General features: G+C 44.8%; 2 protein-coding genes across 3 annotated transcripts in view; one reads left to right on the top strand and one right to left on the bottom strand.

Annotated features, from left to right (window-relative positions):
- Positions 1 to 4576, top strand: part of MED30 (mediator complex subunit 30) — a 17144-nt gene extending 12568 nt beyond the window's left edge. For both annotated transcript variants that reach the window (XM_030502307.1, XM_030502313.1), the window contains exon 5: positions 3055 to 4576. In XM_030502307.1, coding sequence (XP_030358167.1) covers positions 3055 to 3150 — 96 coding nt within the window. In that variant the 3' untranslated portion in view covers positions 3151 to 4576. The remainder of the gene's footprint in view (positions 1 to 3054) is intronic.
- An 80329-nt stretch (positions 4577 to 84905) lies between these two features.
- Positions 84906 to 267442, bottom strand: EXT1 (exostosin glycosyltransferase 1). Its single transcript, XM_030490419.1, has 11 exons — positions 266110 to 267442; positions 114129 to 114222; positions 111273 to 111380; positions 107424 to 107543; positions 102338 to 102470; positions 100873 to 100991; positions 100043 to 100138; positions 97248 to 97337; positions 93392 to 93552; positions 92085 to 92256; positions 84906 to 88942 (listed from the first exon to the last, which is right to left on the bottom strand). Exons 1-11 carry the CDS (start codon positions 267054 to 267056, stop codon positions 88757 to 88759), a joined length of 2226 nt encoding a protein of 741 aa, XP_030346279.1. The 5' UTR covers positions 267057 to 267442; the 3' UTR covers positions 84906 to 88756.
- Between the last annotated feature and the right edge of the window lie 20916 nt (positions 267443 to 288358).

Here is a 288358-nt window from a genome sequence, read left to right as displayed (position 1 = left end):
TTATATGGAATACAATACAGCACGTTATGCCCAGTATAGAAACGGGGAGTTGCTGGGAGGGACCGATTGCTGCTTAGTTTGGACTGGTATCGGTCGAGCGGGTGGTGAGCAGTTGTATTGTGTATCACTTGTGCCTTTCCTGAATTCTCGTTTCTTTTCTTTTGTTGTTTCTTATTATTATATTATTGTATTGTTGTATTCTTTCTATCATCACTATATTTTTACTTCCGTTATTAACTGTTCGTATCTCAACCCATGGGGTTTACATTCTTTCGATTGTCTCCCTATCCCACCCAGGGAGGAGGAAGGTGAGGGTGAGCAAACGGCTGCGTGGTGCTGAATTACCAGCTGGGTTTAAACCACGCCACTATCTTAAAAGAGAGAAAGTCAGAGCTGTAGCCTGTATGTAGGATGAAGTACCTTTTCTTGTTTGATACAACTGTTAATCCTGAGAAGCAGTCCAGAGTTCAGCTAAGTCTTTTCAGTAGAAGGAGGAAAGAGTGGGAGGACAACTTGCAAGCAATCTGTTCACATGAAATTTGTCATTACTGCAGAAGCCTGCTTACAGAACTTGCCTGTTTTCAAGAAGGCCATTTCGCCTATCTTTCCAAGGTTAGACCTGAGCTGAGAAGCTCTTACGGGCTCAGCAAAGTCTTAAGCAATGCCAGCACTGCCAGTGGTGCAGAACATAGTAATTATGTAGTACTTTGTGGTGTGCACCACTGCCTGTCAAAAGATTGGTAACAAAGATCACTACATGCATTTCAAATAGGAGACCATGCTCTCTGAAGTGGCTTTTTTTTCCCCCTCTCTCTATTCTTTTTCAGCCTAGCAATCCAGAAATGGTACTTCATCTTAGATGTTGTTTTTATTCTGTAGAAGAACTAAGAAAATAGTTCTTCACTGAAGACAAGGATCTAAAATTATCTTCAGATAAAGTAACAATCGTGTTACTTCTTGTCTTTACAGGTGCTTTGAAAACAAATGAAAAGCCAATTTGAAGGTTCCCTTGTCTAGCATCAAGTAAAGATCAGGCAATTTACAGTTTTATAGCAGTTGCCCAAGAAGTGAAAACAGTCTTACGGAATGAGTCTTTTGGGTAACTTACATAAAGTTCATGTGAGCATACCTACGTAACAGTATTTAACAGTACAGTTAGACATGGATGGAGAGAGAACACAATCTGCATATCAGAGGTTAATGGTTCTTTCTATCTGTGACCTGAGTAACCATCACTGACCATCAGCCTTCCTTTCTATTAATGAAGGCTTTGAAAAACTGTGGACTTGCATGCCCTCAGTATCAGTAAATGACATTTTGTGTTAAATGGGTAGTTTTGTGTAACATTCATTGATTTTTCTAGGAATGAATGTTGAGGGTGGCAAACAGAGATATGTTTTAAAATGCCATAGGTGTGAACATGCTTGTTTATCTCATCCCTCTTGTGCTTTCTCAAGCATCAAAATCTTACATTACAAGCTTTTGTAGGGAGACACTTGCAGTTCTGTCATTTGGATGCTGTGGTAACTATGTGCTTCTCAGTTTTCTCTCGTCTTTAGGAGCTGGATCTCTGCTGTATATTGTGAAGTCTTGTATTAGCAAATGAAAAAGAAAGAAATATAAGATAAATGCACATAGTTCTCTTTAAAATATTTTTTAGTCTGCCAAATGCTTGTTTAAAAATTCAAAGTTAGTGCACATGAATTGTCCTACATCTGTTTTTACATCCTTCTCAGGAGTCTGGAATTGAGTGTTGTCTCTGTTTCCAGGAAATGTGTTCACCAAAGTCCGTTCAGGAATATTTCCCTTACTCAAAGTCCTATGTTCCCTGTGTAATCTAAGCCTAATGACCATGTTACTTCAGGCCATTTTTACAGGTCTGAAGTGAATAGACTTCCTTTTTGTCTCTGGACTTCTTTCCCAGCTAACCAGCTGGGCAACTTAAACATATCAGTCTGTTGTTCACATCAAAATTCAGGAGACTGATTTTCAGGATATTGCTTCTTTTGTTGGTTCCTTTATCACTGTTCCACTTTGGTTGTATTACTGATCACCCTTCTGGGTCACCCTTCTAATGTATTTCCATTTGTGTAGTACAAATAACAAAGTTATGACAAACCTGAAACATTTGGAATAGTTTGTCCTCTTTTGATGGTAGCAGATCTTTCCTGTGCTTTCACTTTCCTTGGAACTCTGGACTTCCCTAATGAATAAATAGTTTCATCTCTAATGTGAGAAGGCTGACATCTTATCAAATTGGAATTAAATGAGAGGAATAGGTTTTTGTTAACAATACACAGTTACTTAGTTCTTTACAGCTTTGATTTGAGCAGGAAAATGAATAAATCAGACAATACGTGTAGTATTGTGAAACATGAAAGGTTAGGGAGATTGTGTGATGTCTTAATGCACTGATCTTTCTTCTGTAAAGACATAATTTTCAAGTTCTGGTTATGCGCCCAAATAAAAGCGAGTTTGCTGTTCTTCTGTTCCTTCACATGCTTCGGCAGTTTCAAAACCAGTACATAAGAATTCAGCCTGCTTGGGAATATCTGTTTCAGGACAGGACCCCTTTCCTGCATAGGCAGAAGGGCTGAAAAAGCTTGCTTGGCTTCACCTGTACCTTGTGCTTAGTTCAAGCTTCTACCATTACTCCCTCATGTTTCTATGACCCAAGTTATACAAAATATATTCACATAAATTTACCCATTTCCTGAATTTTTTTCTTACTACTTGAAGTACCATTTTTGGACTTTGGAAAGAGAGGACCAATTCACTCAAGCCTCCAGTTTTTCAAGGGGGCAAGTGTTCTGATTAAAAAAAGTGTTGTGAAAAGAAATAGCATTTCCCCTCTAACAATGGTCCTTAACTTTTGAGGCTTTCCTGTATTTTTAGAGTGTGCTTTAAAGAGGATGTACTATCCCACTAACACTGCTCACTGACAACTGAGAAAAAGATCCATGTAGCGTTTCATAACACTGTAATTTTGGTTGAATTTCTGAATGTGCTGTTTGAACTGATCACAAAAAACCTAACCATAAACTCTTCCCACAGAAACTGAAACAGAAGAATCAGCAGCTGAAACAGATCATGGATCAGTTACGGAATCTTATTTGGGACATAAATGCCATGTTGGCAATGCGGAACTGAACACGGAGAATCAAACTTTACAACTGGAAAAGATACCAATTTGTTTGGATATACTTAATTTCTTCTGAAGAAGTAACACGTTTTTTCCACAACCATTTTGCAGTAATGTTTGAAAAGTCTTCAAGATTAAAACATTGCGGTTTTGTAATAACTTAAATGGTGTTGGCTTTGTTTTCATAAAAGATTCATCCTCCAGGTGTTACCTGAGTGATTCAGTGAGGCTGAATAGAATACAGCCTAAGTAAGGTTACAGTAATAATTTGGATTGCTATGCAAATGAGGTTTTTTATAAATGTTTCTGAATTTTTTTTTTAATATATATAATACAATTGGCACTGCTTTAGAAATGTGTTTTCATGCGCTTCTGCAGTGCAAACCACCTCTACAGGGAGGAAAAGTTGCAATACAGAAAAGCTCTAGTAAGCTACAGGACCACAATAGGCAATCAGATATTACAATGCAATATGTTTCCCCATTGTGGGAGCATATACAGGCTGCTATGCCACATAAGCTCATCGTATTCCATATCCTATCACTGGATATATAGTAGATAAATTGGAGCAAAAATCAAAAGCTGCTTAAAATTACCCCTATATTATGGATATAATTAAGTCTTTTTTAAGTCAAGACTACATACATATAGCCTCAACGTTAAACTTCTTCTGTAACTATGCGTTACAACTTCTTGAGTACTGCTCCAGCTTTTGTATGGTGTAGTATTCCTATAGTGTTATATATGGTTGGAATACTTTGGTTTTGTTTACCAGAATGCACTGAATAAACGTCTCATTAATCTTTTCTCTGTGACTGCCAGTCCTAGAAAACTTCAGAGTATATGACCAGTACATAATTTTGAGTTAATCATCAACCTTCATCTCTCTTTGTTCTGCCTCTGGTATTCCTCACAGTTTTCGTTAGCCCTAAAATAGGTCCTAATAATTTTTTGTTTGGCCACAGATGCTGCTAGTGGCCTATGTGTCTCTTTTATCAGATAAAAGAATATGTAAAATAATGCTGTTTCAGTACAAATCTGTAGGGCACTCTACTGTTAATATTTGTCCAGTTGAAAACTGGACGTCCTTATGATTTGCTTCTTGTGTATTACTTTTAACTCTCATTCCATGCTCCATTAGATTCCTTAACAGTTTTGTGTGAAAGATCTGCTCAGAACCTTCTGGAGAGTCCAGTTAAATAGTATCCTTTTAAAAGATACGGGGTTTCGATACTGAATGCTAATTGATTTGAGGTATATAGGGTTTTAAATTTTATACTACTTTTGTAGTTCTATCAGTCTTTTTTATTTTGTTTTTTAATAATTTCAACCCATTTGTCTACTCCTTGAGGTAAAATTTTACCTTGAGGTGAAATAAAGACATGTAGTAGGTCTGATCACACCTGCTTAACAATATATGACTTTTCCGTAAAATTGGGTGCCTTTTCTCTTTTCAAGGAGAATTATTTCTCCTTTTCAAGGCTTTAAATCTGAACAGATGAATGGATGCCCAGTCTTACAATTGCAAATAAACAACAGTTAGAAAATGTTCCTTTTGATTAGTTCACCCATTGTTGAACATGATGTGTTACTATGACCATACCTAGATGTGAATAGATGTCACAACACATTACAAATAAGGACTCTTTCTTTTCTTCTCTTCTTTTACAAAAGGAGGAGTGGACAGCTTACTCAGTGGCAGAGCTAGCAGCAGAGCTGTTCATTTCCCATCTGCATTGACCACTGTGGCAGACTTTTTGGTCAGAAATAATGTTTGATTTCTGCAGCGATGAGAGACAGAACTATTATATATACACAAAGCTTTTGAAAGGAGAAGACTGCTAGCAGAGATTTTATTTCGTTTCTTTAAAATGTGAGTGCATTTTTGTATTTGCAAGCTCTAGTGGCAGCTTTCTGTTTAGTGTGTGTATAAGCATTCATCCAACCTAGAAGTATTTGAAAGATCCTAGAAGAAAGATTTTGAAATGACATCAACATCTTAATTGTGAGTGTAAAATTCACAGTACTTAGTATTTTGTTGTATTTTTGGAACAATTCTGGAAAATTGAGATTAGTGTAGCTTTTGCTCTGCTGCCTGTACATTATCTATGTATTCTTACTAAACATCTTTAAAGTTTGTTGACTTTTTTATTGCATATAAACAGTACAGAAGTAACCTAAGATATGAATAAGAGTGTAAATATTGCAAGTAGATGTTTGGCCAGTACAATATTCAGCTTTCTCTGTGCAGCTGCTAGCAGTAGCCAAGATTTATACTACAATTTTTCATCTGGGAGAGAGGAGAAAACACTTCAAAGCACTACCAGTATAGGTAGCACAGTAGCTAAATTGAAAGTGCAGAATTGACAGAATTGTAAATTATCACAGTAAATACTGTCAAAACAGGAACTTTGCAAGGTGTTGGACCAAAACTGTACACTTTGACTTACACAGATGAAAGTAAGGATAGTGAACATAATTCATACGCTATCAGATCCATGAGTAAGTATGGCCAAGGAGTTCACCAAGAAGATGACAGTTTTAAGAAAAGTGGCAATTCCTCAGCTGTGGAACACTTTCAAAGGAATTACTGGGCATCAACATGTGCTGAAATTTAATATTTTAGTCAATGCTAACTGAACTTTAACTGCTGGTTAATGAAATGGCACCAAATGAAGTGTTTACAAATACCAGAGAAGCAATACCAACACAGATGTTTCGGTGTTTTGTTTATACATCGTAGACTATTTCTGTATTTCTGATCAGGCAGAAGCTGGATAAACATACAGACAGTCCCAGGAGCAGGCACCAGAACCTCGGATGGTTCCATTTTTGGAAGATAAAAATATTTGAGGAGTTTGGGGTTCTTAGGGCCCTGTTTTGCCCAGAGAGGACTTGGGGCTGTGGAGCTAGGATGCTGTGTACTTTGTAGCATGTTTGTGAGAGCACCCCAACTTAACTCATGCTCTCAAAGTGAAACCATTAATCCAACACTTTTGTAGACAATACAACAGATATTCAGTGTTCAGTTCAGTGTCACAACGCAGAAGATGCCTTGTAGGCAGTATGCAAAGATCCAGAGGTTTTCTTAGGTAAAAAGGCAAGAGTGCAGAGCAGATTTATGCTTCATTCAGGAAAGATGCAAGTTTACCTTTCCGCTTGTCTTTCATGGAGGCAGCAAGGCCACATCCAAATTGCTCTTAATAAACCATGACCATTATTGTTATCCTGTATAAAAAAACTGCTCTGATTATAGTATTTCTTACTGATGGAGAAATTAGAACTTGTGCACAGGTGCTACTTATATTAATCACTGTAAAGAATGGATTTAGGTGGAGTAGGACAAGGATTCCGGTCTCATAGGAAACAAGATTTCATCCTTGTGCAAGATGGCTGCACAAGCCAAAAAGACTACAGCTGAAGGATGACTGACAACTGCTGTGGAAAACAATGAGCTCCAGATACAGATTTGGAGATCTGAAGTTAAGAAAACATGTCAAAAAAGATACAATGACACCCAAGGACACTATCAGTCACTGAGGATTACAGAGGATGGATTAGTTCAAATACTTTGTGCTAACAAAGAAAATGGGGAAATAAAAAGGAATTTACAAATATATCAATGCAGAAAAAATATTTGGGGAAAAAAAGCGAGTAGTTTGCTCACTCTTCTTATTGAATAGTAATGAAGACTGATACGGTAGAGCATCAGGGCTTTAACAGAGGGGTTTTTTGCTGAGTTGGAAGGTTACTCTGTACATAAAAATAACAAGCTGGCTGATACGTATCACAGGATATTAATGAAAGTGACAAAAAGCATGTACCAATGGCAGGTTTTATTTATAGAATCATAGAATCATAGAATCGTAAGGGTTGGAAAGGACCTTAAGATCATCTAGTTCCAACCCCCCTGCCATGGGCAGGGACACCTTGCCCTAAACCACGTGGTTCAAGGCTCTGTCCAACCTGGCCTTGAACACCGCCAGGGATGGAGCATCCACAACCTCCCTGGGCAACCCATTCCAGTGCTTCACCACCCTCACTGTAAAGAACTTCTTCCTTATATCTAATCTAAACTTCCCCTGTTTAAGTTTGAACCCATTACCCCTTGTCCATTGAAGAAAATGTATTAGATAACTGGAATGTAAGAGGTAAGTAAGTGCAATATAGTGATTTTTTTTGTCTTGTTATATGTAACTTCTGTGTAAATTTAAAGGATTTTTCTTACATTGTATAAGGGATGCATTCTGGCATCTGTTGCAGCACTACACAACAAATAACACTGCTAAAAGCCATGAACAGTGTTAGTGTTGATGTGAATGTTGTCAGAAGTCAAATCCATGTTTAACAGCATTTCTTGCTGGAGTAGGCCAAGTAAAGATCATAGGCATATTTGAGGCACATTTTTGTGTCCACTTCGTTCTAGGAGCATCTTAGCTTGTTGTATGCCTTCATGTTTGTTTGAAAGCTACTTAATTGTTTAGAGTTCTGCTTCTGCCCCTGTTCCCAGCAGCTGATGATATCTCATAATCACTGCTGAGGTTGTATAAACTCTGATTTTTCTGCCCAAATCCTGTAAGAGGCCAGATGTGTGAGGCCCTCTTTGGCCCCTCATGCTCTCACTTCTCAGCTGACTGCCCTAACTGCAAAGTTATATAGCACTGTTCTGAAATAGAGTTGAAAATGAGTGGCTGAAAAGAATGAATTACATACACACCTGTGATAAAATCCTTTCTGCATGTGCTTTCTCATGAAATCTTACTTGAAAAATGCTTCCTGATTTGCCTAAATGGGAAGAAAGATACGTGATTTCAAAGTTGTCTGAGTAGCAGTGGATAGTGATGCGGTTGTCTTTATAGCCATGCAGAGGTTTTGGAAGTATTTACAGTCCTGGAGAGGGAGAAAGAGGGTCATGAAGACAGTCCATTACTGAAATACATTGTTGAAGTGAGAAGACTTTCAAACAATAAGGGGAAAATACAAAGAAATGTAACGGCAGTAATCAAAACTTAGGTGCACATGAACTGGCTATAAAATAGAGGCAAAGAAAGAGGATTTGGGAAAACACAATTTAAACCTGTGTTAAAGAAGTAATTGGGATGCAGTGAGAGAAAAAAAAGCCACTGCAGTTTTGGGGTGCATGAGCAAATATTGCGCAGTAGGGAGTGTAAGTGTGGGAGCTCTTGCTCTGAGACTGGTAATTCTACATGAAATACTGCATTAGTTTTGGGGTCAGCATGTTGGTAACAGTGAAAGACAAGAATACTGATGTGCTACCATATGGATCATCATTAGAATGACTTTTGAAAGCAAAGACAAGGCTTAAATGTAGAAAATCTTGAGTAGATGCAAAGGAGAGATCATTGGAGTAATTTGGAGTGGCTGCGGTACAGAACAGTGAAAGAAGGTAAGCAAGAACATACTTCGCCAAACAGCAATGAAGAAGAGTGGGTAGGGGAACCTCTTAATGCCAAGATAGAAAATTACCCTAGGAGATTAGAAGATGTCTTTTGGGTTACTTGGAAATCTTTAAACAACACAAAAAGAGTAGACAAATGCATTGGGAAAAGGCAAAAAGAAAAATTTCCTATCTTGCATTGGCAAAGCAAGAGGTGGACTGAACTGACCCAGCTGGTTTTTACACCTTTAGCCTTTATAGTTGTAAAGCATCTGTTTATTGGGTATCTGTCAGATGATGAACTCCTGAGAACACCTGGACTAGATGCCACCTGCAAGTATTAAACAGACTTTCATGGCTTCTTTGTGATGATTTGCTGCTGAAATTCTTCTTCATGTTAACATGCCTTTGTGGAATTTCTGTTAGAGGAATTGGAGCAAAAAAGGAAATGCAGCAGCACCTTATTTCTCCTTCCCTGTCATCCCACCCCACATCTCCAGCCTCCTAATCCTTAGTTTGGGCTCCTTTCCCAGTGAAGATCTGCTCTGTGACCTTGCTGCAAAGCTGAAGTAGTAGCTAATGCCTGTTGGCTATGTAGAACTTAGGAAGCCTGCTACTAATGGGAAACACAGTGCTATGTATCCACCCTTCCCCAGCTGACACTAAACCCTACTGTAGTGCTCACATGCCTTGTGGTGTGAGCTCATGCACTGAGAGCGCATGTTTGTTCCAGCACAGGCATGGAGAGGTGATCTAAGTATGTAAAACCCGTAATGGTGTTTTGCCTCGGACGTAAAGTAGCGTTAGAAATTGTTATGTAAACCATGCACTACTTTTACGGCATTTGCATATGTTACATGTATTTTTGTTCGGTGTGGGAGTTTTTAATTACTTTCTAGGAAATGAGAACTTCTTTTAAAGGTCTTGAGTAGTCTGAGCAACCACATCTAAACTGCCCTTCAGCAATCACAGAAGACAGAAGTAAGGGATGGAAATAGAACGTAGGCGTTGCACTTTCTCACAGAGAAGAAAATGGGTTTTCACGTGTGTTTAATTACTATTGCCACAGTCCCGATTTCTCATCATAATCATTTGGTAGCTTAGATTTTATAAAACTATGAGCCCCACTCCAGCAATTTGAAAGCAATAAGCAGATTCAGGGTAGTTAAGCTAAATACAATTAGATCTATTTATTTTACGGGCCTGTGAAGTTGCAGAGACCACTGTAGTTTAAATTAGCTTTACAAAGTCAGAATGGAGTTGGGATTAATTCATGCTGTATGGCTTTCAGATCTGAGCTTTTGAGCTTGACTCGAACGATTCAGCTAGTTTTTCTGCTGAACAAAAATGCAAGCAGAGAAATAGTAAATCCTTCAGTTGTGCAAACTCGTGTCACAGACAGGAGTGACAAAAACTGGTGGAAATTTCAGCTCGCTGACATTCTAAAGTACAGTTATCGAGCAGGTTAGGGGATGTACTACTGCCGTTAGCTTCACTTAGCATGGCACCTACCAAAAGAAGCTTGTTACAAGGGCAGAGCCCAGATGGGTAGCCGAAGACCAGCAACATTCACCCTCACACGTGCACTGGCTGCGTTCAGGTTTGAGGCACAAGTATTTATTCCTGAAGTCGATTGCTTCCACGTGCCATGCATATAAATGTTTTGTATTACGTTTTTTGTACTTTTTTAAAGGCCTTTCACTAACACACAGCAAAGTCAAGTCTCTGCAGATCGACACTATACTCGTATGCCAACAAAGATCTCTACTTGTATGGGTGAAGATGTGCAAAACCGATGGGTATCTCTCCCTGAAGAGCAGAGTAAACAGGAGGGACTAATGACAGAAACAGAGAGCAAAGAATTGCTTCCTCCAGGAGTAAAGGGTTCGTTTTCCCTTTGTTTCACATTTTTATTTTGTCAGGTTTTTACTTGCATATGTGAAAAACTGTCTCCACTCAGTGCATGTAGATTTCCATTTCCAGCTCCAAGACCATTTGCATTTGAAGTTTGGGTTCAGGCTGTCAAAAGGCAGGAATTATCTGCAGTGTGCAAATGTGAACGTGCAGCACAACTGCCCAGGAGACTGGTGATACATCATCTCCAGGGTTTTTGTCGAGGTCTTATATTTTAACAGTGTCAGCCTTCCCAGTCTGTTGCAAGCAGGATTTACACCCCTTCTGTCTCCTGAGAGGAGAGGAAATAGAGGCGACAGAGATGTTCCCAGAGGAGTGACTAATCATTACCCTTCAGGAGTGTTCAAGGATAGCACCTCTACTAATCATTACATAGTTGTTTTTAAAACAAGGGAGGAAAAAGCAAAAAGCAAAGCAGTTAATCCCGTTTCCCAAATGCTCTGCAGTGCACATCATTATCTATTCAGCTTCTCGTAGTCATTACCAGAGAGAAATTAGGTCTAGTAATGGTCAGTGTGATGCTGTCAGTGACACACACTTCCATTTTAAATTTCAAATGGAGTCTGTTTTCTGCCTGTATCAGCTATTAACTTTACTGTCGTTGTCACAAAGCCATCAATCTCAGTCTGTCCCAAACCCATTTTCTGTGCGGAGTCAGCCCATCTTCCTTATTTCCTACACATGCAGGTTTTAAATCATCTTGTAAACCTTGCACCATAGCAAAGGTTTAAGGCTGCAAGACTCAGCAGGCTGTTCCTCACCACAACATACACTCAGTATTTACTACCAGATGACGGGTTGCAGCTACTCTCCGGAGTGGGTCATGCCAGAAGCAGGAAAACAGAAAAGAAACCCTAAAGCCAACATGGAATGGGTGAAAGCCTGGTTCCACTGAAGCCAATGGCAAATGCAGTAGAACTCAATTTCCAAGTAATTGCTATAAAAATTGCTTCAGAGATACAGTGCAAAAAGTGGCCTTTGTGGATCTTGTACATTTTGGAGATGATCTCTACCTTCATCAAGGCCTCTGAAAGCATCAGAAATGCCCCAGTTAGTTGCCTTGTATTTTAATGTGGGAGAGTTTGTTACCAGAACATTTTAAGCCTTTAATCGAAAGATTAAGACCTCTCTTCTGGTCTAACAGTGTCTAAGAATATTAACTTTTAAGGCCCATAAATTTCCTCAGAATCTCTAGAAGGGCACAGCTTAGGGAGCATCTCTGTGATTTATAAAGGCTAGCTGTGATAGGAAGAGTTCCTTGAATAGAGAGCATGTTCTGATCTTCATTTTATTCTATAAACATGAATCCTTCAAGCAAGAGTCTTTTTTAATTGCAACAGAGAATTTCTGCCTCTTGGGTCTATGACCGAAAGTTGCTTCGTTAACCTACATCTCACTGGAAAAACTATAAAGGGACCAATTTGTTAAATATAGTAAAACTGTGATGTTGTGTTTCATCAGTACATAACACAGCGAATACTGAAACCTGGGTAATTCTGGCCAGGTACCTGTGCAATTACTTTGTTGTTACAGTGGTGAAAGTGTTGGGCACTTGGAACCTGAGTACTCCAAGAGCTGTACTGCCACTTTGAGTGCCATGTCCAACTAGGGTGACACTAATACTTGTTGCAAATCTTGTGTTCAAATCCTATCTCAGCCTGGAGATGTCTATATTAGTATGTCTATATTATGAAGCCTAGGTTTTGCTTACAGGAAATCTCAGGCTTGCTAAGCCTTGATGTAATGGAGATGCTGTGATCTCTAGATAACATCTCAGTGTTGGCAAAACTCCTGTACTGACCCTTTTGTCACCTCTCACTCGGGAGCTGGAGCAAGTAGGCAGTTTGTAAATGAGGTGTAAGAGACTGCACAAGGAGATGCAACACTCATCCCTTAGGTCATTAAAGCAGTTCCTTGAAAGACCCAAATTCAGGTCTTAGACCTCTGGTAGCACATCAGGCTCAGCTTGAGACAAGGAGGGATGAAGCAGCATGAGTCGGGCCTGAAAGGAGCTGACTTTATATCTGGAAGGTGCATTCTCATATGCAAGTCTTTTTCTGCATACATAGAAGCCTCACTGCAGAGAGAGAAAGCAAACATGTATTTCAGAAAACTGGGAGATGACATGGAGTATGTGCATGATTTATATTTGTTGGAAGGTTCTGCTCCTGAGTGTAAATCAAATAGTTGCATCCAGAAAAGGGAAGAGAAAAAAATATTACTGAATTCGGTTTGCATGGCAATGTTTTGGTAGCAGGGGCGCTACAGGAGTGGCTTCTGTGAGAAGCTGCCAGAAGCTTCCCCCATGTCCAATAGAGCCAACGCCAGACAGCTCCAAGATGGACCCACCAGTGGCTAAGGCTAAGACCATCAGCTGGAGCAGATTTGCTGGCAGGACTAGTGACCCCACAGGGGACCCACACTGGAGCAGCCTGTTCCTGAAGGATGCACCCCATGGAAAGGACCCACGCTGGAGCAGTCTGGTCCTGAAGAATGCACCCCATGGAAGGGACCCACACCAGAGCAACCTGTTCCTGAAGGATTGCACCCCAAGGAAGGCATCCACATTGGAGCAGCCTGTTCCTGAAGGATGCACCCCATGGAAGGGACCCACGCTGGAGCAGCGGAAGAGTGTGAGGAGTCCTCTGCTGAGGAGGAAGGAGCAACAGAGACAACGTGTGATGAACTGACACAACTCCCATTCCCTGTCCCCCTGCGCTCCTGGTGGGGAGGATGTATAGAAAATTAGGACTGCAGTTGAGCACAGGAAGAAGGGAGGGATGGGGGAAGATGTTCTAAGATCTGATTTTATTTCTTATTACCCTGCTCTGATTTGATTGGTATTAAATTAAATGAATTTCCCCAAGTCAAGTCTGTTTTGCCCATGACAGTAACTGGTGAGTGATCTCTCCCTGTCCTTATCTCAATCCACGAGCCTTTTGTCATATTTTCTCTCCTCTGCCCAGCTGAGAAGGGCAGTGACAGAGAAGCTTTGGTGGGCACCTGGCATCCAGCCAGGGTCAGGCCACCACAGTTACACAAAGAGAACCAAGCAAGAACTCTGTTTAGCTACATCATCAAAGGATAAAGACAGAGGTGATATTGTGTAGGAAGCCCACTGCAGCAAGGTGCACTGGCGATTTTCACCAGTAGGCTATGCCAGCTACAGTGAACTTCTTCCCTGGTTAAAGAATGGCTCAAATGTGTTGGTCTTTAAACCAATGTTACAGCTCTAGCAGCAGCAGCGGCTTTTCCTGCAGCCTCTGGAACATCCATTAGCACTGCATTTGATCCTCTAATGCTGCTTGTGCAATGACAGTGAATTTGCAGATGTGGGCTTGAGCATGAGACATGGTCTTAATACCCTCTCACCAGATCTTTGCAAAATTGCCTGATAATACTCCATTAGAGAAAATATACAACACATCCTCTTCCTTATGCTCTCTTCACACGCTTGTAAATGGTGCATAAGAAACAGAGCCCTATAACTCTTCTTCTCACTACAGACACACCTGTACAGCACCAGCTGCAATCTTAAAATCACAAACCTAAGATCCCATTATTCACATTTTCTTTGGCTGTAAAAAGCACCCATTTCTGATGGCAATAAGCATTCTTGGCTAAGCCACTAGGTCCATAATGCCTCTTGCCTGATGGGACTCCAACAGCCAGGTGAGATCCTCCACCACTCTATGGAAGGGTGAGGCTGCAGTACCTCTTGCCTTCTAGGACTTCTCTACATAAGGAAGAAGACAGCTAAGACCAAATATGAGAAGACACTTCATGGCAGGAGAACAACTATGTCCTGAGCTTAACCTCAGCCAGTTAAGGATAGTTAAGGATATCCAGCCAGTTAAGGACAGAGGAGTTCTCAGGAAACCCTGATCTTCACTCTGACTTTTTTTGGACCTGGGAAGGATATCTAATTCGAAAAATGTAGCAGCACTCCATCTGCAAAATAAGAAGGATAAGAAAACTTAGTTGCAGTCCTCTTAGTTTTATTAGTTACTGATGTCTAGAAGTAGGTTGGCACAGTGCAAGGCGTGAAGAATGCTGCTGCCTCCAGGGACTTTTAACCAATCAATTGCAAATACAAGCCTGGAGCTTATCAGCGGTCAGAATGTAATATAGTTTTGGCAGTGTTTGGCCTTGTCTGAATGGCAATGTCATATTGGAGCAGGGAGAGCTGTAGAAGCACAGATCGGCAGAGGAAGGTGTGCCTTGAGAAAGGATGTATGAAAACAGAGGTGCATTACTTCCTAAATTGCATAAAAGAAGCAGTCAGTTGTTGAGGCTGGTCTGGAATATGGAGAGGTGGATAAAGACATCACCGAGCTGTGATGTACTGGCTGAGTGGAAATGGGAGCAGGAAATATTGCAGTCGATGCTATAGGTCAGAGCAGTGTTCTGGGGAGCCTTGAAGGGAAGCACAAGTAGCTGAAATTTAATGCAGGAGGCCAAAGGAAAATGATGGAAGAATTCAGAGGTGCCGCTGTTGAGGCAGATGATTTACTGAGGCATTTGAAATAGGTTGAAAAGGAAAAAGATGAAAATGAAGAGGAGGCTCTGGTAGTCTTGAGGAGAAATGATTAGGGCACGACCACAATTTTTGTTGCATGGCTGACAAGAGTGAGCCTTAGAGAAGTTGCACATGGTGAAATGAGGTAATTTGGCAAACGTCTGGCTCTTGTCTCAGACTGGGAGAGATGAGTCTCAGGAGATTTAATTAACATGTAGAACTCCTTGTAGGAAATTGCTAAGTGTTGCTGTGACCAGAAGTTTCTCAAGAAATAGAAAGAAACTTGAAAGATGGTCACGATTCCCTGATTTCAGAAAGAAACTCTGCCAGAGTCTCAATCTGTGCTTGCTGTCCAGGTGATGAATATTCAGATCTGTTATCTCCCTATGGATAGAAAGCTCTAGAAGGACCAATTCCTTATTTCTTGAGCCTCCAGAAGGTTCATTCTGAATGATGTTTGAAATGTAGCTCAATAAACCTTTATAGAGAGGTAAAGTATAAATTCTATCTTGATTTCATATTGACCTATTATAGACAAGCAACTGTTCCAAAACCATTTTCACATATTCATTCATCTCCCTTTAGAGAATGCAGTGTGCCAGTATATAAGAGAGAACAAAATTATCATGTATTATTTTTAGATGCAAGCAATTTGTGGTTAATGTTACTCTGCCAAAACAGGGTACCAAACTCCCCGTTTCAAAACCAGGCAAGTTTATTGGAGAGCTATAAAACTCAGTGTGAAGGAAAGAGGAGAAATTTTCACCTAACTCAAATAATCCAACATGTACTGCCAGCCCACAAATAAGACTGAAGCTGGAGCAGCTCAGCAAGAGAAGATGAAGAATATTAATGTACTGAAATGTCTATATACGGATGCAAGGAGCATGGAAAATAAGCAGCAGGTACCTGAAGAGGTACTGAACAATGAAGTTTATGAACTAGTGGGCACAGCTGAGGTGAGGTGGGCTGATTCCTGTCCATGCTTTGAATCTCAATAAAGGGAGAGTTGGTCTGCACAAACAGGCAGGGGCGTGGTGGCAGGATGCAGCTGTGTTTTCTCACTGGTGTGGTGCATGCAACAGGCTCAAATGATGTTGTTTTCTTAAAGAAACTTAAAATTGGTGGATCTGAAGAAACAATGAACATGGTGGATCCAGCTTTTTTGTTCTTGAGCTCCTGGAAATCCACAAAGTCCTGAACAAACTGATGTTTGCGATTAAAGACAGTTCAAGCATTTTTAGTTAAATTAATACTCGCAATTCCTCAGTAAAGCTACAAAACAATGTTTGAATGTTGGGTGTGTTCTTATGAAGCTTCCTAATTGCAGTAATTAGTACCAGCCTTGGGACAGGCCACCCACTTCTTTTTCCCACTTTGATGTCAGCTGCCGAAGGGAAGAATGTAAATAGCAGCTGGACTGTAAACACAAACACCTACTGAGGTCTTTGGCCCAGTATTGTAGTCACTGCTTTGGGTTAAACAGCTCAAACATATGAGAAGGAACTATTCCATGAAATATGAAACCATAAAAAAGGACATTTTAGCCAGCCCCAGGCATAGGTATTTTGACCGTTAATTGTTTGCGCTTCTCTTTTGCACACAGAGTGTTGATGACTGAAATCCTACATCCGTTAGCTGAACTGCAGTGCTCAGATCCCAGCTTTCCAGTGGAGCTGGGAGCCACAGCTGACCTGAGCTAGCCAAAGGGATATTCTATACCATATAACAAATGCCGTGCTCCGGAATAAAAACTGGGAAAGAGGAAGAAGACAGTGGAGTTTTGGCTTCTAAGCTGGCTATTGCTCAGCTGCTCTGCCTGTGGGAGAAGGTGAGTGATCTCCTTTGTCTCACTTGGGTTTTTTCCTCTTGTCTTCACCTGTTAAACTATCTTTATCTGAACTCATGAGTTTTCCCACTTATGTTCTACTTGTCCTCTCCCAGTGGAACTGGAAAGGTCATGGAAAAGGTATTCTTGTGAGCACGTCAATGTGAATACAGCATCATGAGACATTGTGCTAGCCACAAGGTTAATGCTGGAGCTATTTCTGAAGCACATCAATGAAAAGTGGCACCTTCACCCTGGTTTGGCACCTGCTTCCCCATTCCTGGAGGGATGAGGTATCTCAAGAGTCCATGTGAAGTATGGAGTAAGATGTTAGATACCCAGGATGCCTCCTTCTGCTAGGAAGGTCCCTTTCCAGTTAGCTTCCCACAGATGTATGTGTAATACTAAATAACTATCGAAGGATAGTTCACTCAGAGACATTTTTCCACAGGCAGTATGGATAAGATTCCACCAAGTTTGGCTCTGTCCACCCTCCATTAGTTAACACTATCCCAGAAAGCCTTGAAGCTTACCTTCTCCTCAAGCCATAGGCTACACCATACCAAAACACCACCGTGGAAAAGAGTCTTACATCAGTTCAAACACTCTGAGAGGAAAAACACCGAAACTGATTACATATGAAGTCCTCCATAGAGATCCTTGTGGAGATGGAGGCTGTATTCTAGATGTATAGATTGCCAGTTACCTCCAGGACAAGCACTAAGCTATCGGGCTGTAATCCACACTGTGCCACTGGCCAGGTTGTGTGTTCCCTGTTACAAATGCCTGTAGGGAGGTAGGCACAGCCTAAACCTTGTTTAAAACGTGATGGGGAAAGACAGGCATCTACTGCAGAATACCTGCAAGGGGAGGGCACACGCCTCTGACCAGGCAGTTGTGAGGGTTCAAGGTCCTGGTCTGAATGAGGGAGTTGAAACATCCCCTGGTGCTTATTCTGACCAGCAGCCTGACTGCCTAGTCTCTTTTCCTTCTTGAGATTCTGGTTTCATGGCTGGTCGCTGTGGAGGAAAAGAGGATATGAAACCACCTCATTTCGCAGTGGCTGGACAGTGTGCTAAAATACACAGAGGAAGAGTTCTGGTCTGGCAGGGAAAAGCAGAAAGAACCTCACAGGCTGCTTACCAAGAGTGAGCTTTGCCAATGGCACTTGTGGCACAGCCTCCTGGCCTCGAGAGGTGGCAATGCTGCTTGCAGGTGGTGGGGCTCTTCATATCCAGGATGTTGCTGCGGTACCTGCCCAGCACGTTCTGTGGCACCCATGAGCAACCCAGAGCTAATGGGATGAAACCGCACGTGCACCTGGTGCTTCAGACTCTTCAGACACACATTCCGGATTCTGCTTTTGTGGTGCTGGCTGCTGCCCGCATGCAGCTGCTTCCTACTGCCTCCCCATCACCTACAAAGCTGATGTCTCTGCTCCTCTCCCTGCACCTGCAGAGCTCCCATCCCAGACTCCTTTAGCTTAGCTTAAATGCTTTTGAGCAGTAGATGCTTCCTTGCCTGGATCAGTCGGAAGACAGGGAACACTTGTTTGACTAAACTACCCCTTAATCCTCTAACAAGAAGCTTTTATCTAGCAGAACTGGGGAGTGAAGCACACAGGACAAAGGCTTGTTAGCAGAAAATATTGCACCTTTGTGTTTCCTTTGGCAGCTTGGCAGCAGACTGCAACACTTTATAGACATGCGTGTGTCAAAGCAAGCCATGCCGGGGGGCTGGATGCAGCCTGCTGGGAGCAGTGGAGGGACGGGAAGTGGAGATGGGTCTGGGATGAGACACTGCAGTCGGCAACTGCCCCACATGTATTATTAAATCCACACTTTTCAATGTGAAAACAGTGTGGGACTGTCAACACTAAATATGTCAGTCACAGGTAGAAATTGCCAAGCGTCCTGCAATCCTTATTTGCATGAAATCAGAAATAGTAGGAGGAAATCTGCCCGCAGCAGACTTTCAATTTACGTCAGTCTGCCAAACTCTTCAGTGAAAGCAAGCGCTGTGTGAACACTTAGTCATCGCCTTCATTTAACATCCAGTGGGTGTAATGTTTGGCAGCCTAGCCCTCTGAAGAGACAGCACTGGCATCTCATTTTAGCACATTATCCCATTATATTGTGCGCTGTAGTATCCTGGTGTAAGGAAAGCAAGGAAAACACATACCTGTATGTGCACAAGGGGCACACAGTCAAAGATGGCTTGCCTGGGGCAAGCAGAGTGCCTGTGATTAAAAAGCTGGAGGGTGGGAGATAGAGCAGGTAAGGCAAAGGGAGAGCTGGGACTGCCTGAGGGGACTGGGGGATGGACACCAGCACCCTGCCAGCTGAGGAGCCTGTTTCCAAACCTGCTCCTGCAAGGAAGCAAAAAAGACTGTCAGAGACAGAAATAGGAGCAGCATGGCTCTGCTGCACTCAGCATAGCTTGGAAAGTTGTTCTCACTTCTTGCTTGTTTTGGTGCTCTGGGTCTTCTCAGTGGTGCTCAGGCCACTGGTGCTCCAGCTACAGGGAGCATGGCTGACTCCTTGGGCTTTGACAGCCCTTCCCGGGGATGTTGGCTGGGCCACACCATGCCTCACAAATGGTCTGAGTGGTGGAGACTGGATGTTGCCCGGAGCCTGAGCCAGGGTGTCGTGGGAATGTCCTCAGGGTGGACTTAGATATCCTTTCAGACACCAAACTTGTTCCAAATCTGACCCTGCTGGAAATCAAAGACAGGTTTTCAAGGATACCCAGGGAGATGCATGATGCCAAGTGCGAGTTTAGAAAGTACCAAGGTTCACAGCATTGGTGTTTGCTAAATCTTCATCATCTCTTTTCCAACAAATGTTATGAAGATGCATTTATATCTGCAAGTGCTAAAAATCTGTTTTGGTCTTCAGGTGCTTAATATCTGTCTATTCTAAAATCCAAGGCCCAGATGGATCCTCAAGGGCTCTGAGCTTTCAGAGATATTTATGTAGTTGACAATTAAGAGCAAGACTTATGCAGCTACAAGTGAGACACTGCAACACATAGCTTTTAGACCTTCCTGGTGCAGAACCCAAAATAAGAGTGGGTAAACAGAGATTACAGCCGTCCTGGTAAATTAAGCATATCCAGAAGCATACTCTCACAAAGGCCAGCCAGCATCAAAGCTTGCAGAGGTAGGAAGCCACACGCAGACTGCCTCCTTGGAGAGGCTCTGGACCATTCCTCCTCCCAGATTGTGGATAGATGCTCTTTGGCAGACCAAGAGGTGGCACAAGCCAGAAAAGTTTCCAGGAACCATTTGGATGATTTAAAAGCACACACAACTGAATTTCAGCTTCCCTAGGAGGCTTCCTGGCACTCCATAGGTGACCAGCACAGAGAGACTCATGGGCTGTCTAGACAGCCCTTGGCAGGGACCAGCAGCGGTGAAAGAAGAGATCTTTCATCCACCCTCGCTAGGTGCCCTACCTACTAGGCTGCAGCACGGTGTGTTACTTGTGCCCCCTCTTCCTGGACCCAGGAACCCTGACTTTTTTGTACATGCAGATGCTTTCTCACTATTTCTTTCAACCTCGGGCTTTGCTGGCCAGGCACTGTCCATCTTAGACAGTTATCTGCCTCTGGGCAGTTTATGTGAAACCTAAACATCATGGACAGTGAGGCAGAAACTCCTGCAGGAACATCACTGTTTTGTGCTCAGCTAAGAGACAGCAAAATTCCTCATTTGCGTTTCATGCCCCTTAAAATGTTATCCCTAGAAAAACTGGTCGGAGCTAATGTGATGCCTTTGAAACCCTTTAACAGGCTGCAATCACAGGTGCATCCCTGAAATTCCACCAGTGCTGAGGGCGAGGAGCTGGGTATTTTCGTTTACAGCTAGCCTGTGACCTGATCCCATGAAAGTCTGCTCATTAATAGGCCTGAGACGAGTGGGATTACTCTCATTACTCTGTAAAGAGTGAGCCCACCAGCAGAACAAACACTGGCAGAATCAAGTAGCAGACGAGTCATCTTTTCCAAACACAAAAAAGCCGGCGAGCCAGTAAATTAACATGTTAGTTAAATTAACTATCACACACAAACTCCTTACATGTATTTTCAACAACCTTGGAATAGCCACCGCCACTTATTAACAGTCTAGACTCTGTCCTAACACAAGCGTCTCTAGCTAATGCTGCTCCGACGCACAACAATGCCCCTGCCCCGGCTGTTCCCAACCAGGGGAACACTCCTCCTAATCCAAACCATGTGCCAGCTGAGCACCAGCGAGTAAACTAATATAGTCCAACAAGACAAACGTCTGCGGGGTTAACTTCTGCTCTCCTTGGCTTCGTTTATAACCTGCTTGAAGACTATGGAGTTGTACAAAGTAAATTAGATTGGGACTTGTGTTCACTGTGTCTCTGGTGTAAACATAACACTGCCATATTCCCCATGGGCATTTCAAATAGCTTTCAAGAATCAGTATAAAAAAATAACCATTAAATTAATACAAAAATATTTAAGCTGGTAACTCTTCTCTGAGGATTGAAAACCTTTTTTTTTTACTGAAATTACATAGGTGAACATCTCCTGAGCAAACTGATCTTAAAAGGGCAAGGATGAAGCAAAGCAGGGCAGGAATCCTCTCCAATGCAGAAATCTTCCTTGTAATAGTCTCTTGGTGTTCTTTTCAGATGTCTTCCAGAGGACCAAACAAGAAACGCCCGATAGGATCATGCTGTGGTCAGTTAGACCTCACCTATGGGAAAGTTTTACCAGTGTTCAGTCCACACTTTTCTTGTTAAATTTTATCCTACTGCTCCTCGCTGGCTCCATCACTGGCATCCTTTACAATAAGGAGCTGGTCACACCAACAGTGTCTTTAAAAGGCCAGATTCAGAACCCTCTGGAGCAGTGGGAGCACTCCCAGTTGCCACAATGTGGTTACTGGTCTGGGCAACCTGGGGCTGTCTTCTACTCCAAGCATAAAGCCCTGTTGTCACAGAGAGATACAAGGTCTTGTCCCCCAGCAGGAAGCTGGTGCACTTATTTCCAAGAGCTTCTGATTCAGAGTCACTCTGGGCAACAGCTAGGGACTGTTTTTCAGTGAGGCTGATGAAGGCAATATATATAATGTGCTTATTGTCTGTGAAAGTCAGCCACATGTGTAAGCATATGGACAGATGTGTTCAGCACTGGGGAAAACAGAGCTGTTTGGGAGTTTTGATGAATATGCCATCTCTGCATATGGGGATATTGTGCCTTTCTAAAGAGGGGGCTGTGTGGTTTGTATGGACTTTTGTAGCCTGAGGTATCAACTTCTAAATCTAAATGAAGCCATTTTGGGGGGTCTTTTTTCCTCTCAACATTTGATTATCCACAAAGACACATTTTCCAATCATATTTCATTCTCAGAAGAAAAATGAAGCTGAGAATGAAGCTTGTTGAGACTCCTTCAGCTCCAGCCTTATTTTGACAGCACTGTAAGGGTATTCCAGGACCAATTTTGGCTGTAGTGTTAGCCATTGGTCCCATTTTCATGGTGATTTTGACATTATCTCTAGTATCTTCTTCAAAGCTCTGTATGGGCTGGGTGCCATGTGGCTTGATGGTGAGCTTTCCCCATTGAAATCCATATAAGTCTAGCACATGGGCAATTTCACAGAATGGAAATTACGTTTCCAAAAATGCACAGTGTCGATATCTTTTCCTTGGGCATGAGGCCCACTCGCTGCCTTCTGAGCTGAAAACCACTCCAGTTGTAGCAGTGGCTTTGTGCAACTTATTTAAGGAGCAGAGTCTCAGCTGCTGCAGGCTTAATAGCTCCACTGATTTCTGTTTCCACCTGATAAAATTACAGCTTGTTTGCTTGCTTGTTGGTTTCATTTAAGGTTTGAATTGTGCTGATGATCCTCACAATATCCATTTCCTTCTGCATCTTCTGTCGAGACATCGGTGCTGAATTGGGTTGAGCTGCGATTCAGGAACTCTTTGTCTTAAAACAACGGCTGAATGTAGTTGTGATGCAGGCTGTGGCAATGGGAGGAGGGTGATGGCCTTTGGTGTTGTTGCAACAACCTGCTCGTCTGTCCCTCAATCCTCTTACCTGTGCTACGGGATAACTGACAAGATAATGAACGTTTTGATCTGGGAATAAAACCCCAATATTAAACCCAGCACAGTCACAGCTCTGAATTCTTCTTGATCATTTAGTAGGGCAAAACATACCAGAGCAAAACAAATGTGAAATGTTCCTGTTCTTATTCTGTAGAGCTAGTTCATACCTATATAGAATTCTACACATGGTTTGATTTCAGCAGTCTAAGGACACAGCATGCACAGCAGTGGAGAATCAGACTGTGTCATTTTAATATGGAGTTTTAGCTGTGTTTCATTTCAGTAATATTTCACAGGAGGCTTCTGTGACTGACAGGCACCATATAAATAAAATATATCATCATTTCAAAAGCATAACCTGTGGGTTGCTCTCTTGTGCTGACTACATTTGCTACTAACGTTCTTCCTCAGCCATAAATACAATGAATCAATGAAGCTGCTGGACATGGTGGTTTAAAACCAGTCTATAAAGTAAGCATGTAAAAGAGGTATATAAAATGTAAGGTGGAGTACATATATATACACACATATATATGCCAGTCACTAACTGTCACATATTCACATGGTACCAAAATGTCAGTTTCTTCCTTCTCAATCATATACTTTTAACAAATGTAAAAATAAATCACCAGTAAAAATGAATCGTGACTCAGTTGCCCACATAATGTGAACTGTGATGTGCCCTGCTTGTCAGTAGGTGTCATGCAACACCACAGTTTTTAAACACCTGGCTTGCATAAAAATGTTCCTTAAACAGGATATTAACCTCCAAATGGGGTTTATTGGTTTTTTAAGGTCACAAGTATTGTCATCTGGGTGATGAACACGTCTAATGGGAGCATCCACTAATGAGGAACTGCAACTAATTCCCGTCTCTTTGGTTACAGAGTTAGTTGTGTTTGGAAAGGCAGCAGTAACCAACATAGCAATGAGCTGTGTAGACAGGGTATCAGAGAAGAAGAGAGACTAAGCACAAAAGCATCAAGCCTAATGCCTGCTCACCTCTATATTACCTTTTCTTTCCCCTTTCCTCCCCATGCCCAAATAATCCAATAAAAGACTCTTTTGTTTCTGTCATAGCTGCAAACACAACTCAATAATGTCATCATACAGATCAGCCAGCTCAATTTTTCTCTAATCCAATCAATAAAACGACCATGCTGTGCTCCCTGCTCCAATTTAAAATTGAGGATGATAGCCTGGAAGGAGTAAATCCCAGTCTGCTGCTGATCAGACCTTAGGGTATCATTTCGTTCAGTTGCTGTTTTCACAGCTTGGTCATACGCACATTGATCCTGAAAATGCAGCAATGAAGCTAAATGAACTGGGGAGCAAAACAAAAGTTGAATTTTACAGGTTTTAGGCTGACTGGAGCCCTCAACGTGCTCATCAGATGCCCCAGCCATGAGTTAGGTGAGTGCCCGGGTGCCCGTAGGGAGGAGGAGGGTTTGGTTACATGCCTGGCATCACATGTGCAAGTGACATGACAGACACAGGGATTTATGCTTCTGTGCCCCAAAACCTAGATTGATCCACACCCCCTGAGAGGTACGGTCTGCCCTGAGACAGGGCATTAGATATAGCAGTTGAGATCAGCCAGGTATTTCCATTCCAGCTCGCTCTGGCTAATTCCTGATAACACTTTGAATGTCTATTGATCAAGTAGAAATGTTTTTATTTTCTCCTGCAATTGAAATCTCATTTGATTTGTTGGCATGAAGCCATCACTGTTGTTTTTTTTAATATGAAGAGAATGATTTTTTTTTCAACATCTATAAAGAACAAAATTTTTGCAACTCCCTTTTTTTTTTTCCCAAAAAACATCTTTAATGCCAAAGTGGCTGGGGGAAGCAAGTCTGAATTTGTCAGACACATAGATAGCCCTAGTTGTAGAGAAGTATCTTGGAGTGTTCTAGTTAAAATTGGTTTTGATTTGCCAGAGTTAAGAGCTGTTGAGAACTGCACATGCAGTAAATGTTTTAACACTGATAGTGCTGAGCTGGGAAGTGGCAGGAGCTCCCTGCTGCCACAGCTGCGCTCTGGCCAAGTTTGCTGAGGCATGGGATGTCGGAGGCCCCCAGGGGCTGTAAACCAAAGGGGCCAGGTGGAGGGATCTTCAACACTAAATGAAATGAACTGGAGCCAAAAAGGTGCCAAAGTCTCCATGGGCATCCGACCTCTCAGACCTCTACTAAATCCAGCCCTAAGAGAAGGTGAATAGTTTTTTTCCCCTTGCCAAAGTCAAACTCGGGAGAGAAGATGCCATGCTGGTGTCGCCAGTAAGGTAGCAAAGTGCTCTGACAGCATATTGATTTTGCACAATGTAAGATACTTCATAGAGAGAGATTTACTGTGTGACTGATAGAAAGGCAGGTAGCTGTGTAATCAGAGAAAATGGAGTCTACTAGTAGCATCTTATTTATGGTTGTTTATTGTGAAAACACAGAGCACCCAAGAAGGACTGTTATTTTCTCTTTAAAAGCTCTTGGAACAGTTTCCCAGCACCACATGCAGTACTGCAGTTAGTGAACTATTGGACTAAGTAACTTGGACCAATGTTTTGTTAGCAGGTATGTATTACTAATAGCATATTTATTGATCTATCACTTGAATGTTGCCAAATCTTTATTCTAGTCAAAACCTCTGTGGTAGCTATAAACCGTTAAATGCCACAGCTGTATGCTCCCAACACAACATCACCCCTTCCCAAAGAGTGTATTATCTCCTATTTATGTCATTGTTTCTGCATTCTGTATGGATGCAGAACATATATGCATAGGATATGCTCTGCATATCCATCTGTAAGTCCAGCACCTGGTGGTGAAGACAGAGAAGATGTGGAAGGGTGCAAAGTAGTTGTCTGTAAGGCTGTTGATAAAATCTATAGATTGAGAAAAGTATGTAAATGTGGAGCATTCAAACAGCTGGAATACACAGAGATGCAGAGATGCAAAGAGATGTCTGTGTGTGTATGTGAGTGAAAGACGGAACTTCATTCATAAGATTTATCCAAATATGCGTCTGCAGATACACAATTTCCAGACATCTTACAAAGCAGGAGAAAGAGGGTGGATATGCATTTGCAGAGATATCCAGTGCTGTAATCAAAAGAAAATACATAAATATAGCAGATAGATAACTTAGAGCAGCAGAACTAATGCAGGCTGGTTTCCTATGGATTTGTGTCCTGGCTTGACCATACAGCATATAATAACGTGTGAGCTCCAAAAGACGATGTCTCACATCTGGGAACCTGACAGGGTTTCCTAGCATCTAAGAAAGAGTTAGATAAAGCCCGTGCTGCAACCTTTCCTCCAGTGGAGATGACAGCACAGCTCTTTACTTGGCTGGCAATTTTCACTAAATCTGTAGGGGTACAGTACCTCTGAGATTGTCGAAAATGGTTGAAAATATATTAGTAACACATATACATACACTCACACACGTGCAGGGCATGCTTACAGAAGCATGGAAGCCAAGATAAGAATAATATATAAATACCTCTCTGATCTCCAAGCTGCTCATTTCCAGCATGAAGCAAAGTAGCAGAATGTATTAAAATATTTTTCAGTGTGTTCATAATTTCAAATCTGGTTCTTTCTATAGAAGAAAAAAAGAGGTGTCCCTCTCAGGAGCTGAACAAGAGGCCCATGTGTAACTGTTGATAGAATTGAAAGCTGCAGGACAGTCATACTCATATGGTTGCATGTCCTGTATCACTCATGCCAAAGAGTGCACAGCGAGGTAGCTTTCACGTGCACAAGGCACAATTAGTGCCATAAGCTGAGTAAGACTTTGGTAAGACTATACCTGGATTCCCACACTAGTTCTACTGCCATGTGGTAACGAAGAATTCATTCTGGAATGGGGGAGAGCAGGCCTTGTAGGGTGTTCAGGACTATAGCATTTATTTTTTGAGGGGAACTACAAAAGATTGACTTGTTTAGCTTAGCAAAATAGAGGCTGAGAGGAAGTATCGTCGTTCTCTATAAAAATATCAAAGGCAAGTGTGAGCAAGGCAGAAGTACTGGTTAAATGTAGAGATTATTGCTAGTGTAAGAGCTCAAGGTTGTAAAATATTCTTCTAAAATGACACCAAAACTTGAAACTACCTAGTGAGCAGAGGAACAAATTTTAACACAAGCAGATGTAAATAACAAACTTATGTTAAGATGTAGCTTAGTAAAAGATTGCCAGAAGGGTGTTTGACACAGTGGTATGTGACCAGAAGAACTTTTAGACTCTGCAACCCAAGATGTTCTCTATCCTCATAAGGTTCTAAAGGACTTCATTCAGCAGTTCAGGGGCTGGAAATTTGGAGTTGATCTCTACCCTATGTTGGAACAAAATGTGTCATAGGGTAGGTCTGCAGTGAAAAGCCACGTTCAGCATTGAAGGAGGATTGGGATCTACCCAGGAATAAAGGGGAATTTAGGCCCCTTGCCCTATGCACCACACCAAGTGGCATACCATGCAAGCCTCCAAGTGATGTGGTTGCAGCCCCTTTGCTGTGCCCACTTAGCTTGGCTCAGTGTCAACTCCTGTTTAAAGGCTATCCCATTAGCAAGAAGCACAGTGCTCTATCCTGTTTCATGACTTTACATGTCCTATTTACTGGGCTTGTAAAATGTGTAGAGCCTACAAGTGGCAGAAAGAGTTTGACTAAAAATATAATGCAGGGAATTCTGTACAACACAGACATGGAAACTGTGGAGGGCGTCAGCCATTACGACAATGCTGCTGGACATGCATAATTGAATGTCACTAAGCCACCCAACAGCATTCCATGTTACGTGGGTTTGTTTTCTTTTTCCTGGATACTGCTGAACAGATTGGTGGGAGTCTGAGAGGAAGAAACCAGAAAGAATTATATTCTGACTTGCACCCTAGATGCTGAGCCTCACGTTCCACCAGCTCTCCAGCCTGAAATCGTTTCTCCCAATGTGTAGGTGTAGGAGAAATCTCACTCCTAATGTGGCGTATAGGCTGTATTTCAGTCTCTCTTTGTGTTTATCAGTTTAATAAATCTTTTTTCTTACAGTACAGAACATCTCTTGGAGGCAGGAACTCATTGACCACATGCTGCAGCAGTTGGAGAGGCATGCCTACTAATTACTGGCACTCTGCAGCACTTACATCAACATTTGCTGTCGAAAGTAATAATAATGAGCCCCAGCAAGGGTTGGATCACGCAAGCAATAGCTTCCTTCTTACTTCTTTGTTTTTATCCCAGTTTTCTCTTTTCACTTCCCACCCTTACACCCTGACCACCTCACTCATCCCTGGACCATGAACAGGCTCCAGGTCTGACAAAACTTCCTGGTTGGAATGAAGCAAAATGAAGGCACTTGCCCTGTCTGGAAATTTGTCTGAGACAGAGATTTCCCCTGAGCCACTCTCATCTATTTTAGAATGTATATTTAGGTTCATGTTCCCCAAGGTATGGCAGGCCTGGCTGTGACTGCATGGGCTGGTGTTACAGAACAATTTTCCTATATCAAGTGAAGAAGGAAGCCTTTGTAGATCATAGGCATAGAAAACTGGTTATATGTCCATCCAGTTCGAAGGTGTTAGCCACCTTCATTCAGACTAAAAAGATACCATGGGAACTGATGGTGCATTGAGTTACTAAAGTGATTCAGTGAGGTCCGCTTAAATGAATGGAGATCCAACACTTTAAAAAACATGGTAATGTTAGAACTGAGGTTTTATATGGTTAGTCTTTGCGGTGTCCTCCGTTTCATCTCTTACACCTCTGCAAGTTCCCCATAAGCAGGTAGCACCAGCAAAGGCTGGATAGCTTACAGACAGCTGTGGTGGATGCTTCAGAATGCTGCAGCAGCCCCGACCGCCCTTGTAACAGACATTTCCCTCTGGATGCTTCATAGGTTATTTCACAGTGACTGATGTCTGTGGTCTGAGACCTACTGCTGATGTGCTGGACTCATGCATGTGTTGCTCTGGTTCGTGACAGTGCCACCCTGCCTGAAGCAGGGCACTGCACCCGCACAAAGAGCAGAGCATGATATGTGCCTTCCTCTTCTTCTGTAAATTGTTGTGTCCCTGGCCCCCTTTCCATGCGAGTGGTCTCAGAGAAGTCAGCTTTTTCTGTATGTCAGTGAGAGCAATTGCCCTCTGAGGCAAACCCCAGCCAGCATCAGCTCAAGAACTCCCTGCCTCTTCCTGCAGTATACCAAGAAATCATATGTAATATCAGGAGGTCCAGCTCACATAGTCTTCTTGGTTGGGCTATACAAAGGGTGACTCCCCAAAGGTGCCTAAGCCCATACCCCGGATCCTTCCTCACCAGGAAGTTACTTCCTTATTACTTTTCTACCTGGTAGAATAAATCACTTTCTTTCCACGCACAGGCCCCCTTAGTCTCTCTTTAGCTTAATTAAGGTATACTAGCAGTCTGGACACTCACAGATGTGCTTTTGGCAACACGTGCACGCAGGTGCTACTGAACAAAATGAAACAAAGTACATCCCATTCAGCATGTGAAGTCTTAAGTTTAACTGCTTTATTTTCTACTCTCATCTTTCTTTCTTATTTTTATTAATACTTAAAAAACCCACTACCAGTACTGAAGTAATTGCCAGTATTTTGACTAGTAACTTGTGCTTTCGAGCTAAAGAAGCTAATGTTGTCATAACACATCAGCCTAAGGGACATGTTGTCCAATATCCTATTTCTGAGCAAAAGCAAGGGAAGAGCACAGCCACATATACTGGTACTGCCATGAAATATCCTCCTTGCCTCCAGCAGCTTGGGGACTACACAGGCTGTGCAGGCAGTTTTGTATGAATGATAATGCGATATATAGTCTTTATTTTTAGTCAGCCAGCATATATAAGAAGCTTCTAGGATTTTAGTCTACTCAAGTAGGAGGCAAAAAGATTTTTATACATTATTTCTATATATGAAAAGAAAAGTACTGTTTCTTTCCCTCAAGGTATTTTCCTCTTATTCTCAAGATTCTCCATGCTAGAAAAGCAAATACACCTGTGGGCTGAACACATCTTTTTCGTTGAAACTGATATGAGGACTTAATGGGGACAAAAAAAAAAAAAGGTAAAATGCTGTCTCGTTTGAGTTTATTTTTCCAGATAAAAATCCACATTGATGAAGTCTTGTTAAATCAGAAGATGGATGGTCAAACAGCCAGGTAAAGTGTTGGTTTGCTAGTTGTTTTCCCAAACCAGAACCTAGATTTTTAATAGGACTAAAGGATATTAGAAAAAATTAGGACATTAGGAAAAATTTCTTCACCAAAAGAGTGATCAGGCATTGGAACAGGCTGCCCAGAGAAATGGTGGAGTCACCATCCCTGGAAGTGTTCAAAAACCATGAGTCTGAGGCCCTCAGTGACATGGTTTAGTGGTGGTCTTGGCAGTCTTGGGGTAACGGTTGGACTTGATGTTCTTAAAGATCTTTTCCAACCTAATTGATGCTATGATTCTATGATTAAAGATGGGTGATGATAGGTGCCAAAGAGAGTCTGTACAATGCACAGCAGGAAGTTTTAGTGGTCCTATCAAGGCCAGAAATTATGCTACGTTTTCTGAGTGTCCTGGCACTTACCTACTGATCTGCTACGTACGTACGTGCTATAGCATAGCTAATTTGAAATACTATTCAGTCTTCAACTCCCACTGGTCTCAGTGTTTAGGTTTCTGGGGGGAAAAACACAAAACACACAAAACAAAACAAGAAAAAGATTTGGCTATCTTTTCAGGAGTCTAGATATGGAGACAGAAAAATGGGTATTCAAATCCTGGCACCAGATGTCAGATCGCATGTTAAGAGAATTAGTAAGACTGGATAGACAAGAAAAATGGAAAGGAAGGCTTCACCCAACATAATAAGAATGTATCTGCAAGCAATTATTATGTCATTATAATTTTACAAACAATATGTATTAACTGGTACACAAATCTCCGCAAGTGCTAAATGAAATGTTCGCCATTATATTCCAAATGCTTTATCACAAGAGACATTTTGTGACATCAGAAACTAGTTTTCCTTCCACTCAATTATCTCCATTAACTGGTAATGGAGACTGAATCCCTGTCATGTGTTTTGTAACGCTGATCCTCATTAACCGAGTAAACAGAAATATGGCCTCATTGGCAAGGTGACTCAAATGACCAGAAAGCACAGATCACTCTAGCCAGAGATCATCCATCATCAGTCCCTATGCCAGGACATGAAGTTAGCATGTAATTAATAGGCACTCAGGGTGAGCAGGACCACAGATGGAGCCTGGAGCAAGCACCACACTCTCACAAAAGCCCATAGCTACATCAGGGTGCCAGATTTTGCATTATAGTAAGCATTTTACAGCATCAGGTAGATTTCAATCACCCCACAATCTGAAGCAAGTTATAAAGCAAAATGACATAAACTCCAAAAGCACAGTGCACACAGACACAAAACCCACTTTTGTTTTCTCCCATGCAGCAGTGCAGAATTGGACAATTATCCTTCCCTTGAAAGACTTGAATTATAAATGACATTTCTAGATCTCTATAAATGGGTAATTCTCACACTGTCATGTAGTGGGCCTGATGCTTATTAACTCTGACCTCGTGCTATCAAACCAAGGATCTGTTTCAGAAAAACATTTAAGCATGTGCTTAAGCTTAAGTGGTGCAATGAAGTTGGTGGGAGTAATGCTCATACTTAAACACTTTGCAAAGCAGGGGTGTCGTTATCAGTTGAAAAGCAGCCCTAGACTGTAATTGCTCTGACTCCAGAGAGACCGCATCCGCTTTGTGTCACTCACTTGAAGGGCCAAGTGGGGAACACAGCTGTGCAGACACAGCCCCAGCCCCAAAACCCACCCTCTTCAGCCCTGATGGCCTCTCTACCCCATTCTGTATGATTGCATGAGCACAGCTTGAATCTCTTCTCACTTCTGCGAGTGTAAATCACAAGTAAATCCTCTGAGAAGGGGACCAAATAGTGGAAATGGCGAGGGGGTGAGGCCAGCTCTTCTCTCTGTAGCTACTCCATAAAACCGCAACAGTGCTGGAAAAGCAATCCTTAGGAAAGAAAAAAGAATTAAAAGGAAAAATATTTGTGTAAAACTGTCATGCACAAGAGCTCAGGATTTCCTCCTGTGCCTCTGTCATCACCTTCTGATTGCCCTTTAGCTCTGTCAGTTATCTAATTCTTCCTGAGTTTGCTGAGCCTTGCTCTCCCTGACAACATTTTAGTGTAAATCCACCAACTGCAGTTACACATGGTTTGTACCAGCAGGGGCGGGTGAGTGGCCCTTCCCTTCCCACCACCAAGCATCTTCAACTCACAAAAACTAAGGATCACATCCAGCAGCTTGTCCCTTGTGGGTTGAAATGTACAAGCATGCAGTTATGGGATTTATTAATGGAGAAGGTGTTTTTCCTGCAATTTGCATAAAATCCATGCAGACAGAGGGAGAAAAATTGTGAACATCTGGCTATACCCATAGCTGGTACAGAATTCCATTACCATGTTGGCACGAGTCCGTGAGCATGGCACTGCTAAATAATTCATTAATTAGCAGAAGTTGCACGTGGAAGATGTACACTAATCTAACACAAAGGAACATTGTTCTCTATGGCAGAACAAGCTTTACAGAAATGAGGTATTTACCATCTGATGTTGAACCAAAACCTAGAAGGATGCTGTTCTTCCTTCAGTGAATTTAGTATGCAATAAAAACTCGGAGGAGACTCGTTGCCCAGCCCTGTGGATGCTCATTCTGCATTGTGGGGACAACGACAGCTGCTCTCCCTTCTCATAGCAGTTGTGTCACTGGGCTGCAAAAAGCACTGTCAAGACAGAAAGTGTGGTATAAGCGGGATTAACACCAGATGTGTCACTCACTCGGCATAGCAGCTCACTCAGCATCCCTCTCAAGATAAGGCTGATGAAGAGCTCTCAGCCAGGCAAGACGTGGTTTCTGCTCCCTTTGAACTCTTCCATTGCACAGTATGTGTTCCCAGTCACTGCATGAGAGCCACAAGGACAGCATGGTGAAACTTGAGCATGAGGCTCAATAGGGCACACTGAGCTCCCCAGGGCTACATCCAGACCACCAAGAGCCCAGGCTGAGGTCCTTAACTGTCTCAGAGGAGATGGGAGCAAGCCCCAGTGCTGAGACTCCTGCTGCGGTGCAGCGCATCTCTGCACTCTAGAGAGGCATTTCCTCACTCTGAGTCATGAGACATCTTGATGTCCTCCGTGTCTGCAAGCAGTTCAGGTTCTCACAGGATTAAGCCTTAGAAGAATCTACTTAAACAGCAATGAGAGCATAACCAGAAATCAGCATCAGCTGGAGAACCCAGACAGAAGCAGCACAATGTTGGTCTCTTATTCATGAGTAATTCAACCATCTCTAATTTGCCTAACATACAGAATTTACATTCACTCTGAATTTGCTATATTAGCTTCCATACAGCATGACATTGGCTCCCTGCAAAACCCATTTCTCATCTCTTTGTAAGCTAAATATTTCCATCCTTTTTCCTTTCTTTTTTTTTTCCCCCTCTTTCTTTTTTTAAGGCAATGAAATCAAGTACAGTTCCCGTCTATTGTTCTTGCAAAGAATTGCTGAATAAAAGAGCAAAACTGTGTCAGGTCTCCATATCACCTGAATGAATGCCATTCTCAGAAAGGACAGTGCTTTCATCTTAATTGCTAGCTAGCAACAAAAGTGCTGGAGTTCAGCACTTCAGTATAAATCAATGATGGAAAAAAAATCATAGCAATTTACTAGAAAAGAGAGTATCTTTTATTGTGGGTATTTTATAATTCTGCAAAGGTAGGAGAATTACATAGCCTGCTTGCTCTGCTAACACAATATTTATAAATCCCTATTATGCCAGTTTCCATCATTTGAAACTTTTTCTTTTTTTATTCCTGAGCAATTTGCAAACAGTGTTCTGTGCCCTGATAAACACTGAAATACAGATGCCTTGCAGTACCCAATACTTGTAAGTTTATAAATGAGCTGTACAAAGCACTTGTGATTTAAAACTTAGTTTTAAAAAAACCTACACAGCTCTGAGACTGCAGAGCTATAAACTATCACCCTGAATAGGTGTGTGATTCATTGCAATGCATTTGATGTCAGGGCTTTCATTATTTAGCAAGAAACCTGGCCGGAGTGGCTGGCCCCACTCCAACGGGTACTACAGTTCCCAAAATCACCCCCTCGTAATCATGTAGCCTGACCTAGTGGTGGCTCAGCCCAGTGCAACGACTACAATGCTAAAAATGGGACTAGTGACTTGAAACATCCATCCATTCTCCCCTTATCTATGAGCTTAATCTCAGAGATAAGGGGAGAAACTCCAGGTGTATTGAGTATGCAGAAGCAGAGGGGCCTAAGACCGTGGACTCTCGTGGGTATCACCTTTCCCAGGAGAGAATGTGTTGTCACGGAGCATTAAACTGAGAACTGCTTAAAAAAATAAAAATGTCTCTAATTAAATAGGATTAGTGTATCTTGTCATGAAAGATGATTTTTTTTGCTAAAATGCCAAAACTTCATTATAGCCAAAACCAGCCTTTTCTGTAAGTCCGTTTTACGGTGCTGAGGCGCTGGCACAGGGTGCCCATAGAAGCTGTGGCTGCCCCATCCCTGGCAGTGTTCAAGGCCAGGTTGGATGGGGCTTGGACCAACCTGGTCTAGTGGAAGGTGTCCCTGCCCATGGCAGGGACTTGGAACTACATGAGATTTAAGGTCCCTTCCAGCCCAAACCATTCTGTGATTCTGTGATTCTATAAGTGTTTTAAACGTATACCCATAAGCCAGTGTGAACCACTCACATCCTTACCATTTGAAGCTGACATCCAAACTTCCCCAGCAGCTGGTCTCTGTATCTAATTAATTTTCTTGACAGGACCTGAATATTAAGTTGTTGTGGGTTTTAATTAAATATTGAAGAATTATGGTGGCATGGCATGACAGCCTACTGCAAAATAATTTACAGTATCCTGTTACATTGTTATTTTAAAACAATTTTCCTAGCATGTTTAATCTTCTTAAAACCTGCTGCTAAATAAAATTACTGTATTTTGCTATATATCAAATAATGATAAATGACATCTTGCATTTACATGTGCCTTCCATATCCAAGGAGCAGAGTGCTCACTCCTCCTTACCTGCCTCCCCGCTTCCCTTAAAGAGAAAAACATTGCTTTCCATCACTGAGAAGCCTGAGTTTTTTTACAACAAATCCTCAAGGGGGTCACTTATATTTTGAAATCTGGGCTCATGCTGAACATGTGCTATTGCCATCAAAGGCAGAGAGGTCAAAATGGATATTACGAATCTGTACAAACCTTCTTTGTCTAGCAGCTCGGGTCAGAAAGTGCCAATTCATGTGTCTGATATTTTGATGCAGTTTGTACATTGGCTGATAAATGAATCACAAAATCCACCATTCAACAGCAATTAGATGTGTAATAAAATGGGCTGGATCCTATCTTCCCTTTCAGCTGCAAAACGCCACAGACATGGTGAATTCCTTCATTAAGTTCAATTCAGAGCAGGATTTACCTGGCAATTACCAATATCAGCAGGTATTGTGTCAACCTAGTCTGGAAATGTCTGTAGAGCTGGGCTGATGCTTCTTTCCAGATTTTTATGCAGTGCCCATCCCCTCATTAGCCAAGCAGTGATCCACTGTGCTTATCCTTCCACACACCCTGAGATTGTCTGTTTAAAATGGGCTATCGTGATACCAATATTCGAATATCACTGGCTACCTGAAGGATGTTAAATAGAATTTTTTAATCAGTTTTGTTTGAACTAAACCAGAAAGGAACAGAAGTTCTCTGAGCACACAGTATATTTTTCAAAGGTTAGAAAGATCTTTTTTCCAGCAGGAGCAGGAAAAAATGCAGAGTTAATTCTGACAGCACAGACACTGATGCCATTGTGCAGGCAGAAACTTGAACTTCCCAGCTGTCTTGCTGGCTCAACACTCCATTAGAGGTTTGAAAGGGAAGAATACATGCTGGAAATGTTGTTTGGAGGAATAGCTCAAGATAGACTGCTTTCACAAACAGTGTTCTGGAAGCCACATTATTACTACTACTACTATTATTATCATCATTATTATTATTATTACTACTACTATTTCTGTCCTCCCCTTTACAATCTCCAGCTACCAGGGACATGATGACACACTGCTGTTTCTCAAAACCATAAGCATGGCAAATAAAACTTAGGCCAGCATCATCAACAGTAGCAGCTAAAAGCACACAGCACTGGTGCCACTTTTTAGCTTTAGGAGGGCTATAGCATATGTGGGCTATAGTACATGGATGGCTTGGCTCGCTGTCTCTTCCCCAGACCACGAAGAGCAGGGACAACCCCGGCAATGTCATCCTGCTCCATCGTTGGAAGAAAAGCATTTCAGCAACAGATGGTGGTGGGGAAAGTTATCTGCGGGCAGTGAGATCTCCACCTGCAGAACCCTATTCACTTTCTACAGTAATATTTAGTTCCTGCCTTGACAGTGCATCCCCACAGCTTATGTGCTGCCTGCAGAGTGGGGGACATACAAGTCCATACCCAGTGCCTGGCTGACACCCACCTCCCAGCTGGTGTCGTCTCAGGCATGGACTTGAGCAGAGCCCTGGTACTTGTTAAGACAGACATCCCTATAGAGTGACATGCCTTTGAGCCACCCTACCGCCACATAGTGTTTGGCCAGGCTGCTCATGGACAAGTCCAAAACTTTGCTCTCCAGAAGGTATCTATCTCCAGTTTAGTTGTTGGGACCTACTGACGATGTGGATAATGAGAGGGCAACCTGTCTGCAGATTTTAACAGCCTTGATAAGCACACAGGTCATGAGAAGTGGAAGAATTCATTTTACTGTATAATTTGGGATTAACAAGACAGGCACTGATTATTACAGCAAGCAATACCAAACTGAGCAATGCCGTGCTAACCTGCATCACAAAAACAGGCTAGGCAGAGGTGCCTGTGGGCCAACCTGAATGTCACTGCAGAAATCCTGCTCAGTGTCAATCTTGTCTGGTATGATATAAGGGATGTCTGTCTTCTAAAGTGAAAATCAGCAAACACAATAAGTTCAATCCAGCCACAAACACAGCAATAAGAAGATGGATCAGGATGTGGCAAACAACAACAGCATGGATTAAAAAAAGAAAAAAGAAATATAACACCTTCCTTTCATAGTCTTTCTACTGAGCCTAGTAGCCTTCCTCAGACATACAGTTCATTTTCTTTGTATGTTGCTTTGAAACATCTTCCCACTGCAGGGCTGTTCCTTCATGGCACTCTGCAGAGAGGCCATCCATGCTAGCAGCAGTCCTGAACTGTATAGGTGACAACTTCAGATTGGAACAGAGGAAAGAAGTTTTCCTCTCCCTTTGTTTCCCTTAATGTATATTCATCTTTCGAACTAAGTGACTAGGATTGCTGCTAGCATTGCTGCCATGGAAGTGCTTTGGGGAGCCCATGTGACAAAAGCTTTAAAAGCATAAAGGGAACTATTAGTTTTTATGAATCCCAAAAGGCCCTTCTGAGAGTTGCCCAAAGGGAACACATGAGCAATACTTAAGAAGAAATATTATTTTTCAATAAGATATAAAATATTTACTATCTGCCAGCAATGGGCGCTGAAAGATTTGTGGATATTACTTTGACAGCACAGTGTTTAAGGATGCATTTCACCCTACACAGGCAATCATCAGAGTAGTATATCAAAACCTAAAAATCTCCTGCCAGTATAGATATTGACGGCATCTGAAAACAAAAGCATGTGTAACCCACCATGTATACCTTACCTTAAAGTCATGTGGTTTTTAAATATGCACATACATATTGTGTGTATTTCCTGATCGGCAAAACTCACAGCTGATATGTTTTGTTGCTCAAGAAAGAAAAATCAAGGTTCTATTTTACATCACATGCAGAAAATGTAGATGCCTTTCCCATTATTTACTTGGGCAGGGTGGCTGCACTCCATCCTGCCAAATGATAAATAAAAGCTTCATCCATAGTCAGAGCAAAGCAAAAGGTAGACCTAGGAATAATTCATCTTCTTTATCAATATCCTGTCTTCAGATGTGAGAAGATGCTATCTGGAGGCATCCACTTCTCACTGATGGGTTGTTTAGCCCAGGGTCCATAGAAAGGAGAAAAATGAGTATCTACTGGTAAAACAGACATCAGTATCCTGCATTTATTTAAAAATAATTTCTCAAAGTTTCTGATCAGCATCCTCACATCTTGTGGATCTGTGCGAAACTCCCAACAACAGTGGAGTCGTCGCTCCGCTGGTTTTAATCCGTTTATACTCAAGCCCAGTGGCTGCATTTTTAATTCTGGCTTCCACTGAACTCAAACTGAACTGAAAGACCATGGATATCACTGTTCAGGATACAAGTATCCAAAGCCTCAGGCTTTTAATGGTTTCAGAGCAAGGGCAAGATAAATCCCTTCAGTTTCTCACTTTTATCCCCAAATGTTATGTTTATCCTCAAATTGGTTTGAAACAGCAAATTTAAACTAAGACTTCACATTTGCACCAAGGATGTAGTGTAGAAGTGCATATAAAACCCTAGGCCACTCGAGCAATGTTATTCTTCTGAGTGCATCAGCTGGTAGTAGCACTGGACCTTTGGAAGCCTAATTACGCGTTTCTGGGTTATTCACAGGAGTGAAGCCTGGAAGATTAGGCTCCCTTAATGAGAGATCACTTCACCCAAACCTGACATGGAGCCACCTCTGATACAGATTGCATATAACGGTGCACAGCAACACGACCTGACTGAATTAGGACAAGAAGTTGAAAAAGAATAATGCTGTCAACAGGAACTCCAGGGAGACTTGTAAGTAGGTAGATTGCAGCTACCTGAGCTGTAACTGGGCCAAAGAGCCGGGGGGACTGTTGTCAGTAGCACAATAGTGGCTGCACTGTCCCGGTGATCTGAAGGAACTAAAATCTGGTTTCTCTCTTACACCTCGCATTAAACTGCACAGCCCCCATGTAACTGGCTTGTGTAGGAGTAAAGAGCAATACCTTGGAGTCAGCTCTGCAGTTTGCAAAAGGGCCTGGTGTATGCTGCTACCTGGTGCATCCTATGCAGCGGATGGCCAAGCTAATACTGCCTGGCTATGTGTGCTCTGAAGGGAGGACTTAAAGCTCTAGGAAGTAATCTGCTTGTAGTTGCTATTACTTTCCCTGTATCAGCTCGCTTTATGGAGCTGTCTGGGATCATTAGGAAGTTTCTGGATTTTATGAGACTTCTAAATTCTTCAGATACCTATGAATAAACTGAACCACATGAAAACATAGCCTAAAGGAAATGAAGATTCGGAGTCTAATACTGGATGCATGCCTGAAAAAATCTGTGAGTGCACCAGCAAGCTTAGATGCCTTCCCTTCATATCAAATTCCTAGTGAGACCTTTGTTGCTTTTTGTTCTCTGCTGGTCAGCTTCAGCCTGACAGCATTTAAAACCACCACAGCAGAGGCACCTGAGCTAGCAGGGATAGAAAGCATCAGTCTCAAACTTTTAAATATGAAGAGACTTCAAACTATTCTGAAACAACCCTTTTGCTTGCTGCTCAGAGCATCACAGAAAGCACCAGGAGGAACATGAAGTTGGCTCCTTAACTCTGGGAATGCAATTGTTTAGGCACCCCACGACGCACCAGAATACAGATTAATATTGATGAGAAAGCTGCCTCTGCTGATCTTATCTCCAGCATTAATTTCTCAGCCAATCCATGTTCTGTGAGCCTGAAACCCCATGTGGAGTCCATGTGAAAAGAAACTCTAGTGTGTCACTGGGCAGGGAAGCTTGGAGCCCAAAACCAGCCCCTTGGTCTTTGCTGATGGAGCACTCATTACCTGTTTGTCAGTGTTAACCTGTTGCATGAGGACTTGCACATGACTTCTGCAGTTGGCAGGGATGTGTTGCATGCCAAGCAGTGACCCACTTCAGTCACTCCTACATCACTAGTGTGATATACCTGGTTTAAAGCATTCAGGGTGTACTCCAGAGGTTCACACAGTGCTTCAAATAACAGAGCTGACCACGAGGAATCAGATTTTCCTCCAGATCTGGTGTTGGTTTTCCAAAGACTACCAAATGGAGTTTACAATGTGATGGATCATTCACACATCTGTAGCCCAAAATATCTTAAAGACTGCTTAAAGCCCTCAATAAAATCTGTGCTCAGTAACTTTGCTCTTCTGCTGGAACTGGACGTCCCTAAAACTAGGGCAAAGCTTATCTGTGGAGGAGACAGAACTGGTCAGCCTGTGGCTGTGGAATGAGCTCCCTCAAGACTTAAGGTCCCTGTTTCTCTAACTTTGCATCCTCTAAAATAAACACAAAGCAACATGAGCATTTTTCAAAGAAAACAAGGCCAAACAAAACCAAACGAGATAAAGCTGTACCAAAAGAATACATTGCAGGGTGCACATTTCTCTCCAGAGGAGGGGAGAAAATGAAACATCACATGATAGATATTAATCACATTACTTAATGCATCAGTGCAAGGCATTCATATACTGTCAAGAGGAACCTATGCAGATAAAAGATCTGAATACTCAGCTATTCAGCCAATTTGCTGAATGGTCAGCTGTGGCACTTTAACTTCTCCCTTGAAACTACTTTAGAACTGGAAAGCTACAATCTTCTCCCTTTCTGTAGAGGAGATCAATGGATCTATTGACATCCAGACAAATTAGTAGAAAATTTGGTAAAATATAGAAATAGGGGATGCCTGAATACATGTGATGTATTTTGGGAAGCCAGCACAACTTTTTTACAGGTAAGCCTTGACTTAGAATTCTATGACAGGCCTTTGAAGGAGCTGACAAACAGGTGGGCAAAGGGGATCTGGTTGGTAAGGGGTTCTTCTTTGCTGAAGGGTTTTGTTTATTAATTTTTTTGCATAGTTCCACTGGACACCCAACAGGCCAATGGGAGAGGAAGTAACAATCATTCCTTGTACAGAAAACCTCTGAGCTGAAAATGGTTGAAAGCTGCTCCCAGTTTCATCTATGTTTGCCTTGCTCTTACAGTCTTCATTATACAACCATCTTCACTTTTCACTACACACACAAGGCTACCAAACTACATACTCTTTGATCTGCTTGCCATTTTAGCCAGCTATTGATCATTTCAGCACCTTTCATTCATTAATCAGCAATAAAAGATCACCATCGGAATAAGAAAAAAAGTTGGGAATTTGTCTGGGAATGAGTTTGAATGTCTCTTCATTCATTTCTTTGCACTGGACTTAAATCCTTCCTCACTGAATGGCAGTGGCTCTACTTCCCTGCGTCAATGACATGATGTGAAAGGCAGAGGTTCCTTGACTTTGCAGTAATGAGGGACAGTAGATACCCTATTTACAGAGAGGGCAGGAAAAAAATGTGTTGTAAGAATACAGACATGGTCTGTCCTTATTTTTATGAATGATAAATAGCAGATTCACTTCAGCAGAATGCTTTAATGGCTCTCAGGTTGAGGGCAGGGTGAAGAAATGCTACCTGGAAGCATAGTGGTGCACAGTAACACAGTGACAGTGAATCTCTTTCTTTTAATATGACTATTTGTGGTTCTGCTGACAAAGCCCTGTAAGCCGTGTCCCTCTGAACTAATGGAAGAAAGCTGTGGGTTACAATTTTCAGGTTCTCAGAGAAACCTGCTCATGACTTGATATGACTTCTATCATGCCACTAGTAGCATTAGCAGCCTGGAAGGAAAAAAACAGAGCCCTTCAAAATGTAATTTAAGAGAGATTTGCAGGGAAACTGAACCCGTGTGAGCTTTGGTCTGGTTTAAGGACTATCTCTGTTAGCAGGGGTGAAACAATTTTCTTCAGTGGTATAAGGCAGACAAAACTAAATTCATTTAGCTGCAAATTGACATCTACTATCTTTTGAGGTGCTTTTGGGTACCCGGTACAGCCACGTGAGGCTGCCACATGAGGTTCCAAGTTTCCAGGGGACCCATCACTTTAGGAGGGCCAGCCACAGAGTCAGAGGTACGGAGGGCATCTGCAGTGGCACAACGAGCTGCACTCAGTGTTTTACAGGAATGGAATGACTGAGTTAGATTGAGCTGCTTTGGGTTTTGGCCCTTGAGGACCAGAATGACAGCAGAGGCCTGTCCTGCTGGTCATCATGGATGGGACCTTTGTCCTTTGCAATGACAGACGAGAGCTGTTCTCGTAGCTGTGAATCACAGCCTGCTGACAAGGCCCTTCATCTTCACAGGGATGATGATGTTTTCTTTTCAAAGCTATGAGCTACTTTCCTACACTGTAAACCAGATGTCTTTTATCCCAGTGCCTATGTGAAAAACTAACATTATACACAGCTCTACTTCGGGCTACAGCAACCGTGAGATGCAGCCGCATTGCAAGGAGCATGTCCCAGAAAACAAGGGAGAATCAATGTCAAGCTGCAAAGAGCGCAAGAGCCTTTTCTGCTGGACAGCCTTCAGCATCGATTAGATATTTTTCTATTTTTACCTGATTTATTGTGGTCTTATGTAAAGGGCTCAGAAAATCACTAGTAGATAAGTGCCCTGGAAATACAAATATAAAAATATACTTACGTCCCTATTTTTCAAATCACTTCTTACAAGGCAAATCTTATGGCCACAAGAAAGGTACACTGAACATGTTACTAAGTGCGTGCAAAGGAAACTGAAGTGAAGCTTGAGTCTACTGAGAAAAACCCATGATAAAAAGAGAAAGGCTGAGAATCTCCTGGAAAGCTGTAAATATAATTAAAACATGGAAAGGAGAATGTCAAACGGATTAAGGTTAATGGTTCATGCACTGCCACAGCTTGCTTATGAAGAGCATTAATGGTTTTATTGGAAAAGAGTAGCAAAGGAGCAATCTGCCTCACTTCTAAAGCAATCTGCAGAGCTACTGACTTCAGACATTTCTCGACCAGGTCAAGAATGGCCACCTCAAGACTATGGGATATTAAAGTGAGTAGAGAAAAAACATGATTTTGCATCCTGAAATCTGATTGAACCTCACCTGCTTTGCAGTCTGATCCAAAAGAAAACGTAGCAGGAAGCTTGGGCTGACTTGAAATATTATCTCAGAGCATCTCTTTCATCTCCCTCAGAGCATCTTTTCAGCTCCCTCCTGTATTATTTGGCAGTGTTTTTTGATAGTGCTGTTCTTCTCTCAGTGATTTCAAACACTGGTGGCTTTCCTCCAGGCAAATACTGGTTGGGGAGCTGGGGGAGAGGCTGCTGAGGAGGAAAAACTTTTGTTGAATATGCTGTGCATGGAGAGGAAATCCTAATGGTGTCCACATCATGTGGAGTGAGATGGGAAAGGGCACATAGGGGCTGTACACTGTGCAGCCAAATAAGAAATGGAAATCCCAAATCCAGCATAGAATGTGAAATAAGACCCCCAAAACGTTAATACTTGGAGAAAGGATTCAGAAATGTAAGGTTCTGGTTTCTTCGGGGAATTAGTAACACAAAAGTCAGTCTGATTTTGCTCAGTGAAAGAGAAACAATACCTTCCTGACAAGATAGCTCCAAGTACAGGAGATGACTAGTTAGATTACTCTGAACAAAGGCGGCTCTGGTGACAGCAAAGTTTCCTTTCTTGTGTCTCACGCCTTAACAGATGTTTACTGAGAGCACTTCTTTCCACTGTCTTTTCAAAAAGCTAGTTCAAAGGACTTAGGAATTCATGACCATCAACATAACAAAAGAAGCAATAAATTTATGCACATCAAGACTGATGTGTCAAAAGCTCCAAAGACCAGGCCCAAGCATGCAATATAGTGATGTGCTATGATACAAATAAGATGCTGTGATCCATCTCAATAAATTATTTTTATTACATATTCAGTGTCTAAAACACACCTTCTCAAGAGTAGGCTTTTCTGTTAGAAAAAAGTTTCCCTTATGAAGAGCTGTCTGTTTTACAGGTATTCCAAGTGTCCTTTGTTAATTGGACTTTTTTTGCTCTAGCAGTAACATTTCTATGCTAGTTTTGCTTGTTGTGGTGTTGTTTTTATCAAAATAAGTAAGTAGCAGCACCCATGTAAATATAGGCAGGCCCTTTCATCTTGACTTTTCAGTTGTGGAAACAGAGACACCTTCGCCTTCATGGAGGTAAGACCAATATTTTCAAAGTGATCACTGCTAGTCCACATCTCTCTCTGATATGAGTACATTTTTCTTGTTTATTTCTATTTCCATACTTTGGCCTAACTTAGCTGCTTTACCATCACACACCAGCCTCACATTAAAGATGGCAGCAAAACACATGCTTCCTTACATATTACCCTCCAAAAATGTTTTATATTTTTAAAGAAGGAGTGAGATTAAGCAAAGACAAGGAGTTATAGCAAGGGGTAGGTGAACGTATTTGAAGCTGCCACTGTGCCACTGTACACTTTAAAATCTGAACAGCAATTAGTAAGAATGGCATCCATCTGCAACAGCCACAGTGTCTAGTGTGGGTCACAGATTTTCTCAGGCTTGGCATGAGAAATCAAATTATATTTATAAATTAACTGTTGTGCTGGGAGCTGCTTATGGCAGTCAATGGGTAAAACAGAAGAGCCCCTATTTTTAGTTAGGTATTACCAAAAGATGACAACTGTGTTTCAAGAAGAGAAGTCATCACTCTCTACTGTCATCCAAGATTTTGATTTCAATCTACAAGCTCATGGGCAAGCAATGCAACTTCTGTCCATGCTGCAAGTGTAACAATTGCCATAGCAAGTGGTGTTTTGCATCACGAACTTGCTTCAACTTCTGAACATCTCAAGGGTAACGCTAAGGAACATCCTGAGATGTACAGTTGTGAGGCAGCCAGAACATCATTAAAGCAAGGTCCACGTTCATAAAAAAGAAGATGCTTCTCTTACCATATTTCATGGAAAAACATATTTGTTGGGCATTAGTGACTTGCATCCAGTAAGTGCCATCTGCCTCATTGCCCAATATCACATCCCAGCTGCTGTGCACACAGTTTGGCAAAAAAAAAAAAAAGCATAAAAATCAGCCCCTCCCCATGCTCTGTATAAGACATGATAATGTCCGTTGCCATAGCCTCATCCTAAGAGGTGAGGATGATTTGACCCAGCCTTCTTACATGGATTTTAGTGATAAAGCAGAGGAATTAATCTCAAGCAGTGTTCTTCCATCCACGCAGACACTAAGGTACTTAACTGACTCTAGTTGCCATGATTAGTTTAGCTGTGAACACTAAGGCATGCAGACAGAAATGTGATCCTACCGAGACTTTGGACTTAGGCCAGTCAGACGTAAAGGCAGGGAAGTTAGAAAGTATTTTCCAAGCGAGGAGGCACACACACATCTGGGTAAGTTAGTGCGAGCAGGAAAGGATGGGCAGTTAGCCACAACTTCTGAGGCACACATGTATTATTTTAAAGCAGTTTTCCTTCAGTATGTCTGTCACACCCAAATTTATTATCATCACATAAAACTCATTTCTTTCACAGAACTGGCTTCTAGTTGTATCTTTCTAAATCATATGGGTTTCTCTAGCATAGGTTTGCTGTTTGGGAAAGGCACTATAATCATCTGGAGTAACAAGGTCAATTCACACAGAAATACTTTTTGCAGAAGCTCAGTATTAAGATGGTAATATGCCTTAGGCTCAGTATTTGTGTGTCTGAGAGAGTCTAAATTTCACTGGAGAGATTTACTCTCAAGAGCTAAATAAATGCTTATCTGTACAGTAGGTTCAATTGCCACATAAACTCAGCAGGTTATTGTCCTCCTGTGCCACCAGCCTTGTTCCATGCCCTCATGAGCAAATAGCATTTATCCACCTTTGCACCTGCTTTGAGATCTCAAGATACAAATTGGTGATCAGAGATGGAAGAAAACCAAACTGGCAAGTCCATATCATGGTAAGTCCATATCAGGGCTGCTAGACTCCTCTCCTGGCACAGTCTAAACTCTTGCACATTGTTTGGGTATGGTCCCTGTCTGCTTTGGTCCAAATGCCTGAAAAATAACATGAGAAGAAAAAATATGGGTTAAAAGACAGAAGAAAAAGCTCACGAGAGTATGAGCTGTCTTTTAGTATTGCAGCTACTTAGCCAGTGACCCTCCTCAGCTGGCACCCAAAGTGCCACCAGCCATGTCCTATAGGTTCAGAGTCATTTTGCCTGAAGAGGTGCAGCCCAGGCTCAGCTCCTGGAGGTGCTTGTCTTAGAGAAGAAGACGACAGTTTAATACAATAAACTGACTCTGGAGATCCCTGTTTCCCTTCTCTGCCTGTATGCCTATCCCTTCCTTTCCAGCTCCCTTGAAGGTAACCCAAACTGGTACTGCCAGCTTCCTTTTGCTCTTACTTTTTGGGTTGACCTTGACTGAACCAGACACAAATGTAGAAAAATGTCAAGTTTGATACTGCTGAACACTTTTTAGTGTGATATGGAAACCTGCTGAACCAACTAGAGGCCAAATTGTCCTGTTACATATGGCCCTGTTCTGCTTCAGGCCGGTGAGTAATCACTTTGGGCATGTTTCTGTCACTTGGAAAGAGCAGTGTGCTGAGCAGCTGGGAGCTGGCTGGTTTTGGCCTCCATCTCCCTCTCCAGCCCTCCCATTCCCACTGTGGTCATCTGGAGGAAGCTGTCCCTCCAAGCGCCTCTGGAGAGGCCTCATCCCACTCCTGCAGACACACAGCCTGCACAAGAAGCGGGGCTGGCCGTGTTGGCCATGCTGGGCTGCTGTTAGCACACAGAGCAGACATTTCTGCTAGCCAGCAAGCCCGCTGGCTCCCCAGCTCCGACGTGCTTCGGGCAGTGCAGCTGGAAAGCAACGACTAGCAGAACAACTGCCAACAGTTTTTAACTTGTCTTGAGCATGCTGCGTTCTCCTCTGGTCTGGAAATCACGTTGAATCAAGCTATCTTTCATGAAGCTCATACCTGTGCCAAAACAGTGTACCTGCATATGCTCTATGGAGCAAGTAGGTCCTCATATGGTGCTCAAAGTTATGGAGTGAGATAAATGGGAAGGAAAAGCTCCTGTTCGGATCTTTCCCATCAAGCCCAGAAGATAAAGGGATAACTAGCAACAAAATCAGAAACTTCCCTCTTGTGCCCTTGACAACAGAGAAAATCACCAATTATACTGAAACACTAGAGAAGAGAAGCAAGGAGGAGGAAGAGGAGAGGTGTGCTTGAACGGCAACAAAGAGTCCCAAAGCCCCACAGCAGCTCCTGCCACCTGTCTGGGTCTTCTATGCTCACCAGCCCTGCTCAGAGCTTGCACCCCCAGCACAGCTATGCCAGAATGTTGAGCTTTCTACTTCTTGTCCCTGGGCAAATAGGTTGAGGAAGCATTCTGTCTTTGTATTGTCAATTCATCGTATTCAGTCTTGTCATGGGGCAAGCAAAAGGGTTAATCCATCACTGCCACACGGTATCACCAGTTTTCTGATGTTGCCTGGTTTCAAAACAAGACTTAAAGCATTTCTGACCATCAGCTATTACCATGCTCTGCTCAGTGGCCTTCCTCAAACATTTCTGCAGCACCTGCAGAAGGTTTCAATATACCGCAGACACTATTTAGCCACAGGTTAACCCAGACCTTCTCCTTCCCTCTTTGCAGTCAGTGCACTAGCTTCCAACTGGTATCACAGCAATTATATTTTTTCCCCTTTGACTTATCAGCCCCTGTCATTTCCCACCTAATAGACCTGTGTGCCTGTGGAAGGTTTCAATAATAGGATGTAGAAACCCTAACCAGCCCAAAACATCATCTCAATCCATGCAATTTGTAGAGCTCTCAGTTGCTTCACGGAGAAGCTTTCATGGCCAATTAAAGTAAGGACTTTCAAAGTCCAGAAAATTGCTTGGTTTGGCACTTTTTAAATAATATAATTTTTAGAAAGACTATAATTGTCATACAACAGAAGAAGTTGACTCTTTTCTTCACAGATTTACTCATAATGACAGGGAGCTTTGTTTTCTGTTGCATTGTTTCCCATTCAGACAATGTGTGGGTATTTATGAAACCCCCAGAAGTTTCATACTTTGTGGGAGGGATGGCAATCTGTCTGAGAACACCCGCTGAGTGTATACTTTCTGCAGTTATTGTTTGAATTGTCCAAGCTCCATATAAATCCCAGAGGAGGCTTCTTCTGATATATCAGATGGCTATCTCTGCAATCTGGCAAACTACCGAAACCTAGAGAACTGCAGCAATTTCCCAAGATCATTTATAGTACGTGTAGTAAAAGCTCTTTCTGACGCCCAGCCCAGTACCCAAATTAGAGAAACCAAAGCATTTCTTGGTTTGGGTGTTGGGGGAGTGTTGATTACTAATGTTCAGTGTTCACCTTCTCAGTCAGCAGAAATAATACCCCAAGATAGAGATGACCAACGATTTTCAAAATAATAGAAAAGAGTAGATCTCATCAATAGATGAGGTTAGAGAGATGTGATCTGTATTGCGTTTGTAACTGGCCTGCATTACAATGAACATGTGCAGTTTAATGCACTTCAAGATAATCTGTATCGCTTGCTAAACACATTCCATCAGTTTTACATTTATGCAGCTAAAGGCAAATGTTTAAACATTTGGTTAATGCACCATATGTCTAAAATATTTTAGTTTCATCTGACATTTTTAAAATATTTTTATTTCAGTGGTAGCTCACTGAGTAAATCCATTTCTTCTAGAGCCCTGTACCCCATACTCCCTTTTGCCACAGCATTCCTAGACTGGTCTGCCATGATGTCTTAATTTTTTGGCTCACTAATCTAATTTAATCTAATGTAATTGGTTTGGCAGCTCTATTAACTTTTTTTTTTCCTTTTTGCATGTAGGTGCTAAATGAGGCAGAATGTGTGCATGGGATGTGAGGCTGCCTTTTTCCACGCGCCCATTCTAAAGCGTGATTGCAATTTTCTGGACAGAGGCAAGAAAAGTGGGACAACACAGTCCCTCTGTGCAACCCACCTGGCAGCAAATGAAGCATCCTTCATGGTAGATTAGCAGTGAAGCCTGCTGGCAAGCAATGGCCAAGTGCAGATCAGGATCAACTTTGTGCAGGCTGCTCAGGGTGACTGTACCTTGGTAAGAAGGCCTTTCACAGACAAACAGAGACGAGGAAGACAATACAGAAGCAAGGGTCTGTCTTGCTGCATCCAGGGGAATTCAAGTTTGTTGATGGCTGGAAACCCTCACTACTGAAGGCTGTGCTTTGGGCTCCTCATAACAACGTTAAGCAGAGCTATCCAAGCAGATATCATTACTTCAGTGTTTTCATTTGATGACTGCTTCTTCACACATAACTAGCACTCTACTTTCCAAAAAGTTGTAGTTCTCTGGAAATTCTGTACTGAGGGCAACAGTGCAACAGGTTTTTCAGCAAGACACAAAAGCCATTACAATAAATATCAAACCAGCAAGTCAGCCTAAACATTTAAAGTAGTGAGATTCGAACATAGCTTAATAGTTTTTCTTCAAAACTTCACAGAAACATCCTTCTTGCTTCTGAAAGAAAATCTTCAAGTTTTCTGTCTGGATTAATTTGTAAATTAGAATTGTAAGGAAACCCAAGCGAGTTTTTATTGCTGAATCCTCACCATGCAACATTGCGAGGAAGATTTATTAGTGTGGTACTGAAATCAGAGCCGCTGCTCTGACTGCGGTGAGAGCAAAACAAATTCTCTGCTGATGTAACTTAGTTTAGGTCCTGGGTGCCATGCCCAAAGGATACTTTGCCTGATGACACGATCAGATTGCTCCAAGAGGTAGATTAATTTAGATTCAATGGATTTATGTCAAGAGAGAATTTAGCCTAATATTCCTCACTCAGGCTTCCATCTAGGGAAATATTCTAAGAGGATATTTAAGTGGGTTTTGACTGATTTTATTTATCGAATTCCAATAGAAAACCTTATTGGAGAAAGGAGAAGGTCAGCTTTTCCTCAGCGCAATCCAATTTAGATGTCAGAACAACAGCAGGTGCTTTTGAAAACCAGTGATAAATATTTTTCAGAACTTGGGGACAATTTCCTTGTCATGGATGGTGAGGCACTGCTCAGTCACGACGGTGTGCAATTTTCAAAAGTACATCTTGGCTTTTGCTTGCATCAGCATTGGTTTCCCCAGTGTCAGTGGAAAGAGGCATGAGAGAGAGGTTTGCATGGCTGCAGATTCAGGCTGCAAAGGATGAGCAGGACCTTAAGAACAATTTACACAACACCTGACAGGGAAGGCAAATGGCAGGTTTAGTCAGATCTGCCTTGGACAGACAGAGAGACTGGACAGCTTCTTGGTCTGCACTCCTTGGCTGCTTTGATGTCATCTCCTCTCATACAGATCCTGCCCTCTTGGCAAAGGAGTAAAGTTGTATACTTCTTCCCTCGGCAAGACACTGCTTCATACAAATGCCAGCAAATGAATCCTGATAAAGTAATCAATCAGTTTAACAGAATGAAAGCCCTGTGTACTAAAAGGTGACATGAAATTATTGCCTAACCTATTAAAGAAATATGCCTGCTGTAGCCCAATTACACCTTCACTATATACAATGAAATCGCTCTCAAGCAATTCCTCAACAAAGGGATAAACCTGTCATGAAATTAAAATTTATTGTGCATCAAGGCTACGTATTCAGGAAGTAATACGTCTTTCAGGGTCATGCTGGTAGTAACTCAGCATGAGATTAAAGGAAATTAGAGGGTGTCTTCACTGCATTTTATATTTTCCCTTTATTGAGCTACCAACTGTCTATCTGAATCCCTGAACTCCGCCAGCAGAGGATTATTCAATGTAAAACAAAAATGTAAACTGATGAATACAAAGAATAGCAATTTATATATGTACCATTTTTTGCTTTCTAAGGACTTTCTTCCTGAAAATAATCTTCTGAAGAGTTACATCAGCCAAAAACTAAAGTAACTACACTGGGGGTTTTTTTGGTTTTTTGGTTTTTTTTAATTCTCCTGATTTACACTAGTGTAGCTGAGAGTGGAGTCTGGCCTATTGTCAGTATGAAGTATTCAGACTCCGGATTCCTGTATCCATCTATATTCTGTTCATAATCTAACAAAGAATTGTGAGGTGAAATAGTTCTAATGATTTTCAGTGTTAAGAAGAGTTCTCCTATCAATCTTTGCAAAAAAGGACATACTAAAATAGAAAGGGTCATTTCACAGGCTCTTGGATAGCTGAGCGACAAATAAAAATCACAGGGAGAAAAGGTCATGAAATAGGCTTAAATATTGATTGGATGCCCAGTCTCATTCTGAAAAGTTTAAGCTGTATATTCCTGTGAGCTTCAGTTGCTAAAACCTTTGCTAACGGCTCTCCTAGGCTAGGCAGGCAACTGTATCTCTCACTCACTATTTAGCTAATCAACCTGTAATTAACATGGTTTTCTTTGGAGAAAAATAAAAAACGACCCAGTGCTACAGCATAGAAGATGCACATTTGGTGAAAGGAAGAAATTCAAGAGATTTCAGAATTGACATTTATAAAATGAGCGATGCTTTTCCCATCATAGGTTTTTGTGAAGATCAGTGGAACAATTGCTCCAGTTAAATATGATTCCTGAATCGTTTAACAATCATTTAAAGGAAAGCAGGTTTTGCTTCTGAGCAATTAGAGGTATGATCAGAAATCACAGAGCTTCTGAGCAGGGAAAGCAGAGCTAGTTATAATTCTGCTTCTCCACAATGGGGTGAAGAATTGCCATATAATTAAGCTTCCTCAAGCTTTTATGGAAATATTTATGAAATGAGAAGGTCTTTTAAATAAATGACTGGTCTATTTATTATTCTAAAAATGTCGCATTGACAAAATATTCACCCTGGCTTGATTGTTTAAGTTGTTCAGGAGTCAGGCTCAGCAAACAGTCAGTACCTAAAATGCTGACCGTTACAACCACAGGACATTTTCAGTCCATGCCGACTACATGACCCCGTCAACTCAGGCAGAAGAGACAAAACATACTGGCATCACAGCAAGTGGAATGGGGAAAACGTGCCTCCCCGGCATTGTCTTCCCTTACCCTAACTACACAAAGGCTGTCAAATAAACACTGTGTGAATTAACGTGTCCCTTTATTTCAGAGAGAATATTGCAGAGCCGCAGGGCTACAGGAAAGCAAGGCGGGTCAATAGACACAATAAAAGTCTTGGAAACATTCTCCTAGGAGAAGAAATTGCAATGACTGGAGTTATTTACCTGAAAGTCCCATTTCATGAATAGGAACCAGTTAGCTTAGGATAGCTAAAGTGGTTTCTGACCTAGAGATGTTGGCTCTACCCTCTTAGGAGATCCTATTTATGCAGTAATGCTATCAAAAATGTTTGTAGAGCTACTGCTGAGCCCCATGGTTGATGTCAGCTGGAGGAGGGACCACTAGGACCAGATCCCTTCTGGCTGTGAAGACCTTAGAGAAGGCAGAAGGGACATTTGCGCTCTTCCTGTCTCAAGGCACAAGCTGGAGGCAGAAATGGAGATGGTAGGAAGGGAATAGCAATGAAATTAAACATTGAACCAACTCAAATACAAGAGAAAATTCCTTCCTGACAAGTGGACCTAAGCTGTGGACCTTAATGCTGCAGGGCACCATTGACAGTGAGAAGGTGAAAGAGCTGTGTGTGAATACTGCTTCTCTAAAGGTGGTGTAAGTGAAAATTACTACAGTTTTGATCCTTACTAAAAAAAGTAATAATTTTTCTTATGCTTACTTTGAAATCTTACTTCACTGCTGAGCCAATTTGTAATGAGTAGCATGAAAAGGATTCCTAAAGCAGTAGCTCTCACTGATGGAGGTCTTCTAGCACCTCCTGCAAAGGGAGAAGGATGGGGCACTTTCAGATGTACTGTCAGAGCTGACCCACTGTACTGCGTCCTGTGCTCATGGCCAGCCCTGTCGGGCTGCAGTCCCAGGACTGTTCCCAGAGTCCTTCTGCTCAGGGTCACAGCAAAAGGATGAAGCAATGGTCCAGGTCACACAGCAAAGGAAACTCCAGCCCAGCACAAGTAGAGAAAAATTCACAGAGGGAGCAGAGGCCCAGAGAGGCAAGTGCCACCTCTGTCTTTGGAGGTATTCAAAACGAGCCTGGACAAGGCTCTGAGCAACCTGGAGTAAGTGCGCCCTTCTTTGAGCAGGAGGCTAGAGTAGCTGGTCCCTCCCGTCACATCTATCTGACGGCCTGATGTGCTTCACCACAAAGCCAGGTTAAGCATTAATACCTCAGTATTAGTGAGATTTGTCCTGTGAGATGCTGGAAGGAAAGATAGAAAATTGACTCCACATAGGAATGACAGTGTGGACTAGCCCTGGGCTCCACAAGGCTTTATGTGCAGAAGAGCCAACGGTAGATGCCATCAGCTCTCTACAGACTGTGGATGGAGGGGAAGGAGAGCATCAGTGTGTGACAGCACTGAGGATGTCTATCACGATAGCTTGATTCTTGACTTGCTAATGGATCTGCTTTAGAGAGAAGGGAGTTAAATAAAGATTAATCTTTGTATTCTTAGGGAAATGAGAAAGAAATGTAGAACAACCTTTTACCAATTCACTGATACACTTTCCTCACTATGTCTGGTAAAAGGCAATAATAATCACCCTACAGAGACTCCAGGAAAGTCATCAGCGTACATTGTTCCCATTTGATTTTTCATCATTTCTGCCTATCTCCTGCCACAAATCATCTGAAATTGTCTCCATTCATTATAAAAGAATATAATTAGGAATCATATGAAAACATTTCTTTTTTTTAAAGAGCACTAACTCTGCAAATGTCTGGTAGATCAAGAATATTTTCCAGATCCCCAGGCCGCACTGGAAGGAAATTGAAGCTGCCTTATTTTTCTGAGATCCACAATGCTCCATTTTCATTTTATTTCAATTTTTTTTTGTTGTCCCTATTGACCTCAGAAACTCGTGCTCCCAAGGCATGGAACAATCAACTTTTCTGTTATTATTTGAAGAGAGATGTTTGTTCCATGTTTTTAAATAGCAATGCAATAATAAGGCAGAGGTTTATTTGACTCACAGACATCAGCAGCTGCAGTTCCCCTCAGCAGAATAACCACAACTTCCCAGGCTGCAAGGTTTACATGACATCCTTGCACATCCTATGCATAGATTTATGGCCAAGTCCATCTTCAAGGTAATATTAGGAAAATGATTGTGTTATTCTAGAAATTGGGGCTCCGAACAGCAATGTAGTATATACTAGCAAAAAAATAGTATATTTCAAAGCACATAAACTCTTTCGAAAGATTACAATTCATTCCATCACAGTGAGCTGTGTAAGTGTTTGTATGAGCACTCACATAACTTGCATACTACGCAAGACCGTTCAATGGCTTCATGCACTGGTGCTAAATGCAGACAGACTTTATTGATTATCTCTCCACTGCCTTTCATTCAAGTATCCAAACATGTAGCATTTCATTATATCTCTTTGGCCACTTATCTAGTCTTTTTTTAAAAACACCACATTCTCAGCAGATGTAGTTCTTTTGCTCTTCCCTGTAATTTCATGATATACTATGGAAGTGTAAGCCCTTGGCTTTTGAGACTATCAATCAAAACTCCTGTGGGCACCAAATCAAGACACCTACATGTTATGCAAGCATAAATAGTGCAGCAGTTCTTTTCTGACTTAAATACCATGGTGTAGCCACTGACTGTTTTTCTTCCTTCATCCCCTTCATTTTTGCTAGCAGCATATGAAGGCACCAATTCTTCATACGCTTCAGTGAAGAACACAGCGTGTCTTTTTCTCCACTGACATCAGTAAGGATGGGATATCTTCCATGAAACCTGTTTGATCTTGAAAAATAATATTGGTTTTAAAGATAGATGAGTAAATCTGATCAACAACAAATTTCAGATCAATTGACTTAAAAGAGTCACATCTGTGATTGTCTTGTACTCCAGATCTGCTCAGCCAGAGTGAATTTGTTTACCTCTTTTGATCTCAGCAAAACTTGCAGTTTTATATTAGTTAAGTATCTGTCCCAAATTACAAAGCAGTATCATATGAAACTTATTTTCATTTATTCTGTGACCTTCCCTTACAAAATTGCGGTCACCGAGTGTGAGTAATTTCCATTGAATACATTTTCCCCATTACGATCAATAATGGAAGCAGAGAGCAGATGAGAAGATATTGTAGCTTTGTTGGCAAATTTTCCTGACAGATTTGAATGACTGCTTTATTACTCACAAATACTACATTTTTAAAGCAGTCTTACATGTTTTAACTGCAATGGGTAACATAGCTCGCTAGACTATCACTGCAAAGCAGTGCCTGAAGCTCTAAAACATTGAAACTAATGATCTAAAATTTCATAGAGAGAACCACAGGCTACATAGTGGGTCTGTATTTCTGCAACAATAAAATATTTTTATGTAAACCAAAATGACACATATAATTTCATGGATGGAGCATAGACCAAGGGAAAAGAAGTGGTATATATATATATATATATATAAAAACCATCTCCTGCAAGACACAAACAGTGTGACTGGTGGAATCTATCTTTCCCTGTCATGTCAGCCTAAATGCATGCATGATATTGAATGGAATAAATTAATTTTGCTTCTTCTTTTCTCATGCCAATAAATTCATCCTGATGATGAAAAAATGTCATTTTAGTTTTCATACAAATTCTCGTAACATTTGATTTTGTTTTGTTTTAAAATGTCTTCACTAACATTTGACAGGCTAGAAAGGTCACCAAACAATTTGAAAGACTTGTCTGATGAGTTTACTATTGTGTTGGTGAGCAACATCTTTATTTTGAGTCCATGAACAACAGAACATGTTTTATTTTCCTTTCCCAACAAGCAGCCTCAACACCATGAGCACTTGGAATTTCTGCTTCACATTGGAAACTTAACTGAATCATTTCAAGCTCACTATTCATCTTTTTTTTTCTGCTTCAGAAATTAAAACAGTGTTTACTGAGTTGATAATCACAATGATCTTTCATGTAAAAAGATACGGATTATAAGGTGAAGAAGTACAGTATGGAAAAACAGCTATGTCAGATGCAACGCAGCAATGGAGTACAGCTTGTCATTCCAAGCTTTTAGCCAAAAAGGGCCACTAAGGCAGCGTTTAGAGTGGTAGGATAAAGGCAAGTTCTGAGTTTTGTTCTATATCTATCTTGTAACATGCATGCTAGGTATGTGCAAGGGATGTTTCTGTCCAGTGTCGGCTGGGGGGACATGATCACTCCATGAAATCCACTTACACCTCTTTGCACTGCTCAGTGCAAAAGTAGAGACTCCATCCCAGCACAAACCAGTACACCTGGTTAGAGGCAGGACATGGGTTACCCTCAAAAGCCCTGCACCAGCAAGAGTTTGGAAGCAAAAATGCCTGCAGCCAGGGTGAGGAAGGGGACATCCGTCCTGCCTAGCACTTCATGCTGCTGGAGAGGCTGCCCACCTAGTGTGGCCCATGTGCCAGCTGCTCTGCTGGCAGGGATCACCACCACGTGCCATTCTTCAGCCCCTGGGTGGACACTGACACCTACCAGGGTGTTGTGCCACCTCGTACGGCCACCCAGATTACACTACAAGTGATGCACAGTGAGGCAGCCAGAGTCACAGCATGGGCAGGCATGAGAAGTGCCAGGCTTGGGCATCTTCTTACAGCTGCCCATTGACTGCTGTAGAGCCCCAGACAAAAATCTCCAGTGTTTGAGTGTCAGACAATGTCCTTCACTGGAGGCTTTATTCTATGATCTTCATGGGTGGTAAAGAGCCAGAGGGGGAAATACTTGTCCCCTGCCAGGAATTATTAATGCCTTCCTTTATGAAATGAGAAAGGCATGTATGAGCAATCCCTAAACACAAGTTAGATGGCTACCTCAGGGGGTTGCTGGTCTGGCAAGGCGCCATCTCCTATTTTTCTGTGAGGTTTTAAGGGGGGCCCCCAGCAGTTCCTTGATATTCTTCCCGAGTCGGGATGGGCCATGTGGGTAAGGGCAACAACTGCGCTTCTTTCAAGCAATGAGCTCTTCCAAAGCAGTGAAGAAGGAGCTACTGACACTTGACATGGCCAGGAATCATATCAAGTAATTGTCTACAGTGGTATGGAGCTGTGGCTAATGTCATCAGCCTGCTTTTAGAAAACTGGATCTGTGTAAATGTTGTATGTACACATTCTACATATTACATGCACCAATTTGCAAAAAGTATAAAGATGCACTATAGAGTAACTGTTGGGAATACTTAAAGCTGTTGAGCTTTATCTTTTAATAACTCCCTAGTGAGATTTTCTCAAGAAAAAAAAGCTCTCGAAAAAGAACAAGAAGGAAACTAGATACCCAAGAGCAGGATGGGTTTCTGATTAGGCTAAGAGAGGGAGTAGGTTACAGCTGTGTCTCTAATTTATGACTAGTTACTTTTTTATTTAGCACTCTTTGCCAGATTATCCTTACCTTTTTAAAGAAAGATCAGCAAATCCACAAATATTCAGTAAAATATTCTAGTAATTAATTACAGGGGGATTTATCAAATGTTTTGAAATACTCAGATAGGGAAAAAACCTGTGCTGAAGCAAAGGAGCAGCCTTCTACCCTGTAACCAGGTCTTCTAAGGATGAAAGTCCTGACTGAAATAAACATCACACAGAGCTGACACCCTAAATAACCTAAGTGTAAGTACGAAGGAAGTGAGAAGCAGAGATCTCTTTAGACAATACCAAACAACAAACAAACCCAAGAGCAAATTTTTCTGTGATTCTTCTCTAGGAAGGACATTGTAACTTTATGCTTGTAAAGCCCATGTAAAACTCTATAAAACAAGACTACTCCCACCCCTTCAAAAATGCATACCAGCACTTCTGGACATCTCTAAGCCAGGGGTGACACCTGGACTTTGTTGCCCATTGCTCAATTTTGGCAAGTCCATTTGGGAACTTCACTGTATATTAGCTAAGATTCTGTTATGGGAAGAAACCGGTGGATTCAGGGGCACTGTACAACCCCCGAAGGAGCCAGTCAGTACAGTTCTATGACTCTGTGTCTCCCATGGCCTGGGTATGTTATTTAGCCTAGACCCTTGCTTGTGAAACAGATGAAATGATGCTATCCTCTTCAAAGGGCTTTTGTGCAAAAAAGACTTTGAACAGGTTACACCACACCCATGTCTTTTGGTAACTGAGATATCATATGCATGTAAAACAGATAGCAGTGCTGCACAGCCAGGGAGTTACCAATGCAGCCCACATGGCAGAAGGACTCCTGAGTTGCTCCATTGTTCCTATATTCCCTCGCAGGACAGAGGAGGACTAAAACCAAAATGGAGTCTTGTGTATTTGCAGCTTTCCTAATACAGGTATCAGACTTCCAGCAGTCAGCATTTTAGAGAACAGCAATATTAGAAAATAACTTAGAAAAAGGGGGGGGGAAGAGAGTGATACCAAAAATAATAAAAAAGCCAAATGTTCCTGTGCTCCTGGTAGATGGAGTGCAGCAATTCAGATTTAACAAAAAGTAATCAAAGATAAGAAGATAAGTCATAAAACACAGCAGGTATGCAGAGAAATCTGCAGCGTGGGGTGATGGCTGTAACAAAAAAATCCTGCACCAAACAAACAGGAAAAGCTAAGGAAAGGGTGAAGTGAAGACTGCACAAGAACTTGGGGTAAATGATAGAACTTCTTTTCAAATATATAGAGAAGAAGAGGTCACCAAAGGATTCATTTGGGTCTCCCAGAGACAGAAGAGCAGAGACCAGATGCCAGAAGAGGTAAGCATTACAGAAAAATGAAATGAACCTTTAGATTCACTGTTCATGAGGGAGGAGGATGAACTATTGCCAAAGAGAGAAAGGCACTTTCCTGAGTGAGAAAATGAAACACAAAAAAGAACTCAAGTTCAAAGAATAAAAAAGTGATAAAGCAATTAGATTCTGGAAATGTTTCTGAGACTCTGGAGCTGAACAAGTCCCTTCCCACTCATTGGGAAGAGTACCTCAAGGAACCCCTTAATCTGAGTTAGTTCAGATTTACTGAAGTTAAATCATTCCTGATCAAACCTATCACTTTCTGTGACAAAATAACTGGATTTGTGGGAAATCAGTGGGTTCCCAAGTGATTTTGATTTCAGTGGAGATCAGTGGATATCACTTATGTCAACATTAGCAAGGCTTTTGTCAGTGTCTCCAACAATATTCTTGTATCTGAGCAAGAGAGAAAAAAAGGAGTGTTTATAAGCAAGGGTAGAGTCCACACGTCAAGGCAGAGAAGTTGCTTCCACCAGCACTGTCTTGGCTTGCTATGCAGATTTAGAGCAGTCTCAGGGAAAGTTCTCCCCAGTGGTTAAAGCCATGCTGCTTCCTGCCTGTCTGATGTAAAAACATGGACAACCAGCAATCCAGCCATGGGACTGCCTACCAAAGCAGGGGTAGCTTCCCTGGCGCCAAGGGCACGATGATGACTGTGTTGGAGATACACAGGTGTGTCCACAGGCATGTTCTCTGCAGCAGAGACCTGTGGTCCAGGTCTGGACTTGCATAAGAACAATTTTCTTGTCTCTGGAGAAACCACACAGAGAACCTCATGAGCAGGAGCAGCCACCAGAGCAGGAACCGCTCAGAAAACTTCCACCATTTTTGCCAGTTTTCTTTACCCTGGGTTAAATGCCTGTTTGCTACAGAGCACTGGTAAATGCAAACATACTGACTCTGCCTGTAGAAATCCCTGAGAAACACAAGTTACTAAAGTCTGGAAAAGTATCTCAAAAGTATTACTGCTTTTCTATCCTATTCCTGTGAGGGACTGGGCTGAGTAGACCTTTTTCCTGTTATCTTCTGTAATATTTTTTTCCTAAGTGATTTTAATTTCTAACTGTAAAATGGGGGAGAAAACCTTTATTCCAGCAATGCAGGGACTTTGTCAGACTATATTCACAATAATAAGGGGCTGTTAGATCTTTAGATAAATGCAGATCACGAAAAAACATGTGTTCTTATGCTTGTAAACAATTACGATTTAAAATGCCATAAAAAGAAGTCAATAACCCGTTCCCAGGAGATCAGCAAGTAGCATTGTCCAAAGATTATAACCTATATTCTCAATAGATAGCTGTCTCATTTCACTTTCAAAGAAACAGCCATATCTCACACTGCAACTCATCACAAAAGTGTAATAAAAGGGAAGGGATAAAACATGCTGATGAAACAAAAATAAGCCAGCCTAGCCAAGACAGGAGATTGTAAGGAGCTCAAAATGGACTAAACCAAACTAGGCAATTGAACAGTAGCAAACTAGATGAAACTCAACCTAGACATGTGGCTTGCAGGGAACAGTTTAAAACTACTTGCGAACATGTATGGGCTCTGAATCAGTTGTAACCTATAAGGACAAAGACCAAGGCATTGTTGTGGACAGCTCAATACAGATATGTATTCAATGTGCAGCAGCCATCAAAATAATAATAATAATAATAAAAGAATAAAAAGCTGGGGGATATTGAGCATGGAACAGAGAATAATACAGGGAACACTGGAATCAATGAGACATCTTCAGCCTTGCCAAGTCAATAGGCACTTATTTTGTATGCCACATCTCCTGAAATCCACAGCCCAAAGTGCCTTGCAAACCAAGGCAACCTAATTGCAGAATTAAATAATAAGAAGGTGAGAAAAAGTTGATTCTCTCTCAAATTTCACAAACTGAGTAACGAGCAAAGGGTTGAAATGAAGACTGGATGAGGGCTACAGTCCTTCACAACTGGTGCAGAGCTTCTGCCTAGAGAAGACCAGACAGAGGAGCAGAAGAGCAAGAAAGCAAAGAAAAATAAAGGCATGTTCTGAATGCTGAATAGGAAGCAATGTGAGTACATGGCTAGGTTTGTTTGTGGGTAGACATTCCCATACATAGCAAAAAATCTATATATAATGGATTATCAGAGGTTAGCCTCAGGGGAATCACAGTCACTGATTCAGTGGCTGCAGGGGTGGACCTCAAGTGAGGCAGCCAGGGTTCAGAGTCAGCTGTTTCAACTTTCTGTGCTCATTTTTCATGTCCCTGTTTTGCCTGGTTTTTCCCCTTTGGCTACATATTTTGTAGGTTACAAACTATTTATTTATGTTTTCTGTATGTTTGTGCAGAATGGGAAAAACACAGGGTATTAACTGAAACAAATGTGCAAAACAATGCTGATAGGCTCAGAGCAAGGTAGCTGAACATCTGACCTGTCAAGGCCATGTCATATGTATGCAGTTTTACAGTGATAGTAATAGGGTAGATTTGCAGATTCAAAAGGAGGAAAAGAATGCAAGGATACTACTGAGATAAACTAATGGAAAGCCTGAGTTAAGGAGGCATTAAGAAATTTAGGTAAAAGTAGTTAAACCTCAGATGAATGAAGCCAAAGGCAAAGTAATGATGCTGAATCCTACTGGAGGGGTTCACATTCAAACTGTTAAAGGTGAAATGGAATCACTATGCCCATCATACAGATGGAGAAGATAAGAAGAGAGGAGTTCAAGATCATCCACAAAGTCATAGAGTCTGGCATTAGTAGGCTGTGGAATTAAACTCAGCTTTGCAGTGACCTACCAAGAGTGCAGAAAAGTCAATGAAATGTTCTACTATGAGAAACACCATTAATGTGCTCTGAAAAATGCCAATTAGAGGTGAGCTACAAAGAGTAAAAAGGTGAATAAGGAAAAAAAGAAATTGTGTCCTGAAAATGGCATTAACTTGGGTCACTTTATTTAACAAAAGATGTAGCAGAAACAGAACTGAGAGAGAAAGAATAAGTAGGTTGAATTGGCACTGCTCAGCTTTTGGGTTGTAACCCCAAGAAAGGGTACAAAAGTCAGTGCAAGAGGGAAAGCTGAAGGAGAACTTGCACTGTAATATGCTGAGAGCTTAACTTCAGTCCGAGGCACCATACTCACCCTTTGCCTACACATCTTCCTTTTGAGGTCAAGTACCCACTGCCAATCTCTCAAAGCACACACTCGGATCCACTATATAAGCTTGGCATTAGTATCACGGATATATATTTTATTCTTACATGCAGAAGAAATCTAAATATGCCAGCAACATTATTTAAATTTTATTTCAAGTAGTGAATTTCAAGCTAGAAAGGTTGCATGGAATTAAATTAGAGAAAAGATCAGCATGGGCAGACTCTTGAAAAATAAAATAAATCACAGAACCATAGAACCATAGAATACCAGGCTGGAAGAGACCTCAAGCATCATCTCATCCAACCTTTCTTGGCAAAAGCATGGTCTAGACAAGATGTCCCAGCACCCTGTCCAGCCGAATCTTACAAGTGTCCAACACTGAGGAATCCACCATTTCCCTGAGGAGATTATTCCAATGGCTGACTGTTCTCATTTTGGAAAAGTTTCCTCCTGTGTCCAATCGGTATCTCCCCAGGAGTAACTTATACCCACCTTTTCCATGTCTTTTCTGTGTGAACCCTTGTAAGAAGGGAATCTCCATCTTCTCTGTAGCCACCCTTTAAGTACTGGAACATGGGATAAGGTGTCCCCTGAGTCTTCTTTTCTCTAGACTGAACAAACTGAGGTCTCTCAGCCTTTCCTCATACAACAGGCTTCCTAGTTGTTGGGTCATATTTGTGGCCCTTCTCTGGACACATCATTTTTGTGTAGGAGGGACCAAAACCAGACACAGTATTCCAGGTGTGGCCTGACAAGCTCTGAGTGGGACAAGGACATCTTTATCTCTGCTGGTGATGCCCTTGCCGATGCAACCCCAGCATCCTGTTGGCTTTCTTTGCCGCAGCTGCATGTTGTTCACTCATATTGAGCTTGTTGTCCAGTAGGACGCCAGGTCCCTTTCCACAGAGCTGCTCTGAGCTGGGTACATCCCAGCCTGTGCTGCACTCTTGGATTGTGCTTTTCCAGCTGTAAGACCTTACACTTGTCCTTGTTCAACTTTATAAGGTTCTTGTTATCCCACTCTTCCAGCCTATCCTGGTCATCCTGCAGGGTGGCTTTCCTTTCTGAAGAAATCAGATATTGAATTTGGATTTATTTTGTAACTTTTAATAACTGAAAAAAATACTGAAAAAAAAATACTAAAATCTCTTTACTGAGTGAAAAAACTATTTTAATGGAGAACTGGCTGCAAAAATACCCCACAGATTTTATTTAGTAGATTCTCTCTTCTGAAAGAGTGAAATAAAGGGGGGAGGGGGGAGTGATGGAGTTGGGAAAGACACTAAGCATTATTTTTTGAAGAAAGAAGCTTCAGTCTAAATTTGACTCTGTGTAACACAGAGATGACCTTCTCTCTTTTAAAGAGGTGAACAAGAAAAAAAACAGTCAGAAGTGGTACTTTTAAGTAAACACTCAATGTTGTTTACTTACATCTGCCTTCCTGTCAAGAGGGAGAAAAGGGAGAGGGTAGAAACTGCAACAAGATGGTTTGAGGTTTGGGGTTTTTTTTTCCTTCTCGTTTAGGAGGAAAAAAAAAAAAAATTAACTCTAAAATCTAATTTTGAAAATTAAAAATGGCATAAAATAATCTGAGGAGGTGCTGTTTAATCAAAGTGTCACCTTGGTCACAGCCATGCAGTCACTGTCTGGGACAAGAGTTGAGGTAAGACACACATGATCTTTTTCCTACAGTCAAATTCCCATTTGTACAAAAAAGTGGTAAGGCATTACATGGTAGAAATCGAGAAATCTCAGAAAACTGAACTGGCAACCATGTCCTCCCTACAGGGCCCTCTGCTTCCATGCTTAAATCCTATTCCCTGCTTTCAGTTCTGCCATAGCTTCCATCTCAGTGCTCCCTCCTTTTAGCACTTCTCAAAGTAATACAGTTGACTAGATTAATTAACCTGAAACCATCATCCAACTATAAAATCTGTATTATTCCCAAGGTAGTAAGTTCTTTTTGTTCACTGGTGGTCCTGATGGTACTTTGGGGACAGGAGTGAATCTGGACTGTAATAAACATAAAATATTTCTAAACCTTTTTTTTTCCATATGCAGCTATGCTGAGTAGGCACCACAGTCAGGAGATACTGGATAGAGAAGTACTTGAACAGTCATGGTCTTTAAACATCTGCAAGTCAGTTTGACTTGTTCAGCTGCTAAAAGTCCTTTGCTTGTGTTGCTGATGTCGAACGGCTTTTTCTTGTCTGCTGCACTGTATTAAAGTCAAGAAGCTTCCTTGTGCAGAACTCCACAATCTGCTGTCTGAAGGCACTATTCTCACTGCTACTGGTACCACTTAAATACAAGGATTTTGGCTTTTTTTCCTCTTTTCTTTCACATCACTGTCTATGATCTCCCATTAAATGCAATTTTTGGGACAAACTTGCTCATTGACTCCTCTTTGAAGGTCTTACTTTTTCATCTGAAAGACCTTTCTTAGATGTGTTTCTCTAAAATATTGGGAGATTGAAGGAATACCTTTCTGCCTCAGCCAAGTAACTGAAAAACCCATGGCTATGCCAATGAAAGGAAGACCCAGCAGCCCTCTTCAAATTCTCATTCACCTCCCACAACAAAGCAATCCTGCAAGAAGATCCATTCATCTGGGCAGAGCAGTGTGCTCTGAGCCACTGAAAAGTGCTCTTCACTTTACAGTGTGAGAAAGAAGGCATGTGTTGCCAGCTTTGCAGCACAGCACAAGAGCACCTGGCATGTTTTTGGATGAAGACTCCATTACCTAACTTAACTATATGTCATTAACTATTGTCATGGCTGACTTGCCATCTTCCACATTTAGAGCAGTGAATCAATCTGGTCCCAAGCCTTCCCTAAACCGCTGCCTCATATTAGATGTAGTACACTTCTTGATCAAAAAGAAGTTAAGAAATATATGAATAAATTATTAGCCTTGTTAGCTAATTGAGCAAGGAGTCTGGAGCCTGTAATACAACATTGTCCAGGAGTCTTTTCAGAAATACAAAATTTAAGTGTAAACCCACGTCTTAGAACCATCCTAAGGTTTCCTGGTGGTATTTTTCCATAATGTCTGCGTATTGTAGTCAGGACAAACAGTATGCCATTTCAGTTTCTTTTCCCCTCTTTGCCGTATTGTTTTTCAGTGGAAAATGTCCTGTTCTACATTTACACTGCTCCAGTTGTTGTTCAGTTATGACTTGCTGCAGGAAACATGATGGCAAGAGGACATCAGAAGGGGATGAGGGGATGTTACTTCTCCAAAACATCTAGAAATTAATCTGCTGTTCTGAGTATCCTGTGCAGGCAGGACAGGCAAGTCAAGTCCCTTTTGGTCACGTCTGGGCCTGTATTAATGTGTTTTATCACTCAGGTATTCATGTAAAGAATAAATGGCTGACTTACTCAGCAGATTCAAGACCAGATGGAGCTAATGCAATGGTACACGGCTGCACCCAGTCAAGAAGACTTCCTCCGAGGAGAGGAATGCACATTTAGTATGGAAGGTTACGGTTGCCATTCCTGGTATTATATGCTCCTCCTCTCTCATATTATCACTTACCTTGATACCTTCCTTCTTCTACACTCCCCCACCCATTTCAGAAACTGAATAGCACTCTGAAGAATTTATTGCTCAGGACCACTGTAGAAGTAAGAAACATTTCTGGAAATTAGTTTCCCCAAATATACAAGATTTTTATGCATATAAGCGGGTTTGGAAAAGCCTTTCTGCTTCTGAATTAGGCAGTAAAAGTGTACCAAACACAAGGAGGTCGAAAGATTGCCCAAGGTCACAATAGGAATCAGTATCTCGGGTTGAGTGAAGCGTACAAACATGTGAGCTCTGATTTTCGTCATCTAGCTATTGGACAACACTCTTAATTTCCAGTGACTATTGATTTACACCCTCCTGCCCTCGGAAACCAGCTGGCATTTTGTTAATTCAATATCCAATAGCTCATAATGATCCTGCTAAAGATAGACTGCTACAGGGCAGTCAAACTCTATGAAACGATTGTGTAAAAGTGTGATCAGGAAGTAATTTCTCTTACATAGTCTGATATGTAATTCCTCAGTCTGAAGAAACTTTTTGCTCAGCTAAGTTTTATATAGAGTTGGTAAAAAGATTTCCAGTGGAAGAGCTTTCTGGCAGAAATAGCTACATACATTCAAACTCAATGTTGTTAGGTTTGTTTTAATTTTGTGGGATGCTATTGAGATTTTCCATTGTGAGAACATGGAAATTCTTAGAAAGGAAGAAAGCAATGAAAAAACAAACAAACAAACAAACTGCTCAGGAGATGTGTCTATCAGGAAGATCTCCTTAAAAGAGAGGCTAATAAATAAAGAAGGAATTTTATCATGTTGTTCATTTTCCAGATTCCTTGGATGACACAACACGTCAACCAGCATCATTCACATTATTTGCCATGACACTGAATCACAGTCACCAGGGCATGTGACTGGCAGCCGTTGCTGTAGTGGGGCTGGTAAATGACTGGTTGTCACTTATACCTACCTTACTGCACATATGCAGAAGCTGTGGTTGCACATGGAGCCAGCTGCTCATGGTTTGTTTGCAGATTCAGAGAGCAATAGCAAAGCACAGAGAGCCCTTTTCAGCACTCCTATTTCTTTCTAATTCTGTGTGCAAAATTACTAGAGATTTCCATTAAAACATCAAAATCTCTTTCTAGGTGCAAGACCAACTATGCGTAAGATAAAGAAAGAAAAACTGTATAAACAATCTTAGCATTCAAAAGCCTTTCCAAGCCAATTGCAGTATAATGAATTCAGTGTAAATTTGTGCTGACCTTGGACACAAAATGATCTCTTCCTGCCAATAATTTGCAGAGTGGATATTGCTTTCGAGTCAGGAATACAGTAAATTGCAGTGTGAAGTTTTTAAAGGATGAAAAGGAAGTAAAGACTGGGTCTCAGCTCAGAGAGACATGCAAAAGCCAGGAGGGACACCAATAGAGTCAGCAAAATTTCCTTCCTTGAGTGAGGAGAGAATTGTATTGTTTTTAAAGAGTAAAAACCTTTGCATGTTAATCAACCCATATGGTCTGCCTGGACGCTCATAAAGTTAATCGTACATAGGGCAGAGAAGACAGAAAATGGCTGTTCAAACCACACCTGCTGCCCCAACAGCCTTCCCATCAACCTGGGCACACCTTTGTGCTTAGGGCAGGGGGTGGTGTGGACCTGGGCCTCTCACTCCATGCATTTGCGAGCCAGAAGCTGATCCAGAATCATCCTGCATGAAAGAGAACAGAGAGGAGAAGCAAAATGTTTTCTGGCCTCTGCACTAGGTTTTGCTCAGACTGCTCTCTAAAGACTCCACAGGCACTAACTAGTGGGGCTTCTGCGATCCACCCAGCTATAAGGACAGTGCCTCAGAACAGAGCAGGGCTGTGTCCCTCTGCCAGCAGCATCTTCTTCCTTGGAGGATCTTCCTCCAGCCATGGACAAGGTACTGAACAGTACTGATTCTCCCTGCTCTTGTCCACACTTCTCTCTTTCTTCCTCACCCTCATCAGTTCCTCAGGATGTATCCAGCATCTCCCCTACACCTTCAAACCCCCACATCTAAGGGGTCCATGGTCCTACCAGTAGGACAAACACTGCTTGAGTCCTTTCAGAATACTGACAGTTAGTTCACTTTGTGTGTGCTACAGCACCTCTGACCCATGAGCAAAGGGTTCTCTGAAATGGTGGAAGGACTCAATGCATCTGAAAGTTGTAGTCCTGTACTTTCAAAGCAACGTTCTTGATCACGGTTTGTCGTATGCACCATGCCTGTTTATTCTCAGTGTAATATCAAGCCAGCACGAGTATTTCCTCCTACTGGTTGATATTGTAGAGCATAAATTGTGATTGCTGTTTCTGTGTCTCCTTTTAACACATATAACTATTTAGTGAGCTATTCACACTACGCGATCTTAATCTAGTTCAGTCGTAATAAACATCATCTCGTATTTGTGGAACACCTTTGTCCCATAGGATCTGAAAGTACTTAGCAGAATTGTACTGTTTTCTGGGATAGACTCATTTTTATTCAATATGATCATAACGTGCTTTGTACTGGCAGAGATTTTTTAAGTGAATCTTAAGATGTGTCAGCCCTTGCCCAAGAGGATTTCAGTAAATATGCTTAGATCATTGATTTGTGCAATTCTGGACCTCTTCCACTTTATTCTGAAAAGTCAATATTTTTGAAGGATTCGGTATAGGAATGTTAGCACAGTACATTGGTAAAGACAGCTCTTCTTCTGAGGGGATATGAATGCTAGCACCAGAAAAACACTGTAAATATTAAGAGAATATTGCTCATGACAGAGTAGTAGCTGAAGTAAAATGACGCCCTAACTAAGTACCTCTGTTATTTATTGGGCAGGCACTTCCAACAGTGAGGAAGACTTTTATGCCACACGGCATGACATGGGAGATGTCAACAAACACAGTGTGGTTTACAAACCGTACTTGACTTGCTGCCTGAAGGTATATTCCACCACCTTCCCCAAATCTTGAGAACCACAGGGGAAAGAGTTGGATGGCATTTCAGAGGAGAAAGGGTTGGATGGCGTTTTCATCACAATGGAGTCCCAGGTCCGTCCATGGCACTTTGCACTGTGGATGTCACAGAGGCCAACTGGACCACTTGCACTCGATGGTGCTTTTGTCTCCCCGCAAGCTCAGAAAGGAGCCATGTTCAGCTATCTGGCCCCACTACTGCCCCGGGCTGTCCCTGTCATCCCTGTTCTTCTCATCTGCACAGTGGAGGAAAAAACCTGCTTACTGTGGTGACATGAAGGGCTTTGAAACGATGCAGTGTAAAGCACTGGGTAAATGTATGTGACAGCTAGGTCACCAAGAGGAAAGAGCATTTGACCTTCCTCTATTTACACAAGGGATGAAAGGGGAGGGGGTGGCTTCGAAGTAGAGATGAGCTACTTCTGTTGATATTATTGGTGCTGAAGATTCTTCCACATGAGCTGAGAACAAAGGACTCAGACATACACATCTGCTTATAATATAGTAATAGGCCACTTTGCAACGTCTTTGTAGCCACAGGACAACAGCCAAGTGACACCCTACCTCCTGACACCCTGCTCATTGATATTGGCAGTGTAGGCAGACGGCTGATACTCTGCCTTTGACCAGTATTGGCAGTATAGACAGACTGCCAACACGCTGACCCTGCTTGACATCAGTAGTGTAGGCAGGATAATGCCCACATTATTCATGCAAGGTATCTTCTCTCAAGTCTCACTACCAGTGCTGAGAGAAGGGATGGCACAACTCTTACCACGTTCAGAAAGTATTTGCATGGTTTGCTGTTGCTGTCAGATGACAGGACACCAAGTGTCCTTGGTAGTACACAGGAACGATGGCAACACTGATGAGCCTGTGTTTGCTACTGGTTGAGTTGAGGTATAGGCACATTGTTGCTCATCTATCCTACTGCCTCAATAAATTTCTGTTTTACAAAATGTTGTCAGACTCCATTAATCTTTGGACCACACCAAGTTAGGTGGAAATGGTTGACAATCTTAGAGCAGGGTGAGAAGGTTTATATGCAAGCAAGAAGTGATTTAGAACTTCCAAGCATCCAATGAATATTGCAAAATTATCTCAGCAACATGTGTTCAGCTCCTGGCAGGGTCGGAATGGTTCCGCTTCCTTTCATAGCTTAAAAACAAGCAAACAAATAAAATCCCTGTCTGTGGTATCCTGCAGCCTTGTTCTTCAAAATACCACAGGAAAATGAGGGCCCTAGGCCCGTCCTTAGGCAAAAGAAATCCTGCAACAGGAGACATTTGTTGAGGAGTCCCCTGATCCGAACTTCCCAATATTGCTGCTTGTGATCCTCAACATCTGTTGGGCCTGACAAAATAGTCTCCAAGCCAGATGGATTCTCGAAGACAGTGAGTGCAGATTTGATACTGTTAAGGCTGAAAGGACTGTTGCTCTCACACAATTGTTACAGCCACAAATCCCATTTTACGGGTGAGCATTCCTGGGCTGCGTTCAGCAGTGCCTGGTGATTCGGCACCCTGCATCCATACTGCTGGCCAGATCCCTGTGCAGCACAAGTGGGACTTACAGTGAGGGTGGAAATACTTGGGAGCTGCTTGCTTGAAATAGCCTCTGTGATGCTGACTTTGCAGTTAATTCATTGTTCACCTTCAAAGCTGCTATTGATTGCAGACTGACAAGAAGCCTGAGAGCAGCCCAGGACAGGTCTCCCCTTGTTACCTCCCAGCTGATACAACTGACATCCAGTCATGCTTTCCCACAGAGCGTCAGCGCTGCTTGCACTGGATGAGTTCCCTGCAGTGCCAGCCCTTGTGTCCTGTCACCACTTATTCCCTCCCATGTGCCTGCCTTTGGTGGGTACCAGTGTGCCCATGACGATGTGGCAGCTCAGTGGGAAATGTGGCCAACACCACCCATGGAAAAGGGTGATCTTCAGCTGCACCAGCATCCTGGTCTGCCTTTGTGGCCACACGAGTAGCCACGCCAGCCATGGGCAGCAGCATGATGAGGGCCAGAGATCAGCAGGGCTGCTTGAGGGAGAGTAACGCTGATGAAAAGGGATGTCACAGCATGGCTGCTGAGCAATCTTTCTCAGCCTGAGCTTAGCGGGAAGGTTGTTGCTTGTTTCAGACCAGACAGACAGTTCAAATGCCTGAGAACTTGTCTGCTTTCTTCTAGATGTATTAATTGGTCTGATATAAAACTCCTCTCCCTATGACCTTCATCTCATGCAGAACGTAAACAACCCTTAACATGAATAGCAAACTCCAACGACATGATCATTATGTAGTATCAAGTGAAAATGGAATATGCTGCTTTATATTAGGTACACAGGAAGGCAACGACACAGCTATTAATGGTCTACATGGCACCAATACAGGAAAATACTTACAGACTCAGAAATATGATGGAGCCAGTCTTACAGACATGTGGCTTCAGTTCCCAGTCCATGCACAGGCACAGACAAATTCCTCACTCCTGGATGTAAAATAGGGGTAATATTGGTTCTCACATCCCAGGAGCTTCCTGGGGACCAAGGGGCTGATGCTTGCAGTCTTTAGCAGCCACAGGCACAGAACTTTTCTGCTACAGCGGAGGACACTGTTTTGCTGCTACTGACCTGTATTATTGCAACCAGTGAATACAGGTCCTCTCAGAAAGCCTGGAGTGAGCTGCAGCACACAGGGTGGTTCTCTGTTCATCTCTGTGGAGACTGGAACTGCTGATGGTCCATCTTGTCCATGCTTGTGTCCCTGCCCATGGCAGGGGGCTTGGAACTAGATGATCTTAAGGTCCTTTCCAACCCTTACGATTCTATGATTCTACTATTCTATCTTACAGGAGTGAGCACCAGGGTGAGAAGGAGTGTCCCTTACACTCACCAGTGGGGAAGGCTGCAGGAGTAATGGGACAAGGCATCAGCTTCTGCCATTCCCAGGCACCAGGGCTGAAGCAGGCTGACCACCTGCGCCTCATGCAATAGCAACTTGGAATTGCTGTCAGCACAAGATGAACTCAGATTCAGAGAAATCTGTTTATCTATCTATCTCAGTCCTTACACCCTCTTTATCACAGTCTAGAGGTAAAGAAACGTTCCACCTGAGATAAGGAGGGTATCCACCGCTGGGAGCCAGGAGGTCAGAGATTCGCTGTGGTAGGTGCCAACCAGGCATTCTCCTGACATGACGGGTTTACAGACAGGGCAGCATCAAAGGAGAGCAGCTGGCTACTGATGTCATGGAGAGCATAAAACAAGTGTTCCTGACCATAAATAATAACTTTATTCTTGTTCTTTGCAGAACATTAATAAAACAGTATAAACCTACTGTTTGCACAGATCAATAATTGATCAATAATAAAGTCCCAACTTATCACAAGCGGGGACTTTATGGTCCCTGTTAAAGTGCAAAATGAACTAAAAGGGGATACCCCTCATAATAATTTCAGTATATTTGTATGTTTAAAAGATGAGTGGTACTGTTCATTTTTAGCCTTGATCTTCAGAGCCACACTGCAAGCACTGGAGTCGAAGAAGCCTCCTGCCATCCTGCATGCAGCACCAGGCTGCATGGAAATGTCCACGTACTCACCCTGGTGCTAGTGCTGCCTTCCTGAGCGTGATCCCCATCCAACAAGCAAATGGGAGGTGATCCCATGTGGTCAGAACTGTTGCTGGGATAGACAAGCCCCATGAAGAACATGGCAAAGGAGCTCAGGAAACTATATCAAAGCAGAGGCTTCATAGAGTAAGTGGTAAGGCATCATCAGCAGCTGAATTTGGGAGAAGAATGCATCCAGAGCAAGGGCTTTGGCTCAGCATTCCCTTTCCTTCTTGGCTGGAGAGAGCCCTTTTCCATTGACTGTCAGGATCCAGGCAGTCTTTACTCAAGTTTCTACAGACAGCAACAAGCCAAGGGGCCCAGGCAGGGAAAGTAATTAAATTTTTTATGCAAGCTGGATCTACCATTTCTGGAGCAGACGGGTGTGCTCAATGTGTATCACAGGCCTGGCCTTTGGGCAGATTTCAGGAAGGCAGAGGGACATGTTTTTTCCATCAGTCTTCTGATTTCTGTGTTGGCACAACCAGAGCTACAGCAGTAGATCTGCAGGCTTAAGGCCAGTGGGATTGTGATGGTTATCTCATCTGCCTGCCTGTATACAGGAGCCCGTCAGTTTTCCCTGGCAATGCCCCCATCCAGCCCAACACCATGCAGTTCAGCGACAGCACGCTCCTTGGGAAGACAGCCAAGCCTGATTTACAGGCTCCAAGTGATGGAGATTCCCTCCCATCCCTGGGTAACCTGTTCCCGTAATGAATTATGAGAAGGAAGGGAGCTGTTTAGTCAATGGTATTTGTGTAGGATGATTTTACATGTTGCAACGGTGCCCACTGCAGTAAGTAAATTGCCCCCTGGCTTTCATAAACATCATCTGTATACAAACATTATCCACAGCAACTGTATGGCAGGGAAATTCTCCAGTGTAAGATAATGTCATCTCCACAGCAATAAGAAAGGTAAAACAGTACTTACCAGCTGGGAAAGAGGGAGAGGTGACAAACAGCAGCCAGCTGTAAAATGACCCTGTCAGGGCTACAGCTGCTTGGGTCTGCCTGATTTAAAGCACCAGCCCCACAAAGGCATGCTGAGGAAACTAATTCTGTAAGAGAGTAACTTCATAGGCAGGAAAATTATGAGGGACCCAAAGGTCAAGCTGGTTCTGTGGGGCAGCCTTGTAATATGGCCACCAGCAGAAAAAATGTTGGAAATTAAGTTCCATCTAATCAGATGGAATTGTCAATAAAGCTAGGTCTGCTCCATTTATTTATTTATTACATTAGGTCCAAGGGAAAAAGAGCCCTTTTTCTTTCTAAATTTGGATGCAATTATAGCCAGCTCTTCATTCGTGCTTTCTAACCTCCATCTTGGAGCACTTTGCAGAGGAAATGATGGCATCATTCCTGTTTTACCGGTGGAGAAATGGATGCCCAGAAATTAAGAAGTCATTTGGCAAGATTCTTGCAACATCCCAGTAACAGACCAAAGGAACATGGGCCTGCTGCACTGTGCCCCTTCCCCATGTCCTCTCAAGCTGTGTCCAGCAGGAGAAAAGCCCTGAGAGTCCAGTGTAAATCCACTGCTACAAACCAGGTACAGTCTTCCTGGATGGTCCATTTTGACCAAAGCCAACTCACTGCCTACATCTCTGAAGGCTGCAACAACCTTTTCCATCGTGTGATCAAGGGGAACAATATTTTTGCTTGTGTAATGTAGACTTGTCTAATCATGCTATAGCAATGATAGCAGCTCAGGTGTCTCTGTATTAGGCTATGTGATCTCTCAGTTGAAAGATGGAACACAACTGCTTTAGGCCATTTAGTCATTGCTTTGGTCATTGAATGTTACTTTCCCAGACAGAAAGCCTTGTTGTTTTGTGGCTGAGAGCCGGGCACCAGGGCTGACAGCTTCCAGACTCAGGCTCCTGCCCACCACCCTGCTCTGACCAAGGGAATACTGCTTCCAGCAGCCATATAAAGCAAAAGAAGGAAAGAAACAAGCCCTCGGCCTGCAAGCCAGGCTTTAGAACTGGTGTCATAATCATTAGTGGGAAGGGGTTGTAAAGCAGTGGGGTGCTGAGGAGTCATGGGCCCTTGCCTGCAGGTGCCCAGAGCACACAGCGAGGCTGTGGAGAGGCTGCCCTTCACTTCCAGAGGTTTTCCTGTCTGGCCATCAGCCAGCTGAACCAGAGCATCTGCTCTCAGCAGCCCGGCTCTTAGAACTGTGGCTTTTCTCATCCTGAAGCAAACTGCCCAGCAGAAAATTTTAACCTGCTTTTAAAACATGAACGGGTCTGTCCGAGGTGGACTCTGACTTCTTCAGATATGTTTAAAAATCAACCCTTCTTCCTCCAGCATCCCTCTGCTAACACAGAGCAAACGGGGAATTTCATTTCTACCTGATGGTGTCAATGAGCAGCCTCTTTATGCAGCAGGACACAGCAGGAATCTGAAGCCTTCATCTTCCATCAGCGTTTTCAGCTTCCAAAGAGAACACAAAGCAAATTGCTATCAATTCCTCCAAGGTGGGGACTGAAGAGTTAATTTCATATAGATCATCAGGACACTGGCCCAACACTGAGTCCCACGGTACCAGTCAAAGGCATAAAACAAACAGCAGTTCTTGCTCCAAGGGCTTACCAATGGCTGGATCTTTCTGAACAGTTCTGCATGGCTTTTCCATTTTCTTTTTCCTGGGAACTCTCTGATTAAGTGTCCCAGGGGAGGCAGCTGCCTGATGAGCACTTCAGGAAATTTGGCCCTTATCTGCAGGTGCTTAACCGGGAGCTGAGCCCTGGGGAAAAATCATGCCTCTGAATGGCCCGGTAAGTGGCAGTGAGGATGGCAGGGAGCTATTCCCTTGTCAGGAGAGCATGGATGTGATCCAGTCTGGACCAAGGCACGAGCAGTGAGAGCAGCCTAACCTCGTGGAGCACTCCTCAGCCCACGAATTGAGATGATGCAGGCAGCTGAAGGGAGGCAGGAGGAGAAGGAAAGGCAAGGATGCAAGCACCCAGCAGCCAAGGTACCACAGACAGCCACAGTATCTCATCCTGTGGGCATGGAGACGCGTATTAACCTTTGCCAACAGCAGCACACACACAAAGCAAAAGAAGGCTCTACCAAATTAAAAACTGCACTAAACTGCCTGTACAACAGGTATTCTGCTCTGATGGTTCTGGCTGTTCGAGCATCCCTGGCATCACCAAGCTTTGGCTTTGTATTGTAGATTCCCCTTCTCTGGGGAATCCATTAACAGCTTGTCAGTATTTCTGCCAGTAAACAAAGCAGGGCCAGAGCACCCAGCTGCCCGTGCTGCTCCCCATCAACACACTTCCTGGCAGCGTTTTGGTTTGTGCCAGCTCCCCCAGGCACCATCGTGGGGATGGCACAGGCTGGGGACTGTCCTTGCTAGCATGACCACATTCATTTTGGTTTGAGGGTGGAAAGAAAGGTAAGGATGTGAGTGCATGCAAGCCAGGCTTGAGACTCAGCCTCAGGGCTGGAGAACAGACCCTGTGCTGTTTTAGCTTTATAGTTGGAGACATTTCCCAACCTTTCCCCATTTCCAGCCCATGGGTGTCAGCACGGTCTCTCCTCCTCTCCTCTGTATCCCTGGTTCCCTTTCTTTGCACCAAACACCAAAGTCACTGGTCTGGGTCTAGCATGCCTTACTCCAGCAGTGGGACTTGATGCCTTCATCAACACACTACAGAACATTGATTTGGAAATCGCATGAGTCAGTCAAATTTCTATACCTCAGAGACAGCTCTCAACATTTCTGCTGTCTTTGCTGAACAACCAGTTTCTGATACAACCCAGTGCAGACTCCCAGCCAGACATTTTTCTCCCACTCTTCAAATCCTCAGCTTATCCCATATAACTTTTATCTCCAGGGATTTCTTGCAAAAGAAACCAGGCGAATTACATGTGACCTTCTCCCTCTGCTCACTTCATTTTCACCTCCCTCGTCCCTCCACCAGCAGGTCATGGGTTTGTTTCCCTGTAGTCCCTGACATCCCCCAGGACAGAACGTCCACACAAGTAGAATTTTGTTGCTTTTGCTTCTTACAAAAAATCTGGCCCAGTTTGTCTTTCCCTGCCTTCTCACGCTGGGAACCTTTGCCACTTCTCCTGGTTGCTCTCATATCTTTTTAATGACTCCTCAGGGCCTTTCTTCACCTTCTTTACAATTTGCAAGAAGAAATGATGCAGATCTCTTCTCCCATTTCTCTTCGCTTCCTCTTCCAAAGCTTATTCGCAGCCTACTCTGCTCATAAAGTGATAGTTCCCAGACTTTGCTTTTCAGTTCAGATCTGCAGGGACCCAGCACAGTGTATTCTTCCATAAGTTCTATCACATCTTTTTGTTCACTTGCTCCTTAGCCAAATTAATTGCCAATTAGTCATCAAAAGTGAACCTCTTCAAAAGAAACAAGGAAAAAACAAAACAACAAAAGAGTGAAGAGGAAGAAGCAAAGAAACAGGCTCTGCAGCAGAGCAGGGAGGATGGCTGTGGGAAGCCAAAGCTTTGCAGTTTCCTTTCCTTTTGCTCTCACCTTCTGAAGCATCCGACCTACTGGCAGCTTTCCTGGAAGGGAAGGAGCCTTTGTCGCTCCCCTTTCCTCCTCCTCTGTGGAAATGGCAGCAGAGAAAGCCTCTCTGAAGTCGCTGGGAAGCAGATCTGGCTTCTCAAAATGCACAACAGCCCTGCAAGTGTGCCAAAGCCTCGTCATAATCCAATACCAAGGGAATGGTCCAGATCAGGCTCTTCTTATGTCCCAGACTCCCTCCCCAGACAGCTCTGGGGTGTTCCTCACTTGTCAGTTGGTCCAATGGCAGGTTTATGTTTTCATTAGTAGCTTCAGCATAATCAGGTTGTCCCTTTCTTTCCCTTTTTTAGATACACTAGACATCTAGTGTGGAGCAGTCAAATCCCACCCCTGCAATCCCGCCAACAGAAAGCAACAGCATACTGCTGCTCCTAACGGGATGTTTTCAGCTGCCTTCACTGAATATATGATCACATCTACAGATGAAAGACTTGTGCTATACATCTCCTCGCAAGGGCAAGATCTATACCCCAGATAGAGGACGTATATATTAACCACTGAGGATGCCATTTTCTGCTATGCTCCAGCTGCTGAGGGCCACTCTGATGCAGCAGAGTAAACATAAATCCTGTTAAAATGGGTTTACAGCTGCTTTGTGTTAGTAAACTGGCACAAAGCAGCTGGAGTTTACCAGTAGAACTGGCACTTGCAATATTCCTGGGTCCACATCAGACCTTATTTCACCAGAACGCTTCAGATGGCAAGGGTGGGAACTGTAGATCTTGAACAGAAATGGAATTAAATCTCTTAAAGACAATGATGCACTCTCCGTGTAAAATTACACTATAGCAAGTATTTTATGTGAAACCCTTCAAAGTCAGCTGCTTTTTAGCACAGAGGAGAGAATTGAGGCTCCCAGGAGCAGCAGTGCTGCAATGATCTTATCCTGCAATGTCTTCCTCACTCCCCAACCCATGTTTGAGCATTGAAATTAATTATGCTGTGGGGTGTAAAAAAGCTGATGTGTTGCCTACTTCTAAGTATTTATGTACTAACTTTCTACCACAGAGTCAAAGAGGTTCTTTTAGCCTGGAGTTACATGTGGAAGGTTCATTGTTCACACAAGGTTTGCAAAACCCCCTAATATGATGTGATTTAAATTCAAAGTAGTATAAATTTGTAACCAGATAAAAAGGGGTAATCGCAGGAGAGTGCAAGACAGAGTACACTTAAACCAGTGGCTTGGAAATGTAAAGTAAGTAAAATAAAGTCTCAGCACTCTTTAGTAAAGAAGGAGGTCATGTAAGCACTCAAGAGCTAAAAAAAAGGAAGAAAGAAAAAGCTTTTTCTACATGGAGAATTAATCTGCATACTCACCTTCAACCTGCTCTGGCACTTACACAGCGGTACAAGGGGAAATGCGGACATAGTGCAGTTGACATAAACAAATTCCTGTGGAGGAAACTCTTCTGATGGAGACATCCATTCTCCAGACTCCAACCCAACTGTGCTGATACACTTGCCTCTTGCACAGCACACAGCTCCTGCTCTGCTAATGGAAAACTTCCTGCACAAAGTGTAGCTTACAAGAAAAAACATGTATAAAAACCATCAGTGTGGGCAGGTTTGGATTTCTCCAGCACCAGAGCTGCCATGCTTTGGCAGTGAGAAAAGCCTTTGGCTTTGCGGGCTCTCCTAACCCACACTGAGCCCATGCGGGTTGCCAGCTTGGAGTATCTACAGCACTCTGATCTACTGCATTGCTCAAGGCAGGACTGACGATGCTAGGCTTGGATTATCAGCTAGACTGAGTTACTCTGTCAGGTAAGAAGATGGATGCTATTGCCCATTTGGCAGTAAAAGGAAAAGGGAAACAGCAAGAAGGGATAGAGACACTTATTATAAGTTTGACTAGGGACAGAATTCAGCCAATGCAGTAAATGGCGCTTGATGCTCTTTAGTGACTCAATGCATTCACTTCATCATACTGCGTCATGTGGCTGATCACATTTGACACATCCCTGGCAGTGTTCAAGGCCAGGCTGGACAGAGTTTTGGTTGACATGGTTTAGTGCTAGGTGTCCCTGCCCATGGCAGGGGGGTTGGAACTGGATAATCTTAAGGTCCTTTCTGACCCTAACTATTCTATGGTTCTATGATTCTAAAAGCACTAGAGGCCATTGCTGGAAAACAAAGCAAACTGTCTGGGCACCTCAGGTTTTCAACGTTTCTGTCCTGCACAGCACACTGCATTCGGCAGAATCTCTTAAAGGTCACCCTGGCACCGACTTCATGTTCCCACTGAGTTTGCCTTGTTAGGATCAGCAGTCAGGGTTCCAGCCCTGCGTAAATCCTGACAGTTTACTTGGTTTGGTTTGAATGAAACAGCACAGCTGCTTTCTTTTTCAGACCAAAAACCCAAGAAAACTTGGTACAATCTTGGAAAACTAAATAAGCTGGTCAAGTTTGCCAGCTGCAGAGTACAGTGGAGCTTCACTCATTCGCATGGCATCAGTCCATACACACAGATCAGGCAGGCTGTCCTCCGAAAGTTCAACTCCAAGGGCCCCGTGGAGGCTCAGATTTCTTCCTTTACATGACTCCCTGGGGAATATCCAATGCCAGAGCAGTGGAGATGTAAGAAAGGCAACACAGTATTGGGAAAGCTGGGTTCTTCTCCTTGTCCTGGCATTGATTTGCCATTTTTTTTCTCCTTGTCACCATAGTCAGGGAAGATGCTGAAGACCCAGACATCTCCTGAATTGTTGGTGAGGACACAGGTAACCTCCAGAACAGCTGGAGCTACAGACACTGTATATCCATGATTGTAATGAACTGGGACTCAATAGGCTGGGGTGGCCATGCCTTACAAACCCAGGTTCAGTTTCAAGGTGACCTCAAGCCGTGCTCACTGCAGTGCTCCACAGCTAAGGAAGCTCACTGGTCTCCTGTGGGGCTCAAAGGGAAGCATGAGGAAGGCTGCCATAACTTTGGATTTACTCCAGTGTTGCTGAGAGCAGAGTTTGGCCCCGCCATAAGAGAGGGAGAGAAAAATATACCTTGGATTTATTTGCCTTTGGAATGAACTAGACAGATTTCAATACTTAAGGGGATTGCACTTAAATCATCTGTGGATTTTGAAAATAACATTATTGCTTGGTATCACAAGCAATTCCCAGTTTTCAGATCCTCCTGAGCTAGACTTGGTTTTAGTCCTAATAGCAACAATTCTATTACTGCTGCAAGGGAAATGGAATTGCAATGAACTGATATATATTTTCCTTAAAAATTATAAAGTGACAAATGTTTTATTTCAGCTTCTCTTGAGGATTTGCTGCATATTAAAAATAATCTTAATGTAGTCACTGGTTGGCATTAACATAGTGCTCTAACTGCCTGTTTCGGGGAAAGCAGAGAATTGTGTGTTTTCTTGGCAGCCTCTTACAAGGTGCTGCTCACATTGTAAATGTGCTTTGCTACCCAGCAGGATCAAGGCATCACTGAATAAAAACGTGTTTTAACTTCATGCTTTCAAAGTCTAATTCCACTCTTTTTCAGGCTCAAACCAATCCATTGTCTTCCACAGAAACAAGAGGGATTTACACCAGTTGAAGCCATTTCCTCTCGCTGTATTGTCCTTCATTATTGTTTTTTAAATTCTTGGATTTTGAACCCAGTTTCAGACACTTTTAACTTGTCCATTTTCATATTGTCTTCCCAGGTCCCTGATGCTCCACCAGGGGTAGCAATAGTGCGTATACGGCAATACAGGCCACCGGTACATTATCTACCTAATCGTACAGCTCCGCAGCAGGTTGAGGTGGTGAGACAGTAAAATGGGGCAGATTTTCAGAAGAACCCTTGTACCCACACAGCAATTCATGGGACAGCTAAAAACCTACAACTTCTAATATGTGACTAGTCCTTTCGAACTTGTGTTTTTGAAAGAGGAGAGTTGCTGCAGATGCCTCTGTTTCTCCATCTCCGAGTCAAGATGCCATAAAAGGCCCTGAACTCTTTCAAAAACTTTAGGACCTTTTCAGTCTTCTAGAGGGCTACCAAATGAAAACCCCTTTGGAGCAGCTACAGACCTCAGGATGCTTAATAGAAGCAGGAGCTGAATGTGGGTCACTTTTAGAAACAAAGAAGACCCAAAATGCATCTCTCAGTTGCCAGCAACTGTCTGCCTTGTGGCGTTTTGTGATGGTGAATGGGAGCTGCTTCTTCATGGAGGAGAAGGGAGAAATCTGACGAATAAGATTTTACAGACTCAACATTCTCATTTCTGCTGCAGCTTCAAGAGAGTGTTGTGTCAGTTTTTTGCAGTCACTACCTCAGCAGTTGCTAACATGACATTGTTCTTCCTGTGAAATCTCAAGAATGGCTTTATCTTATGTTTTCTGGAAAGAATAGCTGTTTCTTAATTCAATTCACCAGCAAAACAACAAACAGTTAATTACAGGAAGAAAATGGGGAGGAGCCCAAGCTGCACAGAGGAGCCACTGCAGCATGGAGCACCCATCCATCCTTAATGCGCAATAGAAATACAGCTAATGTGCAAAACGAGCTACCCAGCACAAGCAGAACCTGGGGCAGGCAGGTCATAAAATCCACATACAGCCCTGCGTGCCACGCAGAGAAACATAAGTGTGGAATAAAGCACATCATGCAGCTACTAGAATGTCACCGTCACACTCCTCAAAATCTTGAGCAAAATCTGTTTCTGTGTGATAACATTGTGAATACCATTAGCTAATGGCTTTAGAAAGGGAAAGCAGAGACTTACTTCTTTTCTCTCTAATGATTTAAAAAAGAAAATAAAATAAGGTGTTGATCAGTGCCAGTTCTCTTATCTATCTCCATTCAAGTGATAACACAATGAGTTTCAGTGAGATTGTTCAAAAAAAGCCCTGGAAAGTGTATTTAAAGTTGAACTGATTATGCATTAAATATTTAGGGCCAGATCCTCAGTTCATGCAGGCAAGTAAGCAAGGTCCCCTGGACTTCACAGACTTGGCAGTGGTTTATTCCAGCTAAGAATCAGTTTCTATTCCCAGTGTGGCAGGTTAGCAAGCAAAACTGACACTTCAATGTGGATTTCTCCCCACCTAACGAGTACAAGGCAGAGAAGCAGTGGCTGCCTCATCCCTGGCAGTGCTCAAGGCCAGGTTGGACGGGGCTTAGAGCAACCTGCTCCTGTGGAAGGTGTCTCTGCCCATGGCAGGGGGTTGGAATTAAATGATCTTTAGGTCTCGTACAACCCAAACCATTAGAATTCTATGATTCTGATTCTATTCTGTGATCTCCAATAGAGCTTGTTCTTCCTTTACAGACCGCTTTTCCCTACAAGAGAGATGAAGCAACACCAAGTCTCTGAGGACCCCGTTCATCTGATTTAGTTTGGATTTGATCTCTGCTGACTATGCAGGCCGGGAGAAGTGCACAGCAAGAGCAGTGGTTGGGTTCAGCTCAGCAGTGCACTTCGGAGGTGACTATCCCAATTTCCCCACTTACCTCATTTGGTTCACAGCAGTGTCCAGGGCAGTGCTGGAGCATACAAACCAGATCCTTTTCAGATGAAACTATGCTGGAAGGTGCAGAGGTAGATCTGATGCACTCCACCTTGATGTCTAAATCGCCCCCTCCGAGATGCGCATAGCATGAAAGACAGGTTTCAGACTCCAGCCCTACACCAGGTAATCCGTGCTAATTGCTGATGTAGATAGCAGCCTTTGGGTAGCTCCTGCAGACATCACTATCTATCTGCATTTAATCAAAGGAATTACACCTCAAGTTGTTTTGTATAATTAACACAGCGGCAAAACAAGAATTCAAGTGTTGAAGGAGTAGGAACACTGTTCTCGGATCCTTTTCAGGGTAACGTTTTTTGCTTGTTTTCTAGCAAAAGAAAACAAGAAGCCAGTATCAAACACCGATGGCTCTTGGGATGCTCTGCTTTGGAGGAAGCCCTGGTGACCCAGAGAACCAGGAACAGAGCAGACTCACCCACAGCTTTCAGCCTCTTCCCAAGATAGATCAGTCTTCTGTGACTGGCAGATCAGACGGGATCACAACATAAGGACCTCTCCATGCTCTGGCAGTCTGAACCTCAGAAGGGATGAGGCCAGCCTGGACATCTCTGATGGGAACAAACAGATGACTTACCCCTCAGATTTACAGGCCATTATCCTGAGCCCATTGGCATTACCAGGAACTTTCCCAGTGTGGGATTCCTCTGATCAGATGTTGTATGCTGCAGGACCTGCAATCGGTGTGCTTGTACTGTCAGCAGAGAGAGGCCAGCACACGTGAGGTGCAACTTATCTCAGCTAAAGCCAACATCTGAAATAGGTGAGGAGGATAATCCTAAGCAATACTTTCTTCTGCCCACTGACTACACAGAGAGGTGCAGGTGGAATTAGGGTGGATGAACACAATCCCTCTGACTCTGACAGGCTTCCAATAATCCCCTAACAGTAAATACAGGTCAATAAATGAATATATTCTCTGTCTGTAGGTATCAACTTTCAAAGACCCCTGGGCTGGTGGAGCAATCATTTCTGCACATACACATTTACAGTGACTCCTTCTAAAATGCACTGCTACCTACCAGTGACTGTGTCACAAGGCAGGATACTGCCCTGCCACACGCAGGTGGCACAGACTGAATGTTCTGCCCTCAGGTAAGATAGTAAACGCCTGTCAGTGTTGCTGGACAAGTTACCACTGTGTACAAATGCTATACCACGTGTATTACCCATGTAACAGAGACCCAGGGTATACACACTGCCATTGCTCAGTTCAAGCTGAGGAGAAAGCAGGTAAAGAGCCATTCATTTAACTACCCTGAACTTGAGACACATGGCAATCACGCTCCCAAATTTGCATTCTCAAGAGCACAAGCAAGATTTGTTTGTTATTCTACCTTAAAAACAAAACCACACTGCAACAGAAATGTACGTCCTTTATTAACAACTTTGCAAAATAAATCTGGAGAAAAAAAGTCTTTGGTGACACTATCTATAAAAACAACCTATCTTAAGATGGCAAACCTATGGTGTTATACAGGTTAATGAAGTAAACCAAAGTATATGGCTTTTTAATTTCTCATTCTCTCTTTTTCTCTCACTCACACACTTGCTTTAGGTTTAATTGCACCATGTTGTCAATAGTCAAACAAAGAGGGAGAAACACTTTAAAAAAGATGTGGCAGCACTATGAAAACATTGGTAATGCATTAGAAAATTTTTCTCAAAAATGTACATTTTATACAAAATAAGATTGTATTTTTGTTTGCCTTTTTTTTTTTGCTTTACATTTGCCCATCTAAGAATTCCCATTTCAGGTTTCCGTTCTCATCATCCAAACACTATACATATTTTCTCTCAAAATAAATATACAGAATTATGTACAAGGTCGCAAGGCCCATTGGATCATCACTAACCCACTGTGAAATAGTCACTAAAAACATCATGAAAGAGTGGGAGGGAGCATCCCAAAGCATCTGATGAGTCCCATAACACCCCCTCTCCCCAATTTAACCCCTCCTAATTTAACTCCAACTTAAAAACCATGTGTGAAGATGGTTAAAATAGTGGTATAAAGGCCAGCTCGACTTAGTTTTAAACAAGGGTGAGATGTACAGCATTTTGGAAGATGTGTTTTATTTCGGGCAGACACTGGCTGAGACCCTGCGTGGGACAGGTCCCTTCTTGGAAGAGCACAGGCCCATCCCATGAAATCCCACTAGAGCCCAGGGGAATGGCTCCATCAGGCTGTGGGTTCTGCAGTAGACAGCAGAGCCACCCTGGAAAAGCCATAGAGCAGAGCATCATTCCACCCCTTGCGGTAGGAGGATGTTTAACTGGAGGAATTGATAAAATTGTTGTCAATCAATACAGATGTTATGGCAAACACTGAGCAGCCCATTAGTTCCAATACGTGGGGAGTGAGGAAGAGGAGGACACAGCATTTTACACTGGGAATGGGAAGATTAAATAAAATCCTGGTCTACTTCCAGTTGTTTCTTTCATTGCTTCAGTGTCAGATGATGACTTCCATTCTCCAAATGACATCTTTTGGTAAATGAGCTATTTTAAAAGGTGCTCATTGGTGAAAGACTAATTTCTTTGTCAAAGTTAGCTCCAAAAAAGAAATTGGAATCTGAAGTTGATCAAATCCGTGATGTTTTCCGAAGGAAAAGATGAAAGTGCCCAATAGCCACGCATTAGCACACCAGTGTGTTCATTGTGAAATTGTTACAAAGCTGAAACATTCACATCTAGAAAAAGTTATGGTAACAATTAAGAGTTTTGCACAAAACAGAAAGAGGTTGAATCAAATCTTGCACAGGCCCAAGGGACTGCAAGGAGAGCCAGGCACTATGTTGGAAGTTTGCCCCTATTTTAGTGTCATGTTTTTCTCATGAAACCCTCCTCCAGCAATAGATCTCATTCAAATTATAACTGAGAAAGGTTTTTGTCTCTCTTTTTCTTTTTTTTTTTTTCTTTAATAAATTCAATTAAAAATTCATCAGTTCTCCCAAACTCTAATCCCTGCTTTTATTCTGTTATAATGGCATGGATCTATTCACATTCATCCATCCATCTCACCCCTGATTAAATTAAGGTCAGTAACCTTTACAAAAGGCCACATGCGTAACACTCAGTCAAGTCATCAGGCATTCAAGTACCTGTAAAGTAAAGGCTAACATAGCCTGCTGTTAATGAAAAATAATAATAATTAAAAAGAACTACAAAAGGAGCAACAAGGAGCGAACCTTGTTTCAGCACCATCTGAATTAAGGGGGGAAGAAGAAAAAAGAACGAAGAACCATTAACTCACATGTAGGACATGACAAAGGGGTGATTTCACTCACTAAGGAAACACCACAGCTCTATCCAACACGGATACAGACGGGAGGTGTGGAAGCATGCCTACTGTCCTTCGCAGTGCTGGCTGATAACGTCTGCATTGAGCATTACACAGCCAGTCTCTAAGCCGGATCCATGCCCAGCTCTTCCCTGGATCCCCCTGCCATGGACACGGAGACCAACAGCCGTTCTCGAGACTGGCTGTGAGGCACATTCTTCCCTAGAGAGACGGCTCTGCCTGGGTAACGTGCTGCAAAGAGAAACGCTCCTACCTATCCGCATCCCTTCTGGAGCTAAGCCTGTCATTGTTGCTTGTTTAATTAGCGATCTGTAAACAGAAAGGGCCTCGAGTCACATTGAGAGCGAGCTTTAGCACAGTCTCCTTCAGCCACCCCAAAAAGCGACGGTAACAGAATGTCAAACAGCTGAAAACCTTGCTGCACTCCGAAACTGGTTAGCTACTCCCTTCTTTACTGAAAACCCAACCCACGTGCACCAAAATGGCATTAACTAAAACCCAAACACAACTGTAATTCTTGTTTTTGCAGGGTCCCCTCTGTCTCACTCCCTCTCCCTGGCCCCTCTTGCTGGCTACTAACCATTAACTGCTTCCCAGAGCTGCAGATGCTCCTGCAAAGGGGGACACAAGCAAAGTGTGAGCCCTGCCAAGCTCATCCAGTGCTGGACACATTCTCTAAACCCGAGGCTGAGAAGGTCTATTATTGCAGTCCCTCAAAGAACTGCCTGATCTCCAAGAGGAAAAACTGTCGCTGAGCCATTCAGTCTGGAAAATCAAACCACTGGACTTCACCATCCCCTGCAGAGTAGCAAGCAGAGACCTGAGAGCACAGGGAAGTAAGGTTCAGGTTTTTATGGGATGTGGGGAGCTGGATTAGCAGTTTACAAAGACAGAAGCATATCCTGTTCCCCTTCCCTCCCTGGCCCTGCCTCCCTACTCTTTACACATCTCTCCACACACTGATTTAACTCTCTAAAATGGCATTTAAAAAATCCAGTAAGTCACCACACAGTTTTCCATGATTTTAGATTGAACGGGCTCACAGAAGCATCTGGTGAGCACCAGGGTGGAGAAGGTGTCAAGTGAGACTACTTGGCCAGGGGCTGCAAGAGCAATGGCAGTGGTGGGAAAAGTGGCACTTCCTCCCTTCATCAGAGTAAGTCACTAGCTCCAGTCTCCCACGTGTTTTGGCAGATTCCTTTAAAGATTTAGTTCAGATTTACAGAGGCATGTATTAATAGGACAAGGGCTAACGGCTTTGAACTGAAGAGGGTAGATTTAGATTAGACATTAGGAAGAAATTCTTTACTGTGAGAGTGGTGAGACACTGGCACAGGTTGCCCAGAGAACCTGTGGATACCCCATCCCTGGAAGTGTCCAAAGCCAGTTTGAGCAACCTGGTCTAGTGGAAGGTGTCCCTGCCCGTGGCGGGGGGTTGGAACTGGATGATCTTGAAGGTCCCTTCCAACCCAAATCATTCTATGATTCCAACACAAAATACCAGGAACCTGATGTTTCTGCCCTAACTTGCTGTGCTCTGTTCAAATATTGCAATACATACACAAACCAAAGCATTCTTTGCAAGTCTTTACATGTCAGGTTGCACACAGACATTTAGCAATATGTACTTTGCACTTTTAAAGCAACTTTCTGTTTAGGGCTTCCGATCTTACCAGCAAGAGAAATTATTTAGGCTTCACAGTATTCCCTCTACAATCAATAACTATTACTTTTACAAATGAGGAAACTGAGGCAGGCCTTGGTTATGGGAGTTCCTTAAAGCTGCATAATAAATCCATGCCTAAACCTGAATAAAACTAGTGACAATTCTGGTCTACCCATCCTAGCACTCTGGCTAATCTTCTCCCCTGCTTCCAGACTACTTGTTTACAAAGGAATGAGGTATAGAAAGGCTTGCTGGTCTTCTGGGCATCAGCACAAAGCTCTCACTGTGACTTTAACAGAGCTTTTGAGGGTGGCAATTGTTACAGAGCGCCCCAAATGCCCCTCATCAAAATGTGAGAGTTCAAAACGTTTTTAAAGTGCTTATTTTCTTAACAAATTGGAACGGCATCTTCCTGACCCAAATCACTGCTTTTGTTTTCATTCTTCAATGTAAAGCAGCACACAAATAAGCAAAGCACCAGAGAGAAATAAACAACTGGAATATTTCACTTTAAAAATGTTTCCATTTGAAATGCTAAACTCATTTAGGAGTGTAAGCAATGCCAGTATTTCAGGGCAGGTTTTTATCCCGAGTTACCCTACCCCAAGTATGCCTGGGAGCACCCGCTGCCACCAGCACCCAGTATCCGACCATACGCTTTACTTCACGTCAGACCTCCAGGAGGGAATTTCTCCATTTATCTGCACTTCCAACAAAAAAGAGAAAAAAGAGAAGCCCATGTTTTGATTTCAAATAAACCAATTTGTTACAGGCCAAATTCCTGCGCTGCAAGCACTAACATGCTTTCCTTTTTTTGCCAAAATCCCTTTTGCCCTCAGAACAAAGCTATTTCTAGAGATTGAGCTGCTGTGGCCAGGCAGCACCCCTGCCCCGGGCAGCAGGGACTCACACAAGGGGTGCCGCCACCACGCTGGCCCTGCTGACTGCCCCTGGCAGGGCTGGGCATGTGCCTCTGCTACCAGGATACACAACCTGCTGTGACTGAAGCCTCCCTGTGTTCCACGTCACCTGCTTGCTCCTGCAGCTTGCTCCTCGGAAGTAGTGTTCTTCTCTCCCTACATGGCAAGGCTGACTGCCTTTAAAAACGAGGTCCCCAGGTCCCCAGCCAGAAAGTTCTATGCTCTCATCTGTCTTGCTGGGGGTTCTCCAAAGGAGTTCTGCTACTGGCTTGGGGAAAACAGGAAAGGAAATTAAAAAGTCAGCAGTAAATGAGAACAATAATTCTTGGTTCTGTCCTGCTTGTGCTCAGCTTGTTCCTGAACCCGCTGCATTTTCTCCCCATGAGATTCAAGCGTTTAACTGTGCAGGGGAAAATGAACGAAAATTGCATTGACAATCAAATGCATGAAAGAAAGAAACGGCAGCTTTGAAATACTCACACCCAACACAATGTTGATTAAAGAAAGAACTCTGTTTTTAATAGGGTTTTTTTTTTTTTGATCATTAAAAAAGTTTAAACCTGCATAGCAATCATTTCAAAAATAATTATTTAATGTTCCATAATGAAACTGTACACGACCTAGTCTCGAGCGGCAGAAGCCTGCCGGGTGGCTGGGCACAGTCCGGAGCAGCGCACCCCGGCATCCCGGGATTCCAGCATTCCGGCATTCTGGCATGCCGCTCGCCGGGGCCGGGCGCTGGCTGTCGCTGGCACAGTCTGGCTCCATGCGCTGGTGGGCGCGCGGGGCGGCTCGGACCCCTCAGCAGCGCTCCTCAGAGTCGTTCGATGTCTCGGTACTTCTTCCTCAGGATGGAGACCTGGTCTTTAAAGAGGACAGGGTCGAGCCTCATCTGCGAGTGGATCAGCGGCATATAGCCAAACCAGCTGGCAAAAGTGTTCATGCAGCTCTGCCGCTGGGCAAAGTGGTCGGGGTCGGCCCAGCGCGAGGCCCGGGATGTCTGTGTGGAGAGGAGAGCAGGAGTCAGACCTCAGCCGTGACACAACACAACAGGGAATGCATGGTGGGAAAGAGTGGGCATGCGGCCAGGCTCTGCCACGCTGCAGAGCAGTGCTGGGGCTCTGAGGTGGCTGAAATCTGGGGTGCATCGGGAGGAGTGTGGTCGAGGGAGGTGATCCTGCCCCTGTACTTGACCCTGGTGAGGCCACACCTGGAGGACTGTGTCCAGTTCTGGGCTCTCAGTGCAAGAAAGACGAGGAACTATTGGAGAGGGTCCAGTGGTGGCCACAAGGATGATCAGGGGTCTGGAGCACCTCTCTTATGAGGAGAGATTGCGGGAGCTGGGCCTGTTAGTCTAGAGAAGACTGAGAGGGCATCTCATTAATACATCTATATATATCTCTCAACAATGGGTGCCAGACTCTTTTCAGTGGTGCACAGTGACAGGAGGAGGAGTAATGGCCGTCAACTAAAACACGAGAACATGTGTTCATGTGTTTCACCTCAACGTGAGGAAGAACTTTTACACATGGAGGGTGGCAGAGCAGTGGAACAGGCTGCCCAGGGGGGTTGTGGAGTTTCCCTCTCTGCAGACATTCAGAACCCTCCTGGACACGTTCCTGTGTAACCTGCTTTAGTGGCCCTGCCTTGGCAGGGGGGTTGGACTGGATGATCTCCAGAGGCCCCTTCCAACACTAATGATCCTGCGATCTGTGAAATCTGCTCGGTGGCAGGGTTCAAATGAGGGGAAGGACATGCTGCCCGCAGCAGGAGCTGGCAATGGCAAGCTGGCCAGCCCTGCCTTCCAAAGCAGCACTGGAGGCAGCGCACCTGAGTTCAGCCAAGAGTCAGGCTGACACGGAGCATGACACCCCCAAGCAACCCTCCCAAAGCCCTCCTGCACACTACCTCACCCCAACCCTCGTCCTTTTCTTTTTCCCCAAAATCTCCGGCTACTTCAGAGATAGAAGAAGTCCTTAAAAGCCATCAGGAAAGTCAAGAAGGCCACAGCTTTCCACTGGAAGAACACAGCCAAACGCAGGCCAGCTGCTGCCCACAGCCTTCAGCTGTAGGATGAAAACACTTTGCAATGATTTCTCAGGTTAAAACTAAACTTTTGCAGTTCAGACCTGAAGAAATTTATATACAAATAATTAAACCAGCTTCTAACTGAGCTCAGCAGAAGTCCTTCCGTGTTTGGCATTACTCATGTGCGTAGATGTCCTGCAGGGAAAAGCAGGCTGCTTCCAGGAATCCCACTGGCCAAGGCCAGTGCGTAAGACAGTACTGTCTTATGGACAGAGAAAATTAACCAGAGTTCCCATTACATCATGTTAAACTCTGACCCAAGGAAAAGACCATGTTCTTTGCATGCATACATGCAATACACTGTGGCCCGATTTTCCAAAGCTCAGCAGCTGTAATTCCTATGAAAGCCCATTGAAACCCAGCACCTCTGGAAAAATAAGGCCTTAACAGCTTTGAAGCAGTTACTATTCTTTATCTGTACCTAAAATACATTTATAAACCTAATAAAACTACTATTTAAAATAAAGTATGAATGCTGAGAACCTAAGCAGTTTTTTTTCGTGCCACTTCTCATGCATCTCTCTTTAGCACTTATGTTTCCACTATACTTTAAAAACAAATACAAATTCATAAACTCAAAGTATGCTAATTAGAACATGAAGAAACTGATAAAGTCAGGGACTTGCCAAATGAATGCTATATCAAACTTGATCTTTGTCCAAGTCCTGTCCAGTTTAGCTCAAATGGTAGGTTATAACGTGCATTGATTACAGACTCTTATTATACCGAGCCACTAAAGAGCAAGCAAAAGCTTGTTGCTAGAGGATTAAAGCAGACATTCTGGCCATTAACAGTGAATTTCCATACCACTATTAATCTCTGTCACAACACTGAGGTTATGCTAATTTTTTATTTGTCTTTCAAGGAATTATGAACATGGTCCATTACATTTCCCAAAGCTGCAGGAACAACTTGTCTTTAGGAGAGAGTTATAGTTCATGGCTGACTCATGTCACCCGTGCTATAAGAAGAAAAATGGATGTTCAGACTTTGCCAAACAGCCAGTGCACGGCCCTGTGGAGAGATGAAGCTCAAACTGGAAGCAATAGGTACTTTCTGGATGGCACCTTCTTGTACACAGAAGGACTCCTGGGTACCCAGATGAGTCAGAATTGCTGAATGCTACCTATACCTCACATGAAAGCACAGTGGCATACAGATAGGGAGCCTACAAACTGGCATCGCCACTCCTCAGTCAAAGATCCAACTAATGCTAATAGGAGAAGATGTGAGGGGAAAATAGAGAGCCTCTTCTTTTTTCTGCCTCCCCTAGTAATCATGGTACTGTTTGTAGTGAGGATCACAAACACCATGACACCACAGATGATAAGCTGTTTAGGACTTGCAGGTCTCGCAGGACTTGCTGTTCCTCCTATCCCTCTCCCACACAGGGCAGGAGGAAAAGTGCCCCCAGGTTACCCTGTATCCCTGTTACTAGAAGGTATATGCATTTCTGCAATGACAGAGTGCTTATCCAGTAGCTGGAAGAGGATTTAAATCAAGCATTTCATGACTGCTAGTGAGTGATGGTGTGACCACAGGACAAAATGTTCCTTATAGAAAAAAACCCTTGAATATCACAAATTACCTCTGTTGTGACAATCTGATGTCAGTGCTTGAATCACACTGTATGCTTTACAATAGCACAGGGACGGCCTGGTACATTATATTAATTAATAATAATAAAATAGAAATCCTTTCTAGAATTTACTTCTGCTTCCACCATTCCAAGGTCTTAGGTCTAGAATATTTAATTAGAAAATTAGAGTTTAACTGAAATTCTGTCACCACAATCATCAGTTCCACGAGTCTGAGATCACCGTGAATAACACTGTGAGAAAACTATGAGGGACAGTGGTCATCCACAGTAGATGTTTGCCATTTCTCCTTTTCTTTCATTACAATGAGCATATCTGAAGTCTATTTACAGAGCTGCTAAACTAAAAACTGCAAAAAAATTGACAGAATGGTATCACTCTCTAAGCCTAACCTAGAAGTCAAGCCATTACATTATCAATACTTCCCAACTGCTAAAACATGCTGTGGATACATACCTGTCCCATCATGGTCTCCTTATACTGTTTTTTCTGTGTTACTTTGATTGGAGGCAATTTTGTCACAGCTGACACCAAAAAATTCATTAGAATGTCCTCACAATTGGCCAGTTGGTCCACCATATTCTTTAGGCTGGCAGGCAGGTAATGAGTGTACAGGTAGTGATAATATCTGGAAACCAACAGCAGCATTATTAATACAAGTCACCGGGCTTTCAGGGATTACAAACTCCAGGAAATGTCTCTCTCAGTTCAGACTCAAGTTTTTTACTCAACTCTGGCTATACCACTTCCTTCCTTCAGCCTCGAACAAGAAGTGAGAACAAATCAGTGTCTCATCAAGACATTAAACAGTGCTAATGGAGAAACAAAACATGGGCTTTTTTCGTAACGGGGTTGAAAGAATTAATGCAGACCTAAGTATCAAGATAATGGAGAAGCACCACATTGCTATAATGTGATAGACAACATGGGTGAATTCATCACCCACCATTTCTTTCAAAGTTGTTCAGCTGGAGAGATCTCTATTAAACTGGCCTACTACTGTACTTACACTCTTGTGGATTCTCCATTCCTGGCAGTGTTCAGGGCCAGGTTGGACACAGGGGCTTTGAGCAACTTGCTCTAGTGGACGGTGCCCCTGCCCATGGCAGAGGGTTGGAACTAGATGATCTTTGAGGTCCCTTCCAACAAAAAACATTCTATGATTCTTACTGTTCAAATTATTCTCCTCTGGGCCTGTATGGCCCTATGGCTCGTCTTCACCTTGGCAGGTGTGTGGACTAGATACTTCAGAATTTGCTGACTTTCTCCTGACATCTAGAGCGGTCTTTGGTCTGCTGAAGTCCTAACAACAGGGGTTTTTTCCAATATGCTGATCTGTGATGTGTCCACTGTACTACATTTCTAGAGTAGCCAGAAGACTTTGCAGTCTGCAGCTGTCAGCCAACACATACCCAGAGCTGGTCTGGAAGTAACCTCCTTTCTGCTATGCTACAGGCCATTCAGCAGAGCAGCTTAATGAATTCGGGAACTCTTTGAAGTGTGTAATTCCTGATGTTAAAAAGAGCAGTCCGACTGCTTCAAAATACAAGTGACTTCAAAGAGACCAAACAAGCGCAATAATGATTACCAGATCCCCAGAGCTAAACCAAGAACTTAAATTATTACCCCATAAAAAGTAGACCCATTTATTATCTTTTCATTTTTCCCCCCTCCCCGGAAGAATGTTCCTCACCCTCCCTTCCCGCCCCCCTTACTATTTTGTTTCATACAGAAGGAGGACAGCAGATGCTCTGGGTTCTTACTTGTGGTAAATAGCAGCTCCTGTCAATACCATGGAATAGTCATTAGTCCATTTGGAGGTATACCCCCACCTCTCCTTAGTGTTGTCCCAGAAGTGACTGCGAGCAGGGTACCCTACAATCCTCTCTGGAAAACTCTGCCAAACTGTAAAGGCAAAATCCACCTGCGGACAAAGGCAGAGGCCAAATGAATACTGAAAGTGCTTCAACAAATGTCAACAAAACAAAATATTACCTTGCCACTAATTTGTAACTCAAAATCTTGGAACTGTTGCAAAACATTAATTCTACGTATTCATCAGTAAATTAAACTGACTGCTTGACATTTTGCCCTGTAATTATGCACATTTTAATGGTTCCTGTTAAAGAGAGTCTAGAGCATCGCAGCATTACATTAACATTTTCAAGCTTGCCCTTTACATATCAAACCTTTTCTAGTTACAGAAAGAATGGGTGTAGGTGCATGTATTTATACATAGATGCAATACAGAGTGGTAATAGCTATGTGGAAAACTGAACATCGTTGTGCAGCTCACCAACCATTTCGGTACTGTTAACACAAAGCTTGGAAAATCAGGAGTCAAGCACCTTAAATTGTAAGGATGGCTCAGCGAGATTAGAACAGGCAATCAATGAGGAGTCCTTTTAAATTTTCCATCCATTTTTAGCCTTCAAGGACCATGCAGGCCGTACTTTTAAGGCTGTCTATATGACCAAGATGGTTAAACATACAGCCTAATACAGAGGAAGGCCAGATTCCCATGTAGTTAAATGGCTTTAGAAGCCTATACTTTAAGAAAAATGCTTGATACTGTATGGGCCACAAGAAGATGTCAGATGCTGCCAACAGTGGGGGTTTTTTTTGTTTATTTTATTGTCTTGCTGCAACTACTTTAATAACTCAGCTTATCTGAGAACTGAAAAGGTGACAGGACATTGCTATCCCAGGATCCCACCCAAAAAATCCTGGCGACACCAGGAAAGGGATGATTTGGGTCATTTGCAGAAGGCCTGTCAGCATCAGATTTGAAAGGAGATTGGTAAAAATAATAGGGGAATATTTTGATCACTGTGAAGTTGGAACGTTGAAGTCTCTCTGCTTCAGCTTAGATTTTGCACCTCAAGCTAGATGGAGGTTTTTAAAAGAGCTAAAGACAATTCTAGCTGCCCCAGTCCAACCAACCCAGGAAAACGAGTTTTGTATCTGCACTGCACACTGATTTCCCTCCAGTACCAGAGTGACCTAAAACTGCTCAAAAATGCTTGAAAAACCTTCCAAGAACCCAGCCAAAGTCAAGTGTGTAGAGGTTAGATAAAGAATAGCTGCTCTGAGAACAGTCACATTTTGTGTGATTACTGTCAGACTTCTCGCATTTACAAGTGTTTTTATGAAACAGAAGAGTCACACATGTACTGGAACACAAAGTTAGGGACTGGTTATTTTCTTTCAAGCTGTTTCAAGGAATCTGAGGCCAACTAGAAAGACAATGTGCGCAAACCAGTTACCGTTGTGATAGTTCTGATCTCATCCAAATCAATACCACATGAAAGAACTAAAGTAGTTGAGGTTTTTTTTTTCCCTGTAAAGGCCTTTCCCATAAGATGTGACATCTGTTTTCTTTAGAGAAGTCTGAGAACCTCAAACTTAAATAAATAACAAAGCAGCTGCATTCGGTGCCCTCACTTGTGCTTTCAACTATTGGTCCAGGGAGATGTTCTAAAGCAACCACCCTAAGAGAAATTTCCCTTTATTAAAGAAACCCCCAGTTGTCATCCTCTATCATTTCCAGCAGCATTATCACTCAGCTGATCAGCAGGAACAGCCAACCAGGCTGACAGTCTCTGTATCACTTCTGACCTGTGCTGATTTCTAATTACTTCCCAGGCAAACATCCCTCTGCTCACGTGAAACAGCTTCTCTCACAAGAGCCATCATGCGCCATTCTGTTGTGAATGGAAAACCTTTACTGCACTACAGCGAGACAGACTGGTGACTGCTCCTCTCAACGGGAATGTGATCATGTTTGACCACATTTCTGAATTGCCTTTTCTGGGCTCTGAAATTGCCACAATGACCACCCATGAGCAGCTAATTTCAAGGGAAGTTTCACACCAAACGTTTCATGTCAGTGTTTCAATAATACTGTTTCGTTGCCTAAGCTGTACAAGAGAAGTGAAGCAATAGAAGGCCCCAGTTCCTCTCAGAGAGCCACCAAAGAGAGCTGCTGACCCTGTCACCCGTGCAGAGGCATGCTGAAGCTGCAAGGTGGGTGCTAGCAAAAGCTGGCTGGCTGGTTCGTTACAGCACAAGGGCCACTGGGGCTCATAGAGCCAATACCCACCATGCAAACATGCAGTATTGGCTACAAGCTGCTTACAGGAGGGAGGAAGCCACAAAGAGATGTGTATGTTGTCTCACACAACAACAAATATTTGCATTTCAGAATGTTTAGGGTAAAGCACAGCAAAGCCAAATGAGAAACACTATTTACTTCATATGCGTTCCAGAAGCCTGAATGACTCCAAAGTTTGGATGATGACTAAATACCAGTCAAAACAAAGCAAAGCCCCAAATCCTCATGAAATCCACAGGCTGGATTGCTGTAAATACCACCTCAGTGCAATGAAGTGCCTGAGAGGTCTTACCATGGCCCTCAGGGCAGCTCAGACAGGACCCTTCAGCGTGAGCAACAACCTGCTTGGGAATCCAGTGCTAGGATAAATGCCTGGTTTTGGTTTTGGGGTTTTTTGGCTGTGCAGGGCTTTGCACACAAGTGCTTTGGCAGCAGCTGTATTGCTCCTCATCTAGCAGAAACTACTAAGGTGTAATCTTGGTATCAAATAGGTTTAATGCCAACTACTTCAATCTGTGCAGCAAAAGAGGGCTAAGCCTGGCTTCTTCCGGAACAGTCTAACCACAGCACCACAAACCTGTACTGGGGAGAACAGTGGTTGCAATTTTATCCATTTAGAACAAGTTCAGTGACATCTTAGGGTATACAGCAGTGACTGGTGACCCATGTCACGCATGTCTTCACTGACATATAAGTAGTGGTAGTATTAGTGAAAGATCCCTATCACTAAAATAAAGCATTTTTATAAAGGTGAACTGGGGAGAAGGGAATGGCCATGAACATGGGGAAAAAAAGGGAAAACCAAGAAAATCAAGTTATCCAAGCTATTCCCTGGCCATTAATAATGTATTTCCAAAATACTGCACTTTATATAAACTGCCATCAGTTTCCCCTGTGTTTTTCAGGAAGAGGTTCCAGAAATCAATACTCATCCCAGTTGTAAAAATTGGTTTTCTACAGTATGTTTCGTTTCTTAGCACTATCTTGCTCTTGGCACAAATACTCCAAGATCTAAACTAGCAAAGATCTCCAATTTTATGGGGTGACAATGGTGAGAGAGCATTCCTGAGTGAAATCCTGCACTAGGGTGGCGACGCTCTTTTGGAGTGACAGCATTCCCTTGCTGCTGACATCCCTTCCCTTCCCACCTACACCCTACTGATAACATGGGGAGGAAAAAGCTACCCCAATCAGGAAAGTGAGAACAGAGTATTAAAGCTGACTGCTCTTGGCTGCCTACACCCGCCTGCAGCTATGTTACTAAAATAATAAGGAACGGAAGAGCCATATGCTAATGATGAGCCAATTAACCAGGGCAAAAAGCTCCTCTGATGGCAGGCAGTGGCAGGGCTGCTGAAACAAGTGCAACATGTTAAATCTGAGGAGCGTAGCAGGAAATCTTACAACAGTTGCTCACTGACAAAGCCAAGAGAAGAACCTATCTGGTGTGCTCAGGCTGAGCTGAGGAGCCAAGCAGACTCCCCCAGGATGACAGGGACCCTTACCTCAGTGGTTGAAAGCACGGTGTCCTCATCCAGGCTTAGCACTGCATCTGTCACTATGTTGTCGTAGGGTAGGAAGCGACTGCTCATAACCTGTGAGTATCCAAGACAAGAAGGGGAGGAAAAAAATACACTTGAAGGACTCATTTCCAAGAGAAATTCTCTATTTTATTCCCCACTCTTATCTCCTCTTGTCTGATACACATCATATATGTCTGATGGAAAGGACACTTCAGCTCAAGAGTGAAGTACTATCATTTTCATCACCCCATCAGTCAGCCTACACCTTCTACCTGAGGAGTAATTCCTGATCAGATCCCCCTCTTTGGAACAGGCTCCTTTCCTCTTGTGACAAACTGCAGTGGTCTGTACTAAAGATCAGATGTACCTACAGTTTCATTAGGGAGGACTTTTTCCCTGGTAGCTAGGACTGTCCCTCTGCTCTCCTATGGGGTGTTGATAAGGTGATGCAGCTGGGAAGCCAAGCAGTCCAGGCTGTGTGTGAAGGACATTATGCTACCGGGATGGTTCCCCTGTAAAGTGGTACAGCTCCATCTCTGTGCTGCTGTATGCACAGGGAGCTGCTGCCAAATGGTACAACATTCTCCATCAGAAAATGTGAATATGCTGAAGAACATGCGTATCAGCTGAGCTTCACCTGCATCAAGAATTATATTGGTACTGAAGCATTTTAAAAAGTCACATTCTTAAATGAATAGCTATATATACATAATTTATCAGCAGAGTAAGTTTTTAAAAACTATGTCAGGACAGTTCTCAAAGTAATAGGAAATAGACCGGCAAGTGGGGATCAAAAAGGTAACAGCGAGAAATGAGAATCCATATGGTTTCTTTAGCAGACTAATTAGCACCTTTTGAGAACTGATGAATAGTAACAAGGACACAAGACAATTTGTTTCCCTCATTTGCTAGGAAAAATAGCCTGGCTAGTTGATAGACTTCTTTTCCAATTTATTATCCAAGAAAACACTTCAAAAATCAGGCCCAGTAAGAGGGAATCACCGTATGGAAATGGGGACGCGAAGAAGTTTTACATATCCCCCGTAACAGCCATGCTCAGTTCTGCATCTCCTGCAACCTGTTGGAAGCAAGTCTTTGTAATGTATGCCTCGATTCAAAGAAAGCTCTGCCTCCATAATCAGGATGTTCATGGTGTGTGTCTGGAGAGTATCCTTTCATCGCTACAATGGCCTTGGTCCGGGGAGGCAGTGGCTGTGAGGAAAGGGTGATCTGGCTGGGGTTGATGGTTTTGCTTTGCTTACACTAAGGCAAAGCACAGCAAGCAGTCAGCAGGAGACCTGGGTTCTCAGCCCAGCTCTTTTACAGGCAGTGTAAAACTGTCAAATAGTACAAGAGTTGGGACTACCCATGTACTTGCTTTTGTAGCTAAAGCTCCCTTTTGTAAAACGGGTGTGATAATACATCTTGATTTCATGGGGGACAGGGAAGGTGAGGTAAAGGCAGACCTCTGTGCCCACCTGCACGGAGTAACTGTGCCTGCCAGTATGCTGCAGTTAAGTCTGAAGATGAAAATCAGTTCCTTTGTGCAACCTTTGAATTGCACTGCTCTGGCTCTGCAAGCTTTGTCCAAACAAACAGCTTTTCTGTTTTTCAAGAAGCCATTTGGCATATGTTGGGATATTAGAGGGAAGAGGCTGTCCACTATAAACACACCTTTGTGTACTCAGGAGACTCATTTGTAATCTAAACAGTGCTTGGGGCCAATTTCTACAAACACGGTAGAACTGGTCGGAGATTTTCTCCTCCATCTCACCTCTGCAAGTTTTCCAAAAAGAAAGAAAAAACCCCACAAATTCCAAAAGGCTCAGAAATCACTGCAGCCTTTCTTGGCCCTGCAGCAACTCCCCTGGTACTCTTTACATGGCCAGCTAAGGCAAGAGCCATTAGCTGCCAACCTCGCAGGGCTCTCGCCTTCTCCTTGTTAAGGTGGCTGGGGGAAAAGACCAAAGACAGGACTATAAATTCAAAATAGGATTATACTGCCAAAGCAACTGCGAGTTCCCTTTGTAAATGTAAGAGCCATCTGACAGAGACGGCAGAGGGGACCAGCCAAAATCCATCTCAGTCAGAGTCCAGAAGCAGTAAGTCCTGCTTCTCAGTCCTGCGTTTGGAAAGGAATCATCTGCTTCAGTGTGGATTTTAAACAACCCCATTCTCTCATCTAGGTGCTGTCTATTTCAACTTTGTGGAAGTAAAAATAAACAAGCGCGTGGCACAGCAAGAGATGACATGGTGGTTTTGTTCCCACACAAGTGTCCCTTTTTTATGGTGGTAGGATCCCATCACTGGCAGCAGTACCCTACAAGGCCATAAGAGAATGTACTTTTCAAAGGTTATTTAATACCATTCATTCTCCTCTCTTCTCTGCTTTCGAATCCCCAGCTGAGCCCCAAGCCCAGCATGTGATTGCTCAGACTCAACGAATCCAGCTGCATCACTACTTTGATGCACCAACAGAGACAGAAATCTCCAAAAACGGGGTCAGCACTACCTACTCTTGGGGCCACATTTCAAAACTGGGTCCCACCTGTGAATCACAAATTCATGGCATTAATTGCCATGCTGATGATTTCTGAGAGCATGGGCCTCATGCATGAAACACGAATCTGTGCCCAAGCTGGTACAAAAGGCCAAGGAACAGAAAGGAACTGTCACAACTGTGGGAACTACAAAGCTTTCACCAAAGCAGCTGGAAAACTAAATTTGGTCCCACTGGAGAATACAGGCAATCTTTTGCCATGCTCCTCTCCACCTACCTTGCTCTCTCCTTCAATGACTATGACAGGCACAGAAGTGGCAGGCCAGCGGTGTTTGGCTGGGAGGGGTTTATCACAATTCCATAAAACAATAATCTGAAAGACAATATTGGACCATGATCAGAGACCTTTGTGGCAATGCAGTCCAAACCCTAAGGTCTCAGATCTCCAGACAGAAATGTTAAATTCAAGTTAGGAATTTCAAAACCATCAACAAAGATACAAATCTGTATAAAAATAAAACTTCCTACAGTAATTTCACCCATCCCAACTATTTACAATATATGTCCTCTCAGGCAAATATGGGCTGGACAGCAGCTCAGGAAGTCTCCATCTCAGCCAGGTCATACGGATGTAACTGATTTACTTTGGCTCTCATTAAAGGCTAAACCACTTGTGACACTCCACTGCAAGAGGGTGCTCCCACTGAACTCCCCAGGGTTTCTTCTAGAGAAGCCAAAATCCTGGCACTGCTGAGACTAAGAGCCACAGCAAGAGGAAGGAAGATCACACAGGGGCTCTTGAGGCACAGACATCCTTTTGCAGTTTGCAGCACACGCAATGCTGATCTTTAAAGTGCAGACATTATTTTACCTGCCTTATGAAACAAAAGGGTTTAATGATTGTCTCTATTCCACTCCTACCATACTCAGAATTTTTGTTTCCCGTGCATGTGGGTCACAGACAGTAGAAATATCAGAGAAAAGAAACATCAAAATTAAAACAGAGGATTGATACAGGACTGAGAAGATCTGAAGTCAGTAGGCTCTTCACTCCTGGGATAGTAGTTTTGTCTCCAGTGTGACTGACAGTCAAACAGCGCTGCTTACCTGTGCACAGTACTGGGACTTGGCTACAGCAACCAGGAGTTTCAGCACAGGCTGAGATTGGGAAACCAGGGGAGTAACTGCGTGGATAACGGCAGTGAATGTGGAAAGAGGCTTCAGACCTGGAGTGAAGAGATACGTGTACAGTAAAGACAAAACTGTCCCCATCAGTACAGATTAAAGAACTCTGGAGACGGAAAAATAATCTGCACTTAATGCAAACCTTGCCATGTTTTTTTAGGCCATATCCTTTCGTCTCGGATACTAGGAACACCAGATGCTTCAAAGATCACACTTCCCTTTAACTCCCACATCCTCTGAAATCCTTGACTCCAACACAATTACTGCCTTTTCTTACTCACTATTTCCACAGATGTCCTGCAATCTCTTTCTTTCATCCAGTTTGTCCCATGGATAATAATATTGACATCTAGCTTCTCCAACCAAATGTCTTTCTTGACACGGGCCCTGTTTTGCTGCCTGGCTCTGGATGCTCCATGTTTTCTACTGAATATCTCCACAACTTCCAGAAGCTTGTTCAGTTTCCCCAGTTCCATTACAGCCTCTGTCACATTTTTGCTCTTTCTGGGTCGATCCCCATCCACATGCACCTTCAGTTACCTCCTGAGCTGATAATTGTGCTTGCAGCCTTGCCTTCCATTCTGATATTTTTGTCTCGCTATGATTTCCTTTTCTGCCTGAAATAACAGATCCTGCTGGCGTCTACCCTTCATTACTGCTCTCAATCTCATCTAAATTCATCTGTGTGGGGTCAAAGTCGTTTTTCATCAAAATTCCCACAGAAACCTTCTTCTCCCTTTTTAACTGTGAATTTTTAGCAGGTGAGCAGTACAGATCCACACAAGTGGGATGGCACAGGCTGAGCCAAAAGCAGCAGCAGTCTGGGAAGCAGGATCACTTCAGCCTGCAGGCACATTCTCCTGCAGAACTCATTGTTTAAGCTGTGCTTCAGGAAAAAGCCATAAACCTGATCCCTGTTCATTCATTCTAGTGGGATCCATATGAAGACATATATATGGAGAATAAATTATACGGAGAATAAATCCATACCAACTATGCACTCCAACGACAAGTGTCATGGGTAAATTACCACTTTTCCAATTTGCCAAGCACAAATAAACAAAGAAAGCAAAAAGCTATTCCTAGTATGTCCCTTTGGGCCATGAATGGGTCAGCAACTTGGGCATTAATTACTGGCAACTGAGAAGTATGAAGGGACATAGATTTTTTTAAAGCAATCTTTGCAAGCAAGAGGCACATGATGCATGTTGGTAAGTCAGAGACATTCCAGTCTACAGCAGTCAAGGAAGACTGAGACAGGATAAACAAAAGGCATCATTAACTAGAAATGAATGTAAGTCACTTGCCACATGCTATTCAAAGATCAAATTCCAAATGTCCACTAGAAATTCCCAATACCAGTAGATTATAGCAAGGATTCACTCACCGAGATTAGCATAGTAGTAAGGAAAATCTCCCAGATATGAGGAATACTGTGGCAGTACAAATAACCCTCCAGGATGCTTGTTCCATATTAAGCTGTTACGTGATATGTGCTTAAATATTCTGTCCTGAATAATCTGGAAAACAAGAGAGGTAATGATGTTTAAATAGGCTTTAACAGTCATTGGTAGAAGCTTCAGGGACTCCAGCTGACCGGAATCATCACCCATTCTGCAAAAAGCTGAGGCACACAAATTACTAAACATTCCTGCTTAATCTCTCTTAAAACGACACAGAACCTGCACACTTGGACACCACTTCAGCAGCTCAGGCTCTGTGCAATAGGCTTCAGAGCACCTCATTAGCCTCTCTGGACCTGGGGACCTTGCATTTCATCGCATTTTGTATTTTAAGTCAAATATTTTGTCTATTAGAGTATCTTAGCAGTTGTAAGCCTGATTAGTTCATTGTCAGCTTTACTATCCAGGACTCACAGAAGATAATTATTTGAGGATGGCATTACAGAGCTAGGTATTATTTTGAGATAATGAGAGCATTCAAAACCACAAAGACTTTCAGCAAATCAGGCTGCACTAATTATTCATTTTTGCTTAATTATAAAGGGATATTAGCATTCAGATACATCACTGATTCCACATCTCAGTTCTACAACAGTTCCTTGTTGGATGAAACAGAAAAAGGTATTTTGGCAACTCCTGTCTGTCTCTGTAGAGGGTCACAAACATAGATTCCTAGATTTTTAAGGTCAGAACAGATTGCTAGGTCATTTACTTTATCATCTAGCCCCCCAAAAAACCCACAAAAAAAGATACAAGGCTGCACAGTTAATATGTATTTATAAAACTACAGATACTTCACAACAGATGCCTGTCTGCAAGAACCACAGTGGTTCTTACAGCGATGGGAGCTTTTTCAAACTCGCTGCAAAGGCATAACAAGGTTAAGTGGTGGGAAGCTGTAACTGGACAAATTCAGCCTCCAAATAAGATGCAGCTTTCTAAGTGCAAGCCGCTGTTAGGCCACATTTTTTCACAGATTTGCCTTCCCCCAGAGCAGAAGAGGTTGGCAGGTGAGGAGATGGGACACTGCAAAGGGCCATGGGGTGGTGAAGAAAGAGTTTTCCCCTAAGTTAGCTAAGCAGGACTGCCTTGCCGCCTTCTGCAGCTCATTTGCCATCTCCTAAGAAGATTTCATGGAACTGGCAGTTTATGCATTGCACAGGGCTCAAGTGCCAAGAACACGCTGGTTCTCCTAACTTAGTACCTCTAGCCTTAATATAGATATATCTGGGTGAAACTCCATGGGTCTGAAGTTGGACTAAATCTGATCCCTCATCATTCATTCTGGCCTTAAAATCCATGAAACTAAAGAAGATATATACCCACGGCACAGGAAAAACAGAAGTAAGCAAAAAGACTCAACACGAGCTGAACAAAAGCAGCTGCTAGAGTCTAAACAAGCTAAAATCTCTGTAAGCAGATGAGTTCAGGGACGTTTGGTCAATACAGAAACATGAATAAGCATTAGCACGAGCAGTTGTTTTCCTGAAAGTTTTGATTGCCATGACAAGAACACATTAAAACACCAGTTACATTGTGCTAGACAATTCATTGCTGGTGGCAATATACGCACTGCTAAACTGGGGCAAATGCTGGGCATTTGCATGCTTGTCTGAATTTTGCCTACAGCCAATTACCATAGCTAATATGCACTAATTCACTCACTTGAGTAAGTTAATTTAACGGGTTTTTTTGGTCTTTGAATAACAGACTAAGGACTGTATTTCCATCACTGACAAGAGCGTATCTGAATATTTCTGTTTGGAAAATTAGGTGTATCACTTGTCAGATCTCCTGTGTGCTGGTGAGGAGAGGAAAAAAAAGATGATGGCTCTTGTTTCTCCATCTGCCAGTTATGCCACTAAACAAAGACAGAACCTAGAAAGTACATATTGTGGCATGTTTACCACAAAGTCTAAATATTACAGCTCCTTCCTCCCACATTCTCAGAACTGGGGCATAATCAGGTAAGGAGAAGTCTGTGAATTTACATGGTCAGGCGGTTTTCAGAGACAGTGGAGTTTTCCATTGTGCTGGCTGCAGGGGAAACGCATGGCTGGCATTCGATGCACCCAGAGGGAGCTCACCTCTAACCGGAGCAGGGCCCTGGTGCCACCCCACGCACTGGTGCATGTCAGGCACACCAACCTCACCAGCACCAGGCTGGGGAGCTGCCCGCGGCGATTCATCACAGTTAACAAATGGAGGATTAATTTATCACACTCCTGGTCTACAAAGAAACCTAGCTGTCTGTCGTGAGAGAGAAGAAAAGACAATTTGGCAGAATGAGAACAGGAAAGTATAAAAACAGATAACATGGAGGGCTGATCAATTAAAATGTGGAGTGTACCGCGCTGCACATATTGTACAGACAGACAGCAGCTACATGGCCTCTCCAATGACGAGGCATGACAGGAAGTTTAATAAGAGAAGCAAGGGGTTAGGATCTGGCAAGATCTCCCTTTTCTTTTTGGAATTCATTAATAGTCCAATATTTTTGTCTCCTTCATCCTCACACTTCAAAAAGTTCACATATTGCCTTAATCATTGCTGCTTCTCAACATGCCCCGGCCAAGCATCAAACATTCCTTGTCTGTACTTTGTGCTGTCCCTCTCCCCTCCTCTTCGCCAGCGGAGGACTGAGCACGCCACAAAGGGATTTAGGGATGTTTTGGGTTTCTTTCCAGAGCAGGCCAAGCTGAAAACGTGCAGATTCCCTGGAGCACACGTCCAGGTAGTGCTTGCAGCAGCGCACTGCTGCGCTGCCAGCGCTCCCAGCCAGCAGCCTGCAGCAGGCGTTTCCCAGCCCACACCATGTCCATGGCGCTGGGCAGCTCCTCTGTGCCTGCGCTATGGGGCTGGTGGCCAAATGATTGCAACCTCTTATTCTGGGCTATGAGCTGTTTGGCTTAGGGCATCCAATGCTGTGAGATTGAGGACCTTTAAACTTTCAGTGGTGTGCAGGATAAAGTGCAGAGGAGAGCTGTGATGTCCTTGGAGACACCTGAGTTGGTGAAGACTTCACTGATATTGTCATACATGCAGAGGTACTGCAGTTAGCAGGCAAGTGGGTATTCCGGTGATGCATAGCATTATCAGAGCACTCTTAATGTAATACTGTTACAACAGAAGATAGGTAACATCCACTAGAAAATAAATAATCCTGCTAAGAATTTACTTTCAGACATCAGAATTTAAGAAGAGGATATACTGCTTGAAGATTCTGGACACACAAAAAAATCACTCTCAACTGCTTTATTCCTTTCCTAAGGAAAGTTAACTCTGGCCTTTACTTAGGCAAGTTGAAATGTGAAATAAGTATCTGTTCAGAAGAACAGCATTCCTATCAGCTGTCTCAAAAATCTAGGAGAGTTCTGAATTAAAAAATAAACAAAACCCACCTCAAACCAAAACCACTCTTGCAAACAAATGAAAAAGCTTCAACACCAGGCAGACATTACTTGGTTTCATTAAATTAAACCTTCCAGGAACACTTTTTGTTTCCCTTTAAGCTCTTCCCCTCCGAGCGGAAGCTCCAGCTTGCTGGTTGCCCACCTGCTCCAGCTTTATTATGGGTTCTGCTGTCCCCTGGCCACCTGCAGCCACATGGGCCAATGTGTCCCAAAGCAGTGCTAAAAACACATCCGTGAGTGTTGGAGCTTGATGTGATGGACACCCAGGCTAAGGGGGCTGCAGGTTATGTCCCCTCCAGAGCAGCTCCAGCACAGGCAGGAGAGGGGCAGCGAGGAGAGCCATGTGCTCCTCTTCTTGTAGCAACCCCTAATGACAAGAGGGTGCGTGCCGGGAAGGGACACCCTGTCTGTCCCTCAGAATGCTTCTTTAAGGGTAAATCAGGCTGTGAGCAATGGCACACGGTCTTCCAGCTTTGTGAGTCTGATCCTGTCGTGGGCTGTGATAATTATCACCACCTCATCAGTGCTTATGGGGAGGTTGAGGATGCAGAGCAGCTCCCAACAGGCAGCACAGATGAAGACATGTTCTTCCGAGGGCGAGGAGCACGTGGCGAGGGTAGCTATGCCAGGGGCTCTGAAAATGTTCCCTGGCTGGTTTTCTTTACTGGCACACAAAATCCTAAGGGACTGTCTTGCAGCAGCTGGAGGTAGATGAGCCACAGGCAACCTGTACTGCAGGCAGCAGCACTCATTTGCAGTTTTCCAGGGTAAGCAGGCACAGCGGGAAATGTGGAGCTTTACAACTGTGCACAGAGACGGATGCAATTGCAGAAGCATTAGCATAAGACGAATGCATTTGCACCTACAAAGTGAGGCACTTGCAGTGGTAAAAGTGTGTCAAAAATTTATGTGTAAAACTGCGGAACAATTAGAAGATAAACCTGCTTTTGAAATTGTCGCCTGGGCCCTACTTCTAAAGAGCCTTTCATCTCTCCTGCCTCTGAATTCAGAGAGGATTCTCTCCACATTTGAGATCATCTGCCTCCCTGTTTAATAGCAGTCTAATTATGATTATTTATTAATATTTTATAAGGGTGATCAGGCCTTTCCCTTATGTGAAGGGAAGACAGTGTGTGTGAAGATAAGACAGTGATTTACAAGCCCCCCTTTTCCTTGAGCCAGAACAATAGCCCCATCACAAGGCATCAAAATGTTGAGGAATGGTCAAGGAGGAGCTCTACAGTAATATTTTTCCCAAAATGAATTCCAGAAAGGTTTCTTAAAGAAACACACTCACTGCCAATGACAAGGGTAGTGATTCATAAGCCATAAAGCCTTGCAAAGGCAAGATCATACATGACAACTTTTCCATGTGTTGGGTAGCTCCCATTTTTCACCGTGGCAGCTTTCTAATGTGGATTTAGATAATGAAGAAAGTATTTCCTTAGGGGAGAAATCTTATCAAGATGCTGACCTTTTTCCCCAGTGACCAATTGCATGTCATGAAAACCAAGGTCTGATGCCAGCAGAGGACAGGAGCAGCTGGACAGGTACAGAAACCTCGCTGCCTGGCAAGGTCCCAAGCAATTTTACTCACCTCTAGTGTAGTCAATACAATCTTCTCAACTGAAGAAAAATAAGCCTCCCACAAGAACTGTGTCTGCTGTCTAAGTGCTAGGATTTTATCCTGATGGATAGACCTGATTGTAGAAGGAATCTGTAATACAAGATGCAATATAGTCAGAAGCTTCAGAAAACAATGCAATCTCATCAAATTAATATGCTGCTGACAAGCCCTCTCCTCTATTTGCAAGCTGCACGGCTTCAGCACTCCTGTCGGACACAGACACGTGCTGCAACAGTTAAAGCCTTGATGTAAAATGAAAGGGACACAGCCCTTTATAACCTTTGGTACTGAATATATGATTTTTTTTAAATCTGCTTTCTTTTTTAGTTTTTGGTTCATTTGTGGTTAACAAAAGCTCCTTCTCCCCAGCGCTGTGGCATGGCACAGTAAGGAGCTCTTTCATACATCCCTCATGCACAAAGGTTTTCATGGACTAGTATTTTAACAAACGAGTCCTTGCAGGTCTTGAGAGTCCAACAATAATCCTTGCTCTCAAAGTATATTAAAGGGATCTGGAATTGCATTTACCACAGCATGGCAACACTAAGTGCCCTAAGGAAAACACAGCAACATCTTAAGTAAGATTCCAATTTTTGGGAGCCTGTGGATCAAACTGCATTTTACTAATTACTGTGGGTGGAAAGAATAAAGCCTCCCACAGCACCTGTTATTCACAAGGGAAAACACTGCTTCTTTTTCCCCCTTTTCATTAAATCAACACATTAATTCTGGTATAAGTTGCCTTACAAATAACCCCCCCAAATTGTCCTGCTGAAATGCTTTGCCATTAAAATTGTAACTGCTCACTGCTCAGTAGAGGAGGGCTTCGCTTCTACGTCTTTCCCCATCCCCACATCCCTCTTCCACACTGGAGGGAAACTAATGTACATACATGTCATTCTTTAACTTAGGACATTGACCAAGGCCTCCAGTACACCTCTCTGAGAATTCAAACTGACATTATCAAGCAAATTTAACAGCAATTTGCTTCAGTTACAGGGGCTACTCCCAGCACCAGAAAGGCATCTAGAATACACTGCTGACTTGTGTTCATTTTATCTAAGAATGAAGAGTTGTGCTTTTGCACCCACTTTTTTTTTTGTGATTTCAAATTAGGCCACCTTGTTCTCACACACTCATTTCTCATAAATCTTTTACCTAAGTAAGTCAAGTCATTAGTCGTAAAAGCATCTACCTGGGCTGTGTGTTGCTTTTTGCACACCCCAGCTTATTCTGGAGCTTTCTTGCACACCACCACATCCCCCCCTTTCCTGACCAGAACACACTTTGCTTATTCCTAAAATATTCTGAGAGATGGCAGTGACCATTATTGGCTTTCACATGAAACATTTTCCTGAAGAAAATTTGAGATCGTAAGAATTTAGATGTAAAAAATTTCCACAAGAATCAGTAAATTCTTTACTCATACTTTGCACCCAGGTCTGGATACTGTGTCTAAAAGGACTATGGCTCCACAGCGAGCAGTGTTGGGTGGGACAATCTCTACTTTTTCAGCCCTTCGTCTCCAAGACCTTCATCTTAAATACACTGCTAACTAAAATACAGAATTTGAGCTTATGAGAGCTAGCACTACAGCAAGGTGGAACAGAAGAAAATGGTCAGAATATCGAAGATGGTACTTTATGTTCCTTTGCTATAGGCCCTTTAAGTAAAATATAGGTCTTTAGGTAAAATATTCCCTGCAAAACTAGTATGAAAGATAGAAGCTAAAGACATGTATTAAACCATATTTTTCTAACTGATCACGTCACTATTCATGACATGATGATATAAACAACTGCATCAAATTTCATCTTTTGGGTGAGTGTTCTCTCTTTTCATTAATTTAAACAGTAAGTTCCAATAAGCAGAGGGATAACGGACATTACCTGCACTGGCTTGTCCACAGATGTGTATTAATCACACCCGGGATCATTACCAGCAGCAAACACAAGATCAAAGTCACTTCACAGTGGCAAAATATGGCATTTTTTCTATAAACTTAAACGTTTCATCGCATTACGTGCAACCTTGTGTGCGTATGCGTGTGAGCACCAAATAAAATCAATACTCATTCCCAGTGACGCCCTCTGAAAGGGAAGGCTGCCCTGACTGTGAAGGTTACTGTGAGACATTATGATTTTACAGACCACACCATGCTTGCGAGTGCCTGCCGACACACAGCCAAGGTTGAAAAAAAGCCTCGGTGCCTGCTCTGTTGCAACAGCTGGAAGGAAAAATCAGAGCTCCCATTTTGACTGCATTTGCCTATTAGTTATTAATCTACTTGTCAAGCAAGACAGGTGGGGAAAGTGATGTATTAATACTAATCTGGCAGGATTACACTGGAATTATTAGAACCTTAATAAAAGGTCATTTCAGTAATAAGTAGGGGGAAGAGAAAAGCCACCCTGCGCAAATAAACACAGAGAGGCTGGATTAAGCTCTCCCGGTGCTGTGATGAGGGGAATATGCAAATAAAAACATCTGAGCGGCTCTCAAACAGGAAATGAAAAACTATAACATAACAAAAACATTTCCCAGAGCAGACATTCAGGCCCTCCGCCAGCTCTTTAAAAACACTGTTAATAACGGTGCAGTAGCTATTCAATATGGCAGCAGCTGTGAAGGGAACGAATGGCATGTTACCGGAAAGCATGAGGATCAGCAAATTATTATTATTTAAAGAGAGAAATAATTCTGCTCAGAAAAGATGTGCTGTCCACAGATGCAAAAATCCAACGGCCCTTTTATATCTGCAGCTTGGATCACATTAAGGAGAATAGGCAGCACTTTGCAAGGCTTGATAGGCCAGCTAATCACAAATATTTACTTCCTCAGACAATAAATAGGCATCGTACCAGATTTTCAAAGGTACTTCTTTTTTGGGGTGCCAGAACACCCCAGAACACCTGCACCTTCGAAGGCTTCTCTCCATGGATGTCAATAGCTTGTCACCTTGGATATGAGTTGAATTCAATCATAAAAAAGCCCCTCATAGTGGCTATTTAGTGGCTATTCCAGATCTCATGGATCTCAGCTTCATGCTGGGCAATGGTATTTTATCAAATGCTACTAAACTTTCAAGAATGTCTCCTAATATCAACTTCTCCACATAGTTTACAGAATGTATTTAGACTAGAAAACCCACTAGGGAAACAGGAAAAAAAAAAAAGTGAATTTAAAGCCAAAGTAGATGCTGAAGGTAGCAGGGAATTTCTAACGTCTCAGCCTGCTTTTGTTCCATGATCTCAAGGAGGCTGACAGTAAGCGACATGAACACTGCTTCAGAAAGCAATGTTAGATGGTCCAGACATCAGAAAAAGAACAGATTCTGCTTCCCCAAAACTCGATAGGTGGTAACTCTTGCCTCAGAAAATACCTGCTTTCCTGAGGAGTCCCTTCAATGCCTGCCATCCAAACACACAGCGCTGGTGGGACCCCTGAGGACAAACTACTTCTGAAGGACTAAAGAACCTGCTTTCAAATGTTTTCTCTCTCATTGCAGCAGCCAGCCCAGGACAGCTCTGCCTTAAAGAAGCATCCAGGTGCTCCACACCAGAAGAGATTTCATGCTCTTAGGAAAAATAAATGTCTACTGCATTTAAGAACTTGGCCTGGAATGTGGCTGCACTGACCTTCAGGTCAAAAAATGAATGATGTCACATTAAATGAGTTCATAGTTGGTGTGACACAGACAATCCCTTCATGATAAAAATTCTTTTACAGTCCTGACCTTTTGGATTCATCTTCCCCGTCCATTTAGATGGCAGCAGCAATAATCAACTGATGTGCTGAAGGCCGCGGTCTTTCTCTTACCTGTAATAACAATCTCTCATCGCCTATGACGGCAGCTTGGTTCCAATCAATCACTTCCGAGAACGGCAACTCCCATCCGTTGCTGAGCATAACCGGGACACAGGCAGCCTGCACGCACACAGAGGCATTGCAGTCGTTAGGTGACCAGGGCAAGCTTCGAGGCTTGCACCAACACCGTGACCATTGCTTTCTGCACAACCTCAGAAGGAGAGGCACCATGGCAAAGAATACCAGAAGCTAGAAGCCACAGGAGGGCAGCCCAAATCTTTATGGGTTTTTGTACTTATTCATATGCACTGAAAGGTGAGATTTGCATGGAGAGCGGCATTTGAAATGTGGTGCTTACACTGCCAGATGAGGGCAGAACTGTTAAAATAATGCAGATGTAACACTGGAGAACTCCATACAACATGACGGCCTCCCTTGCTGCTTTGTGAACCTTTCAGCAGGGAGCTAACTCCCCTAATTTTATAATATGTTGCAAGACAACCCTACAGGAAATATAAATCATATCTAATTCCAGGGCACTTTTCCACAAAGGAGGAGTAAATTCCCTATTCTGTTTGATATCAACTCTCCAAACAGAGGCAACTGCACAAACACAACTCGTCTGCCATCACCTGTCTACGAAAATAGGAATTGCATTCTGTCTTAAAACAAACAAAAAGCATACACATTTAGTATCTATTTCATACCAGTATGATCTGTCCAAATTATTTAATCTTTTCTGACTTGCACAAGTTCCTCTGCACTGACAGCACATTTGTGACTATTCAGTAAATAGGGCGCTATTTCCATGAACAAATGATCGCCACCACTTTCTGGTCAGCTGGATCACAATGTAAGATCCAAACCACAAACCTCCTGATGTGATGCAAGAACCTGTTATCAGAGGATCTGCATCAAGTTCCTGTTCTAGTTCAGTTTCTTTTGGATCCAGTCAAGCTTAAGTGCTCTGAATTAGGTCCAGAGTAGTGTTCAGATCTCCCTATAGCTCCCAAAAGATGCTATAAAGGGGAACTCTTCAGACTGCTGTACCTTCCTTGGTCACGTGTATTAGACACAGGACTTTAGACTGGTCAAGTCTCTGCGTTGTGACAATGCTTATAGGGTGTAAAGAACTATGATCTTCTGTAAAGGAATGACATTCGTGCATGAAAAAAGCCAACCAGAAAACACTTAGCAATGTGTTTTCATGTTTAAAACAATCCACTAATATGGGTTATGTCTTTCATAATTATGTCTTTCATTCCACTTAATGTGGATTATGCCTCGGAGCCAGGCAGAAACTCGGAGTTCATCATAATCAGTGAATACTGTTGCCAGCCTGTGAGGAAAATCCTCAGTGCCTGCATTTTATCATCATCGACCTGGAGCCTCCAAGTTCTTACAGCAAGGTGCACTCCCTGCTTTCTTCTCCAGAGATAATGTATCTAACAGAAGCTGCATGACTCGTGGCCCAAATGAGAGAAGATTTGAGCAATGCTCTTCAGGAGGATCTGAAGTGACTTGTCATTCCCCATAAGCCAGTCTCACTTCTTCCTCTGAAAAGGCTGGTAAGGGAACAGCACTTTGCAGGCTATTAATCTTCTGAGCAGGAGCAAAGAGGTAAGTGACAGTCCAGAACTTGGACCTCAAATGTGGCAGTAAGTGTAGGATCAGTGGTTAACCTAAGTGTCCAGCACATCTGGGATGCCCTAGGATACCCAAGAAACCCATCAAAGGTTGGCAGACATGACACAGAATCTACTGGAGACCTTCTGGAGAAGCAACAGAGAGCCAGAAGTGTACCACTGGGCTTCTAAAATAACATTACACACCTACACTCAGGTACCTGAATCCTGGTCTGCACTGCGGTAAACAATACTCTTTAGTAGTAGCTGGAACATTTTGTGGGTGATGAAGAAAAGTGATGGGATGCTATTCAGTAACAGCTTCACTGCCAATGTTGGGACACTTCCCAAATGGTAAAAGGACACCCACAGGCAGGACTCTGTAAGGTGTCCTCTTCTGCCATCTCACTGACACCAAGAACCCACTCGGCCTTCCCTTCCCACCACTCCAGTCCCCATGGAAATCCATATGTCAGCCCTAGAGGGGAGCTGCAGCATCTCCCAAGATGCTCTGTGTGGCTGACTGAAGACCCAGGACCCCAGGGCTGAGCTGATGCTTGCCAATAAGAAAGGGTCAGGCCGGCTGCAGCTGGAGTAGGTCAGTGCCAGGCTCCATCACTGTGTTGTCGCAGTGATGCAGGAGTCCCTTTGCATTGCCCTCTGCTGCTGGCCAACAGCAAAACGGGGAGACCATTAACCAAAATGGTTTTAAAAGGTGAAGGGGATTCAAGTGCTGTCCCAAGACACACTGTGAGCTCCCTGAGACCAGCCTATATCCACCTTCATGTGAAGCTTCCATCTGGGGCTTTACAACTTCCAGGACACCTTCTGCATGTTCAGCAAGCACCATCTCAAGACAGGCAATGCATAAGCAGGTCTGTCTGGGCTAAATGAAAACAAAACCCTACTTTTACTGCCCCAGGGTTTGTAGAGGCCAGTGTCTCCCATGGGAAGTCTCACAGCTTGATAAAATACTGCTCTAAACCGGTCCAACCTCTCAGCCTCACCACATCCAGGGAAACCCTTTTCCTGGAGGTAACGCAATTCAACCTTCAGATGAGCTCAGTGCTCGGCCTCTCCTGGGAAGAAGCTGCCAATTGCTCCAGAAGTATGACTAGAGGCTTTTGCAAAGTGGATTACTGTCCACTAGGGAAATGAAACACACTTCCCTGCTCCCCACCTCCTTGCTATTGCACGCTGAATTGCAGCCAGCGTAGCCAATGCTTTAAACTGCAGCTCTTACCTGCAAGGCTTCCAGAAACCTGAAAGAGCCAAGCCTGCGGCCACGGGGAACCAGACAGAAAGTGGCATTGTGCAGCATTTCACGGTAATCATACCTAAAAAAAACAGGGGAGAAAAGAGAAAATTCAATTAGCATGAGTCCTGGAGTAACTGGGCATGAAAATGCAAACAGCTGTTGAGACCCATCTGGATAACATCATCTCCAACCAAGACCGCTCACCACCAGGTTAACTCCCTCCATGCACGTGTGCATCAGCCACCTTCCTGACTCCTTTATTGTCCACCCTCAGGAGCAACTGAGGGTGGACAATATGATGAAACTGGGGATGAAGGAAATCCTTTTGCCATTGCAATAATCAGCCATCTCTATATAAAGAGGTATGCATGAGCTCTAACAACAAACTTTATCATATGAAATATGTTGATACCCAAAAGCACTGTTGTGGCACTTCTGTGACACTGATTTCTACTCAGATTGAGTCAAGGCCATGCACAACTGTGTTCATTTCTGCACAAGAGGTTTGTACAAAGCAAAAGAATATTTAAACTATGCCAAAGAAATCTTCCCTTATCAAACAGACACTCAAAAAGGGACAGGAGGTTACAATGACTCACTTGGTGGTTATTGTCAAGCGTGGCGAGAGGGATAAACTGCCCAATTTTGGCAATTAACCACATAGCTGCAATGGCCCCTGCTCCTCCGAGTTAAAACTCGAGTGCTTATAGACACTCCTGAGTTTTTTTCCAATTCCATCAATCACTTCGAAACCATTCACCAAAACCACACATCAAATCCTAACACTTTCCAGCCTGTTATTAGCTAATTGTACCCATGGAGCTGTGAATGGCACCAGCCTCGTCTGACACAAAAGGATCCGGATTAAACACCCTCCTTTCTCCAGAGTGTCCTGGACTCTGCAGGCAGATGTTCTTCTAACAGCAAATTGTGGCACTGAAATTTCTAACACTAATAATCTAATTTAACTGTAGCCTGCAGGCAGAGCAATGTTTATTGTATGTGTGTATATATGTATGTATATACATATGTATATGATTATATTTTATATACAACAAAGCCCGGATCTACGTTCCTATTCTCACACAGGCCAGACAGATGGGAGTAAGCCAATTTTCAATTATAAGCTCCGGTCTTTAGGAAAAGACATCTTGCAAAGGCCCATTTGCTTAAACAAGCGTGTGTAGCTAATTTGCACAAGAAAAGGTCACTGTGAATGGATTAAGATTATCTCCACCGAGAGTAAAATAAAAACCCTCGTTGCATTAATTAAAACTACAAAACAGACTTCAAAGGGCTTTTTGGTGTTTTTTACACCGTATTTCAACTTTGGTTAAAATACATATAGACATATTTCATCTGAGTGGCAGCAATTTCTTTTTCTCTGTGTGGGATATTGATTGGCAGCCGTGTCCCAGCTCCCCAGCCAGCAGTGACACAGCTCACAGGGGAAAATACTAGGATATTGGAATACCAAGAAAATAAAGGAAGTTGCCATTTTTAAGCGTTCCTTTTTTACACACTGAGAGGTCGGAGGCTCATCCCTTTCACTGTATATTGTATGACAGAAGATGTTAATATATACCAAAAATAGAATACCCTGTAGGGCTAGAGTATGCCAGGCAGAAGTCCCCCATCATTAAGTAGCTATAAATGTAAGTTCCTGTTAGTACCCTGGAATGCAACAATATCCATAAAACATCAATGGCAGAACCAGAACACAAAGAAAAGCAGAGGACAAGGCCAGTGGAAGCAAGTCCTCCATATGCCAGTGACACCTTACATTGGACACCTTTACTTTCCTATCTAATTTATTGATATTAGGATAGATTTACAAAGGGGGGAAAAAAAAAAGGAGAAAAGGATTTTGTTGACCATTTCCCACCTGGAAATCAGTGCGCGTCTTGCTCCTGTTTGTGCATTTTAAAGCCTAATGTGTGATTTATTGCTGAGCTCTGGAATAGCATGGTTCATGGTCATCAAGCAATTTATCTGCATCATACCTACACTGAAAGCCTTGCCCTAACCTTGATGTATGGGCACAAAATTCCCACTCACTTTAGGAAGAGCCCACAAATACAGGAGGAGCAAATCCAGAGTAAAGCGATATCCGTCAAGAGCTGCTGCAGCACATGAATTGCACCAGAGATTCTTCTCATGAACAAATTTCTCTGCAATCTCAACCCAAATGTCTTCAGGTGACCCCACACGACCTCTGACTTCCAGTTTAATCCCCCAGCGACCACTCCAGGATCACGCATCTATGTGTAATCCTTAAACACAAGGTGCTAACTTTACTCCTGTTAGTTCATGGGTAGCACACAAAGCAATGGGGGCACCCCGCCTTAGCTGAAAGACAGAAGATAGCCCAGTATATTTAAACATGAATTCAGAAACACCTTTCACACAACATGTGTAGCCAGCCACAAACACACAAACATCCCTGGAAAGCTGCAAGCATGGCTTTGTAATTTGAAGCATCACTTGTGGAGGAAATCGTTTACGTGTACCAAATAGCACTTCAGAGTCGAGTTCGCAGCAGAGACCATTCAATGTTTTTCTCAACTGTCAGGTAGCATTTGGAGGAGTCATTGGCCACAAAAACATCATCTAGGGAATGAAGCTCCAGCCCACAGGCCATGGGGAAGACAGAAAGCGCCAGGGCAACCCTCAGTTTCAGACTCCTTCCCATTCGGCCCTATAGGAACCATGGGCAACCCTCAGTTTCAGAGTCCTTCCCATTCAGCCCTGTAGGAACCTCACACGCAGCAGGAGGTTTGAGCTCTGCCAGTGTTTTGTTGAGGACGGAAAACTGCTTATTTACAATTGGCACTTTTTCCCATTTAGGAAGCCTACACGTCTCACCTGAAAGCATCTCTGCACTTCCCTTAACTGACCTGAAATGCTTTCAGTGAAGTCAGTGAGATAATCTCTATGACTAAAGATAGGTATTTGAGCTAAATCTTTGCTGGACTTGAAATTCCTTCTTTGCTTGTCCAGGAGAGAAATCAGAGCTGGCCCAGACACCCAGGAACACTCTCTCAGCTGGAGCTGGACACTTGTACATCGAGTATCGATCTGGCATCTACTGCAAATACCAGTATCACATCAATGACAGGCTTGATTTCCTCACCATCTTCACTGACTAATCTCAACAGGACCTCAGGGAGGCAATGAAGTAGTATAACCCTGCTGGAAAATGACGGAGGCCTTAACTTAGAGAGAAAATAGCCAAGTGTTTAGAAGAGGTTCTTCCAGAAACTCCTCTTCTTCTTCTCCCCTGGCAATAGGGGTTAGATCTGTTTTCAGAACTACTTATTTCCATTAGCCGGTAACATCTGAAGATGGCAGGGAGATTTGTTACGGTCTTCCAGCTTGCATAGCTCTGGCTTCTGCAAAGCTGGAGCTGCCAGCTTGTGGGGACAGCTCTGCATTACCCACCTATCCAGAGGCTCTGGTTTTACCCAGCCACAGAGGTTTTTCAGGCTTCACTTGCAGCTGAGGAATCGGAGTGAAGAGCAGCACCGCGGGGCATCACGCAGGCAATTCTTCCTTGCTTGTGCTGCCTCGGTGTCGCACTCCTTCTGGCACTTTCCTCTGCTGCTGACAGTTAATCTTCCTGAGCATTTACTGTAGGAAAGCTTTGAGAAGAGTCCCCTGGTCTGCTCAGAGGGTATTTATTTCCAGAAGCTCCTGGCTTCCATGTTACAAGACTGCCTGGGAGAGGGGGCACATGCTTGCTGCTCATCTTCCTGTGTTCCTCCACTCTGCACGCTTGCACGGAGGTAACGTTTTACTGCCAATTTTAGGGTCGGCTTGGCCTGGGCCTCAGCTGCGTCATTCAACCATGTTAACATCCAAAATGCATATGCCTTTAAAATGACAGTTGGGGCTTTAGAACTAAAATAGATACAGATTTAACCCAAAGCTGGCATCCCTCTGTAAGAATCAGCAATGTCTTTTATTAACTTTCAGGCTTCCTTCCATTATGATTAAATACACCTTGTTCGCAGCTAATACCCTTTTAGGCAGCATAAACAAATAGCTCTATTTGTAATCAATTCTAATTTATTCACACTTTAATTGAAATATCCCCTCCCTGCTACCACCCATAGCTGAGAAAACATGTTCAGCCCCATCTATCATGCAGGTATAAACACTGAAATGCTGTGTAGGCAATCATCTGATGGAGAAATGCTGCTCAGCCATTTCTGGCTTCTAACCCTTCTAACACCTAGATCCCACCCCCCCCTTCTTCTTTTCCCTCTGATGTGCCGACCTCGTCTATCAGCATGTGGATTACAGGGCTGCTTGGGATTCCTGGTTCACCATTATCCCAAGGAGCCCAGGCAGGCTGCAGAGGCTCTGCAGCGGCTAATCAGCCATGCCATACATTCCTTTGTACAGCTTAAGCATTTCCCCATGTCACTACACTTAAGAGATTATAAACTTGCCTGGGAAACATTTTCACTATCAATTTCAATATAAACTATTTTCATTTCTAAAGCCATATGACCATTGACTGAAGAGAGGTCTAAAAAGACATTGGCTATTTAGACCAGCAGATAGGTCCAGCTACCCAGATGTAATGATTATCATACTATATCCATCTGTATGTCACCTGTCACGCAGGAATCACAAAGCAATGTACACATTTTTTTATCTAATCCTCTGAACACTGCTGCAGGATACCATCACCATTCCCAAACCTGAGATACAGATGATTGGTGGCTTCTCCAGCAGCTAGACAGACCTTGGGAATGCTAAGGATGCCTCAGAGTCCTCACCTGCCTCCCTCCTCTTGTGATACAGCACTCACCAAAAACCAGCCGCATGTTATGGCTACCAAAATTCAGATGGAAATACAGGAGCAGAACCCAAACCAAATACAATGGGTTCAACCCAGCAGTACATATTTTAACAGTGCCACATATAATCCATCTTTTGGAAGATGCTGGAGCTCATCTTTGGCAGGGAGTATCAGCACACACTGCTGTAGATGTCAGATGGGACTAGAGCTCTTTTTTTCTTTCCTGAGCCAAAAATTGTGATGGCACTTAACCAACTATGTCCAGGGCTCCCTCCTTGAATCTGCAAGCCCATGAACACATGCTGCATATTCCAGAAGTCTCTGCACCAGTTCAAGTTCTACAACAAAGAGAGATATTAAACACCTACAACGCAAGGCTAAATGGCAGAGTGTTTCCCAGTTTTCCAGGATATTGTTTCAGCTATTAAGCCATCGGCCAGTTTTCCATGTGTGAATGCTTAATGCAGATGGCTCTGAACTACTGGCTGGAGAACCTGAAAAGAAACCCACCCTGTCGCAATGAGTGTCTCATTGCTTGGTTTCCATTAAGGTATGTTGGCTTTTAAATAAACTGTCAAGTAAAACTTGGCATCGAGAGCACCAAAGTGAGTACGTGTCTTTGTAGAAAAGCTGACAGCTCAGCTGTGTGTCGGATAGAGAGCTGCCCAGGACTGAGCTCGAAAGGATAACACATCCTACTTGGAAGGGTGCCGTCGCCATGAACTGCTTGGCTTTTGGATTTACGGCTGTGCAATGCTTTGGGGTGATCTTAATGCCAGTTAACAGGCTACTGGCTGGCAGCTCAACCCCCTCTCCCTGAGCACCGGTTCTGGAATTAGAAAGTTTGGAGGTGCAAAAACATAATTGGAAAACTTTTTTTTTTTTCTCTTTTCCCCCTGCTTAAAGGGCTAATTGATTTCACAGGTGTTTAATTATCATTTGCTGTGAGATAATACCTTGTAGTGCCATAAAAAATGGATTTAATTTTCGAGTGCTTGCAAAACCATTGCCAAAGCCAAGTTAGAGCGAAAGCTAGATAATTATTCTATAAATCAAACACACTGCCTCCTTTCTTTGAAATTTTTAATACTTGGCTATAATGATATCTGACGACCTTGAAACTCACATAAAAAGGATTTTCTTGCCAAGTGCTGAAAGGCAGCCATTGCAGTATTTCTTTCAGCCTGCTTCATTACTGCAGCCGCCACAGCCATGCTGCCCTAACTGCAGGACTCCAAGGGATGCTACGTGTAAGTACAGCAGCAGCGTGCATGAACAGTGATGGGGGCACACAGGGAACAGCGAGTATGGGTGTGAGCAGGAGCCCAACCTGAAAACGCTGCTAAATTAATGAGAATCCTGCATGATTCTTCTAGGCCTGACAATGGACATGAAACTCTGCAGTCACTCAGCAACAAATGTCAAGGTGCAACTGTTTCCTCCTTTCTATGGCAGCACAGTCTTTTAGCTCAGAAGTCTGGATTAACAAAGAAAAACAGGGAAGTAGAGCTTTCACTTCAACGTGCTGCTAAAAGAACTTTGTTGTGGTTAAGATGGACAGTAATCACTGAAATTTAAACCAACTTTAAATCTTCAATGACATCATGGGTGGATTCAGTGCACTTTGATATTATGCACAGAAACACCTGGATAGACAAAGCCATTGAAGTCAATGTGCATTCTGACAAATAAAAATGCTCTAGCAGTTTTTGTCTAGAAGTTTACACAGAACACCCTGTAAATCTAGATGGTGCAGGCAAAACACGCACAACATTTGGACTGCCAAATATTATCCAACTGGCTCCCAGCGTGGTGGTTACACCAGTAGCAAATGTGGTCTTACCAAAATCATCTGGTGTTTGAAGATAACTGCTCATTTAACAAGTGTGCCAAAGAAGGTTTGCATGTAGCGTGTCAAGAGGCAAACCCTGCCGAGGTGCCTCTCTAGGCAGCGTTCTGCCCCAATTACCAGCAATGTGCTAACAGCATCATGCAGCGCTGCTTCCAAAACCAAACGCTGGCTCCTAGGCTTTGAAGTCCTGTAAAAGCACCTGTTTCACAGCAGCACCTCGCTGTGCTGGCAGCAAGAGAACTCACAACACACCTCAATAAGAAAAGTCCATGAGGAAGCAAAAGCACCACTCGCTTGTATCTTCTGAGAAGGTAAATGCAGCACCACACATTGTGAATTCAGTAGGCAGGTGGGAAAGCACTGAGGATGCTGATGCTCATAGGTGTGGATGCACGCACAGAACACACATGCACACAGCCAAAGGGTCAGAATCACCTTTCCTGCCACCCCCTCTGAAAGGACATAAACGTATATGAATCTTCTTTGCCTGAAATGTGCCTGTCTGGCACTTACTGCCCATCAAGCTGCGGAACCCTTACGACCAACCTGTTAAGATCATCACTGGTTCAGGCAGGCTCTTTCTAAAAAGATTCTTCTAAAAATAAACTACATCAACACTTTGCATCATTATGGTACCTCTGCCTTGCCATTTTCTGGAGATCACAAACTCCCTTTTGAATATTTTAATGTAAAGAACCTTGGCCTGCTGGCAGGAGAACAAAGCAGCATCTCCATTTCACTGATGAGGAAACCACCACGCAGCCTGAACTCAGGATTCATCTACTCAGCTTGTTCCCCAGTACTATGCATAGAAAAATGCAGGAGTAAGTTGAAAGAACGAACTCCTGACAGTGTGCTTTGGCATTTCAACAGAGAACTAATATCCTGGGCTGCATCAAAAGGAGAGTGGCCAGAAGGTTGAGAGAGGTGATTGCTTCTGCCCTTCTACTCCACTCTGGTGAGGCCCGCCCTTGCAGTACTGCGTTCAGCTCTGGGGCAGCAAACATAAGAAGGACGTGGACCTGTTGGAGAGAATCCAGAGGAAGCCACAAACATGATCAGAGACTGGAGCACCTCTGCTGTGAAGACAGGCTGAGAGAGATGGGGTTGTTCAGCCTGGAGTAGGGAGGGCTTCAGGGAGACGTCAGAGCAGCCTCCAGTGCCTGAAGGGGGACGACAAGGAAGCTGGAGAGGGGCTTTTTACAAGGGCAAGTAGAGATAGACAAGAAGTAATGGCTTTAAATTGACAGAGAGGAGATTTGAATTAGACATTAGGAAGAAATTCTTCCCTGTGAGGGTGCTGAGGCGCTGGCACAGGGTGCCCAGAGAAGCTGTGGCTGCCCCATCCCTGGCAGTGTTCAAGGCCAGGTTGGACACAGGGGCTTGGAGCAACCTGCTCTAGTGGAAGGTGTCCCTGCCCGTGGCAGAGGGGTTGGAACTGAATGATCTTGAAGGTCCCTCCCAACACAAACCAATCTGCCATTCTATGGTTCTAATTCTTAAACTTGAGGGTATTATATTCTGTCCTTCACAGAGTGACTTTGTTCAGATTTTAGCTGCCTTCTAGCAGTGAAGCAGTGTCAAACACTTGTCCTAAATAACCTCATCTGGTCCCATTATCCGACCTCACATGCTGTGACAGTCGACCTGCGAACATCTTTGGGGTAATTTCCCACTGCAAAGTTGGTTTTCTTAGTGATTTATTTTCTAACTTAAAAAATATAAATAAAATAATAGCAAGGCCAGTACTGGAACTTCAGTTATTAAAGCGTCAGTTCAGATTAAAGATCCCAACAAAGGAAAATCCATACTGCATTTTCTGAACAAAGAAACAAATTTTAGCTCATCTGCCATGCACTCTAATTTTGAGATTACAGGACATACCTGAAAGCCTCAGAGTGCAGAGAAATAAAAGACTTATTGTGAGATCTGTCCCCTGTCAGCACCTGCCAGCTCTGACGCCAGTGATTCGCTCTTGCCTGTCAAAAAAACAGAGAATCCTCCAAATCTTTCTTTATTATTTTTAAATAGCTCTTTATTGAAAACTTGAGGTTAAAACATGCTGAAGAGGATCAGTTTGCTAGAGTCTCATGCTTCAGTATGTGGGGCTACTGAATGTTTTAACTAACCTAGAAAGAGAAATGGTTGATTACAAGCCATTAATGGTAAAATATGAGTAAAACCAGTGCTCTGCACCTGTTTATGCCACAGTTCAATAACTGGACCCAGCAAAGTCCAGAGTCCAAAGAACACTGTCCTCTCCATTAAGCTGCCTGTAGGACCAGGACTTCAGCAGGATAGTAGAGACAGTACAACCCCCTGAAGATGGAATTAGAAGGGGTTATCATTGCTGTTCTTGTTTTGGATGTCTGGCTCGGCTCTTTACTGAACGATTTAGAATAGTCCTTATGAAGCTTATCATTTTCTATTCAGCTCCACAGATTTTCCCATTACGGCTATCGAGTTCCTAAGTGGCTTGTTGGCATCTTTAAAAGTTATAGTCCTCCAGACGCAACATCTAAAAATGGAAAGCCAAGATGATGTGCAATACTGGCTCTAATTATGCAGGAGTTCATTTCTATGAATGACTGGATTTGTTTCCAAAAACACACAACAGAGGGACTTCACAGAGGAAGTGCTGGCAGAGCCCTATGTTGTCTAGGCATGCTGACCCAAAATGTGACCATGCTTGGAGGAAAAATTAAGTTCAGCAAATCCATGGCACAACTTTGAATGAAATAGAGAAGTGACTTATTTTTACTCAGAAGAAGCCAGCTGCTGCTTACTCCCAAGGAGTGGTAACACCACGACGTATCTAGATACTTCAATATTTTGGCTGTTCATTAGTTCTCATATTTGCCCTCATCTCAGGGTCTCAAAATATTTTATTTCTCCTTTCTATGAGACAAAGCTACCCCCAAAACAGGAGTAGGACACAAAGTAGGGGGAGAACCCTAATTCTGTATAGTGTGCTTTTGCAGACTGAACTTTCGGGTGACATTCCAGCACTGTTACAGCCCAGGGTGGGTTTCCACTGACTGACAGCGGGTGCTGATCTTCAGGACTCAATGAGGAGTAACTGCTGCAAAGAAGCCGTGCAGGAGTGGGAGCTGTGGAAGGGCAGGAAACTGCAAATGTTTCACCTATACAGTAATCCCTAAGTATTAACATAATTTTCATTTTCTAAGAAAGGAAAAGGAGGAGATGGCAGGAAGAAACAGAAAAATGCACTGATAATTTTGTTTCAGTTTTGTTAACTCAAAGCTAAACCAGGCCACCCCATGTGCACTTTGAGAACTAGGACTGTGTTTCAGAGCGCCCAGGTAAAACAGGATGTGTCACTCTGCAGATCTGCTCCTTCGCTGTGCTCGCTACTTGTGCTGACTACAGAAAAATCAAACTTCTCAATTATTTGCTCTTCTCAGCAAAAAGGGGAGCTAGAACAAGAGCACAGCTCCTCTGCATCTCTGCATCACCAAGCCCCTTTGGAGCAGGACTCCCCTCCTGAGCCAGAGAAAAATACGAGCAGCATGCCATTAAGTTTGAGTTTAGAATTGCAGCTGGCTTTTTTTTTTTTTAGGTGTTTTTTACCTTTTATACAGCTATTTAGGCAACTCTATTGGTCTTCAGTTGACGTTACACCAGATCAGGGTGACTACATTCCATTCAGTAGGACTGGAGAGAGTCTCACCCACTTTCAGCAGGACAAGGGGTAATGGTTTCAAACTAAAAAAGGGTCACTATAGACTGGATATAACAAAGAAATTATTTACTGTGAGGGTGCTGAGGCGCTGGCACAGGGTGCCCAGAGCAGCTGTGGTTGCCCCATCCCTGGCAGTGTTCAAGGCCAGGTTGGACACAGGGGCTTGGAGCAACCTGCTCTAGTGGAAGGTGTCCCTGCCAATGGCAGGGGTTGAAACTGGATGATCTTGAAGGTCCCTTCCAACCCAAACCTTTCTACGGTTCTATGATTGCTCATGGTGGCACATGGGACTCAGGCCCCAGCCTGATCATGCCAAATTGCTGTACAAAAAACCCCACAAGCACATTTGCACCCATGCATACTTACATCTACACCCACTTCTGCACTATTTACAAAGGACTTTCATTTGGAAACCACTGATGCATGTGATATCCTTCCTGTCCTGCCTGACCCTGCTCTGACACACAAAGAACCTCACATATGATTTCTGCAAAACTACTTTTTCAAAAATCAAGGCCCATTTTGAGAACAAAGTTAGAGGCATAACCAAGCAAAGCAAATTGAAAACCTCGTTTTGAAGGAGAGCTCTCCTCAAGCACGCAAAGCGAGCATTTTGAAAACCAGTTTGCAAATGTAAGTGCCAAACACTATCTAAAGCAGCCCATAGTTCAATTCCGTGCGCCACTTTTCATCTTGCTCCTGAGAGTCTCAGGGAAACCACATACCTGCTGATGGTGAATGCCTGACTGCTTGCATCTGTAGCCCTAATGCATCACTGCAGTGTCAGGCACCGGAGCTATGTCAGGACCAATCCTAACAGATGCAGACGGCGTTTCTCAGCCTATTGATGCCCGTTCCCGGCGCTCAGCACCACACAGAATCATCTATTTCACTTTTGTAGCGTTCTTGCCCCGCTGGGCAGCGTCTGCCTGAACGCGCTACGTCTGTTTGCGAGCTAATACATTATTTACACAAACTATTCAGGCATAGCAGCAAGGATATAAAACATTTATCAACAAAGGGACCAGTTTGTCATTTTAAAATAATTATGTTTCTTTAAAGAAACCAACAAATTCAGTTGTCTCAGAATTATTTTAGGCTGTACAGGCTTGAAAGGACTCTCTCTTCTGGAGGGAGGAGACTCTGCTCCACATAATGCTTTAACCATGAGAAATTTTATACCTCAGCAAGGAAATCTCAAGCTTGCAGGTTTCATAGCCAGAACCCTAATGAGAAGCACAGGTCAGGTCAGATGTACGGTGGCACCTTTTCCTGTGATCTGCCAGACACCGAAACATCTTGAGTGAACTGTGGGGTTACAAGGCAGGGAACTCTCCAGTGCATTTGCATTCTGCTCCACTGTCAGTAGCTGGTGCACGCTTACACTACACTTACATATGGAAGCAGCTCTACCAGCCCCAGCCCTTGGGGGGATACAGCCAGGCACCTCCTCCAGCCCTGCTGGGAAGCCCGGCACAAAAGCCCTTTGCCCTCTACCTCCTCCCTGCCCTGCACTGCCTTTTTATGCCTCCTCCAGCAATTCAGGCATAAGGGCAAATGGAAAGGGAAAGGCATCGGCATGCAAGTGCTCAGATCACGGAGAGACCCGTGGTCTGGTGCTCTGCAGATTGCCAAGGAAAACAGGACTGTCCAGACAAAAGGGTTTACGAAGGGATGCCAGCAGCCATCAGATTAGCCGGAGGAACAACAACTCTTTGGCCAAGTGCTAACAGTCAACAGATGGAGAGGATGTTCACTGAGAGACAGGCCATGCAATGACACAGTGCAGCACGCAACTGGACTGCTTTTCTACACAGGTGTGCTAATTCTGATATTAGTTTTTAAACATTTATTTTGAACCTCCCAGTGATAAGCACAGAGTAAGGTACAAAGACATCCATAAGGAGGCTTCTGTATCAGGGGAACTCCAGCTTCCCACCTCTTCTAAGCCATAGCCGCAGCACCCTGCACTGGCGGCAGAACAGGCTGCACAGCTCCCAGCTGAGCCTGGGCTCTGTGTGCCACATCCCCAAGGGGTATAAATGAGACCATGAGCTCTCGCTGCCAACTTGTGAGCAGCTGCTCTCGCCCAGCTCCCTCTCTCAGTCTCCAGATGGGCTGTGATACAGGCGTTTCCTACAGCAGCGCCTCGAATCACGTGCCAGACGTGTCAGCAATTTCTGCCGACATCGGAGGCTAAAAAGGTGCAGACCTGGAGCAGGCTTTTTGGAGCATCCTCATGCAGTGCAGACATCCTTTACATACTGTTTAAGAGACTATAAAATGCAGTAAACCAAAACCCTCTGTAATGCTTTGGCATCTGAAACAAGACTTTTTACCTTAGAAAGGAGCAATTCTGCAAAGAATTTAGAGGGTCACTGTGGACAAACAGCTCAAGGCTCTTAGAAAAGACCAAATGAATGCTGAGACACATCAAGCATGTTGTACATGCAGAGAAGAAATTGTCCCTGTGTACCTGGAGTCAGTGAGGTAGATCCAGAAAACATGCAGTCCTAGTAATTACCCCCACCCTTTAGAAAGATGTTGAATAACTGACGACAGACAAAAGGGAACAGAAAAGTTATTGAAGGGACTGTAGTAAATACCCTTCCGAGACTTACAGACCTCAGCTTGTTCAGCTTATCAGAGAGAAGAGAAAGAAGCTGCTTGATCACAGCACGTAAGTGGCTCTACAGGGAGGAAAAGAAAAGGAACCGAGAGTTCTTCAACCTGCTGAAAAAGGGCACAACAAGCATCAAGAGGTGGAAGTTAAAAGTAAAACAAACATCAGTAGGAATCTGTACTAACGCCTTGGCACCGAAGGTATTTTAACCACTTACAACCAAACTGCCACGAGAGAAGGTGGCTCCTCCTCCCATATTAGTCGGAAGCAAGTGCTTTGCTGGAGGACAGGCTGTAACTCGTCCTGGTTTACTGGATGCAGCACAGGAGTAAAGCGGGTGACAGAGTGGGCTGCAGTGCGCAGATCAGAGACAGTAATCTCCTGTTCCATCTGGCCTTCCATTTTCTGTAAAAGCTATGAGTATCTGGTGCTTTCTGATCATCCCGAGCACAAAACCTCACCTCCAATATTCCATCATGCAAACTTCATCCAATTAGATTGTACTGAAATGCAGGGTGACACTAAAAGGGACAGTATCTTCTGACAAGCAACCTACAGCACTACTTTGATTGCTTTATTAGAGTGACAATACATTCTGTAAGACTAACCAGTAACAAGCTGTATTCAACAAATAACCTTCAGATCAACATGTTCAACTTATTCAATAAATATTCATCTGATAAACACGACAGTTTTGAAAGTATCTATTGTCATACAGAGATCAGCATTCTATTTCTATAGACCTCAATTGGTTTAATACCTATAAAACTCTTTATAAGACTTTTCCTCAATGATGATCATCCCAATCAAAGTACCAAGTGAAAAGGTTCACTCTTTGATTATCAATTTGGTGAATTTAATAGAAGCATCCATAAATGAGCAGGGTAGAGGAGGAAAAAAAATAAAACCAACCAACAAACCAAGAAATTATTATTCCCAGGCGGAAATTTTAAAAAGATTTTTTTTTTTTTTAATGGATTACTGAAACCCTCCTGACTTTATCTGCAGATACTGGAAACATGAGTGGATAAAACTAGAAGCCTAGGGATTAGCAAAGTCATTACCACAATCGCATTTCCCTCATGCGAAATATTTTGCCCTCTTCTCCCTCCACCTTCTGGAGGTTTATGATCTCTCTCTGGCAATGCAGCCAGTTTTTCCACGAAACGTACCAAGTCCTCTATAATTTAGTTGGGAACGTCGGTGTTTATTATCTTTTGCAGTGAGCAGGCTTGTTTAAAACCGGTTTCTTATCACACATTAATATTCTGGTATGGGAGGGTGGCAGAAATGGAGAAAACATGAGAAATAAATTTGAAGGCAGCTCCTTGCCTGTTTTATCATCCCCCAGGTTTGTCTGCATTCAGAGGGGAGGAAGGTCTGAGCGCTGCAGTCACACCTCACAAATACAGTTTGCTTGGTTAATACCTTGCTCTGCTTCGGGTTTCTCGCTCTGCTGAGTAAATACATCACTGCCAGAACCCGAGCGGGCGAGGCGACGTGAGGTCTGTGCCTTGCCCACACCTTGGCACCTCGAGCTGGCTGTGGTTTCTACAGGTGTCTCCCAGCTCCGCTCAGTTGGCACCGAGAGCAGCCCTGGACCTCTCCTCGCTCGCAGCATCCCTCACCCCCTTCTCCCCTCTCAGACTGACAGGTTCTGCAATGACCTTTTCCATGGAGTTTTGAAGGGTAATGTAATTGCTGCCTCAGCAGATCCCCAAGAAATTCATGAGAGAGCTTTTGGCTCTGGTTTTGTGAGGAATTTGGAAAAAAATTAAGCCTTTAAAGTGACACATGACCTTACTGTCTGTCCCAGCGCTGCCACAAATGTCAGAAGCCTCAGCAAACACTGCTTGAATCAGAGATTTGATAAAAGCCCCATAGAGAAGCTATGGCAGATGATGTTAACCCGTTACTCTGTGGATTTTATAGTAGCCAGTAATTTTTGGGTCTCTCCTCAACCCCCTGAGTCCTGAAAAATGTGCAAATTCATTTTGCCCAAGGACACCAGCACAGTTACTGAATCACTGTGCATTTAGATGAATGCTGCAGGGAAATGTCCATGTACATCCTCTGTGGCTGCTTATATTCATCTCAGTTGCAAACCAGCAGTCTCTTAGCCTCGGGTCTTAATGCACCTACACTCTTACTCATTTGCTGGAACGTAACTAATATGCATGTGCTACGTGTGGAAGGAAGGACAGCTTTGGCTGGACTGGAGGATATGCTGCTCCACAGCATCCCTGGCGCGGAGGTGCAGTGCTGCCTCCCCAGTAATACAAACCAGATTCCACCAGAAGCTGGTACCTGTCTCGTCCAATTTGACTTCCAAGCAGCAGAGAACTCGGTAACCCCTGCTGCACGGGAGAGGAAAGAAGTGCCAAGGTCAGAAGGGAGCAGGCTCAGGAGACAGCCAGATGCTGCGTGGGAAGAGGAGCTCCCTGCCTGCGAAGGGAGAGCTGGGCTCTGGGGTTAACTGGGATTGAAAGGCGAAACACCCGGCAGAGACATCCCTGGGGGCTGGCTGGGACCTGGCAGTGCTGGGTCCCCAGAGGACAGGGCCACAGCCTGCAGGTATGACCCAGCCATGGAGGCTCTTACCCGCACACAGCCGAGCCACGCTGCCCTCCGGGGCCAGCGCAGCTGCTCTCATGAATTAGAGCATGGAGGTCACCACATTGCCAGGATCCTGCATGTCCCAGCCTGCGGCAGCCCCACCAGAAGCTGTGCTCTGTTCCCAAAGGCATGCGGTGGTTGGCAGCAGTCCTGGGCCATGGACATGTGCCCGTGCCAAGGCGGCCCCAAGGGCTGCTGTGGTGCCTTCTGCCTAGGGACACGGGGCAGCACCCTCTAATCTCAGCCTGGGTTTCAGCCTCCAGCTCCGGAGTTGGAAAATCTGGCTGTAGTTTTCACATATCAACAGCAACCAGGCTCTTACTTTGCTCTGTCTGCTGCTTAGAAAAACACACCAAGGTCAAGGCAAGAACAGGATTTGAAGGCTCTTCATAGCAGCATCAGGGTCTTGGTGCCTAACAGAGGTTACACCAGCAGGAAGAATGTTTCTGCCTCTGACGTCTGTATTGTGACCCCGAACAGCCATACGGGCTGAATTCTGTGCTCAGCCCGAGGACTGTTTGTAAAATGATCGGTGACGCACACAAATGGGCTCTTGTTTGTCTTACCCTACACTGCAAATACTGCTTTTAACGATGAGGTTTTTGCCAAACGGTTCTGAACATACCCAAAATGGGTTCCAGGAGATAAAACTGCAAAAGCAAAGTTCACCAGCTGTCTTCCAAGAGGGATCACTGTCTTCCGATTTGGGCTTAGCCTGCAGGACTGTGTTGGCAGAGGTGGAAAATAGATGCAAGTAATGTCACCTGCCCACCTCTGTGGCTCTTAGGATCAGCCAGGATTGCAGGGAGCTGTTGCACTGCTTTTAAGCTGAAAATCCTTCCCCACTCAGCTTCCGGAGCAACTCTACTCCTTGAAATTTGAATTCCCTCAACTTCCAAACCAGACTTAATCAGAGCTTGTTCCTGAAGGGGTTTAAGTTAATAATGAACACGCAAGTGCAGGTTTTGGTAGCAGAATCTCTAATTACTTTTACCCATCGGTAAAAGTAAATTGGTGGTTACTGCACGATTGTACCATGTCCCCAAACCGAGCAAACCTGAATTCATGCCTCCCTGAAAATGAGGTGTAAAAGGCTTGCAAGAGGAAGGTAAGTGAGCTACTCCCCATCCGAGCCCTCTCCTGAGGTCAGGTAGATGATGTTGGCCAGATTCTGCTCTCAGTTACTCTGGTGTGAATCTCAGTGGAGTTGCTCTGGATTTACACCGATGTAGCTGAGAAAAAAACCTGCCCTGTCAGTTTTCCTTCTTCGGTGACCATTCTTCTAAATCTTGGGCTCCATCTTAGATCTGCTTCTTCTTACGAGTTGCCTGACTTCACCGCAATGCCAGCTGGCACCTCGGCTGATACGCCACTGCTGAGGCTCAGAGGATTTCTAGATGGCTTCACGGATACTGTTAGTTGTTAACAAAACCAGCAGCTCAAGAGGCACCTCGCCTCTTGTGAGTGCAGCCATTTGGCTAACAGGTCCAAACGGCTCTGCCCATGCCCCAGAAAGAAATCAGCAGCACCACGGAAATTGGAGTTTAATGTTCTGCATTTAAAGCTGAAGGGTTTTTAATCTCTGGCACCCGTGAAAGGCACACAACTGAGTGATAAAACCCTACAAGAAACACTCATCCCCAAACTATCTGTGTGGCTTTTGCACACATCTGTTTCTCTGCTGTCCTCAAGAGATGTCTAAAATCTAATTAACCAATTAATTTGCAAATATATTCTAATTTATTCAAGGCAGATTTTCTTAGTGTTAAATTATCTGACAGTGAACCATACGCTGTACACAGGAACAGGACTTCATTAAAATACCAAAGGTTACACAAATGGAATAAAAATTATATTTGTACTACAGTCAGCACATACTTATATCCCCTAATGAGAAAATGTGTTTGTATTTCCCTATTTCTAATTTGTTTTTGCATGTTTGGTGTAAACCTGTGGTTAATACGTTTGCAACACCAAACTACTACACCTAGTGTGGAAACATATCAGGAATATCCTGAGAGGTTTGCACGTCCATTTAACTTGCAACAGAATTTAAATACACAGATAATCCACCATCAGCGCTGGTAAAACTCTTCTCTCATCTCAAACGATGCCACAGCTCATTTGTTATTGAGAATTACATCTGTGTGGTATCAGTCACAGCTCCACTCAAATGTTCTCCAAAGCACAGGAGATCATAGAATCATAGAACAGTTTGGGTTGGAAGGGACTTTCAAAGGTCATCGAGTCCAACCCTCCTGCAATGAGCAGGGACATCTTGAACTAGGTCAGATGTGCTGTTGTACCCAGTAAAAACCACCCAACAACAACAACGAACACGGAACACCCTTCCCTAGTTACTAACTGTCCAAGTATTTTATTATTCCCTGTTAGCACAAACAAAAATACTTTGTATACACTGGACACAGAATTACTTCTCGAAGACATTAAAACCAAACAGCTGTTTTCTTCGCTTGACAAGCAACTCAGTATGACAGCTCACTACATTCCAGTTGCACCGTGGTCAATGAAGACCAAGTTACCGTTCTTCTAGGCATATGTACGCGTAGGGGACTGCCCCTGTTCTGAGAGGCACTGTATCTGTACCTGGAATGCATTAAGAAATGCCCTCAGCACACGAGAGATCAGAGGCTGAGCTAGGATGGCAGCCAGAGCTCTCGGTGCTGCAACCCGTGGGCTGTGGAGGTGCACTGAGCCTGTTTTCACACCACCGGGGCTGCGTGCTCGCAGCAGCTCCATAAATCAAGCGCTGTTGCGGCCACGGGTGCTGCAGCAGCAGGAATCCATCAGCGGCAGCGCTGAGCCCCCGGGAAAGGGGCTGGGGCCGTGGGGGGCACAGCAGCGCACTGGGGTTTGACAGCCCCATGGGATGGTCTCAGCGGGGATCCCGAGAGCCGGCAGCGCTCCTGTTAATGAAGGAGAAGCAGTAGGACCAGCAGCTGTCCTGGGGCTGGGTGAACTAGGCTTGCAAGACCAGTAAATGGGAGTGAATGAACCTGTGACCTCTTAGGGCACACTATCGATTTTAAAATTACACTTTTCACGTTTTTCTCCACTTACTTTCAGCAGCAATATTTAAGGCAAGTACATACAGAGGCAGAAGTGCCCTGCCTGCCCAACTCCTCATACTTAAGGTGTTTACTTTGAGCATGCACTGACCTGGAAGAGGGGATGACCTGCAAAGCAACCAACTCTGCAGGTGACCAGATGTATAGCCAGATGTATAGCAACAGTCAGAAGGGCAAGATAAGCATGAAAGCAATGGGTTGAAGGAGGAGGAAAGGACCATTACAGCTCAGTGGCAGGATACGAATGGGCAGGCGGTCCCGAATGCTCCCACAAGAGAATGTGGTCTGGGTCCAAATGGAGCTAATGAGAGGGAGCAGAAACAGTTTCCCAAAAAGAAAGCAAGTGTTTAACTTGAGAGAGGAGACCGGAGCCAGTCTGATGGGGAATGCAAAACAATGAGCAGCACAAGCAGGGAGACTTGGCACTCCCATTAGTTTTTAGCCGTACAGTAAGAACAGCCAATAAAAAGAAGATGGATTTAAAGTGCTACGAGATTTTAATTTTTTTTAAGCCACAGTCTGTAATTAAGACGTGGAACTAATTGTCCCTGAATATAATTGAGGTCAGGAACTTCTGGGAGATCAGAGAAAGGACAAGCAGTACATAATGTGACTATCACAGCTACATTATATTCCACATGAAACGAGCGAGGGATGCTTAAACTCCACATCTGTGGTGTACCCTGGACCAGAGGTGAGGGATAAGCCAAATCTTGGGGATTTATTTTATAATCATCCCTTAGGGACTGTAACATCTTCTTCACACATCAGCACTGACCACAGCCAGAGGAGACTGCCCACAGATGCAGGGGGCAAGGAACAGCCCCATCAAAGGAACAGTGTCAGGAGATGCAGAGGGGAACATACAGAAAAGTTGGGGCAGACTGAGGAGCAGAGAGAGGGTCTGGAAGCAAACACCCAGGTCCAGGACCAGGAGCACAAGGAGCAGCTCTGGCAGTCAGGTGAACTGTTCGAGTTTCCTGTCATGGCCCATCACGTCAGGAGGACCTGTCTCCACGGCTCGATGTGGCCGATTATTCCTCAAAGAAAGCTTTCAAATTCATTTATTTTTGCTCATATCCCAACCAAAGCATTAAGCAGCGCAGCTATTTATTTGCTTGCTGCAGTGGTCACCAACAGAGCTACCTACATCCACTGAGGTCTGAAAATGAAGCTCTTGCAACTTCACAAATAAACCACAAAAATCTCCTCATAAATGCTCTCAATTATTTCCAGCCTTTGACTTGAAACCCGCCTGCTCGAGCTCCTGCTCTGAATTATGAAATACAGACTGTCACACATCAGTGGCTCAGTGGCTGGGGGGAGCAGTGGGTTCATGTTGGTTGTCTTGTGGGTCAATGTGGTTGTCAATGTACATGGATACAGTCTTGTTCTCCTACAGAAAACTGATCAAATTAATTAAATTCATTAATTGAATTAACTGATTTGATTAAATATCTGAGAACCCTTCCTGCTTGTGCTGCTCCTGACTCTTCTTCCATCCTCCACCTGTGGTTGAAGACTTTCGAACCCTTGAATAACAACAGAAGATTGCCTCCTCTCCCCACCTGAGAAGCTTTCTTGTCCTATAAGCTGTACATATTGCCATACTTGGCTATAATGTACCACTTCAAAACTGTACAATCAGACACTTCTCTGGTTTAGTTATTAATAAACTACAGATGCATCCACCACTGACCAAAGATGCACAGGTTGTGAAACATGAAAAAGGTCGGTCAAAACCAGCCCCTATTTTAGTGACAGCTTAAGCTATTAAAATGCACGCAGTATCACCTGCCTTATTGCCAACCACAGTAAATTACTGTCCCGATACAGAGGATTGCAGGAGCAGAGCACAATTTCCTCTACATTTTTCTTCTGAAGCAGATGACACTTTTTACCTCTCTTGAGCAGGGTCTACCACTGACAATACATTTCATATGCACTGAAATGGCAGTATATGCTCTCAGTTATCCCTGACAAGCTTTAGCTTCTTTAAGACTCGCTCAATATTTTCATTTTAGCTGTTGGGAGAGGAAAATAAGGTGGGAAGAAGTCTGAAATTGTCACACCACCAAAGGGCATTGCCTATAATCACGCAGCCGTGATTTAAAGCCAAGTGACAGTCTATAATTGAATTGGCTGGGGCTGCCTACGGTTTATTTACTGAATTCAGACAGACTGCAGGGGGGGTCAAAAGAGTGCAGGTCTTTACTTATTTATAGGGAAAGCAGGAGGGGGCCCTGGCGCTCCAGGTACCTCTGGTATTGAGGAACCCATACATGTGTCATGGCTTTTACATCAGCTCCAGCGGAACAGCATCAAAATATCACCATGTCGAGCAGAGTAGAAGATGCGCCATCAGCATGGGACTTACCACCTGAGAACAGGATGTGATTCCTCACCTTGTCTCTAGACAAGGGCTTTACCAGGCTGAGAGGGAAGAGATATTTCCCATTCTCTCCACAGCCTCCTTTTCTCCTGGGCCTCTCTCATCCACACAAGACAGTCTCAAGATGGTCTCTTGGAAGCAGGCACAGATTCTTCTTTATCATACTTAGAGATATCCCTGATTAAAACCAAAAAGCCATGATAAAGCATCCAGCTGAACCCATCCCACTATCCCAGAGCAGGGCTGCACAAGACTGCGGCATTCATGCCAGTCCAAGCTCCCAGCAATACACTCCTGTTGGAACAGACTCCAAACCCAAGCGGATAAAGGAATGCACATGGTGGAAGTGAAGGACTCCAAATGCCTTTGCTACAGGGAGATGATGCTCCAGCCCTGACCCCAGCCTCTCCGTCACGGCCATCAAGAACAATCTGGACATCTGCCCCTGGCAAAACAGGAAATAGGGGTCCAAGGCCACCAATGCATTTAAGACCGAAGAGCTAGCACAGTCTGTTAATCTGCACCACCACGATGTGCTAATCATCAGCCCCTGCCAGCTGAGGTCTCTGTTCTCAGGACTCACAAAACAAAAGAAACATGACAGTACCTCACATCACGAGCAAGCATGTAGCCCAGTACTTTAGATACTGCCACAATACTTACATGTAAAACTGCAGACAGACAAAAATGCTTCCTCAAACCTACTGGAATGGCTTTCACATGCTTTGCTGTGTGGGCTTTCAAGGACATCCCATCGTCTGCCCTGTCTGCCCTACCAGTGAGTTAACAGCATGCAGGTGTTAGGAGGGACGAGATCTCTCGTATCAACCAGAGTAGTAGGTTGGGAGAATCAACATACACATACACACACCCACAAGCACACTCAGATCCAACCTATTCCCTTTGACTCAAACTGGTCTTGGGTCTGTTTGTGGCTGAGGAGCCCCATCCCCTCTGGCACTGCATGCTAGGAAAGGAGATGGAAGTGACACTGTGGTTTAAGCAGAATAGGCTGGATAAGTCCTTGCCACTAACAACAAGCTTTCAAGAGCCTTTGACAAACTGTCTGTATATTTCTGTGTGCTTTAGCCAATTCTAAAACCATATAATCACATACTGGACACTCCCCAGTGCTGATGTGACAAGTGCTTTGAAACACCATATTTTAACTATAGCATTTCTCTTGCCATTTTTTTTCAGCTAAAGACACTTCACCTTCACCCACTATAGGTATTTTGACTCATTGTGCTAACCTGGGGACATCCAGCTGAACCAGCTGATACTTCCTGGTGAAATGAAGGGGGTAGAATTAATGAGGGGATCAACTCTGGGACTTTTGGGATGGCATTTAGTCCAGTTCACTGCTCTCTCAGTAAAGCCCTAAGGATGGGAAGGAAAACACCAGGTTCTAAGTGGATGAAGCCCGAGTGTTATGGACTTGCTGTTCAACTGTGGCAAAACTATGGCTGTGAGTGAGAAAAAATAATTAGGTCCCAAATCTGCAGGATTTTGCTCTTCCAGTAGGAAACTATTCCTACACAGTCTATTCTTAGGTATTTTATATTAAAGAGATGTGAAAATGTCTTCATGTTTCAATTTGTCGGTGGGAAGTTCTGAGAGTAAAGGTACTTGGAACCAGGATGATGGTGACAGAGGAGGGGAATGGGTGAAGACTGTTGTCCCTGGAAATACAAACATACGGCTGGAGCCAGTGCAGGGGCAGCAAGGGGCACGCTCGGCTCCGTTGCTGCAGCAGCCAGGGTGCACCCTCATTAGCCACAGCTCATTTGTGCCTTATGATTAGTTGCAGAGTAATTTCATGTACTTTGGGATAATAAACTACCCAAAGTACTGCTTATCAGTTTCATTCAAACACAGTAAGCCCAAGCACCAATCCTTTTGACCTGGCTTGATACAAGCATTATACTTTCAAGCCAAAGCACACAGGAGGCTTGGGGACATTCCTGCACAGGAGCGAGGATGCTCACGTCCCCCCAGCACTGCGAGGAGAGAGAGCAGAGGGTGAGGAGGAGAGACAGACAAGGCTGCAGAGAGTGAGGAGGCTTGAGTAGGGAAAGGGATATGGAGGGGCTTCTTTTTGCTTTTGAGATGAAAACCAAGGCAGCAGCCTCCCCACTGCTCTGGGAAGCTAGCAGGAGGATTTTCTGCATCAGTCCCTTAGCAGCAGATGCTTGAGTTCATTTTTGTTTGGATCGCTTTTGAACAGACTGCAAGGTCATGTTCCAGCAGAGCCTCGGTGCCCTGGATTCAGTTCTCAGGCCGATGCCCAAAACTCTGAGGTTTTTGTTTCTTACAAACATGTTTTGTGAATCCCCCTGAGTCCAGCCTTGCACATCCACGGCATTCATCTTTGGGAGGAAATTATCTGTCCACACCAGAAGCATCATCTGTTGCATGCTTCCCCTTTCACACAGAGGGAAAATCTCACCCTAATTCCTTCCAACCCACCCAAACCCATGTCTTTAACCCGTCAGATTCACATTCTGCACATCCTCACACACCAACAGTCAGAAAATCCTCCCCTCTTGAAGATGTGCTCTTCAGTGCTCGGCCAACTGCACTTTGCTTGTGACTGGGTGACTCTCTGGAGACACACGTGACATTTCATGCTGTCAGAGAGAAAAGATTTGCCCAAAAAAGGCTGCTTGAACAGCAACTTCTGGCCTTTTTGCTCGGCACCAATTAAAAAGAGTATCTGGAAGGAAAATTCTAGTGATGGAAATGCTGTCTTGGGCCTCTCCCTTGGCAAGACGCTGAGCAGCAGGCAGCAGTGTCGAACCACGTGGCATCCCTTTGTCCAGGTTGGAAGGATGAGCTCCTCTGCCAACTACTGAGACACCACACCTCCCAACACCATGAAACTCCAGGCATGAGGGACTCGCTTCCATGCACCCGGCTGTGGAACGCCAGAATATCATCTGATATTCACCTATTTGCTTAACACGATGGGATTTAAAGGCCTAATCCTGAGGACCACTTGCAGTACTTACCAAAGCCAGTGCTTCCAATTACATTAAAGATTAGGGAGAGCACCAGTGAGGTCGAAAACTACATGTTTGCTTAATTCCTGTTAAAATAAACACGCAGATGGTGCCTATGTGCATAACTGGCCTGGAGTGTTTGCTCAGCTCTGGGACACGGCCACCAAGAGCACTGGAAGGGGGTTGGAGCCCTCTAGATCCTCAGGGAGGATAAAGCCATCATGAGCATTCACAGCACAGCCCTGAGCCACGTCTCACCTCTGTGCCGTCGCTTGCCTTAGTGCCACATCTGCCTCAAACCCAGAATTCAGGTATTTCACCACAGAGAGAGGTGTGGGAGAGAGGGTGTGAGCAAACACAGTGCTGAGGAATGAACTGAAATGTCAATTTATTTCATGCTGACATGGGGAAACTTTATTTATTGGGACTTTGGGAGGTATGTAAATGGGACACCAAGGGTGCCATGGAAGGTGGATCCATGAGTCTCCTGCAGTACTCTGGCCTGGGGCAGCGCTGGAGAAGGACACGGCATTAACCGAGCCACAGCTTCCACAGTGCCATCCCTTCTCAGAAAGGAAACACAAAGCCTGAAACCCTCTGAGTAAGAATTGTAAGTAAGTCATCCCCTATAATAAGACACACAAATAAAAAATTTCTGACATCATCTGGTCAGGACATCACATTTTGTCCAATTTCAGACTGAATGCTGCTTATTATTTAGGTTCCAGAGCTTCCTGATTAACAGAGGAGCATGCAGTCAGTGCTTCATGCAAGCAGCTCTCTCTGCAAGACCAGTCCCACTGCGATCCCAGGGAGCCACCTCGCAAGTGCACAGCCAACTGTCTGGCTCCAGGCTCCAGGCAATAACCAGCAGCAGACACAAGGCATGTCACTGCATTTGTGCAATGCTGATGGCTGTTCTGGGAGTACATAAGAGGCTCTGTCATGTCACCATTCATTTGAAGCAGCTCCCAGGGATTCAAGAAGTTTTCCCTGTAAAGACAAGGACATCGTGCAACTCAAGAGCAGAAGTAACGAATGTCTGATGGACCAGAGCAAATCCCGGCCCAAGCTAGTTTTTAACCTGGCCAATTTTTGAAAGGTTATTTGGCAGGGTTTGCTGTGTGTTCAGAGACCTGGGCTTTATTCTACCATGCTGATGAATTCCTCTTTTGAACTCGCTGTGCTTTAAGCCTTTGCCCATTACCACTCATAATGCGCCAGATCTTCAAACACTGCCAGAAAATAAACCTGTATGTCAAGCAGGTTGCTGGAAAACAGAAAGCAAGGGGGAATGAAGGGTGTGTGAACAGAAGCCAAGCTCCTTGGCTAAGCCTTGTTAGGGTCTGGATGAATATCTACCTAGTTTGGCACCCTGTTAGCCAATGGCCCGTGCTACACGGCAATGTCCCCCTGTAAAACAGATGAACTGCTCATCCTAAGCATCAGGGCAACAGAGCAGGATATGGCTCCTGCAGTGCAGGGAGTGGAGACTGAACATGAGGGAGGTGCAATGACATGTCCCTTTAGCAACTACGCATCAACCAGAGACACAAGTCAACTGTAGCCACAAGTCAACCATAGACCCAAGTCAACTAAGAGCTTCTGACCAGCTGTAAGTCTGGGCTGCAGCCCAGAAACGTTCCCCAGTTTTCATGTGGGCAGGTTTTGGCGCACTGCCTAAACCTCTTCCCTTCCTATCTGTGATGGTGGCACCTGAACCACTCAGCTTGGGAGGGCAAAAGCGTGCAATGGGGAACAGAGACTCAAAGGAGTCATTTTTCTTTCAGAAATACACTTCTATTGTTTCGTATCAAACTTGAAAACAGCATCTCAGTAGGCTTCTGCTTACTTGAATAGAGGTTAATAAATTACTCTGCTTGAAAAATGTCCATATGTTTCAGACAGTGAGCTTCTGCTCAGAAGTTTCTTTAAAATCTGTTTTCTCACCGACAGAATAAAACCAACTGTTTTTCAACTTCTTTTTCCCCCCATGGCAAATCCTCTCAGACACCAATTAAGCACCAAAACTTAACCATGGGCTCAGATTCACTTTGGGTGAACCCGTCGGGGCAGTGGGCACATTTCCACCTTGGCGCCATGCCTGGCAGAAGGACACCAAAGGGCTCTGAGCACCTTGTCCAATCCTACTGCCCATTCTTGGCACGGCCACCGACCTCCTGCTGTGCTCTGGATGTGGTTATGGAGATGAACACCCCTGATGAGGCTGATGAGAAGGAAATCTGTCTTACATTCACTAAAACCGTGTTCCACAGTCAAAAGAAAAAGTGCTTTAAATTGAGGAGAGCATCTTCGTTAAACATGATTATGAAAAAACCCAACTATCCTTCCCTGATTAATTTCCTTCCAGCAGGCACTGCCCACTCACTCAGATCAACAGTTTTAGTGAAAGCTTTTGATTTCAGATGTTTTAATGGAAAATCAAATTGTGATTGTATTCGGTTTTAATATTTTAAGTGATGGGAAAAGTCTGGATTTCTGTTTAAAAAGGCTTCTGATTTAAAAACGAACTGAAGTTGAAAAGAAAAGCAACAGCTTAAAATCCAAACGGGGCCAATTCTCCTTCTTTCATTTCCTGTTTTCTTCTGTTTGAATTTTATCTCTGCCTCAGACTCTTCCCATATTTTTCATGATTTCATAACCATATTTTCCCATTAAAAATAAGTTTCTTGTTACTGGAAGAACGTCCTCAAAATCGCCAGAGAGGAACTTGCTGCCAAACGCTGCTGGAAAATAATTACCCTGACTACACGAGGCACTGTCACATGGAGAAGGTAAAACTCCTTCGCATGAAGAGCTTCAACACAAGATTTAGGGAATTCACTTAATACAATACAAAAACATATTTTTGCTATTTTTCCTCCTAACTTTTCAGTTGTCCTAGGTGTTGTTTGTACCACACCTTTGTAAAGCACCATGAGGCTTCAACTGCATGTCCCCAGAAGCTGTCGTTTCAGAAACTGAGGAGTCTGAGTCCTTTAAGAGAATTATTTCCCAAATATAATGCGCAAAGCCTGTGAGTTATGTGCAAACCATCATGGACCAAACAGGAGATACTGCTGCTAATAATCGGTAAATAAAGGGAAAGTGGCTTTTTCGATTTCCCAATTAAGCAAGATAATACTTTCATCAATTATATTTTTATGTGACATTTTCCCAATATGGATGTAACAAATGGCATTATGCTTCTTCGTTAACAGCTCAGAGAAAATCCATTTAATTGTCCCTGCCTTTGCAGAAAGAAACACGCGTCGTCTGTAAACCATTCCCCAACTCATACGCACGACTGGTGTATTTCTGGAAGCCCAGCTCAGCTTTGCATCCATTACTCACTAATTAGCAACTTGAAAATCCCAATTTGACACCTCTCCTCTGCCCAGAGAATATTCTTCCCTCCAAAGCAAAGGCAGGATTATCCCAGCCCCATGGAAGTCCCCAGGGAAAGGAATCTCTTTGCCAATGAGGCTGATGAGAAGGAAATCTGTCTTATGGATCCCTGTGCCGATAGCCTGGGATTGCCAACTGATGTGCATGAGGCTCCCATGAATCAGCCATGGGGTCTTGGCCAGTTTCCCACTGGGAAAGCTCCAGAGCAGGGTGGAGAGGCAGGTGGGAGAGGGCTGGTGAGGTTCACCCTCTGGGGCAGTTGATGGCAGTTTGGTAAAGCAGGGCAGGAAACCCAAAGTGCTGCTGCTGAAAGGCTGCAGCAGGATCAGGGATCTCATAGTCACTGAATACATGCAGATGATGAATGGAAAGGCAAGTGAAAAATCCTGCCCCAACTCAACCGAAAACCTGTGCTGCAGAGGAGAACAACAGAAGTGAAGAAGAGCCTGTCCTGTCAACCCCTCTCAAGGGCCCAAGAGGAGAAAGGTCTGTCCACTTGTGGCTACAACCTCAGTCCAGACCTTATCATCCTCCACTCTTTTTAGGCTATTATAATAGAAACATGTTCTTCATGTATTATTCCCAGAGCTGTTTATCTCCCAGCCACCCGTTCTCCTCCGTGTAAGCAATATATTTTATGGACTCAGCGCTTAGCAGCTATTTGTAGAGCTCCCCATATGTCACGAAACACTTTATCCCTAAATTTCATCCTTCATATCCCTATTTCATTTAGGTCGCTGCTTTGCATCAAAGCACACAGCGGCAGGCAGCTGCAACCTCATCCATCTCCTCCACCTGGTCTCTGAGCACACTGGCTGAACATGCTCATGGGTTTGATGATTACAGCGTTATTTTAGTGCAGGATGAAGCGACTGAATATCCCAGTTAGATCCCAAATCCTTGAGAAAAGTCTCTTAAATTTTTCAGAAGGCAGGGGTTTAGGTGCCCTGCCAGGAGAGCTGCTGAACTGTTGGATGCTCCACTGCATGGCTGCATGTTAGGCCAACAGCAGTGAGGCATCTTGGTCCACATCCCACCACAGGCTGGGTATCCCAAGGGAGCAGGCAGTCACCAGCAGCCAGCTCATAAGCCCTATAAAACCTCCCCTGAAAGCCCAGGGATGCTGCTGGGGATCCCCCAGTCTGCTTTAGAACCACAGAATCATAGAATAGTTTGGGTTGGAAGGGACTTTCAAAGGACATCTAGTTCCACCTCTTTGCAATGAGCAGGGACATCTTCAACTAGATCATGCTGCCCAGAACCACATCCAGTCCGGCCTTGAATGTGTCCAGATATGGAGCATCTACCATCTCTTGGTCAACCTGTTTCAGTATTTTACCACCCTCATTGTAAAGAATTTTTTCCTCACATCCAGTCTGAATCTCCCCTCTTTTAGTTCAAAACCATTATCCCTCATCCTACCGCAACAGGCCCTGCTAAAAAGTCTTTCAATCCTCACTCTTGTAATCTCATCAACTACAAACCCATGAAACATACATGCTTCTCCACAGTGATGCCTGAAGAGCAAATGCAATGGGAGCTGGGACCACGCTGGAGGCTGTGCTGTTTGACCGCAGATACCTCCTCCGGAACACCACCACTGCCTGATGCTTAAATTTTCCCCCGCATGGAATATACTGTGCCAGGCTTATGGAAAATAAGCTGACATGTACCTGCTTCTAGGTTTTAATTTCAATTGGGTGGGTGGTGAGAGAACAGTTCAGAAGCAGAGCCAAGACACAGAGTCACCAGAAACTTCTATTCCTCAAAGCTTTGTAAAGTGGAAAAAAAGGAAACCCAGAATCTATTCTTTCCAAGGCAGGTTGCTTCCCCTAATTAGTCAGTCAGCTCTGCTAATAAAGATTACAACAGGGCATGAAAGCAGTGCTGAGGATGGGCGTATTTATGCAGGTCAGTGGGGGTTTTCCTAAACATTTTGATTACAACTTTAACTGCACTAAAACACACGCAAAAACCCTATCATTAAATTTAAACAGTCTGATGATATGCGGTACCAGACTATGAGAAGTGCAAATAAATTGCTGTAATCTGCCACACTGTCACTTACTCCTGCTCCTCAGCAGCCATAATTGACTAATAGGATAATAAGGTGGCAGCTACGAAGCTGAAGGCTCGACTCCATTGTTTTAAATGCCCTTGAGGAGAAAATACTCCAAGGCAAGAAGACAAAGTGGTTTGATCACAATCATCTCCCTTTACTCAACATATTTTAAATGCTCATCTGGACTCCTCAATTACTTGGTGTAAAATGTGATGCCAGCCTGGTCTGTCCTGCAGGGTGACAAGTGTCCAAGCAGTGACCTGTTCCAGAGAGCCCCCAGCATCCCCCCCGCCCTGCACTGCACTGTGCAAGCCCATAAAGCCACAGCAAGAAGCACCCTCGGTGGCTGAAGAGGCCAGTGAGAGACCCCGAGCCTGTGCAGCCCAGGGAAACGCCCCCCAGAGGCCACCTTCACCTCATTTTGGGACCAGAGCATCAGCAGCTGTCCTGTCACACGCAAGAGGTACCAGGGAGCAACCTCATAGTCATTTCAGCAAGCAGAACATCACTGTGTGAAAAGGGTCCTGGTGAGCTAGGACATGGTGTGTTGATGACTGGGGCAGATTAGGAGGATCCACATTTCAGTGCTATTTACAGAAGAATACTTGAGGGGCTAAGAGCAAACAACACATTTTCCAAAGGAGAGCAGAGGCCAGTCTGGATTAGAGAAATTGACTTTTTGTTATCACAGCACTCCAACCCATCCCATAGTTGTCCTGCGTCTGGAGTCAAAGCTCACACGCAGACTCCTACTACGTGTGCGTACACACACAGAGGAGCTGGACCATGGGAAACATCCTCACCAGCACTTATATCCTTAGAGACAAAATCCTAGGGCAAGATAAGTCGATGTGATATGGCCACCAGAACAACCCTGCACACCAGCAAAGTCTTTCAGAGAGCTGAGCTGCACCCTGGTGTATATGGAAAGCCAGCGATGAAAAATGAGTAAGCAAACTGACCTCCAGGGTCGATTAGCATCTGTACTTCTGCAGTCAAACGTGCTCCTCAACGCGGCTTGCTGCAGGAGGAAAGGCTGGAATTGGTGCCAGCCCTCCACCTCCCGCAGCTTCCCTCCCCGCTGCTCCAGCCTGCGCCCCAGACAAGCGCTTTATTGCTTTTTCCCCTGCCCTTTGCCTTTCTCAGACATCAACAGCTTGTTCCTCCTCTTCCTTATCTGGAATAAAGAGGAGCAGCAGGGCCGCTGTGCCATGCTTCCCGCAGCAGGGCTCCCTGGCCGCCAGCCAGTGCCGTGCTGTGGGGTGGCCACTGCCGCAGCTTCATTTCACCCTGAACCCACATCCCTTGCCCTCAGCAGCCACAGGGATGCTGCAATCGAGAGCATCACTTCTCCGTGGAGAGCATCCGCTTGCTCCAGCTCCTTTAGGCAGAGCATGTTTCCTGGCACTGCCAGAGGAGAGAACAGCCCTGCTCCATCAGGGCATTCCCAGCCCATCGAAGAGAGAAAGACACAGAGTCTGCACAGGGATGGACTTTAGGGAAAAAGGGATGGCAAGCCTCAAAGCAGCAAGGCGGGTCCATGATCATCAGGGAGAGAGACAAACCCAGATGACAGAAAAACCCAGCCAGAAATCGGATTCCAGAATCAGAGACGGGATTGCTCTGGAAGCACTCATGGCCAAAAATCGGGATTAGGAACTACTAAAGGAGCTTTTTTCATTTTTCTTTTAAGGACTTACTTCCTTTGATTTAAGAATAAGGATTAACTCTTAATTTGAGCCAGCACCTTTAACCCCACCAAAGGACAGAGCTGGAAAGGACCGCTGTTTATCCCTGATTCAGTCTGTTTACAGCAGGGCATGTTAAAGCAATTAAGGGTCCTTAAAGATAAAATACTCCTGACCAGGATGCCATTAGGTCCATTTGAGCATGCAGTGTCAGCAAGCAAAACAGTATCTTTGACTCAGTGCTCTAAGGAAGTTTGAGCCTGGGCAATAACTTTTCTTTAATAATGCAAATTACAGAAAATAATGAGAACATTTGCATGCTTCCTCGACAAAGAGGGGCATTTAAAAGTCTTGGGGAGCAGCCTAGGCAATAAGAAATGTTCTTGTTCTCATGTGTCAAACTGCTTTGCTTTTCCTCTTTTCCTGCTGACCGAAGGGTTTCACGCTGGAAATGCTAATCACGCTCGCGTCTGCCATAGCTCACCCTCTTGTTCTTATTGTCTATAGAAACCTGCAATTCACCCAAATCACCCTCAACCACGGCATTCACTACTGCACATCTATATGCCCACACATGCTCTACCCAGGAACTCCTCCACACATCCACATGCATGAATCATCGCAGAATTCAAGGCGAAGGCTGAAACCTCCTAAGTGTTAAGCTAAAGAAGATGAATCCTCTCGCTTTCGTCTCTGCTGCCAAGTTCTTAGCTTTATGCTCCCAACCAATCATCAGATTAAAACGCTTGGTTTCCACAAACTTCGAAATCAAGCTTATTTGAGAGTCAGATTAGAAGCCAAGGGTGCCTTCTGCTGAGGCACAGGCACTGCCTGGACAAGCTAAACAGTCATTAAGAAAACTTGAAAACAAAGAAGCAAAATATTTTCCAAGGCCTCGACAGGAATGTAAAACAACTGGAATAATAATATGTAAGTATGAGATTTAGGGGCCCTAAATCAGTCCAAGAATACTGCTCCAGGCTAGCACAAGCCATTTGAGAGAAAGCCCTTTCAATCGGCATATATGGGAAAATCAAGATGCAAGATGCGAAGTGGCACTATATGATAAAATCTGGCATAAGGCTTCCCAGCACCATAAGCCACACACCATGTCCACGCACCACAAAGGTCTCACCCAGTGCACATTCAAATGTGCTCAAAAGACCCCCGATAGGGTAACTTTGACTGGCACTGACCCTGGGAGGGCAGCTCAGACACCCAAGTGCAGATGTCTATAGTTTTTTTGGGTGTTCCAGGGTCTTCTGGCCAGCCTCCAGCTGCAGCTCCAAAAGGGTGCACGGGTCCACCATGTCACAAACCATATCTGTGTGGGAAGATGCCTTGGATACATCTTGGCTGCTTGGGATGCCCGGATCCCTCTCCTGGGATCCTCACGGTACTGATGAGGAAGCAAGACTGCGCGAGAACCTTCAAACCCAGCTGGTGCTGTGCTTGACTGTCCAGAGGGTAACAACTCAGCCGTGATTGACACAGGATACCCTCATTAAAACAGCGTGGGGGCTCTGAGAAATCTTCCCTTTCAATTATCTTTGTGGTACCCAGAATGATGCTGGAATGATGAATGCCTGAAGAAAATACAAAATTGGGATCATTTTCAAGCCACAACACCCCACCACTGTCTCAGGGTTTACAAGCCAGGTAGTTCCCTCACACTTACACCGCCTACACACAACAAGATCTCTAAAAATTCACTGTTTGTTTTTAAACAATCTCGCTGTATTTTTCCCTGTGACTCTCCCGATAAGGTGGGATGTGAAGCTTCTTGAAAATGCTGTTAAAAAACTTAAGATTTCATTTGTAAACTGAAAAGAAGCAACAATGAGTAAGAAATAAAGACTCCGGTTTTTCCATTTCATCTGTGCAATTTATTTACAATAGAAAGCTCTGCATTACCTGCCAACTCTGGCTGCTCCGCAGGGCAGAAACGAATGAATAGCACTTTCTAGACCTAAGATAATGACAGTGATCAGCTCAGAAGACAGTGTGGGAAATGACTTCTAGCAAAGTCCTGATTTGCTTTGTTACATAGGGAAAAAAACCCACTAAAAACCTAAAACTCTATTATGTTTTCCCTAATCTACACAAAACTTTATGATGGATAATGGGGGTCTTCAAAATGATCCTAAACCGTCTTTTGAATGAAAGGTCACTTGCCTGTGTACAGAGCTATCTGAATGCACTTATGCTGATGTAATACGCGCTCTCCCACTACAGAGGAAAGGTTGCATTCAGGGAAAGCACTTATCAAGATTAAATTTACATTTTCTGAGATTGTCAAAAAGTGCTTTTCATGAAGAACAACAGCAGAAGCCGCGCTCACATTTAGCACTGCTGCAAAAAGCACTTTCCAAAATAGGCTTTACTACTCCTGAACCTGACGGAGCTAGAAAATCCACAAAGGGGCTCATTTATTGTTTGTAAAGAAATGTGTCGATGGCTCTGAGATTAAAAACAATACAGAAATTAATTCAGAATATAACTTAAATGACAGAGAGGTTCATAGACTGAACTGCACGCTCAGCTACATCTCTTAGGACCTTTCTGTGCACGTATATGTACATCAGCATGCACAAAACACCTTTACTGTATTTACGTAGGTCTCAACCCCGTAAAAAATAGATGGCATATATGCGAGCTTGCACTTTCACATCAGAAATGTGTGCACGTTATACACTGGGGACACACACACAAGAAAATCCTGAGACTGCAAGAAAAAGGGTTCCCAGGTTATACAAACCACAGTTTTCTCTTAACACGAAACACCCCAAAATAAACCAATTCCAGCAAGGCTCAGCCGCCACCTCTGCTGCTTCAAGAATCTGCACTTTGAACTAGAACCAAACTCTGCAAAGCCTGATAAACCAACCTCCATAAACAATTTAATGCATTAACAGCTCTGCTCCTCTCTCCTTCAGTGCACACATCTGAGGGTTACGTTCGCATTTCGGATAACAGGGAAATTTATACCTGTATCAGCACTTGTCAACAAAAAAAATACACTTTCTCAAGTTTAGTGAGTGAAGTTGGATTTTGCAGACGACGTTAGCAAAGCCATTTGCCAAATGGGTTGTTGCAACTCAAGATTCCTGACCACATGAAGAGAGTTATTGGGCAAATTAATCCTTCCTGGTCTGTGCTCTGAAATATCAACAATTTGTCTGTGTTACAGTCTGCGCTGAACCTTTTCCGGTGTCCTATGAGAAATGAGTCTGGTATGTTTAGTCCGGTTGCCAGAGAGCTAATATTTCTGCACCACAAAAACTATAACCTCGGTTATTGTTCCCCTCTCTGCCAGTTCTCAGCAGAGACCTCAAAGATTGAATATGCCTCAAAAAAGAAATGTCTAAACGCTGGAAACAGCCTATTTTCAATCACAGGGCTCACTGCTGTTGCCATCAACAGACCTAAGGTTTTGCTTCATCAAGAAGGAGGAACCCAATGCTCAAGTTGAACGAAAGACTGAAGGAGTTTGCTGTATTACTGCTACCAGTTCTGGGACTACATCTACTTCCTAGAAATGTCAATAATTATCTATTATTGAAAAGAAGCAGCTAAAAGACATGACTTGAAAGCATTCTCATTTTGATTAATTTTTGCCACTTGTAGGCAGTTACTCATTAAACATTTAGACTTGAAATAGGTGATTTGGGGAAATTACTATCACATTTGCAAAGGCCCAGCAAGCAAAGAGCTGCTTCATTTTAATTTGCTACATTTTTTGGCTAGAAATTATTTCAGAAAGTGTAAAAAATCGGTGTGCTAGACTGCCAGCTTCCTAGTTCACTGAGATGGGTTTATGTTCTCCTCTGATTTCTGAATGCATTGAAGGTATTCTCCAGTGTCACTTTAAGAACTACATTACTTCAATGCCAAAGCCAACAGTAATAAACCTAAAGATCAAGCCAGTATATTTGTTTCTATGCATATCCATATATATATTTTTATCAAGCAAGAATACAGCACAGCATTCTTATCAGATTGATCTCTTTAAATCTAAAAATATTATTCCCCAAACACTCTTTCTTGGCCGAATTTGATTTACCTTGATGAATATTCCATAAAGGTGGATTACCCCCCCCCCCTTTCTCTCAAGGCAGAAACAAATCAAAGTGATTAAAGAACATGAATACCCTGCTCCTGACTCACAATAAAAGCTGATCATTCCCACAAACTTCCCTACTTGCAAACAGCATGCTGCTCTTTCCAGCATGAAACTCTACCTTCATCAAGGAACTGACACTGACCTCCAGTAATAGTTGGTGGCTTGTAACACTTGAAAGCAATGGAAAATGAAAGCAGAGCATTTGAGAATGGAGACGAAACCTACGTTGTCTGATGATGGTGGCCCAGGGCTGGAAGCACAATGGCCTGGAGTATGACTGCTGCGGCTGCTTTTACAGAACCAGGACCGTATCACTGCAGCATCACCTTTTAGGTAGGCTGCCCATGAACTTACAACAGCAATTCTACTGCTCAGCCACTAACATGGGTAGAAGGCATTTAAGATCGACCATGTTGTTGTGCTGCTATCAGCTATTTAATACAGCGTCTAGATGAAATCTGGCAGGGTTATTCTGTGGGAAGGATAACATCTGCTTCTTTCCATGGTGGTCTGACATCTCAAGATGATAAATTTGACCTCCCTTCTCCCCTTCCTTCTCCTTCCTTCAAGAGCCAGCATGCCACAGAAACCAAGGCTGACCAGCTCAGGTTTATTCTGCTATTCATCAAATAAAACCTCAGCCCAAATGAAAGGAAATTCAGGAAGGACAGAAGTGATGTATTCACAAAAGTTGCTCATCTGGTTAGCACATACAAAACAAAATGAGTAAAAAAGCAGCACTTGTGGGACAGTGCTGTATCTTTCCTCCAAGCTTATGTGCCATGCAAGCAATTCAAAACCATACCAAGATAATGCCTGGTGCCAAACAGCGACTTCCACAGACCCACTGTGCACTCCAAAACTGCGTGCACACATGACTTGAAGTATAGTCTATCCTGTATTAATATTATCTTGCCTCTGCATAAAACCACAGAATTAAGGTTCCCAGCATCCTGCACGAGCCCCAAAACATAGTTCAGTCATTCCAGGAAGAATTATGTCCATTAACATTCACAACTATAAACTGGAGAAATGTAAAGATTGAGCCCAACCAATTTTAACTGCTCTACAGTCTGCGACGCTGCATGGAGCTGAGAAGTCAGACCCTAAACCTCTGCCATCAATTTAAAACAGAAATTCCTTCCCTGATATGGAAATAATAGTTAATTTATAGCTGGGGAAAACAAAGTTGGCAGGTTTAGTAACTTCTTCAAGGTTGTGGAGAGTCAGTGGCTGGTCAGGAACTGGCTTGGTGGAACCCAAACCTCTCCTTGCTTTGAGTCAACAATGGGTTCACCTACTCCAGTGAGCACACACTGGGCTGGACAGGCTGTTTTCCCAAAGCCAGCTAGCCATACCATATTTCCCACCCTGACAAAAACAAAAAATACATATTTTGGACTATTTCTGATGACAAAGTCCTCCCTGCAAGCTCACTATGATGACTGCAAAAGAGCAAAAGTGGGGGGGGAAAAACCCTCCCTAAAACCAGTATCAAAGATTAGGGTCGATACACTTAATTCCAGGATGACTTAAAGCTTATATACGTGGACATATGATGCTTTCAAAAAAACCTTTGGAAAACCTCTTGGCACAGGGTGCTTCCCTTGTCTCTTATTTGTGCCCGACCAAAAGAACAAGACAGACAGTAATATCTGCCTCCCTGGAGACCAGTGCTGCTGGAAACAGCCAGCGACCAGAGGTTAATTTTTTATTAATTAGAGCACAAAGCATCCTGGCTTGTCCCTCATTAGGGCATCTCCAGGCAGTTTGGCTGGGCTAAGCAGAGAGCCATGGAGGCAGCAGGCACCCTGCGACAAGGCTGTCGAGGAGGAAGCTGATCGCTCCCGCTCCGGGAAAGCTTCTTCTACCAGGACACGGCAAGTTTGATAAACAGCGGTTTCTCAGGCTGGATAAAGGCGATCCCAGTGCATCGCTGGCTCTGGTTGTCTGACAAGGCTCCTGAAATCTGAGCCTGCAGCAACAAACCCCATCCATTTTAGCCAGGCTGTTTCTTTTCAATAGTCAGGGAGGGAGAGAGCGCCAGGGAAGGCAGGCAGGGAAAATCATCAGCAAAGCAAGCAAAGGGAGATGAAAAGAGTGAGAGTGGATATTAGAGATTCATATATTTAAATATAACCCTACTATATCTGATACACCAGAGCACGGGGTCTCAATATGAAGATTAAAAATAGCTTAGACTATGGAAATGAACCTTATGGGCAGGCACATCTTGAAATACATAGCACCAGGAGTGACCAAACTTGATTATTTTTTTTTTCCTCATTGCAAAACAGACTCCCAGCATTGAAAACCTAACCCCTTTAGATGATCCCCAAATCCCGGGAAGTCAGCTGGACATCTCCAGACGTGACTGAGAAGAGAAAGAACATATACTGCCTGCAAAAACATCGCCGTGTATCCTTTCCCTATGATATGCTCAGATAAGGAAGGCTCCTTCCCCCAGGACAGGCTGTGGGGAGGTGTGTGTCCATCCCCGGGCTCACGTGCCAGAGTTTCCTCTTTTTTCATTTCTTCTTCTCATTTTTCATTTCTTGTTCTCCTGGGAAGACAGCTCAGACAGCGTCTGGCCTTACCCAGAGATAAACCTCCTTGTTCTTGTCAAAAGCAGTGCTGGAAGAATGGCAGCGCAGTGTTTTAACTCTTCCTCTTAAAAACAGATTACAGAATGGCAGCACAGCGTTAGCACGGGTTATGCACAACTCACTGACAATATCCACATCCTTCCAAAGCAGCTGGCATTTCATTAAAGTGCCAGCCAAAACATTCATATTTGCAATTCCTAACAGGAGAATATCAAATGATACGTGCAAGATGGTAACACACCACACAGAATTAAGGAAAGTTTTGAAATCAAAACTGATCACCAGTTTCAAATTGACTCCTTGGGAAGCTCAGTGTTGCTGCCTACTGCCTTTTCTGCCAGGCACAGGAAGCTTTGTTCCTCAGCCGTCCTTTTTAAACACTGTGTTTTGGATTCAGCTGCACTGCATCTGCCCGAAGATCAAACCATGCTTTTCAGAAATTACAAACCCCTGAATTAAGTAAATAAAGGCACCAGCTGAGGTTGGAAGTATCTAGGAAATACACCCCAGAGTGAAGAGAACAAGCAGCAAAATTAGAAATAAAGCTGATCCCTAGATTCAGATTTCTTTTAAATTGGAAGCATTTTCAAAGTTCTGAAGAAGCCCAGCCACTGGGATGAAAAACCAAATGTCTATTTCTTTAAATGGCTTTAAAAGGTAACTTTAGACATCAGAGCCCACGACTGTTCAAGTCTTTTCAGAAAACTTGCTGCAAACTCATCAGTATGCCTTTTATATGCTAGACTGTAGCCCAATATGGAGGTAATAGCCATAGGTACCACATTTGCATTTTTATGCAGACATTTACATGAATAAATGAAGTGTTTTGTATGTCTGGATTCCCATTTAGACAAAAATCCCTGTTTCCGAGAGCACATTTTCAGGAGCATGCTGCAAACAGAGCCCTTAAACAACGCCTTGCTGCAGCAGCCTTTCCCCAGTGTGGCAGTGAGCTTGTGATTTTAAACTCATTTTTCCTCTGTATCTCTGGAGCTGCGCAAGACCCTTCGAGTATTTTAGAGCCCTCTGAGCATGCCTGTTTACCCACGGCAACGCTATAGCTTACAGCAAACTCATTCCCTTGCAAATGATCCTCTTAACACCACATTTTGGAATTTGCTCCATCATTTCCAGAGAATCACAGCATGAGTTAGGTTGGAAAAGACCTTTGTTGTGGCCCAAGTGCAGGACCCGGCACTTTGCCTTGTTGAACCTCACACAACTGGCCTCAGCCTATCGATCCAGCCTGCCCAGATCCCTCTGCAGAGCCTGTCTATCCTCCAGCAGATCGACACTCCTGCCCAACTTGGTGTCATCTGCAAACTGACTTGATCTCCTCATTCAGATCATCAATGAAGATATTAAACAACACTGGCCCTAACACTGAGCCCTGAGGGACACCACTCTAGTGATCAGTCACCAACTAGATGTGATGCCATTTACGACCGCTCTTTGGGCTCCGACATGCAGCCAGTTTCCAATCCAGTGAAGAATCCACCTATCCAGGCCATGAGCTGCCAGCTTATCCAGGACAATGCTGTGGGAGACAGTGTCAAATGCTTTACTGAAGTCCAAACAGACAATGTCCACAGCCTTTCCTTCATCAAGCAGGCAGGTCGATGGAAGGTACAGTGAGACCTACTGAAGCATCCAGGCATGTGCATCCTGCACCTTTTTAGCTCAGTGGAAATCCAAACAATGTAAAAAAAATCAAAATGGGGGAAAAAAGTGGTCCATGGGAAAAAAAGTCATTACCCAAAATACTCAGCCTCCCTGCAGGAAGGCTCTCTTCAGCCGCAGCTTCTCCCAAATGGACGGAGACGAGGAATTGCCAGGGACTTCACACCCTAATCAGTCTCTGGGGAAGCATGCTCCAACAGCAGCAGACGTGGGCTCTGGACCTGCGTCTGCTCTGAATTTCCTATGGGACTGGGTGAGTTATTTAACACTTGTAGTGCTTCAGCATTTCATTAATTCACGAGAGGGTCAAATCACAGTTTAACACCAGTTCCAGTTCCTAAAAGGAATGTGTTCAGTTCAGAAGGCAGTTGCACACACTCTACCCACCATGAGACAAAAGGAGAAAGAAATCCCCCATGACATAAAAAAAAGTAACTATTTAAATTACCCCTCACTGCAGCACTGCCCTTCCCTAAATCCCTTGAAATGCTACAATGAGCTATTTGTTTCCATCCCCAAATAATTCCCTTTCAAAACTCTGCAGCTCAGTTGCAAAGTCTTTATTTCCAGCCTTGGGAAAGCCGGGTTTCCTGAAGGACACTGGAACCTCTGCTCCCTCGAGCCCTGCAGTACACCCGCACCCGGGAAGTGTGGCTGGGGGAACATGGGGCTGCAGCCCACGAAAGCCGAGTTTGTCCTGTCCCAAACTCCGCAATTCCCTCAGTGTACATGTGTTTTTCTCTTCAAGTCAATCCCCCTGCTTGCTGTCTCTGAGGCTAAAGCTAAAATAAAACTCTAGAAAGTGCCTAAGTTATTCCATTTTTTTAAAAGGCTCAGGCATTAAACTATTTGGCGAACAAGAGTTTTTAGGCATGAATATAGCAGATGAACCATTATTTTTATGAAGGTCTGTATTTAAGGCAAAAATTCCCTAGTGGAAAAGAAGACTGCGGAGAGCCTGGCTTTGCAGATACAGCAGCAGAGGGTAATACTACTACTCTGCCATGGAAAGACACCACAAAATACTTAGACCCATACCCTCAAGTCCCCCTTGTAATAGCTCCTTACCTGAAGATAGTGTTCAAGGCATGCTGGACCACTCCAAATCTAGTATTGAACACTGTGCTGCCCAGCTATCAAGTGAAAACCTGCTGGAGCATCTGCCAGCCCCACCAACCCTCCTTCCTCCTTGCAGCCCCAGAAGATCCTTCTCTACCACGGGAGCTTCAAGGCTTGGGTTTCCCTCTCATAAAAAGAGCCAAGAGTGAAGTCTCCAAAATTGTTCAGTGTCTAAGGCCTTATTTTTTCCCTGAGGAAACGGGTAGGGTGCTTCACCTCCAGCCTGCCCTCAGCTCGTCATTAGCTTTCTCTTTTTCCTTCCTCCCACTGTGCCCTGAGCTGGATGGAGGCTAATTGAAAAAACAGCCCAAATATTGCTTGCATGGTACAATGCTAGCATCAGAATATCCCACCTCTCCTGTGAGGTACGGCAGAACACAACCTCAAGCTCAGTCTCAGATGAAGGACACGCTGCCAGTGGTCCCCAACAGGCTCCAAGGCTATGATGGCAGCCACAGAAGGGAGAGTGTCTCAGCAGCGATGAAGGGAGCATTTTCAATCTTGTTAGTTCCATCATATTAAGCTTAACAAAAATGAAGAACACATCTTTTGTCCATCAAACTAAGGTGCTGGACCAGCCGAAGCTGCTGTCTCAGCTCTCTCAGAGTTACTCGTGTTAGTGTGTGTGTACAGTAAGCCTGGACTCCTTTCTCTACACCCTCAGTGCCCGCATGCGGTACCTGAAGCAGCTCTCCTTCTCCTGTCTTTAAGACAAGCAGAAGAGCCTGCCTGTACCTTACCAGGCCATGATGCAATTCAGCTGCTGTTTGCAACACACGATGGATTTCTGGAGGAATGCAGCACTTCCATTAACTGTCCGGTAACTGAAAGCTACATGACTCAAAAGCTGTTTTCCTACTTGGCTCTTCAGTGGAGTGGAAATTTCTACAATGAAGGTAAAATCATCAACCACATCAGGAGCTACTGCAGCACAGAGACTTGTGCTCTGGCTTTTCGACTCTGTAATTCCAGTGAGCCTTGTGCAGGGTGCTGGGACAAAACTGGTATGGCAGGGAGAGTCCTAGAAATGCAGAGAGGAGCCTGTGACCCTGCAGCCACTGCTTTTCAGCCTGGTTCATTCTTACTCTGCCCAAAAAGGCTGACATTCTTATTTCTGTGCAAAATACCTGGAAGAAACCCCAAAGCTGCAGGCAAACCCATGTGGGCCAGCAGGGATGTGGTTTTCCTGGCCAGAGGAGTCCACATGAGCAGTTCATGCTTTACCCCAAAGACTGGATGGAGTGTTTCACGCAGCTAAAGACTCTGGTTGGTAAGAGGTTGTGCAGCCCTACATTGCTAACACAAAAAATACTGATGCTATTGAATGTGCTAATAGTGTGCTGATGTGCTGGAAAACAACTAAGGCTGCCAAAATGCTCCTGCGGAGAAGGAAGATGAGGTTTGTAGGTCCAGTAACGCCAAGTAATTTTAAGTCCTTACTGAAAAAATGCCTCCTCTTAGTGAAAACCAGGAAAAGTGCCTTCAGATGTTTGCCGTTAGCCACCAGGAGGCAGGCAAATCTAAACAAGTTCAAGTAGACACAAAATTAAACCCGACAGCCATACCGCTCCTCTGCAAGCAAACAATATGACCAAAGGGAAGAGGCAAAACAGTCCCCCGTTTGTCAGGCCAAGCTTCATTGTAAGCAAAAATCCTTCCCAAAGAAAGGTATTGATAACTGATAGAAACCCATGACATGGTCTGTCACCATGGGGGGCATTGTGTGCTTAGCCTGGTGCCTGTGCTCCTCGGGCACTTTGTGGCCGGTGGCCCTTGGATCCTGAGTGAACTTCCCAAGCAAAGCCCAAAAGGTGGAAGACAAACCAGCTTTGCTGCCCTAGCCAGGTCTGGAAGGCAGAGGAGGAAGGAGCCAACCTGCCCCTTGTCCTCCAGGCCCTCCTGCAGAAGGGGGTTACTGCTAAGGGCTGGCCTGTGAGCACGAACGCCCAAAAAGTCCCTTAAAATGCCTACGTGTAATTAGGAAAATGCCATGAACTGTGGTGTGTAAATCACAGGGATCTGCACAGACTGTGAGGAGGCATTTCAAGGTAGCTGAGTTATTCTGACACAAAGGAGTTATATTTACATAAATTACAGTAACTTTGCCCATGCTAATGAGGCTGTCATCCCCCCCTGTGATTTACCATGATCTGGTAATGGAAAAGCTTCACTTCCCTGACACCGGAGTGGGGATAGGACCGGTAATTCCTGCACCGCAAGCGCTTCCCCTGCTGGAGATGGTGCCAAACCTTGGGTGCATTGGCAGGTCAGGGGGGTCCCACTGGCTGCCCCCAGCCTGAGGAGGCTGCCCCAGATGCTGGGGTATCACAGCCAGAGATGCTTGCCCTTGCCTAGCAACCGCATCAATACAGCAGTAATTAAAACAGGGGAGACAGGGTCTGAAGCTGAAAGCTGAGCAGGAAAATGAAAACGTGGCTGAAGTGAGTTCTTTCATAATAAACGCATGAAGAGTTAGCCTCGTTAGGGCATTGCCTTAATCAGCAAGGTGCCTTTTCATCCACCATCTACAGCAGTCTTTCAGGCTTTCTCCCACCAGACTTGCTCCGGCCACCACCCGTGGCAGCAGCCCCCTAAGCCAAGCAAGGGGAGGCACAGTGAGAAGTACTCAGTGCAGGGCACAGCTCGGCTGCGATTTGGAGGTGCAATGACAGCTCCAGGCCCAACTCCAGTAGTCATCCTTCCTTTCATCCCTGCAAAAACACTCCAGCTTTCCCTCCCAGACACAGCTCCCACTCAGATATGAATCTGCACGAATGCCACCTTGGCCCTTCTGCTTTTTTTTTTCCTGTTTATAAAGCAGTACAAAGACATTTATCTCAATTTCAAAGCAGCAATGTCCTGTGAAAGCCTAAAATTTCCCATGTGGCAGTGTGCTGGTGCTTGGTGAAGGTACAAACTCAGCCAAAACAACAGGAGTCAATGTGAAGTCTGCATTTATGCTAGCTGGAACTCAACCTTAGTTAAAACACCTGATGGGGAAGTACTGAGACCAAGTCCCAGCAGAGTCGAAACACTGAGTTTTCTCCAGCTGGACCCTCACACAGAGCAAAACTTGGCTGAAGGATTGCAATAACCCACTATTGCACTTGCAGTTGAGGACCAGCCTCACACCTGCCCAGCTGGTTCACCCCCTTGCCAATGCTCTGCCCCTACACCCCACCTAGCATGGAGAGACATGGATCAGGAGGAGCCCAGATCCATCCAACAGCACAGATTGGCTCCGACGGCAGCAGCCCTTTTGGAAGAGGAGGCTGCAGTACCCGTGGCCACCACGCTGCTTGGCCAGCAGCCCCCTCCCAGGCAAAGGCCACCCATCCAGCACGAAAACAAGGAAGACAAAACCAAAAGAAGAATTCTCTCTAATCTGTGGAAATAAAGCCCACAGTGCCTCCCTAACTATCCACACAAACTCTTCAGTTTCCAACCTTTGCCCATATTTAATACAAAAAACAGTTTGCTGCTATGTTGGCAATTAAAAAGGTCCTTTAAATCCTCATAAGAAAGGAAAATGCTCCCTCATGCTCAGCGGGGCTATCCTACTGAAGAAGATAATCCGTTTAGGAACAACTGTAACCATTCTTGGAGAGAAAACAGAAATCCCCTTCACAGACTTACACCTCATTCTCAAAACTCCTAAGTTTTGAGAACGGAGGCTGCTACCTAGCAGCAACAAGGCTGCTACTCCTTTTCTTCACTGCAGGACCCAGGAGTCTTGCTTGAACATGAAGAAAAAGGAGAGGGAAATGGCAAAGTGAAAAGAAACCCTCCTCAGTTCAAAGAGAACTACTCGTTCCGATTTTCTGTCAGTGAACTTAGAAGAAATCAGGCAAATTATTTCACACTTTTTTATTTCTTCAAACTGTGACCAGGCAGTGTAAATGCTAAAGCCAGCTACTAGCAATGAACATGGACAAGAAAAAGGAGTAATTTTCCCCAGGAGAGCTGGCTGCTTTTCTAGTAGTACTTAGGAAGCCACTTTTGACCAGAAGCTCACCAGGGTATTTCTTGGCTGGCAAGGCTGCTGCAAAGTGAACTGGAATAATGCTAAATGAGGGGGAATCCCTTTGGTTGCAGCGCTAACAGAAGCTAAAAGAAAATTATCTATTTACACCTTCACGCAACATCCTCTCAAATCAACTGAGCACAAAGGTAATCAGCATTTGCCAGCGATTGCTGTGTTGCATGGCTCATGGCAACCTCACGTTGGCCTCATGGGTTATATCATACGCTTCAGAGAAAAAATAATTATCACCGCAAGCCTAAACAAGTTGAATAAATAGGAGCTCTGACCTAGCGCTGCAGTGCTGTCCAGCAGGTTTATGGAAACAGAGTCGTTCTTCCTGCCATACCTCGGAGGCATAGAAAAGGAGGACAAAATGCACAGAAGTAATTAGATACACAACATTTCATACGCAAAGCAGAGGGACAATGAGCGATTCAAGAAGCAAACGCCTCCAGCCAGTAGACAAGAGGCAAACCACACATCTTCCTATTCCTATCCACAACCCTATCGTGATGGGGACTTCTCAAAAGGGCTGGCTCTCCAAAGTCAAAATTGCAGTGGGAAGCCTACATGAATACTAGGACTTAACATTTATCTTTCTGATGCACATATGGCTGCGGAGACAAGAAACCCCATCGAAAGCACTGAAGTGCTTGAGAGGCAAGAATTAACGGAGAAATAATGTGAAGAAAGGGGTCAGATAAGAGATAAGCAGAACACAGCACACATTTCACACAGGCAGGGTAGGCACAGGAGAGGGCAAGAGCTCCAGACCGCTCGGCTCTGCTTCAGCTCTGCCCTTCCAGCTCACTTCAGGGTGGTGAAGAGCCCATCAGTGCCTTCTCCATGGGCTAGCTTCCACATCCATAAAATGGAAACAGGGACACGCATCTCCTTTGTAAAACTCTTTGAGATTTACAACTACAAAACACTCTGTAAGGTTTTTACTATGCTGTGCGTATGTGACACATGCGTAGTTTACAAAGGATTTTCTGAAATGAGCTGTTCCTGTTGCTCTTAATACACTCCATGCAGGCTGGGGAGTGACTAATTAGATTATAGCCTTTCAGAAAAGGACCTGGTGATTACAGTGAATCATAAATGCAGCACAAGCCAGGATATATCCTCCTGTTGGGAAGAAAACCCAACAGAAAGAAAAGCCCCAAACGCCACCCAGCCTGGAAAGCAGAGACAGGAGCACAGGCTGCAAGAGGCATGAAGTCATCTTTCCACTGCTGTCAACAGCTCGCGTGGCCCTAGCCAAGGGAGCAGAGGTGACGTGCCTCCACAAGTACGTAGGGCAGTTGAGTTTCTAGAGAAAGCCCAAGTGAGGCCACGTTGTGCGCCAGGGGAACAGGGAATGTCCTTGGACCGGAGAGCCCTGCTGCCAGGCTGGCTGTGGTTCTAACACTGAGGTGGCCAAGAGGATGCAGTTGGGATTAGCCAGCCCAGTTCTGCTGCACAACTGATACAGGGGTCGCTTGGCTGCCCCAGTGGTGAAGCATCTGAAGCTGCGGGTGTCAGCCCACCCCAGAGAGCCCCCATGGCTCTGGGAATAAAGCTGTGTGCCAGAGATGGCACGATCCTGCTGGGCACCACAGCAGCTGCGACACCAAGAAGGAGGAACCCTGAAAGGCAAGGCCATGAGCTCCCTCCTGCCCTTCCGCATCTCCCACTTGGCCTTAGCATGGATGCCATTTCCAGCAAGTTAACAGAGCAGCCTTTCAGGCTCTGCAGGTGAAACACTCCAGGTCAAAACACTTTCCTCCACTTCTAGAAGACCTGCTGTACAAAGCAGTGAAGAGAAGACGTGGTTCCCTCTTCTCCTCCTTTCTCCAGCTGGGTCTGTGCTTTGTCTCCTCCCTCTGCTGCTCCTGGCAGTATTTCCTTGGGCTCAGCTGGAAGGGTTGTAAATAGCAGCGGGTGAGGACGAGCAAGCTATTCAATATTTGCACCGAAAGAGGTCAGGTGCCTGGGGAACCAAAAAGCCCATTTTCCTCCCGGACAAGAAGCATTTGCACTTTCTTAACAAGACTGTGCCCAGTTAAATTTAGCGGCTCGGCACACACGTTGCACAAGGTCACACTGGCTTTGCAGAAACCTCTAGCTAGCTTTGCGATCGTCGCACCTCATTTCTTTTCTGTATATTTGCGATAAACCCATTTGTCATTCACGCTTGAACATCTATCCTCTGAGTCATGTCTAGGCACGCGGGTTTTTTAAGACCGGCGTCTGGGGGCATGAACAAAAAGGCCATTAATGGCAGTGGAGGCTACGGACAGTCAGAGGTTTAACTCACCCAGTTTATGAAAGTAATTTGTTTTCAGGTTATTGGTGATGATGGTGGATATCAGACTCACATTGCAAATATGAGGAAAGGAAAAAATCAGAGACTCAAGAACCAGCCTAAAAAAAAAAGCTGCAAATGAACAACTGTGGAAAACATTACTGAAAAATATTATATATCCTCTTTCCTAGAATGGATAAAGCCGTGAAAAAGAGGCCAGGTCTGGAGACTAGTTATCCTACAGTCTCTTTTTCTCATTTCCCCATTGTTTCTTAATACTTCATATTCACTGAGTGCAATATTAGATTATGACTGGCATTTCTCTTATGTGGCTTACATTAGATAGGGGCCCAAGCAAGAGCCAGCTGGAAGGAAAATGGGAAAACATTTCCCAAAATTTTTCATTAAAAAAGTATCTGCTATGAAATCCACATCTGGATTTTGCTGCTGAGACTTATCTTTATCTTACTTATTTCAATCTCTTTATTATTTTTGCATATCTATTATTGAGTTCTCCTTATGCATACACCATTATGTATACTTGGGGTTCCCGGATAACCTTGCAGCCAATAAAACCCTTTTCCTCCTAAAATCAAATTACTGTCCCCAGTCACCCCCAGCCCTGCTCTGGGTATAATGCCTACCCAGTTTTCAAGTCATCAATTAAGCTGGATAGTGAATTACACTCTGCTTGGATTTTCTGAGTTGAATGATGCCTTTCTGCAAGTGGTTAAGTAGATATCCTGCTTCTCAGAGATTGTGACATTTAGTAATGAGCAAAAAGAAATAAAATATGTTTGTATACAAGTTTAATTTTTTCCCCAAATTTTAAGATCTTTATGTTAGGTTACATAACGTTTTAGAATGGAAGGTACCCTATGAACATTTACTCTTACATATGAGAATGATACATATACTTACACATAATTATATTATTTATGTGGGCATATATGTCTCAAATTAAATGTATGAGTTTTAGTACTATCACTTAAACAATATTACCAGTTATTTGTGGACTTTTTTCCCACTGAATTTTCCATGAGACTCACAGTGATTGAAAACAACTGCACTACCAAGGTCTCCTTATTAATGGATGTGTCAAAATCCCAGAGGTAAAAGTAGTGGCTGCAGCTCCACGTTACACTGCATTTCTCATCCATTTCACAGCACAGAGCTGAAGTTATTTTTTAAGCCATATGGTTTCGTTATACTTGCAACCTACAGCTAACACTAGACTTTTAAGTGCATGAGTAGGCATTTACATACACAGACAGCATATGAAACTCAATCTCCCAGTACTCATTTACATATATATCTTTGCACACACATGCGAGATTTATGTATAATGGATGCACTTAAGAAGCCCCTTCTGATCCTCAAGATATTGCCACCTCCAGTAATATGTTCCATGTTGAGTGGAAGCAAGTATCTCTCTGTTTCCTACTCCTTCCACATACTCCTGGAAGGCATAAACTGGTCTATATAAGCATTATGTATTTATAATATATGGCACGTTTATACCCAGAGAAGTACTCCCCATGCATCCATTTTGAGCAGCCTGTACATAGATTGCTGCATACATCATTGGTGTGATCTCGTAAATCAGTCACCCCTAAATTGAATCTCCACGGCCACAAGCATATCTTGTATGAAGATGTTATAACTCAGCAACAGCACAATAACCACCTCTCATGACCTGCTAAAAATTGCATGGCCCCATTTGCGACCCTCCTGCCTTAAAAGTCGATGGCACACAAAGTTGCTGTGCTCAGTTGTACATTTGTGTTTGGAGATGAGCAGCCAAGGTGGCTGCTAACCAAAACCAGCATGTGCTCAGACACAACCACCACTGGCATGTCCTTGGTTGATATTCCATTATGTGAGGAACAAAAACCTATGGACACCTCCAGCCATCTCAGCCAAGGAGCTGAGCTGGGGCTGCCCTCGCTACCCACCAGTGCGGCTGCTGCCTCCATCCCTGCTCCCACATGCTGCCTGATGCCTATGCCTGACAGCGGATGCAGAGGAAACAAAGCTTTGAAGTCACTGTGGATTACCACCAGGAGGAAGCCAAGCCAGGCTGCTCTGCTGGTGTGCATCACACACTGCCCAGTGCACTTTTATTTGTCCTGTAAGAGCCAGGGACAAACATGAAGATAAATAAATAATGAGAGCTGGGGAGACACTACCTTTTATTCAGCTTGTTCATTCACGGGGATAAAGCTTCGTTGCCTCTATGGACAGGCTCAAGTCTCCTGAGTTATAGCAATACAACCAACGAGAAAAATTACAAAGGGACCTTCCCAAGACTAAGTGCTATGCAGACAGGGCAGGGACAATGGGTTTGAGTTTGGTTGGGCATTTGTCTTCAACAGGGCACGGAGCAGGGTCATGTTGCACTGATGTATACAGAGAATATATGCTGGGGAGGAGAATTACAAGGCTGTAAAACACATCGTGGGGTCTGGCCGGCATCACATAAACTAGGAGAATGGAGCTCAAAGGGTTTGTGATGCTGAAGGAGAGCTGTGAAGTGTTTACCGCTGAGTTCAATGTCACTGTTATTTCTCTTTTGTACAGTCCTGTTATTCAGATGCTGCAACATGGACCATTTCTACATTTCATGGCTTTTGTGACAGGGTTATTCCTGTTCTGCTGCCTTTTCCCTGAACTACATCAACATGAATTTCAGCATTAATTCCTGCCCGTTACATGATCTGCAGATGGTTATGCACACAAATATTTGTGTATGCCAATCATGTTGACTCAAAGGAACTATTTAAATACAAAGGTGAGCAGAACAGTAACAGCAACAGGATAATAGCAAATAACTAAAGATGTATCTTGTTCAATATTCTTTAAAAATTAAATCCCATTAAAAGATACAGTGTCGGAAATATTACTGAGATTATTAATGAAATATGATGCTGCATGATGGTTCATTTCTTACTGTTACTTGCCTAACTTAATTAAGGGAATAAGTTCATTAAATAAATGAGTGGCACACACACACAAAAATCTAAAAAACCCCAAGGTGCTGGTGTTCATATTTTGCCTCCAATGTCATCCACAAAGCTACTGCCTATGAGTCCTCCTCGAACACCTTGAGACTAATTTGCCTATAAAGCCAAAGAGACTTATTTTCCCCAGGAGAAAGAGTAATTTTGCTCTAGAAGCAATGTGCTACACAAGCAAACCCAGGACCCGGCGATGGAGCAGCTGCACGTGCAGGGTGGGAGCATGGATGCTGCAGAGGAGGAGATGGAGCAGGCATCGCTGCTCCCCTTCGAACACCTAATCCGCAGCAAGACCTAACTGGAGACTCATGTCAGCAGACAAGCCTCATCACTTGACAGGCGTGCCAGCATTTCAAACAGTCGCTCCTCAGCGCCTAGAGCCCAGCAACAGAACCTGGGCCAGAAAACATCTTCATTGTGCTTTCAAAACATGCACGGATGCAACAAGACATTGCAAAGAGACATGGGGGAGACGTTTTCCTTCTTCCACCTATCGCTCCCAAAATCAAGTGAAGAGCTGAAGAACTAAAAATGAGGGGGGAGGATGTGTTACAGCCACCAAGCCCAGCTGGCACAGCACAGGCAGGGTAAGGGCAGCATACAGGCAGCTGCCTGCCTCAGCTGAGCACAGCCCTATGGGGCAAAAGGCTCTGGAAGCCTGGCATCTACCAGCCTGGGTGAGTATATCCTGTTTAGGGAAGCAACCTTTTCCATGCATAGCATGGGGGCTCAGAAATTAGACCCTTTTGTTTTTGGAAAGGAGTAATTCTAGCTGACTCCATGGAGTGATTCCTGTTACAAATGAAAGGCTGAGGAAGGAGGGAAAAGGCTTAACATGTATATTAAATTTAAATACAGACATTTGACATTTGTAAAAAATTAATCTGCAGTATTTAACCACAGAGCCGTACAAATTGGTGCTTTCTGTTTACATAGGAGGCTTATGTAGTCAATTCTCATAGTTCAGTGGATATTGTATTTTAGCTTTTAACTCTATTAAGCTTATTTTTCTGTGACAGAGCAGAGGGGTCCAGGGAGCGGGGTGTAGATTACACTCAGAGCAGATATCCTATGAACACATCTGGAATGGTTTAACGAACTCTTAAACTGACAGCCAGGACGCAACAGCTTCACGGAGAAAGGGCTGGGAGGGAAAAAAGGGAAACAAAAAAGGCCATTTTAAGACTGGTTTTGTGCCTCCCGGATGGCGAGCTGTTACAGACCCGCTGGCTAAACCTGGGTTGCTTCACAAGCTAAGGACACCCAGAGCCACACACTGTCTCATCCCACCAGCCCCTCGCTGGTCCCTACATCAGTGCTGCCCTGCACTCCGCCCGGAGAGGGGCTGGATCCTGCCCCTGATGCACTGTCCTGTGCTGGCCCTGCTGCAGGAGCGAGCAGCTCCTGTCCACTGCTTCACAAGAAAAAAGAAAGAAAGAAAAGTGGTATCTCTTAACAAAAGAAAACCCCAATTTTGCCTTCCCCACTCTGTAACCGAGGGCTGATTATCTATACACTGGTGGAAACAGAGAGGCAGCTGCATGCCCCGCATCTCCCGAACAGCAGCGCTATTTATCGCCGGTCCTGCATGATGATCTATCAAGCCCTGTTTCGGCTGCTCATAAATCTACCTCTGTAGATAACATAGCGTGGAAGGAGAGAGGGAGGGAGGGAAGAAGAGGGAGAGAAAGCACAACAACAACGCCACTTATCCCCAAGGCAATCTTAACAGCTTTTGGCAATCTGATACAAATTGGATTTTAAAACCTCAACTCGCATCTAACAAAATTTAGGATGGCAACATAGAAGGGCATTAATGTGCGGAAGAATCATCTCCCTTCTGCTTTTCTTTAAGTGAATAAAAGTTGGAAAGCTAACATCTAAAAACCCCAGACTTGTCCTGTGAAACACGGGTTTCAAGGAGGTGCTTTGTAATACCCTGCAAGCAACCGGGCCTGCACAGTACTGATGTCAAGTTGTCAGATGCACAGATCTCCACCATCAGTCAGGCTGATTAATATTTGAATAAAGCTCCTATCTCCACGTACACAGGAAAATATGTGCAAATGAGATACAGCAATGTAAGGGAGATTAAGAACCCAGTACAACATGAGATTGAAGATACTGCTTCTGCCTGGGGTCTGAGGTCAACATCACTTGCTCTTCCTGAGATGCAAAAGCATTTCTAGATCATGTACTAACGGTCCTCCAAGGCTTTCTGGTCGACTTCAGTTGCAGGAGATAACACAGGTCGCTTGGTTTGGTGGTGGGTGCATTTGGATTACTTGATGCTTGGATCCAACACAAGCCAAGCATCAGAGGGAGATGAGATGCTCAAGTGCCCTCCTTCCAGGAAATGCAAGGTCTGGAGGAAGATGCCAAGGAGCCTGGGGCAGGGCTGCACGTCCCAGCGCCTGTGTGTGGGGACTGTATTGGTCAGCGGTGCTCCAGGGATGGCAGGACGTGCTCTTCAGGCCTGGTACCTCCATAATGTGGCTTCATGCTCTCAATGCAGACAGGGCTCTCCTCTCTAAGAGCACGTGTCGTGCTTGCTCACGGCTGCCTGTGAAGCACTGGGAGGCTGCCAGTGCATGTGCTAGCCCTGTTGTAGATGGCAATGGAGCAAGACACCCCAAAATGGCCTGGAGCCATCCAGTAGCCAACAGCTGGCACCAGCTCTGGGTCACTGGCAAGCCCCACATCTGCCAGGAAAGTGCTGCTGTTGGTTGACCTTTCTAATCCTGTTGCATCTCATACACACCACGGAGGATTGAGCCAAAGTGCTAAAGCTAGGCTTGGGAGTCCTGTTCCTCAAAAGCCCTATCCTTCTGGCAGAGCTCACCATCTAAAAAAGAGATTTTCTCAGTCCACTGGATCTGCTCTGAGTGCCTCTCTCTGAAAGAAGGCCAAGAGCGCGGATTCAGGGGAGACAGGCCAAATACCCTGCCCTGCATGCCAGAAACCATCAGCTACTGGTATTAGGTGCTGTTGCCAGCTGTTCACAGGACACGGGCTGAGGCTCATCAGCCCAGATGAGCGGATCTGGACGTGCAGCCAGAGCAGTCAGGAGCAGTGTGGTGGCACAAAGCCAGGCGATGGCACACCCCATGCGGGCAGCGTGGCTGCAGCCGGGGCACCGCGTGTGGGTCCTGCCGGGGGATGGCAGTGACACACAGCACTGCTGCTCCTCTTCCCTCCCTGCCCGCTCCGGCAAAGTGCTGGCGTGCCTGTTTCTAACAGAAAGGGTCTTACAACAACAAAAAACCCCCAGACGGCTCTGCTTTTCTGCCGCTTTGTTAATGACACGCTGGCCTCCAGTCAATACAAAGAGATCCAAAGGAGGATACAAAGGTCACGTTAGGAGAACACAACTCCCCGGACTTCAAAGAGAAATGCAGAAACACTGTCAGATTATGGCTTAAGATTGCCTGTGGGTTTCCTGGTGACACATACCACTCACAGCCCTGTGTGGACCTGGCCCCTGCACAGGAGTCAGCATTGCAGCTCTGCTCTGCAGCTCCCTCGTGTCACTTCCAATGCTCCATGAAGATTTGTTTTTTCCTTCTGTGGGTTTTTTTTGTCTTAATTTAATTGCTTTCATTTACCAGCATATGCTGGACATCTGACATACAAGAACATTTCCAGAAGGAATCATCATAGAACCATAGAATAGTTAGGGTTGGAAAGGACCTTAAGATCATGTAGTTCCACCCCCCTGCCACGGGCAGGGACATCTCACACTAAATCATGTTGCCCAAGGCTCTGTCCAACCTGGCCTTGAACACTGCCAGGGATGGAGCATTCACAACTTCCTTGGGCAACCCATTCCAGTGCCTCACCACCCTCACTGTAAAGAACTTCTTCCTTACATCTACCTTGAACTTCCCCTGTTTAAGTTTGAGCCCATTACCCCTTGTCCTACCACTACAGTCTCTAAGGAAGAGTCCCTCCCCAGCACCCTTATAGGCCCCCTTCAGATACTGGAAGGCTGCTATGAGGTCTCCACGCAGCTTCTCTTCTCCAGGCTGAACAGCCCCAACTTTCTCAGCCTGTCTTCAAATGGGAGGTGCTCCAGCCCTCTTATCATCCTCGTGGCCCTCCTCATGCCTGCTTCCTGACATGAACGAGCTCATAGAAGCACTCAAGATCAGGTTGGATGGGGCTCTGAGCAACCTGATCGAGTTGAAGATGCCTCTGTTCATTGCAGGCAGGCTGGAATTACATGATCTTTGAAGGCCCCTTCCAACCCAAACTGTTCTATTATTCTATGATTTCAAACAAAACACACACTTGAGGGAGGGCATCTTGTGCTGAAAGGCAGAGAGAGGCACAGCAATCACTTCCTCCCTGAAAAAACAGCAGCAAAGATTAAAACCACTCTGATATCGAAGTGTCTGACAAGGGCCCTGCTTGTTCCAGCACAGGAACAATCAGACACACGTGCATTTGTGCCTACTGCAGCTGCAAACCGTGCTACAGCTACACTTGGTGAATAAAGAGCAATCAAAACCAGGTCATTACTGGCATGGATGATGGCCACACAGTGCTAATCATACAGAGAAAGTCAATTTTCAATTATACTGCAGGCAAATTATTTATCACGCTCCCTTCAGCTGCCTTTTCTTCCATGCAACTTTTATGAGTAATGGATACAAGGGAAAATTTTGAAAGCACCGAAATGCCTGGCAGGCCACCTCAATCTCACCGACTTCAGTAAGACCTAAGTCAATTCCATCACATCTAAATACACCTAAAATACCTTCTACACAGTCTTAAAACTGTATGTAAAGTGGAAGCAGAGTCCCACCATCTGAACACAGGCTGTCAGTCCTGAGCTGGCCCTGATGGCAACTCTGCAGAAGGGCTTTGGTAATTCACTTCACTTCTCTGCCTGTAATTTTTGCCTGTGTGCAGAGGATAATAATAACAACAGGGTTTTACTGAGTATAAAGGGGTTCTGTTGGGATTAACATTTAAGAAGCACAGTGTGATCTAAGTGTTACGTTTGATTAGGAGCAAGGCTCAAACTCAGAGAATATCTAAGAAAATGAGGATGTATAAAAATCACCATATGAAAAGCAGCTCTGTTGCAGAGGAGCCATTCTACCCACCCCTGCAAGCCCAGCCCAATTGGAAAGCTTCGAGCTATGATTTGGCATTTCTACATAAGATTTTCTCCTCCTATCTTTCCCCCCCTCTCCCCCCCCATGATTACCAGCTTTATTAATTTAACAGCTCCCTGTTTAAGAGGATTCCACCAGCTTACTGGTAGGATCCTGCATAGACAGCACAGACTGTAGTGTCTAGAGGAAGGCAATATAAGCTCATCCCAACCTAACACCTTCACACAGTACTTTCATAATCAAAGACACACAATAAAAGTATTCTTCCCAAACTAATCAAACCATTAAAACGCCAGCCTCAGCCCAGACGCATGATGCACTGCGTTCAACTGGTGGGGGGGCAATCGGAATGGCACCTCCCTGATTTACCGACTCTGTGCTTCCCCCCTGTACCCCTCCTCACTTTGCAGCCCTGCCTGCCCCCGTAGAGCCTGAGCGAGCGGATACCCCGGCACGCTGCCAGGCACCGGAGCACAGAGCAGAGGCTGCTCAAACCCTTCCCCTGCAAGGCTTTCCTGAACACTAATTGCAAAAGAAAGATTAATAAACACATCCACCTCGGGATGCAACACCGCTTGAGCGTGCTTTGCTCCACACCAACTGCTCAACAGCCAACTCATAAACAGATACAACAGAAAGAGCTAAAGAAACCCCCTGCATGTAACACGCAGCAAAGCAGGAGTGGGCTGGGGTGTGCTAGCAAAGTAGCACATACCACAGGTCGGATGCAGACTGATTACTCAGCAAGCAGGAAGCCAGTGTCATGATCTGACTCACATTTCTGAAGTCACTCTGTGATGACTACAGTATCCACAGCCAGAGATGGCTCAGATTGCTCCTAAAGAGGTAATGCCAAAACTATGAAGAGCTGGTTTACAAGTTCATGGGAATTGTGTGACTTTTTTTACTTGAAAAACATTCAGTCTAACTCAGACAACAACCTTCTTAGCCCCTCTGAAAAATGCTTGTCTCTCCCAGGGCCAGCTCCAAGGACACTGAACCCAACACGACACAGAGGTTAGCAGCTACAGGCCCTGTGAATGCTCTTCTTGGTAACTGTGTTCACACACTACAAAGATTCTGTATTTTCTTTGAAGCAAGGTTTTCACAAAATTTATACCTTTTCTTTTAGGTATCAATGAATGATATCTTTAATATCTGTTCCTCTTCTCTCTGTTCTGTTGTTTTCTGCAAAGCTGTATTACCTTCCAGCACAAGTAAACCTGGCACAAGACAAGGCATCTGGCAGCCCAGCTCCTGCTCCAGCCCCAGCCCCTGCATCCCCTCAGCGCCTCCATGCTGCTCAAGCAGGGATGCTCTGACCCACTGCCTATGACAGCCCATTTTATTCATCCTCCTCTAACAGGGCACAATTAATTCACAGCTCTCCTCCAGCCTGATTTCAATAGTACAGACACAGGGAGTACAACCATTGTGCTTGTAAGAGCCTCCTCCTCACATTTAGCAGTAAAGAGGAGCAAAGCTCAAGGGCAGGCTTGCCCAGTGATACAGCTTCCCGCTCCTCCCCACATTCAGCAGTAAAGAGGAGCAAAGCTCAAGGGCAGGCTCGCCCGGTGACACAGCTTCCCACCCCTCGTGCTGAAGGACTTGGCTGATGCCTGCTCTGCTCTTCCCTTGGGCTGCAGCCCCACGTGCAATACTCCATGGGGCTGGGAACGCAGAGCCACTCACACCGTCCAGGGAGGTCCCTTCTGCACCGCAGAGGATGTCAGCCATCACGTCAAGAAGAAAACTCCCAAACTTCCCACTCCCCGGAGAAGCTGCAGGGAGGAAATGGCATGCACTTCTCTGACCATCAAGCACGGAGGAAATGGGGCAGAGTAACATCTTCTCAACACATACCAGAGAGGGCAGCTCATGCCAGCAGTCTCCCATGGCCTGTTTCAGCCCTCTTTTGGGGTCTCATCTACCAGGCGTCACCTTCCCCATCAGTTTTTCTCTATAGTTTTGAGTCTGAGTCTCAGCATCACAGTACTCCCTTCATTCCAGGGTGTCCCTTCTCACCCAAACCCCCTTAGCCCTCCAGACACACACTCGCTGGTGACATCCTGGACTGGCTCATTGTCCCTCTGCAGAAACTTTTTATTTCCCCATTCCAAAACATTTCCGTGGCAATAGTCTTGCAACCAAAGCTTCCAGCCTGAGAGCAACACACAGCAATGATCCTTCCCGCACTGACTGAGCCCTGAATGCTGACTCTTCTGCAGGAAGCCCTGAAATAGGCTCATACATACAGCAATCATGTCTGATTCTCCTCCAAAGATTACTGTTTCCTTCTTGGGACACACTGGCCCTTAATGGTATTTTCTCTGTTCTTCCCACTCTTCTAGCCTTACTCACACGCAAGCTGAAGGACACCTACAACCTCGACCATACGAACATCCTGCAGTCCTTGCAACAGTTTCCTCCCATCAATTTTAACCACAATGACTTCTCACTCACGAGGAAGTGAGAATTTATAAAGAACATACCAGAATGTCTCTCTGGGGCATAATTTTTGTTTATTAATTAGCTTAGGATTAGAAATAGCACCAATGAACTTCAACTGAAACATCCCCCCCGTCCTGTAACAGGAAATCCTCCCCTGGCTGATGGCTGAATCTATTGCTGAAGCCAGATAAGATGGTATCACTCTCTTCTGCTCCTCTTGGTAGGAACTGACGTAAAGATGAGAGCCAAAGGAGCCTTTTCCCATGTGCGCCAGCACAGACATGCTACATACTCTGAAGATGCTCAGTGAAGGTGCTTATGGACTAAACTGTTAATCTACTTGCAAGCAGAAAGGACTGGGGAGATGTTCCTACTGCCCCCCATATCCACAGGGAAAACCTTCCTTTTCCACGTTCTTCCTTATTTAAATAGATACAGAGAGTAGAAGCTGCCAGATGGAAAACACAAGGGAAACACAAGGCATAAAACAGGACAGCACATAAGACTAACAAATGGGACAAAGAAAACACTTTTTTTTTTCATGGTGTGGTGTGATCTTGGACAAATAAGCATAGCAGGATTTGTGCAGGTTCATAACCTGCTTCAATAAACACCAGACTTTGCTCCAGAAGAGAAAATGTCCCTAATAATTAACTTTCAAGTTGCTCTGTGGGATTTTCTGATGATCCCTTGCTGCCATTTGGCATCTCTGCATGGGACTTTCTGGGCTTGACTCACATCTCATTATGCAGTTTCCTTACGCCACTATCATTTAATCAGCTCCAATAAACTTACTCATGATTTACATCACCCCCAGCAAGAAAAGAGTCGAGCCCTCCGTCAGTTCCTCATTCTTAAGCAAAGCTCATTTTTTAATTTGGCTAAATTGTGTTCAGTGCTACTTCTCTGTTAGAAACCCAGACATGAGGAAAGCTAACACAAAGATCTTTTTTTATTGCAGGGAAAGAAACAGTTTGATTAAAGACATTGATAGGATGCTGTCTGCAGTGTGAACACTACTGACACTGCAGAAGAAAAACATGCACAAATCCTTCTGAGAAATTACCCCTGCACAAACCCCTGCATTTCCACACTCCTACAGAACCAATGCAATTTCAAACTCCTCTGTGCTTTTTATGGTACAGTGTGACCTTAAATATCCCATTCCCCTTTTTTTAACTCAGCGTTCACATAACTGTGCTTTCCTTCTTCTTGGGTTTAATGCTCTTAAAAAAAAAGCCCACTAAAAAAAAGAAAATGAAAAGAAAGCATTGACGTTTCTGCAGTGTAAGGGAAAACAGTGGGAACGGCGCAACAGCACTCTGCCTGCCCCATGACACCTCTGCACTCCCCGTGCGGCAACATCCCCCACAGCCAGGCAGGACCCTTCCCTAGGTGCCATTCCCCATTCCAGATTTCTCTGGGAAGGGGCCAGCCCAGGAGATACCCACGAATGGCAGGCTCTGCAGACCCAGCAACACAAAGCTGGCCCATCTGGGACTCAGTGCCTCCGTCCCTCTGGAGCACAGCTCTCCCTACCCGCAGAGGATTAACATACTAAAGATTGCCGAGTGTTCAGGAAAGAGTGCGTTCGGTCCCTTCGAAGACCCGGTGCTCATTTCTCCTACTCATTTGACCTGACCTCCTAAAGACAGCTACTGAGTGGTGCTGCCACGTGGTGCCCAACACTGGTTTCAAGCGAGGGGCAGGCGCCTTCCATGAATTACACTTAAACTTGCTTGATTTTCCAGCAATCAGACCCAGAGACTGGGAACAAGCTCCCTGATTTCCTTCCTGACTCAGTTGTTTATGCATTTTCTGCCTCGTGTCTCCAGAAAGAGTAACCAACTTCAAATGCACTTTCACAGGCATTATGAATAGCAATAACGCCTTAAGCAGCTGCTAGTCATTCAATTCTTCAAGGATTATGAGACTCGCTTCAGTGATCTCTGCTTCCACGTCCCCATATAAACCAGCTGTGCCTCAGCCCTCCCCATTTATGGTCACTGACACTTCTTGGGTAGTGTTTAGATCTAAACCCAGGTTGTATAAACAGCACACGGCAGGCTGCATTGTGATTTCTTTCATGCACACAAGCCCTGGCTTCTTTCCTTTTTTAAAATTAAAAAATAAAAGGCCCTCTGTTATTTGGTCCTAATTTGCTTTTCAAATAAGAAGGCACGGCGCTTTAAATGAGGAGATCTGCATTGGAAAAGATTTAGAGGGATCATTTCAAAAGCACAAAGGCCACTCATGCACCCAAGACCCACGCCTTGGGGACAGCAGTGGGGAGAGGAAGAAACCAGGAAAACTCAGGAGCTGAACTTGTGCCTTAGAGCTGCCACTGCTGGTCCTGCCTCCCTCCGGCTCGGCTGCTGTTCCCCTTCATTGCATCTGCTGAAACAGCACTTGAGAGCTGTCTGATGCACGTATTGCAGCCCGCATTCAAACCGATGGTTAATGCCTACAGTTGCCATTGTCCTCCAGCAGCAGAGCCCAATCCACCACTAAGGACCTTCCAGAGATCATTCTTTAACTTAAGAAACTGAAACCAGTAGTTTGTAGCTCAAAATACTGGATTCTCCAGATATTTTGGTAATGACATTCCCAACAGTTTAGTCTATTTTGAAACTCGACAATGTCCTCCAGAAGTCTCGGCCAAACAAATGTTTAAGGGCAGGAAGTTGTGAATGCTCCATCCCTGGCAGTGCTCAAGGCCAGGCTGGATGGAGTCTTGGGTGACATGGTTTAGCGTGTTGCGTCCCTGCCCATGGCTGGGGGGTTGGAACTAGATGATCTTAAGGTCCCTTCTAACCCTAACCATTCTATGATTCTCTAATGTGCTTCCATACTGGGATGGTGACCATTGCCATTTATTTTTGTGTCCTTGGTTTTGGCTTAAGATTCCTTTCTTCTGTGCTATTAGTTTATGCTGTTGCAGCCCAGGAGCGTCTACTTCTCAGAAGATTGGATGCAAATTGCTGTTAAGTTTTCTCTATTACAGTCTAACATGCAAACATCAAACAAAGACAGAAAGGTAAAAAAATCCCAAACACAACAAAACTCCAAAACACGCAAAAAGCTCTATTGTAAAAAAACCAACACACAACCTGAAAAATGGTGTCAGGCACATGTTTCTGAAAGCCACATGGGGCTGAAGGGGCATGAAACCACAAGCCTTATAAAGTGACTCCCAGGCTCTCACAGCTAGCTGCAGGAAGGAATTCACGTCTTGCTCTGCTTGGACAGGGTGAGCCAGCAATAATTTTACACCAAAGAATGCAGCCTCATCTTACACTCCTCAGGAAAAAAAACCCAAAACCAAAACCAAACCAAAACAAAACAGAACATGCCTAAAATGCTTCTGCTCCTGTCTAGACTTAGGCAGCTGAAGGGATTAATCAGCTACTTGTGCCCAAGCTGTGAACCATCCCGGCCAGCCAAGCGATGCTGATGGTGGAAGGGGATGCAGAGCCCACAGCATCATGGTCCCTGGAGGGGCCTGTTTAAAACAGCGAGTGGTGCTGTGTGGCTCCACATCTGCTCTCAGAGGACACCCAGAGGCCGCCGTAACTCCTTCCCTGAGATGAAACCATAGCAGTGCTGCGTTGTCAAATCTGGCATTGAGAAGGAAGCCAGCCATCCCTCTTGGCAGGGTGTGTGCATCTCGCTTGAGCAGGGCAGATCCCACTCCCTTCCACGTCATCTTCCATGCTGCTGGCTTCCTTGGCTTCCTCTCCAGCTTAAGTGGCTCACCAACACACATGGGGACATGCTGGGAGCAGGGCGAGGGGCAGGGGTGTGCTGGCCATTTCCACGCTGACCCAAGAGGATGCTCACTTAGGGCCTAAAGCATCTGTGTGGTTTAACTCGCTTAACCATGTTTACATTGAAACGTGTTTCGTTATAATTGCAAACCAGTCTCAGTAAGATAAGGCTATTGGGATTAGATTACCCAAGTGATCTTATCCATTTAACCAGCTATTAGCAATAGCTTTACTAAACACGGCCAGAAAGCAGCCAGGCCAGCCCAGGGCAGAGCAGCCTCCTCACTAGACCTCACCATCTACAGCCCCAGCCCCAAAATGTCTGTTTTCTAGCAGACGCTTGTCCCATTCCAGCACAGCAGACTGAGCAGTGAGGGCTCATCAGGGCAGAAAGAGGAAAAGCACACATGTAAAGAAAAGCTCTCGCTATAAAATCTTACTAGTAACTTCTTCAGTAGGAATTGAGAGCTCTTCTTGCTCTAAGATCTGGGAAGCAGTGGGTGAGAAGGAGAGCTGAGGAAGCTCAGCAGATTACAAAGCAGCTGTATTAAAGCCTCTTGAAGGGGTGGCTGGGGATTTTTTATGATTTTACAAGAATCCCTTGTAAACAGAAAAACTCGGAATGATTCAGAGATATCTGACTTAGGAAACTGTTAGCTTCAGCCCATAATGGAAATTTCTGTTCAGGAAAACATCTGTGTTGATTTAGATATCAGTGAAACTGAACATGTTCTCTAAGTAGCAGCACTCCAGTAACAAAAACCACAAAAAAGGGCAAAAAAAGCTCCTGTCACCTTGTACCAGATCTGGATCTCAGTTGCACAGATGCAAATGCAGAGGAAACACCTCTGACTTCAAAGGGAGCACCACTCCAGATTTACACTGGGCTCAGAGATTAGCACCTCTTACCTCCAGCCTGATATGCAAGCAAACCACGTGAAAAAGAAGGGGAAGCTCCAGTTGCAGGGGCAGCGAGCTGTGAGCCAGCGGCGCAGCTGCAGGACAGGACACCGAGCAGCACAGCGAGCACAGAGCCAAGTGTGGTCCCACCACCACCTTTCCTCCTGATGCCTGTACAATGCCGCACCTCAATTATCAGCTCCCAGATGTGATAAATTATAAGCATGGGACACGAAACATTTCAGATCCAGTCCAATCCACCTCCCAATAAGTAAATGTCCAACATGAAACTACACCATTCAATTAAATAACCTGAAGGAAGTTTCTAAGAGATTGTCACGCATATTCAGTCAGAGCAGCAGAGGAACTTGAAAGGGTAATATTCCTCATCGTTGGGTGCTTAGACTAACGTTCCCAAACTTTCTGCTCATTAAAAATTGGCTGTTCCCAACAAAAAGACCTTTTATAGATCGGTACAATTCAAACACCACAAATGGCAGCCAGTGAAGAGTACATCAGAAAGTTTCAGGAGTGTTGGGTATTGAAGACTCAAAGCTAATTTTTAATACCAAGCATATCAAAAGGATAATACCCATTTTTCACGCAGCTCTAGTGGGGAGGGAAACAAAGAGGGACCTCCACAGAAGGGATGGGGCTCCCCACTGGGCTCAGCAGAAGCCATCTCCAAGTTCACGTGCTGAGAAGCCTTTCTCAGCATGGCTAAAACTGTGACTTGAATTGGAAATGAGAAAAAAATGTAATTAAAATGGTCTCTCTCAGCTGCAGACAGGCACCTTCCTGATGTGACGACCTCTGTGACAGCAACAGGCCAGAAACCAAGAGCAAGACAGAAGAGAGCAGCATGTAAAAGTAACAGTAATTATATAATGCTCTCTGTGTAAGGAAAAAAAAAGCTTTCTGTGATCAATAATTAATCCTGGAGGAGAAGGGAGGGTTGTTACATCCCTGTGCTAAACAAAGGGGTCAGATAGAGATCTGACTCTGATCTCAGCGACACTGAGGTAAACCAAGATCACTTCTGGAGATTTCCATCAAGTCAGGCCCAGTTCCCAGCAGAAGCGTGACAACACAGCCAGAAGTCTGCGCACGGATGCTCCGGGATCCTGAACCGGGACTTTCTGGCCCCAGTATTTAGAACATTAGATCACACCGTGCCCCTGCTTCACGGAGCAGCCCAGGGCTGTTTTCCACTTCAGGTGGCACGTCCCTGGTTGGGTACCTGGAGGTTAACCAGAGTGGGGATGGAAACAGTTCTGAGTGCCCCCCGCGAAGGATATGTCCTCACCAGTGAACCACGGCTGGATTCCAGCTGCACACAACGTTTCCCCAGGCAAGACCAGTGGGGGTTTGGCAGACTGATGCCGACCATGCCGAGCAGCAGACTCCCCCAAGGGCCCACGCAATCAAATACAGAGGACATCTGCTGTGTCGTAAGACCTCCGAGTTGTGAACAAGCTCAATCCTTTGCCCTCTTCCCCTTCTCCTCCTCATTGAGTAGTTACCAAGCATTTTCTACATGCTGCTTTCATCACTTAAGCTATTGCAGAGAGTTTTTTCCATGTGTTGCAGTTTGCAACAGCAGCCAAAGCGACTCTGGACTATTTGCATACTAATTTATAATTAAAAACGGAAAAATATTCCCAGCAGGGTAATTTTAAACTCCGGCAATCTTTTTTTCCCCTGTAAATTTAACAGGTAATGCTATAAATCCTCATTTCCTTTTACACTGAGAAACAGCGACAGAGCCTTGCTCTACAAAACAGGAGTGTCTGGACATCAATTCATTTTCTGTCCACGTCCCCCCCAAAATAAGCGCGGGGGCTGGCAATGGGAGTGCAATGCCTCTCTTCTGCAGCAGCAATCCAGTGAAAAGCTTCCCGGAGCCCGGCAGCCACCGGCACAGAACGGAGCGCCCGAGGAGCTATGCATCATGTCTGGCTGGTTGCGGATCTCCAGCCAGGCTGACACTTTTACAGCTAGGTCAGCCCGGGAGGCGAAAGGGCAGGAGGAGAAGGGGGCAGCGTTCAAAGCAAGCCCCCAGTGAGCCTCAAACTCCTTCCTCCAGATGCAGAGTTGCCTCCGAGACGTAAACAGAAGGAATTGCTATCGTGTCTGGCTTGGCTGGTGATTTAGATGCGTTATTTGACTTCAGAGCATTGCAGCAGCATTGTCTGGCAACAGGTAAATCTTACCCGCCATGGGAAAGTCTGAACAACTGAAAGGGGGGGAGGCTGATGTCTGCTGGTGCTGCTAATAACACAAGGGTGCTTTAAAATTCCTGACTTAACTACTCTCTTCTTGTGTTTGCATCAGAACCCTCTGCAAAGACAGACACTAATTAGCTTTGACTAATTAATGAAGAAAAAAGCTAATGAGCAACCCTCCAAACTTTGGATGACCTCTCTTCCCGATGCTTGCTGCTGCAGCCCATGAGTACCCATAAATTCTTTCCTCAGTGCAAAGGGAAAGGATGAAGGGTAACAAAAGGGTGACTCTCGATGGCAGCTAAGGGTCAAAACACAAGCTTCCCTTGGTAGCCCTCCACCACCAGCATTAAAAGGGGAAAGGCTGGCTGAAGATACAGGGACGAAGACCCTGGATACCTGAGACCTGGATCCTGGCCCATCCCCTCCACCCTGAGGCCTTACGTGCTGTACTTGCCAACATTTCACACCACAGCCCACCTCCAGCAAAGGCTTCACCAAGCCCATGAAGGACTCCACCATCGACCAGTGGTTGTGTGTCACTGTGTATCATAGAATCATAGAATGGTTTGGGCTAGAAGGGACCTTAAGATCATTTAGTTCCAAGCCCCTGTTACCCTCGAACATCTTCCTAATCCTTGGGCTTACCCCCCTGCCCTTACCCCTATCAAGACTAGATAAGTAAAAGCCCAAACTCAAGAAGATCTGCTCTCCTCCTACTGGGGCTGGGGCAGGCATTGGGTGCATTCTGCTCTGAAAAGCAGGATCCTTTTTGGTGGGACCTCAGAAAGACAAATGCTCCTGAAACGTGAGCACTCCACCCCACCTGATGGCATAAGATGTTTGCCCTTTGAGAGCAGTGTTCAGTGGTTTAAGAGCAGCACCTACGAGCAGCACAAACGTTTTCATTGCAAATTTAGGATAAAAACAAAACATTTACTTTGGCATGAAAGCCTGAGCTATTCTTTCCTCAAATTTTCCCAGTAAAAGGAATTTATTTGCATTACAGGACGTTTGAAGAGCTTATATTGGCCAATAACACTGACCCTGCGGTATCAGGCGGTGCAAACTGAGGGCTCACCATCCATTTGGTGAATTTCAAAACATTTGGACTAGAATCAGCTCATTCCACCCCAATTTTTCCCTTCCCAATGAAATGGGATTAGCAATCCACTTTAACTCCCCAATTTCCTGGCTGAATGAAAACCCCAAATTACTGAGAAACGCATATGTTTAATAAAAGGCTTCAGCTTCATGATTCCCAGCTAAAATAAATCTGAAGACATGATTAACATTGAATGCATTGATCTATCTATTTATCCAGTAAGATGATGTTTTAATATACCCAGGACAAATGGTAATTCATGTGCAAACATATTTGAATTGAAAAATGAAAGTCAACCATGAATTATTCCACTATCCATCATATTTACAAAAGCTGCTATGGCCATTTCTAGCTGACTAAATCATAACATTGTCCCTAGAAATACTAAGCAATCTATCTAATAGTTCCTTCCATTTTGTTGTGGCTCATTTTTTGTTTCATTTTTTCTTTCCTTTTTTTAATGTAATGTACTCTCTCAATTTACCCTTCATTTCTTTAAAATGATTATGTTTGATATCTGTTTCCCTGCTATTTGTAAGAATACAGTTACAATTACCACTGCTGGAAAAGAAAAAGGAATTTTCTGGTTTTTCACCCTGTTTATTTTGTATATTCTGAGCTTCTCCATTTCTTCTGAATATCTGGCAGTTTCTTTGTTTTCTGTGTGTTTTCTTTCACATAGCAACAGAAGAAAGAGCAAGGATAAAGAGAGAAAAAAAACCTTCACACGGGAAAATATGAGCTACTCAAATCCAAAGAACTCAGCGCACTCTGAAGAGGTAATTAACAAACTAAATAATATACTTTGGAAGCAAACACTGCTGCACAAATGCAAAACAAGGAATGAGAATCTGAGGGTCATGGCGAATCACAACATAAACATGAGTCAACAAAGCAATGCTGTTACAAAAAAGAAAACCCAAATCTTGATTTTTAGGAAGAGTGGCACACATAAGAAATGGGAGATAATTGCCCTGTTTATTCAGCCCTTGTGAGACCTCAGCCACATTCCTGTGTCCAGGCTCACACAATACATTTTAAGACAGATACAGCAGCAGATAGATTTAAAACAGCCCAGCCCCTGAATGGAGGAACAAAAGTCAGAAGAGATTTAAGAAATTTAATCAATGACTAAAGGGTAATTCTATTATATACCAAGTCTAAAATAAAAGAGGATTATAAAGTAAAAATATAAATAGCAAAACTGAATAAAATTTGAAATACAAAAAATAAAGTTGAAGATGACTATGTCCAATGGTGGATGGAGAAAAAAATCTCCAATTGCAAGAAAATGCATTTTATTTGGGTATCCAGTGAAAAAAAAGAAAACAGTATTAAGGGTAATGAAACACTGGAACAAAGGCATCCTAAACCTGCTGTGATATTAACTTCATGGAAGTTCTCAACAGCAGTTTAGACAAATGAGATCAGGGGAAGACTTTTTCTCGTCCCAGTGCCAGAAAACTTAATTTCTTGCAAATGTGTGTCATTGCTTCAGGATTCTTATGGAGCTCTGCTCCATGCCTGAGGCTGAGGATGGAACGGTAATACAGGGAGCAACAACCTAGGACAGAGCAAACAAACAAACAAACAGGAATGAATCACACCCATCCAGCGCCTCTTCAGATCACGGGAGGATAAAGTTTGACAAGAGACATTCATTGCATCTGCTTTGCACTGACATTATCCCGTGCCAAGATCCTTGATGTTCATCTTCACACTGATGTATTCCTATATTTAGCTGAACATCCAGCCCTGACAAATAAATGTTTCATCAGCCATCCTGATTAGCAAGGATGGCAGAGTACAGATCTCTGCTGCAGTTACGTTTTCTGCTCCCGAAAATATTCCCCAACCAGACTGCAGGGAAGCTGTGTGATGGGCCTGTGCTTGCTTTATGGACCAGAAGCAATTGCAGAAGTCACAGTTCCATCCCTTGGCTGCACCACGCTGGCAGCAAGCCACCCTGTGCCCACTGCATGGGCTTGGAGCGCGGCTTCCATGGTGCCCAGTATCACTTTTTGCCACATCTGATTCCCCCGTGGAGCCCATATAAAATACCCAATTCATTATGTCCACTCCATTCCCGGAGGTGATTGAAATAAAAAGCTGTTCTGGCAGAAAAGCTTAGGAAATGAAACACGAGAGAGATGGGGAAAGAGACAGAGAAAAATAAAAATCAAGAATAGAAAAAAGCACTCAACCAGGTGGATGGAATGAGTCCAGAATTACTTACAGCTCCAGAGCTGAAAGAAAAAGAAGAAAATGAACACCTGGGCATATTGTGAGATTAAAAGTGTATTTAGTATGTGTGTCCCAAAAAGGGCAAGTCATAGATCTGACTTGCAGGGCTGAGAAAAGAAACTCTCTTTCCCACAAAGATGGAATCTCAGTATTTCAGTTCAGGAAAGAACTATTTATTCATAAAGATAGTTTTCCCCTTCCCTGCCAGAAGTAATGAAGATCACACTCAAACCCCACCACCTGCACATGATTACCAGTTATTTAACCACAACCAAAATATTTTCAGAAATGTAAATGAAGTACAGTGATGGACAGCAATGCCGGTTCCAGCCAACGCTCCCTGCGTAATTCCTTTCTAGAGCTGGGATTGCCACGGGCTATCATTAAAAAAATTGTCCATGTCTGAGGTCCCAAGTATTTTCCCACAGCAAATCCATAGAGAGATCCAAGACTTGTATGTTCTGTGGCAAGCATTAACACAGGCACCAGCACTGAGAAGGTGCAACTTGGGAATAGCAAAATGGAGGCTGGTTTCCCGGTACTTCTGTAGTGTTTCAGCACCTCTCGTTCTTATTCTAGTTCTCCTTTTTTCTGTGTTTTTCATGAAGGAGTATTCAGGGGCACTGCTCCTACATGGTTAACTTGAACAATAAACTACATCTAAACTGAATCTACTACCTTGAATCAAGTCTCTTCCTTTCCCTGTCTACTGGGAGACTTTCTGCTGCAACTCATGCTGACTTACTGCAACACTTTGCCCTCACAAACTGCCTTCTAGTTTTCAAAGGGGAGTCAAAAAAACCCACGAACACAAGGCATTCATTCTGGTGCTCCAGACAGGCAGGCAGGGAAGTCTAGCAATGACAAAGCACCAGGGCATTGCCTACCAAGATCTCCAACCCGAAAGCCTTTTCACATGGCTGAGCTTCAGCTCACGCCAGAGGCGGGTCTGCGGGTCCTCCCAGGCTGCATGCACCAGCTCGTGTGCAACCTGACACGGAGACCACTGAGCCATCCCGGGAGCATGATGGATGCTCTTCTGCACAACATTTCACTGGGGAGGGATTCTGTGCCAGCTCTTGGTGGTTTTGTTATAAAAGGAGTTTGGAGTGATTTGGGTTAGACAGTAAGATACGGGTGGTTACAGAGGTAAATGGGCCACTCCCTCATCTAAGCCAGGAACTTGAAAACACCTCTTAAAAAGAGTATAATCTGTTATTAATAAATCTTCAAAGGCTTGCTGACATGCCCAAACACACACAGAAAATGAGGGTTTGCAAATGACACAGCATTCAAGGCCAGTGCCTGCTTACCATCCAGTCAAGAACCACTACGGAGAGGAACAAAGGATGGCTCTTATACAAATACACTGGAAACCTTAAAATCTGCCTAGTGTCCCCTGCCCGTTAGCTATCCTGCCTATGTTTTTTCCATTTTAACAGCACATTTTCCTATTTTTATGACCCTGCTTCCTCTAGCTATAGGAAAGAGCCATGCAAACAACAAGGGGAAGCTGACGACATGGGGGAAAGAGTGAAGTTGCCTAACAAATGTGAAATACATCATGTGAAAAACAGTGACCTCTTTCCTCTAAACTCATGTAGCTACAACAAATTCCTGTAAAAGGAACAAAGAAAAACAGATCTCATGTAAAATAACACAAGGGCTATTTTTTTTTGCTGTTGTTAGGTTGGCAGTGCTCCTTGCAAAACGTATCCCTTCCTTGATGGAGGCCTTAATCTCAGCTTTCAGAAAGGGCGCTGGCAAGGTTAAAACATGTTTAATTCAAAACCAAAACAAACTTCTCCTTCTGACTTGCAAATATTACATCACTGAGGTAAGGGATTGGCAATACGATTAATCAACTAGGTTCTTTTATCCTGGAGGCTACTTGCATGTAAACTTGGCAATGGTCCTCAAGAGACAGCTCCTCATGGTGGCTTATTCCAAGCAGATATTCCTTGACATAGTGGACTGTTATAAAACAAACCTGTACCAGAGTCCAGGACTAGTACCAACCAGTGAAGGTCAGACTGGGGAGAGGTGGCTTAGATTGCACGTGCTTTGGTGTTGGGACTGCTCTTTTGAAGAGGTTGTCATCTACCATGATAAGACGTAACTGCAGAGTAAAGCAACTAAGAGAGTTACTGTTGGACAGGAACTGGCCAGTCTGGTGGGCCCACGACTGCAGAGCCTGCTATCATCATTAGAACGATGAAAAATCAAGTTAGTCCTGTTCACCATGGGTGGTCCAGGGCAGGAGCAGGGTTATGGGCAAGGGAATCTAAAGAGGCGACTCCACAGCCACTAGACACCTTTAGGCACAATGATGCTGTTTAACACTGTTCCTTTTTCCTCCCAGAATTCTCAGCAGGGTTCATGGAAAGATTATATTTATAAAGCTCTCTTTGGTGCACTGTGATTTAATCAGATACGGTTTGAATATCCCAAGATGTATTAATTACCACTGCTGCACAAGTGCAACTGAAGAAGCAAAATGTTTTTCATTTGCACGGGCTGAGTATTTGTTTAAAACATTCTTGGTATCATTAGGATCTAATCAAAACAGAGAGCACGACAGTGATGCAGGAAATACTAAAAATATTACCTGCTGCTTTAAGTATCCAGTTTTCTTGTAGTATTGCAATAATGTCTTGACAGATAATTGGCTTCCCAGTTATAATGGAATTCCTTATCTAAGTTGGTAAAATTACCTATTGGTATTTTCAAAAGACAAGGGAAGGTTGGGAAGGAAATGATAATTCTCGCCCGTATGGAGAGATTTAATCAGGAAGATATGTAAAGATATATCACCTGACTTCTTTTGAAAAATAAAACTAAAAGTGATTGAAGTAAGTTTCACAAAGGCTCCAACCCTTTTGGAAAATTATGCAAGTGCAATTTTAAATTAAAATTTAGAATAAATAGATTCATAACTGCTGGGTTGTTTTTAATGACCTGATTGAAGGTCCCTGCAGGTAGAAAACCTGATTTGAATATTATGAATAGAGGTAGGAAAAGTAGAAAATATTTAAACAGTTTTACTTCAAACTGTTACTAATTGTGACCTCTCCTTTCCTGTCTACTGTAAAGAAAGGATAAAGGGTGTTTTTTTCATAGACTTCATGACTGTCTTTTTTTATTGTTGGGCGTCCCAATCCCAAGAAACTATAAAGTGCCTCAGTTTCCCAAATCCTGTGCATACAACCTTGGAAAAGCTAAACCTTTTAGAACTTCCCAAAGTACCCTTCAAGAATTGTAACACTGCTTTTGAATTTACGCAAAAGGATTTTAGGAACTATCAAATGTTCTTACACTGTGAGCCAAACAAAACTCTGGAAGCGTTCATCCATGCAGCCAGTGCTGCTAGGGACATCCTCCCATGCAAACCCATGTTTCCAGTCTCTGTGGCTTTAGTTCTGTAGCTACTTCTGCAGCCTTTGGTTTTAGTTCGTCAGTTCAATGCAGAAATGCACGGTCCAAGTCACAAGCTGGACTACAAGTAATTTTCAAGAAGACCTTAGTCTCCAGTGTCTTGTGAATTACAATTGCCTAGGAATATAAGCTAAAAGATGTTGTCCCTGACGAAGTGAAGTGAGCACCCAAGCTAGATTTTAGATTTCCCCAGGCTTTAAAAAAAGTTTTTTCAAACCTTTGTGTTTTTAATAAATCAATACATTCCTTTTTTGGTTTAGGCCAAGCAGGTCTTTAAATGATAGCTCTTTTAACACTACTTTAAAACCAAGGCTAAGTCATGAATTTAACACCTATCATTAAAAGTACATCCAGTTTTGCCTATCCTTTTCCAAAAGTTTTCAGGCTTTCCTCTATAATCTTTTCTTAACTGTTCTACATTTTACCTCACCTCCGCCATCACATTTCAGAAGCATTATTATCTCTTGACAAAATGTCTTTCTGAGGAGGTGTCCCTTGCTATGGTCCTAAGTTTTCCTAACAATTAGCAAAGAGTGAGTAAGTGTAAACCAGACACTTTAATGCGACCATAAGAGAGGCTGGAGATGTGGGGTGGGGAGCAGACAAAGCTATGGTGTTAGCACTTCTAGGTAATTGTCTCTGTACTACGAAAACCAGAATAGTCAGCTAAAACCACTAGCTACTAGCATGGCATGGATGGTATCAACTGAAAGTATATAATTTACTAGTTGTGAGAGTTGTGCCCTTTTGCGGAACCGAAACTGAGAGAGACATGCAGAGATGGTAATTTCTAAGTAGTGGAATTTGTTTAATGCTCTAGATCATGCTTTGATAGTTATCATGCTTTGATAGAAACAGGTTCTAGCCACAAAATCTCACATCCTATCTGGGCTCTGGTGTCAGGCTCCAAAGCTAATTTTTACTCATTGTGCAGCTAAGAGCTACATCCAAAATTTCACTTTAGATCTAAGTTTGGATGGAGAAACCAGCTGCTCTTTGTCACTCAAGTATTCAGAGGGTTTGAATCCAAATACCTTGTTGGTCTATCGTCCTCACAAGGAGAAGAAACTGAGTGAGTCTCTACAGAGTACGTATGTGCAAGTGGCCTAAATTTAAAAAACCACCTTAGCTATTGAGTCCTGTACAAACATCTATAACTCAGCTGTATAACTCAGCATTTGTTCTTCTGGAGGACTTCCTATCTGATGACTTCTGTGTACTTTATTAACACTTGAGCTTCAGAACATGCACGAGGCATTATCTTAATTTTACAGATAGGAAACAGAGATATTTATTCAGATAAGGCACAGAAAGGTGAAGTCACTTGCCTGAGGTCACATCAAGGTTTCTGGCAGAGGCAGATCTTTCCAAATCTTCTGAACTCCAGGCCTCTGCTTTAAATTACAAGACTACATCAGGTTTATAGCATCTCACCCTCCCCTCCTACCAATCGTTTGCAGAGCCGAATTTGCACCGAGCAAAACACATTCATTGATGAACTCTATTACTTGTTCCTAAACATTACTTACGGACTGCAACTTCAAATGAAATTCTCTGCACTGCAGTCATATTTTACGTACATGGTTATTCTAATTGAGTATTGAGCAAAGTGGCTAATTAGGAGTCTTCAAGGGACTGTTTGTTTAATTTTGTTTTGGAATGTGTGCTTGCATAAACGCCATACAAGAAAAAGTCTGGAGGCCACAATCATCTGCAATGTAAAAATATTTCAGTTTCTGTGAAGTTTTCCCTCCCCTGAGGGTTCTAATTCATCTCCACTAGTTGATAAATCAAGTCAGAAACACCCTCCCCCCCTTGCTTTGGTGTCTAGCAGAAATATGACCCTTCTCTTGTCCAGGCATGCAGACAAGTGATGAATCAGACTTTCCCCAAGAAAATGCTGCAGCTCTTTTCCTAAGGCACATTGCTGCCTGAATAACTCAGGTTTTCCTACAGCGGGCTTGCTTTAACAGCCTTCATTGAAGAGAACACAAGAGGTATGGTCTGGGTCTGATCTGGAGAAGGTTATCGAGTGCCATCCAGCCAACGCCTACAGTAAACCAAGAGGTCTTTCAGAGCACTGCCACAGTCCTGTCTGACTGCTGAGACAGTGCCAGGGGTTTCAGTTTCTTGCAGCAATCCCAGCCTATTCTCTACTGTTCACTAAAGGAGCATTTAGGGACTCTGGGCACACTGAAATTATGTGTGAAGTCTGCCAAACATGACTTACCACTGCCTGCAACACATACCAATATCCCTACCTCCTGAAAGCGTTAAGTTTTAACATGAAACATTAGTGTTATTATGATCTAAATCATAAGTATTTCAAAATATTTCAACTCATTAGAGCCCTAGAGCAAGTGGATTTCCCCACAAAAATCCTTCTTCCTTTTCAAAGTGGAACAGGGCCAATTTCTTTTCTGCCCTACAGAGAAAAGAACAGAAGAGATGAGGGCTGTTCAGAAATGCGAAAGTAAGTCTACTATAATTTTAAATACGTAACTGCTCCCCTCATTATCCAGGCTCTCTATGCATCCACTGGCTTAGTTCATGCTCTTCCTTAGCATCCCATTCAATGCTGTGGTTATTGAAATTTTTGCTCGCAGTTAGGCACCAACATGACTGAACCAAGAAAATACAAGTTTGGTCGATGTTCAGGCAATAATGAATTAATTTGTCCTCACAGTACTCCTGCAACATTTATGAACACTCCCATTTTACACAAGAAAAGACTTCTGTAGAAACACAAAGCATACTGCCTCATTTGCCACAGGTCAACAGCAGACCAGGTAAGAAATGTGAGGTCTGCTCATTTTTATTTCTTGTACCTTGGAGCATACAACTCCTAAGTGCAATGATTTGGGTTTTGCTACCCATGTTCATTCTCTGTGATCTTGAACTCCAGGTACAAACAAAGCTCCACTGAACTCACCAGCAGCTTTCACAGTACTATTTAATTAGGCCAGGATATCACTCGCTCTTACTTGATGAGCCGCTGGTCACAAGTTAAAAGAAGCACTTGCTCACCACAAACTGAACAGCTAGTGTACGGCAAGGCAAGGACTCCATCCAGCTAGGAGGGAGCTCAAATTGAAATGCAACTGAAGCAGTGTATTCCTTCTCACTTGCTCTAAAAGCAGAGGCGAGACTGGTGGTGATCTTTTATCTTCCAATTGCTGTTAGTTGGTGGTTTCTTCTTTTTAGTCTTAAATAAACTAAAAATTGGCAAATGTGCCAACTACTTGGAAGTGCAAGGAGAAAGCGAAGGACAGAGAACCCATTCCTGTTCATAATGCCTTGCAGCCAAGCAGGGTACTTTGAACTCTGCCTGCAGCATATGGTTTGCACAGCGTATGCTCCATAGAGTACTAAAATCAGAAGGGGAACAAAAGGATAAGAGTAAAAAAAGTCCTCCTAAGGCAATAAGCTTGTGTATGTTTTGACCATTAGGCCAAGGGAGGTGATGCTCCCCCTCTACTCTGCTCTCATGAGACCCCACCTGCAGTACTGCGTTCAGCTCTGGGAACCTCAGCACAGGAAAGAGATGGACCTGTTGGAGTGAGTCCAGAGGAGGCCATGAAGATGCTCTGAGGGCTGGAGCAGTTCCCATGTGAAGACAGGCTGAGAGAGATGGGGTTCTTTAGCCTGGAGAAGGCTCCAGGGAGACCTTACAGCAGCCTTCCAATACCTAAAGGGGCTACAAGAAATCTGGAGAGGGGCTTTTTACAAGGGCGTGTAGTGACAGGACAAGGGGGAATGGCTTTAAACTGACAGAGGGGAGATTGAGATTAGACATTAGGAACAAGTTCTTCCCTGTGAGGGTGCTGAGGCGCTGGCACAGGGTGCCCAGAGAAGCTGTGGCTGCCCCATCCCTGGCAGTGTTCAAGGCCAGGTTGGACACAGGGGCTTGGAGCAACCTGCTCTAGTGGAAGGTGTCCCTGCCCGTGGCAGGGGGTTGGAACTGGATGAGCTTTAACGACCCTTCCAACCCAAACCACTCTTATTCCATGATTCTATGTAGGACCTTCCTATACAATGCTTACAATCATTCCCAAATGATCTTACTTGATCATGCGTATTTGGGTTTCTGTGGTTTTTCCAAACTGCTTTAAAATACTGCTCTCTAAGCACAGGATTAAAGAGCAAAGGCTACATGAACTGGAAATGTAAGTACAGTGCATCCCATGGCTTTACAGTCATTAACTGCTCATCAGTTGTGTAAGGACACCAAAACTTAAGAATTCTTGTACCAAATTTGGCAAGCCACTGTAACATGAAACAGACTCCCAGTCCTGAAATTTTTTTCCACAGCCTTGCTCCCATTTCTTCCTTCTGAGTAGATACTAAACAGACTTTTTTTCATCTCCCAAGAGCTGCGTAATAGAAACAGAGTGCTGCAGGATGTATGCATCCAAATGATTGTTTATTTGGATCACTATAATCCAGACTGATTTACTCAAGAAGAAGGGTCCCTATTTAAGGGAGCTTGTTTCAGTTCATTCCTACTTCACACTTACACCAGGACTCCCAAGCCCCATGAGTTAACACAGATGCTTGAGAGATGAATCGAGAACAGAGACTTAATATAAAGTTTGCAGACACCAAGCAAAAAGAAGCACAGCTGTAATGCACAGACCCCCACTGTGCAAATGACTCCAGCTTCCCCTCTAAAACAGCTCGGAGTATTTTATTATTTCAGAGGTGGTCAGACTGACATATCAACATCCACCGGCTTCAAGGCGGTCTGTGCTGCACGTTGTGAGATCTCCGGGTACAGTACCTGACTATCCAGCTCTGAGGAATAAATACTGTCCATGTGGTCTAGACCAGAATTCAATTCCTCAAAAGGCAAACTGAGCCTACACAGCACAATGAACTGTAAGCTTTTGGTGAAGACAGTGAGCTGATATTGAGGATGATAACTGGAAGAGATCAGCTTTAAACTAGGAAGTGCATGTAAGCACTGTGCTACCTCACCTCAGCAAGTCTTCTGTTACCCCTGCTCTCAAACTGCTGCTCCTTGGCAACCACATACTCCACGCAATTCCAGGGAGATGACTGAACTTGTGCACTCACTGCTGCTCTGAACATGGCACAGGCAGCGTGGCCATAGCTGCGCCCCACGGACTCACCCTCTGCCAGCATCAGGGTGTAAAACCTCACAGCACACATGGATTTGGGCACTCACATGGCTTCTAACTCCTGTGCCCCACTCCTCGCAGCTCATACCACACTGTATGGGGCGACTGCATACAACTGGAAAGACCAAGATCCAAGGTACTTATTACACTGGTGGAATTAATGAAATAACATTGATTGCACTGAGCTTCACCCTCCCTCCGCTGAGCCAGGCTGACAGAGGAGGTCTAAGGGGATCTTAAACTTCCTACCTACTTAGTACCAACTAACTTGAAAAATTAATCAAGGAAATTCACATTAATACAACTGACAGGCAAATGTAATTACAGTGTGCATAACATTTAATTCAATATGGTTACTGAGCCTAAAAAGCACATTACTTTCTTTATGAGATTGCTTTGCTATTTATTAGGGAAAAGGTCTTTGTAAAATGACTCTTTATCCAGCTGCTGTGAAGAAAGAGAGATCTGGGAGCTACTCCCATGGCATGGAAATTGCTTTATTCACTTCAGCTAGATTAGCTTTTTAAAAATGAGATGTAAATCATGGCCAGAACTGCACCGCTGCTCTTCCACTTCTATAGAGCAAGTTCTGAGTGACCACTGTGGAAACCCAGCTTGAACTGCACCCCTCCATTCCTCAACCCTTCACACAGCTCCTACACACATTCCAAATTGCCGTTTGTCTTCTTGTTTTAACATTTCTTTTGTGTGTGCCCAATAAATGTCCTGTTCAATTCTAGGTTTCAAAGCTATATCAGATGGCAGAGTTTTATCAGTTTAGCTTTCTTGCTTCTTGGGAAAGGAATGAGAGGCAGTAGTGGCAGAAGAGTCACCTACTTGTAGACTTCAGCAGAACTCACTAATGCCTTTTAAATTAATTTGAAAGGCTGTCTTGGCACAGAAAGGCCAGACCTTCCTCTTTTTAATTAAAACTTAAAACGGAAAAAAACCCAGGGTGAATTTATGCCTTAATCTCCCTCTCTGGTCAAACAACGTAGCTTTACTCACCGCTAGCAAGTGGACTTTTTTCCAAGCCCTGCCCTTCACTCATAAACAAAACCAGCCAGAGCTCTGTCTCATTATAGCCTGCACAGACACATGGTCCTGCTGCGAGGGCAGCCCCATGCAGAGAGGTTCACAACAGCAGAAGGAGCAGTTGTCTGCTAGTTTCTTATTCTAACAGAGCCGCCGTTCATACAGCGCTGGGGCTGCTTAGAAATTCCATTTTTAAGCCCTGTTCCAAGGGTTTGTAAACCTGGATGGGAAAATTTGTTATGGATTGAGCCACCACACGCCGAGCCCTGCTTCTGCAGCAATGCGTGGTCCCCTGTTGATGGGCTCTTACGGATCCAGGCGCTGGCTCCCTGAGCCCCATCCCCTCCGACCTCTTGCCTCTGCTCTCACGCAAGCTGACTTGTGGTCACCAGCTGCAACAGCAAACTGTGGTGTTCATATCTATGCGGTAGAGAAACATGGCAAGAGGGAACAGTGGAAGTGTAGATTTTCTCATCTGCTCTTCAGTTTTGGGTTTGAGCAAAACACGACAAATTTGGCAAGCACTGAAAACAGAAACAGATACGCTGGCAAATAAATCTATTCCTTTTGTTAGCCTGAGCAGTGCTAGCCTTAGCTACCCTTTTGCAGCTTTCTTAATGAAGTTTACAACTCCTCTGTCAATACAATTAAAAGAAGCAGCAGTTTTGAAGCCTACAGTAACAATTATAAAATTAATCTAGACCTGACAGATATGCCAAAACATGCACCAGGACAAGCACAATTTCTTGATCTGCAGATCAGATGTTACAGCAGGCCTGTCAGTCACTGATGAACGCAACAGCCCTGAGGTTTGAATGGCAGTGAAGACAGGCTAATAATTGGAATAAAAGCCTGGATTGCTAATTCCTAAAACAAGGGAGGTGCTCGGCACGGCTGCTGATTTGGCTGATGGCCCCCCTGCTCCTGTGGCTGGGATGCAGGCAGGGATGTGGGCAGACTATCCCTGTGAGTGCAGGCAGCATCCTGATGCTTCTCAAATGGCAATGCTCAGTGTACGGGGCCATCAGCCACAGATAAGCTGGTGGCCACCGGTGAGAGCCACATGTGTTGTAAAAGCAACCTTCTGGACTGTCCAGTCTTACCTGCTGGCTGCTTTTCCCATCAGATGGCTGGGAGAGAAACACTGCTTTCCTTTCTCTGCCCTGTCTTTAGACACACACACGCTGTGTCGCTTCGCAGGCACTGCTCTGCCATGCCCGCTCATCGCTCCCTTTGGGAACAGCCAGGCAAAGGACACCAGAGACACCCCTCACACAGCCCAGGCTGCCCTGCTCCCAGGGCCCGGGGGTGCTGGGGTCTCTGCCCATCCCCTCGCTCAGAGGACACGGTCGTGCATTCACATCAGACGGCTCCATTGTAGCACCAGACTTCTCTTCACATTGCCTTTGTCCTGCTGAGCGGCCCAGAGAATAAAGGAAGCAGGAGGTGGCCAGCCCCATGCTGGAAAAGCTTCCCCTGGGTGTTTTGGGAGAGAAGGGCACAGCTGATACAATGCCCATTCTGTCGCTTGGGTGCTCCCTAACCGTGAAAAAGAGCCGAAGGCTGCGCTGCTGGCAGGCACTACTCACAGCATGACACAGATACAGACACACAGGTATTTGGGAGCCTACAAATATAACCAACAAATATGAAGTGACCCAACTTTAAAAAAATATTAAGAAGTTCCTAAAACCCTACTGTAACTAAAGCCTTTCCATTCCGTGCTCCAGGCCATTTTCCAGCGAGCTGTCACTTTTCACTTCAAAGGTTATTCCTTAAAGCTAAATAAAATATTTATGTTATCCAGTACCAGGCATGAAAAATTTCTGTTTTGCTCATTTCTGCACATGGGTTTGAGACCTGCCTGTAATTTCCTTTCTGCTGTTTGCAGGTTTAGCTGTGAATATCAAGTGTTCATTACTAGTAAAACTGAAAACCCAACAACCAATCCCAGGGTCAAACCCGGATATTAAGTGCTGGGTCATTTCCTGCCTCAGTGACAGATCTTCCCCAAAACGCTTGCTATCACAGCAAATCAATTAGAGTTTTTTCCTTCTGCACCAGAGGTTATCAAGAGCTTATTTCACCGGTTAGCACGAGATGGACTGGTGCCCCACAGGAAACCCTGTGCAGATTACAGACTGCCAGACCCCTATTTACATGCATGCAGCAAATGTAAATACCAGTGCCCAACTTATCAAACAGATTTGGTTTTATTTATTTATCTCAATATATCAAACATATCCAACTTTATTTCCTTCAACCAACTCAGTTAACAGCTCACTGCATATACTGTGTAAATAGATCTCATAATATTGCCATTCCATTTTTGTTTGTTTGTTTGTTTAAAACCCCAGCTTTAGAGCCATCAGCTCCAAATCAGAAATGAAAAAAAACAGGTTTACTCATCCCTAAACAAATGTAACTCCTGCTGAATTCAATGTTATTTTGCTATTAATTTCATTTAGGGTAAGAGAAAGTGCAAGGCTTTCTATGTCCCAAGCTTCAGTATTAAAACTAGAGTTTTCACCAAATATTGGAAGTGAAAAGCACCATAAAAATGCTACCATTCTGCATCTACTCCCTGTGCATTTGCTAGCAAAAACTAACCTTTATAAAGGCCAGCTTCTCCTGTTAGTTTTGCATGAGTAAATTTAATGTCGTTCTACTGACCTCACTCCTATTTTTCTATCATAACTTGGCTTGGGCAGGCTCAAGGCACATGGACAAGAACAGGGTATCTTCAGAGACACAGGATTTACTTTTTGCAAACAGAGGCCTTATCAGAGTAGGTGCCAGAATCCATCATGTAAGAGGCTTGATTAAAGCATTATAAATACAAAAAAATAAAGATTTATAAAGCATTTTATTACCTTCAGTGTAAAGGACCACAAAACACCTTCAACCTGTATCACGTAAGAGGGAAATCCCTCCCTGTACATGGGAGTTATCATCCCTGCCAAAGCAAGCATGAAACCAAGAGATGCTTAACGACCCAGAAAAACCAATCTAACCTACAAAGGAAAATGAAATGTTCATTTTGAGTTAGTATATTTCAAATGCAACATTAGGAAGCCAACTTAAAGTTGAAGACTGCATTTACACATGAGCTATGGCCGCAAGGTGCCAACGTGTCTTCTCAGATCCTATGGACACAAACAAGTTTTACTGCAGAGATTCATCCAAACACATCTGGAGCATCATCTGAAGCTGATGTACACCAGCATGTTAAAAATAACCCACACGGTGTGATGATACGTGTGTGGGGCCATCCTTGCTTAACAGTCACCCAATAGGTGAATGAACAGCCCCATCTAAAGAAAACTTTTAAAGAGAGCCTATTGTCACAAACCACGAAATGAAGTTGTCCTCATCTTGACAGCATAAGAAACATAAGTGAAGAATAATCCCGTAAGTAAACTGTTCCCAGATGGGGGATTCAAGTATTAGAAAGAAGCTACTTAAAGCCAATTGGGAGATCAAATATTAAATAATAATGTATTAGAACTAATAAATTAAAGATGAAACGTGCTTTACAGTTTGAGTCAGAAGTACCACTGGCAACCTAACTAAGAACAACTGAGACGGCATTAATCTCTGAATTCAGTGCTGTGACAGGGAAAAATGAAACGGAAGGACTTTAATCCCACATGAGGTTTTATCTTGCACTGTTATGATCCGGCAAACTTACTTTGAGGTTAGCTTGTTTTCACAACATTTACGAGAGAATGATGACAAGGGTCCAAGGTCCTCTGTTTGGCTGAAGCTTCCCGGCAGCCACCAGCCCTGCCGTCCCTGCTCTGCAGATGAGGCAGCACAGTGTCCAACCTCTGCTGGCTGCACCTCCATATTAGAAGATAAGCATGCCTGCAATCTGTTCCACTTCATGCTAATTACAGACAAATCCTGTTTAGTCTACTCATGAAAGTAAATTGATTTGCATGGGATTATTTACAGGGGTAAACGGAATCTAGACTGGCCCTAAGGGTTTGGGGCTTTTGGTGAGATATCGACAAAGTCCCCAGTTGGATGAATTTTAAGTGTCTTTTTACATTGTGTTAATACAGGTCACCAAATGTGATAGAGAGATATCCTCCCCCCACCTACACAATATAACTTTCTAAATAACAGGGTTGGTTTCCTATTGCAAATCTTAAGCTTTGCTTTGAACAGCCAAGGGATCTGGTAATAGTAGATAACTGTAAATTTATCTTTTTTAAGGTACTCCCAAAGGGACTACCTTCTTTAGACCAGTCTGCATTTCTGAAGGAGACAGATAAAGAGATGCTACCACTTGTTCCAAACCTTCCCTTTGCCCTGTTTACCCCACTCCCCAGGGACCCATGCATCTCTCTTAAACAACGCATAGCTTATATGCCTCATACATTACTAGCGCAGTGTTTTCTCCCCAGCCTTCCCAAGCTCTCGGCTCCCTGCAGAGTCACTATTGATACTTCACATGCACCTGCTTTGTAGCCCCTTTGTCTTACGACAAGATAATCAGTGCAAGGCAGACAACTTCCTTCCACATAGTGGCTCAGGTGGTTCTAGTACAGGGCAGTCTACCTTCAACAGCAATGAGACCGAAGATGACATGAGGAGGGACAGCTGTAAAGTGCCAGTCTCTGAATTTCAGCTCTCTGGAATTGCTGTATTGCACGTTAGTGTTGGCAGACAGGGAAAGGGGGATTCAGCATCTCTCCTGTCATGCTGTGGAGCTCCAAACTTCATACCTACAGCAGCTCCACCTTTCAGCAACTGATGCATTGAGTAACGAGGACCAGAGTTTCCTGGATCCCTGCTTTTCTCTTACATACATATATATGTGCACTTGCTGTTGCAGCAGCAACATCTTTCACCCCTGGGTGGGTCTCCCAGGTCCAGCACAGCTCTAGGGCTCTTCCACCTCAGAAAAGATGCCATGGATTAAATTGTTCCCTCAAAGACCACTGTGTTTCTGCACTGACTGTAGTAGATTCATGGATATTAACATGAACGTTTCTCTCCTGGATATCTAAATTCAAGTGAGATTAGCCCGATCTGGCTGTGACCCATCCTCTTCCTCAGGCCAGGCCAGCAGTATGGCACTTTCTGGCCTTACTCATTCTCAGACACCACTGAGGTGAACTCACTGCATCCAGCAGACTGGGTGGGATCTTTTAAAACCATTTCCAGGTTGGCAGCATTTTTAAATGTCCTAAATGTTGCACCAGCTCAGAAGAAATCCCCTTGCTCCAGCTCTCACAGCTGGGTGGCTCCATGAGGAGGTATTTTTTCCCAGAGGCAGATAACCTTGCCCTTTAAAGCTCAGCAAATGCCAGGTATTTACAGTGCCATTGCTCCTCTCAAGTTTCTAAGGCCTCACTGATACAGATACTTAACCATAACCAGGGCTTGTACAAGAGAAGCTTTTTTTGTGTGTTTGTTTGCCTGCCCTAACAGCACTTAAAAGCTTTTTAAGCAGTAAATTCCAAGTCAGCTACAGGACAAGAGAGAGAGTTGCCTTAACCCAGCTCCTCTGCTGTCCCTGTGATCCTTGCTTACTCTTCCCACCAGTGACCTCAAGTTAACATGGCAATTTTCCCAGTTTACTTCTTGTATCCACCACAGCCACTCCTCTGCTGCTGCTTAGGAAAGGCAGCATCTTTTTGGTAAGATAGTTTGGTTTGCAGGGATGCAGAAAGGCAAACCCCAACACCCTGCGAAACCCCAAGCTGGCTAATGCACAACAGCAGCAAGACAGCATCCTGCACTCCAGATGCATGCACAGTTCCCACTCCTGGGAATCAGTGAGCACTACGAAGAATTGTATTATGACCCTAAAACACAACCCAGTAGGCACCCCAGCCTTCAGCAGCTTAGGGTCAGTCACAGATCTCCTGCCTGCCAGTACCCATGGGCAGCTTATCTGCAAGCCAGCAAGCCCTCAGGTGATGAACCAGACCCTCTGCCAAAGTCATACGATGTGGTCCTTACTCCACAGCATCTCAGTTCAGAACAGCTTTGGGATTTGGCCAAGGAAACAGGCTTGTTCAGTCATTTCACCCAGCATCCCCCACTTCCAGAGAGGCTTATCTTCCCTGGTTCAGCCTGGCTAAGAAACGCTGGAAGGCGTTCGGCTTTGCTTAACCGTGGGTGTATCTAGAACCAATACCACAGACAGCAATGACAATAGAAGCCTGCAGTTCCCCAACTTAACTAATTAGAAGAACAAGAATAATTCAGGCAGGATCAGGAGATCTCCTCTGCTAACTCAGTTTATTGTCTGTACTGACCGGCACAATCTGGCCAAATCCCCAGTGCAAACAAGCAGTTTTTGCCAAGATCGTCACAGAGCCAAAAAGTCTTAATTTGCTACAGGAAATGCTCATTTTACTGTATCTTGTACATCTGGCAACGGCTAAAATGCATCTAACTTAGTCAACAGTCAGATGTGATGAAACACAGCCAGCATTCTTCCACTGGCGTAACGCAGAGCTCAGCAGACAAGCTGAATCCAAAATGTGAACACCACTGAACATCAGATGTTTCCACATTCATTTTCAATTAAATGTTTTTGTGCAGGGCTCGGAGAGAGAAAGAAGCTGTCTAGAAATATGCTACATGACAGAAGTACATAAATAAATAGAAGCACCTACACAAAGTGCAAGCCTGTGCCAGCAGCATGACAGCGAATCATAGAATGGTTTGGGTTGGAAGGGACCTTAAAGATCATCCAGTTCCAACCCCCCTGTCACGGGCAGGGACACCTTCCACTGGAGCAGGTTGCTCCAAGCCCCTGTGTCCAACCTGGCCTTGAACACTGCCAGGGATGGGGCAGCCACAGCTTCTCTGGGCACCCTGTGCCAGCGCCTCAGCACCCTCACAGGGAAGAACTTGTTCCTAATGTCTAATCTCAATCTCCCCTCTGTCAGGTTAAAGCCATTACCTCTTGTCCATCTCTACTTGCCCTTGTAAAAAGCCGCTCTCCAGATTTCTTGTCAGCCCCTTTAGGCACTGGGAGCTGCTCTAAGGTCTCCCTGAAACCTTCTCTTCTCCAGGCTGAACAAGCCCAGCTCTCCCAGCCTGTCTCCAGAGCAGAGGTGCTCCAGCCCCTTTATCATCCTCGTGGCCTCCTCTGGACTCACTCCAACAGGTCCATGACCTTCTGCTGGTAGCCCCAGAGCTGAACGCAGCACTGCAGGTGGGGTCTCGTGAGAGCGGAGCACAGGGGGAGAATCTCCGGTCAGAGACCAGAAGATCTCTTCTGGTTGCAAACCAGGTCCACACACACACATCCACTGAAATACTGAGAAGCTGGTTTAGGTTTTGAAAGTTCAGAGAGGGTTGGCATTGGGTTTTTTTGACAGCTGCCCAACAGTAACAGTTAAGTTTGACAATTTGCTCCCATCTGAAACATATTTAAGCCTTCTGACCCCCATTAGATTAAATCTCCAGTATCTGCTTTGCATTTGGATAACGTTTTGTAAACACATGGTTTCTTTCTAGCTCTTTGGTCAGAAGGGAGCACGATCCTCCCAGGTGCCACTGCACCTCCAAAACGATGGAGCAGCCAATGCCCCCATCCACCTTCCCCCCTCCTCCCTCCATACGCACGTATTCTCCACATTGATTTCAAGCTTTCCAGGATGGAAAACTGCTCCACACAGTTGCACATAAAGTCACGGGGAGCAGATTGGGAAAATTTTCCTCTGCTGCTGGAAAATATGAGTAACCAGCATCTGAGATAGCTCCAAAACTGACTTGTTCTCCCTGCAGAACAGAGGTCATCAATTGCTAATGTGGAAAGCCTAAACTCCCAGCAATCATGCCTAATTTCTGACTCACCCCTGTTGGCACTGTTCATACGTCCCTCTACCCTTTGTTTTGATGTCCCCTCCACTCCCAAATACAAGACCTTGGGAAGAAAGTAACACAGTAGCAATGACCTCATATTTTATGTTTGCTTTGAGAAATTGTCTCCATTTTCCTTGATCAAAGGGTCTCATGATCTCCACACCTGAAAATAACAGTTTCAGGATAATTCACTGATTACAACAATTTAGAAACACTCAGACCTTGGCAGCAACTGGCTAGCTGGACTTAGTTCATGTGAAGTAGTACTTCCCCTCTCTTGGACCTGTTTCTCCTTCAATAGCAGATACAACAACAACAAAAATGCTATCCCCCACTTAATTCTTCATTATCTGTGGGTTTCTACGGCCCTGGGTTCAGTGCTTAATACCAAAGCATTAGAGTTTATATCAAGAAAAACATTACTGCAAATGGGAAAAAATACAGGAAAGAAAATGAAGTCACTTGATCAGTCACACAGACATCCAAGGTCCAAGCAGGGGCAAGAAACTGAGTCTCCAGTGAAAGCTGCCATCTATTGCCTCTAAGCAAGCAGAGCTCCATATGGAAGTCGAGGGTTTTCTTGCTCCCTTCCCTTCCTTCTTCGCTCCATCACTTGCTTTGGGAGCCTTTATTTTGGTCTGACACTTTTAACAGGGTTGGGATCAGCTCTGAGATTTGCCAGTTTTCCCGTGGGAGGGATCTGTTTAGTTAAGAGAGAGTGGGAGAGGAAGTGTTTGACTTTGCAAACACAACCTGCACACGAAGATATTTTTATTCCCTTGCCTTCCTATCAAAAGGTCTAGGCTCGAAAACACTGAGCAAAAGGTGGATTTAAAATACCAAGATTAAGCAGAAGGCTGCAGGTGGGAGGACCTTCAGTTTTCACAGAGGGTTTAATCCTGCTTTGCTACAGCCTGGGGGATAAGACAGACGTGGTGGTTTTTCTCCTGCTCCACTGCTGCTGACATCCTAGCAGCTTTGTCTGGGTTTTTGCTCATTTTTACCTGGTGTCAGGCAGCAGCTGGAGGGAGAGGCCAGCAGTGAGTGTGGAGATGCCAGAGGGGATGCCCATGGCCCAGCCGCTGCCCATCCCTGGCAGCTGAACAGGGATCACCATCAGCTGGGCCCAAGGAAGCTTTTAGTGGGGCTTGGCCCCAGCACTTATCCTGCCCTTGTCCAGCAGCACACGGCACAAAATACATCTTTCCAAATCTGATTTTTCCATCCCAAAAGGAACAGCTTGTGTAGTGCTGAAAGCACCCAAACCTCCTCTGCCCATCCCTTGCGGAAGGAAGCCATAAGGCTCTTGCACTCAACGGTCAGAATGGCGTGACCCCCTTCAGAAACCTCTGGGGAGAGACAAAGCCAGCAAACCAGTGCTACGCTTTATCCCAGGGCTGAACAAAAGGAGGCTTCCTGTCAGCCTGCTCTAATGAGATGCATTGCTTGAGCTTTTCACATTAAATCAGAGCAAGTCTTTACTGTGTTTTTACCCTAACCCTCACCAGCGGGACCCTATGGCCTGCACCTCTCGTGGGCTCCCGGGATGGAGGCGCTCACCCTGTGCTGCTCCCACAGCACGAGCATCCCAAAGCAGCTGCCGGAATGAGCTTCAGCTCAACAATGACCTCCCCAACAGACGGGGCCACCTTTCCTCAGCCTCCACGTGTGCCTCACAGGAGAACAGGGCCATTGGCTAAAATTATGCAAATAAGCCAAAACCCTCTAAAACCAGCGCTAAAGGCAAAGTAAAATGGGATTAATTGCCAAACCTGCACAGTATTGGAGTGCTACTGGAGTCAGCAGCAGCATCTGAAGTATTCAGCACATTTGAAGAATCCATCAATAACCTGATGGATTTTTTTTTTCCCTGTGTGGAAATGTTGCTTTAATGTAATTTCCCCAGTGTATTTTAAATGACAGGATGTATATTTTTCTTCTGATCCAATGTAAAAATATATATTTTTTTTACATCTCAAAGTCAGCTAAAAATATCTATAACCCATGAATGCAAAACAACCCAGGAAACAGAAGGAAAATCTCCCTATCTGTATACTCATTTTTTCATGCAATAGATCAGCACTGACAGAGGGATCTGGAGCTGGAACAGGTCTTTGACTGTGGCAACAATTGCGACAATTCTTCAGCAAATACAGGAGAATACAAAATATTAAGCTTTTATCTGCCTTCTGCTTCTAGTGCTCCGTGCATGGCACTGAGCAGTCTTGGGAGTGAGCTGTGAAGAAGAACCTTTTCCATGGTACACTAAAAGTTTAAGTCCTTTAAGTAATTCCCCATCATCAAGAGAAAAAAACAAAGGTGGGGGGGGGAACGGGACGTACCCACATTCATATCTGGAGGGAAGAAAGCCAAACGCATTCCTCATTAAATTCCAGTCAAATATTCCCTGTGTAAAACGGCCACATGCTGCAAAAAAGCAGCAAGATAAACTTCATTTCCATGGAAAAGAAATACCTGGTTAAGAAAAAGTACTTTGAATTAAGCTGGTGTAGATAATGTAACGTAATCCTCAAAGCTATTTCCAGCTAGGCAATAGTAATGGGAAAAACTCTTCAACTGAAGAAGTGGGTTACTTTCAAGCTGCATTCCTTTCCCTCTGGATTTACTTGCTTCTCCTGTTCCCTAAAATAAGCTATACTTATGGAGCGAAACAGTAGAAACTGGGGGATTTTGTTTCATTTTGTGTTTGGTTTTTGTTTCAGAGCAACCATTTCATAACCGTAATATTCACAAACACTGTTTGCTTTTCAGACAGATGTTGCACTGTAATTCTGTCCAAATGAGTTGGTTTGGGGTTTTTTTTTGTTTGATTAAGGGAAGAAAGCCAATAAGGGCAAAACCTCCGGGACTAAGCAAAATTTGTGGGAGTTTTGAGGAACTAACTTGTGAGATTGCCTGAAAACAAGACCACCGACCATCTGCACTTCCAAGATAAATTCATCCAACTTCTTACTTCCCCCTCCCAAGTACATGTCTCAAAAGCAGCATCGGGCAGACCTCCTCTCTTAATCCATCAGAAGGTTCAGGACTAACAAGCTCCAGGGGACAAAGGTGAGAAAAGAGGAGCAGGACACTGGGGACCTGCACACGCACGTGCAGGAGGGTGCTCATGAACCCTGTCTCGCCGTGAGCCCACTCTCACCCAGATTGTGCAAAACCAGGTCAAGGTGGCAGAATGCTGCAAAAGGACCTAAAAGCATCTTCTGAAATGAGGCTTGTTAGAGAAGAGAGGGGGAAAGCCCAGCGGAATGCCAGTGGAAAATGATGGCCCCAGAAGGTCAAATGCTGCAGAAAGGCGAAAAACGTTGGTTATTATGCAATATGAGATAAATTAATGGAGGCCAGAGAAGCAGCAGCTGCTCTGCAGATGGCACTTCCCACATCTTGACTGCCAAACCGGACAACTCGGGATTCTTTATTTCCGTTAATCTGCTTGGGCAATGCTGGGCCACAGCAAGTCACGTTCGAGCATCCTCGGAGGCTATGGAGAGCCTGTGGAGAATGATGGCTCTGGGGCTAACTGAGCCACGACTCTGATGAAAAGCAGATGCCATCTAATTATTGGTGGGGGAGGGACTTCCACTAATTATAACCCATGGAAATGTATTTTATAGTACACCAAAGATCAGAATTAACAAGAGCCCAAGGCTACTAGTACACACAGTTCCTCACATGGCATTGAAATTGTACTAGTGGGAAGAGCAACGGGCCACTTCAACAAAAAGAGCCATCGTTTCTGTTGTTACAGGAAGCCCTGCATCTCGATAGAAAGAGCAGTACAGCCTTAGCTCAGGCTCCTCTTCTTGTTTGAGAGACTTCCTTTACAGAAAAAACAATAATTCACAAATGAAACCTGCATTTATCCACAAGTTTCTTTCCCAGCCTTCAGCCTTGTGAACAGAGTACCTTTCCTGACTCAACTGCAGCACAGTCTTTGGCAGCTGATGATTTTAGTTTTTAAAAACCCCTCTGTTTCACATTTTCTGTATGTAGCAGCCCCTGAATTACGTAACAGGATCTTGGTCAAAACCTAGGAATTTTGAACACTTTTCTCCCCTGTCTGCATGGTGACTGTAAAGGCATCTAAACCATGAGCTCTGTTAAGCTATGAGTTCCTGTTCTGCTATGTTTGGAAGAAAATGCTTTCTATGAAGAGTGAGGTAGGAGGCAGTGGCAGATATCCAGATAAATTCCTTGCTTTGGTCCATATGCAATCATTTCTCAGTACAAAGAAATCCTAATGACCTCAATTTTTGTGCCTAAGGTTCACTTTTCACAGCATTTTAAACACACCACCGCCCCAAATGCTCTTCAGATCTAATACATGCAACAATCCCAGGAAATTCTTTTTGGTTTACCCTTTACTTACAAAGAAAACCTCACAGATGAAATTCATTTCTCTTAAATTCTTTAAACAATATGCAGGCAGCACAGGCTTCGAATACAGTGCTAATTACGAGTAGCGGGACTTCTCCTATTTAAATGGTGTGGTTTACAGACTACAAACATTCCTGCTTTAGTAGGTAATGTTTGTGGCCCTTGCTCGTGAGGATCCTGTCTGCAGGCAGGGGAATGGCTTTAAGCTGCCAGAAGATTTAGATTAGACATCAGGAGAAAATTCTTCCCTGTGAGGGTGCTGAGGCCCTGGCACAGGGTGCCCAGAGAAGCTGTGGCTGCCCCATCCCTGGCAGTGTTCAAGGCCAGTTTGAGCAACCTGGTCTAGAGGAAGGTGTCCCTGCCCATGGCAGGGGGTTGGAACTAAGTGAGCTTTAAGGTCCCTTCCAACACAAACCATTCTGTGGTTCTATGAATGTAACAGTGTTAAAATGAACATCAAGACATGAAGAGCGAGATTTTAAACCATGTGTAGGAAAACCTAAATTAATCTCACCTCTAAGTTATAAAATGCCACAGGCATAATTCTCCCAGTGTTTTTATTTTCACACGGAGCATTTACCACATGAAAGTTATATATAGGCATCAAGAGGGAGACGGAACAGAAGCAAGAGTTTGCGTGGAAAGGTGACTTGCCATCCTTTGTTGGAAGAAAAGTCAGCCTGACCCTTTGGTATCAACCCATGGCAGAGACTCACAACTTCCTGGGTTAGCGGCAGTTTACACATCCCTTACGGTACACAACATGTCTTTCAAGTCAGGGAGGAAAGCCTGGAGAATGCCTGTGCAAGAGCCTTGCCTCAAAGCCCTCTTCCTTTGGGGTCAGGCAAAGAACAACACTGGTTCAGATTTACAGCTGAAACTACACCCCTTTTCCTCCTCTCCTTTAACAAGACCCAAGACGCTGCTTTTCTGCTATTCAATGAAGACCTCAAGCCTTGCACCTCCTTCCATTTCAGCACTGCTCCTCTGGCAGGTGGCAGATGCCAACAGACCGCAAGGGCAAGGCCAAAGGGTTCCTCTTCCCTCAACAGCAGGCAGCACACCAGCTTCCCTGCAAGCCCTCACCCCGGCAGCAGGTGGCCAGGAGACCATCCCATTCATTGTAAATCCCCCGGCAAAGACAAAATTGCATGTGCCAGGTAGCAAAGAAAGCTTTTTTGTGACACAGCTTCCTCCCTTCCCATGGTTAAGGCTTACTTGAAAGGACTGGAGGGCTGGTTTGAATTCTTACATGGCTTCTCCCCCTTCCTGAGGAAGCTCTGGTGTTCTGACCAGATGCTGGGAGCAATTCCAGCTCCATCTGCTTGAGAGTTTTGAGTTGTGCAACATAAATTTTACTTTAATGTGTGGTAATAATGACCTCCAAAACCCCATCTTGCCTCGTTCAAATGTGCTAGCTGAAAGACAGTTTTCATATACGTTAACACATTAAGTATTGCGGGGTGCATGTTAATGCTGTTTATGAAGATTAAGCCACACAAATTCCCATTAGCGCTAATGGCGGTTTCATGACCTAATCCCCAAGAAACACAGAAAAACTGTATCCTTGAGAAGCTCAAATCTCACTCCCGTACTCCCTACCCGTGCTTGTCTGATCGCTCCCACGTTCAAACATCCCACGTGCATCTATTCTCATTAGGTTTCACCAGCCCGGCAGGTTCAGGATAGGTCAGGCCTTAAGACTGAAAAGACTTTTACAGAAGTTACAAAGTGCTACAGGAAACAGTACCGGTGCTTCATTAAAGTGAGTTTTCCCTCTTAAGGTACTATCAAATCAGTGCTAGGGATTGTCAGAAAGCTTGAAAATCTTAAACTTTGCTGAGAGTTAGTCTTTTGGCATTCTTGCACAGACATCTGCATGGCCTGTTTTAACAAACCAGAAACAAACGCTGGCTGTGCTCCCTTGCTGTGGTTCTGCTTTTTCACAGCCAACCTATCCCATTTCACCTACTTTTTTCAATGGCAAAATGAAGACACAAAAGCTGATGAACCGAATGTTTTCAAATGTAAATCTCAATTCTCCTGTGAAAAGGCAGAAAGCACTGTATTTTCCTCCCACAGGATGCTCCCCCCAATCTTTGTTGCTTCGCTTTAATTCACGTCCTAGCAGACACAGAGAAGCACTGAAGTGTTGCTTTCTGGTGATGTATTATTACCATAATATATGTTATTTGTGTTCACAAGCACATACTTAGAGAAGGAGAAAAAACTATCTGCTCTTTTCCAGGTGGCACATGTTATTCAACACTTTTTCTCAGGCAAGCAAGCACACATCCAGCTTTGGCAAGAATCAGCATGATGGTTCTTCCTTTTCATTCTGCAAAGATCTTTGCAGAGGTCAAGGTCACGGAAGAAGGAGCTGTGCAAGCAGCAAGTTTTGTCAGAAACCAAGGAGGGGGCAGAGTCAGGTCATGAGGCAGGTTCACACTGAAACAGCCATTTGCACTGAGCCAGGATTCCCAACAGAGCAGGTTTCCTCTTCATGCTCTCTGACCTCCTCTATCCCAAGACAGATATGTAAGACAGGTCCTTCCTCTCCCTGCTTCAAGCCCCCTTAATCTCAGAGCACCTCTAAACCTGACAGCTGGGTATTCCATGCCTGTTTGCTCTGCAGTGCCACACACAGTGCAGCTCAGTGGATGCAGGACCCTCACCTAGAGACAGATAACACCACGTTTCGTGCCATTCCTCTCATCTGACAAACTTGGGTCAAGGCAGTAAGCTGCACAGCAGACAACAAAGTAAAACAATGATAAGCAGCATTTACCGAAATTATTCAGCTATTCAGACTGAAATATTGTCTGTGTATCCCGTTACCACAGAAAAATGTTGTCCCAGTGCATACAGAATGAAGTCACACATTTGGCCTTTGAGGTAAAGGAATTTTTCTCATGAACTGTCACTGGTAATAGATTTATGACAAAGCGGTCATTTACTCTTTGTTGATACTACATAACACATTGGGTTACATACACCACACCGAAGCTTGCCTTTTAGTTCTAAATGGCAGTGAAGAAGACTAATAAATATATGGACTTCAAATGCATGCTCTTCCTAAAAAGGATCAAAGAAACGGATGTTTTAAAAAAGGTCATAATTGTGTCCAACACAATTCTGTGCATACTGAAACCTAAACGCATTTATCAAGTAACTTGTCTTGCATTCAGCTATCAGGCACAAACCTTTGTCCATGCTGAAGCCACTCCCAGCAGTGTGGTGATGGACATAAAATCTATAGTGGACCCAAAAGATTACCATACCTATGATTTCAGATTGTCTATATTTATTGTTCCTAGCATCTTACACTAACCACAAAGGGGGGGTAAAAATAAATGAAAAAAGGAGATTCTTGCCTTAGTAACCTGCAAAGCCAGAAGTTTAGGAGGAACTAAGCAGCTAAGAAAACTGGATGAACTTGGGTACAGAGCAGCTGATAATATACACTGAAATAAGCTCTAAGCCACGTTTGCAAAGCTCCCGTTGGATGCAGTGAAACAACAGTTGGGACAGATATGAATGCCTGCGATGAATAAGGAACAACAGAGATAAGGCCAAAACACGATGAAATCGCAATTTATTTTGTTTAGGGCGGGAAGCCCAGACTTTTCCCACTGGCTCTTTTCTAAAATAAATAGGAAAAACTAACTAACAGTCACAAACTACAGAAAGTTCAACAAGCAAAAGGATTTAGCCATGGGTTCCAGACAACAAATCCTAATAGCTGGCACTGGCATCCTTCATCCTGTTCTGGCTTGCCTTTAACCAATTTTTCAACAGCTCTAAACAGTCAAAAAGAATCACATTTTGGGCTTAAGAGTTTTGGAGCAGGGGAGAATCCAGACCCTCTCTTCCTTCCCACGTAATGTAACAGAAAGACTTAATCTAGTTTCCTCAGCAGGGCTCACTGCCAAAATATTTAGTCACTTTTAGTCTGTTTGCTTTTGATACAATTATATGTTTCTGGTTTGTCATATCCTTATCTGATTCAGTTTGATATTTGCTCAACATGAGTGTTTGGGAATGGGCTATGCTGTTTGTGTGCACATTCACCTCTGACATCTTCTCTGAAACACACACATGCACGCAATCCCCCGTGCTCTCACACAGATACGGGCAGATTTAGGTAACTGCCATGCGGAAAACCAAATATGCCCAAGACACCCTGCAAAAGGAGGGTTGGTAAACTCCCATGAGTACATAAAGAGAGGTTTCAAGGTTTTTATCTGAGAAAGAGACCAGGTCGTACAGCATTCTGTTTTGGCCAATTTGTGTCAAACTGACATTCCAATTTCGGCAGCATACATAAACCCACACAATTATTTAGCTCCGCACAGATTTTACATAACTCTTGAAGTTACTGACTCGATTCATTTTCCTTCCGACTATAAGACAGATTAATCTGAAATGAATTAAGACAGGCAACCAGAAGTAATGTTACTATAGCTGGTAAACATTCTTTAAACTGCTCTATCAGTAAGCCGCTTAAAAGCCTCACTATCATTGTATGCTACATCTGCTCAATAATTACTACCTCTCAAACCAAGGATTATGACTATAACTCCGTAGTGCAACACAACAGGCAAAGCAGTACAGGTAGCTAGCAATGCCCAAAGCAGAATTGGGTGAATTACTTCATTATTCACACACAGAATGTTAGGCCCTAGAAGATCAGGAGGAGCGGTGTCTGCTCCCTCGTACAGGCTGATGCTCTCTGAGCCTTGAAATCAGAATTTCTGCCTCATCTTACAACAAAAATCATAATCAAGCCACCATGTGCTGTGTTAAAAGAGGCAGAAATATTTCCCAGAAAGAAAAACTGCAGCATTAAGGACAGGAGAGTACATTGTAATTATAGTTTACTAAGGTTACCAAGACACAGTGCCCAGAGATGGGTGGAGGAGGCAGGAAAATACTCCTCTCACTAAAAAAAAGGCTTTAAATTTTGAGACTAAGACAAGAAGCACTTTGGGAAAAGATCTGTTAATCCCGATAGGACTGTGGTTCTGTCGTGGTTTAGTCCTCTACACCTAAAGGAAATGCAAGTGTTTAACAACTCCTCCACAACTCCAGACAAGTCCAGGATAAAACATAACCTCTGCCCACAAGCACTTTAGTCTAGAAAAGGTTTCCGAGTGCACAGAAAATGTGGCAATTGTGCACTTAAAGAGTTTGGGCTGGTAGAAAGGAAATCATCACCACTCAGTGTGAAGCACTTGCTAAGTGCTAAATTCTAGCTGTATGCAGAACTGGTATAACACAGCTGCAGGAGCTGCACTACTGCAGAAATAAAAACACCCCCAAAACAAATGTGCTGTTCAAAAGACAGGCAGAGACCACAGCGTGGAATAAGAATAAAGAGAAATTTGTAGAATAAGAATGTTTCAGTTGTAAGTTTAAAATTAATTTCCGTAAACTTGACAGAGTTTATCTCCAAGATCTTAATTCAGTGATGTCTCAGTCTACATGGTGAGAGACAGAAAAGAATCAAAGGAAGAATTAACTGGCAATGCAACAGCTTCCAGTCTTGAATTGGTTTGAATCCTCCAACAGTATCTTGCACACACATGTTCTAATGCATGGCATTGGAGGCACCTGAATTTTGCTCTCAATCCCTCAGAATAATGCAAGAACACAAGAAAATAGCTGTCTTCCACCTGGGCACTTGCTTATACTCTGCTTATCAGATTGTTTCCCTTTAAAAGTAAAGGAAAAAAATCAGTTCAGTTATTCACACAGCAAGTTTAATTACTGAAGCTAACTCCCTGGCTACTGGGAAGCTTTCAATCTCCCGTCAGAACTGATTAAGAAAAACACATCCAAATACCCAAAGATACAGAAGTTTAAAGCAAAACAGAGCTGTACTATTAACTCTTTAGTTTCAGGATGTTCAGTAGCACTTGGACCCTCTCCTCACTTAAAGGCTTTTGAACACTGATTTCAGGTAGAACCAGAAATACATTTAATTTGTAGTTCTGGAAGAGACTCAAAACAAACACAGGGAACAGAGTCCTACAAGCTGCTTTTTTTTTCCAAAGCCATCATGTACAATTTAATATCAACTAAAATTACGGCTGGCTGGCACAGCTTTCCTGAATGGGTGTGCTTCGCAGGACTTCAAATGTGCTATTTAACAAATCAAAGGCAATGGGCCATGCAACTGTTTCAACAAAATAGGATCAATGCTTGATACAAAATTACTTAGTGCCTAAAGTAAAAAATACCACAGTCTACAATGAGAATAAGTAAGATGACAACTCTTGTATGAGATAAGCCCTGTCTTACTCTTGCCCCTTCTTTCACATCAATAATTAAGTTGGGCTAGAGGACAAAACAATGCAAGGACTCCCACATGGGATACGTTTTGTCATTACCCACTACAAAGACTATTAAATACAAGCCTGCAAATAGGCCCAAGCTTTTGATCAAGTCCTCTAGCATGTTGATACCCTCACTGCTGTTACATGGCTTAAAAACTTTCAAAAAGGACCAGTAAGAAGTGAAGGGATCAAGTCAAAGGGAAACTAAGGAAATACCCTGTTACTGTTTCTAGGCTGTTTCCTGGCCCAGCCTCGTGCCTCTACGGGAGAAGGAGCCATGTCCAGAGGGCCCAATTCTGCAGCATGTACAGACACAGCTCAAGTGGATCAAAAACCATTCGGGGGGTCACACAACTACCCATCCCTCGCAGCTAGTCCTACGTGTTCCAGCCAGCTGCTGCATTCCCAAACTCCCCCGGGGACAAAAACAAGGATTTAAGCACCTAAATGGTTAATTATCAAAACCGCATGGGGCACCCACGTGGATGTCTGTGGATGTCACACTCACTGGGAGTGCCACAATACCAATGCAATAACAGAAACACCTGCAGAGGCTCCCCAGCCAGGGACCCCTGATCACTATTGTACAAAACACACAGGAAACATCGGTGAAAGCTGAGAATTAAGCACCCACTGGCAGTAACAGCAGCACAGTACTCACCCTCTCCTCCTACACTGATAACCTTACCCTGGCCCATCTGTTTTTAAGAAAGTAATCACTTCTACCTACATCTGAGAACCCTTTGCAGGGCGCATCTCCTGCAACTCAGCAACCCATTCCACATATGTAAATCTGGTTTGTGTGGACACTCCTGATGACTTGTTATCTACTAGTCCACCAGTTACATGACAAGTGCTGGTTTTCTACCTCAGAGAGCACTGGCTGATTGCTCTATTCCATACCAGATTTGGTTCAGGGTGACATATCTCTCTGTGACAAAAAGGGCTTCAAACGACTTGGGGAGGGGAGGGAGGAGAGAAGCTTCTCCTTATCTGTTTCATTAGGAAATATTATGGTTCAAAAATCCAGTAAGAAAATTTCACTGTAATATCTGCGCAGACAGAAAATGTGAATCTTTTTTTTTTTTTTTCCCCAAATATACAACTGCAAAGCATTAGACAGAAGTAACTAATCCTTGTTTAAAATAGCTTGCTTTGTTTAAAATACAACATATACCCCCCTGGCATTTAGTACTTCAGATCTCGGGGGCTTGAGGTTATTTCAGGATTCGGTAACTAATGGAATAATAATATTACATGGAGCTTAAGCAACAATGTCAACATAGTTTAAATATCTTCCTGTAACTGCTTGGTGATAAACTACATTACACATCCTCCAGAAGGCAATATATTCTGAATGCTCAGACAATATTTACGAGTTTGTTTCAAAGGTTTCTGATTTTATTTAGAGTGTTCAAAGTGTGTAGGCATAGTCAAAGCAATACATTTTAAACCCTGCCATAAATCATTCACTGTGCAAAAGCAAACTTTCATTAAAAAGAAAGCCCTTAATTGGTGAGAACTTCCTGAATGTAAACTGTCACTCTGGATACCACCTCTTGAGCCTTTCTTGTACCAGATGGTCATTAACTCGGGGCAGGATGGGCACTCTGACCGCCCGAATCATCCGGCTCTGCTGTACCACCTTGGAGATCCTGCTGATGGGCCAGAGACCCCAAAGTCGGGTCAAGCCCTCTGCAGCACAGACACCTCCACCACCCAAGGGACTCAGCCTGCCACTGTACCCCTGTCCCAGCCCGAAATCCAGCATTTCAGCACCTGATGAGGTGGCTCTGGCCTGAACCACTGAATAACCATTAGCAGAGAGACCCAAGATCTCTTTTGCCATCATTCATTTTCTTTCTCTAGTGGATGTTCTTCAGATCATACATGTAGCATGGTGATGTAAATAGGTATTTATTAAGCTTACGGGTGTTAATGATTGTCTGCTAGGATTTCAACATGTAAACAAGATCTAAGAGATTTCTAAAAGCCATAAGCTGACAGTGCTACAAAATGTGAGCCCAAATTCCCACCACTTCCTTCCCTGCCTGTACTTCTAAAGGCATTTCACACCTGGATGAAACCATTCACATTTTAATGTATGTGCTTTGACTTCACTGAAGGACTTTGATTTGCCTCCACTTTCCTGCCTGCTCCACCTGGAGAAGTCCTAAGGCACATTGACACTGCCCAGCAAGGGACCCAGCAAGGATCCTTTCACATGCAAGGATGCCCAGGCCCAATCCAGGTGACACCATCCGGTTAGCCAGGAGGAGTTTGCAAGTGAGAGTCAAAAGACATATGTTGAAAACACACAGAAGGACAGAATTCAAAACCTCTTCTGAAAATAAAAGTGTCATTTTAACAGACTTGACCAACATACCCAGGGAGGAAAAGAAAGCTTTAGTGGAAAAGAAATCCGAAAGACTCCTTCAAGGCAGCTGAACAATAAACAGCAGAGAAAAATAGTACTTTCTGAACCCAACAGTTGTTCAAGATATGGATGCTGAGTTGTGCGCACCACAGCTTTTACATCTGCCCTCCACACCTGCACACAAGGTAAATAACTCAGAGATAACAGAAGGTGAGGGAAGGAGAGGAACCAGAATTATCAATAAACCCCTGATATTATTTACAGGTATTCTCAGAATAAGGTACCTCACCCCTTCAAGCTGGGCTCCCAGTAAAGAATGGAACAATTTCACCTAGAAGTGCACAGCACTGCTCTTATCTTTCTTCACATCCCATCTCCTATCAGGTCCCTTAGCTGGAGACGGTGGTGCCGTGGCCCAGGTCACAGCTGCTCTAGTAACTGGGAAAACTGAGCAATTCTGCCATGCAATGTCAATTAATATCATTTAGGAAGCTGACTTTGTAAGCATTAGAAAAATCTAATTAATTTCATCTACATTACAAAAATCTAATTTATTTCTTTCATAAGCACTAACTGGCTTTGCTTATCCAGATTTTCCAGCAACGAATCTTGCTCTTAAAAGCTGGTCACTGGCTTATTTGTAATCGACGTTTTTCTTGTACTGACCAGAGATTTCACTTAGCTTTTATCTCACTTTGTATCAGGCAATTGAGAAAAGAACATTCTGAAACAGCTCTTCACAATGCTGTCATCTCCATGAAATGTTACACAATAGTTTTATCAGCTGCTGTGGTGGTGATGATGGGCAAAACCACACTCCAGGCCCAACTTCACAATTATGAACATTTAGGGAGATTTCCAACTTCCTGTATTGTCACAGACCATGATGCAATGTTTGCCAGCATAAAGCACACATATATTATCACATACACTACAATTCATGTAATACAAGATCAAACTCAGTAAGGAATGGAAGGAGAACAGGGACAGCCAAGCAGAGTAACAGCTGTAGATTAACCACCATCCACAGTGCTTTGCTGGAGGGAGGGCAATAAATAAACACAGAACTGCTGATCTCAGCTCAGTCCTTGAGGAGCTATAAGGTCCAGGCCACAGAACAGGTACTGGCATAAAAATGCAAGAGCTACACAGACAAATCTAGTAATGTCTGTTCAAGAGAGAAATCTAGGCTTGAGCAGGGAAGGATCACAGATGTGTCGCTGCTGAGGAGGAAAACCCAGTCAGGTAAAAAGATTTAGGTCACCTGCATAGCAGGACTAGGAAAATCCATGCCGGCTGCCTGCCCCGCATGTGACCTGCTGGAAAAAAGGCTTGAATTTACTCCCCAGACAGCTCCTTGCAAAGGAAACTGGAGATTAAGGCTCCACTGGAAATTGCCACTTTGGAGATTAGTACGTGCACACACACATGCGTGTACACACAAACACATTGGGAATGCACTGCTGGAAACACCTCTGAAGCAGTGAAAACGCAGCGCAGAGAGCAGAGCAGGCAGGCTGCTTCAGGCTGTGAGGTTTAATGCAGCCGTAAATATTACCAGTCACAGCTATTCCAGCTCGATGCTCGTCAATATCACTGTCAGCCCCACGTTAGCAACAAGCCGCATGACAGCCACGGGCCAGCCCTTCCTCCCGGCCAGGGGGGACGGGCTGCGGATGGAGCTCGGCATGCCCGCACACGGGCAGCCCCGACACCCCTCACGTAGGGGCAGAAAGAGGAAGCGAAGGGGAACCTGACACCGGGTGTCATCCAGGAATGTGGCTGATAGCAGCTCTGTGATCGATCGCTCGGGTAGTGGGCTTTTTAGGAATTACCCAGGAACGCAGAGGCAGCCAGAAAGCTCCCTCTGAAGTCTTGCTGCAGCGAGTGACCTGCCTAAAATGCCAAGGTGACGGATGCCTGCGTCAGGCAGCCTGTCCTCCCCTCCTGCCCCTGGGGGTGCTCAGGGGCAGGGAAAAACAGAAAGGCTTTGATGCAGCGCACGGGTATGCATGTCAGAGAGTGTCTACTGAGTGCTACAGAGCTGTCAGACCACTGTGTTAATGCAGCCAAGCCTTTAAAATAGAAAAAATAAGAGAAAAATCTTTTTAACATTATGATTATTTTCTATTATTGCAAGTTTTTCTCAGACTACTTCTGATGCTGAACTCACAGGGAGGGGTGTTTTGCTCTGTCCTTTGCTAAAAGGACAGCGTTTTAAATGGCATCTACAATGAGGTGCATCCAAAGCAAGGTTCAATTTATACGGTTTTAGAAAGCTTTTATTATTTGCTCACTGGTATTTGCTTTGCATTCCTTAAAGTACTCCCTATTCCTCTACACTTTTACATTATGTCTCCTATAATGTACCTACAACTGGGTTGGATTGTCAGGAGGAGCCAGCTCTGGCACAAATTCATCCCTTCCTAAACCAACAGTAAAAATGTCAAAGTCTTTGATCAGCACTCATCTAGTAATTGCACCTCTGAGGAACCTCCACTATGAATGTTCGCTTTCAGATTTCACTCTGAGTTTTCATTTTCAAACTTTTAAAAACACTTTAGTGGCCATTCTCCACAAATCAAGCAATTTCACCACAAGATTCATGGGCTTTGGTGGGTCTAGATTTCATAGGTGCCAACATCCAGTGTGTTTTGGGGAGAAGCAGGTTAAGCTTTGTAGAGAGGGAGAAGTAAAGGAAAGCCCAGTAAAAGAAGTATTTCCTCTCAATCACAGAAGGTTTTAATAGGTCCTGCCACCACAACCTTCCTGCAAAAGGACTGGTGTAATTACACACCGGCCTTCACACAGCCCAGGGGGAAAGCCTGGAACACTGCACGGCATCAGATATACTGAGCTGCGATACTTTGAAGAGACAAGAAAATGAGTTTTTTAGTTATTTATGTAAGCAATTCAGAAAGCACATCCACCGGTTTCTCATCTCAGAGAGATTTTATTTTTGTTGGGACTTTTCAAGGACAAAGGCTTCAATTCCAAAACTTTACCCAAGCAAAGAAAAAGCAAAACAGATAAAAACCCCATAACAGTGTTTTAGCGACAAGCAGTGCTGCACCATCAGTAACATCTTGGTATCCCTGGCACATACAAGGGCCCAGGTCACACACCTTACGATGACAGCATTTACTGGTTGGTCTCCTTCCACAGTGCTCCTGATGGATGCTGCACTGCCCACGCAGCACAGCATCCTCCCCCGGGCACCCAGAGGCGCTGCCTCCAGAAGATAAACCGCTCCTGCTGCAACAAGGAGTCAATAATGAGATACAAGAATAGTGGACTCTCATTTCCTTCAGGCAAATTAATGGGAGGATGCGAGTTCACAGAAAGGTTTGAAAGGGAAGGTAGGAGGGAAAACAACTGATAAAATACAGCCCTAGAGCCTTACACGGTGCAGTTTATGTATTCGCCCCTCAAAGGTGAGACATATATCAACCAGGGATCTCTAGGTATCTGCCTATAGGAGCTCTGAGGGACAGCCTGGTTAGTGTACAGCACTTGCCAGAGCCAAGCAGAGGAGCACAATGGCCCCGCTCACCCGGCACCAGGAGGGACATGTGGGTACCCGGCAGGTACCAGCGCCTGGCCAGCCCCGGGGACACAGCAGATAAACAGGATCCTGCTGCCTCCCGGGAGTCATCCTGCAGCCTCGGAGGGTGCTCAGCCTAAGGAACAGGCACAGAGGTTCCTAGACCTCAGAGAAGAGGCAGGAGCACCTCTCGCATCGCCGGCATGATGCTGGGCTGAGCGAAACACAGGGTGGTCATCACACACGGCATGGTTGCCCGCCCCTCGGCCAGCACTGCAGCCGGCCAGGAGAACCCTCTGTGCCCCTCTGCCTTGCCCCAGTGCGTGGCAGACCCAAAGCGGGGCCATGAGGCTCCTTTTCATTTTCCCTCCCTTCCCTGCACTGCAATTATTGCTGGCCACGGCAGACAGATAAGTGACAGCGCGAGGGCGAGCAGCGGGGAGGTGCTGGCCTTGCTGCCTGTAATGGTGGGGTCTTCCCCAGCACTGCGTGCGGGGCAGAGGTTGGCCATTATGGGCCTCATCAGTCATGAAGCCAGAAATTACTGAGTCCCAGATTTAAAGGTTTATAAAAAGCACCATAAACAGCTTCATCTCCCTGGTGACAGGAAGGACACACGTGACAGGTCTCTGGAGCATCTGCACTAACGATGGGGACAGCAAAGCAACGACTCACCACGGAGGCCAAGGGCATCTGAAAAGGTTGTGTGTAGGGGAAAAACAACACTTTTATCAGCACTTCTCTAGACACCCAAGTGACAAAACACAGGATGGAAAACAACCACTGTTGCATTCTCAGCAACACAGCGTCTTCATACCAATACCATCTGTCTGGTTACATACAACTGGAGTATTCCTGCTCTAAGGTATTACTGTGCCCAAGTCAAGAGTAGCACAGTTGTTCAATAAACAGATGAAGGAAGCATGCATCTGAGAGAGAGTTAGCCAAAGCAAATGGAGAGGTTTGCAAAAGGCCACTAGACAATTGAAAAAAATGAGTGGCTATAACAGAAAAACTTGGAGGTAGAGCTGACTTCCTCCTTCTCAGTATTTCTAAGGAATAGCATTGCAAAGTTTTGACAATTATGAAGCACGTTAGCTAATCATGAAAATTCATCAAGTATGTCACAAGTGACAAGGAAAGAGTACTTGACTGCTAAAATTGGATGAGCCACAAAACCTCCTGACAATCACTTACATAAATCACAGGAACATATCCATCATTTGACACAGAAGGTGTTTCCAGAGAGTAATATTTTCATGCCAAGAACAAGAAAGTTTGTATACCTCATTTGGAATCATACCATATTTTGATCATTACCATATCAAAGCATTTCAGGGGAAAAAAAATGGGTTATGCTTTTGTGGTTTAAGACTGAAATATTTGCAACTGGAGCAGAGGACCTTTCTGTCCACACCAAGGCAGCATGAGCAAGGCAGAGCCTCATGCCAGCATCTGAAGACTGCCATTTGCATGGAAGTAATGAGGAATGACAGTAAACACACATGTACACTTTGTGCAGTGACACTTTGACCCAGGAACTTGCACCAGATTAGGACATTATTGGAACAAAAGTAATAAAGCAGAAGGTTTACTGCATTCTGTTTCAAGGACTGTACCTGTGGCATTACAACGTATCAAAAGTTAACTGATTAAGTGATTTCAGTTGCAATTCTTCTGTTTTGAAACCTCAGGTTCTGGTTTTGCCTCTGTAACTAGAAATGTTCTAGTTTATTTTGCTGTTTCTTAACTTGTTTCTTCCCCACCCTCCCATCCTATTTCAAATATGAATTTATAATGTCACAAATATGAAATTTCACTTCTTCCTACTACAAATACAAACCCAAGGAACAACCTGCAACCTACCCGAAGACAAAGTGTTCTTTGGTTGGATTTTATTTTTTCAAAAGGAAGGCCTGCCCACCTCCTGCATGCTCTTGGGAGCTGATCCCAGTCAGCAGTCAGAACTGCTCTGCTCTTCAGACATTTGGGTGCATCTGCCCCACACTGGGTACTCTCTGCCTATGTCCCATTAGAGCAACCAAGTGCCTTCCTTTTCCACAAATCCTGAGTGTAGAGCAGGAAACAGCATGAGGACTAACATGGATTAGCAGTTTACCAGCCCCCAAGGCATGGGTTTCCCTTCAGGAAGGGGTAATACACAAGATACAGTAGGTAATTCTGCATACAAAGTAGCAGGAGGATGCAAAGAGCAGCAATAAAATACACATTTATTGACATATTATTCCAAGGAGAAATAACCTGCCATCCACCGCTTCTTCCCTGCCTTCTGCATTTTGTTTTTCTTATTACTCTGTCTTGATAGTAGCTCTCAATATCCCACCATGGAATTTTATATCATATTATGCATTGACGACATCCTATGGACTTCGAAGATGTCAATGACAGCTTAAAAACCAGCACACTTGTTCTGTTCTCTACCATTCTTGAAATGCTGTCAAGAGGTATATTGGTAATTAAATCTCCATGTACATCAAAAGACATCCCTCAGCCAGCTAAAATGCACACACTCCAGCAGCACAATTAGTCTGCAACGACATTCTACATTTTCTAGCTACCAAAGTCAAAAGAGAAAAGACAGGAAATAACACCTATTCAACTGCAATCATTGCTGGCTTATGTCTGTGAGTATGTTTGCTGTATTTCTTTTTTAAATTTAGAACTTGTTTTGCTAGCAAAAGATTGATTTTACAGCCCATACACTAAAATATAGCATGTTGAAAAACAGATTATAGAATATTCCACATGCGCCAGCAAGACCAGCATGTGCATAGCAGTTCTCATCACCTTCATGTAAACATTTCTGCACAGTTGCCACTCGCTTGACAATGCAATAAAAAGTAGGTTGTCCCAGTAAAAGTAAGGCATCTCCATTTGATATCCTGGGCAAGTTACCTTGGTTACCAGAATTACAGGCAGGTAGGTGGGTAGTTGAAAAACAACTTATCTTCAATTATTTTACAAGAGTATTTGCCATCAAATGTGCTCAACTAAATTACTGCCAGTGTACCTGTGCATGAGCATGAGGAAGCGTGGTAAGCAGCTATAACTCTCCCAACAGCAGCACTGGTTCTGGCCACACAAAGGAAACAAAGAAGTCACTGATGTTTATATTTTACTCTGTTTATGTGACATTGTTTCACAAAAGTGGATAAATTCAAAATCCCAGTTCTTCGGATGACCTGCAGGGTATGCAATATAACACAGTTCAGTAATTTTGCTCTTTACTTCTCCACAGAAACAGAATTGCATTTCTCTCCACATGCTGTGATTTATAGCGTTCTGTTTTGTTTGTGTTCACAGATTCTTATTAAGGCCATTAAATCATATAGCCACTGATGGATCTCAATTAGCACTGGAAACACACAAGAAAAGCTTTGTTAAAAACAAAGTTAGCTGACAAAAGACATCTTCCAATCCAAGTTTTCTCATACAACAAAACAAGTAACCTGATGAAACAAAATACAATGGGAAACAAGTTGCAATCGTATCTATGGAGAAACACCCCTTCAGTTCATAATGAGCATGGGACTGTCATTCATCCTGAAGCTCAGAACAAGGCTTTGCCCATCCGCTCCATCAGTTCTTTGTTATTATCCCCATGATTGTTTGCAAGCATATTCAATCCAATTAACAGGTTTTAGAAACAAGTCTCTGGCCTTTGCTAGGAAATGTAACGAACCCTCTGGAGAGAAATCAGAACCTCTCACTGAATTCCCTTCCATTACACAAGGAATCCAGGCTCCTTCCCACCCCAGCCCCAGAGGATGGATTTTGTCACGGTCACTTCACTCAGGGCTGAACCCTCAGAAAGCCAGAAGAGACTCAAATGGATGGCCTAGAAAAAATCGTGTTCCAGAAATCCATTTGAAACAAGGATATATGGCACAGTGTGAGAATAAATTCACATTCTTCAAGGGCTAAGGGGTGATAAGAACTTTGAATTTTCATCAACTTCAGCATTTGGCACCACTGTAATCACAAAACCGATTGAGTGACAAAGCAAAACAATCATGATGCATTTCTATTTAACAGCCTATCTTCGATCTACTGCCAATACTACAAAATTTGGTGGGTTTTGTAAACTCTATCCAATTGGTACATTAAAATCCATCTTAAAGGTACCAACAGAAGATAAGGAATTAAAGTTACATTAATGACCATAAAAACAAGTTAAGACGCACCAAACAACCCGCACTACTGCCTTACTTTCTAGAAGATGTAGAACAAGACAAATTCCTTTCTAGCATCTCCAAACAGATTATCTCAGGGGTTATCATCTTTGCTGCACAAACTTCTAGCTAGTCATTACAACAGACCAGTATATTGGAACAAGACAAAACTAGATTCTTTTCTCTTAAAAAAAGCCTTAAAAATCTGTACTCAGAGTTACAAGAGGGGAAATAAAGCAATAAAAAGAAGAGTTCCTTTTTACCCATTTTCTTTCTTGCACACAGCTGAAAATAATTTTTTGAATATTCAATTTAAAAAAGCTTGCATCAGTTGGCTTGGTCAAAACCCATGTAATATGGTTTTAATTACCATAAGAGAAATTCTTCATGTGTTTTGGACAATGAGAGAGGGATTCACATAGAAAAATATGAAGCACAATAAATGCACCAAAGGAACTTTCAAACCTTTGCACTGGCAGCAAAGTACCAACCCTATAAACCCTAATCACTGGGCATGGCACTTTCCCTCTGCAGCCCTGGAGGGAACGGCTACTCAATGTTTTAAGCAATGCATCCCAAATTAGACAATGTTGGTCCTTAAGAGATAGCGGGAAATTAATAACACAGCTAAGGACCATATAGCATGAACATCTTTAATAGCATGAACATCCTTACTAGCAGGCTACTTTCTGAACAGCCAGCAGTGGGAAGAAGGAACTTTGTGGAATGCCAAGGAATTCAATCTGCCTGTTGGAAAGAATACACCAATTATTGTTCTAGATGTAGGGGTGAAAAAAGGAGTGAGAATGTAGCCAGACCATGGCCCTTGCTCCTCAGCTTAAACAGAGCTAATGACTGTAAGTTTTCTTTTCTCATCTAATCTGATGAAGCCATGGCCAGTTTAGACCTTGGGGGAAAAAGAAGTTCCAGAATAACGCACGTAGAGTAAGACTCTGGTGATCCAGGGATTTATAAATCAGTGGTGAGGAGCTACAAAGAAGCAAAAACTACGGATATATTTGTGCTGAAGTAGCTGCGGGGAACTTTTACAACACAGGCTCTACATTTTCCAATAGAAAAGGAAAAGCAAAACAATAAGCATCTTAATTGGAATCATGTCTTATAAATTAAATATCCAGTCTCTCTCTGACTGAAAGCAACGATCCTCATTCCATTCACAAACAGTTGCAAACTTGTGTATATCTTAATTTCCAGTTTCCTACACCTGGCTTCTGGCATTTATCAAAAGGAACACAGGTTTCTACAAAGGGAACTGGCATGTATCACGTTGCCTTGTAAAACTATAGCCGGGAACCAGGACAGAACAATACCTGAGTCAGAAATGCCATCTTGTTGCAGGGAGATGGCCATGCCTTCTTTTTTAAGTATGCACTTTAACAAATGTCTGTATAGCTCAAATAAACCAACTGACCTAATTAGCAGACCACAAACCACAGGACAAACAAGAAGAAGCTTCCTTGGCAAGTGTGTTTGCCTTTCCATTGGTGTCTAGGGCCATACTAAGCTTACTACTTTCAAAATATTCTAAACAGACCCTACTTTGAGCCAGTATCTAGAAATACAACTCTTCCCTTTCCGGATACTTTAACAACATTTTAGAAGTGGTAAGAGAAACAGCTCTGATGGCAGCTTTTTGAAGAGAAGAGGAGCTGGGCGAAACACTGTCATTGGCAGGTAGGCTCTTGCGCCTTCCTCCTACTTCTTTCCACCGATTTAGCACATCCACATTAGCAGATGGAAAGACGACAGGGATTTATTTGCTCATAAACACCTCTCAAGTCAGCAGCAGACAGCTACCCTCCATCTCAGGAAGAACACTATTCTGACAGGCACGCTGAATGCATTTGTCAATATATATTTGGGCATATTGATTCCCACTGCCTCTCATCCCCAAGCGGCACCTCTTCCCCACTCCCATGCCATGTGACATGAAATCTGACTTCTCCTTAGGAGAAAATGAAGAACATGTACATTCACATACACACACACCCCTCTGATCCATATAAGCTCAAGACACAATAAGCTCCCCTCCATTATTCTTACCCTGACACCTGGAGAAGGGAGCCCAGCCCCGTCAAAGCGAGATGGATCTCGAACAAGTCAACAACATTGGAGGAAAAAGAAAGGCACACCTTCAAACAGGCAAAACACCTTGATCAGACACGTGCCCAGGCTCCTGTAATTCCAGGGGTGCAAGAAACCTGGGTTTGAGTTTTGCAATTTGGAGCTCACTCCAGGCCACCTCCTTCCACCTCCTTCCGCCAGCTGTAGCTTTCAATCGAGACAGGCTACAGCTAACAAATTCATACAGTTCAGCTGACTCAATAAAATCATCCAGATAGGAAAGGTCCTTCCTCAAATGCCTCGTTATCTTAATTAGATAACAGAGTTCTAAAAGTTTAACAGAGTTTTGCTTGGGCTGCTAGGAGGCGGACACATACACATGACCCACAGAAATGACTCTGGGCAAAGTTCAGCCACCTCCTTGCACGTGCATCCGAGTAGCATGACTGCCTCTTGCTCCTTCGCTACATGCCACATCAGCTCCTTGAGGTTCTGCAATTTCCCAAAGTGAGGCAAAACTCCGTCTCGCATGATCTCTTCATGAAATTGAGCCCTGGAAAAGGTCTCCTTTGCCTTCTCTGGAGTAGGCCTTTTCTTTCAGCCCCCACGCTATTCATGCCAAATGGAAGAGGCTACACATTCTAACCAAGCCAAGAATGCAAAAAAGGTCCAGATGGTTTAGTAAGGAGTTTGACATGATTACAGAAAGTTTCCAAAAAACTAATAACTTTCATGGACTAAGCTGTGTCCTACATTAGCAGAATGATTTGTTTTCCATGATCTCCTTTGGTCTTTTGAAACCTCCCAAACGCTGCACATTTCAGATGGTAATTTGCTTTAGGTCTGTTAATTTTTGCTACATTCTTCACAGAAAATGCTCCTCTTTCCCTTCACAACAGACGTTTCAGAAATCTCCTTCTGCTCATTTTCTGAGAAGCTCCACACGTTCTAGATGTGCTACTCTAAGAAAAGCTCCACTGAACGGGGCAAACACATGTAGACACAACTAGGTTGGGCAAGAGGAATGGTACTTAAAATTGCCTCAGAATAAAACACAATTACAACCACAATATCCACAGCTTATACATAAAAATAAACTGATGAGAGACAAAGTCGGCAAGTAAAGTTCTAGAACTTCATTAAGGATCCACTGCTGGAGTGAGACCTTTAAGATGAGTCTTCTAACTTCAGCCATCTGAAAGCCAAGCACTTTAAGTCAGCTACAGAGGCTCTCAAAGTCAAGAGAAAGGGATGTCTTTCCCCAAAACCCGGTTTATTTCATCTGTCCATGGCCACAGCGACGTGGGTGTAAACCATGTGGATATCAACCTGAGGAGGGCACGACCAGCCTCTGGAGCTGCTCTCTCTTTTCACGACCTAGGACAAGAGCTTGGTAGCCCATCTTAGATGAGGTGTTCACATTTCAGAAGACTAGCTCAGAGCAATACAAGCTCCTCTTTAATAGCAGGTACTTTATACATCTCAGAGATGTTACACACTTTTGCACACACATCTCACCACATCTTGTACACAGATACTGATAGAAATTACCCATGGAAGTAGCACACACCAGGCAGGGCACCCTACTTTTGTGATATGCCAGTGGCACACAACCACCACTCACTGAGGTCTGCCACCCAAATGCAGCAGCTTTAACTCTACTTTATACACCAGAACAGGCATATACGAGCATGTCCTGTAATATTCTGTACAGCTCACCACTGCCCTGATCTGGCATATCCGAGAATGTATAAGCAAACCAGGAGCTGATCTAGTGATGAAGGTCTAGCAGCAGGAAGCAGAAATACTGAAAGCCACTTCTTTACACACAGAAAGATGACTCCCCAAAGGAAATAACTCACTCTCTTCTTCACAAAGCAAAAATGATGTGGCAGTCATGAATGACTAAAATAGAGAAGAAATAACACAAAAAGAACTGAACACAGCCTAAAGCCCATTGTTCAAACTGTGGACTTTCAACCCGAGAGCACTATCTTGAAGAACTACTGCCACTGGGCTAAGCTGAAACAACCCGCTGTTTCCAGGCCACAAGGTAACACCTCACAGTAAATGGCTCTAAAGCAAGTTATTATGAAACGAGATTAGCTGCACACACCACGCATGCAAAATCCAACACGCAGCATCAGGTCTGCCCTTCCTCAAAAGAACAGCAGTAAGATAGAGAGCCTGAATTTACTCAGAACATGATCACTCATTTTATTTATCAGTCTAGGGCATGCAAATCTTAAGGCACTATGTGAATAGCCTATAACAATTTATGATCCACAATGATATTTTAATACATGCTTAAAAGCTACATATCCATGTCCTCCCAAGTGGAACTGAAATATATAAGGCCCTTATGCAAATACTGAAGCAGTGTTATTAATCAGAGTTCCCAGCACGACTACTGTAGGCACTCAAAAAAAAACCCCAACAAAGCAGCTCTGGCACAAAACAGATCAGAACGAAAGTTTAGTAAGATAAACAGGATCTGGATATAACCAAAATACAGAAGGGTGTTTCAAAGTTAAGGCTGCCTGGATCTAGATAACACTGAGCCCATTCTGTGCTCCAAAATACTGTCATTATGAGTTCAGCCTTTAAATTTTTTGTAGCTACAAACAAGGGCCAGGCTGAAACATGTTTTCCATCCAGTGACCTGAACGCTTTCTGTCCTCGCTGCCTGCCATAGCGCAGCTGCGGATCAGGTCTGTAGCAGCCACATCACTTCGAAAGAGCTCGGTCCATCTGAGCTGCTCCTGAAGGCTGCAGCTTGTTCGGTCTTACCTCTGCCAGATCCCATGAAGACCTGCAAGGCAGCTGGACCTCTCTTCTTGGGAGCTTCAAAGCTTAAACTCCAGACCTGAGCACACACACACTCCCAGCAGAAGGGAAGGCATGCTGCACTTTAGCCTCTCCATCCTACTGTGCGGATTTGGGGGCAAACCTATTTTTACTAGCAGGTTACATTAATATTTAGGTCAATAACCCAGAAGCCCAGCTGACATACAGGTGTACACAGGGGGTTCACCAGCTCTACTACAAGCCTATCTTCCAGCTGAGCTATAAACAGCTGACAGCAGTAGTATCTTAAAAGACTGCAGCAAGATGTACCAAGTCTCAGGGGCGCAGAAAAGCCCAACGAGGGAGGAAATTATAACCGCTGATAACCCAAAAGAGAAGCCAGATTCTGCAGACATCAACCTGCCAGATCATGTTAAGGTTTGTTGACACAGGTGCCAACAGCTAGGGTCTGAAATGTAGCTCGGTGTCTGACTTCTGAAGGGCTGTAGACAAGCAGCACAGAACTGCCAGAGCAGCGCAAGGAGCTTGAGGGAAAGGGTCGCTGCTGGCCATGGCAGGGGATCACTGCTGCCCGTGCAGGACTCGGTGCTGTTACCAGAACTGCTTTCAAATCTCTTTGCAGGGGGCGGGAAGGAAGGGAAGAAGCACTCTGCACTGGAAAAAGATATAACAATATAAAGATGCTGATTTTACAATGCTCAAGGATGCTACTGTGAGCACCCTCATTACAAAGGGAAGCACTCAAGAGAGAGCTGGAAAAGAGAAGGCATCCATCGAGGCTGCCTTCTGAACACCACCCTTACGATGACTGTGGCTGTTCACAAGGATATGTGAAAGTGCAGTTGTAAAAGAGAGGTCAGGGTGAGAAGGGAAATCTCTCTCACCCGCCACCAGGTGGGTTTTGACAATTTCATATTCACATTTCCACATGGTGAAAGACTTCAGATTAAAAGCTTCCCTTCACATCATCAGGGAGAACAAGCTTGTGCTCTCAAACACCAAAGTCAGAAGTCAATCACAAAGCATGACCATGCCCTGGGTACGCACCCAGCATCGTGTGGCTGCAGCCCTATAAACCAGCACCTCCCTCCAGAGCTGTTCCTGCTGCAGAGGCACCACATCCTCCTAGGTGTGACCATTCTCTCACACCACTCCATGCCATGCCTTTGCCTCCCTAAATGGTTTCTCATCTGCATAACCCAGGGAGGTGACAGCGCTTTGGGACACTCCCAGGTAAAAATGATGCGTGACATTATCAGCTGTCTTATCAGAGAGGCTGGTGGGAAGGGAGTAAGCATTACAGGGAACCTAATAAGAAAACAAACACAGGAGCAAAGTTAACTGCATCTGGAATCACTGGGTTTGACTTCCATGTGTTACATCTTAACCCCCTAATATAGTAGAGATATCAAGACAGACAGAGAAGAGAATCAGAGGAAACGGTAAAACAACCACATAAACAGAGCAATTTTGGAAAGGGAATTAGCTCTCATAAAACGTTAAGCATGCTAAACTCCAACGTGTTGATTTTCTAATACAAATGTAAATTTTACTTAAAACTTAGTGTATTTTCTTTGCATTTTTCCAACACACACATTACAAGCAAGTTGTTGCTGGTGGGCTTACTCAGCTATGAACACTACACTACTGCTATCAGTAAGATCAATCATGCACTAAATTGCTACTGAAAATATACTCTCTCTTCTGGCTTTATTTCTCCACATGGTTGAGCTGCTATTTTCCACTGTACATTTTTTACGTAGGGAGTAACTGCCTTTTGAAGTGGCCTCCAACTTAACCATTGGCTTTTGCACAAGGGTCAATATGAAATACTTTTTTTCCCATACTCTGATGATACCAAAAGCTGTGGCCAATATAAACACAATATAAACACACAAGTTGTGGTCCTGTTTTGTTTGGGACTGTGCTGTTTATCCAAGGAGTTAAACAGGCTCTTAAATGGAACTACATCTATTTTCATCAGTTTTCACTGACAGATGAACCCACAATATTTTCCCTCTTCAGAACAGGCAGATTTCAACTACTTCTCTCACTTAGAAACTAATTAAACAATGATCACACTTTAAAAAAAACCTATTAGCAAAAAATAACTATCAACAATTTAGCATCACCATCTGAAAATTATAAGATGCTTAAATAGAAGGCTCGCAAAGCCTCTGCTTGGCTGTGATTTACCAGCAGTTAAAACTCCAGGAGGAACCTGGGCATCCTTTAAAGGCTTCCAGCTCGATAAGCAGATATGCATCAAGTGAATGTGCGGCTGTAGGGTCAGGGGTAACCCTGAGGCAGGTGCTTCTGATGCTACAAATACTGTGGACCCAATGACCACCTTAAACGTATCTAGAAAGGAAGTTTGTTTTCCTGGCAATTGCTTTTTGTTGTTGGTTCTTCCTCCCCTCCCAACAGATTGCCTGCACTTCTCTGCTCCTTTAGGAGATTTAAAGTAGGCCTGAAAGATGGGGGAAGGTAGGGAAGCATTGCTGGGTTTCTCAGTTCATTTTTACCTGCGCGTTCTCAGATATATGAAATCCGGTTTTTCCCAGTGGGATACCGAAATGTGAATCTTAAAGACACCTTCGTTTTAACTGAAGGCTTTGAGGTGTTCCGCTTCTCTGGGCTCGCTCCTTGTGAAAATTCATTAGATGCTGAATTTAAATTAGCTTTACAAAAGCTGAGACACTCCCATTCAAGTGTTATTATTCCTCCCACAGTTTACAATTGTGGTAACAAGTCTGGTCCACATGTGTGTGTGCCTGGCCTGTTTCTAGCATGTTTTCCACTCCATCTCCATGGACTTCAAGGAGTCATACCCATGACACTGTCAGCGTGCGGGGTTCTGCCATCGCCGTGCTGTTCTGCAGCTCACAGAAAACACTGTACACCAGAGAAAGAGGAAAAAAGACTGCAGCATTGTACTGAAAACTGAAAAACAAGCATTTGGGGTTGGGATCAGCACTGGGTTAGCAAGTCTAGGTTACCGAGCACACAGGATTTCATTTTCTGTGGATTTGAAGATACTTGATTCAGAAAGTAAAGCCTCGGTGTCTCTTCCAGTTCTCCAGCTCTTTGATAACCCTTATTTTAGTGCTCACCCAGCCCTTATAGGCTGGGTTTGGTAGCATGAAATATATTAAACCTCACCCTCAGACTGAGGAAGGAATACCAAAGAGACTGGGTTTGGAGTTGTAATTAGCTGTAAACACGGCTGTATAACCCTGAGCATGTCAGTCAACCTCCCCGTGCTTCATTCACCACCAGAAAAGCTGGAATAATGCTTAGACACTCCAAAAGTCTGCTGTTAGCATCAGGGCCTTAGCTTGAAAGTACTTAAGTGACCAACACAGTCACCTGGTTTCTCTGAAGCTGCGGGTGAGAAGGGGAGGCATTTTGCACTGTACAGGGCCTCCGAGAGTGCTGCCACTGATTGGTGACAGCAGTCTCCTTAAGGGGAGGTGAGAAATAAAGTGGTATCTCAGTCAGGACATAAAAGCGAGCAGGACAACCTGTCAACTGCAATCCTCAACTCCTAAGTACCTGCACAGGTGGGTACTAGCACTGTACCATACCAGGGGGCCATACAAGCGTCTCATCTTTGCTCTGAACACTTCTCCGAGGACAAACTGTATTATCATCTCTTTGCAAAACAAATTACAAGGGCACACAGTGACAGGTCTAAGTTGACAAAAAACTCCATCAGAGCTGGGATTTGAACCCACCTCCAGTCCAGGGCCTTATCTATTAGGCAAAGCTGCCCAAAAAGATAAGCTCTGTTTCCATGTCCTTGCTAAAAAAGATTTTCTGTGTGGCTTTTTTTCCCACAATGACCTACCTCTTTCTCATTACTGTTTCCCTTGGAAACAAAAATGTATTCTGCAGTTTCCTTTGGATTGCCTTTTTTTTTTTTTTGAGAATAATTGCTCCTAAAATTAAGGATTTTTTGTTGTTTATTCAGGTCTATATGGTACTTTCTGATAAATGCAGAATGAAAGGCAAATCAAGTTTAACAACCACGTTACTGAATAACCTTGATTTATGGATCCCAGCACCACTCCGTGCAGACCTGACCCAGGAGCCAAGAAATCTTGGCCTTGTGCTTAGGCAAGGTGGCTGCTGGACCAGCAGTGTGTCAGGTGGCTCTCAGGCTTTCCAAGCTGCATTTTTGCTCTTTTTTCTCATGCTGAGGAAATATTTCCTAAACATCACAAGCAAAATGGACAGCATGCTATCTCCTGGACATTAGTCAACAGTCCCATGCCTGTGTCAGTAAAGACTGCATCTTTGCCTTTGTGTTGATGTCTTTTTTTGGGGAAGGAAATTATGATATATTCCATCAGAAGAAAACTCTTTTTAAAAAGGAGAATATCTAAAATAACTGTTCTGTCAGCTGCCCTGAAGTCCCAAAGTCACCTATTTTGGCAATGTAGAGGCCTGGCCATGCTGCATGAGACACCTGACAGGACCTGATGTAAAATTTTGGGCAGTTTTTCACAAGGAAATCCTTTTATGAACAATGAACATGGACAGACAGAGTATACGTTTTGTTTGTCTGAGAACAGCACCAGGGGACCTTTTTTGGTGGGGCAGTAGCTTCACCTCTGCTTGAAGGACGCTGTGACCTTATCAGTGCCAGGGTTCTCTGCTACTGCTTCTCTCATCAGAATCGCTGTGGTCCCTGCTGCACCCCCACTGTATGGTCAAAAGTTATCAGAGATGAACATCAATAAAGAAACAAGCTTAAAATGTTCTTAAGGCCCAAATGTTCTACACAAGCATGCCCTCAATCTTTGATTAATGAATATAGCAAAAGAGGGCAATGGCAAAACCAACCATCAACTTTACAAGATCAGCAGGGGTACAAAGAGAACATGGAAACCCAGTTGACTGTGAATATACAGCTCCCAAACTACAGCTTTAGGTTTACACAGCAGGCTGGGTGGTATTCAGTCCCCACCAAGCCTACCTGCTAAGTCACAGCAGAAAATACTAATACTCTCGACTGTTCTATCTCTTCACAAGCAATTACAACAAGAACACAATACGGACACAAGTGGATGAGAAATTGGGGATGGCCTATAACAAAGTTTTGCTCAGACTGCAGCACCTGTGAAAAGCACATCTTGCAGTACTGCTTATCTCCTGCCAAAAGTCACACAGCAGATCCTGTTATGCCTCACACAAGTTTATTTCTTTTTGAAATCACTGAAAGTTACAAAGCCATTTATAAAATTCAGTGAGAATTCAATCAATTATCTTCCTTTCTTTCTTAAATACAGAATGCAATAAAAGTCTCATTTCACTGTGTCAAGAGGACTACTCAAAATCAAGTGCTAAATTATTACTCACTTTCAATTCATCACTGCTTTGCAGAATTAACATACATTGAAATCTCAATAAAAACAACTTCACAAGGGTTGTAGACATGGAGGGAAGCAAGACAGGGACAAGACTGTATAATAAACACAACCATTGAAGCCAAGTTTCTACCTTTTCCAGGCTGTAAACCTGTGTCCTAGCACCTCAAACCCAAAACTGAAAAGTGCAGATATAACAAATTTCTTCAGCTGCAATAAACTGCAGGAGCAAATGTTTTCTTCTCTGTAAGCCTTAAGTTCTTCTGAATTAATATTTACTCATATGTCCCTAAATAGCTGGGAAGCCAGAATTTATTTCGGCGTACATTTCCCTTGTCTTCTTGGAGGTGGAAAAAAGAAAGAAGGGATTGGCAAGACACATTTAAACTCTAAAATAATCCCTTCAAATGCATTTTGCCAGGACATTCCCTTCAATGTAACACAAAAGAATTAATGCAAATAGACTATCCTTGTAAAGTGAATTGAAACATTCCCATTTTCTCTCTGGCGCTGAAACCTTTTAGCAGAACCACTGTAAAATAGTTTCATTCAGGAATGCAAGCACAATACACCACACTCTTTCTTTTCTCGTTTCAGACATACTGATGCCCTTATTGCTCTAATCCTCCAGCAAGCATCACACCACTCAAGGCCCACTCAGTCCTAAACTGGGGCTACACAGCCACGCTTGCCATCCTGTCCCAGGCAGAGGTCTGTGCATGCAGCAAGCTGCAGGCAGCAAACCACACTTGCTGAGCAAAGCCTGGGTCAATACCTAACTGCTCAAACCCTGCATCTCCTCGCTGTCCCACAGCTACTTGAGACCACGCCGCTCCATGGGGTTCCAACCCCTGTCACACAGGTACAAGCTACTCCCAGGATGATTCCAGTTGGACGCAAGAGAATTTTTCACACAGAACAATCAGCATCGGAATATTCTCCCCAAGCAAGTGGTGCATTCCCCAACACCGCACAATTTTAAGGTTCAGCTGGACAGGGTGCTGGAACATCTTGCCTAGGCTGTGCTTTTGCCAGAAAGGCTGGGCCAGAAGATCCTTGAGGTCCCTTCCAACTTGGTATGCTATTCTACAGTGCTATGATTCCTATAGCACACAGGCTCTGCACGGGGCCAGCCTGTGAGACACCAGCTGAAGATGGATTTGTTTTTCCCTGATTTAGCATAGAGGTGATTTAGCAGACAAGTGACTGACCAAGTGAAACACAGACATTTAACATTTCTGTTCCCTCAGTGATGTTCCCAGGGAGGAAATCCTCCGCAGCACAGGAGGTCATCACAAAGCCGAGATGCTGCTTTGAACTACCTATGAAGTATTCTGGCAGACACATGGGATTTAAGTGACATCCAGATCTCACTCAATACAGGGGAAATTCAGCTTCCCACAGATTAAAACCTTCATTGGATGTTTCTCTGTGTGGCCCAGAAGCACTGCTCTCCAAAATGAAGACTTGTACCTGTCTGACAGAACTCAGCTATTGAACAACACACCATGGTTCATCCTTAAGGCTCTCTAATATTAAACGCATTAAACTGCACTTTTTTCCAAGCAGCCTATTCAGCTACAGGTCTGTCAGGAAGATGCTTTCTAAAACCTGTAGCCCAGTGCAGAAGAGCTGCACTGGAAACCAGTACAAGGTTCCCATATTCATCCTTCTCATCAGGTTTCACGATCCAAAGGAACTTTGCAAATGAGAAACCGAGAAAAGAGCATCCTCATTTCTGCCTCCCCCCCACCAATGACCTCTTTAAGATTTCATTTTATCTAACCTTCCCCTTTCTTTTTAATTATTTTTATTTCCTTACATATTTAGATGACACAATCCCTGCTCTGCACAGTTTGGAGCTGGCTCCCAGGTGGACTACCAGCCATGGCCCAGAGCAAAGCCAATGTCCACCAATGTCCAAGAATGAGCCATGCACTACAGAAGCCAACAGTGAAAACAACAGCTCTGTAGTAAAATCTTCAAAGACAAGAGTTTCACCCAATTTGTCTGCTTTTCCTCTACTGTAAAAAATAAACCTTATATGCCAACCCATCACTGACAAAACTTCCCCCTTATCTTAGCTGTTATATCTATTTGTAATATTTGAAGCGCTAGAGGGGTGAAGTAAAAGGGTAATAGGTACTCCGCTCCTTTAGGAGTCAAAGACAGAATTGAATAAATTCCGCTTTCAGAGTAAACTGGCATAAGCAGAGTAATTTGGAATATGCTTCACTTTCGAATTTAGTGTTTCTGGTTTTACTGAAAACACTCTCGGTATGTTTACATGGCAGCTACATGCAGTATGTACACTGTGCGTGTGACTCAGAAGTTGGAGGCCCACTGGAGAAATATAAGTAAATGGTGATGGTTTGACTCAGTGACAGCACTGACAGTTCATTTATATTTCAACTTGTTTCTGTCTCAAAGGTGAAGAGGAGGTTTGGGTTTGTATCAGTTTCACAAAAAAAGGGGGGAGGAAGATGCTTCATTTCCTTCTTCCCACTTGACAGTGCCAATAGTTTATGGATTGCGAACTCCTCGGGTGAAACGCAGCTGAAGTTTCCCAGACCAGAACCCTGCACACAGCTGGAGCAGCCCCTCAACAGCTGGGTCAGCCCCATCAGTCCCTCTGCAAACTGCACGTTTGAATGGGGAGCGTATGGACACCCATGAAAGACCAGCTTCCAAAGTCAGCTATGTACGCAACAGCACACAGGCGCTGCCTTGCACAGAAAAGGAGCTTTTAACAAGCACTTGAGTATCAGGGCAGAGCAGTCACTTTACAGCTATCCTAACCAGCTCTGGTGCACTCTTTGGTGTTACCTGAACCCATGTACAACAGCAGAAAGTGACATTCTTTTGTCTTCTTAAGAAAATGGGAATTGGGACCAAAAGCTCTGCTCAGCAATCTGGATACAAGGGCAAAGGTGATTTAAAAGAACTGGCTTTTGAAAAGATTTCCTATCCGTATCTCCAATCACTGTAGTATAGATCTTCCACACACCATTCAAACCCTACTGAAAAAAGGCAGATTAATTTCAGGAGCTGTAATTTCACGGGGCCTGTATGTGTTCCTCGCTGTGGACTGCAAGCACCACCCATAACTGTAAGCAGTACACAGCCACAGCGATCAGCAGATTTAGAGATCAGCTCTGCAAATCAACATGCTCACAGAACCTGTCACATATCAGAATGTCCCCACTCCTATACCTACACACCATTTGCCATAAAGACATTTATTAGCAAGCGCACCACGCCAGTTCCAAAGGAGAGGGCAAACAGGGGGTCCTGTGTGCCCATGGGTGTCCTTGCCTGCCTGTGAGGGTAGGACAAAGGTAAAAACACTGGGGGACATTTCTGGAGCCAAAAGAACACAGAATGGTGCCTCTGAACTTTGCCCCAGTACAACCTCCAAAACAAGCAACAGGAAAAGCTGTTCATTTTCCAGACAAACTCAGTACGTAGCTTTTCCACAGGTAGTGGAAACAGAAATATTTGTTCTTCCATGAATGCACCACCTCTGCTTAGCTTGGTTTTAAGCTCAAGCCCGTATTCATCTAATGCAGGTACAAGTCATATCCTCATCAAGTAACTAACTACAACCTGAGCTAGTTATCTAGGCTCTCTGCAGAGAGCATGGTCAAGCTTTAGGGCCTGAGCCATTTCACCTATTTTTCAATTCCACGTCAGGAGGAGAGGAATTGCACTCTGGAGCAGCAACGATCAGAAATCCAGACACAAAACACATCTGCATTTCACTGCATGTCCAGCCTATTTAGTGTGCAGAACTGATACTCGAGGCTGTATTTCTGACCACGCTAAGACTTAACACTGGTCACGGTAAGTATCTACCTGTGGTATGACTGGTAGCGATACAACTGGCATCACCCCCTCAGACACAGCAGTCCTGTGCCCCCTCCCAGCACATGGCTGAGCTCAGAGGGGCTGCAAGCAGTGTGAATCCACCTCACTCAGGGCACAGCTGCCCCAGGGCTATCTCATGGCATGCACATAGGGTGGATTACAAAGAACATTACGCTTTTGAACATTTCCTATCTGTAGACACCAAAAAGGACTTGGCTGGGGCAGAAGATAAACCCTCCTCTCTGCCTACACTTTGCTGGGATTAGATAGATTCACATCAGTTACAGCTTCAAGTTCAAGAGACAGATTTCCCTTTCCTTACTCTTGAATGTTTCTTGTTAAAAGAGATTGAGGGAGCAGGACACCTGGGGATCAGACATAATGGATTCCAGAATCAGAGTCTCCAAACCAAATCCCTCTGTTGCTGAAATGTTGCTAGGTATCCTTGTTATTCTTCCCAGTACCTGTCTTCTTATTTTGGTGCTGTCAGAACCATCGTGTTTCCTTAGCATGCAAATGTCCCCCGTGCCATTGTTACTGTGCTCTAAGAGCTCATGTAACATTTCCAGCACCTAGGAAGTAACAGGGATTACTGCAGCACACACTCCTGCCTGGGAACTAGCAGGGTGTAAGGACTGAATAGCAAAATATTAAAAAGCAATAGGTAAGTTGCTACAGCAATTAGGTTATACAGTCACCATGACTATGGAAGTGTTTGGTTGCAGCCTCATTCGTTACATTAAGTACAACCAATTAGGAAAGACTGAGGGACACACGACACGCATGTATGTTTTGCTATTGGCAAAAGACTACCAGTGATTGCACCTGAGTCCCAAGGACTTGTTAGCTCCAGCTATTGATCCACAAACTAAATATATTTTTCCAGGAATGTTTGGCCAGCAATGTCCACGCTCACCGAAACTACTGCGGGTTTAACAGGTCGCTGGCGGGCTCTCCGTGAACATCGCTCTCCGTGTTCATCAGGTTCATGCCTCCAAACACATTATTACCCACCAGCCTCCCCCACTAAGCAGTGAACTGCTGGGATTTGATTCTCTCTTTGTTCGAGGGTACTTACTTGGAGGGGGTGATGGGCTACTAAACATCAGGGTTTAACTCCAGTACACAAAAGCCAGGAAATTCACAGCTAGGGCTGAAAATGTGTGCTGACACAGCAGCATTATCTCCTGCCATTAAGCCTTTTCTGGATCTTTTGGCACAACTGCCTGGGCTAAAGCCCACGTGTCAGCAGAGATTTTTCAGGCTTTGCCATGAATTTCTTTGCCGAAGACAAGCTGCCACCACCACTCAGATATATTCTTCTAATATTACATGATGAACACCTCATGAAGATGAAGCACACGTGCACGCACACACTGCCTTTCCATGTGTGGTTTCACCTCCGTTCTCTCCAAGGGCTGTGAATACAGCATGATCCAACTTGCAAAATCCCAGCCGTCGTTCCACAGTGGACACAAAGGGGGATTAAGCAGAGTTGAGCGGTGCTGACAAACAGACCTGGGTAACCGTAGCAATCGGTATTTCAGAGCAGCGTCACATCCCAAGGATCCGGCTCTGGCTTCCCCCCCAAGCTGGGAAGGTGGATGGGAGGAGGACCCTGGGGATTAGCCATGGCATAGCTCTCCTCAGGGGGAGGGATACCAAAAACGGAGCCGGGGGAACCGAGCCTTGGCTCTTTCAAGCCACCCCCACTGAATTCATTTAGCTGCTCTTTAAATAGGAGGGTGAGGATAGGAAGGTTTGTGGGAGCTTATTGGGAAGTGACTTCCCAGACAGGGAAAATCTCCATTCTGATGGCAGCGGTGGGCCTGGGCTGGCTGCGGGTGGGCACGGCCGCTGTCCTCCCCTCTCCCTGCTGTCCCAGACCCTCACAAAGGGCTTCTCTAATGGAAAAATACCCCAGGGCAGGGGGGAAAAGACCCCAGAGCAGTAAAGGGGTGAGGCTTTCCCCCATTCCTGTTGGTGTGGACTAGCGGCTACACAAGGTGAGGTGGCTTAAATCGGGTTAAATTGTGAAACCCCGCAGTGGGTGAGCCCGCTGCTGCAGGACAGCTCATCCCAGGGCCTGGCACACACAGAGCATCCCACAGACACAACACCAGCACCACACACACACAGCTTGGATCAGGATCTCTGTGGGGCTTACTGCACACACCCACATCTTCTCCATCCACTTCTAAAATCCAGACCAAGGCTAACAAATGACTTAAACGACAGCAAATGCCCATGAGATCCTATCTGATGGGGAACACAACCAGCTAACTTGGCTCTCTAAACAGGCACTTTAGAAATTACAAACTAATCCAATTAGCGACTTTATCTTGTCAGTTACAAGGCACTCGTTAGAGATTTACAAGTAAATTAAGAAAAAATGGGAGGTTACTTACACTGGCCCCAAATTTACCAGCTTTATACAATGGACTTGCCAGAATGACTCAACATCAAATAAAAGGGCAGGGATTTTACAGTTTTAAAGACATGTAGTTAATTTAATCTATAAATAACTGAAACTGTGTTTCTGAGTGAAAGGGCCATTGTTCATTTTTATCACGGGGATGAAGAGAAGTGCCATGGGGAAGGCAAGGGAGGCTTTCCAAAGGAACGCTACAGATTTATTTTATAAAAACCACAACCCAACAATACAGAAGGACACCTTTGGGGCAGCAGCAGCTTCAGGTGCACTTCAGTACAGGGGCAAGAGCTTTGACAATACCAATGCCAAAAGGATGAGCTAACCAACTTACACTGGAAAGAGAAAGGAGATACTGGTGACAGATAAATCTGCATTTTACTGGGACTCTAAAATCCTGCAGAATTAAAGTTACCATTAATACAGCTGCTTAGGAGGATTTCTCCAGATGAATGTGAGCCATTTTGGGCAATGACACTTCAGCAGTTTCACAGTCACTCAAAGCCTAAACCTAAAGGAGTCCTTAGCTTTAAACCAGTTCAGTTCCCAGTTCTGGCTCACTGGGCAACACAGAAGGATTCGTCTTACCACAGGGGAGGCAAAGGCATAGTCAGGGGCAGATGTGCTCCTATTGACGGCAGTGACATCATTTTGACAGTACAGCAACAGTAAAAATTTGGCAGGTAATAAACTCCCCTCCAAAACCACGGCTGGAACAGTAATAGCTGTCAGGAGCAGGCCACATCTTGGGCTGAAGAGTCTTAACCAAACGATGCAACTGGGAAACCAGAGGGTCCCATCCTGCTTCCCAGAGGGTCCGTGCAGAATCCACAGCACTGTCAGTTGTCAGGCAGAGCAGAGCTCCCTGGATTGACAGTGCTGGCTGGAGAGCAGGAGAGCCCAATTAGTCTGCCCTGCAAGGCTGCCCAGCTGATGTTAGCCCGCGGGGAGATCAACCCCTGCTCTAAGCACACAAGGGACTGAAAACCTCGGGTCGGGATCACTAAATCTTCCTTGCAATTAGCTGAAATGAAAAGATGAACATCAGAGCCAAGGAGGTTATTTAAAAGAGGTGGCCTTAAAGCCAGGGAGTAAACAGGAAAACAGGCAAAAAAACCAATCCAAAGCCATGCTACATCACCCTTCCCCCATACGTGTTTTATTCCATCGATGACGGAGGGCTCAGTCAGTCAAGATCTGCAAATTGGTAGGCAGTACATTCTGTGCTGTCTGTCAGTATTACACATCCTAAAGGGCTGAATAAATAATTGAAGAATAAATAATTGTGCCAGGGCTTTGTCTCATGGGCCATTTTTATAGATTGCTGTCTAATGATAGCACCATCTGCGACACTCTGCATTAATATGGGATAAAATTACACAGCGCTTTGTTTGCTCTGACACTGTGATGTTATGATGTCTCTTAATATTATCTTGAATAATAGGCTAGAGCAATGATGGAAGTGTCCCAGTTGCTTGTAAACTCTCATTTAGGGAAAACCAAGTTTAAGCAATCAGAGACTTTTTTCCCCCAGGCACAGGACAGGGAAGAGTGGGGAAGCCCCACCATTTCCAATGCTTGTCATATCAAGGTAATTAAAAAGAGAGGAGCTTGTTAGTACATTTTTGTTATGCATGTCCAATTCAGAGGCTGCAGGTTAAAAGCCCTGTGCTGGCAGAGGCAGCCCGGCTCACCTCCAGGAAAACCACAGCCCAGCTCCAGTCCCTTCCTCAGCATAGAGAGGGAGGCAAAGAGATCAATCACAGCTTCTCACTCCCTAAATCCACAGGAAATAAGATGACTTACATCAGTTTAATCTGGCACAGAAGCATTCCATGGGTGATGGGGGGTACCTGCGAGGAGACAAAGGCTTTTTGCATGGGAAAGCAAGCAAGCTTTAGCTCTATGATACAACCACCACTGGCTTGCTGGTGCTGCTTTACACTTCTTAAGAGTTCTCCACCCCAGAAACATTCTCCTCCTCATTCTTGGAAAAAAAGCAACGACTGAAGCCATGGTTACCTATTCACTGACAATATGGCTCCTGTGCACCTCCCCATGCCTGCATGACACCAGCGGCACCTCCCTTCCCTCCTGAAAGGGTCTGGTGGACGTGGGCTCTCCCTCCCTCCATCCCCAGCAAAAGGCGCTGGGAGCCAGTCAGAGCAGCACCAGCAGCCCCGGTCCCTCACCAGTACACATCTGCAACTGCTGTGCTGAGCAGCTGCTGGCCTGGTACGTCTGCATGGGCAGGAGCTAATTTGGGTCCCAGGGAGTCAGAACAAATGCATTTGCTGCCTCAAAGCTATTACTCACCTGGGGAGCAAATCGTGACTTTTTAAGTAGGTTTCGCAAAGCCCAGTGTCACCAGCATCACCATCCGGCATCACCGCAGGGAAGCTGCAATGAGGAGAGCTTTGGCCCCTCAAGCCCCAGCCCTCCAGCCCCAACCACCACTTGGCACCTGCGTCCAGAACTGAACATTTCAATTTTCACATCCCGGCACAGCGGCCCGGGCAAGGTGCTGGGCAGATGGGGCCCCTGCAGTTATGACACCCATAATGTCATGACTGTGATCACAGGCTTCAGGAACCAATTTGCAAACCAAGAGTTTTCAAACTCTCCACGGATCAGGTTGAACTGTCAGCTTCAGAAATACAGGGACCAAAAGAAGGCAGCTTGCAGGAGGCTTTGGAGAACAAAGCGTTGCGGCTGCTCCAGTCACAGGGATGATGGTGAAGAAAAAGCCTCTTGCCTCCAAGCCTTCCTCCTACCATCAGACAAAAATTCTTCAGTCACTCAATCCCACCCTAGTAGAAAGAGCTGGCATACAAAGCAATCTGGGATGTGTGGTTATAGCTTGGCTGACCAGAGGCCAAATAACACCTAGATTAACAATTAGAAAAAGAGGCTTACTGAGACAATCCCCAGCAGGAAGATGCCTACAACCAGCATAAGTCTTCTCCAAAGACATGTGCAGCATCCTACCTATGTTATCACCAGTGTGGACCATGGCTGAGACAACTATGGACCTACTCATGGATCACAGCCTGCAGTTTGGTTTCTCTCAAACCTCAGATACTCAGATGCATGACACAGGCTCCTGAAGCACACCAACACAGCATGGCAGCGGTGGGAACCTGCTTCTGCAAAAAGGGCTTGCTGAGGCTTTCAGACAGATTTGGCCACCTACACATCAACAAGCACATGCACACATGGAAATCAACTAATCAGTGACCGCAGTTCATGTAAAATGAATTCAAGGGCTTCAGCTTCACCCCCAAACTTGCATTAAAGGAGATAGGCACCAGGAGCCAAAACCAATGATGGCACTTTTGCCCTTCACAGCAGTTCACGGCTTTGACGTGTTTGCAGGGCTCTGTTGCAGGCTTCTCGCACTCCAGACAGCACAGATGCTGAACAATGAGGCCGTCTGATTTATGGGGGGTGTACCTGGGTCTACAAATCACTTAAAACAAGCTCAAAACCAACAAGGTACAACTGAGAGGTGTGTTCACCACAGATAATGTACTGATAAGTCTCCACTTTATCACTTCTAGAGGTTCCACCTAGAAAACCCTCCTAAAACAATTCTAACTCCAAGCGCACACTCTTCCTGTTGGCTGATAGTAACTTAAAACCAGGAAAAACTCCAGGAGTGGCACTGGGAGCAACCAAAACACTAACAGTGGATCCATTTGGGGAAAACTAAAATGGGAACAAGAAGTGATCCCACCACTGCAAAGGGAACATTCGTAACTTGGGGTACACCAGGCACTGACTTTAATTGGGCTTATTAATGTTTTGATATGTTTTGTTTTTCAGGTTGGAACGTCATCAAATAAAACCAAGTAGGTCTCCTCCCAGGCGTACAGACTGCTACTGCTCCTCCCTCCAGAGAGAGCACAGCAGTGGCTTCTGAAGCACCCAGCACAGATGTGTGGAAAACTCCTGAAACCAGTTAATGACTTTCTGGCATGATTGGGCACCACCAGCTGAAATCCCTGGTCTGTAGCTCGTTCTGCTGGTGGCCACAAGTCTCATTCAGAGCACAAGCAATGCCTGGGAAAAGCACCCACATCAGGTGCCACAGAGGAGCCCAGCATCCTGCCCTTGGCTCTGACACGGAGATGCTGTGCAAATTCCATCATCTATCCTGCAACTCCACCTGGCCAGCAGGGAACATCAATCCTTACCCTACCACAACGACTGATGATCTGCATTAGTGATTAGGAAATGTTCAAACGTACCCAAGCAGATACCACACGCCATGTAGCAAAACTTATCCTGATGCCAAAACACCACCCCCTTTGCCTGGTGCAGCTGGGTATCCTGGGCATGCCTTCCTCTTCCTGCTGGAAGAAGTAAGAGCCTTCCTTGAGAGCGAAAGGTGGAACACAGACTGTAGATGTGCACAAGAAGCAGGAGACAGGAGACAACACAGATACTGGAAGATGACAAGGGAAAAAGTAGTCATCAAATAAATTACCAGTGAAGAGAACTTGGGCTACAAATTGGAAAAACGTGTTCTCTTCAGCAAAGAAATTAAATGCTGGGGGTGCCCCAGAGACGGCAGATCCACATGCACCCTCAGAGGCAGCTCTGCCTTGCAGGCATTCCTCCATTTCTGCTGCAGATAAAGAGGGGCCACTGACCCATGAAGCGTGGGGAATTCATCCCCCGGCGCCCAGGCAAGGCACGGAACAGCCATTGTGCTCCAGTGAAGTTCAACTGCAAATCCCGTTGGGAATGGCACCGCTTCCCAGGCGCTGAAGAGAAGGGCCAGGGGAGGGAGGAAATGGAGAAGTTTAGGCCCTTGCCAAGAAAGGGAGGGATAAAAACATCATACTAAAAAAAGAAAAATAAAGGCCGCTATAGCATTAGGGTAAAGCTTCTCACAGCTACAGCCAAAAAAGGGATGGGGTAAAGAGGAAGGCGAAGCGGGGTGTGCAGGGCACGCCAGCTACTGCCTGGTCAGAGGGTGAATATCCACTTTTGTTGAAGCACAGCAACCAAAAAAGAATAATAATAATAAAAAAAAGTACTGCTCCTGACATTAAATATTCATGGCAACAGCTACGGTGCGGCTAATGGAAAGTGTCCGTGAAGCCTTTAAGAAGTTTGTTAATGCACAGAGAGCAGCAGAGGTCACAGCACGCTTGGTGCAAATCAGCAGCAATAGAACAAAAATAGTTCGTCCCTTTTCAAACCAACACTAAAAAGGTGTCCATTTATTGCACCAAAACCACTGAAGGCACCAGGAAGGGTCATAAACACTCATTAACACTGTTCCCGGTAGCCGGCCGCTCAGCTGCATAGCCATTAAAACCTCCCCTTGTGATCCTGACACCAGATTTTGGTTGTCAGCACAAAGGAGGCTCCCAGACCCAAGGACAGTGCTGCACATTCAGTGCCACCTTCCCCTACCCCATGAAAAGGGCCAAATCGATGTACCCCCGTAATCCCCACCCTGCAGTAGGGCTCAGTCATGGTTAAAGAGCACAACATGTCTACAGGAAAACCCTGCAGGCCGCTTGTCTTCACTATCCCAATTTCCTAACAAAGCCATATACAGACCTCAATACCCCTGTGCTCTTAGGAGAGAGAGCAAAACATCTGATGCTCCATGGCCCAATCAGCACAACTGCAGTTTGCCAAAGCGCCCAGTTCTGTTCCTTGCCCTCTTCCTCAAAATAAATCTAAATCATATTTGCTCAATATAAACCATATTAGCAAAAAAACCAAATTTGCTACCCCAAACTGATAGTAACAAACTCTGACTCTTGTGGTTTCCATCACTGTTTTATGCTGAACAGCAAACAAGCTCAACTTGCCATCCACCCAGGCCATGCAGAAGAACATCTGGGTTTCCTGGGCAGAGCAGGAGCTGCAGCAGAGCACCATTTAAAACCACCTCCAGCTATTTTAATGGAGCGGTCCTGCAGAATCACATCACCCAGAATAGAAAGCACCACTTTTAAACACCTCACGCTGACTCTTGCCTCTCTTTTTCAAGCAGAACTGCAGATGCAGCCAACAGGAGCCCCATCTTGCACCATCTACACATCCACAAGCCCCAGCACAACAGCATTTCAGATCTGACACCAGTCTTCCAGCATTAATGTCATGCAAATAATAAGGATGATAAATCACAGAGCCCTGCCACCAACCCAGACACAAAAGCAATTAAAAACTTGTAACATCTACATGATGAATACTAACTGCATGGGCACCTTTGAGGCTGCCAAGCGCACGCTGCCTGTAGATCGCCACCAGGCACATAACACTTGCAGCCCAAAGATCGCAGACACAAGCATGCTCAGCTGGTTTAAATGTATACTGGAAGACTATGAAGTATAAAAAATTGCCCAGATCTCTCTTGCTCGCTGTTGAACCATAATTTTAATCCATATGCAGCTCCTGATGCATCAGCACTTCACTTCTAATACTACTTCTAATGGCAAAGATCAAGACGCCAGTTGCTTTGCTTTACGCTGGATTTTGGAATGCATAATGACCACAAAACTGTTCACAACGCAAGTGCAGATTACATTAAGATACCAACTTATTCGTCATATTAATAAATTTGTGACAAGGATTTGAAGGCACAGGAATCTGTCACTTCCATTGATTGGTTCAATTAATGTGTACCAGTTTATTCACCTCCTATGGCTTGCTCAGCTTTCCAGCCACTTGTATGAAAAGGTCTCCTCTCTTTCACTTTTCAAATAAAAATGGAATGGAAAGGAAAAAAAAAGAAAAAAAGAAAAAAAAAAAGTAGTGATTCATTCCCAGGACACAGAAAAATCCATTTGTGATGGAAAAGAAACCACCAACACATGTAAACATTTCCTAGAAAGCAACAACTGTCAGTGGGTCTTCTTACATTAATGCCCACGGCATTCCTTGCTTTATTTTACATAGAAAAGGCTATCATCAATTGCATTTTCCTCCTGAACATGATTAACCGTGCATATTCCGCTGGTCTAATCACCAGACTTTACCTGTGGCAGAGCCTTCCAAGATGTCATGGTCCTTTGTGAACCCCGAACTCTCCTGCGGAGCACGAGCACTAGTTAAACCCCATCCAGCACAGGAAGGGAAGCAGGGCTCTTGGGTTGGGTTGTGCTGCTGTTCTCACTGCCACGATCTGATGAATGGGTTTGTGAAATGGTCATGAATAAAGCCTGCAAACCTCACTGCATCTCACGTGCTGAGCTGTTTGTGGAGCCTGTGCTCTGTAACACCAACCTGTGTGGGTTGGTTTGGTTTTCACAGCTAACATGAGGCGCATGTTACCTCAGAGAGTTTGCAGTGGCCTAACTGTAAATATGATTAAATGCAAAGAAAGGAGGTTGAGTTGGTAGGACGGCAACCAGAGAAAGTCACAGTGTATTTGAGTCCACTAAAAATGTTGTGTGTGTGCATGTGTGTAAACGAAAGACATGGTCCAGACGCCAGTTCTGAACACGCATAGAAGCACTCAAATCATACACACACCCGTAACAGAAAAATTCAGACACCACCAAACAAAACATGCTTGACTGACTCAGAGTATTCCCATTCCCACAGAGGACACAGCTTTGCAAATATAACTTTGGTGCAAGAAATTTCAGGTTGGGTGAAAGCTTTTATTTTTAAGAGCGTTTACTTTTACGAGCATCCATTTGCCTTCTTGAAGTGATGCCCAACACAAAAAGAGCAATGCACACCAGAAGACCATGTAGCTTTATGCTTACGTTACATCAATCCGTACCCTTTGCCCCATTCCATGTGTGCTCACATCATCACTTGGCCACCAATTTCCTTCCCAGTTTCTTCATTTTTAGATTATCAAAAATCTCAAATTACTAATGCACTTGCATACACTTTCTGTACATAAACAGCGTACAGATACTAAATAGTAGAACCTTTCACATGGTAAGCATTGAGCTTGGTTTTAAATAAGGGAAAAAAGGACAGATCGGGTGAACTATTCAAAGCCACAACCACAGCCCAGAAGAATTCATATTTAAGACCTTCCCGGATTCAAGTTCAGCATATTAGATCACTCTTTCCTGCAATAGCGTTATTCTTTATCTAGACTTTGCCACAACAACAAATCAAACCCAGCCAAGCCAGAAAGCACCAGAAATACCATTATCCACAATAGACTTACATCAGGATGAACATGACTTGCAGTACCCAGAGGAAAGAGAGTGCTGAAAATAAGATATTAAGAGCCAAATTAATTGGTGACATAAGCAGGTACAAGTACATTGAGTGAAATGAAGTAGCTTATGCCTGCAATGAATATAACCGTAAGCATTTAGTAGGTTCTTCTTCAAGCCTTTGTTTAAACAAATCTGAATTTATTAGTCTGCTGCTGAATAAATATGATAAATTCTTATTGAAATTATCCTCTGGTGAGCAGCAATAAATACGAGGCAATATTATTTCAAGTGATCCATTATCTTAATCTGACTAAGAGCAACTCCAGGTTTCTGCATGCAGAGACAAAAGTTATCTTCAATACAATAAATGAATGCAAAATATGCTGCAAATTTGGGGAGGAAAAGGGAGACATTCCCAAGCTCAATACCAAATCATGCAACTCAGACACCCCACCTCCATGGAGTTCAAACAGTAACAATACAGAACATTTCCATACATAATTTACAAGCTACTATGAAATGCTAGAGGTTAAAACTTCCAGGGCATAATTTAACAGGGAAAACGTGCACGGAATGTCAGATCAGTCTTTGTGATATTCCCAGAAAAAGGTAGAGTAAAAACACAGCATTTGTGCTTAGGAGGGGAAAAGTCATGTTTGTCAGACATGGCATCCAAACATGCTTCAGAGTTTATTTCAGTAAGAAGTACTTGGACACACACACAGAGGCCCCATGAAGGAAAGGAGGGGAAGGGAGGAATCATTTACAAAGCATCTTATTTGTGGTTCCTCACCCAAATATATGCTCAGAGTCACCTCAGCACTTCCCAGTGTCCTCCAACTGTGGTGTTTAACAAACCCTGCTGTTGTGAGACACCTTCAAGCACTGCATTTTAACGCCATAGAAGACAACATCCTTTGGATGTTTCAGCCTTCGGAAGCTGAAGCTCATTCTGCTGTGTGACTTGACCCTTTGCACAGGGACCAAAAGCAGGCAATGCTTCATCTTTTACACCTTCCCTCCAAGATATCATTAACGGCAAAGCTTCAACCACTGTTACGGTCTTGGTACAGCAGCATTGAGGGGCGTACTGAGGACCTCCTCCGGATGGGCTACAAAGGCCCCCAGCAGCCGCGCTGCCCATCCTCTCTGCCTGCATCAGCTCTGCTCCAGTGCCCTGCCTGCAACTCCCATCCCATCTAACAGCAAAGTGTCTCAAATACCGCTGCAACACGTGGTTCCCAATGCAGTCATGCCTCATCTTTGTTCAAAAGAACACCTCATGAGACCCCACCTGGAGTACTGTGAAGTACCGTGTTCAGTTCTGGGGCCCCCAGCACAAAAGGGACGTGGAGCTGTTGGAGCGAGTCCAGAGGGGGCCAAGAAGATGATCAGAGGCTGGAGCATCTCTGCTGTGAAGAAAGGCTTAGAGAGCTGGGCTGGTTCAGCCTGGAGAAGAGAAGGCTCTGAGGAGACCTCAGAGCAGCCTCCAGTGCCTAAAGGGGCCAACAAGAAACCTGGAGAGGGACTTACAAGAGCAAGCAGTGACAGACAACGGCTAATGGCTTTAAACTGGAAGAGAGCAGACTCAGATTAGACATTAGGAAAAAATTCTTCCCTGTGAGGGTGGCGAGACACCGGCACATGGTGCCCCAAGAAGTTGTGGCTGCCCCATCCCTGGCAGTGTTCAAGGCCAGGTTGGACAGGGCTTTGAGCAACCTGGTCTAGTGTGAAGTGTCCCTGCCTGTGGCAGGGGGTTGGAACTAAATGATCTTTAAGGTCCCTTCCAACCCAAACCACTCTGTGATATAAAATTTGCATAATGGGAAGGAGACAGAAAATAAGACAGTAGAACTTAAGCGATTACACAGACATAAAATCTCTGACAAAGGGACATAAAACAAACATACTCCATTTAAAAACACATCTCACACACCACTTTTACCACATTTAAAAGAAAATCACACTCTAAACCAGAGTAACCTGTTAAAGTTCAGGGCCCCCTCAGCCTTGGGCCTTCTCCAAGGCCTGGCTGCAATGCCCAAGGAGCGTGTGGCGGGGAAGGCATCTCCTCACCAGCCACGTCCCCTCTGCCTCCATCCTGGTTTCACACCAGTTTCAAGTGAGATGGCACCTCATCTGTGTTGGGATACCCTGGTGGATAGCTGGCTCAGCACAAACCCTGCCAGATCTACCTCAAGTCATCACACTTCAGTGCTTTGTTTTGGTTTCTAAGGAAATTTGATTCAGTGGAGTGAGTTCACACCAGTTTGTGCTTTGAAATCACATGCTTGTGGTGCACCATCCAGAACTGGCAGCTCTCAGATTTGGTTTGTTTTTGAACCAAGGTGCCAGACACAAATGCCCTCACACCAGAAGCCCTCCAGGTCAACATGGATGTGTTTCAAGCCATGGTGAGCATCTCTGCTGCAGGTGTGTTTGTTTCAACCATGTGGTTGCCCATGTGGTTTACAGTTTATATCTCACATTATAAATTGAGAGTAACCTTCTCACCTCCTCACCACCCAAACCAAAGCAGCATAACCCTACTTCTAGCAAATATGGAAAGAAACAGAGCTGAGAGGGAAGACAAGGCTGTTGCACTGAAAGATGTGCTGCTTTACAGATCCTTAATTCTCTCCCTCCTTTCATCCTTGGGCTTTCACACACAACATTTATCTCCTTGATAACTCCTTGAAGCTTGCCCGGCTTCTCTTGATGCCCAGCAGCCATACCCCACATCCAGCCCTGATGCTGAGTCACCCTGGCAGGGCAGAGGCCATCTCCTGATCCTACTTTCTTACAGCAGGTTGCTTTAGGGTCTTCCTTAATTGTTTTCCCCTAACCCCAAAAATTACAAGGTCCAGCAAAAGACTAATTCCTAACAAAGATGCTGATATTCATAAACAGAAATTGGTCAGACAACAGCTTTGTCTATATCTAAGGAAATATTGCAGTGCCTGCAGCCTCCAGCTTTTCACTTTGGCTTTCTTTCAAAACTCCAAAGCTGGCACCTTTGTCTATGCATTTTTCTATCCCAAACACCCCTGCAGTTTACTGCTATTTGCCTGTGAAAACACCAGTAACTGAGCGTATCTTCTGCCAAAGGACAACCCTCGCCTTGACTCGGTCCCTTTGCACAGAAGCCTCCACCTGACTGAAGTAACTGTCCCTTCTTCCACTTCTTTCCAACCCCACCAAACATTGCTCTGACAGGTTTCCATAAAACCCATCCAGGAAACAGCTGTGTTTCAGATGACTCAGGGAACAATGCCTTAAAGAGTCACTGCATCTGCAACTAGATCTTCAGTTTCCTTTCCTCCTCCCTTCCTCCCACCGGTTTTATTTCCCCTGAGTATCTTCACCCAGCAGTTGTAAGGGAAAGCAGATAGAAGAATATACTACTGCCATTAATGAATTGGCTCAGTCATGCCGTTAACAGCCCCACTTAATTGTACAGTAGTATTTGCTTGGCAGCTTCTCCCACCATAACGTAATAATGACCCACTGCAGCGTCCCAAGTGAGCTACCAGGGCTCAGTTTACCACGTCACTTTATTCTCTACACCAACTACCCGAAACGCTATCCACTTGACTCCTACTGCCCTGTAATTAAGCATATCGTCAAGATTAGAGTAGTCAATATCCATCTCAGCTTTATGACCAACCCATGGACATGAGGTCAAATAAAGACGTATCACTGCTCGGGGATACTTACCAGCACCATCCTTATTACAGGCAAATCTGTCACTAATCATGAGGTCCAAGATGGTGGGTTTAGCTTTTTGTAGTACAGAAATGAAGTCAAGATTATACATACAGCTGGCCTATCGATAACAAGAAAAACAACCCACATCAACCTCTGGCTACAAACATGCTTGTCTTGCCTTGTGACATGAAGCTTTCATTTACTGCCCAAAGCATTCAAACACAGAAATCTGGTTTCTTCCTCCTCACACTTCAAGTATTTGCTTAGGCTGTTCCCAACTTTTCCGTTTCAGCATTCCCTAACAAATAGCTACACTCACTGTCCTGCTACTGTCCCACACGTAGGCTCACCTACTGATGAAGACCACAAGGGTGACACAAGGATGGGGAAGGGGATCCAGCAACGGGACTCTGAGAAACCTGAACTTTGTTTTCTGTTCTGCACCACCTTCCCAGGCAACCTCAGTGAGCTGGCTGGGACCACCACCTCCCAAAACCCAGCATTTGGGGGGACAATGGCATAAGGTGCCTCCCACCCCATCCCGGAGCTCAGCCTCCTCATTTGGGCCATACCAACAAAATGTAGGAAGATGCTGTCATGGGTATTTGGGCTGACACCATGAACGCAATGAGAGCCCAAGGGAATCACCTCACAGCAAATGTCAGTCACAGACACCCAACATTTTATCTCCCAAACCACAGCCCCAGTCTTCTGGCATTGGTTCTCTCAGTGTCCCATCCTTTTAGAGTTGGATGGGGAACACACCACCAGGCCAGGGCAAGGGGGCACATGTAAGGTTTGTGTATGCTGCATGTTGAAGGGCTGGGGAGGGTTGCTGTTTTGTTGTGTTTTCATAAGAAAACCATGAGCTAATTAAAGAAAACGCAGGGCTTGATGTTCTGAATTATGCCCGAGTTCTGAAGTAATGCCTCTTGTGCTCCACAACTGCCCCAACCAAGTGTCCCAATCTTCCTCCTTGCACTGGGTGATGCTCACCCAGACACATCACTCCATGCCAGGGAGCCAGCTGAGCTCATAGAGCTGGCAAAAGATCCCAGCAGTGGGATCAGAGCAGTGCCAGTGTCAAGGCAAGAGGGGCAGTAACCGTCCACCCCCCACCATGAGCCAGGAATATAAGGCTGCCCCACGCCCAAGGAATGCCAAACCACAGCCGAACAAGCAAACCAACAGGGTGGCTTCCCCTTCAAGTCTGTTGAGCCTCTCATTCAGCTCTTGATTTTTGGGAAGCACATCTGAACTCAAAATCTTTCTGAACACACATACCGCCCAGGGCTGAAGCTGCAGTTTTGGAGCAATCAACCTCCCGAGCCTGGAGTGGAGAACCAAGCAAGAAAGTCCACTGCTTGGTGCCAGGTTGTAGAAGCCTGAAATCCTCCTTTCCTGGCAGCTTTACCATCAGCTCCAGCAGAGCCAAGAGATCCCCTACCTGCCCAAGCTCAAAGGAAAAACATGGAATAGCTGAAAGTAGAGAGTTTAAGTGTATGAGAGCAGAGATCTTCAACATATTGTACTTCCTACAAAGAATCACACAACTGACTCAAGCCGCCCAAAGTGAGTTCAAGCCAGCTCTTTCTTCCCTCCCTTTTTCACCCTACTTCTCTTCACAGGACCACACTCATAATGATGGAAGAGTTTGAGTTAGAAGTGTCATCTACATAAAGGTTGCCTAGATACTTAGAAGACAAGTGTCACAGAACGTGTGCAAATAACGAGATTTCACTTTATGTCACATTTAAAAGAAAACGCACCACTCTGCGTACAATGGAAAAGAGAACAAATAATGAGTCCATGTCACACTGATAGCACGACTGAAGCTAATGGCTTAGGGGGGAGGCACACTTTTACACTGGAAAAATGAAACCTATTTCCTCTGGAGAAATGAGGAGCCTCAATCAGAAGCTACCCAGACTTTTAAATACAATTCTGTTGTTGTGAATGCAAAGCGACACTGGTCTCAGAACATTTTGCAGACATTAACTAATTAAAGACTAGTAGACTTTCCAGGGAGGTATCTCCCAACTCTACATGAGAGAAGTAACACCCCAGAAAAAGAAAATAACAAGGAAAGATGCATTCCAGACCTTGCATGAAAAACTAAGTGGAACAGTATATAGCGTGTGGGGACACCAAACTTCTCAGAGCGTTTGACTTGTAGCTGGACTCTGCAGCCTCTGACACACATGGCACGTTTAGCTCACGCATGACACGAGGCTCTGCTGCTAAACACCACATTTACACATCAGCCTGCAATCTGGCACCCATCCTCTGCTTCTCTCTGCATAGATCAAAGACTTCTGGCCATGGAAAATAATGTAAGCTTACAGAAGGCAGCCGGGTGCCTCTTAACACCTTACCTGCTGCTGGCCATCCGCTGGCTGAAGACCCAGAGCAGCCACCACAGTGCTGTTGAACAACTGAAGCCAGCAACATGCAGATTACACCAGTATCCCCAGATGAGATGACAAGAAAAGCTTATTTCACAGAAAATGGATTTCAAGGAAATGACTCCAACATGAGGCCGTGCCCATGCACCGTTGCTGCCCAGGGAGCATCTCCCAGCCCCGGGTCACCGCACCCAGGGCTGCATCATTGCAGCCTCTTTCCAGAAGGGAAGATGCAGGCAGTGAGGCAGGTTTCTCTCTCTGCAAGGGTATCATTTAGCAATTTGTTACATGCTCCCAACCCCATTGTTTCCGAGACTCAGGGAAGAACAAAAGCAGCTGCTAATCAAGATTCAAAATTATAAGGCTTGCCTTGCAGAGAGAAAGCAATACCTAAGTCATATCTGCTTTTGAGAAGGCTACAATTCACATAAAAGCTGAGCGAAGCTGTATTTCACTTTAATTAATTGTGCAAAGAAGAACAGGGTCAAAACAAACCTATTCCAAAGCAGGCTGGAGTTGAAGGTGCCTTGCCAGCCCACAGCTTTTAGTTTTCATTTTAAAAAAAATGGATTTTTCCTTATTAGTTTAAAGAAAATAAACAAATAATAGGCTTAGACCATGAGTTTTCTGAAAGGATTTGATTTTCACACCTTACCTTTCGAACAGCTGTAAGCGACTCGCACATGTCACTTTAATATCCAGCTGGTTTAAATGATCTAGTTTCACTTCTTCCTAGAAAAACACCCTCCAGCACGTGGTGGTGGGAAGGGCTTTCGCAGAGTTACAGGAAGCCAAAGGGAAGCAAAATGGCATACTGCCCTACAGACACACAGCAAACAGCAAATCTAAGGTGAAATTAGTATAATTAGCTCTTCAAAACTGCTGAATCCTGTGCTGGAGTCCTGGTGACTGGACTGGAGGTGGATGCAGCCATCAACGCTCCAAAGAGATGAAGATATGGCAGCAGTTAAGGGCTGTCAGAAAAGCAACAAGGGCCAAACCGAAGAGTCCTCACACACATCCAAGCATGAATGTGGATGTAAGTCACTATCCTTCACGCTGCCAGGGATAAGCAGCATGCAGAAAGGGCTCAAACCCAACTTTAAGGCCCACAGCTCAGAAGCACCGACCTAGTTTGTGTAGCCCACAGATCCTCCTCCCTCATACTTCACCAAAGCTTTCAAATAAAACCCATTGTTTGGAAGAGAAGATTTTCCAAAAGGAACAGAAAAAGCCTCTTCCCCACCTCTAGAGATCCACCAGTGCCATCCTGCACATGTGCTCACACCACCTCACCCCTTACACACTGGGGTTTAACACACTGCAATAACCGACCTCTACTGATTTGAAGAGGGACTAAAACCATACAAAGGCATCCTTTATCTTGCAAAGAGACCAAACGAAGGCAGAAACAAGCTCATTCTTCGGCTTATAAAACAAGCCTTTACAGATAATTATGTTTTATTACTCTTCATTTTATGAGGATTGTGTTATACAAAACAAATACCAGATGCCTATTTGTTGCGTTTGAGGGGGGATGGAGGAGAGGGGAAGGAGGAATCTCTGTGAGCACTGCTGTAAGCAGCCCTGCTTTTAATTAAACACAATAAATGCATAAAAATTAATACTGTCTGAAACCAGCAGGTAGGAAGTAAATGCATGAAGTGTAGCTGCTGAAAGACCCTCTCCCCTCCAACCTCCTGCTGCAAGAACAGCCACTCATGAGCCTATTGCTCAGGGCTGGTGCTCTCTGAGCAAGGCTCCTTACATATGCGTTTCCGTGAAAAATTAATACCAAACTTTGCAGATAACCAATAAAAAGAGGGAGGAGGTGAAAGGATTTAATGTTACTTCTGCTAAAGAGACACGCACAGACTCAGCCAGGAAAACCTGTCATAACGTCAAGTAACTTAAAATATGGGGGGAAGAGGGGAGAGAAGGCAAGGAGATGTAAAGGGATCTCTGGCGACCTTAAAATAAAGCAAGCATCCAAAATGGGACGGATCCTTCAACTGTTAACTTGCCAGACTCATACAACATGTGCCCAAGCACAGGACACAAGCAGCGGGAGGCACGCAAAGCATGCCCAATACAACAGCAGAAATGGGACACAGCTCCTCAAGGACAGTTAAACACAGCCAACTTCCCAGCAACAGCCAGATGCCACCCCCTCCCAAGAGGCATCACTAGGAAATCTATCTCCCATTTTCAATGGTGGGTTCCTTTTTCATTTTAATTGCATTAAGATCCAATCACGGGGTGACAATAGACACTTCTTACTCAAGGCCAGTACCAGCCCTACATAGTAAATCTCATTTTCAACATCATGCCTGGTAATGCTTTAAAGCTCTGGAAAAGCAACTGAAATTGTGTACACAGGAACTCCTTGCAGTGGGGAGCCTTCTTCTCTATTTTTTTTTAAAAGACAGATTTTAAAGACATGGTGCAGCAGTAAATGCAAGGTAAGAAGCAGTGGGATGGTTTCCATATTTTGCTGTTCATTTCCAGGTCTCCATCTGTTGTAATTATTGAAATTGAGGACAGGTCTCCTCTGCTATCCTCCACCAGCGCGTATTCTCAACCTGCTTCCTAATGAAGTTTGTTTACAAATATTCATTAGATTCCATGCCTTATTAGCCCAGTCATGGGGCTCTACAAGATATAATTATAGTAATCAGTACATTGATTATTGTGAAACACAGTTACCCTGAGACTAAAGTTAAAGTAAATAAGAACTATTGCTGCAACCAGTAACCATACCAACAGGGCAACCTGGGATCACACCAGTATCTCTAAATCCTTAGATCTCCAGTTTTATACTCAAACACCACAGACAATCTCAGTGTTAATTATTATTACCTGTATCAGAAAGCTTTTTCATTCAAAATGAGAGTAAAAAGGAAGGACTATTATTACAGGCCACCGGGAATAGCTAATAGAACAAAAGCTGAAAACCTGTTTTTTCACTGCTGTTTTGATGTACAAAGCCAAGAGATGCATGGCTCCTAATGGCTCCACTGGTTATTTTGGTTCTCAGTAGCAAAACGGACACCAGCAGGCTGGGGTGAGCGAAGAGAGTCCTGTGAAAGACGGCACATGCAAAGTGAGATGAGTTTTTGACACCTTCAGAGCAAACAGTGAAGACAAGGACCAGGAACCCCTTATGCAAACATAGAGCAAGAGCCTGTCCAGACCATGGGGTGCTCAACCCCTGAGCTCCACAGCAGGCTTTGGGAAGAGGGCAACGTGGGCAGAGGCAGCAGCTGAGGAAACAGCCAGCCCCATAGTTTGCTCCACGTCAAGGTACATGCACAGGGAGTTCAGAGATGAGAAGGAATTTGGGGCTTCCCTGAGCTGAGGGCACCTGTAGCCCTTGCACTGGACCTGCAGCTCAGGGAGCAGCACCCGCATGTGGCTGGGCGATGGCTGCCTGCCCAGGCCATGGGTGCTCCCAAGAGCAAGATAGGGCACACTGCATCTCTGCCCATGCGAGGTCCAGCTGGTGCAACCAGGCACTTCTCCGGCCATCCGGTTCTCCTCACCTCACCTACAGCAACCCAGAAACAGCATTTACAGCCAGATGGGACAATAAGGTGCTGGGTTGTTCTTAGCTGAAGGTGAAAGATCACCTCCTGGGTACTTATTTCCTAACACACCACCTCTACCGAAGCCATCTTCCAAGGAAGAAAGCTAAGACTTTATTACCTCTGCAATTAAATGTGGGGAAGGCTGTAGAAAAGCAATTGCATTTGTGTACGTGTGAGCTCACAAATTAACCCCAGGAACTCTGTTTACAGCAGAGGGGTCATTCACAAGGAGAGGCGAGAGCAGCGAGCGCGCGTTCGCACCAGCTTTGATGTGTCCCTCACCGGCCTCCTCACAGCTCCAGCCGCCTGCACACTTTGATTACTGGAGCCTTCCCCGCCACTGCCTCACTCGGTTGCTTTAATCTTGCCACAACAGCAGCACCGTGAAAAGAAAAGGGGAGAGGGAAGAGGGCGAGAAGGAGAAATAAAAAGAGAGAGAGAGAAAAAGGGATGTGGGGCTGGAAAAGTCAACTTGATGGAGAAATCTGGAAAGAACTGATGTGCCATCAGCCAGAGATGAAAGTGCTAGAAATAAGGGATGTGTCGCATGTTTATTAACAGGGTGGCGTGGCTCTCATAGGAAAGCACATCTTCGACACCTGCTTGAAATCATTCCCATGGAAGAGCTGCCCAGCAATCGAAGGCTGCTAAATTTAGGACTGGTTCTCTCCTTTGTCGAATATGCACTACAGCTCCCCAAGACACGTGCCCAATCCAAAACTGAAACAAAATGCATTTTAAAATCTTGCTTAGACTGATCCACATGCCAGACCAACCATCGAGCCTGAGATGATGCCAAGCAGTGAAAGGAAACCTAACACCAGCTTGAATTAAAACTCGCAGAGCTGTAGCTGAAACAATAGGCAGAGAAGGGGGGAAGAGCAGTTACAAAAATGCATGATCATCTGCAATATGTCACCAAAAAACGTCACCCTGCAATCCCTACCTGCTCCCCTGACCTTGCTGCTATCAAAATCCTTTATTATCCTCATTTTTAAGAATTCCTCTGGCACTCAGTATGCAGGAGCGGTGCGTGGGAATAGATCCCGCTGCCACAGATAATGCGGTTCTAAGGGAAACCCATCAATTGTTAATGGCCATGCAAATTGTTGAAACTAGAGAGTTATTCACAGTTATCTCGCTGTGATTTGCTAAGTGTCCATGCCTGATGTGATCACTCACTTGATATATTATTCCATTACAATTCAAGCAGTAGCCTTAGCTTTCGGTTTTAGGGAAAAAAGAGCGAGAGAGAGTGGGAGGGTGAAGGGATGATATTTGTTTTAAATTATTTTAAACAGTCACACATACCTTCTTGTGCAAAGGTTTTACAGCACAATAAATCCCTCCCTGAGACTACAGTCATGCCCTACTGAAACGTTTAAATCCTTCCGATCAGACACTAAAGGAGTTTAGCCTGCAATTTCAGACCCTAATCCAGCAAAGCACTTTTTTTACGTTTCAACCATACGCATTGGTTCCCACATCCTTTGTGGGAACTGGATCTTCCAACTGCAGCTTGCACCAAATTACATTTCCTGATCAGGGTTTTCTACTGCTTATGCTAAAATTTACTGACACTTAATAAGCTATCGGTGTCTCCTCAAATCCATAATGCATTCACTCTCTCGCAGCACCAACTTACTGATCATTAATTTTCAACTTTACTGTGGCTCCAACTTATCAGATGCTTTCTTTTTTTTGTTTCTTGTCTGAGATTTATTACTTTTAGCAAAGTGTACTTTGTGGGTTTTCTTTCTTTATTTTGTTTCCTTGTTTTTAAACAGCCTTTAAAAGGGAAATGTTACTCCTCCTTACAAAGTAACTCTGAAATCACAGTATTAAAAAATAAATCCTATAGTTATGTTTCCCATTAGGATTAGATAAATTATATTTAATTAAAAGAAAAATCCGCTAGCACCCAGCAGAATAGTTGGTGGGGAATGGAGGAGATGAAACATTTATGTGTTTATCTTCCTGAAGCAGCTGAGGCTATGAGCAGACACACCCAAACAAGCCTTCAGAGATACAGATTCAGACATTACAAACACAGATTTGGCCTTCTCTTCAGATAAGGGCTCTGGTTTTTAAGAAGCAGCCTCTGATTTTACTCCTGCAAAGCACAGCACCTACGATTTTGATGGGCTTTCTGGCAGCTACACACTGAATTACCCGACTGCACCAGGAATTCCAGTACTGCAATAAGATGTCTGCAGTTATTCATGGGGCAAAAAACAGTATCAGAAGTCAAGATCTTCTAGGAGAATGAAGAAAATCGGGATTCCAAACCAAACTTTGCCACGCTCACCCCTCTCCAGCACTGCTGCTGGGCAGGCGATGTTCTCCATCAGCCCAATGGCTGCAGGGGTCATAACACATCCTGCAGTTGTAGGAAATGATTTATACCACGCTCCTTTTTACAGCCTCAGAGAACTAATTATTAACAGGACAGAGTCCCCCATGTGCACTTTGCAAGCTCTATGCATTTCCCACTTAGGAATCGCTGCCAGTATTGCTGCGTGCAGCCCGTCGGCATCCCACTCTCAATTTTGTTTAGGAGCTGAAGAATGATTGATCTTATTGATTTGTGTCAACAGGCTGACATGGCCATATCGATCGGCGGTAATTTTGTGGGAGGAGCTGGGAGGGGAACTGGAGAGAGCATTTTCTGTAACACACCATCCTGCCTGAAGAGAAAATGCCGTTAAGGATGCTGGTACAGCCATCGACGGGACCGCGCTGGGACTCGAACCGACACAAGTGAGCGACGAGACATTTCCCATGACCGTGTTTACAGCAAATCCACTGCTAAGCACCCGACTGTATAATTATACTCTATTACAATTATGCAAAGAAGTAACATTTCAGAAAGGCCTTCTCATTTCCCATTCTTAGCATTGAATACTTTTGTTTTGCAGCCAATCAACTAAATTAGCCCTATTTCTGTTTCATTCACAAACACAAAGAGTATATTAGAAGGAAAAAAGTGAACTAAAGGGAAAATCACTTAGGAACCCGGGAATTATTTTGTTTTCATGTACTTCTGGACTAGAAACCATCATGGGGGAAAAAAGTCAACTTAAGGCAGAAGAGCTTTGCTGAATTTGCTAACTGCATCGTGAGAGTCCTCGAAGGAGCGATCAGAGGCAGCAGTGCTTCAGTGCCTGGGAAAGTGGTGGCTTTTGGTAGCATCTGAGTGAAGCAAGCAGAGTTAGAAGACTCATATACCAAATATGACCATATCCTCACCTAGGACAAGTGTCAACTCCAAAAAAAAGCTTTTGTGGAGATCCCCCCCCATACACCCATAGAAGAGTGCTGCTCTGATGCTGCTTCTGATGCTATCACCTTTAACAGAAAGTCATGATTTAGACCCATACTCACTGATGCTTCCTGTGGAAGGGATACAAAAAGCATTAACAAATAAAATTTCAGATTTACATAGCAATTTCTCTAAAACATCATAAAAGCACTAAAGGCACCCCAAAAATGCTCAGGGAGATCAAAGCGTTCTTCCCCATTTTGAAGGCCTATGGAAACGTACCCACGGTGGCCGGTGCCAATCCTGGCCATCGGACTGCAATCCTGAGCCCGTGTGCACTACAGGCAGGAGAAGAAGGCAGGAGGAGACAGGCAAGAGTTCCCTCCTGCGACAGCCCTGCCAGTACCACTCTTCACCCAGGGACTGCAGGAGCGCAGAGAAGCCTGCCTTGCTGGAATATGAAATGGGAGCCCCATTGAGACAAGATAAACACCCCAACTCCACCACCTTTCAGAGAACACTTGCACAGCACTCCGTCTGCATCCTTGCTGAGCAGACGGCACTGCACCACCCGAACAACCCACAAGAGAGACAAGTGGGTAAAAAACCCCACAAGATACTTAAAGAAAATGGCATCTTCTTTCTCTTATTATTGAGGAGGCCTAACCCTCCTGACTGGCTGAAAGTTATGGGTTTTCTTTTTCTACTTGAAGAAACGTTAATGTTTTAGGAAGTCAGACTGCATTTGGAACGCCATCAGCCTGGCAGCACTCACACCAGTTCCGTCACAGCAAAGCAGTCAGGCACAACATTTTGCTGAGATAGAGCCTTTATTTCTTAAAGCATTACTTCCCTCTTCTCGTGTGAAACCGATCTCCTCCCTTTTGTTCTTATTTGGAATTCATTCCTTGAAATAGTTTCTCCTGCACCACCGTAACACGCCGATGTCCCATCTCCCTGCTTCCAAACCACCTCACAGGCCCCATGGCACCCGTGCTGCAACACCAGCACAGGGACTGCTCTCACCACGCTCTTCGGTTTCTTCCACTGCAGGGATGTCAACTGCTATAAACTGTAATTTGCTCCATAAGTGAAAGAAATAGTGACTCCCACCATCCTCTGGCCTGGATCTTTAATCACCCCTGTCCATGCCCCAGCTCCTTCCCTGCCTGCTCCAGAGATGCAGGGATGAGTTTTATCAGCATTACCTAGCATTGATGCTCCCTCCAGTTCACTAAGGAGAATCCTCAATTAAGAGCAAGACGGTGATGATACGTCCTGTTTCCTCCTGAAATTTAGATTAAAAACAGGAACACAAAACCTTATGCAAAAGCACAGCACAGCTGAATGAACAGAAGAGAAGGAACAAATCTACTGCTCAGTGTAAACCATGAGAAGGTTTTGAAATCTATACATCCCAAAATACTTGGCAATGTGGAGAGCTGCAGAACCTTAAATGTAACCTGAAGTTACACACATTCCTACACACTGAACTAATCTCGATACAACATGGGACAGGACTATATATCCTGCATCATCACCTAGATATAGCCAAGTCCTTGAGACGTCAGTCACCTTTAGCAGCACGGAACACAGCATATAACTCCCTTCAAGGCCAGACAGTTATCTACATACCTGCCAAATATTTTTACCTGGTTAGCAAAACAGTCTGTTTACCTGAGACCACCAAACTCTGCAGCTCTTCTGAAAGAAACCCTTCAGAGAGAAAGGGAAAACAACCACAGATAATACTCCAGAAACCATCAGATTACGGCACATTCTCTTGACTCACATCTGTTGAGTAAATAAGTGCTTCGTGCCGACCAGTTTCATTTACCTCCCTCTCTCACAAGCGGCTGCCGGTTTACTTTCCAGGGCTGTATGTGGGGCAAAAGGATTATTTCCAGCAGAGTCAAACCAGCAGCATTTTTCACTCGGATTTGGGGTTTGTCTTGAGCTGAAACAACGATCCCATCCACCCAGGGAGATGCACCGCTTCAGAGCTGCACGGATGCAAAGAGGTCCACAGCTGGGAACAGCCTCGCTGCGTAAGGGAACAGCAAGCAGCAGCACACAAGCACCCAGGAGAAGCCCAAATTGAGCCATCCCTCTCCCGCAGGAGCAGTTTCAGTGAAGCTCACCTTTGCTGGTACAGAAAGTCCTGCACAATCGGGGTTTGCCCTGTGAACCACCCAGCCAGGGAGGCTGAGAAGACGGGGCACCGTGGAATGCTCTGCAGCACCTTCTTGCTGAGGGCACCTCACTGGGGGCACAGCAGGGCTTCATCCTGCCCAAACAGGTAGCTGGAAGCATTACTTTTAGCTCAGTTCTGATCTGGGTTCAACAAACCCTTCAAACTACCCACTTCAGGATTAATTCTGCTCAAAATCATAACTTGGATCATTTGGGAGTTTGAGTTCTGTCCTATCGCCAAGCAGCCCTTCAGTGATAATTATTCATCAATAACTTACCCTAGAACAATTTTCCTAGGCAGCAAAAATAAAAGCAGAGCCCCTCCAGCTGTGAAAGAAGTGTTCACCTACGTTTCTGCATACAGAAGACACCTGGACCAGATCAGCCATCTACTGTAATGCTCTGTCACCACAGAGCCTCCTAGGAGATGCTTCACAGAAAGACACAGAAAAGCCTGGGGCAAGCAATTATAGTAATAACTTGCCCCACAAGAAAAAGTAATTACTTGAGGTTAGGAGGGCGCCTGGTTTAAGGCCCGCGGGCAGGGTGGGCTCCTCTGCCGGTGCCTGACCCTACACACCCGGCCACACACGCTGCGGTGCTCAGCACCACTTACATGGGAAACATGCTCATCTACCATCACACCTGGTAGATGCATCCACCCTATTCCACCCCTTTTCCAAAAAGGAAGAGCCTGGTGCTAACAGCCAGGCTGAGGAGTGCATCGCTGGTGAGCGCAGGGGTGCACCCTGCAGACCCTGCTCCCAGCTCCTGCCAGGGCATCAGCGCCGAGCCTCCCAGGTGGAAGCTCCTACCCCACCAGGGCGCTGCTCACATTAAATCAGCACCAACAGGCACATAAGGACACTTCACAATACAGAGAGCAGGAGGAGGAACACGACAGAGCAAATCCCTATTTCTCAGATGTACAGTAAAGCTTTGTTATTTACCTGCTTTCTGCACTTTGGAACAAACACACTGTAAAACAGGCAAATTTCCAGTTTCTTGAAAATTGATATTAAAATAAAAAAGCAGCCTGGTGGGGATAGGTCTCCACAGGAGCCTAGATACTCTGGGAAAATGCCCAAGCTCTCTTAGTAGTTCTTGAGCTTCATCCAAGCTCCCGAAGCAGGCTGGTGATACACAAGATGATGGTTCCCACCTCAGTTCATGTCCTGGACAACAGCCACCCTGAACCTGGGTGATTTCTCAGCCCCATCCTAAATAGCTGCAAAGGAGCTGAACTGTGAAGGCTTTTAAACAATTCTGAAGACAACCCAGTAAGTGATCAAGTGTGGCATTTGTATTTGTATTTCAATCCAATACACTGAAGCTCAGCATGTTGAAAATACAGGAATTTCACCTTTGTTCACAACATGCACATACATGCGTATGCTGCCTCCAGATTATCATCACATGTTGCATGGGTGTGCCTAAGCCTTACTTCACATTTTCATGCCGGTCTCATGAGTGGCAAAGTCATCCCAAGGGTCTACTTCTACCACTTCTTTTTTTACATGTGTATTTTGTCCCTGGTGGGAAGGAAGCGAAACTAAAAGTTGCTGCTTTTCCCCCCTCTGTGCTTATTGCACGACGGTAACCTTTGCTCAGGACAGCATTTCCCTGGGTCGGAGGTTCAGCCGTAATTGACATGTGTTGCACCAGTGTAGCGCACACCACGTAAACCTACCGGGTACCAGGGATCAATGAAAACGTTTACATGGATATTTTCACCTGTAAAAGTACATCCACGGCCCTGCTCAGTGCTACCGTGTGCCCTGCAGAGATGTCTCGCAGGCACAGGCATGCAGTCATGCTGCTTCTGCCAGCACCCAGCAGCCCCAGGTAGCTCTGTGCACAGCTCCTTCCGCAGGCTCCTCCTCAACAACATGCCTCCAACCTCCTCTTGCAGAACTAGTCCCACCTCGTGAGGTCCTGCGTGCTTTCCCTGCCTTTCTCAGCTCAACCTTGATCATACAGGCTTTTTGAGCACTGACTGGTCGAAGAACTCGAGTCTATAAAGAACACCTTGCTACACTAGTTGTCCTCCACTATAAACTCACATTTCTCCAAGAATACATTTTTTGCTCACTTCCCCTTCTGCATCCTTTTTTCTTCAACCCTCTTCAGTATTTGTTTTTCCCTCTTTGTTTCACCACCATCATTAACTTTAGCTATCCTGCAGAGATATGAGGAAAAAGCCTCCTCGAATGGGCTTTTGACAAGACCTTATGTTTTTGGATACTATCACTGCTACTTCTCTCCATCTTCCAAGAGCACAGTGGTTGCAGATCAGGAGATACATCGCAGACCTTACTTACTTTCCTAGAAAGATCCGCATTTCAGTGCAAATCTCTCTCCTGCATCTGGCTTTACTAGAACAACGCATTCCTCCATTTCTTTCCCTATCCATAATTGTTTATATTACCTTCCAAAAAGTAATTATTTGGAACCAGTTAAGCCTGTACATGAATTCTGCCTTTGTTTAAAACACATTGTACATATGTATATATTTAGACTGTCATTAAATATTTAAGAGGCTGTCTTCAAACTTCAGCAGCAGCACTGTTTATTCACTTAACCCTTTGTGAAACAGAAAGCCTGACGCTGAAACCCTACCATGGAGGAATTCAGAAAGCCCAGCTTGTAAAGAAAGCAGAGGTTTCTTTGTTTTCCTTTATATCCTGTTTGCTAGCAGTCTAATCATAACGCAATTCATTTTAGTCTGTATCAGCTTTATCTGCTGAGAGGCATAACTGGGGTGCAAACTAATTAGCTGGAACATAGAGACGGATCTTTCAATACAATTGAGGGAGACAGAGTCAAACATGCACAAGCCCATCCCTCCTTCCCCCAAATGAAACGAGACACTCCACACATTTTTCCACAGGTCAAGAAGTCACCTTTCTTGGCTTATTTTCCTGCTTGAGAGGAAACACATCCTGCAGACAGGTGGACCTTGCTCGAACCCAACACCGAATACTGTGCCTGAGATGAAACCCCATCACAAGTAACTTGTAATGTGCACTGGCACCAAGTGTAACTCAACTAACACTACACCCTGCTGACAAGAGATTACCAGGCTTTAAAATCTGGTTGCCTGATTCACCCGGCTTGGCAAGGCCTCTACCTAGAGCTGATCACTCGTATTTCACCCTGGCAAGGACCAGTATCTGGGGGCCAGCTCCCCACGGCCAGGGCACCCATGCTCCTGTCCTCCACGTGAGGTGAAACAGTGCAAGTGTCACGGCAGAGGATGGGAAAACGGGCGCACAAGAGCGCAATATGTGACTTTGCAAACTCTATAGGGATATGCAAATGTACCCATCCTGGCGAACATGTTTTTCTTCTTTTTGATTAAAACCTTGAGGACGCATTATTAAATCCAAGCCCCAAAAGCCTCAAGAGAGCAGCTCTGTGTGCAGTTTTCAAGGCCTAGCTATCTTTAGAGACACTTCTTTCCTAAGCACTACAGCCTCATTCACGATCGGATGCTGCTTTAGGTGGGGTGAATAGCAGAGTCCCTCCTACAGCTTTCACACCTGGTTTACACATCGGCACAGAAGCATTTCACCCGGCTGACTGCTGTTACGCTACCCTGGGGATGCGACCTCGTTGGATTTTATGAAGGGAGCGGAGCGCCAGGCGTGGTCCACGTTCGCACAGGAGAGCCCGAGAACGCCGAGCTGGGAGATCAGCAGATGGCATACTTTGCTGTGAGTCGGCACCAGAGCAGGAGTGCGAAAGAAGGGGCAGCAGCACGCTCTGGCAGGTGCGCTCGCCCAGGCAGGATGCAGGGTTAAAGAGCTTCAGCATTTGCAGTTCTTCACCAGAGCGAGCCCGTCCATCTCAGTGCCCCAACCACAGGCTCAGTTTGCCTCAATTCTTGGAGTAATTTTCTCATAATCATCTTTTCTTTTACTTCCTGTCTTTAACAGCAGCATTGCAACAAATGCTGAAGCCCCCATACACAACCCCAGACAGAGCCGCATCACAACAGCATGTATGGATTTTGTATGAACAGCACAGTGTACCAGTTCATGCTTCCATATCCCCCAAGGGTTGTTATATACACCCCTCACTACAAAATAAGTGGCAAAGACACTTTTGGAGGGGCAGAACTTACGGGGCGAGGTCTATCTTTTATTAGATCAAATGGCATAGCTGTAACAAAAACTGAATATGGCCCTGCTCACGTCAAACCACAGGCAGGTATGGTTTTATGACAACTCGACAGCACACATGCTGTACAATGCAGCAAATGACCAGGACTTTTCCTATCTGTAAATTAGCTTCAATAACTGAGACCCATGCCAAAAGCCAGCAGAGGCTGCAAGGCTACAATTATCAGGTCTCACTTCTCCCCCCAAAAAAAAAATTCCCTAAACGAGATCACAAGCCAAAGGGACTCTCAGGTCACGAATAACATGAGCTTAGCTTCATATCTCTAGTAATCACTCAGTACTGCCGCTGTATCTCTTCCACATGCGCATCATTTCACCACTCACCCATCAGTTTTCTGAGAGAGAATGGGATTAAAGCCCCCCAGGTATTGGCACTGCTGTTTCCTCCCCCTCTGCGGCAGATTTACACCCTCACCGGCGGGTGAGCACAGTTCCCCCAGGCACATGCAGGCTTCCCGGTGTTGCGGTGCTGACCTTCCCAGTCTCTCCCAACCCCCTGTGGATAGTTTCGGTGGAGAAACAGGCAGCCGGCTGGAAATACTGATCAGCATTAATGCCACCGTAGTTTCTTCCCGGCTGCTCCCCAGGAGTATTTTTCCACCCACGTTCCTCTGTGCATCGCAAACCCCTCCAGCCGCTGGCAGCTCTCGGTGCAGCTCCACCGCACGCTACTCAGCACCGTACGGCTGGTCTGGTTTGATTCAGTGCCTAATTCCGGTTACACGGAAACATTCTCATGCGAGAAACTTCATCTGCGGACACCTACTCTGCAGCGAATGGAGCGGTGGTCGGCATTTAAATGAACTAATCAGTTGCAAACGGCTTAGTCAGCAGCGCAGTCCTGGAGGTAATTCCCAGGAAGCGATTTTCCCGGCAGCTACATATACAAACCTGAAAAGCAGACTGGAAGACAAGGGCAGCACCACAGCGGCACAAAATTTGGCTACACAGTGCCACTGCTAACAAAGAAAAATAAAAATGAGGGAAAGCCTCAACCAAGAAACCAAGCAGCCACAGAAAACACACTGCGCTGCCAGTGTATCCTCTCACACGTAAAAATCAGAAACTCAGACACCGGACGCGAACACAGCCGGCTTTTCTTTTTCCTCCTTTCTTTACTGATGCTGTGCCGCTTTGAACCGAGAGGAAAAAGACGGCAAGGCAAGTTACTGTGGAGATACACAGACACCGGCCAGACACCAAGCAGTGTTTTGTGGAGAGAGCATCCCCAGCAATCACCCTCAGCAGCTAACCCACCACAGAGCCAGGCTCACACACACACTGAAAAGGGCTGACGACTCGTACAAACTTTGTCTTGGGGCAGCGAAGGCACAGGGCACCCACCCCAAGAGGCACCGGGGGTATGAACGGCAGGGCCAAATGCCGGAGCATCCTCCAGCAGCACCTCTGTCGCTGGCCAGGGCTGTGCATGCAGGTCATCGGTACCCAGGCAAGCAACGCCAGGGCTGTGGGACGCGGCACTGCCCTTCAACACCTCCCTGCCACCTCCCCGGCCAACGCAGCACCAAGCCAGGCACCGACCCGCCCAAAGGAGAAACCGAGACTTTGCTCTGGCCGCTATCAGCGTGCCGGCACACATCTGCTCACATCTGCCCAGCAGCCAGGGCTGCCTGCAGAGCCAGGCACGCTGGCGAGCGCCGGGGACGCTCGCACAGGGAAGGGGCACCGCTCACTTACTTTTCATACTCGGCGTTGTCTCGATCACAGCGCGAATCCTTGTGCTTTTGCCAGTCTTTGCCATGCTTGCAGGTGGTCAAGAGGACAACATCCTCACCGTTATGGACGTGATATAAGGCATTCCTGGTGTCTGACCCTATCCCCGTCAGGTACCTTTTCCCCTTGAATACCAACATGTACTTCCTGAGAGGAGGGATGGTGTTAAACCTCAAAAATCCCTTCTCCCCTCCTGTCCTAGGATGATCCTTAGAAAAGAGCGGGATAGAAACGTCAAAGTTGGGTCTGAAGTTTTCAGTACTGATGCTGGCTTTGGCCAGCATGGCCTGGCCGATGTCGAACCCTACATCCTCGGTGTAGTCGGGCCAGGTGCCGGAGTATAAATTAAAAATCAGGTGGTTTCTGCCGTTGTTCCACAGGTGGAGGCTCTGCACCTTGGAGCGCAGGTTGTGGACGTACTGGGGGGAGAGCTGGTCCCGGTCCAGCGTGTCCAGGCTGAGGACGAAGAGGCAGGCCTGCCCGGGGTCGGAGGTGTAGAAGCGGGAGCCCTCGATGGCGGCCAGGACGTTCTGGTAGCTCTCGGCGATCTTCTCCCCCTTCTGCTGCGGGTACACGTAGACCTTGAAGCCGTTTTTCCGGCACTGGGAGAAGTCGAAGCAGGACTCCATGCGGCAGCGGCGCCCGCGGTAGAGGCCGGCGCTGGCGTCCCGCCGCTGCCGAGGGGAGACGCGCCCGCCGCCGCCCTCGGGGCCCGGCCGCTCGGCCGGTGCGAAGGGCCGCAGGGCGTCGGGGAAGCGGGGCCAGGGCCGCTCGGCGCCGGGGCGCGGGCCATGCCGGCTACCGGGCGGCGTTCGCCGTGCCGCCCGCAGCCACACGCCTCCCAGGTAGAGCAGCAGGACGAGACAGGTGCCGGCAGAGAGCAGCGTCAGGTAGCGTTTTTTGGCCTGCATGTGTCCGGCGGGGGTCCGGGGGGCTGCGGAGGAAGGCGGGGGCGCCCCGAGCTCGCCGGGCGCCGCTCTCAGCTCCGCTCCGCCATCTTCCCGCCGGCGAGCGCTTCAAACTCTCTTCGCCCACCTCCGCTCGGCGCCGTTCCCCAAGCCGCCGGCCGGGGCCGCGCATGTGGGCGACCGCCGCAACTTTCTCCCCGCCGGTCTCTCAGGGGCGGCGGGCGGCGGCGGGCCGGCGGCGGCCCGGCGGGGCGCCCCGCATGCACTCAGGGGCCGGCCCCCCGCGCGGGGCGGGCACCGGGGCAGCCCCGCTCCCGCCTTCCCGCCGCTGCCTGCCCTCTCCTCCGCCACGCTCCCGCCCGCCCCTCCCCTCCCCGCGCCGCCAGCCCAGCCCAGCCCGGCACGGCCCGGCCCAGCGCGGCCCCCGCCGGCTCACAGCCCGCGGCCGCCGCGCCGCAGCCTGACGAAGCCCTGCATCGCCCGGCGCTGCGCCCCCCCCGCCCCAACCTTCCCCGCCCGGCCCCCCGGCGCCGCTCGCTCCTCGCCGCGCTCCCCGCTGAATGGCCCCCGGGACGGAGCGGCGGCGGCGGCGAGGACCCTCCTCCCTCTCCTCCTCCTCCTCGCCCCTCCTCCGTTCCCCGCCTCCCCCGGGCCGCGGCCGCCGCAGCAGCGCCGCGCCCCGCGCTGCCCGCCCGGCCCGGCCCCGCTCCGCCCGCCCGCGGGCCGCGACCCCCGCCTCACCCGGCCCCCCGCGCACCGCCCCCGCCCCGGCCCCGCCGCGCTGACCTCATCCAGCCACGCAGCCCCGCGCCCCCATTGGCGGGGCGTCACGTCCGGGGGGGCGGGGCTTCCGCTGCACCCATTCATAACGCGGCGGGAGCGGGGTGGGGGGGCGCCGCCGGTGCGGCCGCCGTTACCGGGGCGGGGGGGATCGGTACCGAGGGGGGGGTCCCGTCCGGCGGCAATGGCGCCGCTGCGCCGCGCACCCCCTGTGCTCACACCCGCTGAGGCCTGTCTGGCCCCTGGGGGTCTGTCTTCGTCTCCCTCCCGGCTCCCCCTCCCGGTGCAGCCCGCGCCCCCCGGCCGGGGTACCCCGGCTCTGTGCCGGTGCCGCCGCCGCTGCTGCCCCCTGCCGGGCGCGGCGCCGCCGTGCTGGAACCGCCCTGGGGAACGGCTGCGCTGGGAGCGTGGCGGGGACGCAGACCCGGCTGCCGAACGCGGGGAGAGACCCAATAACCTCAATACTGCCTGCGAACAAGCGCCCTGCACGGTGCAGGCAGCGCCGCGGCAGGGGCTGCCCTCCCGGCTGCCGGTGGGGAAGGCGGAGGAGAGGGAAGGACGTGGCTCCGCTGCCTGCGCGGCAGCTGCCGCCAAGCCCAGGGCACCCAGCGCTCCCTGGCCGCGGTTCGATGTGGTTGGCATCCCTGGGGAGGAGGCCCTGCGTGCCCCGGAGGTGGATACTTGGGGCTGGCAGACACTGAGAAAATGCTGAGGGGCGTGCAGGGAGCTGCCCGAGCACCCAACCACCCCTGCAGCTACGTGTTTGTGCTTTGTATCATCCGCTCCTTGGCGTTCGGTTCAGCCGCCAGCAGTCTAGGTCCGTGGGAGACCCTTCTTCCCCCGGCAGGCTGCCCGGTACGGTGAGCGGAGGGGTGGCGGGCGCAGCGGGGAGCCCCGGCTTGCTCCGGCACACCCGGCGCTGGAAGGGGTCATGGCACCGCGCATAGGTGTTCATGTTTCAGTCCTGCCAGCTCAGCAAGTAATAGCGGGGAAATTGAATGGGATGGTCTTAAAGCTGATTGCACAAGACCCTGGATGTCAAGAAACTATCCGGTGCTAAAGCCTCTGCCAATGTGCTTTCCCTGCTGCTCCTTTCCAGCATTAAAGCTGTAGCACATTCACCTTCCCCCGGCTGCAATCCCACCTCCCGCCCTCCTGCTGCCAGATCCAGAGGTGTCTCACACGAGCTGAGTGACAAAAACCCTGTCTTGGCCAAAAGTATCACCATCCCTGTGTTTTTCCATGCTCATCCCACGAGTGAGCTGTGGTTCCTGTTGTGTTCGTTCCTCTTTCTTCTCCCTCCAACTTCTGCAGAGTTGAGGGGGAGAAATGTAAGGATAACATGAATGAAGACAGTGTGCCTCCTCAGCGAAAGAGGTGAGAACCTACCATGCAAGGGCATGTTATTGCCAGTAAATGAAGTTTAATCTTGTTGCTGGAGCCAAGAGAAGACAATTCCCTTCCAAATAATTTGATTGTAGGGAGGACTGTTGAAGGAAGGAGGCCAGGGCTTGAGGCAGAAGAAAGGAGCTGGGACTATCAATAGTAATAAAAAGTCAGATTCTGAGGAGAAAGTTGTATTTATGGCTGGCATAGATTTGGGTCCAGGGGGCAGAAATTTTGGCCAATGACCTGATAGTGGGAAAGCAGGATTAAATATTAATGTGTTAATTAACCCCCTGTAATCCTGTCCTGAAACATTTGTCGCAGCCCACATACAAACCTGGGATGCTGTTCAAGAAAAAAGAGGTCAGCTTCTTGAAAGGTGAACCAAGGCTGCTCGCAGAAGCACCTTCTGTCAGGTGCAGGAAGGTGGAATCCCGTTACTGGCTGCAAATTAAGCCTCTGGGGACCAGTTTCAAACAGAAAAAGAAGCCTGTAAGCTCTGCTGCCTGCACCAAGGACAGTAGCTGTTGCTGTAGATTTTGAAGATGGGGTGCTGGGGAGCCCGTGGCACGAAAGTGCTGCTCACCGCAACAGAGAAGTGTAGGAGGGAAGTGAAAGCTGTTTGGTTTCCAGCTGAATTGCCATGTGCTTGCGGCACCCACGCTGCTGCCCGCTACACAGCATCAGTGAATACTTCAGCTTTGACATATTTGGATCTGGACAAAGGCAGTTAGGGTGTCATTTTAGAGGACAGAGAAATAAACCTCTGCAGATCACTGCCACCAGGCTTTACCCATAGGGTTCCTGAGAAGTGATTCAGAGCAGCCCTGCGGAGAAGGGCTTAGGGGTGTTGGTCAATGAGAAGCTGAACATGAGCCGGCTGCAGTGTGCGCTTGCAGCCCAGAAACCAACCATGTCCTGGACTGCATCAAAAGGAGTGTGACCAGCAGGTCGAAGGAAGTGATCCTGCCCCTCTGCTCTGCTCTCGTGAGACAGCACTTGGGTGACATGGTCAGTGTGAGGTGTCCCTGCTCATGGCAGGGGGGTTGGAACTAGATGATCTTAAGGTCCTTTTCAAACCTAAACATTCTATGATGATTCGATGAGTTGCGGTACAATTGCTCCATACAGTTCTGGATCCTGTTGTGATGGGCAAGGCTTACCTGGGGAGTTGTGTGCATGCTCCTAACTGCAGGGAGAGGGACTATGATGATCAGCTGCCTTTTTGAAGGCCACCTTTCTAAACCAGCTGTCACCTACCACTTGTAATGTTCCTGCACACAGAGTGAAATGAGCCTGGCTCTATTTCATTGCTGCTGCTCAGGCCCTGTGTGCAGCGTGGCAGCCAACAGGAATCTCGCAGCCTGCCTTCATCTTCAACCAGAGTTCTCCACATCCCAGTCAGGCGCTGGCAGCAGAGCGCTCCAGGAGTGGAAGCCTACCTTTCTCTGTAATAAATCTGCCTGCATCTGCTACCAGGCAGGAGGACGGTGGAGCACAGACCAGTGTATAATAGAAATCCTGCCTGGGGAAGAGGAAGAATCGGTGGTGAAAGGGTATTTCAGCATATCCACGTGGCAAACACATGAGTCACAGCCCCCAGGTTTGCTCTGGCCGCTGGTGCCTGCTAAGGGTTTGCAAGTTTGCAGGTGGCTTTTGACTCTGGTCCATTACCCTTTGCACTCTTCCAAATAATTTATATCTTCATACGGCTGGCAGTTGTCTGGGAATCTGTCCAAGCCCTCAAATGAAAGGCCAGGAGAGGGAATCAGTTTTCTATTTCTGGCTTTGCAACTTAACACCTGCCCAATTTGTGGCAAGTCACTTGGGGCCAGATTCTTAAAGAGGTGGATTAGTGTGGACTCCTTGTTTTGGGTCTTGCTCTTGGTGTCCAGCTGTAGCTTTAGGTGCCTCCAAAGTTTAATTCCTCAGTCACCTGCTGCCTAACTCTGGGGGAGCATGAAGTCCATGGTACCTTCCACTTTTTGTGTGTGAAAAATTTCCTGCTGCTTTGCACGCTTGGATGCACCTTAGTTTTGATGCCGTAGAGTAATGTCCTTGGCTAACCCACTGGGCGTTAGTTCCTCCATCTACTTTGCCTACAGGAGTCCTCAAAACGTGCATCTCCAGAGGTCCCTTCCAAGCCAAGGAAGAAAGGGACAATAACAATTCCGTGATTCTTGGATTGAAATCCACACAAAACATAAGGGAAAATGCTGTCATACGCTCACCTGCCCCTAACCCCCTTTTTTAAATCTAGTAACTCTGTGCGTAAAGTGTTTACCCAAGTAGGAGACCTAGAATCACCCTTGTGTCTTTCAGGAGAGCACCCTTCCACAGTGGGTGGAGTGGGACTTCCCTCCTGAGACTGGCTTGTTCTAGGTAACTACCTGGGGTAATACTCTACTAGGTTACCTGGGGGCCTCAGATTCTCAGCTAAATGGAGTTGGTAGTGCTTTGCTGGCTAATAGGACAGCACAAGAGCTGATTTATTGCTACTGTCAAGTGTGTCATGGTCCTAGGGAGAAAAGTGGCATAAAAAATGCAGTGCAGCTAAAATATCTGGAAGGGCTTGGCAGCAGGCACGTGTGCAGTTAAAACATGTTACCCTGTTGCTTTATTAGCTCAAACTACCATTATAGAATCATAGAATGGCTAGGGTTGGAAAGGACCTTAAGATCACCTAGTTCCAACCCCCTGCCATGGGCAGGGATGCCTCACACTAGACCATGTCGCCCAAGGCTCTGTCCAGCCTGGCCTTGAACACCACCAGGGATGGAGCATTTACCACTTCTTTGGACAGCCTGTACCAGTGCTTCACCACCCTCACAGTAAAGAACTTCTTCCTTATATCTAACCTGAACTTCCCCTGTTTAAGTTTGAAGCCATCACCCCTTGTCCTGTCGCTACAGTCCCTGATGAAGAGTCACCATTCTTGGTGCTGTGTATGCACTTTTCTGCGGCAAAGTGCAGCAAGGATTTCCAAAGAATAAAGCAAAACCTTGCAGAGCCGGCAGCCTGGAGCTCTGGGCTTGGCTCTATATTTAGAAGCCTAAATGACAGCAGCCCGGTTTCCACAGATGCCAGGTACCCGGAGATCCCACGTTGATTTGGGTGATTATACGCAGATTGAAGAGCAAAGCTTTTAGCAGAGTCTTTACCTGAAGGCCGCAGGAGAGGAACCAACTCCTGTGTGATGTTTGCCCACCTTCTGGTGAGAGCTGAGAAGGTCCCTGGGAGGCAAAGTCAATGCTCACCTTTTATTCAGTAGTCAACAGTGCTGGGTTGAGCTTTGAAAAGCATTTTTTGAAGTCCGCTCCTCAGTCTGGAAAGAGCTAAGTCTGGCTTACAAACAGTCTCTGCCTTCAAATAGCCCTTGCCCAGGATTGCATTACTTTATCAAAAACAAAAGCAAGAATAGAAAAAAGGAGGGAAAGACAGAACAGATTTTCAAATAGTTGTTTGTGGAATGGTAATACTGTTAAAATTATTCCTCAGCTTGAAGCAAATTAAAGTGATCTTTGCTCCACAAATTAATACTAACGCTATGGTTGTTTATCACATCTTGGTAATATCACATGGGAATAAAAATATCAACTCTTATCCGTTCAAATAGCAGAGATGTAACTGTTTGAGCTTCAGCAGTGCAACAGCTGCTTCTCGTGTCCTCAGAAATAATTGGTTGTTACAGAGGCTGCTTAAATGTGAGAAAATCACTGTGGTTTTATAATTAGTTTATTTTTAAGGAAAAACATAACTGCCCTTTGCTAAGAAGGTGGAGGTTTCAGGTGGAATGGAGGGATAGCAGCGTAGGCACCTGATTTACCATGACATTAAACAGATAGTAAAAGCAGAGGCTTATAAATATTAAGATCTTAATCTCACAGCAGAGCTCTGCTGGGGGAAAGCCAGAGACAAATAAGGCTTTGCCTGAAACTCGCTGTAGGGTCAGGGCCCCAGCATGCTGTGTTACAGAGCAGGATGGCTGTGCTGAGAGGGTACAAATACGAGTAGCTGGCTCTGGCAGTAGCATTGTATGAGATTCATTAGAGGACTTGGGTGCTCTGTGGCTATTTTTAGTGCATAATTCATAAAAGTCTCTCTTTGGGTGCAGCTGAATTCGGAAGCACCTGAAATCCACAGACACGTAATGCGGTGGGATTGGGAAAGCTCCCTGTCTGCCTGTGTCTGCTCTCACGTGTGCCCAGTGTTGCAGATGGCTTGGGAGCGACCAGCGGCAAGGTCCCTGGCTCACACGTCCCTGCTCCCCCTCGTCTTTCCCCCCCTCCCCATGCACTCCAGTTCCCCACCTGAGCTTAACTTTTCCCTCAATACCCACCCCTGGTTCACAGCAGCCTGCTGGGCAGGAGGGTTCGCAAAGAGGGAGCAGGACACGGGATGCTGAGACAGTGGCCAAGTGGTGGGCAGCATTCTGCCAAAGCCCTGCAGAGGTGCTGAGCCATGGGTTAAATCTCTACTGCCAGTTTTGGGAAAGAGCTGGCAAATGCTGCTCACTCTGTGAGTGAGTTCGTGGCTGGGAATCCCCAAGGAGGGGAAAGGGAGGCATTTAATCACTGCACATGGCACAGCCCTAACCCCAGGATCTTATAAGGGCTTTTTAAATTAGGTCTCTGCCTGTTGCTTTGCCTTGCATGTCCTTGGATTTCGCTGGCCATTCCCTTCCCTCCTGTGCTGGATGGGGAGCACAAGGTGGCCTGTGCAGTGCGTTGAGGCGTCTGCATGTATCCAGCTGGGCTTTGGCCCGTAGCTTCACTGGGACAAAGAGCGGGCTCGAGGGGCTCCTCAGGCATGATCCGTGGGGCTCCTTCCTGCAGCGTGTGCTCTCTCTGTGGGCTGCCCTGTGACAAGTGTCTCACAGGCTGGTGGTGGGAGCCGTGGCTCTTAGGTGGGTGCTATCCCCAGGAGCACCAGCAGCCTTAGCAGAGCCTGTTTATTGGTGCTTCTTCCTTCGAGGAGTAATAACTTCCAGATTTACTCCCTTTCTAACTGAGCATCTTTCAAAGTGGGTGTAAAACTATTTAAATAGCTCCTGTGGAGGTGGGATAAGAAATTGCTCTTATTCCATAGTCTGTAATCAGCACCAAACAAGCACTTTTCTCCACTGCACACACAAACAGGCAAGTATCTGCTAGCAGCCTCAGCACTTTATTTCTGATTATCTGCTTGCTGGTGTAAGACACGAGGAATTCCACTAACAGAGTGTAGTTTCTGTTTTATTTTATTTTTAATCCAGTTAAATCTCCGTATGTTTTGTTTACCCCAGGGACTTCTCAGTGACGGCACTCCAGGAGAAGGCAAACCCCCGCTGTGGTGCATGGGCAGTGCAGACCTGCTGCAGCCCTTAGAATCATAGAATCAACTAGGTTGGAAATGACCTTTAAGATCACCAAGTCCAACCTTTATCCCAGGACTGCCACTAAACCATGTCACTGAGGGCCTCATCTACACGGTGTTTGAACACTTCCAGGGATGGTGACTCCCCTTCCCTGGGCAGCCTGTTCCAATGCCTGACCAGCCTTTTGGTGACGAAATTTTTCCTAATATCCAATCTAAACCTCCCCTGCCGCAGCTTGAGGCCGTTACCTCTTGTCCTATCATTTGTTTCTTGGGTAAAGAGACCAGCCGCCTCCTCTGACCATCCTCCTTTTGGGTAGTTGTAGAGAGCGATAAGGTCCCCCCTGATCGTTTTCTTCTCCAGACTAAACAACCCCAGGTCCCTCAGCCGTTCCTCATCACACTTGTGCTCCAGGCCCTTCACCAGCTCCATTGCCCTTCTCTGAACCCGCTCCAGCAACTCAACTCCTTGCCACCCAGCATAGCTGAGCCACAGCATGGTTCTGCACAGCCCCTTGCGTGGGGTTTGGAAGGATCAAGGAACTGGTCTGTGACCCGCTTCTTTCCCCCTGCACTGGAGAGAAGAGCTTGCAGCACCCCTGGAGGAGGCAGAGGCTGCGGGTGTCCTGTGGTACCCTCCTGAGACATCCAGTGTTGGGCTTCTTGCTTTGCCAGCTCACCAGTGGGAAGAACCTCAAGTCTGAGTGCTGATCACTGGCAGAACAGACCTAGCGACGCGTAAATGTGAAGACTGCATGGCCCCAAGCTCATCCCTGCTTGGATGGAGCAGAAATGTGGTGTGGAGCAAAGAGTACAAAGAAGCCCCAAGCCTTCAGAGGTGGTGGAGTCAGAGGAGAGCCAACCTCTCTGGTGGTTTCCAGAATGACACCCCGTCTGTACCAAATGGAAGTGTAACCACTCACCCTGGCAAACCCGAAGAGAAGTTTGGGTCCTTGCTGAGTCAGTTCTGTAGCTGGGGATGTGTGGTATTTTCATGCACTGGTTTTTTTCTTTTGGTGCAAACATGGGTGGCAATCTGATTAGCTGATGATTCACGATTTGACTAATGTTCCTACTTCCCCCGGTCCCCACCTGTTCAAATAACTACTACTGTAATGTAGGCTGTTAACTTGAAATAAGTTTTCCAACTCCTTTTGTAAATGAGCTCTGGAAGCTGCTTTAAGTCCCGTCCATGGTCAGAAGTTGTAATAATTTAACTTACATGTTTTTAAAACCAACTTAACCTGGTGCAAAACTCTACATGGGCATTTAGGAAGAAACAAATTCACTTTGAGCTGTTCCTAATCAGCTAACACCATGATCAGACATGCTGTTCTGGGAGAGCCTGGCTTCCAGCTCCTGCTGCTCAGCTGTACTTTCTTGCCAAAGGCCATTCTCTCCCCAGCCCTGCTCTGCAGAAATACTGCTTCTCACCCAGTCCCAACAGCAGGAGTGAACTTCCCCATTCAAGGAATGTGGAATTTTGTGCTGGATGGGGTGAGGAGAGGCTGCTCCATGCAGTTTGACTGCCAGACCTCAGCAGAGAGGAGGGAAAGGCTGTATGAGCAGCCATGTGGGTTGAGGCTGGTGACTTGAGCCGACTCAGGTACTGCCACATCAGCCAGCCTGACACTGCACCTTTGGTCACCCTGTCCCACCATTCATCATTGCAGTTAAACCAACCCGAGTGAGCTACAGCAGTGGCTCTGTATGCCCTTTGCACCAATTTAAACAGATCAATGAGGCTCAGGCAACTTCCCAGAAGACCTAAATTATGCAAGTGGTACAATGTAAAAAAATAGAAACTGGGGAAATACTGGTACTGAACCAACCAGTATTGATTTATTCTATTCCCCCAATTCCCCAATTGCAACAGAAAGGTTAGACAGTTTTGAAGGACACATGAGTTTCACCCTCGTGAAGACCATTAGGCAAATCCTGATCTTGCCCAGTCCTCTTCTGACCACGCGTCTCTGCACTCACCTGCCTCATTCCCTGCACAACCCTCGGCTCCTGGTTTGGTGCATTGTGATGTGTTTAGCTCCCACATCCTCCATTGCAACAGATGTCTAATCCTTCTCCTGTTAATTCCCTCTTCCCCAGTGACGGCTCGGCAGGTCGGGGTTTGCATGGGCAGGATGCAGAGCCTCTGGACCTCCAGAAATAGCACAAGGGCAGCGGAGTGGTGGTGTGACCATGCTGCTGCAGTCAGGATCCAGGTTTTGCACCAGGGGAGGGAGATGCTTTGCCTGTGGGTAAAAGCAGCAGGTTCACCAGGGAAGTGCCTCTCCATAGGCGGGTGTGCTAATTTCACCCCTGGCAAACAGCATTAATATAATACATCAAAGACGGCTGCATTAATAGCAAACCAAGGGAAAGGATTTGCTATACATGCTAGTTACTTTTCAAATGCAAATGTCTGTTTTAAATCAGATTAAGACAGAAGGAAGCCTAGAGAATGCCAATAATTAATACATGATAAAGGAATAAACATCCAGGGCATCAAAAGGTAAAACAGAATCACGAAGATGAAAGTAATCCATCTTCTCCATGCAGCCGGCTCTGCTGCATGGAGTAAGTGGGTGTGAGTAGCCGTTCCTATTTCCATAGGTAGGTGGTGAGTGTAAACCCAAAGCAGCTGCTGAGGAAATGAGAAGATTCCTTAAGCTCAGCCAGGGAAGTGGAGAATCCCTGGCCTGGGATGGGCTTGGCTGGGCTCAGCTCATCTCTGCTCTCCAGACTCCCCAGACTGTGTGAGCCATGCTGCTGTAGAGAGGGAGCGCTTCTGTTCATTGGCATGACCTCGGTCCCTTCAGGGTGTGCGCACCTCACATCTGTGGCTTTCAACCAGTGGAAAAGGTGGTGTTTGCGATACCCATGAACCATGAGTGGACCTCAGAAATATTTTGCTTCCCTGCCTCCTTTTCCACACATGAAAAGCAGACCGGCCTCTCCCCTCACTCCCCCAGACCTGCATGTTGAGTTAGAGTTGAAGTTACAGCAAGATGTGTCTCATCTATCTTGAATGTTAAGAGAAATAGGAAATTGGAGGGAAAATGTTAACAGACTCCATTCCCCTTTCATAATTCCTACAATTGCACAGTGCTGGCATCGGACCCCTGGCAGCGCCCTGTGGTTTCACTTCCTTCTTCAGCTGATACTTACAGCAGCATTTACTCTGGCTTTATTAACCACCAAACTGCAGCAGGCCTTGCATATCAATTGCATCAAGAGATAAGCGGGCCTGACTTGCAGACAGTCCATGCACGAGGGAAGTGAGCTTCTCTGAAGGCAGATAAACATCACTGTTAGTGTTTGAAAGCTGCTGCTCAGCAGTGAGCTCCCTCAGAGAAGCCCTGCGGCTGCTGGTTTCACTGGCTGGCCCAGGTACCAGTCCCTGGGTTTGGAGGGTACTTATCTCACCAAGCGGTTCTTTATTTTCAGCGCTAGGTACCAGAAAAGGAGCAGAAGTTTCTTCCCAGACCTCTTAGGAGTTGTGCTGCTGATTGAAAGGTTTCGAAAGTGCCCCCAAATCAGAATATAGGGCTGAAAAGTCAAATCATAGAACCACAGAAAAGTTTGAGTTGGAAGGGTCCTTCAAAGATCATCCAGTCCAACCCCCTGCTACGGGCAGAGACATCTTGCACTAGATCAGGTTGCTCAGAAGCTCCAAGCCCCTGTGTCCAACCTGGCCTTGAACACTGCCAGGGATAGGGCAGCCACAGCTTCTCTGGGCACCCTGTGCCAGGGCCTCAGCGCCCTCATCATAAAAAAATTTCTTCCTTATATCTAATCTAAATCTACCCTCTTTTATTTTAAAACCACTGGCCCTTGTTCTGTCACTACAGACCCTGGTAAAAAGTCTCTCTGTCTTTCATATAAGCTCCCTCGAAGTATTGAAAGGCTGAACAACCCCAGCTCTCTCAGCCTGTCTTCATAGCAGAGGTGCTCCAGCCCTCGAAGCATCTTGCCAGCTTGTAGTCACTGCAAGTTATTACAAACTGAAGAGTGAGGATACTCTGTGCTCCTCTCTTCTGATTCATGATCATCTTCACACAGCCCTCTCAGCGGCCCTTGGAAGCCCATGAGCACACTCTTTCACGCTGAAAAAATCATACGGTTCCCACAAGCCTCTTTTACATTTCTCTTTCTTTCTCATCTTCGTTCAAACCCCACATTGGGCTGAAGGGAGCCCCAGGCTCAGCCATGATGTGGACAGATGGACAGTGTGGGCAGCTGGCCCTTCCCACCTGGCACAGCAGGGATGGAGCTTACTGCCTCCGTTGCCCGCTGATACATCTGTGCTTGCTGCCAGCAGAAGCAACGGCAGTTCCAGTCATTCTGGGAGAAAAGCCCACTGCAGCCCAGAGCGGCCATGCCATCACAGAGCCATAGAATCGTTTAGGTTGGAAAAGACCTTTAGGATCATTGAGTCCAACCATAAACCCAGCACTGCCAAGTCCACCACTAAACCATGTCCCTAAGTGCCACATCTACGAGTCTTTTAAATACCTCCAGGGATGGGGGCTCCACCACTTCCCTGGGCAGCCTGTTCCAATGCCTGAGCACCCTCTTGGTGAATAATTTTTTCCTAATATTCAATGTAAACCTTCCCTGGCACAACTTGAGGCTGTTTCCTCTCAACCTATCACTTGTTACTTGGGAGAAGAGCCCAACCCCCCCCTCACTACAACCTTCTTTCAGGCAGTTGTAGAGAGCAATAAGGTCGCCCCTGAGCTTTCCCTTCTCCAGACTAAACCGCTCTAGTTCCCTCAGCCGTTCCTCATCACACTTGTGCTCCAGACCCTTCACCAGCCCCATTGCCCTTCTCTGGACCTGCTCCAGCACCTCAATGTCTCTCTTGTAGTGAGGGGCCCAGAACTGACCCAGGATTCGAGGTGCAGCCTCACCAGTGCCCAGTACAGGGGGATGATCACTGCCCTGGTCCTGCTGGACACACTATTGCTGATATGGGCCAGGATGCTGTTGGCTTCTTGGCTGCCTGGGCACAAGCTGCTCATGTTCAGCTCCGTCAATCAGCACCCCCAAGTTCTTTTCCACTGAGCAGCTTTCCAGCCACTCTTCCCCAAGCCTGCAGCATCGCATGGGGTTGTTGTGGCCCAAGGGCATCCCCGCACTGCTGCAAGGGCCCAAGCCTTCCTGCACCCTGTGTACATCACTGTTATCATCCTCCCTCAGAGCAGCCTTCAGGTCCCTCCAGATGATGCCTGTGGAACTGGAAAGCTTTGCAGCAGCGGCTGGGCTTCTCACAGGGGCGGAAGGAGCAGATTCCCAAAGGTGAGCTCTCCCACTGACTGGGCTTTACATTCAGCTCCGCAAATTCAGGAATCACTGCTGGCATAAAAATCAGCATATCACAGAATGGTTGAGGTTGGAAGGGACCTCTGGGGGGGGCACCTGGACCAACCCTCCTGCTCAAGCAGGGTCACCTAGAAATGGTAAAGTAAGAGAGATGCAGTCAGTGCCTGTGGTGCTTGGGCTCTTAATCACACATAATGGCAAAACCCAGCCAGCCCTCCCTGGCTGATACTTCCCCACCCAGCGGTGGGATCAGTCAGAGAGATTGAACAGATTGATTGAACAACAACCAACCAGTCCTTGTCCAGCCCTTCCTTACTGCAGAGGACTCTGACAAATGTGCACATCCAGACATGGTGGTACCATTTGTGGTGTCTGGATTTCATGAAGAGTTGGTGCTGGTGCCACCAGCAGCATTAATGTGACAGCACATCTGTTACTGCCTCCCTGCCAGCACCTGTAGGTCTGCAGAGGCCATTGCAGCACCCCGCAATGCCTGCAATCAACAGTTATCCTTTGGAAGAGAAGCTGGGCCAGCAGAGAGGATGGTCCTCTGGATCTTCAGAGTGAGGAGTATGTATCCCCCCAACCATCGATTATTTAGGCTTGACCATACCTCTGCTGACAATATCAAAGCCTTCTGGCAGATTGCAGGCGTCAGCATGGACTCTGATCTTTGGCTGCAGCCCAGAGAAAATTATTAATCACTTTGACAAGCACTATCCTAAGCAAGTCTAAACAAGCAGCACTTCAGTGTTCAGGATTTTGGGCAATATCCAAGTTATGAATTTCCATCTTGTCCTTGGGACCCCTACGGTTTGGTCCTACTAATGAATGTAATCACTGTGACCAAAGAGTGTAAAAATGCTTTCCAGCCTTGGTCAGGGGTGGTGTCTGAGATGGAAATCACTCAGGGGCAGTGTTGAAGCAAACACTGTGTCTAAGACCTCCATATAGTTACTTTATATATGAACCAGAAGAGAGTTGCATCTTCAAAAGATGTAGGTGATTACCATGTGTTGGACTAGATTAAAGGCAAACCTTTACTTGTGTGTGGGGGGCTAGAAAATGACCTTTTGAGATGTATTGCAATTTTTCCCTTGATTTCAGCAGGACTAAAATCCCACTCAGGCAAATCCCACCAAGGGCTGGGCCGCTGTAAGGAGCAGCCAAGCCCACTCCCTACTGGCCTTGCTATTGAAGCCCATTAGGTTTCACCAGACATTCTGTCCTTAAACCCAGCATTCATCATTTTTAATTCCATTAAGAAAGTAGGGCTTTCAGTGGGGAAAGAAACCAGCAGATTCTGGTGGATTTGGGATTTCCTTTGCTGTGTTTTCCTGTAATTTTCACAGCCAGAGGCAGCAAGCCGAATTTCACAACATTCTAGGTTCTGGTTGGGCTTCCATCCCAGACAAAGGTAAAGTTTGCAGGTTGATGTACAGCCCTTATTTACCTTAGTGGCACATCTCCCAGCAACTTCAACTACAAAAGAGTTTTGTCCGTGATGTCTTTCACTGGCGGGGGTTTTGTTCCCATGGTCAAGTTGATAACCTTCCTGTTCACCTCTGGCGTGATGTTGGGCAGCATCCTGCTCTTCTGGAGCCACAACAGCTTTTCTCCCTCTCATAAACAAACAACCACTTGCTTCGGGTTGATTTCTGCCCTAAACAACATTTATTCTTATAACTTCATTTTTATTTATTGCCTAAAATTCTAGATTAAATGCCATCTCCTAGCAACTGGTGTATTTTTGTCGCTAGTCTGCTAACTTTCAGTGCTTGGGTGTTGCTCTCCGTTCATTTTGCTGTCTCAGACAGAAAACACTAGTTTCCAGCTACCTAGTGGTATTTATGTTTGTTTGTTAAGTTTCTGAACAGCCAAGTCAGTTAAACAGCTAACTTTATATCCACCTGTTGCTTGACTCTATAGATGTGCTCCAGAAGTAAAAGATACACAGCATAGTCCTATTTGGTGCATCTTTAGAAGCAAGTGGCGCAGGACAGTAGCTGCCTTGGTGGGGGCACCCCACCTGAGATGTTTTGGAATGTGCAAACCCTTGGCAGTTCTGGACATGTCAAAGAAACATCAAGAAATGTGCTTGCTACCTCTGCAGAACTAAACCACGTGTCCTCCCAGCAAGCCACGGCAAAAGCAGGGGATGAATCTCAAGAGGAGGACAAGGCTGAGTTATGTCCACAGTGAAACTAACAGGGTAGAGGGTGCCTGTCCTGTGAAATGGGTGCAGGAAAGACCTCACATGAAAAAAGATCAATTTCTTTTGGGCTGTTCAGCTCAGATTGTACAACATGACTTTGTGTGGAGAGGTGCTTGCAGCTTTTGCCTTTGCAGGCAGCACTGCAGGAGCTTAGCACTCTGCAAAGAAGGGCTTGTGCATCAAGCCAGGTATCTCATCTGAAGTTCTCAAAGCTATTAGGGACTTGTCAGTGAATTTGGCTTGAAGGAGCATTAGACAATAGGGTTCATGTCACCTAACTTTAGTAAACCACAGTCTTTACCTGAGCTTCCTCTGATGGTCATCAGAGGGAAACGGCAGTTTTTAGGGTATGCTTTGTCATTGAGCTGCCTATTTTAGACTGGGATGGAGAATCCCCAAGCAGAGCCCATAAACAGATACTGCAGAGGTTTACAGCTGGTCAGGTGGATCCCACTAAAAAAACAGGTCAGAATCCACCCTTAGACTCACGGCTTCTTGCTCTCAAAGACGTGTCACTTTTCTATCCATGCGAACTTGACTTTAGCTACTTTTTCTGTTTGCAATGGTTATAAATTGAATTTACATGTAATAAAAGATGCTGTCCGTGAGCATAAAAGAACAACTGATGATTCATGACTTTTATTTCTGTAACTTCTCACTTCCAGACTATCTGACAAACTGTGAATCATATACATTGGCTTGGATGGATATACTTAGCTCTGATTTGTACAGTGAGATGTAAATAATCAGTTAATGAAATGATTTTTTTCTCTGTGAATTACTGCCTCTCCTCTCTCCCCTTTCCCTTCCCTTCCTTCTGATTTAACTCACCACTGTTTGAAGGGACGATCCTGTTGCCTGACAACCTGAAATCATGCCACACACCTGTTCCAGAGGCAGCATGTCATTCAGGACAGATATGAAGATTGAAGCCATCCATGACTTCCTGCAAAAACAACATGGTACCAAGACTAGTTACAACCAATGGGGCATTTAATTTTGTATGTCTGCTAAAAAAGGCACTTCCCACCCCGTGCTTCAATGGCACTAGCTCAGAAAGGAGGACACTTGTGACATTCTTTAATACCACTTCGTTTTCCTGCACAAGCCCCTGCAAGGTACTGGCCAATGCTCTGCTTTGACAGATGAGCTTGGAAGGGCAGATTTGCATCCTGCTAACTCCAAAATTCATAAAGCACATAAGGAAGGATGCGTGCGAGTGATCCCTGACGGCTGAGTGCAGCCGTAGATAGCTGTGATCACCCGATGAGAACACGAATTGTGTCTGGTCTTGCTGAGCTCGTTGGGTCTTGCCTGCCGCATGCTCTGGTCTCATTAACACCTACTGACAGATGTTTTCCTCTCAGTTTGGCCAGAGGTGCCTGCTTGTCAATAGGCAATGCTGAGCGGAGACGTGTGTCAGCTTTTGGCAATTTTATGCAGTTTGGCTCCAGAAGGAATAAACTCTGCTTGTAACACAAAGGACTGCAACCATTGTAAATTCAGATGGGGACCTGTTGTGCAGTTGTGTATAGCAGCATTAGGTTAAAAAATTCTGAGCACCGAGGCTTTGTAAAAGAGGGTATTTGTCATTTTTCATAGAGCAGAAGCAGTAGATTGCTTCTCTCCATCCTCTCTCCTCACTTCGCTGTTACCCCAGACAGATCACTGCTCACACTCAGAAGGCAAGGAGCTCTTCTATAGAAAGCAAAGCCTGGGATGGGTTTTTCCATGGTCTGGCTTTTCCTTCTGTGCTGCTCACTCCCCTGTCATGGGACCTCCTGTTCCTTGCCTCAGTTTACCCTAATTTACAAAGAGAGTCCTTTGTACCAGTCTCCTGCACTCAAGCTTATCAAGCTGGGTTCTTTTAGAAAGATGAAGAGTCTTAAAATAGAGGCTTAGTCTAGATGAAAACTGTACCATGCTGTTGTATGTCTTGGAATGATAGGCATTTACCAGTTCACATGGATGATTTCTCCCTGCACCAGAAACCAGGTCTGTCACTGATGCACTGTGTTGGGTTTCTGTGGCAAGGAGCAGAGGTTCCCCTGCAGCCCGTGGTGCAGCCCATGGTGAGCAGGCTGTGTCCCTGAAGCCCATGGAGGTCCATGGAGAGCAGATCTCCACCTGCAGCCTGGGGAAGACCCCAGGTGGATGTGCCCAAAGGAGGCTGTGTGACACGTGTGGCTGAACCTATCCTCATAGGTGCAGGTGCTCCAAACTTCTCATTTACCAGCAGAGGTGTTTCTTAGAGCACTCCCCAGGGGCTGGTGCTGCATCGCATGAGGTTTGTTCAAAGAAGGGGGTTAAAAAAACCAAGTGAGCAAAGTGGGCCATGAGAGGCAGGAGTGAGCTGGTACCAAATGTGATGAAGAGGCCAGGCTGTGAGGGGGCAGGATATGTGCTGATGGAAAGGCAGAAGGGAGAGCCAGCGAGGCAGGCAAAGAGACATAGAAATGGCAAATGATCTTTGCAGCAGCAATTTAAATGGACATGTGCCAGGAAAGATTTGATTTGTCAGGGGCAGAAGGAAGGATGTTGTAGTGAGACATGAGATGATGTGAAGTTTAGCTGTGTGGATGGAGGAGAAAGGCTTCTATCTCAGCTATGGTATGAAGGAAGAGTCTGGGAGGCTTCAGAGTAGCCTGGAAGTAATTGAGGGATGCCCTGTGGCTTCCTTTATGCACAAGGTCAGATTAGATAATCACAGTGATCCCTTCTGAGTTTAGAATCTATAAATCTGTGAAATAGGAGCTTTAAACCATGATGAAGGGCTGAGTCCTTGGAGCATCACATTGAAAGCCCGGAGTATCCTGAGATATTGGCCTTTAATACTGGGATTTTGGGGTATAGAAAATCTATTTCAGGAGCTCTTTTAAATCTCTTTTTTTAAGGTTTATTTCATCTACCTGGTTTTACAGGCAGACTCTATAAAATAAACCTCTAATAAAACATTTAAAGCTCTCTAAATATCCCTAAAAGAATCTTTCCATAACATGTGTTGCATAAACAGGCTACATGCTGCTGGGATGTGATATGCAGATGTCATTGCTTCGATAGTTTCATAGATTTCACAGCCAGAAGGCACCACCATGATGGTTTCCTCTGCCCTCTTGCATAATGCAGACCATGGAGATTTGCCCAGCAATTCCCACACCGATACATGAGCTGCATTGTAGAGAAAGACATCCACGCACAATTGAAGTATCTTTTTGGGTGATGGAGAACCTACCGTATCCCATGTCAGCTCCTCCAGTGGTTAATTACAAGGCCATTAAGGAGAAAAATGTGCCTCCTTTTCAATTGGGATTTTTTTCCAGCTCCAGTCTTCCTGGTTTATATGCCTTTGTCTGCTAGATTCAGTAATCCTCTGATACTGCGTTCTTCCTGCACGTACAGATACTTGCAGACCTTGATCAATCAATCTCTTATATTCCTCTTTGATAATATAACTGGATTGTGCTCCTTTGGGTGATTGTAAAATATGATTTCAATCAGTCTTACAGCTCTTCTCCCAATCTTTTTCAGTTTTTCGACACAATTTTTACATGTTGACAGCTGAACTGGACTGTTTTCATCTCATTAATGTCAGGTAGAGAGTGAATATGTTTTCCCTACCACTCAATATTCCCTCAATATTTATTGAGGGAATATTCCCTCAATATTATTATTCCCACTCAATATTTATACATCCTACGGTCATATCAGCCCCTTTAGCAAGAGCATCACATGGGGACCTCATATTCAATTGTTTATCCAACCTGACCTCTGAAGTAAACAGCCAAGAACAGCTTCCTAAATATTCCTTCCATAAAAACTCCCATGGGATCACTCTTCCTTTGCAACTCCTCTTCGGAGACCTGCCATTTAACTGCCTCGTAATCCATTTAAAATGTGCCATATTGATTTTTTACAGTGCTACCATTCAAAACACCACGAGTGGCAGAACTCAACCCCCAGAACCGCTCAGACGCTTCCCAAGTACCTATTTCCATGGAAATGCGTGCCCACATTTTCTGCTTCACTGAGTTGTATCCCAGGCAGCTCTGTGCCTTGCCTGGGAGCAAGTGAACGTGCAGCCACCCCAAATCCCATTTCTGCTTCTTCAGGCCTATAATGGGAAGCATAAGAAATTGGAGCAAAATTACCAGCCATGAGCTCTGAAACAACTAGAGACGGTAAAACTGGTTTACAGCTAACACTTTCAGAGATGGCAGAGCTGTTATTTCTGTGCTTGGATACCAGTGCCTCTTGATGGCTTTCAGGGAATATTTTGAGACAATATCCTGCACTCAGGGGGTCCTAAACTGGCCTGTGGAGAAGCATCAGTCTGAAAATCCCATATAAATGCCCCGCTGCTAGTGCTCGAAACCACATTGCTTTTAGAGTGGTTTTAATTTAAGTTTAGCGGGGAGGGGTGTAACTGGTGACCCAAGAGAAATGCTGAAGGCTGAGGGTGGTCCTTGGTCCAACGCATTCGGATAATATTCCAGACAATCTCGGTTTTCCTGTTGGTTGCCAAGTCCCTCATGGGATTAACAGAACAGTGTCCAAAAGATCTGTATTTTGGGATTAAGAGGCAGCCTGTTGTGGGACTAATAAAACAGACAAAGAGGGGAAGCATGAAGAAAGCCCAGTATCCCCTACTTAATATTGTACAACCCGGGGAAGTGGAGGGGGGAAGAAGAGCTTCTTCCCTGGGGTAAAACGAGCAACTGTTGTCTCCAGGTGGAATTACACAGCGGGAGGCCAGGCTCCCACAATTCCTTACGTTTCTAGCCAAGAATTGCCAAAACTAGGCCGAGTCTGGGACACGGGGACATGTACAAAACGAGTTAGCATAACGGTATCCTTCATGCTCCGAGTTAAAGCTTAAACAAAGGCAGAAACAACCCTGCATTTCCCCAAAGGACTCAGATTCCTCGCTGTAACGGCGGCAGGCGGGGGCTTATCTGGCTTTCCCGCATGTGGGAGTGTTTTTGCTCGCAGCTGCACTTCTCATGTGGGGCAACTTTAGCAGCTAAATAAAATTGTTAAAATGAATTAATCAGCTCAGCACAACGATTCCCAATATTTCCCATAAAACGATTTGCCTCCCACGTAGTCCGCATCTCCGTCCCATTTTGCAGCACTGAGTAGAGCCGAAGCGCCCCTTGGGCTGAGCATGCGGTGCTCAGCACCAGCCATGCTCTCCCGTCTCAATCTGGAAAGTGCCAGCTCAAGCTGAGACTTATGATGTGCCCTGAAGAGCATCATTTCTCTGCAGTACAACCCCCCAGGGAAGGAGAAGCACTAATACCCTGATGGTGCCCAGTAGAGACCAGATGGAAGCCTGGATGTTGGAGGTGAAGAGGGATCCTCACCCTGACCCTAAAGGGTGCCACTCTTTTTGTGCTCTTAGTCTCACCAATTGCTGCTGTTTGTCGCGCTATATCTCAGGAATTGGACTCTTGATGAGTGTGGTGATTTGGGGTGAGAAGGTGGGTCTGGTCCCTGCTGTCACCCTGGGCTCTGCCTCTGCATCTGGCCCAGCCACGGCGATGGATGTGCCCCAGTTTCTCAGCTCTGACAACCTGATGTATTGACCTAAATGAGTCTGGAATTACTCATAGCTTCATAGTAGTAGGTTCTTACCTCGAAGAGGTAGAAAAAGAAGAGCTAAATTCAGTTCAGCTGAAATGTAAAGTAATGATAATTAACAGAGTTAACTCTGCTCCCCATTCATCTTACCTGCAAAAAAATTGGACTGACAGAGATTTTGGTAGACAGCTCAGTCCATCCTCCTGCTCTGCCAAAGGGTCAGGATTGCTGATGGAAGCTTTTCAAAGCTGTTCTCTGTCTCTTTAAGTAGTCACTACTTCTGCAGCATCCCTGTTCCCAGAAAGCATTTCCTAGTGTCCAGTGTGGATCCTTGCTGCCATTTGAGCCCATCACTCCAACACAGACATTAAGAAGAGATTAATCCTCATGTTGCCCTAGAACAAACCTGTAGCAATTTGTCCTCTGCTCTATCTCCTCCTAAATCAGTGCCTTGGTGCCATTTAAAGCAGAACTGTTTCACTTGGAAGTGTGTTTCCCACATGCAGTGATTCAGTGTATATTTCCCATGTGATGTTAATAACGGTAGAAGGCAAGAAATCACGTCAGGTGCAGAAAAGCAAGGAGAAGGCAATGACAAGGCAGTGACATGAATGAGACAAAGGAGTGCACAGAAGAGGAATAAACCTCAGACAAACCAAGTCTGGGC

Source organism: Strigops habroptila, chromosome 1, assembly GCF_004027225.2.
Source record: "Strigops habroptila isolate Jane chromosome 1, bStrHab1.2.pri, whole genome shotgun sequence".
NCBI classification, from domain to species: Eukaryota; Metazoa; Chordata; class Aves; order Psittaciformes; family Psittacidae; genus Strigops; species Strigops habroptila.
The sequence above is the reverse complement of the archived record's forward strand: the minus strand, read 5'-3'. Positions and strand labels throughout refer to the sequence as shown.

What these genes read in the sequence shown, in the direction of transcription:
- EXT1 (XM_030490419.1), bottom strand. Translation starts at nt 267,056, where the DNA reads ATGCAGGCCAAAAAACGCTACCTGACGCTGCTCTCTGCCGGCACCTGT. An exon ending in TCATTGAAGGAGAGAGCAAG is followed by an intron (nt 97,338 to 100,042) that starts GTAGGTGGAGAG and finishes GGATACTCACAG; the next exon opens with GTTATGAGCAGTCGCTTCCT. An exon ending in AGGAGACCATGATGGGACAG is followed by an intron (nt 88,943 to 92,084) that starts GTATGTATCCAC and finishes CTCTCCACACAG; the next exon opens with ACATCCCGGGCCTCGCGCTG.